The sequence below is a fragment of the Trichosurus vulpecula genome, chromosome 1, assembly GCF_011100635.1.
Source record: "Trichosurus vulpecula isolate mTriVul1 chromosome 1, mTriVul1.pri, whole genome shotgun sequence".
Lineage (NCBI taxonomy): Eukaryota > Metazoa > Chordata > Mammalia > Diprotodontia > Phalangeridae > Trichosurus > Trichosurus vulpecula.
The window spans coordinates 246795579-247062407 of NC_050573.1; the positions used below are offsets into that span (position 1 = coordinate 246795579).

The following is a 266829-nucleotide window of genomic DNA, read 5'->3' on the forward strand; positions in this document are numbered from 1 at the left end:
TGGCTGATAACCATAGGAGAGAAATACACTATTAGTTTGAGGAGATAGTAAAGGCTAGTGAAGAGGTCTTTTGATTTTGGTTTTCAAGGACAGAAGAGACTTGGAGAATGTTTGAGGGCAGTAAGGAAGAAGTTGAAAATTGGAGAGAGATGGGGTATGATTGAGGAAGTAGTCTGCTGAAGGAGATGAAAGTGGATATGATCAAGTGACAAAAATTATATACAAGCAAGTAGGGGAAATACTTGTCCCATGAGACACAATTGGTCCATATGCATGCAGTATTTCTCTACTAGTGATGTGTCTTAGAGTAGCTGCTGCAAGGTACCAAATCGATATAAGCCACCAAATGCTGCATACCAGCTCACTTCATAGGCAGAAACAAATCAGTCTCCAGTCTTTCTCAAGTGTCCTGGTTTCCATATTCCAATCTAAGAGTACAAATTTATTCCACCCCAAAATCCTAACTCTCTTTGGTTCGTTTTGCTTTTACCTACTTAGGGGCCCTAATCTTACTCCCCTTCTCAGTACAGCTTCAAAGAAGGGAAGTGGAATAAGCATATATTATATCAATATATTCTATATTTACATACAATGTATTATGTCACATGGACAATTAGGTTGCACAGTGGATAGAGTTCCAGGCCTGAAGTAAGGAAGACCTGAGTTCAAATCCAACCTCAGACCTTAACTAGCTTACTAGCTCATTTGTAAAATGAGCTGGAGAAGGAAATGGCAAACCACTCCTGTATCTCTGCTAAATAGGGTCACAAAGAGTTGGAAATGACAGAAATAACTGAACGACAACAACAAATTATATTGCATATTATATGTTATATATTATATTTTGAGGCAGCTAGGTGGCACAATGGACAGAATGACAGGCGTAGAGTCAGGAGTTCAAATTAAACCAATTATTAGTTGTGTGACTGGGCCAATCACTCAACCTGTGCTTGCCTCAGTTTCCTCATCTGTAAAATGAGTTGGAGAAGGAAACAGTAAACCACTCCAGTATCTCTGCCAAGAAAACCCCAAACAGGGTCACCAAGAGTCATAACTCAACAGTAACAAAGATTCTGTTAGAATTTCCATTTTATAATTGAAAAAACTGAGGTAAAGAATTCACTGGGCACCCGTCCTTAAGGCTTTACTAAAGTGAAATCAAATTGAAATGTGACAGGATTAAGATCCAAAGTGACTGAGCCTACTTACGGTAATATCTGAACTTTCAATCCTCCCACCCTCTCCTCCGCCCCTTGGCCCTAAACCTTTAGCAAGGACAGATAAACTCTCAGCTCTTTCAGTAGATGAAAGCTGTTTAGCATTCTTGGGCTAAAACTCAAAGGGAGTGGAAAATTAGCTCACCACTATCAGCCTTCACTCACTTCTTTTCTTGCTAGTGGCAATCATCAGTTCCAACTCCAACTTACCACCCCACGCTCTCCCCAGGTAACTTGACTTTGTTGGGAGGCTCCTAGTGACCACCTACCCTTCCAAGGTGACCCTGTGTGTCTGCTTTGTTTTGGCTTTTCCATATACGTATATACACGATTTTCTATACACGATATCCCCTCTATTAGAAAGTAAGCTTTGTAAAAGAAGGGACTGTTTGACTTCTGTCTTTGTATCCTCAGTGCTTAGCCCAGGACTTGGTGCCTCGTAGGGGCTTAATCAATGTCGTCTATAGATTGATTCGGGTGGGGAACCCCAAGACTCTTGCCTGGCACTGGTTCTTTAGCCATTACTCCCCTCTTAGTGTGAAGCAGACACTGAAATGGACTTGGTGCTCCACAAAGCACTGCACGTCTCTTTGAGAAGTCCCCGTCAGCACAACATTCTGACACTTCTTCAGCAAAGGCTAGCTCAGGTTTTTCTCTTTGGCCCCTGAAGATACAGAAAATGGAAACGGGCAGTGAAACAGGTGCTTCAGCAGGGCCTACTTACCTTGGGATGAATGTTCCAGTATAACCTTTTCTTTAAAAATTAGCATTCACTCTTCTCTTTTCTAGTTATTTCTGGAGATTTGATGGGTATGAATTACATTTTTCGTTATTAGAGTCACCATTTACAAATGATTGTTGGCACTTTGCTTTCTCTCGTTGACTGTTTATCCTTTGATTATTTTGTTCATTAGAGACATGCTCTTAAATATTTCATCAGTTCCCTATACATTCTGTCAAGTTTTTAATCTGTTTGCCCTATTTAAATTTTTTGTTTTTATTATTAACAATAATTACAACTAGCTTTTGTATAAGGCTTTGATGTTTGCAAAGAGATTTCAAATATTATTTCATTTTATTCTCACAAGAAACTTAGGAAGCAGGTGGTATTATCATCATTCTCATTTTCCGGATGAGGAAACCGAAGCTGACGGACGGTGAGTTTTTGTTTTTCTATTTATTATACACATTTTTGTTGTACAGAAATTTTTTTATTTTTATGCTATAGGTTATATCTACCTTATCTTCAATGGTTTCTACTAGTTCATAAGTAATAAATAAGTAATTTTTTTTCCTCTGCACAATTGAGACAAATATATCATTCCATTTTTTCTTCCTCTTTGAATAGTTCTTTTTTATTTTTAAGTTTATGATCCAGCTGGAATTTATTGTGGCATATGGCATGAGATATGGGTCCAGATTTATTTTCTGTTATGTTTCCAGCCAGTTTTCCCAACAATACTTACTAGATTCTTTACCCAATTTTTTCTCTAAGTTTATCAGAAAGTAATGTGTATTTGTTTGATTGAATGTGTGGTATATTATATTCCACTTATCTTAAAAAAAGATTCCTTTCTAAACATATTGAGTTTTAATGACCAATTTATCGTATGCCTTATAATCTGGAAGCACAAGTCTCCTTTGATTCCAACTTTCTTTTTCTTAGTGCTCCTTTATATTCAATCAACAAGTATTTATTAAGTACCAACTCTGTCAGGCCTTGTGTTATTCTTTCTCATTTGTTTTTCCCTATACATTTCACTCTGGTTTTTTCTAGTTCTATAAAGAACCCTGAGTAGCTAAAGGGTTAGTCATAGCAGAATCCCACTTCCTCCCATGTCTAGGATTTGTTTTTGCATAGGGATAGCCCTGTTCTGTGTGTAGTGTCAGAACAGGGCTATCCCAGTCTTTTCATTGAGATTTACTCAGAAACAGGTGGTATCTGGAGTGAGAGCAGTGGAGGTCCCTTACCTTGCTATGTGTGGCCTGGGGCCACATGTCTTTGAGACAAGTCTGTGGCAATATAGTTGTCTTTCTGTGGATTACCTTTTCCAGAGGAATGTTGATCTCTTTAAGCAAACCTAGCTGGTCTATATAGGCGTTGCATTTGTGACTCAGTTGAAAGGCTGCACATTTTTGCTTTTGCCCAAGTTTTACAGCACAAATAGTTATATCAAGGGGATTTGTTTTGTGAAGTTCGGATTCAGTCAAAGGGCTGCACTTGAGGACCTAGAGGGCCACATGTAGCCTCAAGGCCACAGGTTCCCCACCCCTGGTCTAGATGGTTCCCTTAATGCCGAAAATTCCTTTTGAAATGATTTCCAGTTTATCCTATATAAATCTCCTTAGTGCATGGTTGTCTTTGTGCTCTCAACTTGGTGCCATATCTTTAGGATTAATCTTTAAGATTAATCAATCAATATTTGTTAACTGCCTCCTATGTGCCAGGCCACCAATGTCCTGAATCGAAGAGTAGAGTACAGTTTGGGAAGTAAGGTGCAAGAAGTCTGGAAAGGTAAAAGGGGACTAAGTTATGAAGGGCTTTGAATGTCAACCACAGGATTATGCATTGATCCTGGAGGCGATGGGGGCCACTGGAGTTTATCAAATTAGGGAGAGATGACATAATCTGACCTGCTTCTTTTTTTTTTTTTTAAGGAAAATCATTTTAGTGGCTGAAAAGAAGATAGATTAGAGTGGTGAGAGACTTAAAGCAGGTAGACACCCACCAGCATGCTTTCAATAGTCCAGATGTGAGGGCCTGTACTAGAGTGGGGACAGTGGGGACAATGTTAGAGAACAGAAGGGGGCATATTGGAGAGATATTGTAGGGGTGAGATCAACAGGCCTTGGTAACAGATTATATATGGAAGATGAGAGAGTAAGAAATTAAGAGTAACACTCAGACTGAGAGCCTGAGGGACTGACAGGATAGTGATGTCCTCTATAGTAGGAGGGGGACAGAGTTTAGGAAAAAAGATAATGAGTTCAGGTCTGGACATGTTGAGTGGAAGGTTAACTCACTCCTGGGGGGACCCAGGCAGACCCCTCAAGGGAGGCAAAGTCCCAAAGGCAGAATCACTGCTATAGAAGCTCATCAAAATGGGGAAATCCCTGATCAACTCATCTTATATTGGGATCCCAAGAATTCTCTGGACTTGCAAAATGTTATATCTTTTTCTGTTCCAGGAAGTTTTATCTTATAAGTTCCAAAAATAGGGTGTCTATTTTTCTTTTTCTGATACCTTCTAGAAAATTATTAATATAAGATTATAACTGCTTGTTTTGTCTTCCAAGTCTGTTTTCTACTGTACTGTGTTCTACATATTCATTGGTTGATTCTTAAGATGTTATTCCCTGAACTTTTTCTTTAATTTTATTTTATCTATTGATCTGTGTTCAACTCCATCTACTGTGCTTTTTTAAAATTTCTACTGAATTTTTTAATTCTTTAACACTGGTGTAGAGTAGACATGTGGAACTTCCATATGATATAAGTATGGATGGCTCCATTGTGGCATGGATGGATGGATGTCTGATTTGAGATCTGGATCATCATATCTATAAAGAAAACTGGGATCTCCTCCTTTGTGGGCAGCAGGAAGAAGGCAGGATCTAGGACTGCCATGGTTGGTTGAGCTCTCATTTTTATATCTCTACTCATACCTCAACTCTCTGCAATCTAGGGATATGATAAAGGTTCAGAACAAAAGATACTTTCCCTTATAATTCTCAAGGGGAATGAAATAATTCTCTTTCTCTTTTTGTCACCCCCCCCCAACCCCTCCCCTTCAAGCATATATAGGTAGGCAAAACAAATTCCTCCACTGATCATATCTCAGTCTACACTCTTGAGGCCATCACCTCTGTGTCAGGAGTTAGGTAGCATGTTTCATCACGAGTCCTTTAAGGACTGTGGTTGGTCATTGTTTTGATCAAAGTGCTAAAGTTTTTCAAAGTTGTTTGTCATTATAATAATGTTGTTATTGTATAAATTGTTTTCCTAATTCTTCTCCTTTCATTCCGCATCTGTTCATACATGTCTTCCCATGTTTCCCTGAAACCATCCTTTCATAATTTCTTATATAGCATGATAGTATTCTATCATTTTCATGTACCATAATTTGTTCAGGCATTCCCCAGTTGATAGATACCCCTTCAGTTTCCAATTCTTTACCCTTACACAAAGAGCTGCTATAAATATTTTAGTACATAAGGATTCTTTTCTCCTTTTAAAAAAAGACATTTCTTTGGGATATAGCCCTCATTTTGGTATCAGTGGGTCAAAAAGTTTGCACAGTTTTAATAACTTTTGGGGGCATATTTCCAAATTATTTTCCAGATTTCCTGGACCAGTTCCCAATTCCATCAACCATGCATTAACATACCTATTTTCCCAGAGTCCCTCCAGCATTTATAATTTCCCTTCTGATATGTGTGAGGTGGAACTTCACAGTTACTTAAATTTGCATTTCTCTAATTATTAGTGATTTAGAGCATTTTTAATATGGCTTTTCATAATATAGATTTCATATCCTTTGACCTTTTAGCAATTGGGGAATGGCTTTTATTCTTATAAATGTGAACCAGTTTCCTATATATTTTAGAAATGAAACTTTTATCAGATAACCTTGTGCAATACAATGGTGCTCTTACAAAAGAGGAATATTTACTTTCAAAGATATAATCACACAGGAGGCATAATTCCCCTTCCCACCTCAGTTTCTAGGAAGGAGAAAGGGATTAGGTTTATACTTTAGCTTAATGCCTCTAGAGCCCAGTCCTGGCTCCAAGTCCAAAACTCTCCTGGGGCTCAAGTCCAAGGAACTCTAGCTTCTCAGGGTTTCCTTGCTGGGGTGGCTAACTATATCACTCAGCATGGAAGCCCTGAGAAGAATTGTCCTGCCTGTAATCCTGGCTCCAAAGTTTCCAAGATTCTGTCTCCTGGTTCCTTGGGGACCACCTCTAGCACCTGAAAACAAGGACAAATAAAAGTAAAACCAAACACACCTAGGCCCATTTCTAGAGCTAGGGTTAAAGAGGGAGAACAGGGGAAGGACAAGTCCCTTCTCTCACTATAGCATCCATGCAGCAGATAGGACAGGAGGTTGGCAGAAAGAAAGTGACCAGCTAGGTCTCACCAGTTTTAAAGATGCCGACAGCCAATCAAAAGAAGCTATTCTAGCCTGGTCAGGACATAGCAGGCTCAAAGCAGGGTTACACTTGCTACAAAGATTTTTCCTCCATATACCTGCTATTCTTCTAATTTTAGTTACCTTGGCTTTCTTTGAACAAACACATTTTAATTTCATTTAATCAAAATGTCTGAATTTTTTCCTGTGATCTTCTAGCTCTTGTTTTGTCATAAACTCTTCCCCTAACCATAGATCTTAGAGATAATATCTTCCTTTACCATCTAATTAATTTATGATGTCACCTTTTATGTCATATACTTATTTGGAGCTTATCTTGGTAGATAGTGTGAGATGGTTTATACATAGTTTCTGGTAGACTGCTTTCCAGTTTCGTCAATAGTTTTGATTGAATATTAATTTCTTACCCCAGTAGCAGATACTTGTTTTTATCAAAAATTAGGCTACTGTGCTCTTGTTTAAGATTATGATTGCTCTCCCTTCCCTTCTAGCCTTTTTTATTTCTGCTGAAATGTTATTATAAGGTTTGTTTGTTTTTTGCTTGATTTTGCTTTGGATATCTACCCTCCACCTTCCTAGTTAGAGTTTATTTTGCTTAGGACTAATTCCTCCCTTAATCTACTTTCCCTCTCTTTCCCCTTTTTCCCTGTTGGGTAGAATATATTTCCATACCCAACTTTGTATGTTTGTGTGTGTGTGTGTGTGTGTGTGTGTATTCTTACTTTGATCAGTTCAGATGAGAATGAAGTTCAAGTGTTATCTGTTATCTGATAAAAGATCTTAAATGAACAGAGACCTAGTTCCTCCACAGCTTCTTATCTAAAACCCTGAAGTGGAAAAAAGAAAAAGAGACAATAAACCCCTAGAAATGGGAACCAGAGAGAAGGAAGGAAGGAAGAAGGAAGGAAGGAAGGAAAGAAGGAAACTGTCTGCCCCTTCCCCCTTCTTTGTGTAATATTCTACTTGTGCACCCCAATAATGTGAGATAATTTCCCCCCATCTTTTCTCCTCCTTCCCCTACCCTAGCCTACCCTAGCATATTCCCTTTCCTTTCACTTTCCGTTTTTCTTTTAAGATCAGCAAAACATTACAAAACTACTTCAGACCCTCTGTCTGATTAGACTGCCTCTTTGACTCCTGATGTTGATAAAATTCTAAAGGAACACATATATCAGCTTTCCATTTTAGAATGCAAGCAGTTTATCCTTATTTGGTCCCTCCATGTTTTTGTCTTTGTTTCTTTTGACAACTGTGTCTATATTTCAGAGTTTTTCTGCAAAATTTTGGTCTTTTCATCAAAAATGTTTTGAAATCCTTTCATTGATTAAACCAAGGAGTGATAGAATGATCTCAGCAAAGGAACTCTGCTCTTAGCAGTCTCCAGGCTTGCAGGCACTGTGAATCAAGGGACACAGTGGTGAGAGCCAGCTTCCCCACATATCTGTGACTCTAGGAAGAACTTTAGTCCAGCATTCATGCTAGCCTCTCTCTAGCTCTCTAGCTCCTCTAGCTCCTCCCTCTAGTGTCCTCCAACAGTCTGAAGCCACATCCCCCTTACTTATGCCATATACATGCCAGAGGTCTTTTGGCCAATCAGGAATTTCACCCCCTTATACAGCCTAGTATAGCTTACAGCATACAATGTCAAGGGAATTGCCTGGGTTGTATGGCTTGAGGTGTTACCCTGTTTTCCTTTTGTCTCTTCCTATGGTTTTCTTTTTAAATAAATTATCATCTTAAAAATCTTTTTAGTCAATTTATTTTTGGTTACATTTATGTTACTTTTAGAGATATTTCAACTTACATTTCTGAAGAAGTTTTATTCCTTGAATCCTTAACATTACAGAATGTCTTGTATCAGATTTTTTCTTTGATTTACTCATTACTTGTTGGACAAATTTATTTGCTTCTCTTTTTCTTCTTCTCTTTTTTTCTTCTTTCTTTCATTCTTCCTTCCTTTCTTTTTCTTTCTTTTTTCCTTCCTTCTTTTCTTTCTTTCTTCCTCCCTCCCTTTGTTCCTTTCTTCCTTCTTTCCTTCCTTTCTTTCCTTCTTTCTTCCCTTTTCCTTCCTTCCTTCCTTTCTCTTTCTTTTTTCTTTCTTCCCTCTTTCCTTCCTTCCCTCCTTTTTTCCTTCTTCCTTCCTTCCTCTATGATTCCTATTTCAAGGGGTTTATTGTCTCTTTTTCTTTTTTCCACTTTAAAAAATGTTTTAGATAAGGAGCTGTGGAGGGTCTAGGTCTCTGTTCATTTAAGATCTTTTATCTCCCTTTTACCTCCCCATTATTGCAGTATTGAGATGGACAGGCACTGGGATAGCCTGGCCTATAATCTCCTGCTCTATCCTAGTAAAAGATAGAGGTAAGTCAAAGTAGTTCCCTCAGAGTACTGTGGTGTAATTTTTATGTTGCCACTCTTGAAGGCCTCTGCCTCTGGATCTTAGATTTAAACTCCTCCTGTGGTGTGGCCTATTGAATTCTCGTTCACTTTTCAGTCCCCTGGTGATATTGTCTCTCTGTTCCATTTATCTTACTTTCTTTCAGGAGTGGTGATAGTAGCAGCAGGGGTCCTGTCAGAGGCTTCTTAGGTAGGAACTATAGCAGTTTAATATACTCCCCTTTAGATTACTAGGCATCTCCCAAGTCTACTCTGAACTGGTACTGCTCCAAATTGGCAAGTAGCTATTAGTGGCATAGATCCTCCAGGATGGTCAAATAAATTATTTATGCTGTGTGGGGTCCTTGTAGTAGATGAAGATTAGTCTTTAAGATAAGTCACTACCCCTACCACCCCAGTCCAGCAGGTCTTTAATAACAACAGCAGCAGCAACATTTATATAGGGTTTACTATGTGTCAGGCCTTGGGCTAAGCACTTTGCAATTCCTATTTCATTTGACTGTCATAACAACCCTAGGAGATAAGCGCTATTATTTTTTTTGGATAAGTGCTATTATTATCCTGATTTTATAGATAAGGAAACTGAGGCAAATGGGAGTTGAGCAACATGCTCAGAGTCACACGTTAGTGAGTGTTAGAGGCTAGATTTGATTTCCGGTCTTCCTGACTCCAGGCCTAGCATTCTTTGTACTCTGTGGACCTCTGAAAAATTTCAGAGGCATTTTACAAACCGAAAGTTAAAACTATGTACTTATACAGTTCATAACATTTCTAGAAGTTTATCTTCCAATCATCCTTTCACAAAAAGGGTATGTGCCCTTCAGGGGTCCATATGGGTGACTATCACTACCCTTTCCAGCTGAGACAGCAGGTTGAATACCAAGGACTTCCTTTTCCCTTACTTTGTATCCCTAGCACTTGTCATGGTGTCTGGCACACAACAAGCGCTTAATAAATGCTTATTGATTGACTGGCTAATGGTCCAGCGTAGGGATGGCCTTCAGCATTCTATTGGAACTGTACCTCTTCACTCTTCCTAGACAAATACTGGAGCTCTGGTTCCATAAGAATAATGGCATGATCCAGTAAAAATTTCAGGAATGCTGAGGTAGAGCTGGAAGTGTCCCTCTCCTCACTTTGTCTGACTTCCTCATCAATGATTTTCAGCAACCTCAATTGTCCAGACCAAGAGACCAGTCACAATCAGAAACTGCTGTCACACATTTTCTTTAGCAAGGGGCTAGAGTACATGCCAAACTCCATGGGAAGAACTCCAGTCCATCTCCAATGCAGTAAGAATAACAAAAGCATCTTTTTATTTTTGAATAAAGGGAATATCCAGTGAAGGACATGACCATTTCCTGGTGTGTTTAGGATGATGCCAATGAAAAGACAAACTACTTCACTTTTGTTTTCTCCATTAAAAAGAATGGTGCTGGGGCAGCTAGGCGGCACAGTGAGTAGAGCACCCAGCCCTGGACTCAGGAGGACCTGAGTTCAAATCCGGCCTCAGACACTTGACACACTTACTAGCTGTGTGACCTTGGTCAAGTCACTTAACTCCAATTGCCCTGCCTTCCCCCCTCCACAAAAAAAAAAAAAGAGAATGGTGCTTGGGCTGGAAGGACAGAAAGAATATAGCTAATAGAAATATTATTGCCAAGGGAAGTGAGGAGATGGAGAAGCATCACTGTAATGTTTTAAAATGTGTACTAATGACTTGGCTGAAGGCATAAGTGGCATGATTGTCAGATTTGCACATGACAAACATGGAGCTATATTCATCTCATTGGGATGACTGAGTTCAGATTTGGAAAGGATACGCTAAGACCAACAAGATAAAATTTAATAGGGATAAATGTGCAGTCCTATATTTAGAATTAAATATAATCCATGAAGACTTTTGAGAGTCCCTTGGACAGCAAGGAGATCAAATCAATCAATACTTATAAAATTTAATTAGACTATTCAGTGGAAGGTTAAATACTGAAGATGGAGCTTAAATACTTTCGCCACGTAATGAGAAGACGGGACTCATTGGAAAAGACGCTGATGTTGGGAAAGATTGAAGGCAAAAGGAAAAGGGGATGGCAGAGGATGAGATGGATAGTGTCATGGAAACAGCAAACATGAGCTTGGATAGACTTTGAGAGATAGTGTGTAATGGTAACGTAAATGGGAAGATCTTTCCCATCCATTAATAGGCCCATGGGACCTGCTTAAGTCATATGGAAGCCTGAGTCACAGGAGCCTGAGTCACATGATCCTGTGGTGGGAGGAGCTTGCTGAACAGTGGAACAGGAAGGGTAGAGCAGAGCTGAAAGGAAGTTGGTCAGAGCAGTCAGAGCTGGAAAGAGAGAGCAGGCAGAGGAACTAGCTGTGAGTGGGAGAAGGGCATTTTGTTTGAGGGTGTTTGTGGGAAGGCCCTAACAAAGGGAAGGCTTGGGGCTTTCTGGTATCTGAATAAATGTTCTGGCTCTGTCTTTGTACCACCAGTGTTACTAGCAGCTGCTGTGGAGGTGTAAGACCAACAACACCAGCACACAGGAGGGCTGCTAGCACAGGTTCTTTGATCTGCTTTTATAAGGAAAGCAACTTTAAGGGGTTTACAATCTCACTTTATTTAAACATACATATATCATTCACTTAGTTCAGGGGGAAAAGTCAGCACCTGAACTTCAGAGAAAACACAAACAGAAATTACAAGCAGAAATTATATAAACAGAGCAAATAACCACAAATCAGCAGATAAGGCTTCTGTCTGTCCATGGCAATACATAATTACCACAGAGAGTAACATAGTTACCAGAGAGAGAAGCACCAACATTTGGGTTTTCAAAGTGGGGAAGGGGGGAGGAGGGGGGTGGGCTCCTTAACGGTTACCCAGAATCTCTTCTAATCAAATCACATACACACTCTTCCAGTGAGTGAGGCCTGAAGCAAAATGCTAACATCATAATTCAATGCGAAGTTATACATGGTAGTTATATGAGATTCCGTGCGATCTTGGGAAGGGAGGGGGGAGGGAGGGGAGAAAATCTGGAACTCAAAATTATGTAGAACCGTGTGTGGTAAACTAAAAATAAATAAATAAATTTATAAAAAAATGCTAACGTCAGAGTATATATACACTTCTTCAGGGTCAGAGGGCATCACAACCATGTGACTCAAACTCATTCGACTTAGGCTTTCTTATGACTTAAGCAGGTCATCACAGACTCTTGATTCAATCTAAGGCAAGGCTTATCAAAGGCACTTGATTGCCTTAGTGCTGAGCACTCCAAAAGAAAAAAACAGCGAAAAGTCCCACTTTGCTTTGCCATTACAGTCTTCCATGTGGAGAGTCTGTTATATTTTGTGATTCAGAACTACACTGGCATATTCATAGCCACTGTAGGCACTGCAAATATTGCATTGGTGCTGCATTGTGAAAGACAGAAAGGCCTGGTATGCTATGGTCCTTGGGGTCACAAAGAATCAGACATGACTCAACAACATAATCCGTAGCCCAGAAACCCAGTTCCGGGTTATATAGACCAATTTCAGTCTTGAGGGGCTTTTCACTTCTGATTTGTGCCCTCACTCAATGTTTTCTTCCAAGGAATATCATTTTACCCCCACTCAGTGTCTTCCTTGAGATGATTAGAATATATCTTATATCTAGATTTCTATAGAAAAGGTTAAAAGGCCTTCCAATTCCATACAAAATTTAGACTAACAATACAACAAATAAAGGGCAGGCTATTTCCCTTAGCAGAAAACAGGAAATACAAAGGACTCATAGCTTTTTTTGATTAAGGTAACTTTCCTTCCTCCCTAATGAATACGTCCGCTCTAAAGAAAGTGGCCATTGACAGTTGTCTTGATTTATGTCTTGCCACTAGATGCTATGACTCTGGAGGAGAGAGTGAGGCTAATGACTTTGCTCTGCCTCGTTTAAATCCAGTTCACTTGCAAGTCAAGATGTCACCCTCCTGATGTCATTGGTCCTCTTTGAGAACTAAGGATGAGTAACAATGAATTCTACTTTCTTTCAGGGACCTATGTAGTCCTCTAGATTTAGAATACTTCCTTGTGTCTGAGGCATCCCTAAGAGGCAAAACATTTGGGAGCTGCTAGTCATACCTCTCCCTTCGTTAAACCATTTCCCCTTAGGTATCAGAACAGGTCTCTAGAATTATAGTACTACTCTAGGATTAATGTTCCCTTGAAAGGGTAAAGTTGATGGGATTGCTAAATAATCATCAACCACTCCCTTCTTGACTTTCCTTGGACCTAATGGTTAGTATAACTTATAGTAGTGGAAGCTAGGTGGCAGTGAATAGAGTGCCTGGCCTGCAGGCAGGAAGACTTGTCTTCCTGAGTTCAAATTTGGCCTCAGACACTTACTAGCCATGTGACCCTGGGCAAGTCAGTTAACCCTGTATCCCTCAGCTCCTCATCTGTAAAATGAGCTGGAGAAGGAAATGGCAAACTATTGTAGTATCTTTACCAAGAAAACCTTAAATGGGGTAACAAAGAGTTGGATACCACTGAAAAATGACTGAATCACAACGTCTCAATCAATCCTAGGATTTATACGTACTCTCTCATCAAGCATGTCCTCAATCTGTGTGTAAATTATTCTCATAAAAAGGCATACAGATAGGAAAATAGGCATACAGATAGGATAATAGGCATATGGGTTGATCTTCTTGGTTCTTGGTCTTATTTTGGTAATAATAAGGTCTGAGATATTTTTCCCCTCGACGTTGGTATCCTTCCCTCCAAATACTTTGAGAATTGATCCTTTAGTGCCCTCAAATTGTGTTTTCCTCCGGCATAGAACTTCTATAGAAGGCCTCCAGGCTGCAGGTTGCCCACCCCTGGCCTAATCTGCTTTCCCTATCCCTTTATTTTCTTCAGTGACATTTTGACTTCTTTTATAAGAATATCTAGTACTTTAATGTTAAAGTTCAAATGTGGCAGTGCTACTGTCCTGGAAAGGAAAACGAATTTGTTACAAAAAAATCTTTGCAAATCTTTCCCCTTTTTCAATTTATTTGTCGTTTTCTTTCTATTTTATCCTTAAATAGATGTAGAATGACTTTGGTTGGTTGACTTTTTCACCAAGCTTTCTTTAAATCGTTTTTTCCTTCCACTAATTCTCATCATTTCATTATGTAGAATTGATTATAATCTTATATCATCTATCTCTGTGAGATTTTACAAATAAGCATACATTCTAAACCAATTTGTCTATCCTTTCTTTCCTCTCAGTAAATAAATCAAGTGTTTGTTTACTGAGTTGCCATTTAGGTACTTTTGGCCTCCTCCTTAAGGCAAATGATTTACCTGTGTTTAAATTTTGTACGAAATTATTTTAATCTATGTCCAAGTCTTTTTCTGCATCCATTTCCTTTTTTTTTAAAGCATCAATATGTTCTTTAAACTTGTGAAATTTGATTAATTGCAAGCCATATCTTTTTCTCACTTCATTCTTTTTCTAGCTTTGCTAAAAATGTGCAAAAATACTTGGACCAAGAGAAAAGAAAGAGTTCCTGGAAGATTTTAAGTAACTGGACCAAGATTCCTGGTGAAAAGAGGAGTTTCTTCATAACATCAATTTTCTGGATCAAACAGAGAAGTTCAAGGACCAAGTAGTAGCTACAGCCACAGATAAGCAAGAGGAAGAGACATGATGTGGAGGAGTAAAGCAGGACCTTGTCTTTCATTCTCACTATGAGTTATTGTTTTTGTTCTTCAGTTGTTTCAGTTAGGTACCACTCTTTGTGACCCCATTTGGGGTTTTCTTGGCAGAGTTACTGGAGTGGTTTGCCATTTCCCTCTCTAGTTTATTTAACACTCTAGCCATTGTGCCTCTTAGTTGCCCGTTGATTGATATGAGTTCTTAAAAAAAACTAGTTCAGTTGCATATGACCTGTGTAAGACCTGGGACAAGTCATAACCATCTTCTGCCCCAGTTTCCTCACCTCTAAAATGAGGTTTACACAGGTTCACATAGCTGGTATATGTCCTATTTAAACTCAGGTTGTGTGACCCTGAACAAGTCATTTAACCCTGTTTGCCTCAGGTTCATCATCTGTAAAATGACAAGGAAATGACGAAGCACTCCAGTGTCTTTGCCAAGAAAACCCCTAATGGGGTCATAAAAAGTCCAATAAGACTGAACAATAACAACAAAAGTTTAAAGGATATATAAATACAGTTGAGGCAGCACTATGTAGTGGAAAGAAGGTCACATTTGACCCACACCAAATAGTATCATTCAGAAAAATGAAGATGGAACGTGGCCAAGGGTCCTTCTAATCTTTTTGTCTTACTCCCTTCCCATATTGGAGGATACAGTGACGTTGGTCTTCTGGCCATTCTTGACAGTAGCACATTCCTTCCTACTCTGGAAGTGTTTCACTTCCTATTCTTCATGCTGGGAATCCTCTCAGGTAGAAACTGACCTTCTGTAAGAAGGCTTTCTACATGCCCTTTCCCGCTGAGATTGTTTCCAATTTAAGTTGTATGTATCTTTTTTGTACATAGTGGTTTGCATATTGTTTCCCTCACTAAATTGTGAACTCCTGGACCACTGAATGTTTTTGTTTTTCTTTGTATCTCTAGGGCTTAAAGCAGTGCCTGACATTTAGTAGATACTTAATTCATGTTTATCGATTGATTGATCTTATAGAGAAAAGACATTTCCATTGGCATTTAGTTAAGAGAAAGAAGATAACCCTGGCCCATAAACACTTAATAAATGATTTGATTATGTCAAAATGACACTAGCAACTCTCTGAACCTGTTTTCTTCAAGTGCAGAATGGGTACACATCACGGAAAAGTACTTTGCAAAATCTTAAGAGGGTTAAGTAGATACACATTGTTACTACAAAGTGAGAGGGAGAAGGCGTACTTTGGAACGCAGTTGCCTCTAAACCGATTGGGATGGGTCCAAATGAACATGACGAAAATTAATTAAGATGAATGTCAAGTCCTTCACTTCTATTAAAAAAAATCTACAAGGCAGTATAGGACAAAGTAGGGGAGAGGTTTAGTTTAACAGTAGTACACGTGAAAAAGGACATAGGTGTGTTGTTTAAATCCAACGCATGGCTGATCAAATAGCTGACTGAATTTCCGTGTTGCAGGAAAATGCTAATACAGTTCTTTTCCTTTTTTCAACTGCAACTGCATTGCAAAGGTCAGAGACTTTTCAGCCTGGAAGAAAAGCCACGAGATAAAGTGGAGAACATCTGATTTGGATGGGGACCCAAGCTTGGGACAACCTCAGTGCTAGCTCCTCAAACTACACATGAGATAGATATGTCCTCGGCCTTCCCCTTCCTGAAGAGATGCATTCAGGACGAGGACAAGACAACTCTCTCCTACGTAGTCCATTTCCAAAATACAGGTCTCCTCACCCGTTTCCCACGTGGGTGCCAGGCAACTCGACCCTTCCCCCCCTTTCCCCCTCCCCCCCAATTTTAACTTGGAGAACGCCCTTTCGAGTCGTCCCCTGTGACGTCACAATCCCGATTGTTCTTCAGGACCAATCACCGAGGCCGATTTCCAGGGAAACCCGGGAGGGGGTGGGATGGTCCCAGAGCGCGTGCGCGCGTTCGTCGCGTGGCTATATAAACATGGCCGGCGCAGTTGTGAGCTGCTGCCGCTCCGCTGTTAAGTCGGAGGCTTACGTCTAAGTCTGGGGATTCCTTCTTCTTTTTCTTCTTTTTAAAAAATTTTGTTTTAAGTTTTTCTCTTCCCTCCACCCCCGCTCCCTTGTGTATTTTTCCTCTTGTGTGCGTGCCGCGTGTGCGTGTGTGTCTGTCAGCGGTGGGGGTGGCTGTGGCCGGGCGGCGGGACCACAGCGGCCAGTGCACAAGTTTGGGCCCAGGGAGAGCCGGGGAGCGAGTGCCGCAGCATGAGCTGGTGCCGCGGGGCGGGCTCGGGGGCTTGCTGAGGCGCCGGTCCGGCCGGCCGCCGGCGGGGAGCAGTCCCACGTGGGAGCGGCGGCAGCATGGGCTTCCTGCCGGCGTGTCCGCCGCGGCGCTGAGCGGCCCCCGGGCTACCCTCCTGCGACTGGGGCTGCTCCGTCACGCCGGCCCCTGACTTCTCTGCAGCGGACCCGGGGACTCTGGCTCGCTATGCTGTGGAGCTCGCTCAGTTCTGGAGCCGGGAACTGTTCGCGAAGCCTCTGCCCTCCTCTCCCCCATGAGCAGCAGCCCCGCGGCTGCCGCAGCAGCTGCAGCTGCCTCGGTCGTGGGGATGCCCACCGGCCTCTCTGAACAAGGTGCTTCCGCCGCTTCTTCTCCGGCTTGTCTCAGCGTCCCCGGGACGGTGACCATGGCCCCCGCTCTTTTGACCAACGGGAGTGTCCAGAGTCACCTCCCTCCGGCCGCCAGCAGCGCGCTCCCGGCACCGCTGAGGAACACCCAGATGCCCCTGAACACGAAGGCCCCCATAAGTCTTAGCCTGGTAACCGCAGCGTCCCAGCCGCTGGTGAAGACGGCCCCCTTGGGGCCCCTGGTGACCAAACTGGCCACTGTCAATACCGTTCCCAAGACCAACAGTGGTCCTAGGCTGCCCGCACCCCAAGTTGTGGCCGCGAAAGCCCCCAACACAACTACGATCCAATTGCCTGCCAATTTCCAGCTCTCGCCTGGTAAGTTCTCAACTTTTTTTTAATAACCCTCCCTCCCCTCCCCCCCCAGCCATAATTACCTTGGTCGCATCTGTGATGACCTAGGAAAGGTTATAGATGGTGCCCCTCCTTCCTCCACTCTACCCTCGTGCTCACTCTTCCTTTTACATATTTAAAGTGTGTGTCAGAAGCCTACCTGGGTCCACTCCTAAAGGACCTGACTCACAGTCTGAGTTTGCAGTCATCTTATTGGAAACAGGACCAGAGCCTACTGGATAACTTGGGTTGCATTACAAATTTGAAAGAGCATTTCTTCTTCTTTATTTTTGAGTCATTGCTGTATTTTTTTTTCTTGCCACGGTTCTGGAAGAAGATATTTTCACCCAAGTGACTCAGTAGAAGCTGGAGCAGTTTTGGCAGCAAGGCCTTAGTGATTCCTGGTAGATGAATGCAGTACATGATTCTCTATATGAGCCTTTTAAAGTTCCTTTGGAGAAGCGATCAGGCCCTTTCACTAGGGTGCCTCAGGAAAGGGTGTTCCAAAGGTTCTTATTTGTAATGGGTGAAAGAGAAGTGCGAATTTTCCAAAGTGTTGTTTCAGGTTGTTTTACAGTTCTTGTCATTTATGGTGCTGCTTTTTGCATGTAGGCTATGCTTTGTTAATTTAGGATAGCAATGTTTCTATCACACAAAGCATAAATGACCTAGTTGATAAATAGAACCAAAGGTCTAGAATTATAAAAGTAGTTTGAAAATACTCCAGTTGTGTTTAAGGTATGCCCTTTCTCTTTTATTCATCATACGCATGGTGCTTTCATAATCAATTTTTACCTGCATTTGAAAATGCCACTTTGTGTTTGTGTAAAATCATCTTACCTTTCAGAGGATTTCAAGACTGGGTGTAGGCATGACCTTATAACCGCTGCTGGCTATTTACTGGTTGGGAAAAACTGGAGGTGGAATTCTGAATAAGGGGGTTCACATGGCTTGATTCACTGCCTGCTTTAGCCTTTGCCTTATGTTTGCAAAGCTTTAGGGTTTATGAGCTTTCCATACATTATCTAGTCTGATTCTCCCTACCACTCTTAGGAAGATAATACTGATATTCCTATTTTGCAGATGCAGTAACCTGGGCTCCACGATTAAGCGGCTTGCCCCGAGGTAGAACCTTAAACTGTTTGGTAGCATGTGAGTTCCTCGAGGTCAGGAATAGTCTAGTTTTTGTCTTTGTAGCCCCAGCACTAGAGACTTTGTAGCTAGTGGATTGAGGAGCCAGAAAGACCTGGGTTCAGGTTCTACCTCTGACTTGTATTTTGTGACCTTCTGAAAACAAATTGGCTTAACCTCTCATTGTTCTCTTGAGAATTCTGTTAAGACTTCAAATTGTAGAGAAGTTCTGTACTGGATCAGTATTGGAAGTTTCTGATATTGATGAAATTCCTATCCATCTCTATCTCCCCAGCACCTTACATATAGTAGGTGCTTAAAGTTTGATGAATTTTGTTAATAAGAATATGCCTATAACAAATATTTAATATTGGCTGAGTAAATTCTACTTTTTTTTCCCTTTGGACAAAATAATTTTTGTAGAACTTAAATGAACCATATCTGTTCTCATTTGGAGAAACTTTTACTTGTCAGCTTGGTAAAATGATAATTGGAGTAATAGGAGTTCTGTGTAACAATGATGATAAAGGAAGATGAGCAGTTGATTCAAATTAATGCAGTGTCCCTTGTTAAACATGATTGGCATTGTACATTGGTTCTGATATCCATGGGAAGATACTCCTTCCCGTTTAAAAAGAAAAGAATCATGACTATATTAGATTTATTTTTATGGTTGTCCATCTACCCTGTTCTTTTTTCCTAAACTTTAATTTCATTTAACAAATATTTAGTTCTGCTGTGTGCCAGGTTCTGTGCTAGTACTGGGGATACCAAGGCAAAAAACAAAGCAGTTCTTGCACTCAAGTAGCTTATGTTTCAAAGGGAGGCTGTTTGTTAGATGTGCACAGGTAATTTGAGCCCAGCACTAATGCTGCGGGGATCAAGAAGGGCTTTACATAGGAATTGGCACTTGAGCTGAATGAGCCATGAAGGAAGCAGAGGATTCTAAGAGGAGTTGAGGAAGTACATTCTGGGTCTGGGGGTTAGTTAGCTTATGCCAAAGGTGGACTGGAATGCAATGGAGAGAGAATTTTTTTAAAATTTATTTTTAATTTTTAGTTTACAACACTCACTTCTGCAAGTTTTGAGTTCCAAATTTTCTTCCCCCACCATCTCCTCCCCCTTCCCCTCCAAGACAGTGAGAGAATTTAATAATAATATTTATAGGTAGCGTTTCTATAGTGCTTTTAAGGTTTGCAAAAAAAAATGCTTTACATACATAGTTTCACTTGATTATGACAAACAACCCAGTGAAGTAGGTGCTTTTATCTCTGTTTTTACTAAGGAGAAAACTGAGGCTCAGAGATGTTAAATGACTTTCCTAGGGTCACATACCTGGTGAAATGTCTGACTGAGGGCTTGATGTCTTCCTGACTCTTAAGACATTGATCTCTCCATTAAACCATCTAGATGCCTAATAACGTGAAATTTAATTAGGATAAGGTTGAAAATTCTTACACATCAACTTCAAGTATAAGATGGGGGGAGAGGGAGGGAACAGGTCCTCAAAAGATCAGGGGATTCCAGTGGCCCAACAGACTCAGTATAAATGAGTCAGCAGTGTAATATGGCACTCCGAAAAAAGCTAATGTGATATTTGGCTTTATAAGAGGTAATGTCCAGGACTAGGGAAGTCCTCATGAGACCTTATCTGGAGTATTGTGTTCAGTTCTAGCCATCTTATTTTAGGAAAGACATTGATAAAACTGGAAAGTATCCAGAATCAGTCATACAGTCTACAAACATTTATTAAAAGCTCCTGTGTACAATGTGTTAGGTACTGTGATATCCATTGAGGATGCAAAGAAAGGAAAAAGACAGCTCCTGTTCTTATGGAGGTGACTAAGATATTTTGGACCTGGAGATTATGCCCTATGAGGCTTTATGGAAGGAACTGGGAGTGTTTAGCTTGGAGAAGAGAAGGCTTAAAGGGGACATGGTAGTGGTCTTCAGGTATTCGAAGGGTTTTCAGAGAGGAGGGATTTTGTCCTCCTTGGCCCCAGAAGGGAAAAGTAAGAACAATGAGTGGAAGTTATAAAGAGGCACTTTTAGATCTGAGATAAGGAAAAACTTCCTCATAATTAGAGCTATCCAAAAAGTGGTATGAGCTGACTGTTATAGCTAGATTCTTGTTCAGAAGTGGGCTGAATCGCAAGGTCTGAGGGAGGGTTCCTTCTTAACCCTCAGTTTCTGTGCTTCTCTTATTTTGGGTGTGCTGAGTTTGATGAATAGTTTGACAGGGATGTAACATGTGTGAAGTGGAGTGAAATGAAATAAATCTGAAAAAAATAGTTTGTAGCCAGACAGTCAAGGACTTTAAATGACACATCTAGTAGTTTTTATTTTTATCTTACTGGCAGTAGGGTATCACTGAATATTTTTGAGCAGGGGAATGACATGGGCACGTTGCTGCTTGAGGAAGATTATATTGGCAGCTGTATGAAGGATGGATTGTAGAGGAGAGAGACTGGAAGCAAGGAATTCAGTTGGGAGGGCATTACATTAGTCTAGGTGATGAAATGGTTGGAATTGAACCAGGGAAGTGACTGTGTGTGGAGAGAACACAATGGATCCTAGAGATGTGGAGATAGAAGTCATAAGATTTGGCAACTGATGGATATGGGGGAGTGGAAGAAAGATGAGAATACAAGGATGACTGAAGTTGTGAACCTGAGTGATTAGAAATATGGTGCTACCATTAACACTAGAAGGACCGGAATTAAGTATCCCCTCAAGAACCAAGCAGTATCAGTGGACACAGTGCACTTCTAAAAAATCTATGGCAAAGGAGACAGCAAGATGAAAATTTTTATTTCAAAGTAAAGTTTTTTGCATCAGTTGATGCACCTGGTCTTTTTTTTTTTAATGTTAACTGCAGTAGGGAAATTTGCTGGAGGAGCTGGTTTAGGAGGGTGTATGATGAGTTCTATTTTGGACATTGTGAATTTTTTATTTTCTTGAGACAACCAGGTTGCAATGTCGAGAAGACATTTGATAATGTTTAGACTAGAGTTCATGAAAGTGGTTAGGTCTACATGTATGGATTTAGGATTCACGTATGTGAATGTGTTGATAAGATCAACAAGGGAGAGTGAGTGTAGACAGAAAAAAGAGGCCCAGGACAGAGCCCTGGGGGACACCCAGCCAAAGGGATGGGAGATGGTGATCCAGGAAAGGGGAATGAGAAAGTACAATCAGGTAGATAGAAGACCCAGAAGAGAATAGTGTCTTGGAAGAGGAGGGAGGACACTATCCAGGAGAGGAGGCTGGTTAAGGATCTCAGAATCTACAATTAGGTCAAGGAGGATAAGAACTTAGATTGATAAATGGAAGGAAGTAAAAGCCATTGGGTAATTTTTTTTTTTTTTTTTTTGCAATAGAAGGGAGAAGAAAATAAGGTAGACTTGAGAGAAGGTGTAGTAGGGTTAAGGAGCCTATATAGGGGGAGATTGAATATAAGAAGGAATTATTGGTTTGGCAGTCTCCTAGACAAGATTGGGGTAAGGGCTCAAGTAGAAGCGTTGGTCAGGAGGGAAGGGTCTCTTTGCCTTTTTCCTTAGACTGAGAAAAAGAGAAAGGAATAGAGAGTGGTGGAGGGTCTTGATTTTTTTTTTCCCCATGGGCAAGGAAGACCAATTCAAAATACTGTTTATTTTGCCAAAGGATACTGGATCATTGGAATCAACTTCTCTACTTTCTTTATCATTTTTATTTTGTTTTGTTTTTTTGGCAGGGCAATTGGGGTTAAGTGACTTGCGCAAGGTCACACAGCTAGTTCATGTGTCAGTATCTGAGACTGGATTTGAACTCAGGTCCTCCTGACTCCAGGGCAGGTGCTCTACTCACTACGCCAACTAGCTGCCCCGCTTTATCATTTTTATTGATCAGCACTTCAATTATTGCATAACTAAATTTACAGTAACAAAATATAAGGTTATACAGATATAAATCTCTCTAAATAATGGATGTGCTTCACTGAAAATCCCATAAATTGTTTTATTTAAAGAGGAGAAAAAAGTTGAACTTACACAATCCATTTTAAATATTTGCTAAGGAATAGAGGAACAGCTTTGTGTAATGGTGGTTTGGAGGCAATTGGAGTATTGGATTCATAAGGAGCACAGCCAATTTGACTGAAGTATAGAGTATTTGATGGGAATGAGCCTGAAAGAGTGACATTGAAAGCCCTTTACAATCAGGTTTCAGCTTGCACCAGATTGTATTTCATTTCCCAAAGCATTGGGAAGCCACTGAAGTTTCTTGAGCAGAGGAGTGATAACTTAGTTCTTAGTGCTTTAGAACCATAGCTTTCGCAGCTTTATGGAGGGTAAATTGGAGAGGGGAGATACTGTAACCAGGGGAACCAATTGGGACACTTTTGTAGTAGTCCAGGTGAGAGATGATGAGGCCTAAACTAGTTTGGCTATGTCATAAATAGAGGAAAGGGGGCTGATGTGAGATATTGAGGAGGTAGAGTTAATAAGATTTGACAACTGAGTAGATATGGAGAGCGATTAAGTTGAAGGTGACTCCTAGGGGTTGTGAACTTGGGTGACTAGAAAGGATGGTGGTGTCCTAAACAGAAAGAAATTAGGAGGAAGGGTGGGTTTTGAGGACAAGATAACTAATTCTGTTTTGGACAGTGCTGAGTTTGAGATGCCCATGGGGTATCTGGGTGGAGGTGTAGGCACTTAAAGATGCCTGGGATTAGAGCTCAAGTGAGAGATGAAGATCAGATATCTGTATCTATTTATCTATAGTATGTATCTCTTTCTGTATAGCTAGCTAGCTCTAGAGCTATATGTAGCTAGATCTATACATATAGATCCATAGATTTTTCTTACTTCTATCTCTATTCACTGTCTATAGCATCTAGCACTCTGCCTTGAGCATATTATGCTCTTAATACAAGATTAAGATGTAGTCCAAGAAATAAAACATCCATGTAGATGACTCCCAAATAGAGATAGGTAGATAGTACATACCTATAGATCTATGCAGATCTATAGCTTCCCCCTCTATAAACTTAGTTTAGTAAAGAAGATGAAAAATGTGGAAATAATTACAGAAATGAAATTAGAAAATTTGTATATAGAAGATGTTAAGTGTCAGGAGAGAATTTTTTGCCCATACATCATACCTCATTCATCTCCCACCATTTCAGACTAGACTGAACCCTTCCTTGTGACAAAGAAAAATAATAATAAAAATTAAAAAAACCACCTTATGCAGAGACAATCCATGTATACAATATCCTGTCCTTGTAGCTTCCTGCCTCTTGGTGAGCAAGGGAGGTATGTTTCATTATCCTTTATGTTACCTTCATTGGTTTTTGCTTAGATTCCTTTCAGTGATCTTTCATTTGACATTGTTATACTCCTGCTTCTGTTCATTTCACTGGCAGTAGAGGGGCAGTGATCATTTGTAACTAGGAGCTTTAGAGAAGTCCTTATAGAAGTGGTGGTATATCACAGAAGCTTTGAAAAAAGGGAGAATTTCAGTAGGTGGGGAGTGGGGAAAAGTGAGTACATGATAGGAATATAGGGGACACTGGGAGGTAAACCAAGTATGGTTCCTAGTTCAGTTCTAGTATAGTGCTCAGGAAGTGGAGTAAAATGGAATCAAACTGGAAAGAGTACATTGGAGCCAGAGAGTGGAGGGTCTTGAATAACTAGCTAAGGTATTTGTTGGTTATTTGGTAAGCAGACATGGATAGAGCTGTGCATTAGGAAGATTATTTCTGTTGCAATGGGATGAATGGAGTGGGGAGGAAAAGTTAGCTATTACAGTAGAAGTGTTGAACACTGGTGAGAGTGTTTGCTCTGGAATAAGGGGACCCCGAGTTCAAATCTCATCTCTGATGCTTACTTACTCCCTTGCCGTGGGCAAGTCACCTTCTTGAATCTGTTTCCTCATTGGTAAAGAGAAGGAGTTGAATTGGATGGCCTCTTAAGCTCTTTTCCAGTGCTAGAGCAATGACTTCAAGAAGAGCATGAAGGAGGGTGACACTGGGAATGGAGAGAATGGATGAGAAGAGAGATAAACAAGACTTATCAACTTATTGGATGTGAGGGAGTAAGGGAAGAATCAAGAGTAATAGTAAGGTTTTGAGCCTGTCTAGGAAGACAGTGATGCCAATAACAGAAATTAGAAGAGGTATCAATTTTGAGGAGAGGATGATGAGGTCATTTGGAAACATGTATGTATTTGACGTATTGATCAAATGGAGATGACCTGTAGGCACTTGGAACTATGGGACTTGAACTTGGAAGGAAAATCAGATTTGGAAAGAGTTTTGGTAATAATCTTTATAGGGGTGATAGTTAAAACTATATTAATAGATGAGTCAAGAGATTAACTATAGTGTGACTTTTAGGGGAAAGATGAGTTGTTTTGACACGTGGAATCTGAGGTACTTTAAGTTGTCCGTTGGATTGTCAATGTATCTTAGTTAATAATTAGTGAAGCTGTTATTGGAACATTAATGCATAGTTTTAAAAGGGAATCTTCCATTTTTTTTTAATGTCTTAATGCATTTCATTATTTGTTTGTATCAAAATAATTTTTCAATAATTTCTACCACCCAACAACAGAAGATAAGCCAAATTGATATACTGAAAATGACAATTTGTAACATTCCTAACCAGTAGTCTCCCACCTCTCTACTTGGTGGAAATATGTGCCAGTATGCTGCATGGAATCCATATTTATCATTGTATTTGGTCTGATCTCTGTTGCCCTCCAGTACTCTCTCTTCACTTACATTTAGTCTTCATTCCTATTCTCCTGGTTCTGCTTTCCTCACTTTGCAATAGTTACTTTGTACTGATTGAGAAGAGGAGATACATTTCATTATCTGTTCTGGGACAATTGGGTTTTTAGTTACTCAGAAATTAGTTTATTTTAGTGATCTTCATTTTCGAAATCCTGTATATTCTTAGAGTTTTGCTTATTGTTCATGCAAATATTTCTATGTTTTTGAAGTTTTCATTCATAATTTCCTAATGCACAAAAATATTCCATTACATAACATTTTTCAGCTGTTCCCTGATCCGTAGGTGATCACTTTGTTTCTAGTTCTTTGCCTCAACAAAAAGTGCTGTGGTTACTACTATATAGGGCCTTTAAATCTTCGATCTTTGGGATTTATGTATTGCTTGGTCAAAAGAGTATGAACATTTTAGTTACTTTCCTCTTGTAATTCCCAATTGTTTTCTAGAATGGTAACAGCAAATCAGTGTTCCTGTCTTCTAACAGTCCTTGAAGCATTGACTGTTTTAGTCTTTAATTGTGTTTTTAATTGGCTGGGTATGAAATATCTCAATTGTGTAAATTTGCATTTTTCTAGCGATGGCTGTTGATAGATTGCCTTTCTACTTTCAGAATTCTTCTCTTTATATCTGTGGGCCAAGTATTTATTGAGAAATGCCTCATGGTCTTGTCAAGTCTATATAAATACTGGAGATCAGAATTTTTTTTTTTAAACACAGCATTGTTGAATATAAAGATTCCCTGCAGATATAGATTCTACTCCTAATCTCATTGATTTTGTTCATGAAAAAGCCTTTTAATTTTAAATTAGCAAAGCTTTCTTTCCTTAATCAGAGTTGTGAAGTGTGCCTTCCTCCATTTAGTTGTTTTTTTGGGGAAAAAAATTAGGTCCTTTCCATACTCCCCTTTCTCCCCCAATCTTAAAAATCACACATAGGACTTGGTTTTAAAAACTAATAATAAAAATGATAATAGCTTGTAGTTTTAAAGGTTTGCCAAGTGCTTTATGTGTGTTATCACATTTGATCTTCCTAACCACTCTGAAATAGGTGGTTTTATTATATTCATTTTGCAGCTGGGGAAACAAGTTGAGTTTTAGTGATTTGCCCAGGGTCAAGCTAGTAAGTGCCTTGAGACAGGATTTGAACACAGATTTTCCTGACAAAATCCAGCACTGTATCTACTACATCACCCAGCTGTCTGAACTCATGATTTGTATGTGCTTTAGCTCATGGCAAGAAAGTCTTGAAATCATATTGAGTGTGAGGAGGGGGTGTCTGAACTTAAAAGCTATCCCTGGTACTTGTTTGAGGTATCTGGAACTGGCTGTGCTACTTCTGTTGAGCTTGCCTTTGGTGGCAAGCTGATCCTGGAACCCAGTATATAGCAATATCAGATTGATTGTACAGAGGTAGTTCATTGTAAGATAGGCAGTGGGCAGCAGTCCCCTTCCTTTGTTCTTTGAGCTCTTAGATGAAAAGAATTGTCTTATGTAAATCTAAAATTTTTTTTTTTTGCGTATCATAAGCCTATTAAACTCTAAAGTAGTAGCAGATACTACCATCATACAGAAGAAAACACTGAATTACACAAAGTTAATCACACTCAATAAACATTTATTAAGTGCCTACTATGTGCTTAGCACAAAAAGAAGCAAAATATGGGCCCTGCCTTAAAGGAGCTTACAATCTAACAACAGGAAACCACAAGCAAACAAACATATACAAAGCAAGCTATTTGTGGTATAAATAGGAAAAAATTAATACTTTGTTGCAGTCACAAAGGTCTGCTGAGAAGTTCTTTAAGTGTTTCTTATGCCTCTTAAAGTTCCTTGGAGTTGTCCTTATTAGATGGAAGGTTGGTTAGCAGTGTTTGTAAACTTGCAGGAGTGGAATCTCCATACCTTCAGTGGAATTTGGTCCTTTGGGGGAAAAAAGAACCTGTTGCTCCTGGAGTGGCCTGTGCTGGCTAGGCTGTGCTAGCTAGTTGCTGGGTCATCAGTTTGCCAGTAATTGGTAATTGGGTATTTAGGGGAGGAAAGAGTGTTTTATTTGAGGGTGTGCTTTTTGTTGCCATTGTTCCATGTTAATATTAAGTTTTCTGAATGTTCTTAATTTTTCTTGTTCATTGAGTCATTGGCAACTGGAAAGCAGTGATTATTTTATTCAGTTATAATAGTATTGATTATCTCACTTATATAATGATTGCAGTAGCTTTCACATACTGCCCTCATCAGACCTTCACTGTAGCACCTTTAGGTGTATCCTGTAAATATCCCCATTTTTGCAGATGAGAAAACCATGACTCAGACTAGGGTTACTTAACTAGTAGTAAATGGCAGGATTCGCGTTTTCTTTTTTCTAGTTCATTTCTCTCTGTAGCCATTACTTTTTAGTAGTACATTCTTCTGGGGTCATCATCTTCTCATTGATGATTCCCTCTCCAAGGCTACCATTTGGGGAGGGACTGAAGCCATGTTTTTCCTCATTCTTTCTTCTTCACTTCCACTTTGGCTCTAACTTCCCCTCCATTTTTCAGGTAACCCTATATGTATTGTCTTCCTCATTCATCTCCTTGCTCGTAGGAATTCTCTGGATTGATCGTGTTTGTAGCATAGTCCTTGGCAAGTAGCTAGTAGCTAATAAATGCTATGCATGACTGTCTGCAGGCCTATCTTTGTCCTTTTGTTTCCCTAAATGTTCTATTTCCTCTTGCATCAAAGCCCGTATGTTAATTTTTGACTTGACAGAGAAATGTATTTGAATTGTGGATTCCTACTAAGTTACTCTTTGGAGCTAATTTTGTGTAAAGTCTACCTGTGTGAAGCATAATTTTTCAAAGAATGAAGTTAATTCATATTAGTGGTGTATGGGTGCTCTTGGAATGTTTTTCCATAAGCTGTTATATCAATCTATCAACATTTATTAAGTGTCTGTAATATGTCAGGCACTGTGCTAAGCACCTCTGCTATAAAAAAGGACAAAATGGAGACCTTCCCCTCAGGCAAGTCACAGTCTAAGAGGGAAGCAAACAATATGTACAGACAAGCTATATACAAAATAAAAAGGAAAGGCACTAGAATTATGAGGGGTTGGGAAAGGCTTACTGTGAAAGTTGGGGTTTTAGTTGAGACTTAAAGGAAACCAGGGAAGCCAATTGGCAGAGAGGAGGAGGGGAGAGCATTCCAGGCATAGGGGGCAGGGCAGGCATAGAACATGCCTAGAGCTGAGAGATGGAATGTCTTTTGTGAAACAGCCAGGAGACCAGCGTCACTCACACTATGTGTTGGAGACTAAGGTATAAGAAGACTGGAAAGGTAGGAAGGGACTACGTTATGAAGGGCTTTGAATGTCAACCACAGGATTATAAAGTTGATCCTGTAGGCGATAGGAAGCCACTGGAGTTTGAGTCAGGGAGGGATGACATAGTTTGACCTGCCTTTTAAAAAAAAATTTAATTTTTTTAGGAAAATCACTTTAGTTGATGAATGGAGAATAGATAGGAGTGGTGAGAGACTTGAAGCAGGCCGACTCGCCAGCTGGCTACTTGCAGTAGTCCAGGCATGAGGCGATAAGGGCCTGCACTAGAATGGAGACTGGAAATGTTGCAGGGCCTTGGCAGTAGTTTGGATATGGAGAGTAACAGATAGTGAGGAATTGAGGATGGTTCCTAGGTTGTGAACCTGAGGGATTGGGAGGATAGTGTTGCCATCTGCAGTAATGGGGTAAATAGGAGAGGGGTGAAGGTGGGGGTTTGGGGGAAAGATAATTCCATTTTGGACATATTTTGTTTAAAATGTCTACAGGACATCCAGTTCTAGATGTCTAAAAGGCAATTGCAGATGTGAGCAGACAGTTTGGGGCTGGAAAGGTAGATTTGAGAGTCTTCAGCATGGAAATGATAATTAAATTCATGAAACCCGATAAGTTCACTAAGTAAAGTAGAATAGAGGGAGAAGAGAAGAGGGCCCAGGACAAAACCCTGAAAGACACTTAGGGTTAGAAAGTGTGATCTGGAGGAGGATCTAGCAAAGGAGACAGAGGAATGGTCAGATAGGTAGGAGAAGAACCAGCAGAAAGAGGTGTCCCTAAAACCCAGAGAGAAAAGAGACTTAACAAGGAGGAGAGAGTGATCAGTAATGTTGAAGGGTGCTTGAGAGGTCAGGTAGAATGAGGACTGAGAAAAGATCATTGGATTTGGCACCTAAGAGATGATTGGTAACTTTGGAGAGAGCAATTTCTATGAAATGATAAGATCCAAAGCTGGATTATAGAGGGGTCAAGAAGAGAGTGAGAGGAGAGAAAGTGGAGTCATGTATTGTAGATGGCTTTTGGAGGAGTTTATCCACAAAGCATAGAAGAGATACAGATTGGTGGGGATAGGAGGATCAAGTGAGGGTCTTTTGAGTTATAAGGGAGACATGGACCTGTTTGTAAGAAGTAGGAAAGTACAGACCAGTAGAAAGAGAGAGATTAAAAATAAGTGAGAGAGTGGGGATGACAGAAGGGGCAGTCTTTTGGAGGTGACAGGACCATCCAAGGAGGGACACATTTCTTATGTCTAAAGAAAAAGAAAGCTAGCCCTGGTTTTTCCGGATTCAATCAAGTCCCTTCAGACTTTTTTCTGGATTCAGTCAAGTGCTTTCAAAAGAAAACTGGCTTTCTGACCCATGGCAAATGACCTAAACTCTCAGTTACCCCAGGCAATGTTCTATGTCTTTTTGTAAGAAGCAATTTATCTTCTCTGGTTGAGTTTTCTTTTCTTTTTTTTTGGCAGGGCAATTTGGGTTAAGTGACTTGGCCAAGGTCACACAGCTAGTAAGTGTGTCAAGTGTCTGAGGCCATATTTGAACTCAGGTCCTCCTGACTCCAGGACCAGTGCTCTACTCACTGTACCACCTAGCTGCCCCGTTGGTAGAGTTTTCTTATTGGGCTTTCCATACTATAGTGAAAAAGCAGAACTAGACCAAAGGAAAAAAAGAAACCTAATAACCTGTGCTTACAGGTAACTCAATAGCTTAAATTTTGTGGCTATCCCCAGAATTTTTTTAAGTTGAATAAGATTTTCATATATTTTATGAAGGTAAAGTTGGTGCCACATCCTTTAAGAGGCTTTTCCCAAGTCTCCCTGTTTCCCACCCCCGTATTGGGTATTTATTTTGTAAGATTCCTGTTTATTTGTGAACATGTTGTATTCCCAAGAATAGGAGTTCTTAACCTTCTTTATGTGATGGACCCTTTTGTCAGTCTGGTGAAGCCTCTGGTCTCTTCAGACAAATGATTTGTTGCCTACATTCATAATTGAAGGAAATGCTAAATTTCAGTTAGAAGTTAATAAAAATAAAGTTATAACTTTTTTAATATTCAGATTCATGGACTCCTTGAAATCTATCCATGAACCCCAGGTTAAGAATGTATACTACTTGAGGGTAGGGATTTGTCCATCTTTTGAATTTGTTCCTTTAGTACCTCTCACTATGCCTTGCATGTGATACATTAAAAAAATCCTTGATTGATTAAAAACATTTATCATTTTAACCTTTATAAAAGAGGTTTGGAGTAGTGGTATTTCTGAGGGAAAACAGCTTGGAATGTTGGTAACATTAAAATAGGTTTCCAGCTCATTTGAATTGGTCATGCGTTCTTTCTGATGACTTGTTACACAGTTCCCAGAACAGTCCATAGCTCAGTAACATGATACCTATAGCTTTTATGGAATCAGAATTTAAGCTGGAAATCACCTTAGAGAGATCACCTAGTACAGTCAGGTGAAGCCTGTGGACCCATTCTCAGAATAATGTTTCTAAATGCATAAAATTAAATACATAGGATTATAAAGAAAACCAATTATGTTGAAATACAGTTATTAAAATATAAAAAATCCCAAACTTCACAGACCCCAAGTTAAGAACCCCTGACATAGTCCATTCCTCTCATTTTATAGACAAGCAAACTGATGCCCAGAGATGTGACTGGCTGAGGGTCATATGTGAGGAGTAAGTATCAGTAGGGATTAGAACTTTGAGCTTCTGACTGACTGCCTGGATCTCTGACCACTACCATAGGTTTTTTTTGAGTGAGATTGAACATTATATGAATCAACAACTCTAAATTCAGTAAATACTTTATTAAATATCTGCTATGCACAAAACACTGTTCACATGTTTCTTTTGTGATCTATTTAAACTACCAGTTTCAGTAATTTTTTTGCTGTTGTTTCTGACAGATAGGTGAATTCATAGGCATAGGGAAGTCTGATAGTTCTGCAGCTTATACTTCAATACCTGGGGTATCAAAAAGTTAAGTAACTTGTTCAGGGTCATGTGACTGCTAGTATTAGAATCAATCGGAACTTGAACCCAGATCTTCATGACTCCAGGGCTGACTCTCTAGCTGCTAGGCCAGGCTGCCCCTCTCAGTAACTGCTCTTTAAAGAGGCTTTAAATGTTGCTTTAAAACAAAACAAGTGAGACTTTTACATATAGATATGCCTGTATAAAATATATGTGTATATAACATGTGTGTATATACATATATGCACACACATGTAATGCACACAATATATGTATATATAAATGTAAAGTAAGTTTTTTGAGTGTGGTTAAATTTTAAAGAAAAATGATGAAATTAGACTGGTAATCTTCAGAGTAAATAAAGAAATTTTGAGAATTCAGTATAACCAGTCCTGTGTCCTCAAGGGGCTTTCTTTGTTCCTCTATATTTTCTTCACTTGCCAGTAGAAAATGTACAAGCAGCCCCGACAGTTACTTTTTAATGCCTTCTTGATAGTGCATCTCAATATGAAATTGTAACTGCATATTGCTTTCATCTGGTGAAGTGGTAGCAAAAGTTGACAGTGCTATCATCTCTTTATTTTCCATCTTTGAGTGAGCAGAGTTGAGGAAGCAAGGCTGATGGTTGGGCTGAGTTAGGAATGTGGAAGATAATCTTTGAAGAACTGTATGTAGACCAACCTGGCTGTTCTGTAAGGGAATAGATGGAATATATCCTCAGAGGAGTGGACAGAATGCTGGGTTTGGAAGTCGGGGTGGGGGTGGGGGGTGGCTCAGCTCTTTTTTTTTTTATCATTTTTATTTAATATTTTAGTTTTCAACATTGATTTCCACAAGATTTTGAGTTACAAATTTTCTCCCCATTTCTACCCTCCCCGCCCCCCACTCCAAGATGGCACATATTCTGATTGCTTTGTTCCCCAGTCAGCCCTCCCTTCTTTCACCCCACTCCCCCACCCATCATCTTTCCCCTTGCTTTCTTGTAGGGCAGGATAGATTTCTATGCCCCATTCCCTATATATCTTATTTCTCAGTTGTATGCAAAAACAACTTTTTTTTTTAAGCATCTTTTTTTTAAAACTTTGAGTTCCAAATTCTCTTCCCTTCCCACCCACCCTCCCTAGGAAGGCAAGTAATTCAACATAGATCATGCATGTATCGTTATGTAAAACACTTCCACAATGCTCATGTTGTGAAAGGCTAACTATATTTCCTTACATCCTATCCAGTCCCCGTTTATTCAATTTTCTCCCTTGACCTTGTCCCTTTTCAAAAGTGTTTGCTTTTCATTACCTCCTCCCCCATCTGCCCTCCCTTCTATCATCCCCCCCTTTTTTTATCCTCTTCCCCTTACTTTCCTGTGGGGTAAGATACCCAATTGAGTGTGTGTCATTCCCTCCTCAAGTTGAATCTGATGAGAGTAATATTCACTCATTCCCCCTTCCCTGCCCCCTCTTCCCTTCCAACAGAACTGCTTTTTCTTGCCACTTTTATGTGAGGTAATTTACCCCATTCTATCTCTTCCTTTCTCCTTCTCTCAATATATTTCTCTCTGACCCCTTAAATTTATTTCATTTTTTTAGATATCATCCCTTCATATTCAACTCACCCTGTGCCCTCTGTTTATATTCCCTTCAGCTCCCCTAATACTGAGAAAGGTCTCATGAATGAATTACACACATCATCTTTCTATATAGAAATGTAAACATAACAGTTCAACTTTAGTAAGTCCGTTATGAATTCTCTTTCTTGCTTACCTTTTCATGCTTCTCTTAATTCTTGTATTTGAAAGTCAGATTTTCTATTCAGCTCTTTTGGGGGGGCCTGAGTTCTAATGCTGCCTCAGACATTTAGTAACTGTGACCTCTCAGGCTTCAGTTTCCTGATCTATAAAATGGGTGTGATAATAGCACCTATTCCACAGAGTTATGGGGGAATGTAATGAAGTAATAGGGGAAAAGCAAAGAGAATAAGCATTTATATAGTGTCTGCTATGTGCCAGGTACTGTGCTAAGGACTTTAAAAAAATTATTTAATTTATTTTTAGTTTTCAACATTTGTTTCTACAAGATTTTGAATTCCAAATTTTCTCCCCTTCCCCCCACCCCAAGATGGCATGCATTCTGATTACCCCTCCCCCAGTTTGCCCTCCCTTCTATCACCCCCCTTCATCTTCCCCACTTTCTGATAGATTTCTGTACCCCATTGCCTGTATATCTTATTTCCCAGTTGCATATATAAAATAATTTTTTAACATTTGTTTTTAAAACTTTGAGCTCCAAATTCTCTTCCTTCTTCCCTCCCCACCCACCTTCCTTGAGAAGGCAAGTGATTCAATATAGGTTTTACATGTGTAGTTATGCAAAATACTGCCATGATAGTCATGTTGTGAAAGACTAACTATATTTCCCTCCATCCTATCCTGTCCCCATTTATTCTATTCTCTACTTTGACTCTGTCCCTTTTCAAAAGTGTTTGCTTCTGACTACCCCCTCCCCCAATCTGCCCTCCCTTCTATCACTCCCCCCTCCCTTATCCCCTTTCTCCCTACTTTCCTGTAGGATAATATGCCCAATTGAGTGTGTATGTTATTCCTTCCTTAAGCCAGATCCAATGAGAGCAAGGTTCACTCATTCCCTCTCACCTTCCCCCTTTCCCCCTCTGTTGTAAAAGCTTTTTCTTGCCTCTTTTATGTGAGATAATTTACTGTGCTTTCTCTTTTCTCTCCCTTTCTCCTTCTCCTGGTACGTTACTCTCTCACCCCTTGATTTTATTTTTTAGATATCAATATCATCCCTTCCTTATTCAGCTTATCCTGTGCCCTCTGTGTGTATGTGTGTGTGTGTGTATATATATATATATATATGTATATGTATATATATATACACACACACACACACACACACACACACACACACATACATACATACCCCCTCCAACTCCCCTAATACTGAGAAAGATCTCATGAGTAACAGATATCATCACTAAGCACTCTTTACTCTTATTTGAGTCTTAGAACAAATTGATAAGGTAATTGTGAGGCATTATTATCATCTCCATTTTACTATTGAGGAAACTGAGATAGAGGTTAAGTGACTTGTCCAGGGTCACGCAGCTAGTAAGTCTGCCTGACTCCAAGTCCATTACTTTCTAAGATATTTCCAGGATTTTCAAGTCTACTGCACCACCCATCTATCTCTGGCTATAACAATACAATAACCTGTGTAAAAGTGCTTTATCTCCTTTGTCCAATAGCTTATATAAAAGGGTTTTGTAAACCTTGAGCAAACCTTAAACCATAAAAATGGGAGCTGTTATAGCAATTTGGCCTGGGAGTTAGGATAGTTAAGTCATATCCAACTTTTTGTGACCCCATTTGGGATTTTCTTGGCAAAGATACTGTAGTGATTTGCCATTTCCTTCACTAGCTTATTTTATAGATGAGGAAACAGAGGTTAAGTGACTTGCCCAAGGTCACACAGCTAGTAAATGTCTGAGGGCAGATTTGAACTCAGTCTTGCTGTCTCCAGGCCTGGTGCTCTATCCACTGTGCCACCTAGCTGCTCAGAGCTAAGATAATCAGGGATCAAATTCTGCCTCTGACGCTGGCTTTATGACCCAGAACAATTTATTTAACCTGTCAATGCCCCTAGACAACAAACTAAGAGTATAAGTTGCAAAGCTGTATTGGTGGAGGGAGTCTGCTCAATGGGAGGCTCTCTATACAGATGAAATCACTCTCTTCTCCGCTTCCCTACCCCCAGCTTCTTATATTTGAGTCTGTTTCTGGATTCTGTGTTCTGTTACCTAATTTTTCTCATTCAATACCCATTTGTAAAAATAAAAAAAGAAACAAAACACAAACCCCAAATAAACAACAACAAAACAAAAAACCCAAAATATTTTATTGCTAATTTTTGCCTTTAAAGCAGTTGACCTATCTGGAAGGGGGGAGGGGAGTAAGGAACCCTCCCTAGTGGCATAAAGAAACAAACCTCAGTTTCTTCATCAGTAAAATAAGGTTGTTGGGCAAGGTGAACTCTAAGTTCCCTTCCAGCTCTATGATCTTTATGAATTAAGCAAAAGCAACCAATACAGTGATAACGTCTGACATATGCACAACATTTTGCCCTGGTAGTCTCTTGTTTCTCTACCTTGAGGAGGAAGCTGTACTTTATTATCTATTTTCTGGGACCTCATTTAAAAAAATCATTTTTCAATTAACAAGCATTTATTTTTTTCTCCTCCTCCCCCACATTAAAAAGGATTAAACAAAAGGAAAACACAATCTTTATATGCATAGTTAATCAAAACATTCCCTAAAATGTATTCTGAATCTATCACACCTTTGTCAGGAGGTGAGTAACATAAATCATCAGTCCATAGGAATCTTGGTTGGTCTTCACATTGTTTGATCAATGATCTTAAGACTTTCAAAGTTGTTTGTCTTTACATCTCTCAGTGTTTTTTTCAGTTCTTGGCGTTCATTTACATTGTTGTCATTGTACGTGTTGTATTTCTATATAGTTCTGCTTATTTTATTCTGCATCATTAATACAAATCTTTTTTCCCTTAAATTCCTCATATTATTTACTTCTTGCTGTACAATAATATTTATTTACACTCTTTTTACTATAATTTTTTCAGCCATTCTTCAGTTAATTTTTTTCCACTTTGTTTCCCGTTCTTTGCTACCAGAAAGAATGCTGCTTTGGGTATTTTAACATATATTAAATCTTGGTTTTTGTCTTTTGTTTCTTCCTTGGGGGCATATGTGCTCAGTAGTGGTATCCCTGGGCTAAAGGGTATGGACAGCTTTCTATTTTTAAGCCTCTTACAAAATAGCTTTTGTTTCTTTCCTCTTTCCCTCCCCAGAGATCCGTCTCATAACAGCTGATAAGAGAGAGGGAAAAATAGTTCAAGAAAATGAAGCAACACATCAAATGTGTTTGAAGGTATACGCAGTGTTCCCATATACATAGTGTTCCCCCCCATTGGCAAAGAAGGAAAAGTGGTGCATTTTCTCATTTCTTTGGGGACAAGCTTGGCCATTTTAATTATAGTGTTAAGTTTTTTTGTTTTTTTTTTTTTGTCATTTACATGGTTGTAGTTGTGGTGTATATATAGTTTTTCAGGTTCTGTTTACTTCACTTTGTATCAGTTTACCTAAGTTCTCCCATTTTTTCTTTGTATGCATGCTTTTCTACTATGTTTAGATACACCCCAATCATTGGACATTTTTGTTTCTACTACTTTGTTATAATAAATGATGATGCTATAAACTTGTAAAGCAAGTATTTATAGCAGCACCTTTTGTAATAGCAAAGAACAGCTTAATCATTTTTTTCTTGAAGAATTCCAATTTGATATCTAAAACTGCTGGACCAATTCACAGACATCACAACAGTATATTGTGTGCCTCTTTCCGTAGTCTCTCTGACATTTTTTTGTCATCTTTATCAGTATGCAAGGTGTGAAGTCAAAACCTCGGTTTTAATTTGTGTTTGTATTACTATTTTTGAGAGGCATGTTTGCATGTCATTTGTCTTTAAAAACTGTTATCCTTTAAAAGATTTATTGAGAAATACTTCTTGGTGTAATATAGGCAATAGACAAATTTCTATCATGAAATTTCATACTTTCTTGGTGAAATTTGCTGCAAATATTTTTCCTACTCTGCAGTTTCTCTTCTTGTAGCATTAATGTTGTGCATGTAAAATTTTAAGTTTTTAGACAAAAAAATTGTCTATTTTTTGTCATTTATAATCTGTATTTCTTGTGCCCAGGTACTAGGCTTGATTATTTGATTTATAGTATATTCAGAAATCTGTTGGAATAGATTTTCTAAAGTTAGTTTTCCTTTTCATCTTGTCTTTTGATATTCTTGCCTAATTGTTTTTATATGTGCATTTTATCTTGTCTATTTCTGTGTTTTGATCATTGTTATTGAAGGTATAAATTAATTTTTGGAAGTCTTAATGTTTTTTAAAAAATGGTTTGACCTATTCTTGTGCCATGACTAGCCTCTCAGTTATTCAGTTTTTCTTCTTTTAAAATTCGTTTCTTCGTTTAAAATTATTTTATTGATACCTGTTCATTTTTGAATATATACATCTTCCACTTTTCTACCCAGCAGCTGTCTTTTGTAACAAAGAATAAATAAGTAGGGAAAAGAGCAATTCAGCAAAACTAACCACATCATCTGTACCTGACATATGTAATATTCTACACCCATAGTCTCCCTGCCCCACTTTGACAAGGAATAGAAAAGAGGAAAAACAAACCAGTTCAACAGAACTTAACACATTGAAAAAGTCTGACAATATATGCATAGTCTCCTGCGCATACCCACACCCTTAGGCCCCCCTACAAAGAAGGGGGGTGGATGGTATAGGTGCTTTCTTATATCTCTTTCCTGGGGCCAAATTTGGTCATTATAATTTCACAGCATTCAGTTTCCACTGTTTTGTTGTGTTTTTCCGTGCTTCACTTTACAATATTGCCAACTTCTCACTCATTGTCTGTCTCAGACAATGTACCCAGAACTCTAATATCTTAAGTACTGGTTGCACGACTGGACTGGGGGGTGGTTCCCTGTGTCTTCACTCTCTTTTGTTTCTTTCCAAACAAAAGTATCTCTCTAGCTACCATTCTTGCTGTTTCATCTTTAGAATTTAAGTTATCTGAGTGCTAGGACTGCCTTTGCTTTTGTAGTTGTATTCTCATTACATCACATTATGCTAAACTCTTAGCATTATCTTGGATCTTTCTTTTTATCTTGAACCTTTTCATTGTATATTCCTAGTAGTGTGGTCCTCATATAATTTCAGATAGGCTGGTTTTCCTGACTTTAAGTTTAGCCTTCTATACCTACTGTGTCACTTAGTTGTCCTTTTCTCTTTACTGACTTGTGGGAGGGGGGAAGGGAGTATCATATTTCCCCATGTAGAAGATGCACCCCTTTCTGAAAAATTTGGGGGGGGTCTAAAAACTGGGTGCGTCTTATACAGTGGTTGTAGATTTTTTTTTTACTTGCATTTCCCGCTTCTTCATGCTTGTTTTTGCGCTCCTTGTTGTAGATTTTTTTACTTGCATTTCCTACTTTTTCCGCGCTTGTTGTCTTTGTGCTCATTGTTTCGCTTTTGTTACTGGTGTATTAGGTTACGTTTTGCCACGTTCTGACCAGAAATGGCTCAGAAAGGATTTTTGTACAGTGCTAAATTCATTAAAAATGATCCAGTTTGCAAAAGTGAATGGAAATTGTGCTGCTGAACGTAAGTTTGGTTCTCCTCCAACTGAGAAAACAATCCAAAACTGGCTATGGGAAGAAGCCCTACTGAAAACTCCATGGCAGAAGAAGGCCATGAGAGGCAAGTCAGCAAAATGGCCTGATTTAGGGAGGGAATTGAAGATATGGATTGAAGAGCAAAGGGCAATTGGAATTCCTTTGTCCAAAAGATGGTTCAGCATGAGGCAAGAAGAATTTCTGATGAAAAAGAAGTTAATGATTTCAAAGGAGGACACGATTGTTGCTTCAGGTTCATGAAATGGAATGGACTAAGCATGCATACATGCACCAGAGTTGCCCAAAAGATGCCTGAAAGCTATGAGCAGATGAATAAAACTTGAGTTCAGTAACTTTATGTAATACATTTTTTTTTTCAAATTTTGGGCCCCCAAATTAAGGTGCGTCTTATGCATGGGGAAATTTGGTACCTGCCCAATTAATTGTTTTGCTAGGTCAAAGGATTTTTATTATAGTTTAGTGGCACTTCTTGAATAATTATAAACCAGTGTCTTATATTAGTCTGCCTGTGTTCCTGTTGCTCCTCCAATACCATTTCTATCTTTTATCTTTTTGGCCAATTTGGGTATCTAATGAAAGAAACCGCAGAATTTATTTTAATTTGCATTTCTCTTATTAGTGATTGATTTGAAGCATTTTCCCCTGTGGTTGTGGATTATATTCTGCTCTCACCTAGTTTTTAACTTCTCTCATTTATAGGAAAGAGTGTAGTACTTCTTTTAATCGGCCTAGAAGAATTTGTTAGATGTAGGGAAAAGAGGTCTGGAATTGTATTGAGGGATGGAAAGATCTGGCTGAAATTTCTCTTTTGTGGAAGAATAAAGCTGACCTTCCAGCACTACCAGTTTTGTGTGAGTCTGATAACAGTAATGGGAAGCAGCTAGGGAGTTCACCTCCATGTGGGGATGTGGAATCAGTGGTCCCAGATCAACTTTCCCCTTTTGACTTGTGCAGGAGGAGGAGGAACATTGTAGTAAACAGGTAATTGGCCTTCTCTAGTGAGGGCTCACTTCAGTCCCACCTCTGTGTCTTCTTCTTAGTGCTATCCTTGTGAGGGAGGAAGCAAAGGCATTTTATTTTGTAATAGCTGTACCCTATTTTTTCTGCTGAAAACTGTACTGTTCCTTTGATTCAGTTATCGATTGGGGAAAGCCTGCCTGAAATATGTTTCATTTTCCTGTTTCTTGATTATGTTTTGTCAGTGAAGTTTAATGCAAAGATTCCTCCCCACAACCTATATGGCTTTGCCTTCTTATTCTAGCATTGGGTTGTTTTTTTTTTAATAGAAACATCTTTTAAAAATTTATGTATTCAAGATGGTCTGTTTTATATTTAATGTTCAACTCTATCCCTACTTGGTTAAGATTTTTTCTCCTGCGTTTTTTTTTCTTCTGATTTTGTAATAAATGTGACCTTTTATAGGAATGCCCATTATCCATTGGTTTTGGTATCCAGTCTTAGACTCATGGCACTAAAGTTGGGACGGACCTCAGGAGCCACTTAGTTCAGCTTGCTGCTGTTAGAGAAGAGGAGGCTGAACCCTCGATCTGTAAAATGAATTTCCTGGCCTCCAAAAGTAAGAGTCAGTAGACATTTATTAAACGCTTACTACATACCAGAGACTGTGTTAAGTGGATAACAAAAAGAGGCAAGAGACAGTTTCTGGTCTCAAGGAGCTTACGGTCTGGGCGGAGGAGACACCACAAAAACAATACATAGGAAATGATTAACAGAGGGAAGGCACTGGAATTAAGAGAGGTTGGGAAAGGCTTCTTATCAGGATTTTTGAACTGAAGTTGTTTGATTCCAGAGTTGTGGTTTTTCCCTTATGCTATGGTTGATTGCTTTATAGGTTTTTGTTTTTAAAGTAGTTCTTACTATCTGAGGGGCTGCTCATTTAGTTTGTTCTTGTGTTCTAGTTTGCAATTTAATTTTTAAAAACTATCTTATTTTTATTACTGCTTTTTGTTTTTATAGTATTCATTTCTGAATATATATATATACCTAGTCTTCCCTATTTAAAAAAAGGGGGGGGGAAGCAGTTCAACAGAGCACTAACCATCATATATGACTGTGGCTGACAACATATTTTATAGTTTATATCCATAATAATCTACCTCTGTGATGAAGGAAGAGAGGTGCATTTTTTTCCATTTTTTTGGAGGGGTCCAAAATTGGTCATTGTAGTTATGCAGAATTAATTTTTTTTAAAAATCTGTTTATTTTGCTGTAGTACGGTGTGTAACACCAATGGACCTCCCACCTCCATGAAGAGGTGACTTGGGGATCCTCATGTTTCTTCATTCAAGTCATACTTAATCTTTGTAATTTTACTACATTCTCTTTTGATTTTTTTGTGTGTAGTTCTTTCTTTTTACACTGTCTTTTTATTTCTGTTTTTAAACTTTTTCTTAAAACATAGATGAGTGCTGTGTTTTGTCAAAAGCATTTCCTACATATATTGAATGGTTTTGTGATTTTTATTTTTGTTACAATTTCTTATGGTGTCTGTAGCTTTCCTAATATTGAACCACTCTTGAATTCTTCATAATAAAGCTAAACCTCTTAATGATACTTTTTTGAACATATTGCTGTAATCGCTTTGTTGATTTATTTAAAATTTTTTCATTGTGGCATCCATTCTCATAGCTGGAAAGATAATACCTGTTGTCTGTTGTGATCCTAGGCAAGTCATTTGAAGTTTCAGGGCCCCAGGCAATTCTCCAAGACTGAGCTTTTGAGAAGATACTATTCCATGTTGGTAGAGGGAGTTCCTTACCAGGAATTCTTTGCTCTGCTAGCTCTGTCCTATGCTTATGAAATGACAAATCTAGTAATAACACCAAAAACAAAACATCATATTCGTTACTGGTGTGTGTGTGTGTGTGTGTGTGTGTTTTAAATCTCCCTGGTTTGGGCAGGTATATAAAGTAAGCTGGTCAACCCCTTCACCGTGCTTTCCTTGTTTAAGCAGATAAAAAGAACCTGTGCTCCCCTGGCATCCCAGCAGCCTCCTGGGCCCCGGCAGCCCCCTGGGTGCCGGCTGTGGGGGAGGGATCTTACACCCCCACTGAAGCTGCTAGCTGGGTTGTTAAAACAGTATACTAGTGTATTGGTAATTAAGGAGGGCTTTTAGCACTTACTTAATCAAGAGTCCTTGCAGAGTTTGGCTTTTGTTTCCTTGATTAAATTAGGAATCCTTAATGACCTCCTTACCTCAAGGGAAAGCCTAGTTTACATGGGTTTGAGTGACATGTTTGTGACATCAGAGGCTTTTAGACCACGTGGGTTTAAGTTGAATTTTTGTGCCGATTTTAGGTCACATAGGTGAGTTGCATGTATGACTCACCTTTGACCCTGAACAAGATATATATAAATCCAGAGGTTGGCATTCTCCCTTGAGGCTCTCACTCCTGGAGGAGTTTTGGTACAGGACTCTGGGCAGCTGCTGTAAGAGCCTCCTGGCTCACCCAGATGTTGATGGTTTCTTGGTAACTATGAATTGTATCTGGTCTGTTTGTAATGTATCTTTGTAACTGTTTGTGTTTTCTCTGAAGTTCCAGGTGCTGGCTTTTTCCCCTGAACTAAGAGAATGACATTTGTATATTGGATTGAAATAAGCTTGTCAACCCCTTAACGTTACTTTCCTTAGTAAATCAGATCAAAAGAATTTGTGCTGGCAGCGTTCTTGTTGTTGGGCTAGTGTTGGTCTTTTACCCCCACAACAGCTGCTAGCTGAATTGTTGCAACAACTAGGTTCTTTAAATGTTGGATATCACTCACTTTATAGCTCATCTGGCCTCAAGGCTTTTTCCTTTGGAAGTTCACTTACGGCTTGCTCTGTTTCTTTTTTGTGACTTGATTGTTTGGATGCTGTTTTGTTTATATTTTGGTAGATATTCTTTTAAATTTTACATTTTTTTAGCATATAATTAGTCATAGTTTCAGATAACTATTTCTATTAACATTCTTTGTGATTTCTACCTTTTAATTTTTATTTTAGCAATTTGATTTTCTCTTACAAATTGTTCGTGGTCTATTGGATATTAAAGAAAAAACTAGCTCTTAATTTTATTTATTATTTCAATTTTGTTTTTTAATGTTATGACTGGGTTTTAGGATTTCTATTTTTGATTCGAGAGTTGATTTTTCTAGTTTATTTGATTATATGACAAGTCATTGGCTTTTTTTTGATAAAGATTTTTGGATACATAGATTTTCTCTTTTAGTAGGATTACTTTAACCTCATCCTAGAAATTTTGTTGTCTTTTTCCTTTAATTTTATTGTGTTCATCATTTGTTCTTTGACCACTTATTTAAGATGAAATAATGTCATTTCCACTTAAATCTGGATTTTGTATTTATTTCTCTCTTGTTTAAGTTTTTTTATTGTGCTGTTTATTAAAAGTGTGTTTAAACATTTTTACCTTTTTTTTTTTATTTAACATACTTAGTTTTCAGCATTGGTTTTCACAAGAGTTTGAATTACAAATTTTCTCCCCATTTCTACCCTCCCCCCCACTCCAAGATGGCGTGTATTCTGGTTGCCCTGTTCCCCAGACGGCCCTCCCTTCTGTCACCCCACTCCCCTCCCATCCCCTTTTCCCTTCCTTTCTTGTAGGGCAAGATAAATTTCTATGCCCCATTGCCTGTGTATCTTATTTTCTAGTTGCATGCAAAAACTTTTTTTTGTTGTTTTTGAGCATCTGTTTTTAAAACTTTGAGTTCTAAATTCTCCCCCCTCCTCCCTTCCCACCCACCCTCCCTAAGAAGTCAAGCAATTCAACACAGGCCACATGTGTATCATTATGTATAACCCTTCCACAATATTCATGTTGTGAAAGACTCACTGTATTTTGCTCTTTCCCAACCCATCCCCCTTTATTGATTTTTCTCCCTTGACCCTGTCCCCTTTCAAAAGTGTTTGTTTTTGATTACCTCCACCCCCATCTGCCCTCCCCTCCATCATCCCCCCCTTTTTTTAATCTTCTTCCCTCTTCTCTCCTGTGGGGTAAGATACCCAATTGAGTATGTATGGTATTCCCCCTCAGGCCAAATCTGACGAGAGCAAGATTCACTCATTTCCTCCTCACCTGCCCTCTCCCCTCCTCCCACAGAACTGCTTCCTCTTGCCACCTTTATGCGAGATAATCCACCCCATTCTATCTCTCCCTATCTCCCTCTCAATATATTCCTCTCTCATCCCTTAATTTGATCTTATTTCTTTTAGATCTCTTCCCTTCATCTTCAACTCACCCTGTGTCCTCTCTCTCTCTCTACACACATACATATACATACATACACATTCACTTTTATATATATATATATCCATATTCCCTTCAGCTACCCTAATACTGAGGTCTCATGAATCAGACACATCATCTTTCCATGTAGGAATGTAAACAAAGCAGTTCAACTTTAGTAAGTCCCTTGCAATTTGTTTTTCTTGATTACCTTTTCATGCTTCTCTTGATTCTTGTGTTTGAAAGTCATATTTTCTATTCGGCTCTGGTCTTTTCACTGAGAAAGCTTGAAAGTCCTCTATTTTATTGAAAGTCCATATTTTGCCTTGGGCCATGATACTCAGTTTTGCTGGGTAGGTGATTCTAGGTTTTAATCCCAGCTCCATTGACCTCCAGAATATCGTATTCCAAGCCCTTCGATCTCTTAATGTAGCAGCTGCCAGATCTTGGGTTATTCTGATTGGGTTTCCACAATACTCAAATTGTTTCTTTCTGGCTGCTTGCAATATTTTCTCCTTGATCTGGGAGCTCTGGAATTTGGCGACAATATTCCTAGGAGATTTCTTTTTGGGATCTATTTGAGGAGGCGATCGGTGGATTCTTTCAATTTCTATTTTGCCCTGTGTCTCTAGAATATCAGGGCAGTTCTCCTTGATAATTTCTTGAAAGATGATATCTAGGCTCTTTTTTTGATCATGGCTTTCAGGTAGTCCAATAATTTTTAAATTATCTCTCCTGGATCTATTTTCCAGGTCAGTGGTTTTTCCAATGAGATATTTCACATTGTCTTCCATTTTTTCATTCCTTTGTTTCTGTTTTATAATATCTTGATTTCTCATAAAGTCACTAGCTTCCACTCGCTCCAGTCTAATTTTTAAGGTAGTATTTTCTTCAGTGGTCCATTGGACCTCCTTTTCCATTTGGCTAATTCTGCCTTTCAGGGCTTTCTTCTCCTCATTGTCTTTTTGGAGCTCTTTTGCCGTTTGAGTTAGTCTATTTTTTAAGGTGTTGTTTTCTTCAGTGTATTTTTCAGTATATTTTTGGGTCTCCTTTAGCAAGTCATTGACTTGTTTTTCATGGTTTTCTCGCATCCTTCTCATTTCTCTTCCCAATTTTTCCTCTACTTCTCTAACTTGCTTTTCCAAATCCTTTTTGAGCTCTTCCATGGCCTGGGACCAGTTCATGTTTTTCTTGGAGGCTTCTGTTGTAGGCTCTTTGACTTTGTTAACTTCTTCTGTCTGTATGTTTTGGTCTTCTTTGTCACCAAAGAAAGAATCCAAAGTCTGAGACTGAATCTGGGTGCGTTTTCGCTGCCTGGCCATATTCCCAACCAACTGACTTGACCCTTGAGTTTTTCAGCAGGGTATGACTGCTTGTAGACTAGAGAGTTCTATGTTGCACATTTGGGGGGGATGTGCCAGCTCTGCCACACCAGCACTGCTCTTTCCCCAAGAACCCCCAACCCAGACTGGGCTTAAATCTTCAGCAGGCTGTGCACTCTTGCTCTCATCTGCCACTTAATTCCTCCCACCAGGTGGGCCTGGGGCCGGAAGCAACTGCAGCTATAGCTGCCCCACCTCTGCTGCCCCCGGGGGCCGGTAGCCAAACCACGAACTCCTTCCACTCCCACAGCTTTTCCCACTAACCTTCTCTGTTGTCTTTGGTGTTTGTGGGTTGAGAAGTCTGGTAACTGCTGCAGCTCACTAATTCGGGGTGATACCACTCCACCCGGCTCCTGGTCTGGTTGGTCCGCACTGCTCACGCTGGGCTCTGCTCCGCTCCCCTCCCAGCTCCCAGCTCCATGTGGAATAGACCTCACCCAGAGACCATCCAGGCTGTCCTGGGCTGGAGCCCTGCTTCCTTCTACTGTTTTGTGGGTTCTGCAGTTCTAGAATTGGTTCAGAGCCATTTTTTACAGGTTTTTGGAGGGACTCGGCAGGGGAGCTCACGCTAGTCCCTACTTTCCTGCCGCCATTTTGGCTCTGCCCCCCATTTTTACCTTTTTGCATTTGAGTTCTGAATGGCTTACCATATTGTTAGTTTTTGTACATGTGCCCTTAAATGCTGAATGTTGCAGATATTCCTAAAGATTCTTATTTATGAACTGACAAAATTTCTTGTCTAAATTTTCTAATATTCTATTTATATATGTCCTTAACTTTTTCCTCTTCATTTTTCTGTTAGATTTTTGTCTTAAAAAATCACAGTGAAGCCTTCAATATTTTATTTATTACTTAGCTCTTTTTGTAATTTTTAACTTTTCCTTTAAGTATTTAGAAGTCGTGACTTTTGCAGCATATATTCACTGTTAATATCATATATTCTCTCTAGTGCCTTTTTAAAGTATAATATACTTTTAAAATTAGTTTTTATTGATGTCTTCCATTTTTACATCATCATAATTTTGCCCAGTACTCTTTCCTTTATTCTTCTCAGAGCCATCTGATACAACAAAGAGTATTTTTTAAATCCAAAAAGCAAAAGGAAAGGGGGGAAAATCAGCATTGTTGTGGTTATTAGATTATCTTCTTGGTTCTGCTTACTTCATTCTGTATCGGGTCATGTCATTCTATGCTTTTCTTTGTATTCATTACATACATCATTTCTTTTTTTTGGGGGGGGGGTTGACAGGGCAATTGGGGTTAAATAACTTGCCCAGGGTCACACAGCTAGTGCATGTGTGAAGTGTCTGAGGCCAGATTCGAACTCAGGTCCTCCAAACTCCAGGGCTGGTGCTCTACTCACTGTGCCACCTAACTGCTCCCATACATCATTTCTTTTTGCGTGGGTCAATTGGGGTTAAGTGACTTGCCCAAGGTCGCACAGCTAGTACATGTGTCAAGTGTCTGAGGCCGGATTTGAACTCAGGTCCTCCTGACTCCAGGCCTGGTGCTCCACATACTGCGCCACCTAGCTTCCCCATTACATCATTTCTTAGAGCGCAGTAATGTTTCATTTTATTCACATAGTGCAAATTTCTTTTGGTGGGGGCGGGGTTGGGGGGGGGTGATCACCAGGCCTGGCAGCAGGAAGACTCATCTTCCTGAGTTCAAATCTGTCTTCAGATACTAGCTGTTTGATGCTGGGCAAGTCACTTAACCTTTTTTGCCTTTGTTTTCTCCTATGTAAAATGAAGTGGAGGAGAAAATGGCAACCATTCCAGTATCTTGGCTAAGACAAACCCAAATGGAGTTGGATGTGACCAAAACTACTAAACAACAACAATTACAATTTGTTTAGCTCTTCCTCAGTTGATAGACATATGCTTTGTTTTCTAAATTTTTGCTACTCACAAAAAGTGCTGCTATAAATATTTTGGTGTTTATGAAAACTTTCTTCTTATTGATCATTTCTTTGAGGTCTGATCCCAGTAATGGACTCTCTGGGTCTAAGTGTGTGAATATTTTAATTATTTGTATAATTTCAAATTTCTTTCCAAAGTGGTTGTACCATTTTCCAGCTCCACCAACAATTTATTTATGTTCCCATCTTTCCGAACCCCTCCAACCTTGACGGTTGCCATTTTTTTGTCATGTTTACCAATTTTTAGGATTTGAGATGAAATCTCAGGGTTCTTTGGATTTTCATTTTTCTTACTATTAATAATTCGGTGCATTATTTCATGTGTTTGTGAATAATTTGTTTTTTTTTTTTTTTTTGAGAACTATTTGTTCATATCCTTTGACCACTTATCTATTGGGGAATGGCTCCTCGTTTTCTAGATATTCCCCTTATCAGAGAAATTTTATTCAAATTCTTCTTTTCCCATTCAACCATTTCCTTTCTCGTCCTTGGTGCATTCATTTTGTGCAGAAGATTTTTGGTTTCATGTAATCAAAGCTATCTTTTTTTAATTGCCACTATACCTTGTTTGGTTATGAATTCATCTCTTACTCCTAGTTGTGACAGTTATATGATCTGTTTCCTTCCAAATTTTCAATAGTATACTCTTTAATATAAAGATCACATATCCATTTAGAGTATATTGTGTAATATGGTATGAGATGTTGGTCTAAGCCTGATTTCTGCCGGATTGCTTATCAAGATTTCCTAGCAGTTTTTTTTAACTTAAAAATTTTTTTAAATCAAAAAATTTTTTTCCAGCAATTTAAAAAAAAATCAGATAGTTTTCTTTCTAGGTGATTTATGTTTTTCACTTTATCAAAGACTAGGTTATTTTTTCATTATTTCTGATTCTCCCTAGTTTTGTCTGTTCCATTTATCTATTTTTCTAATTTTTAACCAATACCAGGTGGTTTTGATGACTGTTGCTTTTATAATATAGTTTGAGGTCTGGAAGCTCTATTTCTCCTTTGTACCTGTTTTGTTTCATCATTTCCCCTGATATTCTAGAGCTTTTCTTTTTCTATATAAATTTTGTTATTTTATAAAGTTCCATAAAATATATCTTGGTAATTTGATTAGTTTAGCATTAAGAGTTTAAATTAGCTTTGGCAGTATTGTCATTTTTATTAAGTGCACATGGCCTAGCCATAAGCACTGATATTTAAAATTCTTAAGTTCTTTATTTCTTTAAGCAGCACTTTGTGATTGAATCTATATGTCTTTTATGTACTTGGTAGATCAGTCCCCATGTATTTTTTGCATTTTGTAGTTAGTTAGAATGGAATTTCCCTTACTATTGCTTCTTGGGTTTTGTTATTATGTAGAAATGCTCTTGATTTTTTGATGGTTTATTTTATAGCTTACAACTTTACCGAACCTGTTAATTGACTCAGAATCTTTGATAACTCCCCAGGATTTTCCAGATGTACCAACATGCCATCAAACAACAGAGATAGTTTTATTGCCTCTTTATCTACTTTTATTTTTATGCCTTTAATTTTTTTCTTCTGTCTTATTGCTCTTGCTAGTATTTCTAAAACTATATCAAATATAAGTGGGGAGAGTGGACTTCCTCACTTTATTCTTTTGTAATCATTGTGAAAGGTTCTAGATCCCCATGGCAAAAGATGCTTGCTTTTGGTTTTAGTAGATATTTTCTGATAGTTAAAAAGGTCTCTCTATGCCTGTACTTGGGTTTTTAGCATAAATGAATGCTCTACTTTGTCAAAGGCTTTTTTATTTCTATTGAGATAAACATGTGGTTTTAAGTTTTTAATAATGTACTTTCCCTGCTTGTCTCTTAAAACATTTCTGTTTTTACTGTTGTCTTTACCTTTAACCTTTATGGGCCCCAATTCTGTAATGTTTAAAATGAGGAGTTTGGCCTTGATGATTTCTGAGATCCCTTCCTCTGCTAGATCTATGATCCTATGACCTAGGTTGCTTTTCCTTCTTCATTGTATTCTGGTGAGTTAAAATTAGGGGTTGGAATAAAATTTATTATAATTTTGTGAAATTTTTATTTAATAAGCCTTCACATTTTTTTATTGATGCCTTTTTAAGACATTACAGTCTTTTTCCTGTCCTTTCCCCTTTCTTCCTGAGAGAACCATTACATATAATAATATTTTTAAAGATTAAAAAAAATGTTAAAGAAATCAGTGTAACTGATCAATACATGGAAAAAGTTTGAAAATATATGCAGTATATCATATTTATGGTCCTCCCACCTTTGCAAAGGGGTGGTGGGCAAGGAGCATGTGGGCATGTGTCTTTTCTTTCTAGCCATGCTAGCTCTTTGTGATTTTACAAATTCACTTTTATTTTGTGGTTATTTCCATTTACTTTGTTGTAGTTATTGTATATTGTTTTTGTGGCACTATTTACTTCATTCTGTATCTATGCTGCTCTGAATTCATCATATTCACCATTTGTCATTTCTTACAGCACAGTAATATTCCATTACATGAATGTACTGAAATTTGTTTCTCTATTCCCTAGATGATGGACATCTGCTTTGCTCCTAATCTTTGCTATTACAAAGAGTGCTGCTATAAATACTTTGATGTATGTGGGGACTTTCTCCTTATCTGTGACCTCCTTGGGACATAACTCTAGTAGTAGAATCTGTGGTTTGGAGGTTATGCTATGGCCATTTTGGTCACTTTATTTGTGCAGTTCCAAGCTGTCGGTTTCCAGTCTTTGTGGAATGGGAAGGAGATGCCCTTTGCTTTCTTCCTCATCTCCAGCCTCCTGCTGGAAGAAGAGAATAACACCATTCCATTTCAGCACCAGACTCTTCCCTTCCAAGGAAGAATAGAAAGGCTATTGCATCTAGTCTCTAGCCTGTTTTTTTGCCTTAGGAGCATGTTCCACTTACTTCCTCCCTCCCTTGAACTGCCTAAGACCTTGAGAGGACTCCACCCAGAGGACCAGTCCCTATGGACTATGGAAATTTTTTTAAACTCTCCCTTTTGGTCATACTTTCCTCATCCCTATGACTAATAACTTGAGCAGTCATCTTTCAAATTCTATTCCCTGTCTTCTACTATCAATCCTTTATTTCCATTTCCCTTAATTCAAGCGCTCCACCCCTTTCACTGTACTCTCTGGAATGCCTGCTCCATAATTTCATCTTCAATTTTTTCCTTTCCCACTTACATCTTCTGGCTCTCACTGAACCTGGCTTTCTTGCCATAAACTGTCTTGCAGCCCATTCCAGCACTGGCTGCACTTTCACTCATCCTACTCATTGGTGTGGAGACAGGAGACTTGGAATACTCCTTACTCTTCATTGCCACTTTCTTATTCTCCTTCTACTATCATCACTTCGCAACCTTTCCTCCTTTGAGGTTCCCTCAGTCTGTACCACCCAATCAAAATTCTGCTGCTATTGTCTACAAACCTCCAGAACACTTCTCTTCCTTCCTCAGTGATTTCAAGTGCCTGACTTAAAATCTTTCTCTTCTTTCCTACTCCTGCTTATGCTATCTATACTTAAATATTCATACTCTCTGAAAACACTTTAATCTTATAGTTCCTCAAGTTACTCATTTCACATGATCTATTTAATCCTTTGCTTAACCTCATCCACCCACACTATGGTTCTACTTTGATCATGTCAACATCACCCACAAATGTTCACTTCCATGTTTATGAACTCTGAAATTCTTTATCTGATCACAGTCTATTGTCATTCCACCTCTCTGCCTTGAAACCCCAAACCCTGTTCTTTGTCTACAGACTTCCAATCCCTTGACACCCCATGTTCTCTCCCAGGCCATCAACCCTACTCTAGATCTTCCTTTACTAAACTGTTGATCTCTTGATGAACCAATTCATTTTATTTACACTGGCCTCTGTCATTAGTCTCTCTCATTTACTCTTCAGTCTCTCCCTGTCTGCTGGTTGCTTCCCTACTGTCTACATGTCTTCCCTATCCTCAAAAAACTTTCACTTGATCTATCCATCCATCCCTCCTAACTATCATTTTGTATCTTTCCTTCCTTTTCTGGCCAGTGTTTACCACATTTAAATATCAGACTTTTTTTTTAAACTATCCTGGATGGAAATCTTTTTACAATGCGTACTACTGCAATGTGAACTTTTCTTGATGAATCAGTTATCACAATGAATCATCTGTTGTTTTGGTATTCTGTATTACAGTGATGGCCTCAGGAACACATTAAAGTGTAAAGGACTCTTTGCCTCTAAGATAAATTACCTCTATCTACTGAACTTTGTCTCTTTTGGTAATTTTTCCTGTCTGAGCCCTTGCTCTTAGTTTTACTTTTTAATGCCGATAGTGTGCCCAGTGACAATTCCAATACTATTTCTTACATAAAGGAATAAGTTGCCAGTGATAGTTCTTAGGAGTGAACTGCAGTGGAAATTGATTTAAGTTAACATTGATTTAAATCATTAGTTAGAATTGTAATGAACAAACTGTACTGGAGAAATGGGATGTGGAATACCTTACATATTGCCAGATAGGCTCACTGTCTTCCTTTACTTAAATGTTTCTAACAACAACAAAAACTAGCATTTATATAGTCCCTAGTGTGTGCCAGGCACTGCTAAAGGCTTTACATTTGATACTTACAACAATCTTGTGAGGTAGGTGATATTATTATCCTCATTTTGTAGTTGTGGAAATTGAGGCAGGCAGAGGTTAAGTGACTTGCCCAGAGTCACGTTGCCAGTAGTTGTCTGAGGCCAAATTTGAACTGAGTCTTCCTTTTTTGTTTTTTCCCCTGTTTTCTTTTTCCTTTTTGGAGGGGGGAAGGCAGGGCAATTGGGGGTGAGTGATTTGCCTAAGGTCACACAGCTAATAAGTGTGTCAAGTGTCTGAGGCAGGATTTGAACTCAGGTTTTCCTGACTCTAGGGCCGATGCTCTACTTACTTCGCCACCTAGCTGCCCCAAACTCAAGTCTTCCTGAGTCCAGATCCAGCACTCTATCCACTGTGTCACCTGGTTGCCTGTTTTGTATGGTACTTGGTATAAGGGGTTGCTACCCACATTGTTGTGCCTCTTACCTCTTGTACCCAGGAATGTGGACATCTACTTGCCCTTTGGGCTATCTTGCTTACTCTAACTTGCTCCCACTTGACTCTGGGTTCCCAGAAAAGAGAGTCACCATGTGATTACACTGAAACTGTCAAGAGTCCTAGGATTAATCCTACTCACCACTTCAGCTTTTGAGTCCACACCAATGTGCTTCCATTTTACAAATTAGCAGCTCACAATGACGCAGATCACAAATATAACCATTTACTTAATGATGATGTCATCATTAGGTACTCATAAAAGCAAGTGCATTCATAATAAAATACATCACAATCTATGCATCAACCTGGCTCACACTTTTCCCACTATTGTACATTGGGCAGAATAGCCACATACAAGAACCCAGTGAGGAAACACATGAAATAGGAAAAACTCATGTGCTTAGTGTAACTCACAACTCTGGACTTTAGGCTTTGATGTCCTGGATCCATTCAAGAACATCTGTATACCTGAAGCAGCTTCTCTACCAACTACTTGTCTGCTGTTCCTCACTACTCTTTAACTGAGCAAATCCTCCTCTCTTCTAGAACCCATATAGCATTTACAAGGGCTATTCAAATTATAGTCAGTCTAACAGGATGTTGTGAAAGTGTTTCCACTTAATTTAAATAATTCCCTCATGTCAGAACTGCAAAGCTGCTAGGCTGCATGGTACTGAATAGCCCTGGCAGCTATGCAGTTACCAGGATGCTGTGTTCAATCAAATTGAGGGTAGCAGAGATCATTTAAGAATAGCTCATCTTGACTCTGGCCAAGGCAGACCAGCCTAGCACCCTCTTTACAGAGTTCTACATCCATTTAAATTCTCACATCTCTTCCTATCTATAACCAAGCAACTGCATAATTTTTCTTTCCCATTTCTGCTTTTCCCTCCTGAACCAAAGGAGGGCAGCAAAGGGCAGTAGGTATTTCTGCCAGGCTTCCTGGGGCTGCTGAAAAGACATAGCTGGAGCATGAAGCTCTTGTCCCATGAGGTTGAACCTTTCTCCAACCAATTAGGAATCACTAAACTGAAGTCTTCTGTTAGCTGACTGCTCCAGCTGCTACTGCTACTTAACAGATAGGTCCAGTAAAGCTCCTTTTGACCTTTTGTTGTTTCTTCGATCTTTTCTTATTAGGTTCTTCACTCTTCAGCCTCAGCATACTATCTTATGCCTTTCAGTGGCTTAAGGCAGAATCTCCTGTCACTCAGTGATTAACCAACTTATTCACTTAAAAAGTAACAACTCACCATATTGCCCTTATGAAGTCAAATTACTCCTCAATTGTCTAAACAGTTAATTTCTCAATTAATTTCTCAGTTTAAAAGTTTGACTTTCTTAAGCATCAAAAGTTATATGCAGATGAACTGAGGGAAAGCCATAATACCCTATTATAACTCTGTTAAGGAACCCCCTGAACTTGTCCCTCTGAGTTGGCATATTTTCCAGACACACTGGACCTGGAGTATTACAGGAGGCCCTGAATATGTTAAGATGACCACCCTCCCCATAATTTGCTTTTTGCATCCCAAGCTGGACAATCTGTGCATCGTTGGGAGGCCAGAGGAGATTAGTCCTTTTCCTTTCCTCTCCCTATGACTTCCACTTTTCCCTGCAACTTAAATACACAAGGCTTTCCCTGCACTGCTAGGCTTCTTAGTATAAGGAGTTCCCACATGCATGTGCCTTTGTCTTTGAATATGTACAGTTGCAACATATGTCTTATGGACTTGTGATATTGTTTTTGGCTAATAGCTATACATAGAAGTTTTTTCTGCCCTTTTAAATTAAAGATCCAAATGATGTAAATGAATCAGGCATCATGCCACATCTTTTCCACAAGGTGACATTTTTTTGTATTATGACAGTTTATTTTCTTTCCCAAACTACTCAAATCTGACAACTGTTTCTTCACATTTTAGAAGTTTAAAATTTTAAAAATATATATATTTTTAATGATCAAAAGTCTAATCTTCTTCTCCTTCCCCTCTTCATCCTGGAAGGGGAGAGAGAGAAAAAAGACTTGCAAGAAATCTGTGTCCAGCAAGATACTTTCCCATTGGTTATGTCCCAATCTGGACCCTCAGTCCAGAAGCATCAAATGATATAGTGGGTAGAGCTCTGGACCTGGATCCAGGAAAACCCAAGTTCATATGTGGCATCAGAAGCCTTGGGCAAGCCACTTCACCTCTGTTTGTCTCAGTTTCCTCAATTCTAAAATGGGGATAACAGCTCCTCATTCATTGCAGGATTGTTGTGAGGATCAAATAAGATAATATTTGTAAAAAAGACAGCACAGATCTTGGCACATACTAAGCATTGCCTAAATGCTTATAACCTTCTCCTCTCTCCCACTATGTCTCTGTCAGAAGGTGGGTTGTCTTGTTTCATCATGGGTTCTCTGGAATTGTCTTTCAGAGTTGTTTGTTTTAAGAGTTCTATTGTCACTTGATACTATTATATTATCAATTGATACACATTTTGCCAGGTTTCTCTGAAACTGTCCCCTTTATCATTTTTTACAGCACAGTAGTATTCCATTAAATTAATATACCATAATTTGTTCATGTATTTCCTCAGTTGCTGAGTACCTCTGTAGTTTCCAGGTATGTTTTTGTACATATGAGTACTTTTTCTTTTTTAATCTCTTTGGAACATAGATCTAATATTGAATAACACTGGGTCAAAGAATATGGACATTTAATAATTTTTGATGCATACTTTCAAATTGCTTTTACACAATGGCTGGACCAGATCACCACCATCAGTGCATTAATCTACCTCTTTTCCTACAACCACTTCAGCATTTATCATTTAACTTTTTTGGCTGCTTTGCTAATTGGAAGAATGTGAGGTGGCACCTCAATTTTAAAAATCTGCGTTTTCTCTAATTGTGAGTGCCTGGATTTCTTCATATTAGATTGCCTGTTCATATCCTTGATCACTTCTCAGTTGGGGAATGGTTCTTATTCTTATAACTTTGAATTAATTCCCTACGCATATTGGAAATGAGACCTTTATCAGATAAACTTACTGCAAAGATTTTTTTTTTGCTTTTACCTGCTTTTTTCCTAACTTTTTCAGCATTGGTTTTGTTTGTACAAAAACTTACTTTCTGTATAATCAAAATTGTCCATTTTACCTTCTGTGAGCCTCTCTGTTTTTTTGGATGTGAATTCTTCCCCTATTCATAGTTTTAGAAAGGTAATTTTTTCCTTGCTTCTAAGGTAAATGCTAACACATATACCTTAAGGTAGCTGGGGGACTTTGGTTTATCAGAAACAAGGCTACTGTGGTCATTTGCTTCTGTTTATTGTGTACTTAATCTCCTCCACCCATTTGATCTCTCTGTTTCTTAATCATTTTGATGATTAAAACTTTGTAGTAAAGTTTGAGGTCTGGTACTGCTTGATTCTTTCCCACTTTTTTCATTATTTCCTTAGAAAATTTTCACCTTTATTTTTTCCAGAATAACATCATTATTATTGTTTCTAACTTTGTTTTGGGGGGGGGGCATTAAAAAGCTTTCTTAAAAAATTATTTATTTTTAGTTTGCAACATTCAGTTCCACAAGCTTTTGAATTCGAAATTTTCTCCCTCTCCCTCCCTTTCCCCCTGCCCAAGATGGCATGCAATCTGATATAGGCTCTACATATACATTCACATTAAACCACTGTATACATTTTTATAAATAGCCCAGATTTCAAAATGAAAATCTGCTGTAATATTACTTGTTTATAACCAAATATAACAGTTTCAAGCTATCACATTTTTATAACACCCTTTTTTAAAAGATCAATCCATGTATAACCAAATTCAGACCTCACAAGGGTCTCTCAAATTTTACAACCTAAGAGAACTCTTAAAAATACAATTTAGAAATAAGATGACCTCAATTACATTTCCAGATTCCTATTACTTTTGATATTTATATATCCCTTAAATACATTTTATTTATTTATTTAGCACTGAATAGCTCTTCTGAGCTAACTGTTGCCTCTGGCCTAGGTATTAGGAATGTTTGCCTGGCCATGAGTGAATTTAGAGAAAAAAAATTTTTTTATTCTGTATCATTACTTGCTTTCCATGATTCATCCAGATTTGAAGTTGGTGCCCTGACCCTCACTAGTCAGCTTTTGCCAAACCCCACTTTAGGCATTCCAATTCCTTATGTGTAATTAACAAAAGGCCTAAGGAATTTTAAGGAGGTGTAGCCACTTTCCTTCCAAACAAAAAGGTTTGGACTACTGTGTCTTGTGTACCTAACCTATTCCACTGATCCACCAATCTATTTCTTAGCCAGTACCAAGTAGTTTTGATGACTGCTGCTTTGTAATACAGTTGAATATCTGGTATGGCTAGGCCATCTTCCGTAGCATTTCTTTTCATTAATTCCCTTGATATTCTGGACCTTTTGTTTTTCCAGATGAATTTTGTTACTATTTTATCCAGCTCTGTAAAATATTTTTTTGGTAGTTTGATTGGTATGGCACTGAATAAGTAAATTAATTTAGGTAAAATTGTCCTTTTTATTATATTAGCTTGGCCTAACCATGAGCAACTGATGTTTTTCCATTTATTTAGATCTGACTTTATTTGTGTGAAAAGTGTTTTCTAATTGTGTTAATGTAGGTCCTGGGTTTGTCTTGGCAGGTAGACTCCCAAATATTTTATAGTGTCTACAGTAACTTTAAAAGGAATTTTTCTTTCTATCTCTTGCTGTTAGGCTTTGTTAGTATTATATAGGAATGCTGTGGATTTATGTGGGTTTATTTTATGTCCTGCAACTTTGCTAAAGTTTTTTATTATTTCAAATAGTTTTTTATTTGATTCTCTAGGATTTTCTAAGTAAATCATCATATCATCAGCCAAGAGTGATAATTTAGTTTCTTCTTTGCCTATTTTATTTCCTTCAATTCCTTTTTCTTCTTTTATTGCTAAAGCCACTTTCCTTTTTTTTCTAAAGAAAGAAACATATTTTAAAATGTTGTTTTTGTTATTCTGTGGTAATGTTTGTTCTTTACATATCTTAAGCTAAAATTAATTTTGTGTAAAACACTTAGCAGCTGCCTGGCAATGTTACATTTTATTATGATTGTTATTATGTTGGCTGAAAAACAACTACCACTTTGTGTGTATTTTAGGAAAAAATGTAGAAATTGTATTTAAGTTTAAAATAGCTGAATAAAATGAGTTTTTAAATTAAAAAGCTCAGCCTGATCTTGTGAACTAGTTATTATCTACAGTATGTATACAATTAATAAAAAAAATCATGCAGCCTGATCCTATTTCTTAAGATAGTACTAATTAATGAAAACTCAAATCTGATAGATAAGATTACAAGAAATAAATCGTTTAGTATAGATTCCCTCGAATGTAGCCTAAACAGTTTGTAAACTAGTTATTGATGCTGATTCAACCTCCCTGAATTAATGTACTTTAATAGTTGGGGGACAAATTCTTTAGATTGTGTTGCTTTTCTGAATTGCAGAAGGCATAGCTTGGTGTGTTGGATTTGGAGTTAGAGGATGTGATTTTGAATTCCAGCTTTGCCTTTCAACAGGTTGTATGATTCCTGTGTCAACATTGGAGCCTCAGTTTTCTCTGCAAAATTGAAAGGGTTGAACTAGATGACTCCTGAAGTTTCTTGTCTCTGCCACTATAATCCCATGATTATGCCAAGCTATGATGTTCCCTCTGAGTCTCCTCTTCTCCAGGCTAAACCTCCCAATTTCTTTATATGGCATGATCTGAAACCCATCATTATCTTTGAGCCTACCTATGGGTATTCTTTATGTTACCAATGTTTTTCTAAAATGAGTATTCAGACTTGAATACAATACTCTAGAGTATGTAATATGACCAAGGCAAAGTTCAGTGGGATTACCACCTTTCTTATACTGGATACCATACCTCTCAAAGTAGCCCACGACTGCCGTATCTTTCTTCACTGATATCACACATTAGATGATAACCATATTTTTTCTGAGCTCATTGAAATATAATTTTCTAAAATCTCAGGTCCCTCTCTGACTGTGCAGCATAGTACTCTTCCTTGGTTTTCTTGAGGGCTAAGATGATATGTGATGTTAGGCTGCATTAATAAAAGTATAATGCCTGGGATCAGGTAGGTGATGGTGGCAGTGAGGATAACCAACATGTAAATCAGTGAGCCTGACAACTGTCTGAAGATAGGAATTGTAAATAGTTGTTCCTGTCGTGCTCTGTCAGTCTTCATCTGGAGAATGATGGTGTTGACCTTCTGAATACCACATTAAAGGAAGATATTGACAAACTGGAGTGTTCAGAAGAAGGTGTGTGGTGCTTCAAAAGGCACTCAGATCCATGCCGTAGGAGGTTTGGTTGGAAAAAAAAGTGGGAAGATATACCTTGGAGAAGATTTAGAGGGAAATGATAGAACTATTTAGACAATTGAAATGTTGTGATGTGGAAGCAGCATACTTAATACTTGTTCTACGTGATGCCAGAGAGCAAATTAGGAGCAATAATTACATTTACACGTCCTGTCAACATTTACAAAGGCTTTCTTTACAACAATCTTGTGAGGTCCAATGCAAGTGCTGTTATCCCCACTTTTTGGATTAGGAAACTGAAGCTCAGAGAAGTTGAATGACATGACTTGACCCATGGGTATACAAATTTTAGGTGTTACACTTTACATTTCAGATGTAGTTCCCCCTGACTTTGAAGTCCAGTGCTCAGCACAAAGAAGACTCTTCTAATAATTAGAGCTATTCGATCTGGGAGTGATTCTTGACTCCATTGCAGTGGGTCACTTGGCACCCAAGGATTCAGAGAAAACATTTACTTTAATAATAAAAACATACTAAATGATCCTCGGTAAAAGCAGCTCACAAGGAAGTAAAAGTAGCTTGCAAAGAAGTTCTGTGAGGTTCCCACATGCTTCCCAGTGAAACCATGGAATGGTTCGTAAATAATTGCCCAGAGGGCTTGCAGCTGGGTTTTTGAGTCAGTCCATTTTGGGGCAAAGTTAATTCAAACTCCCCAAGGACTTCCCACCGCATTTTGGCTTATAACAGATCTCTGTAGGTATACCAGCATCCTTGGCCCATAACATTTATAAGTAAAATTAGATGCTGTGATGGACAGATGTTCCCTGTCACTGTAGGTCTTCAAATAAAGCCTGAAGGACCACTTGGGAATTTTGAAAAGGAATTTATATCTCGATGGGGATTGGATTAGATGACCATCTATTCAGAATTACATTCAGAGTAGTTCTTTTGCCTTCTGAAAGATGAGGGAATGTCAGTGAGGCAATTCAGAAATTTATCTGATTTTGTGCTTTCAATGGCAGAAGATTCAGAAGATGGACAGAGAAGTGAGTTCTCTATTCCAAGTATTTCTTGCTTGTGTGGCAGTTTTCTGATTTAAAATTACATTTGCACATCCTATACAACATAGGTCTAGGTCCTTAGAGTTTACCTAGACCAATCCCCTCATTTTACAGTTGAGGCAACTGAAACAGAAGTGTAAGTGACTTGTCCAGTATGATATATAATGGGTGGCAAAACCAATCAAACTCAGGTCCTATGAGTCAAATCAAGTTTACTACCGTGCTCTGTACCACACTGCAGAAATCCTTTATTTCTTTTATCTGGTCAGGTATTCCTTAGAAAACACACGCAGACACACAAACACACACACACACAAAATATCACTTTATATTCTCCTCCCAAATGTTCCCTTCTATGTTCTGTCCCTGTCTTCACACACCTCCAGGTTAGTGGATTTCATTGGAGCTATTTATATTTTTGCCACTGAATGCTATTCTGTTGCCCTTTTCATCAGAGCTTTTATTTTCTTAATGGCCCTGAAGACTGTTGTGTCGCTCATTGACACTCATAGGATCATAAGGGCCGTGTGGTCTGATGCTTTTATTTTATAGATAGAGGAATTCAGGCCAAGGGGAGTTAAATGTTTATTTACCAAGTTTCCTCATGCTGGTAAGAAGTGGTAGAGCTGGGCTTTAAACTCAGGTGCTCTGATTCCAAATCTAGTATTCTTTGCACTGTACTGATTTGACTTCCCATCTCTGGTGTATCTGGTGACACTATGAGCCTGCTTCCTTTCCTTGAAGAGATAATTAAGATATAAGCAGACACACAATAATACTTAATGTGACATTTAGGTAAGTAGCTGAAAAAATTTATTAAAAAAGGGTGATATGGATATTTAAGCAAGAATCATCACTTCCTATTAATCTCCATTTTCATGTCTTGGTTTATACTATTTCCTTCTTTTAAAATGCTTTACCTTTCCCCCTGTTTACCTAGCCAGGTGGTATAGTGGTTAGAGCTCTGGGCCTGGAATCAGGAAGAGCTGAATTCAAATTTGGCCTCAGATTCCTACTGGCTTTGTGACCTTGGGCAAGTCACTTAACCCTGTTGGCCTCAGTTTCTTCACCTGTAAAATGAGCTGGAGAAGGAAATGGAAACACCCTCCAGAATCTTTGCCAAGAGAACCCCAAATGGAATATTATCTTTTAACTTTTTGATTCAGCAAACATTAAGCATCTATTATGCAAAGCACTGTTTTTCCTTGATTGTGATACAAAGATTACAAATAATGTCGTACTCTTAGAGAACAAAGGGGGTAGAGTGAAGAGAGTGTTTATGTCATTTATGCAAGTAAGTTTGATATAAGATATAGATTATTGTAAGGGGAAAAGGTATGTCTTATGAGATAAAAATGAGAGACTTCATTATTACGTGAGGTGGGGTGGGAAATCAGTATTATTCCTTCAAGTTGAATCTCTGAAGGGAAAGATTTGGACAAACTTTTAGAAAAGGAATATTTTTCTAAATTTGTGGTTATGATATGAATAAAAGGTCACAGAGTCAAGAAGAGGGTAGGATGAGAGTGAAGGAGGGGCACTTTGCTAGAATGTCAACTCAGTAAAGTTAAGTACTTTGAAATAAGGTTGGGTAGGTAGACTGTAGAGTATAGAGGGGTGCTAGCATTAGGGTCAGGAGCCTATACTTTATTTGGTGGGCAGTGAGGTTATTGAAAGTCTTTGAGTAGAGGAATAAAGTGATCATAACATTGTACTAGGAATATTACATGGGGTCAGCAGCGTGGTACAGAGGTGTCAGAGACATGGCCTACAGACCCCACAGGCCACAGCATTCCCAAGTACAACCTAAACCAGATTAAAATGTAGTTCTTATCTGATTTTAATGTGTTAATGTATTAATAAAAGAAAGATACATATAAACATAGGGTTTTCTAAGGCAGTATGCAGCCCTCAGAGATCCTTATGTATGGCTTTAATGGCCTCCATTTTTATTTACGTTTGATACCACTGGTGGAGAGGTAGTTAGACTATAGACAGACTACATAGGAAACTTAAAATATTTCAGACAAGTAGAGATGAGGCCATAAACCTCAATGGAGAAGAAACCTGGAGTGTTAGCCTGTAGAAGTAAAATTGACAACATTTGGCAACCTACTTGATGCATGGGATGAGGGATTCAAAGTGGTCAAAGATAATTTATTCCAAGGTTTCAAATCTGGCTGACTGGGAAAGTTGTGGTATAATGAGAAAAATGGAAAGGTACAAAATGTCACACTTAACAGATTTGTGAATGATAGCAAGTGGAAAATAACTAATATGTTGTTAGGACTTGGACTTGGATGCTAGACTTCAAGACTTGAAGCTGTGGCCAGCAAGGCGTGGTGAAATGAAATGAAGAGAGGGAATGGAATAAGCATTTATATAGTGCATACTATGTGTCAGGCACTGTGCTTACACTTTACAGATATTACCTCGGTTGATCCTCACAACAACCCTAGGAAGTGTTATTGTCCCTGTTTTACAGTTGAGGAAACCGAGACAAAAGTTAAATGTGTGCCAGGGTCACACAGCTAGTCAAAGTTGGATTTGCTCTTGAGGCTTCCTGAGTAGGGACCCAGCATTCTACTGTACTACTTAACTGACTGGAAATGGGCATGTTTCTAACCTTCACTTGAAAGGTATCTGTGGAAGAGGGATTAGATTTGTTTTACTTGACTCCGGAAGTAGGAGCAATGGCTGAGGTTGCAGAGAGGCATTTTTCAACCCTGTTGTCCAGAAGTAGAACGGACTTCCATGATAATTGCTGAGTTCCAATCAATAAACATTTATTAAGAACCTACTGTGTCCCAGACATTGTATTAAGTATTTTAATCACTTGTCAGATTGCTATCAAGATAATTACTGCTCAGATATGGGTTAAACTAGACTTCTGGAGCCCCTTTCATTTCTGAGATTCTGTTACTTTAAAAATCTTGCTCAAGTTTTAAACCTAGTTTAAGTTTTCTTTTTAGGAAGCTTGACAACTCTGACTTTCTCTGAACTTTTGTACTAATAATCTGTACTTTGCAATTTAGCACATAATTTCACGCTGTTGTGCATTGCTTTTTCTTCTGTGAGATGTCTCTTCAACTAGATTGCATCGTGAGCTCCTCTGGGTCTAGAGTTTGGTTTCCTCTTAGTGTGGAGCATATTGTGGGTATTTGATAAAGCCATATTGATTTAATGTGAACTTAGAATATAGACTTTGATAAGGTTTTTTTCCTCTAAGTATTATGATACTGTCTCTAGAAACTTTCTGGAAGAACATGCTTAACTGCAAGCTAGAGTTGGCAGAACTTGAAAGTAGGAGTTTAGTCTGAAGAGGGGAAAGACCTGTGTTAGAATCCCTTCTCTAGCATTTGTAGCTACATGTGATCTCGGATTTCTTAAATACCAGTTTCTTGTGGATAGAATAAAAAGACCTCTAATACCCAGTTTAGAGGGTTTTAGTGAGCATCATAGGAACAAATGTATATAAAGCCTTTTTGTAAACCATAAAACCTATATAGATGTCTGCTGTTGTTGTTGGTAGTAGTAGTAGTAACTACTACTACTACTACTACTACTACTACTACTACTACTACTACTACTACTAGCAGAGAATAGACAGGCATCTTGGTGGTTTGGTTTTCTAAGATAAACTTTATTGACCCTGGGCCAATTGATTAGCATTAAGGTTGACATAAAGCAGCAGTTTTCAGAGTGTAATTGAGGCATCTTAGGAAAGTCTGCGAGGTCAAAATTGTTTTCATAATTATAAATATTTATATTTTAATATTTGATACATTAAATATGGTTAGCTATAACACACATAAATAGAAGCCCTTTGGGAGTCTTCAATTTTTAAATGTCAGGTGATTCCTGAGAGCAAAATGTTTGAGAACTGCTAACATATAGGATGTGATTAAATGATGCCAGTAAACATCTGGAATATTAAGAGAGCAGATGCCTACTCTCATTGAAACTATTTGATAGGTCATAGGATCATAAATTTATGCAAGAAGGAACCTTAGAAATAACTTCCACCCCCCACCCCCCATTTTACAAATAAGGGAACTGAAGACCAGAGAAAATAAAGTGACTTTTGCTGTATCCGGAGCAATTTTGGGTCAAGCCTTTGTAACTGGGCAATCAACTGTAAGACATTTAGTAAGCTCCTACTTGTTCTAAGCATTGTGTGTAGAGCTGAAGATATAAATACAAAATGGTGAAACAATCCTTCCTTTCAGGGAGCTTATGTTCTTTTGGGGGAGACAGCATGTATACATATAAATATATATAAAATTAATATAAGGTGTGTATATATATATATATACACACACATACACATGCATATGTATATATAAATGTGAGGTGGTTGAGAAGAGTTAGAGATAATGTAGAAAGTATTGTTTGAGCTATGTCTTGGAGGAAGCTAGGGATTTGGTTAAGTGAGGATGGTGAAGGCTGGTATTTTAGGTATGGAGTCCAGCCAGTGCAAGGGCATGGATATAAAATAAGAGTGTTGTGTATGAAAAGCAAGTTGATTGTACCTAGACTATAGCGTTTGGGAAGGGGAGTAATAATAATGCAATTGGAAAGATAGGCTTGGACCAAGTTGTGAAGGACTTTAAAAGTTAACCAAGTTTAAATTTTAGCTTAGAGGCAATAACTAGAGAGCTACTGGAGTTTGAGTTGGGGAGTGATGTGGCCATACCTGTTTTTAAGGAAGATCATTTGGGCATCTATGTGTAGTAAGCACTGGAGTAGAGAGAGTTGTGGCAGAGAGATAATTTAAAAGCTATTGCAATAATCTAGTTGGTCAGTGGGGTTAGATAATGAGAGATACTGAAGTAGAAATGGTAAGATTTGGCAGCTGGGGTTCAATGTGGGAGAGTAAGGAGTTGAGAATGATAATGTTTACAAATTTGGGATGCAGGGAGAATGGTGATGCGCTTCATAGCAACATGGAACTTTGTGGAGGGTTTGTAGGGAAAGATAGTAAGTTCTCTATTGGAAATGTTGAGCTTTAGATGACTATGGGACATCCACTTGGAAATGCCTAATCTAATTGGCAATTGTTGATATGAGCCTGGGGCTCTGGGGAGAGATTGGGACTGTATATATGGATTTGAGAATCATCTGCACTAGAGACATAACAGTGACCAGATGTCACTGAGAAAGAACGTTGGTTGTTTGTCCTTTCTGCTCTAAGAGGACGAAAATGGCATTACTTGGTTGGGGTCAAGGTGCAGTGTGTCCAACTATGGCTGATCAGACTAATACTAGTTCAGAAAGCTCTTCTACCACAAGTCAGACACAAATAGTCCATGTGGACATTTGGAGTGGAGATGCCTCTAAATTTGTTTAGTTTGAGCTACTTCAATTCTGCTTTGCTCATAGAGCATAGCACCTTCTTTGATGAGGGCACACCATGCTGGGTGGTCCTGTGCTAGTGTCTGCCATATTTCACAATCATTTCCAGAGTTCTTCAGAGAGACCCTGCGAGTGTTCTTGTATTGCATCTTCTGATCTTTGTGTGAGTGCTTGCCTTGTATGAGTTCTCTGTAAAATAGTCTTTTATCTAAACATTCGAACAATTGGAGTTGTGTTTTTTGCGATAAAGTGTGAATGGTTGGCAGTTCATTTAGAGAAAGGATCTTAGTGTCTGGTATGCTGTCTTGCTAGGTGATCTTCAGAATCTTTCTAAGAAAGTTCAAATGGAAGCGATTGAGTTTCCTCATATGGTACTGGTTATAAGCATACAACAATGAGGTCAGCACAGTGGCTCCGTAGACCTTCAGTTTGGTAGGCAGCCTAACACCCTTCTCTCCCACACTTCACTTTGGAGCGTCCCAAACACTGAGTTAGCTCATGTATCAACCTCATCATCTACATGTGCATCCCTGGAAAGTATACTGCCAAGGTGAGTGAACTTATCTATAGCATTCAGAATTTCTCCATTTGCTGTAACTGTTGTACATTTTTGGTGTAGTGCTGTTTGGTGGAGATCCTCTGTTTTCTTGGTATTAATTGTCAGGCCAAAATTAGCACAAGCAGTGGAGAATTGATCCCATACTCTGTTGCATCTTAGCCTCAGAGCTGCATTGAGTGCATGTTCATCTGCGAACAAAAAGTCACCCACCAACTCTCCCTGCACTTTAGTCTAGGTTTGTAATTTTTTCAAGTTAAATAGTTTATTGTCAATGTGGTAGTTGATGCTGTTTTCATCCTCATTAGAGGCGTTTGACAACATTGCTGAAAACATCATGCTAAAAAGCATAGGAGCAGACACACAGCCCTGCTTCACTCTATTGGTCACTGGGAAAGTGTGAGAGCATTGTCCATTATTACTCGTATAAGGATGCTGTCATGAAACTGGTGGACAATACTGATGAACTTGTCTGGGCAAACCAAATTTTGCCATAATTTTCCACAAGCCCTCACTACTGACAGTATTAGAGGCTTTGGTCAGATCAGCAGATGTGTGCAGACTTCTGTTCTGCTCCTAGCATTTCTTTTGGAGTCGTCAGGCAGTACACACTATGTCAGCTGTTCCTCAGCCCTTTTTGAAGCCACACTAGATGGTGACAGATCAGCCTATTACAGAGGACAGTGGCTAGAATCTTTCCAACAATGACTAAGAGAGAGAGGACACCCTTCTCTCCCTCTTTCCCTGCCATTGTCCCAGACAATCTATTTCCATTTCTCTTATAGAGATGGATAGTAGAGGCATCGTTGAACTCCTCGGGGATAGCCTCCTTTTGCTATATAACCTGAAAGATTTCAGTCAGCATTTGTATGAGTCCTGGACCCCTTGCATAGTAAATCTCAGCACTATGTGCTTTGCCACACAAGAGGAGCCTAATGGCATTCAAAACCTGTTCTTCAGTTGGAAGTTCACCTAAGGGGAGATTAACTTCAACTTGATGTATTTAGTCAGTGGCTTTGATGATGGTCCTGTGGAAGCGTTCAGCTTGTAATTCTGGATGAATTTAATGCCAGAGTAGGCACAGACTGTCAGACATAGCAGGGAGTCCTTGGGAGGAATGGAGTTGGAAACAGCAACGGGGTCACTTACTACTGAAGACTTGTGCATCTCAATGACCTTTTCATCACCAAACTGTCTTCTCTTTAAGTGCGAAAAACTTTGTGGGTGCAGCAAACAATGTCACTGTAAGGAGAAAAGACTGACTGGATGTGGGAGTGATGAAGGCAGTGTAGCAAAGAGTGTTAGATCTATCATAGACTTACCTTCTCCAAGGTAAACATTCACATTCAACAAAAAGTGACAGCCCTAAGGCAAGATGACTACCAGAACACTTAATGTCCACAGATTAGAGTACTTCTCTGAGTGAACAGTTTGTTGCTAACTTGGAGGGAAAGCTGAGCCAACACATGGTTGGCAACAGTGGAGCCAGAAAAGGGTGTGCAGCTTTCAGGGATTTGGTGTACAGTACTGATGCATTTACTTTTCTGAGCCTGAACACTTGCAAATGTCTAGATTGGTTTGACGAAAATGATGGAGAAATTTAGCAGATTGCTAAATGAAAAATGAGAACTCCACAGGGTTTACCAACAGGATAGTTTGTCTATCTTTAAGAAGGCAGCTTTTAACTCCATCAAAAGTAAAGTACAAGCAAAGATTAGAAAGATTCAGGAAGATTAGAGACATTCAGAAGTCTTGACTTGGTGAGAAGGCAGATGAAATTCAGTTTTACTCAGATAGTAACAATCCAAAGTGCTTTTATGCATTGAAGATTGTTTATGGGCTAAAAGGCCTATGATGCATCTCAACTACTTAGTGTTTATGGAGGGAGCCACCTTAGTTAAGGACATGATCCTGGAGAGTGGTAGAATATAAAGAAGGAAGAGAAGAGGGCCTGGGACAGAACATTCAGAACACCCAAGTAGGGATTGATATAAATGGTGAATCTACAAATGATGTGTGGAGACAGAGAAGGAACAATCACATGGAAGAAGAACCAGGAGAAAGTAGTGCCTTGAAAACCTAGAGTCAAGAGTATCTAGGAACAAGTCAGATTGTCATTGCAGAGGACAGATTTAGAGCTGGAAGAAACTTTAAGGGTTATCTAGTGTAACACCTCATCTTACAGATGAGGAAATTTAGGCTGTTTAAACTTTGCAGATTACAGGATTATAAAGTTTGAAGGGATTTAAGAGTGCATCTGATCCATCCTGCCCCAGAATAAGAGGTCCCCAGACTATAGCCTGGGCTGGGGCCTGCTGTAAGCCCCTTGAGCTAAGAATGGTTTTTACATTTTAAAATAAAGTTTTATTGTATTTAAAAATGTTAAAAAAAAATGTGCCCAAGGTCATACATGTTGCAGAAATGGGAAAGGAACTGAGCCCTCTGACTTAATACATTCTTTGTATTATATCATTATCTTTAGCCAGGGGAGTGTACAAAAACAGATGATGGGTTGGATTTGGCTCTAAAACATTGTTTGAACCTTCCTTTGGAAGACTTCCAGTGACATGTTGGAGAATTCAGTACCATTTATTCTACTTTTTGGATACAGCTAATCAGGGATTCTTGAGCTGGGGATTCTTAAAATCATGTGTGAATGTGGGCGCACTCCCCCCTTTATTTCAGAATAATTGATTACCCTTTGTAATCTTCTGTATTTTATCTTGTGCATTTTAAAACATTCTAAAAAGGATTCTGTAGGTTTTACCAAAGTACAAAAGGGGTCCATGACACAAAAGGTCAACTTCTGCCCTAAAGAAAGCGTAAATTAATACCTTTATAATTTTTACTGATTGCTTCAAGTTCTGCCCTTTGAGGCCAAACATAATGAGTCTAATCCTTCCACATGATAGCCTTCTCAGACAACTTTCATGTCCTTTCAAGTCTTTTTTTTTCCTCCCCAGACTAAACACCCCAAGATGCTTTAGCTCAGGGCTTCCTCACCTCTTTTGTGTTGTGGACCCTTTTTACCTTTTGGCAAAGCCTGATACTACTATGATTTGTAGCCTACCATCATAATAAAAGGAAATTTCAGGAAATGCTCAATTTCAATTAGAGACTAGTGAAAATAAAGATGTAATTTTTTTTTCCCATCCAGTTTCACAGACTCCTTGAAATCTGTCCAAAGACTAAAGGTTAATAACTCTTAACAGTAGCTAAAGTTTAGTTAATACTCTTGTGGCATGGTCACCAGTTCACCAGTTCTCTTACCTGGAGTAATGGAATAAATAGCTTTCTAATTAATTCGTCTTCTCTGTCATAAGTTTCTTCAATCATCTTTTTCACATAGCCACCAAAGTAATTTTCTTCAGGAAAAAAAGGAGGGGAGAATCTGAATAGAGCTTGTTGGTACAGTGGGTAGAGCATCCAGTCCCAGAGTCAGAAGGACCCTAGAGTCCACATCCCACCTCTGATACTGTGACCCTGGGCAAGTCACTTAACCCTGATTGCCTCCAAAATAATAATAATAATAACAGTGACAACAACAACAACAACAACAACAAAGTGCATTCCTTGTTTCCTGTGACTGCTTAGAGCAGGGCTTCTTAATTTTTTTTAAGGGTAGCTAGGTAGTGCAGTGGATAGAACTGACTCAGGAGGACCTGAGTTCAAATGTGGTCTCAGACACTTACAGGCTGTGTTACCCTGGGCAAGTCACTTAACCCCAATTGCCTCCCCTGCCCCAAAAGAGTGTAGCTCTGACCATGTTAACTCTCCCCCATCCCCCACAATAGTCAGTGATTTTCATTGACTCAGTTACCTCTAAGATAAAATATAAGATCCTCCCTTTATCATCAGTCAGTCAATAAATATGTATTAGGTGCCTGGTACCTTTCCAGTCTACTTAAACTTAATTCCTTCCCACCCTTCCTAGGTGTCAGCTCATCCTGGCCTATTTGTTCCTATACACAGCACTTGATCTCCTATCTCTGTGTCTTTGTATTTACTGGCTGGTCTCCTGTGCTTGGAATGATTTCTTGCCATGCTTTCACTTCTTGAAGCCCTAGTTTTTCTTCTTGTTTCAGGTACAGGGCCAACTTCTACTTAAATCCTTTTTCTGGTTTTCCCAATTGTGAGTGTCTGTCTTTCCACAGTTACCCGGTATTTGATTTGTATATATAGTACATATCTTGTATTACACGCACAACACACACACACACATATACACATACATGATGTCCAGGGAAAGCAGGTATGAATTGGTTGGTACAACCATTTTGAAAAATGCAGAAAAATAATTTTGCAACAGCCACCCAAGATTCCAGCACATAGTTGATGAAGCATGCTCCTCACATTTTGATGGTGATGGACTCAGGATGCAGAGCAAGATACACATTTTTGTACATGGTAAATGTCGGATTTCTTTGCTTAATTATTCATATTTGTGAAAAAGGTTTTGCTTTGCTTTTCAGTTGGGGGAGAGGAGGGAAAGAGAAGGGGAATGAGGATAGGATGCCAAAAAAAGTGAAGAAGACAAAAGGAAAGTCAAGAGGAATCACAAATGCTATATCTTTGGAAGTTATATATAGATTTTATAATATACATAAAAAGAAAAGCAAGCTCTACATAGCAGTAGAGATTGAGTTTCATGTACAGCCCACTTATGTTTTACTATGTATATGGAAATGCTGAAGAGGAAAGAGTGTGTAAGGCCATGTAAATTCTACAAAGCTTGCAAAGTCTTTGAGTATGGATCTGGTTGCTAAAACCCTTTATACTTAGAAGTTTAGCTTCTAGTGGTATCTTTGGTCACAGTAATTGTCAGAGATCATCTACTGAGGTACATGATAACAATATTCTTTTACATAGTGCTTTAAAGTTGGCAAAATGCTTCGTATGTATGTACTTCATTTGATCCTCACAGTTATACTTTGAGGTTGATGCTTTTATATAGATGAAGCTTGGGAGCTTATGTAGAGCTAGCAAGCATCAGAGGCAGTATTCAACCCAGTGTTCCTGACTCCAAACCCAGCACGGCTTATCTACCACAAGATGCCTCTACTTGGGAGATTTTAAAGGAAGCAGCCATACACTCTTTGAGAAGCTGGAGTCTCCTCAGTGTGTATACTTCCTCTAATGCTGCAGATTGCATTCCATTTGTGCCTTCTTCCACCTTGTATAATTGTTGTCCTTGTCCTTCCATAAATTCTCTGAGAGCCTTCTCTTACATCATGTGGATAATAGTAATAGTAATAATAGTTAGCAATAAATAGGACTTTTAAGATTTGAAAACTGTTTTGTAAATACAATATTCTCATCACAACAGCTTAGGGGGGTGGTGTTCAATTGTTTTTCAGTCATGTCTGACTTGGAACTCCATTTGGGGTTTTCTTGGTAACAATACTGGAACGGTTTGTCATTTTTTCCCCTCCAGTTCATTCAACAGATGAGGAAACTGAAACAAAAAGGGTTAAAGGGTTAAGTGACTTACCCAGGGTCACACAGCTAGTGTGTGAGACCCAATTTGAACTTAGGAAGATGAGTTTTCCTGACTTCAGGGCCAGCAGTTCTATTCACTGTGCTACCTAGCTGCCCCCTTGGGTGGTAGGTACTATTATTACCCTCATTTTACAGTTAAAGAAACTGAGGCAGAGAGCTATTAAGGAACTTGCCCAGGGTCTCACCATAAGGGAGTGGCTGAGGTTAGATCTGAACTCAGGTATTCCTTACACTAGGTGTCTCCACTGGATAAAAGTGGAACATGCATTAGTTCTCCCTTGTCACTGTATGACTAGTCTGCCTCTTTTCCAGTTGCATAGCTTTTTGGTGTCCATCTGAGGTTTCTCATATGAAAGTCTAATTTGGCAATTTATTAAGGTGTTTTTTATGCAGTGTATATGTGACTATCTGGCCCCATTTGGGCTTTTCTTGGCAGAGATACTGGAGTAGTTTGCCATTTCCTTCTCCAGCACATTTTACAGATGAGGAAACTGAGGCAAACAGAGTTAAGTGACTTGCCCAGTGTCACATAGCTGGTAAGTGTCTGAGGCAGAATTTGAACTCAGGGTGATGGGTCTTCCTGATTCTAAGCCCAGTGCTCTATTTACTGTGATACCTAGCTATAGTTTGTATTTAACACCTATTAATAGCAATAATCCTTATTTATAGGAGAGTTGTTTATAATCTTGTCAGATTTAGAATAAAGCTGATCTGAAAATAGATTAAAATAAACGCATCATATATTATTGGTGCCAGTAGTAGGCAGTAAAAAAGATCATTTTAGAAGATTTTACTGCAAGGGGTCCTTTTGACTTTTTTTGCTCAAGTAAATGGCTTGGTTTGGCCACTGTAAAAAAAAAAAAATTAAGACTGTGTGATTTGGAAGAACTCCCATTTAAGCCTAATCTCATAATGGGGTTCTTCCATTATCTTCTTCAACATATTTTTCCACCTAATCGACCAAAGACTAAGTTGAATAGGATGTAAAGATCCTAAAATAGTGACTTAATGAAGCTGTTGCTTTGCAATTAAGTGCTGTGTGAATTTGATAATTTATCAGGGACACATCTCCAAGAGACCAGGGGGAATGTCACTGCTTAGTATACCTGTGGCTGCTTATATCATATGTTACATACCTAGAAATCCCAGTTTGAGGGGCTGCATGTAAATCAGGCCAAGTTGAGCTCTCGACAGGAGATGTTCTGCCTTTATATCAATAGATACCAGGTCTGAAATCTCTCTATAACTAATTAAATGTCCTATGAGTGATTAATTCCTTTATGGTGCTTTTACATCATTAACATTTTCCAGCTTATCTCTTTCCTTCTTCCTCTCAGAGAACCCATATAACATGATTAAAAGGGGGGCAGGGAAATTCAGTCATGCTAATCTACATATCACCTGAGTCTGATGGTGTAGACAAAGCTATAGAAGGAGATAAACCTTTTCCTACTGCTTTGGGACCAGCCAAAATGTAATTTTATAAAATAATGATTTTACCATGTCCACTTTCCATTGTTATTATTTCTATTTATATTGTTTTTTTGTTTTTTTTTGGAGGGGGGAAGGCAGGGCAATTGGGATTAAATGATTTGCCCAAGGTCACACAACTAGTAAGTGTGTCAAGTGTCTGAGGACTGATTTGAACTCAGGTCCTCATGACCCCAGGGCTAGTGCTCTACTCACTGCAACACCTAACTGCTCCTCTATTTACTATTTACATTGCATATATATTGCATATATTGTTTTCCTGATTCTGCTGAAGTAGGCACTTAGTAACTACATCTTGATAATAAGAGATCCTCTTATTTCTTCTTTCAGTCTGAAATTGAACTTCAGCAATTCTGTTGCTAGGTTTAACCTCTTCTCATCTTTCCCTTAAAAAGGCTAATAAAATGTATTGACTAATACCATTGTTTCCCAGTGTCAACAAGCAAGACTTTGTCATCATCATGTACTTTATTTAGGATTTTTGGCAGTTATATCTTCTTTAAAATGGTATATTAAGACAGTAATGAGTAAAGAAGAATACTTATATGATACTGTAAAGATTCTCAATGTCCTTATATTAGTGCAAAGTAGTAGTCTTCCATTATTCTGATTAGAAGCTGGGGTTAGACTGTTTGGGCAATCTACTCAAGATCACATAGCAAGTCAGAGGAGGAGCAGAGATTCAAATCCAGTCTCCAGACTCAACGATCCCAGTTGTCCCCATACCTCCTCATCTCTGTCTCTTGGCTTCCCTGTCTTCAGATCCCCATGTTAGTCGGGAAGGCTTCTAAAGGAAGCCTTTAACAATCCATCTGTTGATTATTTCCTTTTTATCCTATACATAGCTTCTTTGTACACATTTGTTAGCTTGTCTCATTAGATTGAGCTCTATGCAGGCAGGGGCGATCTTTTACCATTGTTTTTATCTGCAGTGCCTAGCACATAAAGTAGGATATTAATAAATGTTTATTGTTTACCGTTCTTTACACCAGTGGTTCTCAAAATGTGGTCTGGATGTTTTTAAAGTCAAAACTATTTTCGTAATAATAGAAAAAAGTTTTAATTTCCTTCTAGTACTATAAATATAAGTGTAGATACCTGAACAAAAGCTCTTTGGAGGAGATCCTCAACAATTTTAAGAGTGTACAGAGGTCCTGTAACTAAAAGTTTGTGTACTTCTGCTTTACACAGTACCATACTGTCCAGAGTAAAGATTTAATGTAATGCTACAGTACAGTGCAGTATCTGTTTCCTACCTTTCCAGTCTTCTTACACAGTAAACACATACTCCTTGACATGTGACGCTGGCCTCCTGGATGTTCTATGAACAGGACAACTCTATCTCTTGCTTGGCTCTGGGCATTTTCTGTGCCTGTCCCCTATGCCTGATATGCTCTCCCTCCTCATGTCTGCCAGCTGGGCCTCCCTTGGTTTCCTTTAAGTTCCAACTGAAGTCCCAACTTCTATAGGAAGCCTTTTCCAACACTTTTTCGTTCTAGTGCCTTCCCTCTCTTAATTATTTCCTATTTATCCTGCATATAGCTTGTTTGTATGTTATACATTCTCTTGTCTCTTCCTTTAGACTGTAAGCAGGGACTGTCGTTTGCCTCTTTTTGTATTTCCAGTGCTTAGCATAGGAACTGGTGCATAGTAAGCACTTAATGTTTATTGATTGAACCTAATCACTGGTTTTTATACTTTTCCTGTCCTTTAAATCTCCCCTTTGATCCACCTTTTAAAGTAGAAATTTATTTTGCTTGTGATTCTAAACACCCCCCCCCCCAGTCTCCTTTTTAAACCCTCCTTTTCTCTTGCCTTGGCCTGACCTATTTCCCTGTTAAATTTAACATATTTGTGTACCAAATACTTTGTGTTTGTAACTTCAACCCTCTTTTTGTCTAATTCAGATAAGAGTGAGGAATATTGGCTGCCCTTTCACCTCACTACCTCCTCCATATTTAGATAACTGTCTCTTCTGTCTTTCTCCCTCTTTCCTCTCTCTTCTCTTTCCTTGGTCACTTATCGCCTCTCTCTCCCCCTGCTTTGATCCTCTTCATTCTGGAGTCTGGATGGTGCTGCTTTAATTCTCCAAGGGTATGTAGGCACCACCCTCTGTCAGAATCCCTGGTTTCCTGGTGGCCCAACATGTGTTTGGCATGTTAGCCTTTCTCTGTGTCTTGCTCCTTGCACAAGCCCCAACCTAGAGCTGGTTCTTTCCCCTGCTATGGCCCTGACAGACTCCAAATTGTTTTGATCTAGGACTCTTGCCAGGCTCTCTGCTGGAGTTGTTGTGTTTTCCTCCCCCCCCCCCCCCCCTTTTTTTTTTTGAATTGTGTCAGATAAGAGTGCTAGTTTCAGACGACTTCTGGTGCTGGGTCTGCTCGTTTGTTGCATTGGCTCTGTCCTCTCCACTGCCTGGGCCCCAGGGCTCTGAGCACTGACTTCAGGCCTCTTGGTGGGCACTTGAATGTTGTGGTGGCCCCAGGTCCTGCAAAGCTTCATGGGCTGCTGGTGCTGGCTTCTAATTTCTTGGCCCCAGTTCAGCTCATACTGTCTTGCTCTCTCTGTATGGTAGTGAGCTGTGGTGGTGGCCTCTGTCTCCTATTGCTTCAGCAGGCCAGGGCTGAGATCCTGCTGGCTTCAGGACCTCTCTTCCTGAACTGGCTTTCTCTTTCTCTACTTTGTTTTTTGTCAGAAACGTTGGCAGAATTTTTTTTAGTTCTGTGCATTCCTAGGCTGGATAGAGATTTAATGATTATTTCTCCTTGAATTTCATTATTATTTTTTTCTGGTACACTTTTGGTACTTTGCTAGAGTTGGGTTTGTGGCAGAGCTGTGCTCCTTTAGAACCTTTTATGTCATAGGATCATAGACTTAGAGCTGGAAGGAAACTTTGAGGTTATCTAGTCTAACCCCTTGTTCTACAGAGAGGAAACTGAGCCCCAGAAAATAAGTGACTCGCTTAAGGTCGCATAGTTGTTAAGTGTCAGAGGTGAGAATTGAATGTAGGTCCTTTGGCTTTAAATTCAGCTCACTTTCTGCTGAATAATAATAATAAGCTTTCAACTTTCAGTTTCCTTCAGGCCAAAATAACATTCAAGTCTTATATTGTGATGATGACCTTTTTGAACAAATTTAAGCTGCCGTTGGCTTTACTCTGATTGCAGAGTTGGCCATAATAGTCACAAAGAGCAATTATTGTTGGTATTCTTCAAACCAAATAATTTACTGAAGATATTTAGGTTGCATTTTTCTAATGTTCTTATTTAAAACCCTTTTTTATTGCTGTGGAAAATCCCTAGCAAAGAGATCAGATCTCTCAAGGGCCAACAATGTGCATGTTATTAGTATTTTTCTTTTAATGGAGACATTTTTTAAAGGCTTTGAAATATCTGAGAGGTGAAGAAGCTTGCGGGATCATTGTCTAAAGTTCCTTTGCTTAGGTAGATCACCCTCATGAGTCTTGGTTGACTAACATAGGAACACTGAAATTATAGTGAAAGCTTGGCTCTTAAACCCCATGCTGTGTACAGAGTAGACAATAAATCTTTGTTTTTATGTTACAGAAAAAAAATAGTTTAAGCAGAAAAAACCTGGGAGATTAGAATGGAGATACCTAGTATTTTTTGCAGGTCATCCAATTTTATTTATGCCACATGTTAACAATAGTTTCCTTATATATTATTCCTACTTCTCCCACTTGAACCTTTCCTTGCAACAAAAAAGTTTTAGTACTATAATCATTCTTTGAATGATTAATTTACTAATATTTGTGGTTTCAAAAAAACTTAACATGTTACCTAGCTTTAAAGGAGAAAGCATACTTGAGTTATGAGTAGGTAAGCCCCCCCAGAGCATTTTGTGGTGAGTAAGGAAGAAGGAGGGGAAAAGGAAATGATACAAAATACTGCTTTGGAGATGTATTGATGTCAGAACTTGCAACTTTCTCTCATCTACAGGAACTGTTCTGATAAGAAGTAATAGTGGTCAGCTGATGTTGGTGTCCCAACAAGCTTTAGCTCAAGCTGAAACACCAAGCCCTGTGAATGTAAGAGCAACAGTACCATCAAGTACTCATGCAGTCAAAATCTGTACTGTGCCGGTAAGCAAAATCTATCAATACCATGACCTTGTCTGATGACATATACACACATACTACCTCCATAGGGTACCGCCCCTTACCCCTTTTGTCTGCCTTCACCATTGAGATAGGAAGCAAAGTGGAATATGCCTTATTATCGGTTCTCTGAGAAGTGAGATTATACTTAATAGTTCATTACAATGAGACTAGACTGACTTTTGCAGACACTTGATTTGAATGAGCTTTCTGAAATCATTGTATAATGAGCTGTGTGTGACCTTGGAGAAGCCCACTTAACCAGGTTTTGTTTTTTATAGGTTGGTAAATTGCTTAAATAACCAGAAGTTAAATTTTTTAAAATTTAAGTATTTTAAAGTAATTCTTTATAGAAAGTTTATATTTCTAATTAAAAAAAAAAACCAAACTTTAATTCTATTTTGACCTTTGGTCGTGGAAGGAGTTCACATTAACATGTTCATATGGCATGTATGGACCTATAACATCATAACATGTTATATATATATTACATTAATACATATATACACATTCTATATTTATAAATCCACTGTGTTGGATTTATACAGTCCAACTGTGTTAGATTAAAAAATACAGGTTTTAAAACAGAAAAAAGGAAATGCTGATTTTTTTTTTTAAGTATAGTCAGTGCCAGGTGAATGTGTTTTTGTTTTGAGGTGTGTGTGGGGGGGTGGAGAGATGTAATATCCACATAAATGGTGAAGTTTTTAGACATCTTTAGACACCCTTCAAGTATAAAAGCATTTAAAATATTTTTGATAGAAATCTTTTAAAAAACATTCTATTTGCTTATTTCTTTGAGAATCTTAAATATCACTTAACCTTTTTGGGGGGTACAAATGGGGTAGCTATTAGGGATGGGGGAGGTGACACCTGACTAGAACTTTGAAGGAAAAGAATGGTTCCAACAGGCTGAGATGAAAAGGGTTGAAATGGGGATGGGGAAAAGTGCAAAGGAACAGACCAAGATGAAAGATTGGCCAAAAGGCAAGTTCGTATGGTACAGTACAGTATGGGACTAGGAGTAGTATGAAATAGAGATGGATAGGTAGATTGCACCCAATTTGTGGAGGATCTTCATTGTTAGTCTAAAGAGTTACACTTTATCTTGAAGACAAAACAGAAGGCCCCTTATGGCTTTTGAGTAGGAGAGTGATCCTTTTGTGTATTAGGAAGATAACTTTGGGAACTGTGTGGAGGGATGGGAGGAAGGGAGTCCAAGGAGGAGGTCACTCTTATAGTTAAGCTGAGCACTAATGAGGACATGAATCAGAATAACAGTGGTAAGACTGGCAAGACTGCAAAGCTTTGATTCCTGCCTGGCTCTGCTCTTTAACTATGACTATAGCCCCTCTCTAGGACTAAGTTTTTTTCTTCTTTAAAATGAAGGAGCTGATTTAGATCAAGGGTTTCCACCCCAGGGTACACATATCCTCAAGAGGTATGAGAAGTTTATTAAGGAATTATGGGAATATTTGATATGATGGCATTATCCTTTTGAAATTAATCTCATTTCAATTAAAAAAAAAGAAATTAATCTCATTTCCCATGTGCATGTTTATGGTAAACTGAATATTTCCTTTCATATTGAACTGGGAGTACAGAAAAATTTACTGAAAGCCAAGGGAAAGGATGTGGAATGGAAAAAGTTTGGAACTCACTGACTTAGAAGATCTTTAAGACTATTTTCAACCCTAGAGCCCATCAGATATAGCCCCTTTGAAAAAAAGGACTTGACATGAGATTGAATGGTTGTACCACCACCATCAATAGGGAAAATTTTGCTTTGTTTTATTTTGTTTTGGGGGGTGGTGGTGGTGGTCAGTTATGAGCATATTGAGTTTGAAGTGTTGATAGGCATTGAATTCAGTTCAATCTAAGTAGAGATTCAATTCACAAAACCTATGGAAGGTAGTATAAAAATGTAAGTAATAGAGGAACTCACAAGTAAGTAGGTGACACAAATAACTAATTAATACATACATGTCTGAGAGACCAAGATAAGAGTAGCTGAGTGTTATCACATATAATTTGAATCACAGACTCTCAGAGTTGGAAGGGAACCTCCGAGGCCATCTGATCCAATCCATACCTGAAGGAGAACCTCCTCTGCAAAGTGTAAATGTTGTTTCCCCCAGTAGAAGGTAAGCTTTTTGAAGGCAGGAAGTGTTTCATTTTTGGTTTTGTATTCCTAGTGCTCAGCACAGTGCCTGGTACATAGTAGGTGCTTAATAAATGCTGAATTAAATTGAGGTTGTACAAGTTGTACAGTTTGAAGTGAAGAGAAACCCATTATGTGGGATTGTAGAAAGAGCGCTGGCTTTGAAATCAGAGGACCTAGGCTCAGATTCAGCTGTGGTTACTTAATAACTACATGACCTTGGATAAGTCACCTTAGACCCTAGTTTTTTCATTTGTAAACGAGGAGGTTGGATTAGATGGCTTCTAAGGTCCCTTCCAGCTCAAAAAAAATCTATAATCCTATGCTCTCCACCTTAGTTTGTTAATATTTTTATTAGAAATTTTACATTGGATTTTTTATCCCAAATAGAGATGAGAAATAGAGAAGACTTCTGTGTTTGTCTTTTTTTGATGACTTCCACAATTTAAGATTGCATTGCACTAGAGCACTCAGGTTATGTTCTTTGAATGTAATCTTAAAACCATATATGAAACAATTTCTGCTGGTGGACTTAGGTCTTGTTCCATTCCATTGCCCTGGCTTTTTTGAGATTTAGAAATTTCCTTAGAAGGTTCAAACCAGTCAATAATGCTAGAAATGTATGTTGCTCACTACGGGTGCTTTTAACCTCAGCTGACTGACATACTTAGTGGGGCAGAGATTAAAAGTGGTGGGAGGGAGCAATAGAAGAAATGTCAAGAGGTCAAAGGATCGCAGTTACTGGAGAGGCAAGACTACATCTGAAACTTGGCCCTGATGAAGTCCAGGCTTTGGTGAGATGATCTTGATATCATGTCAGGAAGAAGGAAACTAATGACTGTGGAAGAACATTTGTCTAGACCTGATGCACCCTGGCTATGCCAGGCTTTTGTCACTCCTCCCCAGTTTGGTGTGTGCATGACTGGATTGGTTGCAGATAGCAGGATTACCCCCTACTATATAAGAGGGCCGCTTGTCTTATTGAGGAGGAAAGGGTCTCATTCAAACATTTTTGATTGTTACAGACAGGTAGGTATCAATTTCCTAGAAAGAGAGAAACTTTCAGCAAGGAAAAGTTCAAATAAATGAGGCGTTCCAGAGAAGGAGAGGCAGGACAAATGTGCTCTGCAAGGGAGGAAGGAACCTGGCTAGAGGAGAGATGGCCTGGTATGGGACCAGCTACTTTGGGGGAGGGTGGGAAGAAGGAGGACATTGGTGGGGGGGTGTGGTGTGTGAGGAACCCATGGGTTTTAAAGTTCACAGATCTTTACAAATCCTTAAATGCTTGTTCTCTTACTGAACTCTTCCAAATCCTAATAATCCTGTATCTTTTTATATTTTCTTTTCAGAACTCTGGTACACAGTTAATTAAGAAAGTGGCAGTGGCTCCTGTCAAGACAGTGGCTCCAGTCAGGACAGTGACTCCGGTCAGGGCAGTGGCTCCAGTAAAGGCAGTGACACCCATCAAAGCAGTTGCCCCTGTGAAGACTGTGGCACAGTTAGGAAGTACTGTGGTAACTTCCTTCCAGAAACCTTCCATAGTACAGGTAAGTTCTGACTGTCTCTTGACTCTCTATGTCCATGTCATAGTCTTCATCTCTTTGGCAAAGATACAGTAGGTGAGTGACAGCTCTCATTCTTTATAAACTAGATATTTGGGGCACGCCTTTGATTTTAGCCAAGTAAATCACTTAATTATTATATATGAAAGACTTCCCAAAATACCAAAAGTAGTAATAGCTCACACATTAAGATCTACAAAATGCTTTTTTAATGACAATCATGTGAAATAGGTTAAAGATGAGGAAAATAAGGCTATGAAATGTTGTGATTTGCCTGAAGTCACTCAGCTAATATAAGTATGAAGGACAGGACATGAACCCAGGGCTTCTGAATTCACCATTCTTTTTGCAGTGCCCTGGTTAATAGAATTAGAATAACTTTTGGGTCTGGCAGAGATTAGCCTGGTGTATAATCTGCTACTTGCTAAGTTTAAAGCAAAATAAATGCTTAACTATTTAGCAAAGGTTAATCATGTGAAGATAGGTCCCTAAGAGTTACTGCTTTTTGTGATTCTTTTCTTTGGAAACCAATTCATTTCATGATAGTTGGGTGGCAGATTTTTACATTGATTTTAGAGGGCTAGCTGGTTTTGGGGTACAATAATTGCCACTGATAATACCATTAGTGTGAAATGTGTGGGGTAAAACTCTTAGCACAAATGGTTGCAAACTTTAGCTTCCTTCTCACAAGTATCAAACTGAAAATTTTAGTAGAATTGTAAATTGTAGTCTATTAAAACTTGAGTGCAATCCCAAGCCAACCACCTGAACTTGGAAGCAGTTGTTAAAGCCCAAGGATAGAGTTTGAAGGATAACTTTGTAAATGTCTAGAAAGGAATAGAAATACTTTAGCAGAATGAGCTGGCCTAAAATCGGAAACTTTTGTACTAGTTCATTTCAAGCATAGCCATTTGTCTGATGGTTAATTTAGGAATATATCAGTCATTGGTGTCTAGGTAGTATTGACAGTAGTGATACAACAAGGCAAATAGTGTCAGACCTCAGAAACTGAGATGATTCTGTGCCTGTTTTAATAACTGTACCAGTACTTTGTATAGGAAAGAGAAGAAAACTAAATGTCATGTCTACATCTCTATTTACTAAAACAAGTGAAAATAAAGTTAGGGGTATGACTGGTGATAGGACATGACCCTTCAGAGTACAATTGATACCTGTATTAACATGAACTACTTCAGAGACCAAATAGGACAATACATGACACCTAGTATTTAGTTCAGAAAACGAAGTTAAGAAAAAGTGCTCATGTCCACCTTGTGGAGAAAATCAGCACTACTTCAGGTTTCAAAAAATTTCTTGTTGGAAAATTAGAAGTGGATATGGAAGCCATAAAGGATTTGTATGTAAATTTACAGGCAAAAAACATTTTATAATGAAGTTTAAAATGTTCTTTCCCTTTCCCTAAAGGAATGCAAGGAGTATTTTCTTGTACTACCGTAGTTGTTGATGACATTTGAGCTGGGAGAAAAAATATCCGTTTATGCTGGATAATACCCAAATAATTTGTTGTATGTCTAGTTCGTTAGTGATGGACTCCTTGGTGATGAGTATATTCTGATGGCATACCTTAGCACACTGGTTCAATTTGTAGTTAATATGTAAGGGCAAAAAAAGAAGAAAAATAAACATTGCTAATTATAGGATGGTCTTTTGGGTCTGCATGTGTTTTTCAGATTCAGAAAATAGCCTCATTTTAAAATTTAGTTTTACCTGTTAAATTTATATGCATTCAGTTCACATTACTGGCTCCAAACCTTAAATTCTAGCCCCTTCATCATCTGCATACACAAGATGTGTGCAGCCTTTCCTCTTTTCACAGTTTCCGTAGGTAACTGGATGGAAGCTTGGGCAGAATGCATTTGAGGTGAGAAGTTGTAGACTTGGAGGACTATAGGGAGATTCATAGAGAAGGCCGAGATGACCCATCTTCTGTGGGCCAGTTAGGAGTATCATCAAATCGCGGGGAAGCATTTAGTAGCTGGAAGGAGATGGAGTTGAGAGACCTAGTAGTCCAGTTAGAAAGTGGTATGAAGATTGTATTTTCTTGAGGTTTTGTAAGCAGTTGGTGGCTAATAGAGGAAGGAAAGGAGGAAACAAACATTTATATTAAATGCTTAATGTCTGCCAGCCACTGTGCTGAGCGCTCTACAAGTATTACATCATTGATTCCTCACAACAGCCTTGGGAAGGTGCTACTGTTGAGGTTTTACTGTTGAGGAAACTGAGGCACACAGGTTAAGTGACTTAACACACAGCTAGTAAGTGTGAGACTGGATTTGAACTGAGGTATTCTTCACTCCAGGCTGTACCTAGAGAAATAAGAAATGCCATAAAGGTTCCCCCCCCCCCCCCATATTAATTAATGTTCTACTGAGTCACAAGCTTCATGAGGTTCACCTTCTGGTTTCTTCTCTGCTAGGTCGAAGTTTCATTTTGTTGTCCTGGGCAATGAGAAAGAGGAAGAACCCTGACATAAAGGGAGTGTTTTCATAAAATGGTCATCAGCTTAAAATCATAGGTCATTTCTGTTATTTTGACTTAACATATAGTCACTACACAGAAAGAAGGATTTTTTAGATGATGAAGTGGACTTACTGAATTTCAGTCACAGATTTACAGTCTGGAGTTGGAAGGAACCTTAGAGGCCATCTTGTCCAATACACATCTGAAAAAGAATCCCTGGTCATCCAGCCTTTATTTGAAGAATTCGTTACTTCCAGACATGACCCTTTCCACTTCTGGAGAGATGTTTTTTCTTACACCGAGCTAAAAGCTCCCTCTCCATATGTTACCTGTTGCTGCTCTTTGTATTTTCTGAGTTCATATTGACAAAGATTTTTTAAGGGCCTATTATGTTTCAAGGTCCTGAGTTTAGGTACTGGGGATACAAAGGCAAAAATGAATTACCCAACCAGAAATCTAATCCCTTTCCTGGTGACATTTCATTTACTTGCAGATGCTGTCATGGGACTAACCATCTCTAATTTTCTTTAACAGATGTACATATACCTTAATAGATGTACATTACCTCAGGGCCCATGCTCTGCTGTGCTGGTTCCTCTCTTCCTGATGCTTTCCAACTAATATCCTTGCTAAAATGTGTAGCCTAGAGTTGAACATCTCAGAGTCCAGCAGGGCTATCATTTCCCTCTTTCTGGATGCTGTGTTCTTGTTTCTCTTAAGGCACCCTGAAGGTGCATTAGGGGTGTGTATGTGTTTAATACTGTCCTATTCAAGACATAGTCCACTGAAGCCTCCATATTTTTTCAAACTCTCTAGCTGTGTCTTTCCTATTGTATTTATGTAGTTGGTTTGTTTTTTGGAACCTGGGTTCAAGACTATATTTTTTAGACTTATTTTGTTTTGTGAGGTCCAGCCCAGTACTCTCATCTGTGGAGATCCCTTTGGATTTGTCTTCTTTCAGGGTAGTAGAATTCTCTTCTTATATCGTGTTATCTGTAGGTTTGATAAGTGTACTGTCTCTGCCTTTATATAGGGCAGCCGTTCTCAGATATTTTGGTCTCAGGAAGATACTTTCTCCCCCTATTCTCCTCTCCTCTAAAATACTTTTTGTTTATGTGGGTTACATCTATTGATATTACCATATTAGAAAATAGTTTTAACCTCATGACTCCCTGAAAAGGTCTCAAGGATCCTCAGGGTCCCTGAAACATACTTAGAGAACTACTGATCCAAGACAGTTCTGCTATATCTCTTATTCTCCATGGTTTGAGAAGAGACTTGAATTTCTCAAGGGGTAGCGAGATGCTACCTTAATATTCCTGTATCCACCTTGTATTTCAACTTCCTGTTAGCTATTGATTTGTACTTTCTAGTCCAAACATTATTCTTCTTGGCAGAAAGGAACAAAACCCAGAAGCAAAGAAAGAACTGAGTAGTGACGCCTTCTTCCTTTCATGAACTATCACCTTCTCCACGTAGCATTCTTATCCCTTTTGTCATCTTCTTTTTCCATTATAGCTCAAAATGGTTCTTTTTTTCATTCTCCTTAATATTCTTTGCCAGGCTGATCTTATTTTGAGCTTCAGCATTCCCTATTCTCTGACCATCTTCCCTGAGATTCCTGGTCTCCCTTTCTTTCTGCCCCTGCATTGGTGATTACTCATCCTACTTTCTTCTTGGATAAGGTGTGTCATTCTATTCCTTAATGACCTCACTCACCATCCCTGTAACTTTCCTGACTGAAGTCTCTGTCTCTGGCTACCAGTCTTCTCTTCTGTGTGTGCTATGTCTCATTAGAATGTAAGTTTCTTGAAGGCACATGCTATTTTTGCTTTTGTAGTTGTATCCTCAGAACTTAGCACAGTGTGTGGTACATAATTAAGTACTTAAATTCTTTCTTATTCACTATTGACACTTTTAAAAATCATATTTTTATTAATACCTTTTGTAGCTTACCTTCATTTTTTGAATAAAGTCATCCCCCTCTCTCTTACCCAACCAACTATCCTTTGTAATAGGATTAAAAAAAAGGAAACATAGAAATTTAAGTAAACACAGCCTTCCAATACATCAAAGATGTTTGAAAATGTTTCATACCTGTAATCTTTTACCTTTGCAGAGAAGGGAAGGAAGTAGATTTTTTCCATCTCTTCTCCTTGTTCAAGCTTAGTCATGGTAATTAATTATGCAGTATTCAGTTTTGTTTTTTAATTCTTTCTGTTTATATTGTTGAATCTTAACATTCTTACAGTGTTGTGCCATCTTCTCACATTGACTCCCAATTTCCTACACATCTTTCCATCTCCTATACTTGCCTTTTAAAACAGTCTAAATTAGTTGATAAGTTCTCCATGCCTCTATAAGTCTTTTTAGATCCCTCTCCTCCCCTTTATTTGTCATTGGAATTGTTTTCTTTTGTGTCTTTTGAATTTCATAAGAGTTTCTGTCTTTCCTTTCCTTGTAGAATTTTAAACCTTGTGATCATTGATCATAGAAAGCCATCTAGTCCAAACTTTCATTTCATAGATGAGGAATCTAAGCTAGAGAGTGGGGGAGAGAGGTTTAAATAACTTGCCCAAGATGGCGTAGGTAGTAAACATCAATTTTGAGCTTTGAATCCATGTTTTCTGATTATAGAGCCACTGTTTTTTCCCACTGTAGCATTTTGCTTATGTTCTCTCCAAATTTAGCTATTTGTCCAACTATGCCCAGGTTTACTTTCCTCTGTTAGGAACACTAGAAAGGCAGCCTGGCTTAGCTGATAGCTGGATTCAGAGACAGGGCATGGAGTCAAGTTATTTCTCTTACATGAACTGTAATATATATATATATATATATATATATATATATATTACTCTAGGCAAGTCACATAGGTTGCAAATAGGCACTGGTAGAGGTATCTCAACGTATTGAAATCAGTGTAGGCCAAAAAGAAAAATTATGAGTAATACAAAGACATCGTGTTCAATCACATCTATTAAAACATTCCCATCATTTCTGCTTAAGTAACTAGAGATTATTAAGGTCTAGGATAGTGGTTCCCCTTACTTTTTTTTTAAAGCCCTAGAAATATGACAACATTGAGACAGTCCAACAAATTATTTTGTTAGCTGTTTTGACAGGGAGAAAGCTCAAATTTATGTCCAGATAATTACAAATCTTCCTGTGTTAGGGGTTTTTAACCTTTTATCATGTTATGGACTCCTTTGATAGTTTTATGAAGCCTATGAACCTTGCCTTTGAAAAATTTTTTTAAATGCATGAAATAAAATACACAGGATTAAAAAGTAAACCAATTATATCAAAATACAGTTATCAAAATATTTAAAAACAAAACAAGTTAATGGGCTCTATGTTAAGAACCCCTGACATATAAAGCGAGAGAAAGGCATAAAACAAGGGCTTATATTAAGGGACTTACACTTAAAAGTGTACGTGACAGTCTTTCAAAAAATAGATTTCTTTCTCACAGACATTTGTTAATGCATATGTAGTTTATGCTGTAGTTTTCTTAGATGGCTACAGATAACAAGAAGTTTGAATAAATTTATTTTCCATGTGTACATTGAGGTTTCTTTGACCTGCTGATTGTTTTGGAATGAAATCTCCATGAGGCGCATATTGTAAGGAATTTTAAATCCTGGTACATTTTTACATAAGGAGTTTCAGTGATCAGATTAAAATTACATGCCTTCTTTTTTTTTTCCATATTCTACAACTTGGACGTTTGTGCTTGTAGTAAGCCTTTATATCTGGTTTTTTTGTTCTTATAAATGTAATGTTGGTGTTTTCCCTTTTCTGATGTGTTTTTTAAAAAGAAATCAGTGTTTTTATGTATTTGCTTTGTCCTGCAGATGGGGCTAGAATCATGTCTTATTTCAGTTGAAGGAGGGAAAACACTTTTCAGAATGAAATCAAATGAATGACATGGTTGAAATTATTCCTTTGTGTGCTTAATTTAGAAATCTATATAAGAAACAGCTAATAAATTAATGCACACTCAGTGTGCAAAAAAAGCAGGTTTTTTTTCATATCAAGCTATATTTTTATCAAAAGTGACCTGGTAGTGGTGATAGCATTCTAGTGGCAGTTAAGGGTAGAGTGAGATAACCACTCCCCATCATCATAGTAGAGTATGACTGCTGCCAAAATGTAACAATTTTTTCTCTTTTCAGTCTGTGGCTGCAACAGCCAGTGTTGTCACAGTTACCCCAGTTAAACCATTGAATACTGTAACTCCTCTGAAGCCTTCAGTTATTGCAACACCAGCAGCCCCCTCACAAGAGAGCACCCAGAAAGTTGAGACTCCAGCAGCTGTAGCACAGACTGGTATCTCTGTGGTAATACTTTACTTTGTGATTCTTGAAATGGTTTTCCTTGAATTCTATAATCTGTTATATAAAGATGAATGCCTGATACTCATTGCAATATTTTATCCTTTTTTTTTCATAACTAGGAAATGCTAGAGAATGTAACAAAATGCAAAAACTTTCTTGCAATGTTGATAAAACTAGCATGTGGTGGATCTCAGTCCCCAGAAATGGGGCAAAATGTGAAGAAGCTTGTGGAAAATCTTTTGGTAAGTTATTTCTTTTTGGGGGGAGGCAGTCAGGGTTAAGTGACTTGCTCAGGGTCACACAGCTAATAAGTGTTTGAGGCCTGATTTGAGCTTAGGTCCTCCTGACTCTAGGGCTGGCACTTTATCCACTGTGCCACTTAGCTGTGCCATTGGTAAGTTATTCCTAACAAACCTTGCAAACCCTAAAACAGGTAGTGCCAGCTTAACTTAACATGACAGAAATGATGTCAGGTACCAATGGGAGAGGTATCAGAAAATGGGAAACTATATAGTCATCATTTAAAGCTTTCTGTTTGTTAAATGGTCTTGATAAGCTGAACTTTAATTATAGTTTGGGTCTTTAAAGCATTGTAATCTTTTAAAGGTACAGCTAGTTTGTATGTCATTTAACTAGAAGAAAACATCTCTCTGTTGGTATAAATATAGGCCTTACTCTCCTCCCCCACCCTCCCAAGTCTGGCCCATAGCTTACAACAATGGTGTTAAACTCAAATAGAAGCAGGATCCCTATGGGCCTGCAGGTTGACTTCAGAAATACAAATTAACATTATCTGTGTTGTATTGTATTTTTATTTATCTTGTTACACATTTCCTAATTACATTTTAATCTGGTTTGAGTTTCATGGGAGTTTTGCTGGCCTCTGAAAGTTTGACACCTCTGGCTTATAAGCAGTATTTCTTTTCAGTGTAGATCTATGTGTTTTGCTTTCAAAACTTTTCATGCTAGTTATGTAAATTTTTGTTCTAATTAAGTACCTAGCACAGTTCCTGGCAATTATTAGGTATTCAATAAGTAAATCAGTATTGTTTGGGTGTGGGGTCCAGACCTGCGTACAAGGTCCTTTCCCTGATGTAGATCATCTGTAACATAACAGTCTTAAGAGAATTGATTGGGAGCCTTGAGGGATTAAGTAACTTGCCCATGGTCATACAGATAAGATAAGAGATAAGAACTGAATACAGGTCTTTCAAGGACTGGCCTTTACTCCATGTTGCTTTTTATGTGTGCATATGTGTTCCAGTACACATAAATGTATGTTGGTGTTGTTAGGTTTTAATCCTTCAAAAAGTCTGTGATTTAGTAGCTTTGGGTACTTTTTTTGTTATATCGGGCTTTCGTTGTGTCATTGTATGCCATTTTTATGTTTGGGAAACACTTGATTTGATCTGTGGTATGACAGCATGGGGTTATGTTGTATATGGTGAGATGACTTGGGGATGATTTTACTAAGACCTAGGATAGCTTTTGGTATAGTTACAATAGTTACAGTAACAAATCACAAAAACTAGAAGATCAGAGGGGTCTAACTAGTTCATTCTGGATTTGTAGAAAAATACACAAGGAACTAAGCCTTTTCTTTTCCTTAGTTCCTTCTTTTTTGCCTGTCTGATTGCCTTCTGGGTCTAATACTGAGAATCTCCTGGGTTTCTCCTGCATAGGCTTTGCTGCAGTGATCATCTCTAGATTTCTTTGGATACTTTTTCTACCGTTACAAATGATAACCCTTCCAGATGTTAGTAGATAGTCATTAGAAGTCCCTGTGACAAAAAAGCTGATCCTTTTGTGGCCAACATTTTGGTGATGAGCCACTTCACACCAGCTAGGCTGGTTCTCAGATGGTAGCTACAGAGTCTGCACCTCTGACCTTCTTTCCAAGTCTTTCCAGTTTAATTTAGGATCTTTTGCTCTGCCTTTAAGAACACAGGATCCTATCTATGTCATAATAAGGCACTAGAGTAGGAGAATAGGGCATTTGAGATGCAGAATACCACCCCTTCCCTTTACTGTTACTATTTTAGCTAGTTTTAGGGTGTTATTAGCAAACTATATTTAAAATGAAGGCTAATTTACGTTTTTTTTTTTTTTGGAGGGGGGAAGACAAGGCAATTGGGGTTAAGTGACTTGCCCAAGGTCACATAGCTAGTAAGTGTGTCAAGTGTCTGAGGCTGGATTTGAACTCCAGCCCTCCTGACTCCAGGGCTGGTGCTCTACTTACTGTGCCACCTAGCTGCCCCTTAATTTACTTTTTGGAGGCAAACATTCAAATATTTTGAGGTGTTGATACATATATACATACATACATGTGTGTGCATGCACTAAATGGTTTGTGGGATTTGTTTTTAAGCTGAAGGTTTTCCTTAAGAAGCAAGAATATAGAAAGGAAGTCAGTTGTTGGCATTTGAAGTCCACCACAATTTGGTCCCCACCTACCTTTATTTCATATTGTTATTCTTGTTTTCAGCAAAGCCCACATACTAGACATGCCAAGTGTATCTTTCTATGGTAGTCTTTATGTATTCCATGTTTGAATGCACTTCTTTCCCTCTTAGAGTTCCTAGAGTCCTTCAGGGCTTATGTTGGGTATACCTATACCTTTCATAATATTCTCCAGTTCTAAGTCTTCTTCATTTTTAATACCTTGTATTTACTCATGTGTTCATTTCCTTTGTAGAATGTCAACTTAAATGTAATGACTTAAGCTGTTTTTGTCTTGTGTCCCCAGGGCCTAGCATAGTGCCTTGCACACAGTAGGCACTTAATAAATGTTTGAATCGATTTTCTTTTTTTTTCTTTTTTTTGGCACAAACACAAAGGATTTATGTGGTTTGGGAAACATGAAATCTTCAAGAATTTTTCCCTTTGGTTTAGAATTTATTTGTTCTTTCAAATACCGTGTATGTTTGTCAGAATATACCAGTCTGATCTGAAATAGCATTCTAAAAAGATAATGTAGTCTGGCCAACACAAATTGTATTTGTTTTTTCTTTTAATAGTCTTCTCCCCATTCCTCTCCCACCCCCATTTTAAGACTTCCAGGCCCCCCCCTTTTTTTTTGGCCTTTTAAATGATAAGTTTGTAAAATTGGTGACATGGATTCTTATGCTAGGGAAATAATTAATTTTAGTTTTAGACCATTCTATATACCTGTTTCATTAGGACTCTGAATTATTATTTGTATTGTTATAAAATGACAGCATCTACTTCCCTACAATTGTTGCTTGCAACTGAGACTTTGTTTGAGGTTATTGAAAGTTTCCTATAATTGAAAAGTATCTGTGTCTAGATGAATGTAAAATATATATTTTGGCAATTCTCATTATTTTTTTTAACTAACAATGCATTTTATTCTTCTCAGGATGCAAAAATTGAACCAGAGGAATTTACCAAAAAACTGTACATTGAACTCAAGTCCTCACCTCAACCACATCTTGTCCCTTTTCTAAAGGTAAGGTTTTTTTGGAGAGTGGGGAGAGGGGAAGGGTGGATTGGTAAAGGAAGCAACTATATGACAATATAAAATTATTATTTTTAATCTGAATTAGATTATGATTGTCTTATTTTGAAGAAGGCAGTAATAAAGATATGAGGGAGAACAGTATGAAGTGGAATTTGAAGAAATAGAGCATGAAGTTCTCCTTGCTTTTTAGCTTGTTAAATTAGAAAATAATTTGCCTTTATATACTTGAGTCGTGATCTAACTGATTTTAGTCAAACCTTTTTCCTTTCCTGTAGTTCTTGCATTTAAATTTTTTTGGCCTTCATATATGTCACTTGCATAGGAACATCTATCAAAATGGTTTGGAGATTTAGAGACAATTCTTTCCCAGATGTCTCTACCCTCAGTCACTGCACTGGTCATTTTCCTTTCTCACTGATTTGCTTGTTGCCAACCTTGCTTCTTATCTATCCTTAGGACTGACCGAAGACAGGTTCTGCAATGGTATGACTGTCAGTTGTACTAGAGGGTGGGAAGATGTCCCCAGGTACTTCAGGTCACTTTCTAGTCTACTTTGGTTCACCCTGGACTGTTCTCCTCAATTGCTTTTGTTGCTGATTTCTTTGAAATACCTCCCAGATACTGGTTTTCTTCTGAAATGTATATAAGTCATACTTCAGTCCTTTCTATTAAAGACTTACTTAGGTCTCACAGGTTTTAAAAAGAGGAAGGGGAAAGAGTGATAGGAGTGAATCATTAGTGATATTATGGATTAAAGAGCTGAATTCCTACCTGTTTCCCTGTGTTAGCAGGACTAAAATTCTTTCTGTCACTCTGGTACAAAAGACCTTTCCTGCTAACCTTCTAAGTTGACTTGGGCTGGAAAATTGTTTTGTGGCTTTTTGTGGCTTCTGTGGCTCCAGAATTATTTAAAGGTGTTTGTAGGGGTTTGAAGGAGAGCTTAGGTGAGTCCCCTGCCTTTTCTGTCATCTTAGCTCCACCTCCAATTCCTTGAATTCTGAAAACTAAGAAAGGAATAATGAAGAAGAGGGCGTCATCAGTCATGTAGCTCTAGGAAGTATCCCTTGGATTTACATTGTCAGGAGTCTCCTGCCTTCTGTAGTTGCTGATTCCCCTATTGTCTTTATTTTTTCACCCCTCTGCCTCCACTCTTGGAACCTCTGCCAAGGAGGTAGGAGCCAAAGTTATTACACTGGAGTTGGAGGAGTCCTCACTCTGTCTAGCTTGGCAGATTAGGGAAATCTAGCTAGGACAATAGGGGAAGGAGAGAAGAAGGAATCTCTAATCTCACCATGGAGAGATACTGGGGGTTATATTCCTGACATCTTGAATCTCATGTCTGAACATGTGTTGAGAGGTAACATGATATAGTAGTGTATATAGAGCCAACCTCAAAATCAAGAAGATCTGGATTCAAATTCTACCTCAGACACATACTGACTAACCCTGGGCAAGTCACTTAACCTCTTGGTTGCTTTAGTGAGCTCTCTGTGATTGTGAAGTCACAGGTCCTAGTTAAGGATTGTATATAGTAGTTTGATTCTGCAGTTGTTTTTTTTTGTTTGTTTGTTTGTTTTGGTTTTTTATTTTGAGGAAATTGGAAGTTGAGTGACTTGCCCAGGTCACACATCTAGCAAGTGTCTGAGGCTGGATTTGCACTCAGGTCCTCCTGATTCTAGGGCCAGTGCTTTAGCCGCTGTACCACTCAGCTGCCTTAACATTATGCCTGGGTTACTGTTGGGACTATGGAATTCAGACTTTTAAGTGGCAGCAGTATAAATATGCCTTGATGTTTCCTCTGAGTAAGTATCATGAATACTCCCAAAGACTGATGGAGGCATAAAGCAAGTTAGCAAATGTTAGCACTTCTGAATAATGAAAATTATCCCTATCTACCTCTGTGTTTTCATTCTATGAGAAGAAAAAAATGATTGTTCTAATGATTAAGCTCTGTGATCCAGATATACCTGATGGAAGAAAGTTTTATAAGTATAGGTCGCTATCTAAGTGATCAGTTTAAAGGTTTTCCATGTGTCTTCTCCTATTTGTAGTCAAACTTTATTTTTTTAAATACTTACAGTTTTCATACAGGTTAAAATATTCTGCTGTCAGAGCAGCTAGTTGGAGCAGTGAGTAGAGCACTGGCCCTGGAGTCAAGAGGACCTGAATTCAAATCCTGCCTCAGACACTTGACACAGTAGCTGTGTGACCTTGGGCAAGTCACTTAACCCCAATCCCATGCCTTTCCCCCTCCAAATATATATATGTGTGTGTGTGTATGTGTGTGTGTGTGTGTGTGTGTATGTGTATGTATGTATGTGTGTGTGTATATATATATGTGTGTGTGTATATATATATATGTATATATATATGTATATATATATTCTGCTACTTTTAAACCTTTTTGAAATTCTGGACAAAAATCTTACTTTTCCTTTCATTTTATTTCGTCTAGGTATAGTCATTGGTAAGAACTTTCTTTTGCATCTTGCAATTTTATCATGCCACTTTAAAAGTGTTATTGCTATAATTACATTTTGGGGGGACTTTGCTAAATTACTGAATTTATTGGAGATTTATATTGGCAATATCAGAAATGACAGCTTATCGAGAGCTATTTAATAATGTTCAGGATTATTCAGCTTTTCTTGTACTTTTTTTTTTGCTTAATTGAAGAAATGAGATTTTAAAATCTCCAATATCATAGAGATATGTACTTGAAAAACTGGCTTCATGATGTACTGCTTGGCTTTTCTTATTTCACTTAGTGTTACTAACTTTAAATAAATGTTTTAACTGATTTGGGTTTTAGGGATTTTGTTGACTTAAAGAGGAAATTCTTTTTATCCCTTTCATTTTCTCCATCATCATCTCTCAGCCTTCTAGCAAAGCACATTTGGCTGCATTGAAGACATTTTCCTTACTTTTGTCTTTTTTGACTTTCCTTCATCTCAGTAAAGTATGACTGCTTAGTTTTCATTTAGAGAGAAGGAAGAAGTCAGCAAAACTTCCTTCTTACAGTGGAAACATGAAAATATTCTCTAGTGGTATAACCTAGAAATATTTTTAAACTACTCTTTTGGCAAGAAAAATTCACATCTTTTTGTTCCCCTCAGCTTTTAGTTCTTATAAAAATAAAGTTTTTTATATCTTTTTTATAACACCAGAATTTTTCCTCATATCCATCTTCTACCCCTTTTCCAGGGAGCCATTCCATATAACAGTCAGTCAGTTTTTAGCCTTTAATGCAACATCCAAAAAGACTTAATTTCAGCCTTTACTTTCCAAAAAGAAGGTGAAACTGCTTGATAATGGTCATCTGGCTTTCTTTGCATTTCATCTCTATTTGCATTTTACTTCCTAGAACTCAGTTTTTAAATTCGTGAATACTGTGGTCATTTTTTTTCAGTCCCGAAATAGATCTGGTTTGTGTATAGCAGTGGTTCTTAAGGTTTTGGGAAATTTAGTTGACTGTTGTATATTTTAATTTTAACTTTAGTCCAAAGTATAATTAAATGTTTACATATGTTGAAACAGTTTTTAGTTATGTTTTTTAAAAGCACTAATTTCCTCACAGCTCTTAGAAAGACTTTTCTATTCTAGAATTGACATGGCATTTTTAATTAACATGCCACTGTTGAATAAGGGACTAAATTTGATGATAGAAAATCATTTTGTCTGTAATATTTGTTTGCTAAGGTTGAGTATGTGATAGGTTTTGTGAGGCAGCTGGGTGGCTCAGTGGCTAGAGCACTGGGCCTGGAGTTAGAAATTCTGGAGTTCACGTGGTCTTCAGACAGTTATTATCTTGTATCCATGGACAAGTCATTTAACGTCTCTCTGCCTTAGCTTCCTCATCAGTAAAATGGGGATGATAATAATAGAGCCTACTTCCCGGAGCTCTCGTGAGGATCCGATGAAATAATAATTGTACAGTGTTTCATACGATGCCTGGCATGCAGTGAGTGCTGTGTAAATATTAGTTATTATTATTGCTTTACTGATAAATGAGCAAACAGACATTGAGGGTTTTCGTAGAGGTGGGAAAACAGGAGTTTGTATGGTAAACGAGTTCATAAGTGCTATTTGCAGTGGGGGTTTTTTTAATTGCTTGATTGGTTCCTAGTGATCAGGGTTGAATTTTTCCATTTCTAGAAAAGCGTGACTGCCTTACGACAGCTGATGCCCAACTCGCAGAGCTTCATTGAGCAGTGTGTTCAGCAAAGTCCTCCCCAGGTCGTCATTCCTACGTGTGTCGCTGTCGCTCATCCCCCTCCCGTTGTGACCACAGCTGTTTCTTCGATCCACACGGAAAAGCCCCTCCTTGTTTCCACGGCGCCAACAGCGGGCACCGTCTCCATTCAGACTGCGAGTCCAGTGGCTGGCCCCGGAGGCGTTGGAGTTGTCGCCCTTGACTCTAGAAGTCCCATTACTGGAGCTGGAGGACCCCCAGTCGGTGCTGTTGCTGTCCACCCCATAAATCCGGTTTCTGTTCCAGGGGGCATGACTAGCAAAGCTGTCACGCTCCATTCTGTAAGTTCAACCACCAGTCCAGTGGGAGTAACAGCTGGAACTGTCTTCCTTCAGCCTGCAAAGCCTCTAGTGACCTGTGGTGCTACTACAGTAGCACCCGTCTCACTCCAGCCTGAAAAGCCCCTCATCCCCGGGGCAGCAGGAACTCTGTCACTTCCATCAACGAAACCCACTGTGACTTCTGGAGAAGTTGCGGGGCCATCCATTTCTCTTCCACCTTCAAAGCCAGTTGTGAATTCTGGAGTAGCCACATCTGCCTCTGTAAAGCCTGCCATCGGGCCTCCTATTCATATCAAACTTACACAACCTGGCTCCTTCCTTTCACAACCAGCCAGTACTTCACAAACTCTGAAAGTCAAACAGTTAGTGAGTAACTTTTTTTCCCCACTAACATAGCCGTATTAATTTTGGGGGATTAAGTCCAGTTTTTTTGTTTTCCTTTAGACTTGGTAGTCTAAAGGTTGCTAGGAAATAAAGGGGCTAGTGGAAGACGGCTACTTATTTCTTGATTGGTTTAATTAGTACACTTAATAATCCTTTGCTTATTTTACTAGTTGAAAGTTTTGTTGAGATGTGTTGCTCTAGATTTTATCTGCAAGGTATTATAATAGTAATTGCTAGGGGCAGCTAGGTGGGGCAGTACATAAAGCACTGGGCCTGGAGTCAGGAGGACTTGAGTTCAAATCCAGCCTGAGACACTTAACTAGCTGTGTGACCCTGGGCAAGTCACTTAAGCTCTGTTTTGCCTTAGTTTCCTCATCTGTAAAATGGGGATAAGGACAGCACCTACCTCTCAGGATCAAATGAGATAATTGTTAAAATGATTACTTGGCACAGTGCCTGGCATATAGTAACGTCTGTATAAATGTTAGTTATTGTTATTATTAAAAGGAACTGTAGACTACAGGCACATGGGTAAAAGGTTTTAGGTGTCCATACAGAAACAATGGTTTTCGTGTGGTTATTTAAAGCAACCTAGTGTAGAGGAGGAAACAGACTCACAGAGATTGGTTAATTAGGCAGTGTTGCACAGCTCAATTTCAGATTGACTGACTCAGAAGCAGGTGTTCTTTCCACCATGCCATACTTCTGTTCCCTAACTTAGACCATGGTGCAGTCCTGTTTTTGAAATTATAGGTTTTAGTAACATCTTACTATTTTGTGCCAAGTTTCTCTGCTGATACTGGGGCAGTAATAGATAGCCCTACATCAAGGAGTTTAGCCTAGTAGGAGAGTTAAAGATGTTCAGAAAAACCTCAGTCCAGAATGGAAAAGGGACAAAGAGGATGAGGAAGGAGGGTGTTGTATTAAGTATGGGAAGGTGAATGAGACAAAATTACTCAGGTTTGGGGGCAGGTAGAAAGATTCTGTAATCCACTTTTATACTTCAGGGACAACCAGTGAGTAGTGACATTTATTTCTTGTCTTTAAAGCCCTGGATAAGTATATTAATCTCCTTCCTACCTCTTTTTGGGTCTGTCATTCCCTGAAGGCCCAAGGTTAATTCCAAGAACAGCTCTATCACAGGCTTTTATGGTTCCTAGGGATTATTAGATCCAAGAGGAGATAAAAGGGAGGTGGCCCACCCTCAACTGAAGTAAAACTGTTATATGCCCTTTATGGGTCATACTCAAATTTGTGTATTTGTAAGTCTTTGGCCATTCCTCTCTAGAAAGAAAAATAAAAACATTTCTTGCAATGTTTTGGCATTTCTTGGTATACTTTATGGAAATTGTAACCAAGAAAGAATTGTACCTAGTTAAATGGTGGAAAGTTCTTCTAATTCTTTCTTTTCCTTTGACAATTCTTTAAAAGAATGTAAAATGTTTTTCTGAGAGTTTACTGTTTTTGTTTTGCCTTTGTTTCAATTAAGAGATTTGATTTTAGTATTCATGTCTAGCTATTTAAAAAAGATTGTATATAGCAAAAGCTGCTGTGGCTAAATACTGGCTAGTAGAGATGTGTTATAATCTGGTTTCTAACAGTTACCTGAGGCGTAGAATACTATAAATTATTTTGTGTGGTAATGCCCCACAGAGAGGTGTACAGAGCTAGAAGATTCCATCAAATAATTCATCTTTAGATGACTTAAATTAGCATTACTCACGTTAAGAAATGAATAATTAAAATCTATCATGACTGAGTTTGTAATAGAAGATGGTCTAATTTAATCTTGAGTTTCAGTAAATAAAGGATAAATATCCTGGTAGAAGTGCAGAGATTTTTGAAACACTTCTGAGAAAGTATTTTAATGCAGGAGAAAAGGAATATGGCAAGTGATCACTAAGAATGTTAATGCCTGAGTTTGGCTTGTGATCTTTCTATGCTTGTATTCTGTCTCTTGAGAATAGTACCCAAGGATGTATCCTAATAGAAGGCAAAGTTTTGTTACGTTCAGTTCCACAGATCTATAAGTGTCTACCACGTACAAGGTATTCTGCTAGGTGCCAAGGATACAAAGACGAACAATGAATGTAGTCCTTACCCTAAAGTAACTTAAAATCTGTAGGGGACAGCATAGGTGGCAGTGAAAGAAATACAGTGTGTATACCTAATATTATGATAGAAGCAAAGGAGAAACCAGAGTGCTGTGTGAAAATTTGATGAGTTAGAGAACTCATTCACTTGAGAAAATTGACAGAAGGTGTAGGAGTCTGAAAATTTTATGAAAGAGTTGACATCTAAATGGCCTGGAAGGAAGAGAACATTTTTAAAAGATGGAGTTGAGATAATGGGAGTACATAGGGAGTGATCTGTATCAATGTACAGAGATGGGAGATGGAAATCAAGATTGGGTGACACTTAGCACTTAGTTTGGTTGGAATGTTGGTTTTCAGGAAGGGGAGTAATATGAAAAAAGTCTTGAAAGGGAAACTAGAATTAGATTGTGGAGAGCCTTAAATGTCATTCTGGGGAGCTGGTATTTTATCCTTTAGCCATTAGAGAGACAATGAAAGATTCTGAATGGACAAACGATGTAGTCAGATGCGTACCCTGTCAAAGTTGTTTTAGCATCTGTGCGAAGAATGGATTAGAAAGGAGCAGAATAGTGGGAAAGAGACCAGTTGGGAGGCTATTAGGAAAGAGATAAGGAGGGTCTGAACTAAGGTAGTTGCTAGTGACAGTGAAGAAGACCTGATTTGTAAAGAAGATGGTATGGAAGTAGAAGCAGTCCCACCTGGCAACTTGCCTGTTATATGTGAGTGGGTGAGAGATAAGGAAGGGGCAGAGATGACTCAGGTCTTGAGCCTTGGTGATTGGGGAAGAGTAGTGGTGCCATCAAAAAACTGAAGAATTGGAAAAGACAATTTTGAGGGGCCGTGGAAGAGTTTAGCTTTGGACATAATGAATTTGAGATGCCAGTGGGACAAAGAAGGTTTGGAATGTGCTTTAAAACATCTTAGTTTCTTTTAACAATCTATTACCAATTGGTTATTTTTGAATTTATTTAGACCCTTTTTGACCTCACTTAGGTTTTCAGCTTGTGCCACAATTTGGGATATTAAGTCTCAAGTTATTCCTTTTGAATAAAGGAAGAAATAGTGCTTTTTATTTGTGCTAAAAAAAATTTTTTTTCTTTAAACTTTAAAGGGTGGCCCCTAGGAGTGTATCAGTCCTTCTATTTCACGTTGCCTACCCTTTGCGATATTATAAACTTTGTCCATATTGCACCTCAGTTTTTGTCTTTCCACACTGAAATTTTTTTTCTAACTTTTTTAGTCTTTCCCCATATGTCAGTTTCATTTTAGTTGTTCTTTTCTGGGCCTGCTCTAGCTCTCTTTATTTCTACATTGAAGTGCATTGACCAGAACTTCATGGAATAAATGTACCATGGCTTTGTTCAAGGATAAGGTAATAATTTTTGATGACATCTGATAGTATAGAGCTTATTACTGTGAGAAGTGGTGTCATTTCTTTGTAGAGTCTACCATTCTTCTATATAGTTCCATAGGTGACTTTTTATACCTCAGAAGAACAAATAACAGTTAGTACTCAGATTATTCATAAATATAAAGATAGGTGTCACAAAATCTTTTCTGTTGCTAAAATAGGGTGTGGTCCTTGTCAGGGTTATAAAATGAACCTTTGAAAAGGCAGCATGGTCTACTGTCTTTAGAGTCAGGAAGATCTGGGTTCAGATCCTTCCTCTGGCGGGGGAACACACACACACACACACACACACACACACACACACACACACACACAAACAGTGACTTTAAGCTTGTCACTTAACTTCTCTTTTAGTTGCCATAGGCACCTTTTAAAGACTAAGTTAGAGATGAGTCTTTGGAGAGAGTCTCCACACACTTGAAATTACAAAATCTGAACCCCCAAAGAACAACAGTTCAGTACTTCAGGTATCCCGGATTTTGTCAATGTAGGCATTTCCTCTACCAGTACAGTTTATATACCAACTTTGTGACCTGGTTGATGATCATAGAAAATTGCTATGGCCAGTTTTGGCGTAAGGCTAATCTTGCTGTGATGAGCCTTGGATAACATTAAAAACAAATTACAGGCCAATTTCTGTGATGAATAGAGGCATAAAAATACCAAAGTTACTAACAATACTATTAATGGTACATTTAAAAATTCATCATGACCAAACAGGATTTATGTCAGATATGCATAGACCTATAGCTAGGGGAGACCTCAGATGCCAGGTAGTCTAACCCCTATCATTTTACACATGAGAAAGCTGAGGCCCAGAAAGGTTAAGTGATGTCATGCGGATATTAAAGGGTAGAGGTCTCCTAATTGCAGAGCCAGTGCTTTTTCTGTTGGGCCATTGTCCTGTCTCCCTAGGAGTTTTTGCTAAAAATCTAGTACTCATTTATGCTAACATGACTGATAGAACAATAGAATAGGAACAAATAAATTTTTCCTTACCGTGATAAAAACAATTTACTTGATCAAATTCCAGCGTTTGTGAAATGGAAAAGCTTTTAGAAGCGTTCCCACTAAAAATTAAAATATTACCAGGTTTCCATTTTTCATTTCCAATCCAACAAACATCTGTTAAGTATCAGCTACATCAAGGCACTCTGGATATAGAGACAAAATGAAATACAGTTCCTGCTCTCAAGAATTCTACTGAAGGAATTAAACATGTAAATAGACAAGTATGTACCTGATAATTCCAGAAGGAAGGAGAAAGCATTCACAATTAGGGATACCATCCAGGCTTCTCTAGGACATGGCATGTTAGTTGAACCTTGAAAAAGCTAGGGATTCTTAGAAGAAGAGTTGAGGTTGAGTTGCTCTTTGGCATGGAAAACTGTGTGCAAAAGCATGGAGGTGAGAGATCACATACCAGATTTCTAGAATTGCTTATAGGCCCCTTTGTTTGCAGTGTAGAGTTAATGAAGGGGAGCAGTGTGTAGTCTGTCTAGAAAGACAAGTAATAGCCAAATTGTGAAAGACTTTACATACTAAGCTGGTGTGTTTGTATTTTATCCTAGGGGTAGTAGAGAGAGACTTTTTGAGCATCCAAGTGACATGATCAACCTTAACATTTAGGAAGATATATTTTTATAGTTGTGTGGAGAATAGCTTGGAGAGAGGAAAAACTGTAAGCATGGGGACAAGTCAGGATGTTGTTGGAATAGTTAAGCTGGGAGGTGAGAGGGCAGGGATGGGGGAGGCGGCAGATGGGCCATGTGAGGGAGGGTAGAGGGTAGAGCCAACAAGACTTAGTAAATTTTTTGAAGAAAGGGTGTGTAGGAGAGGGAAGAGTAGAGGATGATCAGTTTGAATTAGCGTGACTGAAGATGATGGTGGCTTCAACACAGGTAGACAAGTTTGGAAGATTTTTAGAAGGGAAGATAATGATGAGTTCTGATTTGGGTTTTTGTTTTTGACATGTTGAGGCACCTGTCAGACATTTGATAAGATGTCGAATTGGTAGTTATGGATGTGGGATTTAATTTGATTTAGCATTGGAAATCCTAGCAATTATAAGAAAAAAATTTACAGGGATCCACATTGCAAACTAAAAGACTAAAGTATTGTTATTTGTAGATTGAACCATATTATATTTAGGAAAAAGACACTATCCTAACAACAAAAAAACTTGAGAATACATCAGTTCAATGGCATAAAAGAAACCTACCAAAATTAATAGTGATATACTGAAGGTCATGAAAACAGCACATTTCCAACAGAAAAACATTAAATATTTGGGAATCAACTTTTTCAGACATACTTGTGATTTATAAAGACAGCTATAAAACTGTATTTATAAATAGAGTCTAGTAGAAAGGATACCGGATTTGGAGTGAGAAAACCTAGGTTGAAATTCTGACTTCTTAGTAGCTTTGTGATCTTGGCCAAGTCATTTGATTTCTCCATTTCCCTCTTCTATGGAATAAAGGAAGATTGGATTTGGTCTCTTAAGGCCCTTTCCATCTCTAAATCTTAGGAGTCCTAGAACTCTGGCACTCACATATCCTGTCTAGAAGTAATCAAATGTCCTGATGACTGTAACAGTAAGGTATGCAGTCTAACCAATACTTGCACATTTCACCCCTGAGTGCCTTCAGAATTAGTGTACAAAAATTAGGTGAGTGTTATGTTGGAGTTCTTGGCCGTCGTCTTATGCCTGGAAGTTTCCTTCTAACCGCTACTTGTACAAAATGATAATTTTCCTGTAAGTGAGCAAAAGATAAATTGTAATTTCTTTTTTAAAAATTTTTTAAAAAATTATTTGAAAAATTTTTTTATTTATTTGTTGAATTGTAATTTCACATAATCCCTTTTTGCCTGTGAATTTGCTTTAGTTTGTATTTTTGATAATCTGGATTAATTGGCTCTATTATTCATAAGCTTTTAAAAATTATTTTCATTGATAAATTTTATTTTTGCATCAACTGGATTCCCTCATTCCTCTCCCTCCCCCTGACTCTGCCCCATTACTCTTAAGCTTTTAAAGAAAAAAAGTCTCCACGCTTTTACATTACAAGATTAAAACCTAAGATTTTCAATGTTAACCCAATTACCTGGCTTTTACAGGAGCAGGAAAGAATTTAACATTTTGCATACTCTACCAATCAGCAGGGATTTAGGTTTTCTTGTATTTAGTATTCACAATCCAGCATGGTGTGAATTGAAACTGATTTTTTACCTGTGTCTGTTAAACAAATGTTTGAAGATATAAAACAGTAAAATTAGCCCCAAAGCAGCTACTTTTAGTCCAGCTTTTTAAAGTAGTTCTATCCTAAATACCAATTGCCATATAAATTTTGGTATCTCTTTTGGTTTTTCCAATTGAATTTCTGGCTTAATGAGTGGTTGTATTAAGCCATTTACATTAAGCAAAACATTCCTATTTTGTGTGTTGATTTCAACCTTATGATTACCTTAAGAGTCATGAGTTAGTGTGTTAATTTCTGACCTTAATCAGTACTGACACAGAAATCAGATTTATTTGGTATTTTAAGTATTTCAAGAATCCAGAATTTTTTTAAATGAATGAACAAAACTCTGTTTTCCTTACATTCTACTAACACCATCCCCATTGAAAAAACAAAATCCTTGTAACAAATATACGTAGTCAACCAATATAAATTCCTGAGTTAGCCATGTTTGAAAAGAATCTTTTATTCTATACCCTGAGTCTATCACCTGTCAGGAGGTATGGGTAGCATGAGTCATCATTAGTCTTCTGGAATCATGTTTGGTTATTATGTTGATCAGAAATTTTTAGTCTTTCCAAGTTGTAAGAACATTTTCAAAAATTCCTCTCTGGGTAATACATTTCAGCAATTACTACCACCATCATCAAAAACAACATCCTGCCCACTTCTGCATTATGCGCCCTCCCCCCCCCCCCCCCCCCCCCAGTCTGTACCATTATGGAACAGAAGAAATATTTTCTCCAAAAGAAACATTCTATTTTCTTTGTTTGGTTGTTAGGCAGTGTTTTTGGCCAATGCAGTCATTATCCTTTTCTAAAACTTTAAGCTGAGTCTTTGCTACTGACTGGTTAATGGGAGTATCTGCAGCATTTGAGTAGAGCCTAGCTGCCCAGCTCTTAATGAACTCTTTTTTCCCCAGGAGAAATTGAAATAATGGAAAAGAAGGTATCTTCAATTTGGAATGATGATGTTCATTAAATATTTTGTATTTCCATGTTTCTAATTGTAATTTTCTAGCTATTTAATTCAGTTACCCAGGTTTTAGATTATGTTGTCCACTGTCTGTCTCTGGCTCTTCTTGTTTCCTTTAATGTTCTTCTTAGGGAGAATGAGAAAAGAGGTTCACTTTACTCTTCATTATCATTTTTAAGGAAAGATTAGTAAATTAGGGGCAGGGTGATGGTAGCTGAAACTATTAGATATAGTTAGGTATTGGATGATCTGTTGATTTTGGTTAACCATGCAATTTCTGGGTGGTTTTTTTGATTATTTGTAGATTTTAATTATCCAGGCAATTTTGGGGTACATGTAATGAAAGGCCACATAGAAATACATCTCTGGGTGTGGAAGCCTGGAATAAACATGAGATAACTTACAAATGGTATTTTGTCCTAGGAGGCATTTGGTTCTTTGTTTAGTGGGTTAGACATGTATGCAAATCAGTCAGCATTTCATAGACTCTTGGAGCTGGGCCTTGTAGATCATCTTTAACAACCACCACTGTATGTGGCATGAACCACTCTGTAGCCTTTCTGAACAGTGGTCATCCAGCTTTTGCTTGAACACTCTAGGAATATCGAGCTTACTATCGTTGAGAGCCTTAACACTTTGAGTCTGGTCAAATTATTAGAAAGGTTTCCCTTGTACAATTTCTTTATTGTTCCTAGTTCTGTCCCCTGGGACTAAGCACAAGACACATAATTCTTTCCCTAACAATTCTTGAGATATTTTATATGGAGATTATTTTCCACCTTAAATCTTTTATCTAATCTTTCCTGTTGCCATCAACTAAATCTTGTATGGTGAGGCACCTAGGAATAGTTGTATACAAGGTAGTTATCTGCCTGGAGTGTAACATTGGGTTATGATGGAGGGGGGGAATACTTTAAAATTACTTTTTCATAAATATGAATGAAATTACACTTACTAAGTATTAGTTACCTTGCTCCAGGCACTATGCCACTGAAGTATTTTGTGAAGTCCATAATTACTCTGAAGGCTAAAAACATCTAGTGCATGGTAACACAGAATGTTACTTCTTTATAATTGCTTTAAGGAGATGTGAGTACAGATGTGAAACTCAATTCTTAGTTATACTCTGTGTTCTTTTTGTGAAACTGGGTGAAGCTTCTTTTAATGGACTGCAGTTTGCATTTCCAAAGGGTACTGATAGAAATAGTATCTTGACAATTATCTAAAACAAGTTGTAGGGCCGGTACTAATATGCGTTGGTAGAATAGGTTTCCTTACCAGGAATTCCCTATACTGATGAAATCACAGGTCCAGTACAAAATAAGAAACAAAAACTCACTTTGGTTTTAATATGGTGGGTTTACTTGAAAGAAGACAGTACAGCACAGTACAACATATGTTTATTAAGTGCCTACTATGTGCCAGATATTGTGCTTAGTACTGAGGATACAAATAAGGAAAAGGAAGACAGTCCCTGTCCTTGAGGAGCTTACAATTTAATGGGAGGAGACAACACATAAAGGGAAGCTGAAAGGAGGGGAGAGAGAAGAAGGTACCAGGCATAGGGGCATGATCTTGGTAGAGTCAATGCAAGGAGCACAGCTGGTAGGAAGGGAAGAGTTGGCTGGGCTTCTGATCCCTCTTTAAATGGAAGCCTTGGAGGAGTTATTTCTTCAATCAGAATGACACAGGATATTGAGGGTCCTGGTGAGGTATGAGTCCCACAGCTGAAGGAATGTCTTTGATGATGAGTTTTCTGGTGATGAGCAACCAGGGCAGGGGAGAGGTTAGGGAAGATAGTGATGAACTCAAGTAAACTCTACTGTACCACCTCACAGCATTAATTTTGATTGGCAAGTATGTAGGTCATATTATATCCATTATCTCAGGGAAATGAAGGAACATTGTGATCCAAGCTTCCTCCCTTTCTTCCACCCACACTGGATGTGCAATAGCTACTTATAGGCCCTTTCCCAAGACTGAACAGTAGAGAAGCTTTAACCTTTTTTTCCAATGTGGGGTGGCTTGCCCCTCCGCAGGCATTCTGGTGGCCCTCTACTCTTAAGGGCTCACAGTGTTGGTGCTGGACTTATTGTGGGCACCTGATTGACTATAGCTCATAACTCCCAAAGTCAAGTGATCCAACAGCTTCAGCCTTCCTCAGCAGCAGTAGGAGACTGCTTGACTGGTTTGCTACCAGGCCCAGCTTACCCAGGGTTTCTAAAATCACTTGACTAGTTTAGCTTTACTAGTTTAATATCTATAGCTCTTAGTTAATTTTTTGCAGACCTTTAGAGGCATCACAAAATCAATTTAAAAAAATTAAAATGGCATATGTTAAGATAAACAATGTGTAAACTCCTTGAAACAACAGTTACCATGATTACTTCCCAAATGGTTGTGATTGTGACCTTAAACTATATATTGTCATTTCCTTTATAATAGCAGTGATTATTATGAACTCTAGTAGTTGCTATAAGGGAACTGTTTGATTATAAGGGTGTTGATTTTTTTTTAAAGTGTTGTGGATGTGACTGTTCAAGACAGATTGTGAAAGACAAGCCAAGAAAGTGCTAAAATTAATGGAAAACTCTTGAGTTTAATTTTTGCTCTCTTTTACATGAGAAGTTCATCTTTTATTAAAATAAGAATTATATTCAGAGTCAATTGTATACTCCAGGCAAAGAATTGTATCCTATTTTCTGTGTGTGTGTGTGTGTGTGTGTGTGTGTACACGCGCACATGTGTGGGTGCGCGTGTCTTTCTCTGACTCTGTATGTATGTCTCTCCAAATATATGTTTGTATATGTCATCTTCTGTTTTAACCTTAAAAATTGACCCTATCAGTATCTTTGCATTGAAAATAGAATCTTTTTTTTTAACTGGCCAAATGTTTATGAAATCAAACCTTGAAAGTTGAAAGCTGGCCCTGAAACTTAAATTCAGTGTCAGACAATTCTAGTTCAGCTATTAGAGGTAGTACAGAATGAAGTGTGGATTATTCATGTCTTTCAGAACCTTGGAACTCTTAGTTATTTTTGCTGGAAACAAATTTAAATGATAGAGAGGTTTTCTTGTTATGTCAAGGTGAAAGTATATTTGAAATTTCATGAGCACAGTGTGCAGTTAAAACTGAAAGCTTTCCCTGTATTGCACAAAGATTTAGCCAAATGAACATGTTCTCTCTTTATGTGTAGCTTGTTCATTTTAATTTGGTTTTGGTGGTCACATTGTGAGTTTCTTTTTCTTGTGGGTTGTCTTTTTTTCCCCTTGCTTTTTCTTAAAAACAAAAAAACCAGTAGTTTATTATTTCCAGGTAGTACAGCAGCCTTCTGGAGGCATTGTCAAACAAGTGACTGCCCTACCACATTCCTCAGCCCTGACCATTCAGAAATCTGGACAAAAGAGGATGCCCTTGAACACAATAATACAGACAAATCAATTTCCTACAGGTAGGGTTTCTTTGGCATTTTGTAGTTTGGTTTTGGGACATCTTGGGGCAGCGGGATGGTGATGATATGTCTTTGCTTCTTCCTTTTATCTAACAAGGAGGTATAGAAAGGATTAGGATTTGAGCATGCTGTTTTGTCTTTGCAGTAAATTACAATGTAATATTATAGCCTATTGGAGATCATTAGAGAGATAGAAGTTGCCATGTATCAGTATCATTTGGTTGTATTTTGTCCACTATTATTGGGGAGAGGGGAGAGAGTGTGCACTTGCACATGTGCATGTGTGGGTGCATGGCTTCAGGTGATATTTATTCTGTTACTGGAAAGAATAAATTAGTGAAAAAGTAGTTTTTCTTATTTAGAAAGCTATAGTGCTTTTAAAGAAAGCGTTTATTTGTTTGGAGCCAGCAAAAGTGAGATTTTTGCAACCATAAATTGTAAGAAGGTAAAGTGTTTTCTAAAAATATGCTGTGGTATGGCTAGGCTTTGTAGAGTTCTATGTTGTGAGTATAACTTCAAGTACTGATGTACCTATTTGGCCAGTTTAAAAAAACAGAAACAACTGAGATAAAACTTTGAAACTTTAATTCTGTTGCATAAATGTAAAAAATTAAATTCATTTTTTGGGGCTAAGACAGGATGAAGTGTGGGTTAGTCATGTCTTTCACAGATTGGAAAGAATCATAGCCTGTATATAACTAAAATAATTGTGTTAAAGGAAACATGGGTCTCCTTCTTAAACAGTATTGAGGGTTTAGTCTTGAAAGAATAAAACGTAAATTCATTGATATGTCCTAATTTAAGTGGACGTGATTAGTTCTTTGTCAGCCTAAAATTGTCTTTGATTGGATAATATGTGAAATAATCATTTTGAATTTTTCCTATTGTGGCATGTTTGTATGTATGTGTTGTGTGTGTTTTTTTTTTTCCCTCCAGCTTCCATTCTAAAGCAAATTACCCTGCCAGGAAATAAAATTCTGTCTCTTCAAGCACCTCCTGTTCAGAACAACAAAATAAAAGAGAATGGAACAACATCCTTCAGGTAAAGAAAATAAATAGCAAAACTTCATATGGCATAAGGAATGATCTCAACAAGAAATAGACAGGACTACAGATAGAGAGAATAACACTTAAAATATATACTTTAAACTGCTTGGTTTAAACTGTCTTTTTTGGCAAACTATAACCACCCTTAATGATGGAAAAGAAGGAATTTTTCCCTGCAGATTTATAATTGGCTTTTAACTTTATAAGAAAGCTTGAACTCTGTGTGTGTACATATTTATACATCCATAATATGCATGTATATTGGATTGGTCCTGTGATTTTTTTTTTAATCAATCAGCAGGCATTTATTAAGTATTAACTATGTGCCTGGCATTGTACAAAACCCTAGAAAAAATTTAAAAATTTGGAAAGAAAGTTAATATCTTCATTTATTTGGAAATCAGAATGAATGAAACATCTTTAAAAATTAGCTTAAGTTCTTCTAGATTGAGCCACTGAATTTTTTTTCAGTTTAGATGTCACTGAACACAAGACTTCAGTTTAGATATCAGTGAACGTAGTTTGAAATTGACTGATGACCTTCAGAAATTCAAAGTGAAGGCAGGAATTATTGACTTAAGTTTTAATTATGGCTTCTGTCACAAAGCCTGGCTCATAGCTGAAATTGTACTTAACCATCCATCCTTAGCTGACCATTAACCTTCAGGGGTAGAAATTCTGTTGGTTTATAAAGAAATGGACAACAGGTAAATGGAAAAGTTTGAGAATTACTCCCATTTGCCAGTTTGTTAATTTATGGTTAAAATGTCCATAGAAATGCATATTATACAACATTTTTTGGAATGTTCATTATTTATCTAGGTTCTTAGGAAATATTTTCCTTATAAGATCTTTGCTTATGTTGCAAATGGGAGTTGTCTACTATTGTCTTTTCTTACTTTTCAATAGCATTTAATTAGTGGTTGCAGTCTACTAAACTCCAGAAAATTATATGGTGAAGCAAGCCAGAGAACCATATAGTGAAACAAGTATTGTCATTTCTCTTAGGTTTTGGTAATTTAAATTTCCATCTTAAAGGCATTGTCCCTTAAAAATATGTCATGTAATGCCATTGTGGGGTTTTCCATTTATAATGTATTTGAAATGTATTATACTTACATAGGAGCAATGGTACAGTACGGGGCGTAGTAAAAAGTCTTATGATACCAGTGTTTTGATAGACAGCATTGTTATTTATGTGTTTGCATTTATCTTTCTAATCCTGCTATTTAGTCAAGTCCTTGATGAGATTTAAACTTCTCTTGCAGATGTTTTTAAGGTCATCTATATACAAAGATTCCCCTACCATAGCAAAGCAAAAAAAATTTTTTTTTTTCTAATTAAGCTTGGTTGATTTAAATGCGACCTTATTATAGGGAGGAGGTAGATAATACTTCTGTGTTCTAGGCAGATAAACTCCTCTTCATTTATCAGCTGGCTTTTGTTTTCTCTCTCTACACTATCTAATAGACAGTTTCTCAGAGTCTTTATTATGCTCAAATCATTGATCTCTCTACCTCTCTCATTACTTAAATGAATTCCACCCTGAGAGTGGTGCTACTTGACTATAACTAGTACAAACCCCAGCAATTCCCTGCCTAGACACTAGTTACCAGTTCTTTTTTTTAAAATAAATTTTATTGATAAATTTTTGAAGTGAACTTTTATTGCTACATCACCTAAATTTACCTCTGTGTCCCTCCTTCTTCTCCTTCCTAAGAGTTATCCAAAGATGTTTTTGAAAAAGAAGAGGGAAAACAATAAAACTGACGAATACATTGGAAAAATCTGGTAGTATACAGTGTTCCACTCCTGTGGATCCTCTTTCCTCCCACCTCCCTCCCCTTTCAAAGGAACTAGTGGAGAGGTATCTTTTAATAACTCTTCTTTTTTTAGGTCAAATTTGTTCTTTAAAATTTTGCAGCATTTGTTGTGGGTTTTTTGGTCATCTTTTCTTATTTCCTAGGCATTAGGTGAAACCTTAGGGGTTTTTTTAATTCGTTCTTCTTATTTAGAGTATTCTTCTATACAATTTTAAATTGTTTACAGTTCTTTCAAAAATTCTTTATTTATATCCTGTGATGACTTCTCTGTTGGAGAATGGGTTTTGATCTTACATATTTCTGTTATTCTGCATATCTTTATTCCAAACCCTACCAAAAATATTTGTTACAAAGACTTCCCCATCTGACTGCTTCTCTTTTATATTGGATATATTAATTTTGTTGGTGCAAAAGACTTTGAATTTTATGTGACCAAAGTTACCTGTTTTACCTTTTATAATTGCTTCTGTTCCTTTTTTGGCTAAGAATTCATCTCTCATTCATAGCTGTGAAAGAGATTTGATGTGCTTCTCTTCTAGATTTTTTGTGGTATCATCTTTAGGACTCTTATTAATATTGATATTTAATATCATTTTAGCAAAATAAACACTATTTTAATATTAATACTTTTTTTGAATTTGTTATGGAATATGGTATACGGGTCTAAGCTTGATTTCTTCCAGACTACATTCTATTTTTTCTAGTAATTGTTTCTTGCTTTGGTAATTTACACCAAGTTTCCAGTGATTTATCTAATTATGCTATGGCTATGGGCACTGTGGAGATGTTGTAAATTTAGGATTTTTGAAGCTAATCAAAATAATTTTGAAATATAGATGTATCTTCTTTTATGAAGTCTATTAAGGAAAATGTGTATTAAACTTTTTTTTTCACTGAATTTTAAAGATTTTCAATCTTAATTATTAGTCTTCTCAGGCTTTTGTCAAGTAGTTAATGATCTGTCAAAAATTTAAGTTGTACTAGGGGATCAATAGTTTGGTAAAGGCTGATACAAATTGTTTCTGATATCTCTTTGAGCCTAAAGATTTTTAAATTTGTAAAGTGGTGGTATATAGGAAAAAATCAAAAATTGAAGGTTTAGTTGTTGGTTTGGTGACCCTAATTTAGCTTTCCTTAGTTATTGTTATTTGTAAATGTTAACGTTGTATAATGCAATGGCTTTTATTAGAGATTATTTCCTTGAAAGTAGGTATCCTTTAAGAAAAAAAATTCACTTTTAAAATTCTTTGCCCATCATATGTAATGAGCAAACTTTTATGTGTGTACTCTGTGCCAGGCACTGTGCTGCAAATATAATTACAAAGAATAAAGTGGTCTCTACTTGCAAGGAGTGTGATTATATTCTGATGGTAGAGACAACAAATACTTATGCAAGTATATACTGAATAAATGTAAAGAGATAGACAAATGTAAATACGAAGTAGCTAAATACAAGGTATTAGGAGAGAAGTCACTAGCATTTGGGGGGGAACAGGAAAGGCTTCACATAGAAAATGGCTCTTAGGCTGAATAAGGTGTGGAATTCCCCTGGCTGGGGAATCCTATACCTCGCCCATAACTGTGGGGTGTTCTTTCCATACCAAAAGAAGAGGCCAAGGAGCTCAAGATTGATTACAGGTAGTAGTTTAATCATTCATTACAAATACTTACAAATGAGGCAATCTTCAGTCTGGGGCAGCAGCCAGACAGTTCAGTGGATCCCCACAAAGAACCCCCAAAATTCCTGTGGTAATTATAGAAAACAGACAAAGGCAGGAGGAGCTAGAAAGTGCATCACTACTGATTAGTGTGGATATTTTTGGTTTTCTGCTTGGTGATGAACTTAGGAGTTAAGCCAATATACCCAAACATGGATCATGTACTGGTCACATATAGGTCACAATATTCTTGTTTTGGCTTTCATAGGGCATAGAATCTTAAGTTTTGACTCGGTGTCTGAAATACAATTTTGTAGCTTAGTTATAATTGTAAACAAGTCACCATGTCCGGGCTTCCACCTTTCACACAGTTTAAGTTTTTATAGCTTTTTCCTTATTACTGTATTTTAGGGCTTTTTCCCAATCAGGACCCCACAGACTGCCTTATAAATGATGGAAGGGAGTGCATTCCAAGCATAAAGGCAAGTGGTGCAAAAGTCATGAAAGAAAAGATATATGGAGTATTATGTTTGAAGAACACAAAGAAGACTAGTTTGGTTATATTGCAGTGCAGTGATATTCCAGCAAGTTTTCAAAGATAAGTTGGAGCCAGGTTGAGAAGTGTTTTAGAAGCTAAGTGGAAGAGTTTTTATTTTGTCTTAGAAGCAGCAAAGATCACAGCACTTAATGAAACATCATTTTGTCAACAAGGTTGGAGATGAACAGAAGTAGAGATTTGAGGCAAGGAGACAAATTAGGAGGCTTTTGCATTAATCTACGTAGCGGTTATGGGGACCTAAGGGTGGTAGGTGTGTATTGAGGGATGGTGTTGGGTGCTAGAGATGGTATAGAGCTAGAAAGAGCAAGATTTCACTTAACTAAAGGAAGCTAAATTATCATCTCCCATTCAACATTTACTAAACCTTCAATTTTAAGTTCTTCCCATATGGTAACATTTTGGTGTAAAATCTTTGGGCTCAAAGTGAATGAATAAAGCATTTACTGTAAATTTACTATAGTTGAAGTGCTGTGCTTAACTGCTGGTCTTACAGAAAAAAAAAAAAGAAGAGAAATGGTTCCTACTCTCAAGAAGCTCACATTCTAATGGGGAAGACCAAACACATGGAAGGTTTCAATTGATGGAAGGATCTTGTGGTCTTTAAAGCCCAATCGCAAATCAGATGACATTGTCTCTTCTTTGTTGTCATTTCTAGTGATAAAATTATATTAGTTTCTGGTGTTGAACCATTTAACCATGGTAAAAACTTTAGTGGCAAAGAACTCTTTTTTTTTTTCATTGGTTATATGAGTTGAGGGAGTGTGAAGAGTCCAGGATAACAAAAAGTTTGCCAACCCTAGAAGCTGGAAGGAGAGTGGTGCCCTTGACAGAAATATGTAGGGAAATTTGGAAGAGGGATGGACAGAGGAGGAGAATGATAATGAGTTCTGTTTTGGATATGTTGAGTTTGAGATGTCCCCAGGGCATACAGTTTGAAATTTCCAGTAGGCAATAGTGATGTGGGATTATAGATAAAGAATTTGAGATTCAGATGAATTGGGGTGTCAGCTTGGGAGTGTCAGACTTGTGATTTAATGGTAGAACTTAGGACTTCTAAGACTGGCTCTTTACACACTCCCTCTATGGCAGTAGTGGGGCCTTGTTAACAGCTTCTCATCCAGTGCTAGTGAACCATTTAATGTGTAACCAGGCCTCTATGTACCATTTACATATTAAGACAGGTATCTGGTTTGAGCCTTGAGCTGCTGCTGGTACTCCTTGTGACTGCTGTTTGCAGTCCTGCTTCTTTGCCTCATTGACTGCAGGTTGCCACTATTGCTGATGGAGCCATCCTCATTTCTCTTAGTTGCATGCCAAGTTCATCTCCTGGCTGCTGCTGTTTCCCAGCTTTTCCCAGCTATGTCTTGTTGCTCGAAGATTGTGCTATTTTTCCCCCTGCATAGTTTATAATCACTATTTGCCAGTGTGTATTACTGCAACTCTTCAAGTGGTCCATTGTGACAACTTCCTTCCAATATGTCCTGCCCAATTTGACCATGCCTGAAGCATATAATTCCACTTTACTGTGCATTTTTTGAGCTCTCTGACATGTGGTAAAAAGAAAGAACTATTAACCTGAAAAACAACATGGGGGAAGACATCTTGCTTGCAAAAAATACATATACTTGTGACTGTTGAGAGTCACAAGAGCTCCTTTTAGGCTGAATGGTAATTAATTCCTCTATGAGTTTGTAGTTTAAACTTTCTCTTTTATCTGAATTAATTCTTTTGAATTCCTAATTTAACATCTTCTGTTATGGTTTTAAAAGAAAATTAAAAAGAAAAACACAATGAAAATTCTATTATACCCTGCCCTGACTCTTTTCAGTGAAGATAAAGTCATTGTCTTAAATAGGTCTTTTTTTCTTTTTTTTTTTTTTTTTTTTTTTTTTTTTTTTTGCTTTTCTTGTGCAAAAGAAGGTCTAACTTTTTTGGAAAGTAAGTTTATGTGGAAGAAATCACTAATTCTTCATTGTGATTTTTTCCAGGAGTTAAAATTGATACAATTTAATGTTACACTGTGATCAGACAGAGATGTTCACTTTTCTGAAGCCTTTATTAATTACTACATTCTTTAATTTTAGGTGATTGGGTTAAGCCTAAGGACTTCTGCCCTCTCGTTCGTTGTCTTTACAGAAAACCTCAGATGGCTTTAAGGGAGAATATACAGTTTTTGAACACCAGAGGGTGCCAGAGATTCATGTTACAATTGGCTCATTTGAGGACCAGAATTGACAAGAGCATTAATAAGTGCTCTATAAAAGTTCCTGTTTAGTCTCTGCTATGGGAATATGTATTAACTTAATTTCTGGTTACTGAAGTTGCTTTGACAGCTAAATGAGCTCTTAAAAGATTCAGTACATCTCTACTAGTTAATTCAAAAATTGGAAACTTTTAGAAAAAAAACTTAGGAAAATGCATGATTGCATAGAATTTAAACTCCATTAAATTAAGAATCACTGGTGGTGTTGTATATAGCAACATAACATATCTTATAAGATTTCACAACTGGTTGAATAAATTAAATATCTACCTGATAGAATTCAAACATCGTTAATGATTATGATATTTTACCCTTATTTACAAAGCTTTTTATATATGTTGCTTTATTTGATTCTCACAACAATGTTTTGAGGCACAGAAAGTGAAAATATCATTTTACAGATAAGGAAACTAAGGGTAATAGAGAGGTTTTGATTTCTCTAAGGTTACATAGCTTGTGCAGATCCAAGATTTGAACTGAGGTTATCAGTTCTGTTACCACTGAAGAAGGTAAGTTGTTGGCAGTTGGGAGTTATGAATTACTTAGGCAAAAAAGGAAATCTAGGTTAGGTTACTTAGATTTGAATCTTGAAGGATGTGATGGACTTCGTTTGACAGTGAGGAGATATGGGGACATTCTAAATTAGGGAACTGCTTTGAGCCTTGCATGGACATGGCAGTAGGTAACCATCATTGTTCTGACCTGAAAACTAAACTATCCTAACAAACATACAAAATCAACTAGGAATAGAAGATGCTTTAGGCAGGGAAACTACATGGAGATTCCTGAAGTAATTTGAATGGCTTGAGGATTTCTACTCAGATTGTGATTTGAAATGGCTAAACATCACATCTAAGAAGTGTTTAGTGATAAAACTCAGTAACGACTGTGACTTGAATTAAACTGGTCCTGGAAGAGTATAGGGTTTGCATTAAAACTATGATGGGCAAAGGGAATTTCAGCTGGGAGGAATACATGAGAAAAAATATGGTGGCAAAAATCTGTACAATATATATGAAGTATATAAGAAGACAGGAAACAGCTAGGTGGCTCAGTGGATAAAACTCTGGGCCTGTAGTCAGGAAGACCTGGGTTCCAGTGTAGCCTCAGATACTTACTAGCTGTGTGACCCTGCACAAGTCACTTTACCTCTGTTTGCCTTAATCCTCTGGAGCAGGAAATAGCAAACCATTCTAGCATCTTTTCCAAGAAAACTACATAGTAGTTTATGAAGAGTTGGGCACAACTAAATTTACAAGGAGGTTAATTAAATTCCTGTAATGGGGACTGACCTGTGTGAAGGGGAGGTTGCTCAACTAGGTAGTAATGAACAATGAGGTTAGAATGCTAATTGGTTTTCTTAATTTTTTTAAAAAAGTTGTCTCAATTCAATGAAGCAAATACTAAGTGCTGCTTGGTAATACTACTGTGGACTGAACACTGTGGGGAAGGAAATAGTTGGGTTTAGATAGATTCTGCTCTTCTAGACTATATGTATTCTTGTTTTACGCTCCTCATTGATTCTGTATATCTTTGTCAGAATAGCTTCTTAATACATTTTTTTTTGTCTTAAAACTCTTGTTAAAATACAGTGATGACTACCTACTTCCATGTTCATGCCTTGGCTCAAGCCTATTTCCTTATTTCAAACGTCCTCTTATCTCTTCTCTGTCAATTGAAGTCCATTGTTATAGTATAGTAGAATATAAATGAGTAGTAAAAAGAGTCATATTAAAAGTATTCCAAAAGTTGATTTATTTTGCTTTTCTGTTCTTGTTTATAGCCAGGGAAGGCTCTCTTAGCGGGGGTTGTGAAGTGGGATTGTAGATTTAGAGCTGGAAGGTATCTCAGAGGTGATCCGATCTCCACTACCTTCTTACTTTGCTCCCTTCCCTGCCCCTCCCCCCTTTTAAGAAGGAAGTAATTAGGAAATCACAACAATAGTTTTATTTTTTTTTTTTGAAACATCAATAAAACTTTTTTTTTTTAAAAGACCATGATGGCAGAGTGGGAAAGGTAAAAGAATTACTTTCACAGCAAACTCTTTGAGAAAAGTTTTGGTTGTTATTTAAAATTTAAGGAATTTAATTGCTTTGCACAGCTTGGAATAGGGAGATTCTGCCAATGGAGATAATGAAGCTTCCTTCTCTGGACTTTCATTTTAAAGAAATAAGATCTTCCAGTTATTAACTTAAAATACCAACAAAACTAATGACACATAAATTTAAAAGTATTTACTTGAATGGTTTCTACCTATTGATAAATATAATGACTACTTTTCAGTAGTTTTTTCCCCAACCTTGTTCTTTTTTCTTTTTCTTTCCTTATCCCTCCTTGTGTGCTTTTTCCCTTTTATATAGGTATATAGTTGTTCATTTTTTCACATTCTGTGTGCCTTTTCATGTATCTCTATACTCATTATCTTGGTTTCTTGATTGCATTATTAGTTTTCATCACATTGATAGTAGTTTGGCCATTTTCTTATTATAGAACGCCTCAGTTGTTTCCAGTTCTAGAAAATAATTCTGAAGAGTTAATAGCTCAAACAAGGGAAGTTGTTTTTCTAGACAGAAAACAAATGGAGTTAATTCCTTATGAACACTAATTCATCTTTTTTTAAAAACCAAAGCACTGTTGTTTTGTTACCTAGGGGAAAGGAGTAAAAGTGTGTGTGGCCCATAGAGCAAACTGATGTATAAAAAGATCCTCTGTTTAGGAAGATAAATGAACTAGTTAAGTAAACTGTATGATGCAGGGAGTGGGTATGTTGCTTTTTTCTAACTTGCTTACAATTACTTTTAGTATTGCTTTAGGTGCTTACCTGGTAGCACCTTTTGCCAGCAACCTGTGTTTTAGAGATTCCTTGGAATGACTAGAGAGGTTGTGGCACTGCCAGCAAAACTGAGGTCAAATAGTAGTCTGTGATTGACTGGGACTGGTCAGATGGTAACTGGTGTTGGCGATTCCAGTGTGCTTTTAGTTATTTGGGGACGGACTATCAAGTTTAGGTGCTGTTTGTACTCCTTGCTTCTCCTATCCTGCCTTTTGATCCCTTCAATGTTTGGTTAGCTCTTTGACCAGAAAAGAAAGGAGCTATTAAGTCAGTTCTGAATCCCAGTATCAATTTTTCTTCTAAAAATCAAAACTGATAACAATTTTACTTTGTTAGGGAATAATGGGAAAAAAAGCAAAGCCTTTGCAATTCATCCACTTAGACTACTCCTCTTTCTGACTACTAAGAATAATTGAGAGGTTTCTTTTTACCAGACTTTCCCCAGAGTTAGAAGAGAAGTGATTATTATTTTAAAGAATATCAACAGTTTCCAGTTCTGTCTTCCCAGAAGTAAGGACTTGAGCTTATTTCCTCAGTGGCTGTTGGGTAGGGGGTGTCATGCATACTTGCCAACTGCCTCATTTTCTAGTATTCCTCTCTTGCAGAGAAAGCAACAGTGACAGTGATGAAGGTGAGCCTTTTGCATTACTGCATAGAATTTACCTGATAAGACTGAGACTCTTTTATCTGGCCAGCTGTGGCATAACCTAGAATGATGCTCCCTTCTTGATGCTAGGAAAGTGAGTGGATAATGTTCTAGTGGAAGAAGGGAACCTCTTAAACCTGATTTTAAAAATCATTACTATTTTTATTGTGTAAGTTTTATTAATAATAATAGAATTTATATAACACTTTAAAGTTGCAAAGTACTTTACATATGTTATTTCACTTGCTCCTCGCAATAATTTTGTAAAGGTAGGTGCCAGTATTACCCCCATTTTGTAGGTGTGAAAACTGGGCCAAGTGAAGTTATGTCTTATCCAGAGGTCCCAAGATATGCAAATAAGTATCCTGTGTGAGGTAGGAATTGAAATTAAATCTGCCAGACTCCAAATCAAGCACACACAGCAGATAAAGAAGAGTAAAACAGAACATTGTACTTTCTCTTTTGAGCCATTTTAAGTATGAGGTTAGAGCTATTGACTTTTTTCAGATTGCATTTTTATTGATGTTTTGCATCACATTGATTTCAAAAAATATTCCTCCTTTCATCTAGAGGGCCCAGTGGATTTTCAAGTCCAGTCTCAGACAAACACTAGCTGTATGACCCTGGGCAAGTCACTTAACCTCTCTCTGCCTCAGGTTCCTCAACTGTGAAATGTGTTATTATGAAGATGAAGTATCATAATAAATATCATAATATTTGTATAGTGCTTAGCATAGTGTGTGGCACATAGTATATGCTTAATAAATGATTGTTTCTTTCCCTCTACCCCTCCCCTCTGTGTAGGGAAAACAGCAATTACAGTGATAAAGGTACTAAACAGAAGTTCCTGGATAAGATTGAGGGCCACTTCCCTAGATTGTCTCCCAAGCCATCTTTTGTAGCAAAAAGTTTTTTAAATAGAGGTGGGGAGAGCTGTTAATAATATTAACAGAGCTCTATCTGGCAGTATATACAATATTCTACGCCCATAGTCCCCTACCCCTGCAATGAAGGGAGGGAAATACATTTCCTTGACTTTTATTCAGGGCCTAACTCAGTCATTTTAATTACACAGTTTTGGGAATTTAAAAATTGTTGTTTCCATTTACATTTTTTTTTTTTTGCTCTGCATCAGTTTGTATAAGTCTTTCCTCAGGAACTATGGACTGAATCTCTGGATTGATAAAGAGAACTCTTAGATGAAGAAACTCTCTCTAGCAATATAGATCTCTGTAACTTTTACACTCAAGAGTTTCCTAGAGCATGGAGAAGGTAATGACATGCACAGGGTCACAGAGTCCTGTGTGTTAGAGTTGAACCCAGGTCTCTGTGGTTTTGAGGCTGACACTTTATCCACTGTACATGCTGCCTTCCTTTCCCTTTTTCTCTGAATTCTTAAGACACAGTCATATTCTATCACATTTACTTGCTGCAGTTAGTTTTGCTGTTGCCCAAATGATGGGCATCTACTTATTTCCAAATATTTGTTACCATAAAAAAAAAATCTGTTATAAATATTTTTGTGCATAGGGGACCTTTTTGTCTTTGACCTCTGAGCAGTAAGATTTAAGGTTCAAAGGGCAATGACATTTTTGTCACTTCATTTTTTAAAAACGTAACTCCAAATTTATTTCTAGAATAGTTGCACCAAATTGCCAGCCCCACTAACTGGTTAGTGTGCCCTCAGTCTTCCTTCAGTCCCTTCCCTCCAATATTAAATAACTGTTTCTAGCTGCTGTCACCTTGGCCAGTTTTTCTGGATGTGTGAGGTAAAGATGTCAAGTAGTTTTGATTTGCATTTCTCTCTTTAGTGATTTGGAACTTTCATTCATATGGTTGTCAGTGGTTTTCAGTTCTTCACTTGAGAACTGTTTATTTCACTGAATTTTTAATAAAATTATCTTAATAATCAACTTAAAAGTTGGAGAGTAACCCAGCCTTGTCAGAAGACTTTTCATGATAAGAATGAAGTTCTGTTTCTAAACTGTCTTGAAGTTTGGATGGATCAAACATTGTAGTCCCTACTGAGCACCAAAGGACCAAGAGAGATTATGAATTTTCTGCCTTTGAACTGCAACAAAAAAATCGTAATCTCTCTCGTAGGTTTAGATTACATTACTGTTGTCAAAAGGTAGAAGGATAGATTGTCAGTGTCCTTAGCAGATTTTTAACTTATCCACAAAACTTTTTACTAATAAAAGTTCTTATGTCTTAAAATCTATGAACATAAATTGACTTTACTTCTCTCCCTTCTTCCTATATTCTACTTCTGCTGCTTCTAGTTCCCTCTAATCTCATTTCTCTTCCCCTGAGCTGGCTAGCACTATTGTGCTGAGGCCATGGAGAACAGTCTGTGGCAGAGATTTTATATGTAAAACAACATAGTTTTGGTTGGGAATTGCTGGGCTATATGCAAGACCTCATGAAATCCCTTCCTGCCTTGTGATTCCAATATTCACTTTCCTGCCTCTTGAAATAAACCAAAAATTGTCCAAAAGGACCTTGACTGTCTTTTCAGGAATTATGCTTTATAATTCTCACTCTCCATCTTACCCCATGCTTAGAAATCCTGTTCATACTGCTGCCTTCCCTCACTAATATGTAGTGTCTTTTGTCTCCTTCAGGGCTATCTCCTTCCTTCCTCTAGAGGAGTTTTTAATCTGTTCCTCAGCCATATAGGGTGCTGTTCAGTATGGCACTTTCTCCCTCAGCAGGGTCCTCTCCTACTTCTCCCGACTGTCTGTTACCATGGCAACTGGCAGCTGGGCTAGAGGGAGCTGTGCTCAGCCTGGGGCCAGATGGGAGGAGGTAAAGCAGGCAACAGATCTTGTAGGGGCAGTTCCCTGCGTGCCTGTGGAGAAGGATTGTAGAGGGATTCTAGGAAAATGAGGGACATCTTCATTTACTGAAATCATCTTCTAATTCCCTTGGGTCTACGAAGAGCCAAGGAGTACTGGCCTCCTTCTGCCATCATGTTTCATGCTAAGGGAACTCATGGGCTGGCCCTGGGATTATAGTCTGTGTCTTAAGTTCTCAGTAGAAGTAGATCTAGGGGCATCGGTGTCTGGCTTTAATCCATGCCTGATTGCACATATCCATTGTTTTTAGGGCAGTGATATAAAAATTATGTTGCATTTTTTTTTTGCAATGCTATCAAACTATCCTAACCATATTTTTAAGAGAACAATGACTGTATCTTTAATCCAGTCTGCAGTTATTAATTTTTAAATATCCCTTAATTTATCTTTCTCTAATGGTCAGTTATTTGAACTGTGATGAGGAGAACCTTGACTGTCAGGTGTATGAGGAAGACCTACAGAAAGAGTGGTTCTTTCTTCTGTATATGAGCAAATCTTGAATGGGAAGTCACTACTCTTGAATGTGAAAGTATCTGTTTTGGTACTTGTAATCATCATCTCTGAGAGTTAGAAGAGCCTTTAGGTATTCTATAGAAAGCCAGTCTCCCATTTTATGGAGAAGGAAACAAGACAACAGAGGTGAAATGAACTCTTCAGGATTGCCCACCTAGTCATTGAACTGAGGCTTATTAGAATGTTTTCTTCACTAACAGGAATTCTCCTTTATTTCACTCTTAATCTTTTTGTGATTGTCCAGATTATAGATTTAGAGCTGGAAGAGGCCTTGGGTGTCATTTAGTTCAATCCCTTCATTTCTGTGAGGAGACTTAGGACCACAGGTTATGTGGCTTCCTCCATGACATACTAATCAGTTGAAGTAGCAGAGCCAAAATTTGAACCCTCGTCTTTAGATTCCAAATATAGCTCAATTTTACTGTAACTGATTCCTACTTAGTCTTGTAGAAAATGTACAACCCCTGATGTTTATGTAGGGGCAGCTGGAGAGTGCAGTGGGTAGAGTGCTGGGCCCGGAGTCAGGCAGACTCATCTTCCTGAGTTCAAATTTGGCCTCACATAATTACTAGCTGTGTGACTCTGAGCAAGTCACTTAACCCCGTTTGCCTCTGCTGTAAGATGAACTGGAGAAAGAAATGGTAAACTACTCTAATGTCTTTGCCAAGAAAACTCCAAATGGGGTCAGAAGAGTCAGACGTTACTGAAAAAAAAAGTTTATGTAGTAATTTTTGAACTTTGAAATGCAACTTGTTATTTACATAGACACGGAATTAGTTCTTCAATTATTTCTTAACATCCTATAAATCTTTTATAATTTGGAGGACCCTACCTCCATCCCCCCTAATTTGGATAGTTTTTTCTGTAGAAATGTAAACGTTCCTTGCACTTAGGAAATGCTAGGATGCGAATTTTTGACTTTTAAAAAATTCTATGGATCTTCCTGTTAATATAGACATGTACCAGTTCCTCTGCTTCCCACTTTGCATATTTGAGGTTTTAATTATATAATTTCATGGTATTCAGCCTGCTCTTGTCCTCCGCTTGTTCAGCTCTTGTTTCCAAGACTGTGTTTTGGGGGATAGGAATTATTAGTGCCATTGTGCACCATGTGCCTGGACACTGAGATCATCAGCTCTTAGGTGCTTGACCCTGACAATTATGTTTTTATTCCCCCTTTCCTTGAATAGGGGCATTCCCCCAGGGATGGTCATTTAATCTCTTCATATAGAACATTTGAGTCAGGTACAGAATCGTAGAATTGTTTGATTGAGAAGAGGCCTTAGTTCTTTAGTTCAACCCCTATCCCCCATGTTATAGATGGCAAAGTGATGCCCTCAGAAGTTAAATGATTTGCCCAGAGTTGCAAAATGAGATAGGAGCAGAGCCCAGGACCCGAACTGAGTTCTCTGACTTCTAATCTGGGGCTTTTCCTGTCTTTATAAAAGAGAAATAATACCTTGTTTATGCCATCATGGTTAAACAAATTGTCTTATTGTATCTGTGTATGTGGAGTGATAAGGGAAGTGCTTGGCAATGCTTATGTTGAAAAGGATGCTTTTATTGATTAGATTATTCCCTGCTCACCAGGTTAGACATTCTGATTTTGTAGCCACATAGCATTTCTTTGTTTAACCACATAGCTGCTTTTTTTTTTCCTGGTAGTTGCACAGCTAGGAGAAAGGTGTAGATTTTCCATGTTAGTCTCTATGATTATTTGTTTTTGTACTTTTTAATGGAGTGACTCATCTGGAGAGTATGGATTAATTTATTCTTTTTTTTTTCCCTGTATACGGAGTATGTGAAAAGGTAGATTCAAGAAAAAAATATCTTACTTGGTCCTAACTTTATTATGATGGGTAATGATTTATTAGTATCAAAATCCTGTCTCTGGAGACATTTATCTAAGTCCTATTAGAAATGGTTTAGGATTCAGGGACCCGTTCCTGCTGCATGTAAAGGAGTGATGGCATGTCATTCCTTTATCATTATCGTGTCTCTTAACGAGCAGTTACTTAACCCTTTGATTTTCACTGTAACACGGACCTCTCCAAAGTTGTATCATGTTAGTAGTTCTTCCTTCCTCCTCATAGCCAAGTGCCAATGTCATGCAGAGATGTCTTGAGTGAAATGGACCTGAGTAACCTGCATCCACCATAGTGAAGGAGGTGAAAAGTTCTGTTGTGGTTCTACTGTGCTTTTGATGTTCTTGATCCTTCTCATTGAAAGGGGGGAGGAGGGGAAGAGGAAGAGAGCTGTAGAAGGTAAGTTGTCTTGAGATCTCTCCTACCAGATTGTGCTGTAGCACTAGTGGTAGGTAGACTGTCCTGTTAATTTCTGTCAGCGGTCCAGTAAATTGACAAAATAATTGTTCACATATAGGAGAGTAGGTCTTAGGCTTTCTTCCCATCCTAAATTACATAAAAGAACAAAGCAAGAACTTGTCTTTCTGTTAGAGATGAAGATGACATCAATGACGTCACTTCCATGGCAGGAGTCAACCTCAGTGAAGAAAACGCTTGCATCTTAGCAGCAAACTCTGAATTAGTTGGCACACTGACTCGCTCTCATAAAGAAGAACCATTCCTTTTTACGGGGGCTCTCCAAAAGAGAATTTTAGACATTGGTAAGTGTGAATGTTTCTGTGACAAGTAAAGTGCTTGGTGTTGATGCACATGTTGAAAAGGACACAGAATGCTAATTGCTACATTTGGCCATATTAGCTATCAAGAGCAAAAGCTTTACAGGCAGTAATACCTAGTCCTAGTCTAATGGCCCCAGAAGAACTCCTTGTGACTTAAAGATGTTTCAGATTTTCAGATATATGTTGGGGCAGTTTTTTTTTTGTTTTTATTTTTAACATGAAAAATAATACACACACACACACACTCCTTGTATTTGATATGGTTTCTAGTTTAGATAGCTAAAGGTCATATTATCTATTCATCTATTCACATTCCTTTGGTTTAGTAGAGGACTTTGCATCTTTTCATATGTGGACCCATACACACATACTATGTTACATATCCCTTCTATCATTTCATAGATTGTTTGGGGATGTGGCATAAGGGTGTGTGTGTATGTGTATGTGTGTACGTACATGCACACAATACATGTTTATATAGTAATACACCCACACATGTGTACACACATTTATCATGTGTATACGTACATAAATAGATTGTATGTAAATATGGCATATAAGGGTATGTATGTATGTATGTATGTATGTATACACATTTAAAAATTAGCCAAGCAGAGCAAAGTTTTTTTAAACCTTAATTCTACAATAAGATTCATGCATCTCAGTCTTAAAAGGACTTTTGACTCTGGAAAGTAAAGTTGTTCTCCATTAGGCCTAAGAAATTAGCAGGAATCCATTTTACCTGTGAAGGGAGATAGCAGAGAAAATGCCAATAATCTGGGTCTCAGGCTTGGAGATGCACATCCTGTTGTTACTGGAGGCATGTATGAGTTTCTTATCCCCATTCTTGTAGTCCTACCTCATTGTTATCTAGATAGTATCCCTCATCTACCCTCTGGTCAGTTGATTGAAGGAAGTGTACAGGTAAGCTTTGACCATGGATCAGCGAGGATCTTTATTTTTCTTGAAAGGTTGATGCAAAAATCTCATAGGGCTAGTCTTCTTGAGATTTAACTTTTGTCTATGTAATTTTTAAAAAATTGCAATTCAGGTGTATTTCACATTTAAAAAGTTCATTTTTATTCTGAACTTAAATATGCATTTCCTAGTGCAACAGTAAAAAAAAAGATTGTAACATGAAAATGTTCTATGCACAGCTCACCTATTGACTATATAGTAGGTTCAGCTTTTAGTTATCAAAGCCGTCTTGCTTGTCTGTGCTTCTTTCTTGCTTTTTATCTTCTGTGCATCTTTAAAAAAATGTTAGGTATACTTCATACTCAGCTAATCCAAGAAAATACAGTGAGTACCTACTTATACAAGGCATTTAAATCTAGCATGAAAAGCACAGTTTTCTTAACTTGATTTTAGAAGGGTTTATTCCTTTTTAGTCTTGTAGACAAATTCAAATTTACTAATCTTCCAAAGAGGATATCAGAGTTAATGGATGCTAGTTCTGAAATTTCAATTCCAACACAAATGCACAATGAACAGTGATTGTATATTTCCTTAGTGGGATGTTTGTTTACCTCTTCTTTGGATCTGTCATTACATATATAGAGCGATAGCTCCCTCTAAGGTATTCTGAGATAAACCAGATCCTTTGCTAGTTTTTAGGTGTAGTTATTAATCTGTAGTGACGGCATATACAGTTTTACCTACACATTTCTCCAACTTATCCCATATGAGACTACTGTCCTTAAGAGATGTGTTGACTGTTGAGTAAAGGTGGATATTTTTGCTGTGCCATTATTCTGCTTCACTCCATATGAAATTTATTTCTAGCATGATAGAAGATCTTGATTGTACGAAGGGAAGGCATCAACATTGGCACAGATATCCTGATTATCTACATTGTTTTGGGGTTGCATATTTTGTGATTGGAGCGGGGTGGAGGAGAATCTACTTAGGAAGCAGACTTGTTAATCATTATTTTAATGTGATGAAGTTGTAGGCAGTGTTCATTCCTGAATTATCTGGGAAACTTTGGGGTTTTTCTTCCTAGTTCACACCATAGACGGTAACTATATGTTCTAGGAAAAATTGTTTTTCATGTAAGTAAAATCATTTAAAAGAAAATTGGTGAAGACTAAGATCTCAATTTTATAAAAGTGGAAAAAAACCATTTGTCCTAAGAATTAGATTGAAAAACAAGTCTAGTCCCTTTGAGTAATATTAGAAGATAAAACAAGTCAATGTTCCATATTAGTAAATACAAATAATTCATGAAAAGTTTACAAGCCTAATTTAAAACTTATATTTAGTAATTTTTTTCATTTTATAAAAATAAAATTTATTTAAATGATATTTAACTATTATTCATTGTATTTATTTTTGTGATTTCAGATACTTCAGCATGTATTTTTTTCATTTGTTGCTTGGTGAACAATATTGAGAATGTTTGAAATGAGTAGGGACTGTTTTCAACTAGATATTCCCAGTAACTGTTTATCTATAGTTTGTATAACTTTATAATATAAAAATGGAAATTTTTCTGTAAGCATTTTCAGAGTGTTGTGGAATAGAGATGGGAGCGGGGATGCATTTTCTATGAACTTTCTATTTTGCATAAATTTAAGCTGGTCGTTACCTATTTAGAATGTCTATCCCTGCCAACTTCAAGGGACCATATACAGATTTATAGTTGGATAGTCCTTACATATCAAAGCCACATAGGGCAAATAACTTTCCTAAGCTCATACAGGTAAAAACAGGTGAGGACTGAACCCAGATCATTTTACTAAATAAGCAGTTCTCATACTTTGTGGTCTTAGGACCCTTTATACTCTTAAAAAATTGAGGGACTCCAAAGGGCTTTTGTGTACACAGGTTGTATCTACTGATATTGACCATATTAGACACTAACACTGACTTTTTTTGTATGTGTGTATCTCTTCCTCTCTCTCTCTCTCTCTCTCTCTCTCTCTCTCTCTCGACACACACACACACACACACACACACACACACACACACACACAGTCACATCTAAATCAACAATAAACCCATTATATGCTAACATAAATAATTTTTAAAATGAAAAATAACTTTTTCAAAACCAAAGAAATTTTGTGAGAAGAGTAACATTGTTTTACAACTTTTTTTGGGAGGGCAGTGCAAAAATCTCTTTAATATCTGGTTCTATAGAAGACAGTTGAATAAAAGAAGAGTGTTTTAATAGGAAAATAAGGTCTTAGTATTATTATGAAATTGACCCTATGGACTCCCAGAGAAGAATCTCAGAGACACCCAGGAATATCTGGACTACATTTTGAGAGCTGTTGTTATTATTATGTAGCTATATATTAAATGCAGTTAATAACTAGCATATAATAATAGCTAGCATTTATATAGCACTTTAAGATTTGCATAGCACTTTACAAATACTATCTCATTTAATTATATTTATGTGTATAATGCTTTAAAGTTTGCAGTGTACTTTATATACCCTGATTTAAACCTCAATACAACCCTGAGAGTAGTTTTTACTGTTCTCCCACTATAGAAACCCAGGGTTCTTTTTACTATACCATGCTGTCTCTTTCCCAAAAATGTCTTTCTGGTCTGTAGATGGTATAAAAAAAAAAACCCCAACTATGTTTCTGTAAATGTGGATTGTTAATTTTTTTTAACACTTAACATAAAATATATCACTTCATCCTTTTTAAAAAATATTTGTATTAAAATTGCTTCCCCCTTCTGTGATCTTATCTTCCAGAATGGTTAATCTCAAAATCATTTGTTTGACTTTGACATGTATTTTCTGCTTTTGTATCTCTCTGTGGTTATGAATTCATAGCATGTCAGAGGAAGCAGTAAAGTGACACAATAGAAAAAGTGATGGGTTTAAATCCCAGCTCAGACATCACACATATGACCTGGAGTAAGTCCTTACTCCTGGACCTCAGTTTCCTCATCTGTAAAATGAGAGAAGATTTGATTGAATAACTTCCAGTTCTCATTCTGTGACCAATGAACTTTTTGTCCATAACCGTGCAATCAAAATCTGATTGAAGAGGCACTGGGAAGCTTTGTAGGTTTTTCATCCCATTTCACATTGGAGAGGAATGATCTCTTTCAGATTCCCGCAAAGGAAACCAGATGTATCAGAGCTGCCTTTTCTCTAACCTTGCTGTCTTACTGTCTGGCTTATAGGTTTCCAGGTTGAAAGGAGGTAATGAAGTTTTTTGTGGTTTGAAAATAGTTCTTGAGAAAGCCAAAGTAGTATGTGGAGACAGAGCCTCAAACTACTGTACTAAACTCTCTTGCCAAACTTAGAGCAAAAGTCAGTATTTAAAATGATTATGTCAAAGAGTGTAGGCTCTTTAAGGACAGGAACTGTTTGGTTTTTGTTTTTGGATCCCAAGGACCTAGCACAGTGCTTTGCATATTGCCTTACATTTAAATGATGTCTTACTAACCAAAAAGAGTTTAAAAAGAGTCAAATGTTTTGTCTTCTTTGGTGAGAGCATAAAGATTTGTCTCATAGTCTTTTGTGTGCATGATCACATACATACTTATATTTTTAATTAATTTTTCCCCAGTTAACAAGTATTTGTTTTTTCTCCCCAGAAAATCAAAACCCTCATCATGCTCAAGCAAAATAAATGCCCATGTTGGCCATGTCCAAAAACACACACCATTTTCAGCACCCTTAAAAGACTTTTAATTTGGCTGTTGTATGTACGTTAATAAATTTAAGTTTGTAGTGCAGATAGGTGGATACACACTTCAGAAATACTCTTTAGCCTTAGCCAGTAATGAGGAATCATTGAAGTAATATTTTGCCTTTGGGTATGTACTCTAAATTGTTTTCATGAAACTATTCTTTCCATATTTAATCAAGGAACTTTACCTTCCCCTCTTAATAACAAAGAAAGGGGCTAGTAACAGGCATACTCAGATAAGAGATTTTCTAATGGTCACATGAGATGATACTTTGGAACTTGATTCTGTTCATAAATTGGCTACCAGGTTGCTTGTTAACTTAATAGAAACAATGGCCTCATAGGCACAAATAAAGTTAAGCATGAACAAAGAACGTGTAGGGTTTATAAGCATATGAAGAAAATAGTCATATTCCAAATTTGTTGAAATAAATGGCATGAATTGTTAACGACTACTATGTTAAACAGGGCACAATGTAATTTTCTATTTTAAAAATTACTAAAATTAACAGAATATGTCACTAATTTTTACAGTTATTGTTCTCCCCCTTGAACACTAGACTTGATTTGTGTTCTTATCAACTTTGTCCTATAAATGACCTTGCATGGAGAATGATTCTAGGGGCTAAGTGAAACAATGTCTATATTTTCTGAAGCTTCAGGCTAAGTTTTATTAATGTAATGTCTAAGATCTTTGAAGTTGTGACTTTACCAGGAAAATCATAATCTCCAAACCTTTATTCATAATGGGTATGACTTCCAGGGGGAACAGAATACCTGCTGTGCTAATTATTTCAATTATCAGCTACTGCTAAAACATGTAATGGATTTTCTCTGCTTCCACAGGTAAAAGGCATGACATTATGGAACTTAACTCTGATGTTGTGAACTTGATCTCCCATGCTACACAGGAGCGATTACGAGGCCTCATAGAGAAACTGACTATAATTGCTCAGCATCGAATGACAACCTGCAAGGTAAAGGAAATCATTAAGGAAGTTTGAGTACTTTTTTTTTCTTCTTTCCCATATTAAAAGGTCCATTTATTGTGTGTCTTCATATTTTAAATATATTCCTAAGGAAACAAGCCAAGTTGAATTATTCTGTAATTGGTATTTGTGTAAAATCATTCATACTTTTAATTGTTTCATAGTTGAGAATATGTAGATATATGTACACATGGAAAAATAGAATTAAAGTTTAATTGAAGTACTTATTCAAAGATTTGTGGTGACAGATACTGAAACTTTCAACTTCAGGTTTCACCTCAGTAAGTTCATGTTGGAAGGAAATAAATCACTAATGCCATGCCGGCTCCCTTTTTGTTTTGTAAAAATGGTAGTGCCATGGTTTATCATTCATGTCCCCTGTTAATATAGGGCACAGGGAACCCACTGAGTGAAAGCTTATGTCCCTGGTGAACATGACTGCCTGCATTTGTAAAAATCATAGAACCGAATGCGTAGTGTCCCTGGTGATGCGTTCACACTCACTAGCCGTTATCAAGATGAAGGCACTGGAGGCAGTTGTTAGTTTGGGGAGGAAGAACTGATTGGGCGGTGAGTAACAGAGAATAGCCTATCTCTTTTCCTACATCAAGGAAAACTGCATTTTCGAGTAAGATTGCATGTAGATGAGAAAAAGCTGGGATGAAAGATCTTAAAACATTCGGGGTTTGTAGTGTGGTCACCACCATGGTGTTCTAGTCATAGATTAAGAGGAATCCAGGGGAACATCAGCTGCCACACCACCGGTGAGTCCCCTGGAGCCATTGCCCTATTTTCTCCACTTCACTCGGACCTTTGGGAGGATGGGATTGTTGTGGCTGAGGTCCTCGAATAGCATGATAATTCTTTTTGTGAAAATTTGCTGGGCTGAGCAGCAGGCATATGAATTTAGTAGTAGAAAAGACTGGAAAAACAAAACTTAAGGGATTGAGAGCACTGTTTGCAGAGCCCCAGGGAGCGAAGTTGTGTCCACCTTTTATTCTGTAGTCATAGACTGAACTGAAGACCCTGCGTGTGAAGCCTTTAATATTAGTCTATCTTAAAGCATACTTACAGCTTCTATTAACTTTTTTTTTTCATTGGATTAAAAATGAGCTTCCATCTCTAAAGCTTTGTTACTTTTTACATTTTTGTGCAATGCTGCTTCTTCCTCTAATTCTTTTTTTAAAGCAGCTATACCATTGTTTTAAGTATGCACGCATCAATGTAGCCACATTTTCATTGGATCGTTCTTATACAAGTTTTAGCATAGTCTGTCAATACTAGGTATTGAAGTTTTGGAGTTTTTTTTTTAGAAAGTCATGTTTAGCGTTCTGAATACCATTCAGTATGCTATTGTGTGTAGTTTTTAGGCTGGAGCTTATTTTATGTGCCGACAGCATCTGTTCGGGGGCTTTTCCTGCTCCTGGCCAGCTGGGTAGTGTATTCCTTACCTTAAAGACCTCATTAGGAAAAAGATTGCGGCCTCCTCACCTTTCTGCCCCATGTAGCTGTCCTCATTACCTCATGTTTCCCTATGAAAGGAGTTATTCAGATACAGAGAGGCAGCTACCACATCCTCCTTTGCCTTAATTTAGCCATGCTTGACTTCAGTTTTAAGTGCTTTGATTGTCATCACCCTTGCCCATGGTGCATGGATTTAGTTTTTTTCTTGTACTTCAGGCTCATCTTAATCATCATTTTTTCACTGTCTGCCATTGTTAACATTTCTGTTTTTTCTGATGTTCTTTCACTTGGGTTGCTTTCTTTAGTTTTATACTTAAACACAGACTCTCTAGCAGTGGTTCCTATTCATGTAAATGGAACTCTGTAAAGAGGCAGCAAGTCACATATGAAGGTACATGGCACATAACTTGATATTGATGTTGCTGCCACTGAAGAGATGTGCCTTTAATAACCTGTATGGTTCATTTTTCCCCCCTCAGTGGGAAGATGCCATATTTCCTTTATTGGATACAATTTATTTCTTGGCATTGGTACCATTTGGTCTGTGTTGTTTCTTTTATTCTTAGTAGAGTGTTTAATATATAGTGGTCCTAAAATTCTGTGAAGCATGCCTTTTTTTCTGTTCATGCATGAAGAATTCAGCTGGGTCTACCAGCTGGGTAGACAGGAAGGAAGGTGGTGAGGTCAGGGTTACTATTTAAGGTTAGGGACTCAGTAGGAAGAGAGGGAGGAGCTCATTTGTAGAGCAACATCTGGAAAAGTAAAAGAAAGATGGGTTATGCCAGGGGCAGCTGTATTTGAGTAGGAGAGATCTCAGCATGGCAATGAGATTTGTCCAAAACTCTGATTTGCACCCCCCTTTCATTTAGTGCGTTGTGTTCCATTTTAAATTAAATCCTGTCAGTAAACTATCTCCAGAGTGTCTGAAAATGAAAATGGGTAAAGATGAGGTATTTAAGAAACCACTAGTGATTTTGTTTATACACTTCTATGGTTGGCCTGTAATTTATTCCATACTTTTAACTTGTATTATTTAACTCTATAAAGCATATGAGGATTCTTTTCGTATTAGACTCTAAGCAAAATAAGTAGTACTGTTACATCTTTTCCGCTTAAAGTACGTGATACTCTTTTGATCTGGTTAAATACAAACAATAGAAATTTAATTTTAAAAGTAGAATTCTGGGCATATGAAACTCACTCCCTTCTCCACCCTCCCCTGCTTAATTGAAACCCTTGTAAGTATAAGAATGAAAGAAAGATGGGGATGGGCACAGAAGGTATTTATGATTTTAGAGAGTTTAAAAAATATCTAGCTGTTAGATTAAATGTTTCGAGAAACATTATTTCTTAAAATTTACTATAAAGTTGGTCATTAAATGAATGAGTTAGCATTAATAGGGAGAATTTTTTAAAAAGCTCAATGGCAAGAATTTTTTTTTTTTTAAATCTAGCATTCCTCCTTATAAAAGGCAGAGGGACATGTGAAGCTGTAGTGGTCTTCATGAAAAATGTTAGAAAATACCAAGTCTAGAGACTCTTCACTATGTAACCCAGAGTATTTTAGTCAGTGGAACATTTCTTATGTTTCTTAGACATGCCTATCCAGATATATGCAAGTTGTAATAAGTTTTGGCACAGTATAATAATTATAACATTAAATAAAGTTTTACTTCGTCCTGAATTTTACAAAGAACATAAGTCACAAGGAACAATTTTAACAGGAATATATGTGAGACCATTCTGCTCCCAGAAGATCTTTGGGGGAAGTGACTATTTCCTATCTTTTTTCTATTGCTATTGTCTTTTCTCTCTCTATTCTTTCTACAGTTTTAAGTTTGGTTTGATTATGTTGAAAACTATAGGATGGATGATTCTAATAGATTACATAATTTAGATTATATAGTTTGTAGGTCAAATCTTATTTTCAACTTTTTATTGATGACGCTTCCTGTTTTGATACTCTAAGATACAGGCAAAGGAATTATTAATTTCACCTAAACTTTTGGGGAAAATAACCACTTAATTATTACCTCTCCATTTCTAGGGAAGATATAAAAGACCTTCTTGGTAGAAGGTGGCAGATGTGTAAATATTATCTCCTCACATGCGTGTCTTCCACTGTATTAGTGTTAAAATCATGGTCTTTTGTTATCCAAAGAGCTATATGTATATATGAAGTAGGACTCAGTTCTATAATCATTGTCTGTTTCTTTCCAGGAGAGTGAAAATTATGTCATGTCTAGTGATACCAGGTCGCAACTTAGATTTCTTGAGAAGCTGGATCACATTGAAAAACAGCGAAAGGATGAAGAAGAACGAGAGATGTTGCTCAGAGCAGCTAAGGTGGGGGTCTTCTTAGCAGCAAATGTGACTTTATGATGAGGTCAGGATTCATTTGATTACTTGCCTTCTTAGTTATGTTAGACAAAATATACCTATTTTTTCTCAAATCTTTCCAAGAAATCTTGATTTTGATATCAACTCAGTCTGCATGATTGAGGGCAGTAGGGGCAGTCATGTTAGTCTGTTGACATATATATCCATTGAGGCATAACATTTATAGGGTTTTTTAAAATGGTTTATTAATGTACCAAGCAGAATTTGAGAGAAGGAAGTTTGGGAAGCAGGGAGCAGTACTATTGGAAAAAGAGGGAGGAAATGAGGGATGAGGAAGCAAAAATATTTGATGGTAGAAGATAAGGTCAGATAGGGTACTAACGCTGGATGAGGCAGTGATTTTTATTTAATATTGTATTGGATTTCTTATGCCAGGTGGAACCTTGGGCAAGCCATGTCAAATTTCTTTGAGTCTCAGCTTCCCCACCCAAAAATGAGAATAATTTCTAAAGTTCCTTCAAGCTCTAAATCCTGTGAAAGCAAGCCTGTAGTCATTGGTAGTCTCTGATAACCCAAGTGTTCCTACCAACTATTTAGAGATTTTACAACTCTGAGTTATGGTAGCAAACCTTAAAAGGCTGAGCTTTCGCAAAAATAACCCTTGACTTTGTAACTCTTCAGTGTCATTTCCTCATCCTTCTTTGGCCTCCTCTACAATCGAAATGTTATTTAAGATCGCATTCAGTTTCACAGAATCTAAGTTGGAAGAGACTTTGCAGTCTTCTAGTCCAACCCAAGCTGTACAGTCCTTTCTTGAATTACCAATTTGAGGAGCATCTATCTGTTTCACTGGTAGGGTTTGGAGGGATAATAGCTTCCAAGTTCCTCATAACTATTCAGTAGTTTACTGATTAGTTTCATGGTGTAGCCTCCTTGTCACAACCGTTAGCTTATTTTACGTTTCATTTCTCTTATCCCTCAACTCCATTATTGCTATCATTAGCATCTGCTATCCCACTGATCCTTTCTTGTCGGCCTCAGTTCTCTTGGACAAAGAAAGGACAAGGTGTTAGGAGGAAAGGATCATTAGAGTCTCTTCTATTTCTCAAACTATAATTCTGTGATTAGAGGTATAACAATTTTTTTTCTTATTCTTAATAGTATAGAAATCCTAAAAATAAAAACACCTTTTACCTGTTTCTCTCCACTATCCTGCATTCTTTGGGGAGACTTCTCTTTTGGGGGTGGGGCCAGGACTGAGAATGACAGTTTAGAAGGGTCTCTTAATTTAGAGGATAAATTTGTGAATTGCTGGCTTAATGTTAAATTGCTCCCTGCCAGCTGACTGTTTTGTGACTGAGAAAGGCACTTCAATTCTTTATGTTTAGTCTGGAGATAGCAATCTTTACCTCTGATATACCCCAGTAAGATTTAATATCTCTAAGGCACTTACCATCATTCTTTGAAGAACACAATCTAAATTCAAGATGTTGCTTTATGATAAGCAAATATAATATTATTGTTTGTATATTTTATTGATATGAATTATTGTTACACAGATGAGTTGTGGTGTCTCCTCCACCTCCCTGGTGGAAAAACAGACTTACTGTAAACAATGAACCATTATAAACCACTGAAAAACTTTCTGCCATCTAGTGTTGGGACATTATGGGCCATAATTTAATGCCTTGCATATATAACATTCAAGAAAATAAGGGATGTATGTAATTTGCAGTAGTGCTAAACTGAAACATACAGACTTGTTCAACTTGATATATAATTAAAAAGGCAATATGGCATAATGGAAAATGTTGGACTTGGAGTTAAGAAGGCCTGGGTTCAAATTGTTGTGGCAATGTTCAAATTTTTTAACTTGGAATCTCAGACAACTAAACTTTAAGTTTAAAACATTTGTGGTCTACATTGGTGGAGTGAGGTCACAACACCACCAGTCAATCACAGGTCCCTTACAGGTTCTTTACTATTAGACAAATTCAGTATAATTAAATGTTATTTGCATTGGTTAGCATTGAAATAAAGTTATCTTGGTAGAATTGGAGCTAAAATTAGAGCTCTCACTAATTAGTTTTTTAGTTCCAAGGAGAGCTTTGCAGCTACTTAATGGAGGCTTTTAAAATGACAGTGTTCTTAAATCTTACTTCTTTTTTTATGTTGTCCTATAATATGAATAGCCAAGAAGTTGCTCAGTGAAATTAGTAGCAGGTAAACATGTTTAACAAAGGAAAGCACTTTGCCTTTTGTTTGGTTAGTGATTGCACAATTTCATGGCTAGAATAAATTTTACCTTAGATTTATATGGGTTGGATAATTTTGTCAAGATGAATATATTTGTGTGCCTGTATTGCTCCAGGTTATGAACTGGTGGTGGTTGGGGTCAGGAAGAGATCCTTTTCTGTTCTCTCACTAGAGAATTTAATAGAAGTTCTTCCTTTTTGTTTGAAACATGGCATCTGTCCCTAAATCCCCATAGCTCTCTTTTTACACTTTTCAGAATCACAGAATTAGAGAGTTGGAAAGAACCTTAGGGGCCACCTAGTTCAATCCATATGTGAAAGGGACTCCCAGTATACCATGCTAGACAATTAGTTATCCTGACTATAGGAAGAGGAACCTCTAAAGCAGCCTCAGCTGCTCTAATTGTTAGGGCATATATCCTGACATCATGACTGTGTGCTTCCTTCACCCATCTCTCCTGGCTTGGTCCTCTGGAGCCAAATAGAGCAATTTAATCTCTCCTTCACATGACAGCCTGTCAGATATTTTGGGTCCTTCTATCCTTCCCCCAGCCTTCTCTGGGCTAAACGTTTGTTTGTTCATTCCATCCTCATATGACATGGATTCAAGGCCCTCCGCCATTCTGGTTGCTCTCCTCTGAACACTCTGTAGCTTATCACCGTCCTTAAATGGTGGCACCCAGAACTGATCACCGTGATCTGGTGGCACCCAGAACTGAAACAAGGTCTGGGAATGGGTGGAGTAGAGTTGGCACCTCCCTACTCCTGAAATCTAACCTATGCCTTTCTTAATGTAGCCCAAGATTGCATTAGCTAACTTTTGAGCTTGCTAACAGTTAAAACCCCTAGACCTGTTTTTACAGCACAGAAGTTCAGTCAGCATTTATTAAGCATCTTCTGTGTGCTAGACAATGTGCTAAGAACTGGGGACACACAAAAAAATAATGAAAGCAATTGATGTCCTTGGGAAGCTGATAGTCTACTAGAATTATTATAATCTGTCCTGTGTGTGTTCTTTTCTTACCCCCTTTCCTAAGCATAGGGGTCAGCTCTTCCTTTTGGTCTTTTGAAATGCCTAGCATAAGTGCTTTACAACCTAGGAATGAGGTGAGGGGACTGAGCCTGTGATTGCACTGGTACAGGGGACTTGCCTAGAACATGGAGAGATAAGTGACTGTCTAGAATTGCATAGCTGCTATTGTGTCAGAGAAAGGGTTTGAATCCTGGAGCTTCTTGCCTTCTTGACCAGCTCTCTAGCCATTAGGTAATGCTGCATCTTGCCTTGAAACATAGAAGATGTTTAACAAATATTTGTTGAATAAATGAGAAAGAGTGTAGACCCTAATGGATTACCAAACCAATAAGGAAGGTTTGATGTATTCATTTCTCTTTTCTTTTCATGTCCAAAGAAGCAGTTTTTTTAGGAGGTTGGGTCTTGTTGAAAGCCAGGCTCTGGTCTTGACTTAACACTACCTGAAACAGCTTATGAGTTCCTCTGCATCCTGTTCCTGAAAGGTTTCACTAGATCAACACAGTTTGGTTGGGGTGATTGGGTCTGAAACCATCATTTTTTTCCTCTCTCTCTCCACGCCATCTGGTTTTGATGTCTGCTCCTGACATGAACAACGTCATGCCTCAACTGGACCTGACTGACAGTGTTAGCATCACTTTCAGCATAAGCTTCCTCCAGGCCAGAATAGCAGCAGCAGCAGGCCCAGCTGAAAAACAAGGGGGGGAAGAGGAGAGTGGGGGAGAGTAAGGGGGTGGGGAACCAAACCTGGATTCTGGCATTTACCCCTGGAGCTAGGATTTTCAATCACAAGAGAAAATTGTCATTTATTAAATATTTAACGGCTGCCGTGGTGTTTGGATGCTAGTAATTTCTATTACAATTTTCTTTTCCTTTGATAGAGTCGTTCTAATAAAGAAGATCCAGAGCAGCTGCGATTAAAGCAGAAAGCCAAAGAGGTAAGACTTAGAGCTCTCCGTGCTGCTGCCTTTGTGTTTGAGAGAAGGGTGGCAGCCTCGCTCTCCTGCCAGCAATTAGGTCAGGGTTTATTTTGCTGTGGCATACCATTTGCAGAGGCCTTGGGGAAGGACAGGAACTGCCACAGGCAAGGGCAGTACTTCAAATAAGGTCAATGAATTATGAGCTTTCCTTTTAAAATTTATTTCCAAGGCTCAGGCCTGTCTAGAAATGGTTCTTTGTAAAGTATAGCAGTGCACTTGGTAGGAATATAATGTGGGATTAAAAAAAAAAAGGAAACTTTTGAGATTTAGCATCTGGGACTGTACAATAGGCTACATTTTTCCAGGGTAATTGTTCGTTTTGTAAATCTGATACTGCTTATAATTCTTTGGCTGGGAGGCGGTACTGGGATTTAGTTTTAAATGGAAAATGCCTCTGGCTTTTAATTTTCTGGGCCCAGCAGTTTTCTGTTCTGGAATGGAGCCCTTGTTTCACACAGTTCATGTTTAGCTGCAGGGGTTTTAGTTTATAGCTTAGACTGGTTAAGCTTTTACTCCCAGAGGCCTCTGCATAGCAACTGTAGAAATCAACAAATAAGTTCATTTATGTCTGCAGCCTCCTCTCAGTAGCTGACTTTTTACATTTCCCAATATCCATTTCCTGACTTTTCTAGCCTCAGAGAAAAAAGCTCCACTAATTGGAGCTTATTTTAATTGAGCCTTAATATTGGATCTCACTGGAGTTGCCCCCAGAGCTACTGGGAACAGAATGAAATGAAAGTACCTAAGGTTGAAGATGTGGTGTGTGTATGGGGGTGTGTGTGAAATTTTTCACTTGACCTACAGATTCTTTTCCCTGCTGAATAAATCATCAAGCCTGTTCACATTTCTGATTAAGGATCTGACAGCAGACGATAATAAAGACAATTGAGGTGTGAGACGTGTGATATGGAGCTGAAGAAATTGGTTTCTATAGTTACTTGACTGATTTCATGCAATTTTTAAGGATCTTTGTGCTAAATGAGAGCGATTTTCTGAGCAACCTTTTTCCTTAACTGTGCCTCTTGAACTATGAAATTTGTTGTTGCTTAACATTGCTGCACTTGGCTCCTAGGTGCCAGCAGCAGCAGCAGGTTATTTATGAATGTTTTAAAGGCCCTTATTGTTTGGATTAATGTAGGAGCTGAGGCAAAACAAATGGAAATCCTGTAAGATATTCTTGCGATGAATTGTGTGGTGGGTTTTCACTAAAGTAGAAGAAGAAAATACGTGGATTTAGGGGTGAAGGAGTTCAGGGATTGGACTAGAAGGGATGATCAAGTGGGGAACCTTTCAGGAAGGAGATCATGAGGTGGCAGTGGGGTACAGTTTTATTTGAAGCTAAAAATACCATTGAGCTTACTCTTTCCGGTGCAAACTTTACCCAAAAATTCTAAGTGTGGAAGCTGAACAAACAATGCTATTTAAGTCACAGTGAATTCTAGCTTTATTTTGGGACTGCCTCCCTACTATAGCCCTGAATTGAATTTATACTTCAAAAGTTTAGGTTAAAAATTAAGTCTTCTTGCCCTCTTGTCTTTATTTCTAGAAAATGACAGATTGATTACTTCTTATCCTTGAAGGTCTCATGTTGCCTCTGCTGCCCTCATAAGCCACCGAATTTTTTTTAGATTAATTATTTCCCTTTGGGTGCAAAGGCATTGAGAAAACAATGTTTTTAAAATATTCCCAATCAATGGAAGGGATTGGGCAACTTTTTTTTTAAGAGCAAATAGCAACATAACAACATTTTGGGAACAATTAGTAGTTTATGTGCCTTTCTTCTTTCTTTCAAACAAGATAGAAATTGAAGTGGAAAAAAAGACTTGTTTTCCAGTCAGAAGACTTGGGTTTGAATCCTGGCCCCCTGCAGTTTTATTACCGGTATGATGTTGAGGAAGCCACTTAGAACATTTGGGTCTGGGGATCTTCCTGTGAATGATAAGGGGGTTGAATTCAGTGACCTCCAAGGTCCCTTCCAGGCTTAAATCTGTGATCCTATGAACAAAAGAAAAGTGACATGGAAAAAGGATAAACCAGATGATTCTTAAATTGAGTCATTGAATAACAACTAAGCAAAAATCTTTCCACCGATTCTTACCATTAAGACAATGCTTAAAAACTGTATTAAGGGATTATTCCGATGCCCCAGCATTTGTTAAGTGCTTAGCAGTGGGGAAAATTCAGAATTTAGATAGATAAGATCTTTATAACACACACTGACTATATAGAAATAATACTCAATAAATAATAAACACATTAGAAAAGTACAAAAAGGATTACTTTGTGAGGCCTGATAAAGTTCTTACTATCCTGGAGAGGTCTGAGAAAGTAGTTTTTTAGGTGGTCTTTGAAAAGATGGGAATAAATTCAACAAGCAGAGTGGGAAAAGAGAAGAATTTTCTAGACAGAAGGAAGAACACAAGGCACCCAGTTGAGAAAGACTACGTGTATGTAGGCAGCAGATAATAATCCAGTTTGATGTCTAGTTTTGCTGTTGTCCTCTCCAGCTAAGTTTTTGAATACCAGGATGTACTCAGTACAGGATATCTCTTGTTCTGAAGAGGGACTCATTGAGTCTTTTGTGATGGAGGTGTTCTTTTCATTTTTTGAAAGTAGCTGTTTGGGATGACATGATGTTGGAATGGGAGTAATGGTAGGAGTAACACTACATGGGATTCAGAGCTTTGGAGAAGTTTGGAGAGGTCATGTAGCAATCCTTAACTCCCAGCAAGTTTGCCAGGAGCTCTGTATGAATGTTACTTTATGACTTGGACTCTTATCCTAGAAAAATGAATAACGTCTTAAAATCTGATTTTATAATCTGTTTTATTTACCTTTCTTGGTTAAGGATGCTCATAAAAAATTTTTGTCATGTCCCTTAATGCTTGATTATTCTCCCCTGTGCATTTGTCGAAGTCATTCATTCCCTTTTTTGGGGTGCGGGCTAAGGGTGAGATTAAGGGGGTGGTAGTGGTTAGTCTTCTAGGGACAAATTGCGCTAAATTGTGAGAGCCCGTAAAGGCTTCCTACATTTGCTTTTCTAACTTTCAATTGACTGCCTACAAATTGGTCACTACTGGAACATTCTTTTTTTTCCCTAGGTTTGCCTCCAGCCAGTCCTTGTTCCATTGAAGTATTTCATGCCACATATTATTCTTATTGACCTTGTAGGTTGCCCTTTTGTTTGAAAATATTCTTGTAGTCCGACTACATTGTCTGTGGGTGGTATCCCTGTAGTTCAAGTGTCATATTTCAGACTTCGTTGGTTATCATTCTCTTTTTGTAACTGTGCAGGCTATCCTTAAAATTTTGAAAACAATAGGTGTCACCTCTTTCTGTGTCCCAGTTCACTGTTTGAAAAACCTTTGCCTAGGGGCAGCTAGGTAGCACAGTGAGTAGAGCTCTGGCCCTGGAGTCAGGAGGACCTGAGTTCAAATGCGGCCTCAGACTCTTCACACTTACTAGCCATGTGACCTTGGGTAAGTCACTTAACTCCAAATGCCTTGCCTTCCCCCCTCCAAAAAAAAAAAAAAGAAAAAAGAAAAACCTTTACCTAAAAAGAGGCACTTTATTGAAGTTTTCTTGGATATTTCCCTAAAACATAAGTGCCGATACCCCCACAAGGACCTGTTATTTACACAAAGTTTTAAATAGATCCACTAATTGTGAGATCCTATTTGCAGAGGAGGAGGAACATCAGCATTCAGTGCAGCTGCAGACATGTCTGTGATGTTAATCTAGGATACACAGTGCACATCTAACTCTCATTGTTTTCCCATTTTGCCATATCTTCCAGAATTCTGGGGTGCATGCCATATGGCCTTTAGAGTTCAGACATTCTAATTCCTTCATCACTTGTTACATTGTGATCCCTATTTCCCTATGAGTTTTTTGTTCCTCCCCTGGGAAACGTGTGTTTAATCCATCTGCACATACTGAGACAATGAATTAATTTAATTTCTCTTTAGCAATGCCCAACATTCCCATTTCCATGAAGTGTCAGAGTAATGAATGAAGAAAGAGCAAATTGTAGGTGAGAGTGTAGGAAATACACCTGCTGGTACATTAGCTTCCTTGTGTACCCTGTAGAAATTATGCACTAGAATTTGCATGCCAAGTATTGAAAGCAGTCAGGGGAATAAGCAACTTTACTCTGAAATATTGAGGAAGTCACAATCTACAGAAAAGATGCTATAAGAAAAGTTAAACAATGTAAGCCACTAAACAACATGTGGTATACAGTGATATAAGGGCATTAAATAATAAATAAAAGTGTTGGACCATAAGGCCGGTAACAGAGGCAAAGAGATGTGACTTAGGAAAGGAAAGGGAAAAGTATATATTTTTAAGATGAGATTAGAAAAGATAGAGTCAATGAAACATTGTTAGTTTAATAGTCCAGCTATTAAATTGTAACAATCTGTGTTTAAACTCTACACTAGTTTTGAGTGGGCCTAAAGCCATGGAACACTGAAGAGGGCAAAATGAAATTTTTCATTAAAAACTAAATTCTAGCACTCAAATTTAATGCACTATGGAGAGGAGAGATTCTTGAGACCACAGGCTATAAAAAGGATATGTCTGTAGTAGAACAGAGATGAAAAGGTTTCAAAACACTGATCTTCTGAAAGAAGAAAGTGGGGAGGGGCTTTAATCTTTCTTTTTTTTTTTTATTCCTTCAAAAGTACTAAGGATGAGATAAAGAAAAATATGGTCCTGTGGGGATCTTGAGACATTTATCGTCTTGAATTAGGCCAGTGATTATTGGTCTATTACTGACCACCAAACGGACTTTTTCATTAAACTTAAAACAGTAAAACTAGAGTACCTTAAATTTCACTCTCTACAGCCCACCTGGTAGTAAGCATTTGATAGCCCTTTTCTGAATACTAATGAAGAGTTTCAGAGGCTAATTGATTTCATTTAGTCTGTTTGGAGACTTGGCACATTATAGTGGCTTGACTTGGCTATACCTCCTGTTCGATTGAGTTAATACTGTATGATAAAGAAGATACCACAATTCATTTGGGGCTTCATACTTCTTTTAGTAGTAGACTCAAAGTATTCCTAAATCTAATTATAAGTTTTTCCCTAGCGTAGATGGTTGGGGAACAAAATTCTTCTGATTTTTATTTTAGGGAAGGCAATGGGGCATAGGAAGTAAAAGAGTAGAAGAATCAGCAGCAAGAAAAACAACAATTGTAAAAGAGACATTTCTTGGCCAAGCCCACAGATTTGTGTTTGAAATTAGTCTTGACAGGAAGAACTGAAAGGAAGGGGAAAGTGTATATGTATGTGTATTGTAAGAGAGGGAGATGGAGGCAGATACTATCTGGACTAGAAGCTGTATTTGGAATGCATGAAGTCACACCAGTTTCAGGGAAAGGGAGAGGGAATGTGCATCACTGTTTTGAGGTACACTGCAGAGTAGGTAGGCAGAGTCAAGGAGACATTATTTGAACTTAGGAAGAGGGAACAGGGACAGCCTTGATGACTTAATATCATTACTAACCTCTCTACTCTCCAGAAGTTCAGAAGGCTCAGATTTCATGCCCACTGGCCTTCTATCATGGGAATTTACTTGGCTTTCTGGGTGGGAATAATCAGGCCTTGAATTGGTTGAGTATAAAGAATGTTGTCTAATAATTAATTTTGAGAGTTCACAGGTAATTCCTGGTTTTTATATATAGATTTTCAATGGATTTCTTTGAGATGGTAGCAGATACTGACTTTGTAACTTGTTTGTATGCATTTTATGATACTCTTTTTTGATTTCAAGATTAGTCAGTCATTATGCTTTTATAGTACAAACTGTACAGCTTAAGTTTAGAAATTCTAATTGTAGAAACTTATTACATTAAATTTGCTATTGTAAGCTAAAGAAGGGATAAATGAATGAGAATACTGAAGTCGGTTAATGTTTTGGTGTGATGCTTGTTTAGCTCATAGCAAGGACCGTTGTCTGAGTTTATGAAAGTGAGTAGTGTGATCAGATCTTTCCCACCTTTGAGATCCACTCCATAGTGGGATATTGTCTTCCCTTAGCATAGAAATAATAGTGCATGAACTTAGGCATATTTATTGTTACTTTTTATTTAGTATTTTCCAGAAGAATACGTGCCCATGGCCAACTGGTAGGCTCCGATGAAAGTGCCACATGGGTATTGTTGGGTCCCTGATGCAGGCTTGTCTGGGTTCCCTATAGGGAGGGGATAAATCTCCTAGGCTTGAATAATTCCATGTCAACACCAAGGGCAGAGTGTATAATGCAGTTCTAATTGTCCATCCTTTTTCTTTTATGTTCCTTTCTGAAGAGTTGATTTTGATGCATTTTGACCTTTTAATTGGTGGAGCGTATGATAATGACTTATTTTCCTGGTTCTAGATGTTCAATTTAGGGAAATTTTTTGGCCTTTTGGTTTAGGCCTTGCTTTTAAGATGGGTCCTTGGCATATAGCCTATGGTAGCCTTCATAGCTTTGGCAAAACTCTGTCATATATGGGTTGGTACTTTTTTAGAAACAAGTCAGGAGTATTTTTAAGCAACTGAAAATTTGACTGATGTAGATATCTTTTCCTTTACTGGTGGGTAGGGAGACAAATATCTCTTTGGGTTTTTATCAGACATGTCAGAACCTTCTTAAAGTGTAGGCTAAGATGAAGGGTTTTTACACACAAGTACTTATAAGAATCCTAAAAGTATGAGGGAGAAGGGAAGATTTTCTTGAACAAGTTGTTTACTGTGGTTACAGATGAGTTATTTGTACTTTGAAATGCAGGGTTGAACGAATGATTGCCTTTTGGACGAACTTATTTTTATATAACTTCTCATTCAGAAAGTGAAGTCCTTTTCCCACTGTCTTTCTGGTGTGAATATGATCCCCAAGTTGTTGAAAGTTAGGGCAATTGAATGTAAGCCCTGATACATCCCGCTACCCTGGAAAGAAGTCAGGTGGTTATGTCTTGTTAGAGAAGTACTTAGCTGAATTCAGAGAAGGCCATCACTAGATTGGCTCCAGGGTGTAGAATTTTTCAGCCATGGGAATTCTTGAAAACTGTTTACAAAGTTTTAGATGGGTTGTGATCTTTGTTGGTAGAGAGAGTAAGCAAATGGATGGAACTTCATATACTTGACATAGTTATTAACTGACATAGTTATTATTCATTATGAAAGTCGGAGCAAGAGCTGAGCTTAGTACCTCATTGTATGTTTGCCATAATTTTCATCAGATTCCTTTAGCCATTCTTTTTTATCCATGTTAACTGTTTTTATTTTTCCTAACTTATTTATAGTTGGATGACACACCTAAGCCTATACCATGGAATTTGTTTTCTATTTCCCATGTCTTTTCTATACTTACTGCTTTTTAACACTTGGATTAACGTATTATATGCCATGTTCTTACAACAAAATCGGGTTTAAATTTATGTCTCGCTATAATTTTACTTTGTTTAATATACGTTAGTGTCCTACTCTAATAGTATTTCATAGTATGGACGTGACCAGTATAGAGGTGATCTTAAATTGTCAAAGCATTTGCCCAGCTTGCCAGAAAGACTTCAGGTATGGGTTGGACCTGGTGATGAACTTTGTCTATCATGTCCATCCTAAGTAATTTTGGAGAACTTATCACTAGAAGGTTAGCCACAGGGTCTGACTTTTTTAGCCATAGCAACTCAAGCATGCTGTCTGCTAGGACAAACATATTGTATTCCATGTGGGTAAAGAGAATAGCCATAATGTCAAAACTGTTGTTATTTGAAAGGTTTAAATGACTGTTGAATAATTTCCTTATTGCAAATAGACTTGTGTGATTCCAATAACTTTAGTTTCACATCTTTTACTTCCCTTATTAATTTTGTTGATGCTTTTAAAAGCATCATTAGTTACTTCTATCAAATCTCTCCCCTCTCTTATAGAATCCTTTCTTATACCAAAGAAAACAACTAAGCAGAGCAAACCAACATAGCAACTATGGCTGACAATATATTCAACAATCTGTACTCATAATCTCCTGAATCTTTGAGAGGAGTAAAGCACTTTATTGTCAGTTCTTAGGAACAGATCTTAGTATGGTTTTTTTTTCCTTTCCCAGCAAATAAACTGTAATTAAAAATAAATCACAGTATTCAATGCAACATCAGTTATTGAGGAGGGAAAATTTCATAACATTGTTTAATCTTAATTTTCATGCTACCCACCTTGACCCATAGTACTAAATGAGACTTTTTTTTGGACATGGCCAGTGCTGGGAAGATTTTTCTTTTTCTTTTTCTTTTTTTTTGCTTAGCTATGCATACTTGTTACAAAGGTATTCGACTTATTATTTCTTCTAAGAGCTCTAGTTCTGCCTATTTCTATAGTTCTTTTTAAACTAGTTTTTATTTTTTCTTACCTTTAGTTATGCTTAAAGATATTAATCTTTTCTATTCAGAATTTCCTTCATGGAGCTGAATTCTCAAAGCTTGTGTAATTTCTAAACCAAACCACTTCGTACCATTAAGCCAAAGATCAAAACCACAAATTTTATTTAGAAATGAATAGGAATCTAGTACAAGTCATAGAACAGCAGGGATGAGAATATGCCCTATTGTAATTGTCTTCTTGTTCCCACCCAGTTATGTCAGGCAGAAGAACTGTATTTCTAGGGCATTGATTTTAATTTCTTTGAGTCTCTTTACCTTCTTTGCAATTATAGTTTTCCTACAGCAATTAGGAGTTAGGTGATTTGCCCAAACTACATAGTCAATATGTGTCAGAGGTCTTCCTGACTCTGAGTCTATCTCTCAACTCATTATGGCATAACATGCCTCTTAATACACAAAATATTCCTCCAACTATGCACTACTTAACCCTATATTTTTTGCTTATCACCAGGTTAGCTCCAGCAGTACTCAAAGACCATGTAAAAATACATAGAGGGCACACCTATGCTGATGAAATTATGAATTCTTGAAGTTTGTGTAGCATATAGACCAGTATCCAATGAGCAGTGTCTACGCAATTGAGCAAAGCTTAAGTTTTGCTGAACAGTGAATAGTGAGTGTCAGTCACTGAATATATTTTACTAGAAACCAGTTGTCAAAACTCTGGCTAAAATACCTTCTTAAAACTGAAGTTTGATAGAACTCTATTATTTTAGCTTGAGGAATCAAAAAGAGAGCTAGCTGTAAAAGATACTGATATGTGAAAATGGTGGAGCAAATGAAATTCCCTTTCCCCAGGCAAGCCTCTAGCTCGGTAGATGACTGTTTATACCAAAGTGAAGTTACTTGTTTAAATTGTCATCTTTACTCACTGTTGAAATCAAAAGTACCTGAATACTTTATGCTTTTCCAGTCAAAACTACTGGGTTTTTTAAAAAAACAAAAACAAAAACCTTTCTGCTGGCAGAGATGTGTTTATGTATGTATGCATGTGTGCTTGTATGTGTTGCAGTTGGTTATTTGTGAGAAACTTTCTCAAAGGTTTAAATTTTTTTTAATAAATTAATTTATTTATTTTTAGTTTACCACACATGGTTCTACATAGTTTTGAGTTCCAGATTTTCTCCCCTCCTTCCCCCCTCCCTCCCCAAGACAGCATGGAAGCTCATGTATAACTTCGCATTGAATTAATTTATGCGCTAGTCAAGTTGTGGAGAAGAATTTTGACCAATGGAATGAATCATGAGAAAGAAGAAATAGAACCAAAAAAAAAACCCCAAACACAAAAACAAAAGAGAAGCAAAAAAAAGGCGAGCATGTAGTGCGCCTCGTTCTGTATTCCAACTTCACAGTTGTTTCTCTGGATGAAGATAGCATTCTCCATCGTGAGTCCCCTGGAGTTGTCCTTGCCCCTTAGCTTGCTGAGAAGAGCGCAGTATGTCAGGGTTGGTCCTCACGGAATCCATATATCTGTGGTTGTGCACAACGTTCTCCTGGCTCTGCTCCGCTCACTCAGCATTATGTCGTGTAGGTTTTTCCAGGTTGTTACGAAGTCTGCATCATCCCCATTTCTTATGGCACAGTAGTATTCCATTACCTTCATATACCACAGCTTGTTCAGCCATTCCCCAATTGAGAAATGGTCAAAGGATATGAACAGGCAGTTTTCAGAGGAAGAAATTAAAGCTATCTAGAGGCATATGAAAAAATGCTCTGGATCACTACTGATTAGAGAAATGCAAATCAAAACAACTCTTAGATACCACATCTCTCCTGTCAGATTGGCTAAAATAACAAAACAGGAAAATGATAAATGCTGGAAAGGATGTGGGGAAATTGGAACATTGTTGCATTGCTGGTGGAGTTGTGAGCTGATCCAGTCATTTTGGAGAGCAGTTTGGAACTATGCCCAAAGGGCTATAGATATGTTCATACCCTTTGACCCAGCAATACCACTTCTAGGGTTGTATCCCAAAGACATCACACAAGCGGGAAAAGGACCCATATGTACAAGGATATTTATAGCGGCTCTTTTTGTGGTAGCCAAGAATTGGAAATCAAAGGGATGCCCATCAAAAGGTTTAAATTTAATGTGCCATCCAAAACAGTGGTCCATTGGCCATTCTTTTGGGGTTATGAACTTTGTAGAAATGTTGAGCATAAAACCTCAGAAAGCTGAGAAAAGTGTAATTTGCCCATACTATGAGAAAAATAATTCACTACGTAGAATATGAAGTGAAGAACAGAGGTCAATTTTAAAACCTTTCATTTTGTATGATTACAGCTGTACTGCAAATGCCATTTCTCTACAGGAAAGAACTTAAAACATACCTTGCCTTTTGATTTCTGCTGCAGGTCAGATTAACTAAAATGGTTATTTTGTCACATAGAAGTTTCTGGCTGTGGCACCATCAGACTTTTAAAATGCTATTTTTTTATTATTAAAAAGGCCAGCAGCAACAAAGGGTATTTTATAGCTTCTGAGACATTTTCTTGGCAATTTGATTTTTTCTTAATAGACAGAATTTAAAAAAAAAAATCTGTGTTATAGCTTTTGGGAGCAAGTAGAAGATGACACTTTCTTTTCTAGTTCTTGTTTATGAACTGATCTTGTACATAAGATGTGGGGGGTATTATGGGAAAATAAAAAGGTAGGTTTGAGCTTTATTGTTCACTTATTCACTCATATGCTAAGTATGTGTGGGGTTTCTCACTGTTAGTGGGTAGTGAATGGTATATTTTGAAAAAAATCAGCATGAAGATAGGACTCAGCTACTCATGGATCTGTGATCTTGTCTCTCTAATGTAAATCACAGCCCACCCTTGTTTCTGTCATCTGTGTCTTTCCCATAAGTTAGCCGTAAAGACCTAACAGGGAGTCTGCCAAATGTGTTGTCGCAGTCTCCTTCACCTGATCCTAACATCGTGAAGATCAAGCAGCATGTAGTTTGTCAAGGGAGACAGTCCTTGCAAAGTCACAGAGATGGGAGATTGAACATCATATGTGAAGAGCAACAAGTACTCCACTTTGGCTGGAATGTAGTGTATGTGAAAGAAGGTGATGGTCCTAGGATCATGGAAAAGTAGACTGATGCCAGATTGTGAAGGACTTTAAAAAGCTAAACCCAGCGATCACTACCCATGCCTGGAGATTCATGAAGTACCATTGTAAGAAACCTGGGAGCATCGCTAGGGATTAGGAAGACCTGGGCAAGAAATTGACAACTTTAAAGTCACAGATAGTGTCCTTCATCATTACTGCTGCTTCAAGGTAGTGACCATGGAAGAGAAAAAATAAGAGAAAAATACATTTGAGATGTTCTAAGTATGTTAAATGAGAATGGTGACAGAGAATAAGATTTCTTTTTCTGAATCATGACTTTGAGGTATAGGACTGATAGGTCTATACCTCAGCATTTTTATTTTATACCTGAGTATTCTTAAGTACTGATTTTAAAATATATTTGCCTAGAGACTGGGAAGTCTGATCAAGAGAGTTTTAAACCAAGAATGGAGAAGACAGGCAAAATCTTTGAAGCCAGATAATACAGAAGTATCGGTAATGACATAGGAAGAAAACTGTTAGTAGAAAGGAAACAGAAATTTGCAGGAGACACAGTTCAAAAAGAAATAGGGATAGTGACTAGATCTGTGATTTTAATAGGAAAGGGAACACTTGTATAAGAAAACTCTTTCTACCAATGCAGGTTAATACTTTTTCTGCAGCTTATAGTCCTAGAGAATTGCTTAGAGGATTGAGGGATTAAATGATTCGCCAGGATCATATAGCCAGTATGTATCAGAAGTGTTCCTACTTCTAAGGCTAGGTACTCTAATCATTATGCCATGCTGCCTCTCCAAAAAGTGAAAGCAGCAGTAAAACACATTTGTCATACTGGTGTATATAAATGTGCCAACTGTGGTTACAAAATACAGCTAGGTTTTGATTAGTGTAAATCATGAATCCTTCAGAGTGGTCGCAACATTTGAAATTGTACTACAGATGCCCATTGGACTAAGGCAGTTAGCATATTTTACATAATTATAACTTCAAATAGTGTGACTTTGAATGCATGAGAACAGTTAATGGGGAATCGTTATTTGTACTCATTGGGATCTAGCTGTGAAAATGAGAACTAGAGATTTTTATATATGGAGGCAAATATGACCTCATAAACATCCCTGGGTTTTTTTTGGAATGTGAATCATGGTGATGATATTAGTAATAGCTAACACTTGAGGTTTGCCAAGGACTTTGCACGTTATGTGATTTGTTGATTTGATGGATCAGGACTAGAATACATCTGTAATGTCTTTGTTCAGAAGGAGCAGACTAGATGAAAGGAGTGATGGAACAAAGTATATTAAGAGTATGAACTCAGGTAATTTGATGGACCTGTGATCACATCAATGTGAGCACTCATGTCTGTCATGCACTTAGCACCTTTGAAGAAATCCATGAACTGGAGTAGAAGTAGCATTATGGGGAGAACGTTTTGCTCAGGAGCAATGGAAGCTAAAGCAGAAATAGCATTATGGAGGGAACTGTATACTTGGCCAAAAAGAAGAAATGGAATGATAAGTTTGAGAAACAGCAAAACTGAACAAAGGAGCTAAGTAATGTAGTAATGATGATAGATGACTTCAGGGGTGTGTGTGTGTGTGTGTGTGTGGGCATCTCCTTTTGAGGCCTCTTATGATAATTTCATTCCTCAAAAGATAAAAGAAGAAACTTTTCTCCTGGACTTCATTCTGCTAATCAACAAGGAAGAACTTTTCTGCTAAAGTTGAAATGTTACAATATTTGGAAGTGACCACTGCATCTTAGAGTTTGTGAAATATGAGAGATTGGGATTCAGTCTCCAAGGTCTCTTTCAGCTGTAAGTCTTTGATCTTATTAATAGTCTGACATACTCCAGATTATAGAAGAATTAATTGAAAAGAGTGAAGAGACGAAATATAGGTTCCTTGGCCTAATATTCCATAGGGGAAGTTGGCATAAAAAGAATGGAAAGCTCTACTGTGGAGAGAACACAACAGTTCTGATGAAGTAGAAAAGAGAAGCTGTGAAATGTACAAGAGATTTGTTGACAAAATTAAATGTCTTAAAGATCTTTGTAGAATAAGGGAGTGCTGAACCTAAATGAACTACCAGTAAGAACTGACTAACTGTTGAGCTACTCTTGGGAACTGAAAAAAAATGTTGGAAAATAAGAGGCATTATAAGATTGGTGATAGTTAAATTGCCTTGATTTTCAAAAAAAGGAGGAGAGAATTTAACTTCATTTTTTGGTATAGTTGTAGAACACGTTGTTAAAGGGATAGTTTGTGAGCATTTAGATTGCTGGATAAAAACCATTTATGTTAACTTGCTAAGATAGTAAACTTATAAGATCAGGAGATGTCCTATAGCTGAGTTTCAGGATTTGACATTGTGTCATGCTCTTCCTGTTGGACAAAATGAAGGGATGTGGGCTTTAGTTTTTAATTGGATGGATTAACAACTAGTTTAATGACAGTGGTGCACAATACTCTGTTTTTTAGAGTCCTGGTTTCCAAAGTGGCGCCTAGGCCCCACAGAGCTATGGCATGACCCAAGGGATAAGTAGGTACTCAAAGGTTGAAACTGAGTCCCATCCTACTCTTCTGAGGTAACTGGTTCTTGAGCTAACCCCACCACTTCTTTACCTGTTATCTCCTCATACTCTTTTGTTGTCCCACTCTCTTTTATAGCCAGGAAAGCTCATAATTTCTTCTCTATCTGCTTCTCAGGGTGGTTAAAACCCAACAGTACCCTAGAATACTCACACAGCAGCTGGGCAGGCACAATTTCCCATCTCTTCTACCTATATCTACATCTCAGTCTACCTACACCTTATCCTCAGTCTTAACTTGTGGCAACAGTAAACAGCCTTTTTAGTGGGAAAAGGTGAATAACGTGAAATGACAGGCATGGATGAGTTCCAGAATGCTTCCCAGATCTCATTATATTACTCTTCTCCCCCAAATCATTCATCTTTAGAACTTATTTCTGTCTAGTTACCTAGGTTTGAAAGTATGGTGTGACTTGACTACTTATTCTCTTATGCTGCATATCTAATTAGCTCCCAAATCTTGCCATTTCTGTTTCCATAACATTTCTTGGTTCTGTCCCTTTCTCTGAGCTCACATAGCTCCTACTGTAGTTCAGGCTCTCATCACCTCCAACCTGGACTATTTCATTAGCCTCCTAGTTGGTCTCCGTAGCTCAAGTCTTTCTCCATTCCTATCTGTGTTCTACATAGTCACCAAAGTGATTTTTCCTAAACCGTAGGTATGACCTTGGCATCCCTGTACCCAGTAAGCCCAAATGTTACCTCATCTATTTTTTTATGTAAGCTTTATAACTCACATAATAGTACAGAAGTATATCTATATAACTTATTAGTAACCATATAGTGGAATCTGTTAAATTTTTTTAATGATAGGAATATGTGATTAAAGTAGTTTAGAGACCACTGTTCTGGAGAACTGATAACAAAATTCTTCACTTAGTAGAGAGGTTGGGGAGTACAGGTGCAGAGATTGTTGCTGTGTTGGTTTGCTTTGCTTCATTCTTTCTTTGTAATAAGAGCAGATTCAGTGGTAGGAGGGGGAAGTGGGGAATCATTTTTGGGAAGTAACAGTGCAGGAGTCCTGGGAATGGCCACATCTCCCAGATAACCAGTCATGTTTTAGCCTATCCTTCACAGACACTGATTTGGGAGGCCTCTCTTGTGAAGCATTGGCCATCCCCACCAATCCCCAACCAGTTGTCACTCACAGGGCAAACAGGCTAGTCTAGCTGAAGCAGCAGGGTGCACTGAAGAGGAGACAGAAGGGAGTGTGTGCCTGGCAGATTGAGCCACCACTATTCCCCCTCAGACCCTGGCGGAGGTAGTCCGGGCCTGTGACCCCAACAGCTTTGGGAATAGTGATGCTTCCAGTCAAGTGCCCTTAGCCATTATCCTGGGAAGAATCCCCTGTGGAGATGCAGCCTGGTAGCTGCTCCCACAGGTGTGTTAGCCATAACTATTAGAGACCCAGAAAAGAAAGTTTTTATTACCAAAGTCCATGGTGTTGTCAAATAATTCCATACCAGAAACTGATAGTATTTTTATCAGTGAAAATGACATTAATGAAGAGGCATCACCATCTCCTTGGCTGCTGTACCCCAAAGACCATGGGACCTTTCTGATTTGCAACTTCCATAAGTATTCTCTTCCCCATTAGAATGTGAGCTCCTTGAGAACAAAGATTGTCTTAATTTCCTATATGTGTCCTTGGTGCTTATTAGTAAAATGCTTTACATGTAGTAAATGCTTAATAAATGCTTTATTAATTCATTTAGAAAGCAAAAAGGTCAAGAAAACGTAAAAACTGGTTAAATGACGAGACCCAAGTAGGAGTCATTAATTGCTTAATGTCACCTTGTAAGTTGGACTCTAATGAGAAGCCTCGGAGATCTCTTATTGGCCCTGTTTTTTTTCTCCTATTTTTATCCTGGACAAGGGCTTAAATGGCATGCTTATCAAATTGGCAGTAAATATAAAACTGTTTGATAGAGGAGGATCCAAAAAGGTCTTGAAATGGTAGACTATATTCATAATGTGAATTTAATAGGGAAAAAAAGAAAGTTGTACATTTTAGTTAAAAAATAAATTTTAGCTGTTCAAAAATTGCGGGAGAATGTGGTTAAATAGTAGAGACTTCAAAATGCAGGGCAGTTCAAAACTCTGAAATGATCCATGAATGCTTAATAGAATCTGAATATCCAGAATGAGACAAGTGGGTCCTTGTACATTTAAGACCATAGCTATATGTTCAGTTCTGGGTACTACATTTTAGGAAGGATTTTGACAAACTATAGTCCATCCAGAAAAGGTTGACTATGATGGTAAGGGGACAGGATATCATGTCTTCTGAAGATTAGGTGAAGTGAAGATACTGGCAGTGTTTGGTCTGAGAACTTTTTTTGTGTGGGGTAGGTTACCATAGAGATTTCAAGGGTTACCCACTGAGGAAAACATTTAGATTTGTTTTGCTTTTCCCCAGAAGGCAGAACTAGGAAAGATGGGGTGAAACTATAGAAGCATATTTTCACTACATAATTACTTGGCTAGTTAGTCACCCTGCAGTCTGGCTAGAGAACTACCACCTCAACCAATGCAATTACTGGTCGTTGACCAGTAGTGTGAAGTTCAGGGCTTTTTAAAAATGTCTTCTTTCCTTCCGTTCTCTCTCCCCTCTAATCCTCCCCCCACCCAAACCTCACCCCCATTACAAATGGTATGTCTACTAAATATAAAGTAGATTCTCCTGGAAAAGGTTAGCTCTAGATACAGTAGTTCATCCTGTTCCCATCACTTCTGAGCTCCTTTTCTGCTATCATTTTTATAGCCTAGCATTTAACATCTCAGCCATGATGAGGTGATAAAGCAGGGTGCTAATATCTGTTTCCCAATTTGGCTGCTTTTCCTCTTTGACTTTAATGGAACATTTCTCCCACACGCCCCTGAATCTAGTTTTGCTCTAGTTGTTTAGCTGACATATTTCCCCAAAAATGTCAGTTTGTAGGTGGGTATGCTGTGAATTTGTATGTGATTGATGCTTTTCAAAATAGCTATCATATATTTTTCCTGTGGTTTTTTTTTAAGACCACAGAAATAAATATTAAATAAGTTTCTTCTCTGGATCACATTTTGTACCAAAGCACAGAATGCAAAAAAAAAATAAATTTTTTTTTTTTGGTTATCCATTTGTATCAGAAAAGGTTTGCTTTTGATTCAGCTTTTTATATCTGTTGTTTTGACATCTTTTACCTCTTTACACCTGGATTAGATTTGGGCAAAAACTCAGATAAAGGGCTTTATTCCTGTTCTTTACACGCTACCCTTTTTTATCCTGTGAGATTAAGATCTGGAGAGTGTTTTAAGGAGGGGATATAGGAAAGATTGGTAATGTTCCCTTGATTGTTTTGTTTAGATGCTAATCTAGTCTTTATACTTTTTGCCGTTGGTACTCTAATCTCGTGGTGCAGCAAGCTGGCACAGCCTGATAATCAGAAGACTCGTTTTTCTGTGTTCAAATCCGAGCTCAGACACTTACTAGCTGTGTGATCCTGGGCAAATTGTTTAATCCCATTTGCCTCAGTTTCCTCATCTGTAAAATGAACTGGAGAATGAAATGGCAAACCACTCCAATATCTCTGCCAAGAAAACCCCAAATGGGTCATAAAGAGTTGGACATGACTGAAAACTACTGAACAACAACAAAATTCTAATCTCATTTTATTGGGCATTGCAAAGTACAGAAATATCCTTGATAAAGAATGCTTTATTATATTAAAATCATTGTATTGAGGTGGTGGGGGAGGGGTGTGGGATTGGATGACATTTAGTCAGATGTTTGTATTCACATTGTATTTCCTTATATACTAGATGCAGCAGCTTGAGTTGGCACAAATGCAACAAAGAGATGCCAATATTACAGCCCTTGCAGCCATTGGACCAAGGAAGAAGAGACCACTGGACTCTGTTGTTGGATCTGGAATTGAGGTACCAAAATATACCTTCTTCATAAGAAAAAAAGACAAAAATGAAATGAACATATATAGTACAATTTCTCGTGCAAAACAAGTGCTCAGTAAATGCTTTTGAATTCTGAAATGTGCTTTTGATCACATCGCTTACCAGGTCAAGAACCCATAGTGATTCTCCATTGCCTAGTATATCAGATCTTACTTGCCAAGGCTGCCTTCTAAAATGTATCTTTAATTCTCTTATCCACATTTATGTCCAGCTATTCAAAATTATCCCTAGTCTCTACGCAGACTGATTATCATGCTATCCTCTTAAAACCGCAATCTATTTGCCTCTGTGGGTCTTTATTTAAACCATCCCCAGAACTTAGATGAGGCATTTGTATGGTATAGCTAAGCTCCTAAGTGAAAGAAAGAACACAATGTTATTTTCTTAAGAGAACGGTTTATTTGAGTTTAAAGCCATGGTAAAATCAACATAATTCAGTCTGTTATGTTATACCATTTTTTTCTTGCTTTAATTGCTATGAAGTCATGAATTGTATCAAAAATATTATTAAAATGTCTCAGTTTTACTGTCCAGTACTTTCCACCATGTTTTCTGTCCTATCTTGCCTGGCATCAGTCCCATCTCTGGTTGATTGGTCTTTGTTAATATGTTGCTCCCTACTTCTACCCACCATTTGTCTCCATTGCTTTTTGAGTTATCTACAATTTAGAATCTTCAGATTGAGTATCCCATCCTTTATTTTCCTATAGCATAAAAGCAATGTTAATCATAAAAAGATAAATTTTAAAAACCTGCTATATGAGTTTCAGCCTATTTTCCTCCTCCAGGCAGAGCTACTGTGCCTAACCAAGAGGGATGTATGCTGATGGCTTTACTTAATGATCCGTACATCCAACTTTGTATCAAAATGTTGACTAATATGAATTTTTTTTCCTTCATAGATTGTTTGGTTGATCTTTTGAGTAGCTGTGGATTTCTCTCTCTCTGTTTTAATAGTATTTTATTTTTTCTGATTACATGTAAAGACAAGTTTTTTGAGTTCCAAATTTTTCTCCCTTCTCCCCCTCCCTAAAACAGTAAATAGTTTGATATATGTTATATATATGCAATCATATAAAATATTTTCATATTAATTATATTGCAAAAAAAAACCCCAGCAACATGAAAATAATAAAGAAATTGAAAATAGTGTGCTACAGTCTACATTTAGACTTCATCAGTTCTTTCTCTGAATTTGAATAGCATTTTTCATCATGAGTCCTTTGGAATTATCTTGGATTATTGTGTTGCTGATAAGAGCTAAGTCATTCGTAGTTGATCATCACACAATGTTACTGTTATTATGTACAATGGTTTCCTAGTTCTCATATCACTTTGTATCAGTTGATGTAAGTCTTTCCGGGTTTTTCTGAAATCTGCCTGCTCATCATTTCTTAAAGCACAATACTATTCCATTACATGCATATACTGCAGTTTGTTCAGCCATTCTCCAATTGATGGGCATCCCCACAATTTCCAGTTTTTTGCCACCACCAAAAAGAATTGCTATAAATATTTTTTACACAATGCCCTTTCCCTTTTTTATTATATGCTGGATCAAAGGGCATGTACAGTTTGATTGCCCTTTGGGCATAGTTCGAAATTCTAGCTGTGGATTTCACTGAGGAAGCCAGCCATAGTATCTTGGGGCCTGGTAAAATCAACAGTGTCATCACAAACAGGAACATTTGGAGTACCTTACCACTCATTCTCTCTCATAGAGAATCTCTTTTTCAGGACATCTTCCATGACAGTGGTAAAAAATGTTTGAGCATTTCTCTCTGACTTATGTCTCATATGTTATTGATTTGGAGGAGCAATAAGAAAACTTAGCACCATGGTTGTGCTTATCAAGGAGTCAGCTATGATCTTAATGTGTGTATGGGAGACATCTTGATGGAGGAACAGTCTTCTAGTCTTCATTTTTGCTACCAGTCGAAGCCTTTTTTGTATTCAAGAAACAAACGGAGTAAGGTATTATATTTACTTCATGTTTCAGTCAACTTTGAGGCTATGAAAGTGTGGTTTGTTTTAAAAGATAGTCTTATCAAAACCTCCCTATTACTCATTTTCATGAATGAATGAAAAATGTTTTTATTAAGTATTTATTATTCTGTTCAAAGGATTGTGCTAAGCAAGATGGTTCTTTCTCTCAAGGAGCCTAAATTGTAATAGTAGGAAACAGCACAAATAAGGGAATAGTGGATGTCCAAGAAGGATATTCCGGTTTGGAAAGCAAATCAACAGTTGCTTATTGGCTTTCATTGTTATCGTTCTTGCTGGTGGTGGTGGCAGTATTAGTAGTAGTACTTCGTTTTCTTGCACATTCTATAATGGGTTGTTAGAGTCTACTTGTAATGGCTTCATTGTTGTTGATGGTAAGAGTAGATCACTATTGAAATGCTCTGAAAAAAAATCTGTTGAATTTTGTATCTGTTGTTGTTGTTGTTGTTGTATCCTTCTGGCTAGGTGGCAGGATGAATAGATTTCTGGACCTGGAGTAAGAAAGACTCAAGGTCAAATCCAGCTTCAGGTAGTTACTAGCTGTGTGACTCTGAGCAAGTCACTTAATCTCTGTCTGCTTCATTTGTAATATGGGGATAATGCTAGCACCTACCTCTGAAGTGAAGCAGTAAGGCAGTAAACCAACGTCAACAATAATCATGAATAGGCCTATGTAGTTCTCTATCGCAAAGAATGACTCTCCATAAAGAAGGTAAAAGAAGTATAACATTTATTCAGACACCAGAAAATCATATCCCATAACCAAATGTTCAGCTCCCATAGCCAGTCAGCCCACTTTATCATAACAGCAAGGAGCTTAAAACACATATCACAGTCTGGAAACTCGCCATCCCAAAGCCTCTCCAACCCCCTGCTGGGGTCCTCCCCAAAAGAAACTCACAGTACAGCTAAGTCAGCCTGTTCAGTTCTAACAATCCTGAGGGCAGCCGCTAGCAGTCACCAGCAGCCATATTGTCTCTCTCCGTCTCCCTCAGCATTTTCTGTGACATAACTTCCTTTGCCTGTCAGGAAGCTCCTCCCACCATATAACTTAGATTTCCTGTGATGTGCGCAGGTCACATGGCCTATTAATGGGTGGGAAAGATCTTCAAATCAAAATTGCTAATACACCAAGGAGCTTGTGAGAATAAAATGAGATAATATTTGCACAGTACTTGGCAAACCTTAAAGCACTGCATAAATGCTAGCTATTTTTTGTGATTGTTATTATTGTTATATAAACTTGGGATGATCATGACAAACTTTCTGTAGGCTTCTTTTCAGTGTTTTATGAAATGATTCCATTCATTGTCTTCTGTTGTACTTCTCTCAAGTTATGTTTTGCAAACCATTGGCATTGACGTTACCCTTTCCTACCTTTTTGATAGTATATCATGTGTTTCTGGCTAAGGTAAAATATTGCAATATCTATGTAATATAATTTAAAGCAATTTATGAAGCTTAAATACTGTATAAAGGCAGGCCATTGATAATTAAATGGGAAGTAGGGGGAAGGAGTCAAGAGAAGCAAGTATTCATAGGGCTTATTATATGCCAGATAAAGTACTAAGCACTTTACAGATAGTATTTCATTTGATCCTTAGAACAACCTTGTGAGGTAGGTGCTGTTATTATCCTAATATTATCCCCCAGACTGAGGCAAACATGGAGGCTTTTTTTGCTCTTTGTTTTTTTAAAAATATTTTAAGGCTACTTGCTGAGGGTCACAACAGCTAGTAATTATCAGGCTGGACTTGAACTCAGGTCTTCTTGACTTCAGACCCAGGCTTCTATCCACTGCAACCCCAGGTGACCAGTGATTTCGTCAGTATGGGGGAGCTCTCCCATTTGTAGAAATTTTCTCCATTGGTGCAGATCATCAGCTCATCATTAACTTATATTCTAAAATCATTGCCTTGTGCTCTAAGAGTTTAAGTGACTTTCCCATGGTCACTCAGTTAGTAGGCAGAGGCAGGGCTTGAAAGTCAAGCCTTTTGTGATCAAAGTTGGGAATCTATTTACCATGCCATAGTTTTCTCAATTATTTTCTTATCTTTAACAGTTAAAGTTTTTTAAAAAAAATTTATTTTTATTATTTAATATTTTTTAGTTTTCAACATTGATTTCTACAAGATTTTGAGTTACAAATTTTCTCCCCATTTCTACCCTCCCCCACCCCCCACCCCAAGATGACATATTTTCCGGTTGTCCCTTTCCCCAGTCTGCCCTCCCTTCTGTTACCCCACTCCCTGCCTCCACCTTATCCCCTTTCACCTTACTTTCTTGTAGGGCAAGATAGATTTCTATGCCCCGTTGCCTGTATATCTTATTTCCTAGTTGCATGTAAAAAACTCTTTTTTTGAACATTTATTTTTAGAACTTTGAGTTCCAAATTCTCTCCCTTCTTCCCTCCCCACTCACCCTCCTTGAGAAGACAAGCAATTCAACCTAGGCAATACATGTATTGTTATGCAAAACACTTCCATAATAGTCTTGTTGTGTAAGACTATATTTCCCTCCATCCTGTCTCCCTTTTTTCCCTTGACCCTGTCCCTTTTCAAAAGTGTTTGCTTTTGACTACCTCCTCCCCCAATCTGCCCTGCCCTCCCTTCTATCATCCCCCCACCCCTCCACCCCCAGTCCCCTTCCCCTTCCCCCCTACGATTTCCTATAAGGTAAGATACCCAATTGAGTGTGTTATTCCTTCTGTAAGTTAAATCAGATGAGAGCAAGATTCACTCATTCCTTTTCACCTGCCCCCTCTTCCCTTCCATTGTAACTGCTTTTTCTTGCCACTTTTATGTGAGATAATTTACCCCCTTCTATCTCTCCCTTTTTCCTTCTCCCAGTATATTCCTCTCTCACCCCTTAATTTAATTTTTTTTAGATGTCATCCCTTCATATTCAACTCACCCTGTGCCTTCTATCTATATATGTATATTCCCTTCAACTACCCTAATACTGAGAAAGGTCTCATAAGTTGCAAATATCATCTTTCCATGTAGGAATGTAAACAAAATGGTTCAACTTAAAGATTTTTATCAATTTATCAATTTTATAAATTATCAAAATTTAAGACGGTTGGCTTTTTTGTGAAGTTTGGACAGTTAGTTGAAGTATTCATAACCTCTTCTTCTTATTGCTCATTCACAGCTTTAAATCGACATCGCTCTATCTTTATAAAGACACTTCGCTCTCTCTTACATACTCCATGTTCCAGACATGTTGCCTTACTTCACATGCTTTGAACAAAATAATCCTCCTCTGTCCACCAGACCTTTGTGTTAGCTGTCCCCATGCCAGCGAGATTCTACTTCATCACCTTCACTGCTTAGTTTCCTTGACTTCCAAGATTTTCGCTCAAATCCCACTTACAACAGAAGGCTTTTTTCCTGATCCTTACTGTTGCTGACAGCTTCCCCTCTGGGTATCTTCCATCTACTCTCTACATACCTTTTATCTTTCTAGCTGTTTACTTGTTTTTACTTCCTTCAGAATCTAAGCTCCTTGTATGCAAGGGCCTTTCTTTGTGTTTCCTGTACTTTGCACAGTGCCTGGCACATAGTAAGCAGTTAATAAATGTTTGTTACAGACTTCTTGTATATATTGAGAACCAGATGCTTAACTCTACTCTCTTTTTAGATTTTTGTGTTGTTTTTTATTATGAGGCTTTAACATCACCAAAAAGCTGTTCTCTCCCACCTCTGCCCTTCTACCTCACTCACCTTGAAATGGGGTGAACAATTTCTCCTGGTCTGAAAAACTAAACTGTTATTACTCTCTTCAGGGATTTGTGGCTTGCATTTGTGACTTCAGTGATTTTTGTCAGAAGCTCGGTGCATAACTAAAATGTCAAAGTGTATTTAATAAATCTGCATGTTTTATCGAGCTTTTATTGTGTGGCTCCTCAATGAGCATTTCTTGAGGATAAAAATATGTGTTCTTAGTACAAGATTGTGATAAAAATCGATTCGCAAGCCCAGCAAATTTTGTCATAAGCAGTGATATGAAACTTGCTCTTTTAAAGCGTGGCTGCTCACAAGACAGAGAGGTAGAGATTGGTATCTTGTAATATTCCTCATTTTTGGTTTTTAAATGACAACATGAGGCTTCTTTCTCCCTGAGTCATTTTACTGTAGATGACTTTGATGGGGACTTTCAGTCTCCCGTTTCTCAAAAAAAAAAAAAAACCCTTATAACTTATCTTTGAGATTCTGGTCTTTCCTAGCAAACACAAAGCTTTAAGAGCCAAATGGAGTACCTTAGTCTTTGCAACTGAAATGCCTTGGCCTTCTGCTACTTAAGTAACACTGTAGTAATAGAAAATTAGCTTGTATTTTTTGTAGCTTTTTTTAAGATTTGAAAAGATATTTTCTTCATAACATGTAAGTGTAGTGGATAGAGAATTATTCTTGGACCCAGAAAGAGCTAGTTTCAGTTCTTGCCTCTGACACATACTAGCTAGACCTTGGACGAATCACTTTACCTGTTACTGCTCTAGGCAACTACTGAGTAACATTATATGTTGGACAGAAGCTGCTGACCCTGTGTAGGGAAAGGGAGGTTCCTTACCTGGAAATTTGCTGAACTAATAATCCTTGGTAAATCTAGTCCCTCTCCTTCACAACAACCCCTACAGCTTGTATGCTATCATTTCTATTTTACTAATGAAGAAACAAGTCCAGAAAATGTTAACCAATTGCCCGAGATCATTAACTGAGCATGCCGCATTCAGTTGTGTCTCTTTCCACCTTTGAAGTCTGTTGCTCTTTAATGGAAATGTTTTCAATCCTTTTTATAGTTTTTTTTTTAAAGGGGGAGGCGAGGCAATCAGGGTTAAGTGACTTGCCTAAGGTCACACAGCTAGTAAGTGTCAAGTGTCTGAGGGCAGATTTGAACTCAGGTCCCCCTGATTCCAGGGCTGGTACTCTATTCACTTCGCCACCTAGCTGCCCCTTAAATCCTTTTTTAATGTTCAGAGCTTTTATTTGGATAGGTTAGTGAATTGTGTGTGCATACTCACATGCATGCACGCACACACACAAACGTGTGTGCACACATTTGCACTAAAGCTGTATATATTTAGAGACCTTTACATCACAGACTTCCTAGAAATTGAGTCAGCTTACCCGTGAAATTAGGTTCCTCCATGAATACTTTTTTCTTAGATTATGAGATGTAGTTTTTTCTCCTTGGAAAAGGCTGCCTTTCATCTTAGATAATACCTTGTCTGCATCAAGGAATGCTTTTTGCTCCTCCCTTATTGATTCTCTATACCACTCATCACACAGTGGCTGTTCTAGACTTTCTCTTCAAAAAAGTTCCATCTCCCCTACTCTTAATTGAATATTTCACCTTATACTGTACCAGTAAAATCAAGCCATTTGTTGTGAGCTCCCTTTTCCTCCCTTTGTCTTCATTGTAGTCCTTTGACATTAGCCCCTTCTGTATCTTACTGTTCTTTTTGGTCTCTGATGAATAGGTTGCTACATATGCTGTCATTCCTATCCTTTCTTGTATTCTGCAGCATATTCCCCACTATCATACACACTCACTCTCTCTCTCTCTGTCTCTCTCTCATCTTCATTCTTTCCCTGTTGACTAGTTCATTCCTTACTACCTACAAACACATCCAAGTCTCCCCTCTCCTTAAAAATTACAATGTCCTGTATCACTTTTTTTCAGCCAAACTCCTTGGGAAAAACCTTGTATGCTCATTAGCTTCACTTCCTCTCCTTTCATTTTCTTCTGAACCCTCTGATTTCTGACATCACTCAACTGAAACTGTCATCTCCAAAGTTACTATTGATTTCTTAATAGTCAAATTCAGTGACTTTTTCTCATCTTTATTCTTCTCAACTTCCATGCAGCATTTGTTGCTCTTGGTAACTTTTTCTTCCTGGATATTCTCCTTTTGTGATATTCCTCTTTCTTGGTTCCCCTCCTGTCTTCTCCTAATTAGCTGCCAAAGTGATTTTTCCAATTGCACAGATCTGACCATGTTATCCCCTTATTCAATAACCTCTAAGTGACTCCCTATTACTTCTAGGATCAAGTTTAGATTAGTTTGATATTTAAAGCTCTCCATAATCTGGCCCCATGCTACTTTTCTAGCCTTATGCCATTACATCTTACCCACTTACTGCACTGTGCAGTCCACTCATTCAGGCTTTCCTGTTATCTTGCATGAACCATACCTTTGCACAGGCGTTTAACCTCCACGTCTAGACTGTTCTTTTTTCTCACTTTCATCTCTTGAAATCTGGTTGCCTTCAAGATTCCACTCAAGCATATGCCCCCTTAGGCATGTGACCTTTATTGATTTTCCTTTCCCATCCCAGGTTACCTAGGAATCTACTATCCACGTAGTGTTTTTGCATGTACCTTTGTGTTGTGCATGTTGTCTCCCCTGTTGCCATGCAGACTCCTCAAGGGTATGGGCAGTTCTTTACTTTTGTCTTTGTATTTATAGTGCCTGCTACAGTGCTTAGCGCATAGTAGGTACTTATTGAATACTTGTTTATTGATTAAAATGTGGTGATGCCACTTTGTGTGCTGTGCTTTCTAGAGCAGTAGTAGGAAGTGGGGTTTCTAGATACAGTACTTTTAGAAATCAATGGTGAAGGGAGAGAATATCTAAGTAGTACAGATGGTTTTTGAATTCATGCAATGACTGTTTTTTCACTATCTTAACATCTTATTTTATATCTAAACTAAAACCATTTGAAGACCATATACTCAACATTTCCATTAGTATCATAGATAAGGCATTAGGTATCTCTTGCAAGCATCTAATTTCTCTCAAAATTGGTTCTTTATGCTGCCATCTTATTTCAGCCATTCTTTTATGTGAGTCATCTAAAAAGTATAGTACAGTGACTGGAAAAGTTCAGACTCACATTATTTCTTCTGGCGCTCATTCTACTATTACCACATTCAAAGCATATGAGTGTCACCAATTTAATCAATGTTTATGGACTGCCTATTAATGTGTAAGTTGATATAGCCATGTTTAGCAGAAAAATGAAGTGGGATTAAATATGTTTCTTGACATGTAATTCATGTCATATTCATGTGGTAAAGATAGGTGCTTAGTTTAGTTGACAACAAGCATAAGACCCTTGGAAGGCATTTATGTCTATTTCTACTTGATGTAAGAACCCTGCTTGTTTATCTCAGGAACAAGCAACTTGGTATTACACAAGGCATAACACTTTTCACTTTTGAATGGCTTCAATTACTAGGAAATTTTCCTTATATTGAGATGAAATCTGCTTTCTTTTAACTTTTTCTACCCATTGTTTTCTATCTAGTTTAACCCTCTGGAGCTGCACAGATGTCTAAACTCTTTTGCATATGATAGTTCCTCTTGGTAATTTAAGACTACTACCATAGTTCATCCTTTCCTTTACTCCATTTTCCCTCCTTTTTTACAGTGTAAACATCCTCAGTTCCATGAACTATTTTTTACACGGCATTAGTTTTTAGTACCTTTACCATCTGGGTTGCTCTTTTCTGACAGTACTTGGATTTTTCAATGTCCTTTTAAGACGTAGTTTACAAAACTAGACCCAGTACTGTACATGTGGTCTGAGTATTACTAATAGGATTGTTGTGTGGCTTGTTTTGGATGCTATACTTGATTATTGTCCCATTAGGGTTTTGGCAGCTACATCACTATTGACTTATTTTGTGCTTTTTGTCAACTAAAGCACCCAGTTCTTTATTACACGAATTGCTGTCTCAAAACATATTTAGCCTGCTCCATTCTTCCATGCCTCCTTTTCCCCATGTATACGCTCCCCTCTACACTTTTACAATGGATTTTTTTTGATCATACAGATTTGCATTTATTAGTGTGTGCATATAATAAGTATATGTATGTGTGTGTATGAAGATAGGTATGTGTATATTTATGCATACACATGAGAAGCTTTGGCTCATCAACTGTGGACTTAACTAAAAAAAATAGCTGTTACTCTTAGCTTCCTGTTGTCTACAAATTTGGTACTCATTGTTTCTTTGTTTTTATCTAAATCAAAGATCTTTCTTATATAAATACCAGGGCAGAGAAAAAAAAACCTGCCCTTCCTTCTAACTATCCTGTATCTTTATTTAAAAATTGACTTTCTTGGATTTTTTAAAAAAATATCATCTACAATTCCCACTGTATCCCTTTTCCAGAGAACCATTCCTTATAATGTAGAAGAAAAAGGGGGAAGAAAAAATAAATAAAAAATAAAGTAAAACTGATGAACATATCAAAAAAATTTTGATAAAATATGCAGTGTCCTACACCCATGGTTTCCCTATCTCTTTAAAGAAGCTTACCTATTTCTTTTGATTGTGTCACAACCAATCACCTGGGTTTGAAGCTTGAATATTATTTTTGATTCTGCCCTGCTTCTTATTCTCAACCACCAGATCATTTTCCAAATCTAGTTGGTTCTACCCCCACAACCTCTTCTTCCTCTTCACATTTTCACCACCCCTGTTCAAGCCTCTATCACCTTTCTCCTAGACTTCTGTTTAGCATTCTAATTGTTTTTCCTGCCTCAAGCTCCCTTCCCTTCAATATAGCATCCATATCAATGATAAAGTAATCTTCCTAAAGTCCAGATCTAATCATATCACTCCTCGCTCAAAAATAGCTCTCCATTTCCTAAAAATAAATATTGAGCTCATTATTCCCTCCCTCCTCCCTCCAAAAGAAAACCAAACAAAACCTCCCTTGCCTAACTTCCCTGTTATTGTAGAGGTTATCACCATCTTCTCAAGCGCAAAGCGTAGGTGTCATTCTTGATCTCTCTCACACTTTCCACATCCTCCTCCACCTCTATATCCAATCTGTTGCCAAGGCCTTATCAATTTTACCTTTACAACATTTCCAGGCCTTTGTGCAGGATGTCCTCCATGCCTGGGATGCGCTGCCTCCTTTCTTCTGCCTCATAGAGTTCCATAAAGATATAGCTCAGTACCACCTTCTGCATGAAATCTTTCTTGATCCTGACCCAATCTACCCCCATCCCAACAACAGCAGCAACAACAAGAACTCCTAGTGCCCTCTTTCCAAATGATCTTATTTGTGCATGTATTTTATGTTTGACATTATATTCATCCTGTATGTTTTTATATATGTTTTGTATGTACTTGTCTCTTCCATTAAAATATAAGCTCATTACAAGGAGGGATTGTTTGATGCGTTGTAATTGTGTCCCTAGCACCTAGTGCAGTATTTAGCACGATAATAGCAATCATCTGTTGATGGATTTTCATCTATGTGTCTCATTGCCTGGCACACATATTAGGCATTTAATAAATGCTTGTTGATTGATTTTATTCCTCCACCCCCAAGATTGTGATATCTTTGAAACCAGTGACTTTTTTAAATTTTGCATTATCTGTGCGTAACATAGTTCTATATATACATACATGAGGCATCTACTAAATGTAAATGTATGTTGAATTGAAGATTTCTGATTTATATTTTGCATAATCTACTCTTTTTCTTTTAAAAATGGAAAGATATTGACCTGCCTTTCTTCTAACATTTCTTTCAGTTCTTGTTCACTCCTTAAAGACCAATCAAATTAGTAATCACATCTACAAAGTTTTAGTACTGTAGAGTATAATTTGATTTGTGCAAGAGATTTGAACTCAGAGCAACTATGTACTGTCTTAGAAACTTCTCACCTTCACATTCTTTGAGCATCAATTCATACCTAATATAGGTTGGATAAAACAAAACACATAACTGAAAAAAGTTTTAGAAATTTTATTAAGTCATCTGTGGCAGAGAGGGGAGCTAAAAAGGGAGTGGCCCATTTCTCTCAAGTCTCTGTAACTTATGTAGGGTTTAGAAAAAAAGGGAAGCAGCTGCTGATTGGCTAGCATGTAGTCAGTTTCCAGATTAGACAGATGAGACATGTAGGGAAGAAATTCCTTACATCAGTCTTCACATCCCCTGGAGGGATTTTTGTCAGCATCACCTGGATGTTCTGAGTTAAGCATTAAACAGATCTGGTCTCTAACCAGCAAGTTTATTTTCACAGCCATGCAGGGTTAGATTCAAACAGTGCAATAACATTTTCCTACAATTTCCTCCCTTTTGAGCTTTTAAAAACCCAACATTCCTGTACTAGCAGAAGCATAATTGCAAAAGCAGAGAGCTAGGTTAAGGTTTCAAAGAAAGTTCATTAAAATTATGGGTCAGAACTTAATCTTTTACATGAATATATAACTATTAGTGACCACAAATTCAAAATGGGAAAATTGAAAGCAATAAGATCTTTAATACTTGCTTGCCATTATAGAAACTCAGAGATGTCAAATATTTCAACAAGATTCATCATTTAGTTAAAAATTTTTTACTGTTTCTCTGCCCTATAGAAATTTGCTATGATAAGAAAGTGGAGGAGCATGGTTATTGTAGTATCAAGACTGTCTCTTCAAAGGTACTGACTGAACTGATATTAGCATATCAGGATAAAGCTTCCATAGCCCTCACTCCAGATGAGAATCATAGTTAACATTTATTTGGAATAGCTAATTATACAGCAAAGTTCCACATTATTCACAGGGCACATAACCAGGCTCAGAATTACCTAGGTGGGAAAATTTCCCGTTTAGAAACTGAGTAAAAAGATCCTACCATTGCATTTGCAAAGATTGTTCTTTGAATCTTCCCGGTTACAAACACCTACCTGTAGAAGTTCACACACTTCCTTTGAGCAAAACATGGCATTTCCCTTGAATGATGGGTTATTGGTTTAATGAAAATTTGGATAACCATACCGGAAATCAAAACTCAGAATAATATCAAATTAAAGTCCCAAGAGATTTTACCTCAAATAAGCAAACCTCAGTAATCACAGCTTAGGGCTTGGTATTTTTCTCATGTTGTTGCAATAACAATTAATAATAAGCACATACAAGGCTTTAATCTTATTCATCTTTTCTAGTTTAAATCCATCCTGAAGCAGAAATCAGGCATTAGAAATTAAGAAAATAATCACATTCTGGAATTTCACTCATACAGTGAATACATGGTAGTTCGCTTGAAACCTAGAAAAACACTGACTCTAGGCTGACAGATATCCATGTTTGAAGGTATTATGTATTAACCCCAAAAACAAAAATAAAATGTTTAAATCTGGAATCTGTGAATACTAGTCACTGGAAGGTCAAATACTGAAGCCAAATCTTAAATACTTTGGCCACATAATGAGAAGATGGGACTCTTTGGAAAAGACCCTGATGTTGGGAAAGATTGAAGACAAAAGAAAAGGGGATGGCAAGGGATGAGATGGATAGAGAGTATCATGGAAATAATGAACATCAACTTGGACAGACTTCGATATAGTGAAGGGTGGAAAGGTCTAGTGTACTATTGTCCATGGGATCAGGAAGAGTTAGGCACAACTGAAAAACAGTGTTGCGCAGGGGGGGCAGAGCCAAGATGGTAGCTGGAAAGTAGGAACTTGCTTAAGCTCTCCCCCAAATCCCTGCAAACACCTGTAAAAAGATGGCTCTGAAAAATTCTAGAGCTACAGAACCCATGAAATAGCAGAGGGAAGCAGGCCTCCACTCCAGGACAGCCTGGATGGTTGCTGAGAAGGGTCTATTGCACGGTGATGGGAGCAGAGGGCTGCATGGGCTGCTCCAGGACGAACCAGACTAGGAGTCGGGTGGAGCAGGCCTGAGGGCTATGAATTGTTGAGTTGTGGCAGTTACCAGACCTTTCAACCCACAAACGCCAAAGACCCATGGAGCAGGTTCGTAGGAAAACTGCTGAATCAGGGCGAGAGTGGTCTGGCCCCAGCCTTGGGGGTGGCAGAGGTGGTGTGGTGATGGCAGCAGCAGCACCAGGAAGCTCCAGCAGCTGCTTCCAGAGCTTCAGCGTCAGCTGCTTCCAGAGTCCCTGGCTGACACAGTGGGAGGAATGAAGTGGCATATCAAAGCGTGAGTGCAGGGAGCGCTTTGCTGGTGCAGAGGCAGCTTTGCCCTGCTTGGATCTGTGTTGCGGTCCTTGTTGGCAGTTCTTGGGGGAGGAGGAGTGCTGGTGTGGCAGAGATTGCTGTGTAGAAGTAGCCCTGAAAACAGCAGCGCAGCCCCTAAAGCTTGGGACAAAGCACTGTCTACTCTACAAGCAGTCATATCCTGACACAAAGCTCAAGAGTCAAGTACTGGCTGGAAACATGAACAGGAAGTGAAAACAGACTCAGACTGTAGAATCTTTTTCTTGGTGACAAAGAAGATCGAAACATACAGCCAGAAAAAGTCAAAGTCAAAGTGAAAGAGCCTACATCAAAAGCCTCCAAGAAAAATATGAATTGGTCTCAGACCATGGAAGAGCTCAAAAAGGATTTGGAAAAGCAAGTAAGAGAAGTAGAGGAAAAATTGGGAAGAGAAATGAGAGTGATGCAAGAAAATCATGAAAAACAAGTCAATGACTTGCTAAAGGAGACCCAAAAAATACTGAAGAAAATATCACCTTAAAAAATAGACTAACCCTGGGCAGCTAGGTGATGCAGTGAATAGAGCAGCAGCCCTGGAGTCAGGAGCACCTGAGTTCAAATCCGGCCTCAGACACTTGACATACTTACTAGCTGTGTGACCTTGGCCAAGTCACTTAACCCCAATTGCCCTGCCAAAAAGCAAAAAACAAACAAACAAAAAATGGACTAACTCAAATGGAAAAAGAGCTCCAAAAAGCCAATGAGGAGAAGAATACCTTGAAAGGCAGAATTAGCCAAATGGAAAAGGAGGTCCAAAAGACCACTGAAGAAAATACTACCTTAAAAATTAGATTGGAGCAAGTGGAAGCTAGTGACTTTATGGGAAACCAAGATACTATAAAACAGAACCAAAGGAATGAAAAAGTGGAAAACAATGTGAAATATCTCATTGGAAAAACCACTGACCTGGAAAATAGATTCAGGAGACATAATTTAAAAATTCTCAGACTACCTGAAAGCCATGATCAAAAAAAGAACCTAGACCTCATCTTTCAAGAAATTATCAAGGAGAACTGCCCTGATATTCTAGAACCAGAGGGTAAAATATAAATTGAAAGAATCCACCGATCACCTCCTGAAAAAGATCCCAAAAAGAAAACTCCTAGGAATATTGTCACCAAATTCCAGATTTCGCAGGTCAAGGAGAAAATACTGCAAGCAGCCAGAAAGAAACAATTTGAGTATTGTGAAAACACAATCAGGATAACACAAGATATACCAGCTTCTACACTAAGGGATCTAAGGGTTTGGAATATGATATTCCAGAGGTCAAAGGAGCTAGGATTAAAACCAAGAATCACCTACCCAGCAAAAATGAGTATAATGCTCCAAGGCAAAATATGGATTTTCAACAAAATAGAGGACTTTCAAGGTTTCTCAGTGAAAAGACCAGAGCTGAATAGAAAATTTGACTTTCAAACACAGGAATCGAGAGAAGCATGAAAAGGTAAATAAGAAAGAGAAATCATAAGGGACTTACTAAAGTTGAACTGTTTTGCTTACATTCCTACATGGAAAGATGATGTGTGTAATTCATGAGACCTTTCTCAGTCTTAGGGTAGTTGAAGGGAATATACATATATATAGACAAAGGGTACAGTGTTAGTTGAATATGAAGGGATGATATCTAAAAAAATAAAATCAAATTAAGGGATGAGAGAGGAATATATTGAGAGAGTGAGAAAGGGAGAGATAGAATGGGGTAAATTGTGTCACATAAAAGTAGCAAGAAAAAGCAGTTTTTTGGAAGGGAAGAGGGGTCAGGTGAGGGGCAATGAGTGAATCTTGCTCTCATCAGATTTGACTTGAGGGGGATATAACATACACACTCATTTGGAGATCTTACCCCACAGCAAAGTAGGGGGAAGGGGATAAAAAAGGGGGGATGATAGAAGGGAGGCAAATAAGGGGAGCAGGTAATCAAAAGCAAACACTTTTGTAAAGGGACAGGGTCAAGGGAGAAAACTGAATAAAGGGGGGCAGGATAGGATGGAGGGTAATATAGTTAGCCTTTTACAACATGAGTATTGTGGAAGTGTTTTGCATAATGATACATGTGTGACGTATGCTGAATTGCTTGCTTTCCTAGGGAGGGTGGGTGGGAAGGGAAAAGGGTAGAGAATTTGTAACTCAAAGTTTTTAAAAGCAGATGCTCAAAAAAAAAAAGTTGTTTTTGCATGCATCTGGGAAACGATATATAGGGAATGGGGCGTAGAAATCTATCCTGCCCTACAAGAAAGTAAGGGGATTGGGGGAGGCGGGGAGTTGGGTGACAGAAGGGAGGGCTGACTGGGGAACGGGACAGTCAGAATATGTGCCATCTTGGAGTGGGGGGGAGGGTAGAAATGGGGAGAAAATTTGTAACTCAAAATCTTGTGGAAATGAATGTTGAAAACTAAAATATTAAATAATAAAATATGGAAAAAAAGAAAAGAAACCAGTGTTCCCCCCAGAGCTCTTGGTTGATCAGCCCAAGTGCACTACTAATTTGCCAATAAAGGGGTCTAGGCCGATTCTAGCCCTACTCTGAGTAATACTTCAGGTCAAGGTACCACACAGTCTTTTAGATTTGACTCTGTTCCACCTGAATGCTAAGGTTACTCATTTGGTTCTCACCATGCAGATTAATTTTGTCAGTCCTTTGCCCCTTGACCCTGAGATCACAGAGATTTACTCAGCATTAGCCTTGGGGCTTCACGGTTCAGCTATCAGAGATCCCACTTCTGTCACCAAAAATTGTCAGTCAGTGAAGAACAAAACCCAGAATAGAAAAAAGTTTTTAAAAGGAGTTTATTCAGTCATTCAGCAGAGGGGAGAGCCAAAAAAGAGGTGGTCTGCTCCCCCTAAGCCACTGTAAGTTTTTTATTATATAAAGTTCAAACAAAGAAACAAGTAAATAGTTGATTGCCAACACATAAGCAGTTTCTAGATAAGATACATAGGTTACTTGGGATGTATAATGGAAAGGAAATTCCTTACATTGATCTTTGGCTGCCCATAACGGTTTTTTATCCGCATAACCTGGATGTCCTGAGTTAAGCATTAAGCATTAAACAGATCTGGTCTCTAAGCAAAAAGTCTGGTCTCTCAGCCACACAAGGCTTAGGTTCAAATAATTTTCTTATGCTAACCGGTCTTGTTCTACTGTTTTGGTTATTCTTGATTGAGAAATAAAATAAGAGTTGAGTAATCCTGCTTTTTCTGTCCAGTATATTAATTTTCACACTATCTTAATAAATTATAGATAAAAGGGGCCAGTTTAAATCCCATAACCAGATGAGAAAAGGGAGAGAGACAGACAGGCACTTAAAATCAGGTAGTGTTGGGACTAAAACTCATAATATCTTGCTGTTCTCAGCTTAGGACTTTCTTTCCTCTGCTATGCTTATTTGCTTCCTGTACACCCGGCTCTGCGGTGGACTTGTTTTTCCTTTCGTGGTCCCTCATCCTTTTGATACACCTCTTGTAGGTCTGTGCCTTTCTGTTCAGCTCTTTCTTGGGCCTGTGCTTGTGTTTCTGCATATATATTCTGAGCTATCTTGTGAAGTAGAATACAAGCACTGAAACTTGCCTTCCATGTTTGATGCTTCATTAGTTAAATATCTTTTCAGGGTTGTTACAGAAACATCTTATGATCAGAGAGCCTTGGCAGTAGCCTGGCACAAACTTTTCCCAGTCCTTAACTTGCAGCCATCATCATTTCATTGAGCAAACAAGTTAGTTAGCATTCTCGATCGTGCCAATATGAATTGGAAATATTCCTGTCTTCTTAAAATCACCAGTAACCTGATAGCACTCTTAACAATGCAGTTCACTTTTGCTTTCGAAGTTTTTTATATAAACTTTTTCATTTGTAAGTTTTCACATTCATTCTTTCTGAAGATTAAATGCATTCTTTGGGGGTGGGGCTTATACTTTTCCAAAATAAGAATTGTATATTTTTATTGGTTTAGCATGTTGTTTTCTCACTTGCTCCTTTTTACCTGAGTTTTTCTTCCAGTGATTGTAGTTATATCAGTCAATGTTTTTAAGAAGACTTGTTCTTTTTTACATTCTCTTGCTTGCATAAGGTATTGCTGATGTTGCATCCAACACTGTTCTTTCATGATGTTCTGTTTCCTGGGATTGAAGCTTGTGTTTTTTATGCTCCATTCCACATCCAGATGTGACCCACAAGTATATTGTGTCTGATATAAATTTCTTAGAATGAACATACAATACAAAAGGGAGAAAAAGTCTGCTTCTTAGAAGAGCAATTTGTGAAGTACAGTTTTTCTTTTGAAGGAGCAAGCTTTTTAAAAAAGGTTGAATGAAATTATTGTTAAAAACAAACTCCTAAAGAATAACCAATGGCTATTTAGAACTCCTGCTATTGCCATTTTTAATAGCATACTTTTTAATTTGTTTTGCTTTTGGTGAAGAAATGTCCTGATTTTGCTGCTTCATCCCTTTCTCTGCCAGACTGATCTGCCCTCTTTAGACTCACCTGGTTGTCGTTGGAGCTTAGCTGAATTTGGGTGTGTGTACTAACCACGATTTTTTCCATGTTACTCTTGCACAGAGCAGTAACTGCCACAGTCCCTCTTGTGTTTTTCCTAAGGGTCCAACAACATGGGATATAAGGAAGGAAAATGTTTTCAGTTTAACACTTGGGAAAATATCAAAATGGGTTCCCAAATATCAAACTGTATACTAGCTGTGAGTTCTACACAGACACAGGGTATAAAGGGCTGGTTATACTGTTTTGAAAATTAATTAGGATTCTGCAGACATTTATATACAGCTGATAAGAGCTTTGCTTTGGTTAGACTGACATTCTTACCCCAATTTAATCCATCTCTTTTAGTTTTCTGAATTCTGATAGCATGTTGGCGATCGGGTGCCAACTTTCAGTTCAGCATCAAAGTGCCTTCTTGTATCTGGGATACAGAAATCAAAGCAAAATGTTCTCTGACCTTAGGAGGCAAATATTCTATGGCACATGGCCTATTTACAGAAATACATACTAGGTAATTTGAAGTTGCAGAGAACACTTACAACTTAGTTGAGGGGGAAGACTTTGTGTTGAAATTGGTACCTGAGCTAAGCCTTGATTAAAAGAAATAGATTCTAAGGAAGTGAGGAGGTAGTGCTTTCATGGTGGGGAGAGAGACAAAGACAGGCCTATAGTGGCCAGGGAGCTCAGCCTTCCAAACATTTGGGGCAGCCCAGGAACAATTAAGATAAGAGATGGAATGTTAGATTCAAAGGATGGCTAATTAGGTTAGTTTGTCTGCATGTACTTTGTGTGAAGGGGACTAATATTAAATACATCTATAAAGGTTGGGTGGAGGCAGACTTTGGATGGCTTTAAATGCCAGAGTGCATGGAGTTATTGTTTCATCATAGAGGTGATAGGCAGCCCTAGAAGATTTGAGTCACATGATTTGACATGTTCACACTTTGCTTTAATATAATTATTATTTATGCTATATTATTTAATAACCAATATTACTATGTAATCCATCCTATTCCCTTGTCAAACCCCCAGTTCTCAGTCTAGCCTAAAAGATTACTCTCTCAGTCTGGTGTAATTGCTTGCTGACTTGGGACTTTTGAAGGCAGAATTGGAGAGGGGAGGGACTAGAAGCGAGAGATCAGTTAGGAGACTATTATAGTATTGTCCCTAGGAGGTGGTGATGGCCTGGTTTTGGTAGTTTTCAGGTGACTAAAGAGAGGGAACAGATGGATAAGCTCTTGTGGAAGTGGGGTTGAGGGAATGTGAAGAGTCAGCTTGGATAACTGGTAGGGAGGGGAGGACTGTCACCAGTAAGAGTGGAGTTTGGAGGAGGGAGATGCATTTAGGGGAGAAATGAGTTCAGTCTTGGATATGTTGAGTTGGAATTGCCTGTGTAGGGCATCTAGGTATTGGTGTCCAAAAGGCAGTTGTTGGGGTTCAGAAAAGAAGAAAGGAATAAATATTTATATAGTGGCTACTATTTGCTAGTTACATGCTAAGCACTTTATGATCTCATTTGATCCGCATAACAACTCTGTGAAGTAGGTGCTCTTGTTATCCCTGTTCTACAGTTGAGGAAGGACAGGGCAAACAGAGATCAAATGAATTGTCCAGCGTCAACCTGTCAGTATCTGAGGCGTAATTCGAACTCAGGGTCTCCTGGTTCTAGGCCCAGCACTCTACTGTGCCACCTAGCTGCCTCAGGAAGGAGATTAGGGCTGGAAATATCTATTTGGTAGCCATATACATAGAGATGACAGTTGAATCCATGGGTTCTAATGAGATCAACAGGGGAAAAGGAAAAGATCACCCAGGAAGCAGCCTTAACAGACACTTAGAAGGCAGAAGATGGATAGTGGATAGTGATGCAGCCAGAGCCACTGAGAAAGAGCAGTGTACTACACTGGTAAGGAGAGAACAGAATCACAGAAGATAAGGAAAACAAAGTGTACTGGAGGGAAGGGAGAGCTGCAGCAGGATCTGTTAGGATGAGGACTGAGGAAGAGCCATCACTTTTAACACTTAGGAGCTGGTTTGAGAGAGTCATTTCAGTAGAGGGCTATAGGGAGGGAGTCAGCTAAGGGCCTGGGAAGGGAGCAGGAGCTGAAGAAGTAGGCCTTGCACATGTCAACAACTCTTTCCAGGTACTTAGAATGTAGTGCAGTGTTACAAGTAATTTGGTTCCCTTTTAGTTTAGTGGAGTTGGGGGGAGTTTTAATTGCTCAGAAAATGGACAAATTCATTTCTCTTTCTCTTAGCAATGGCAAATAATTTTAGGAGTTATTAATTAGGGATAATTAGAGCTCTCTGTACGTTATATTTGGGACATATCAAAATAAGTTTCCTTTAAAGCTCATTATATCGAGAGGAATGACACAAATAAGTATAAAGTCTGCTTCTGAAGTATAAAAGTATAAATTACAGAATGTCAGCCTGCAGTTTTAAGTGTTTTTTCACTAACATAAATAATGAAGCCTTCTGAGAGATTAAATTATTGAATATAAAATGCCTATATTTAAATAACATGAAGTAGTTGAATTTATTCACAATACTAAATCAAAACTGTATTGTGATTACAATATTAGTGAGCCTCATGCTTTTTGATTAAAATAGCAATCACTTGCTAACCAAAATAACTTCTCAAGTAGATAGGATGCAAGTCCTTACTCTCTGGAAGCAGTTACTTTGCGAATTTCATCCATGGGGATAAGTGGAAGAATGAGTTGAGTGTGCAAATTCCAGGAAATCACCAGATCAAAAACAATGTTAGAAAAATCATCATTAAGCAATTATTGGTTATGTGGCACTCTACTGAGTAGATTTGGGAGAAAGAAGTTACTTGTTTTATTCTTTGCTTGTTGAGATTTGGCCTCCTTTATTCCAGAGAGTAATGCTTAAATATTAATAGCTATCTAGATTGAATGCTCTCTTTGGTGAGTGAGATATGGTCCCCTAGACTCCTTGATATAATTTGTTGTGGTTTCTTTATCCCCCTGTAAGGAAGAGAATAGAATGTTTTCCATTTTACTTTTGTCTTGGGTGCTACTGACTTTGGACTTTCCTAGAATGGTTGTTCACATGTGAGCTGGACAAAGAATTGAAAACACACACATAGAGTGTGTCTGTAACTACACCAAACAAAAATGGAAATAAGTAAAGGGAAAGGTTAAAAGGGACAATAGTACTTGGGAGAGAATAATTAAATACAAAACAAACAGCTTAAATAAAAGATTAAAAGGAAAGAAGAGCTGGAATCTAACCTAAGGCTTGGTGCCTGACCATCATTTGGAAAGTAAGACTTTAATTTTCTGATCATGGCAATGCTCAACCATGTTTCCAGAGAACCTGTGATGACAGAAATGTTGGATTCAAGGTGTAGAAAGATAAACATTTTTGCACATAGCTGCTATGCCTAGTAGAATGTAAATTCATTGTGCATGAATAATGAAAGCATTTACTATGTACAAAGCGCTATACTAAGCAATAACTGAAGGAAGTTAAGAAAGAAGCACAGCCAAGTAGGACAGTTTTGAAAATAACAATGGCATCTGCTGTATATCTTTTTAAAAAGCAAGAGATATGAAATGGGGGGGACTCTCTCAATTTTTTTTTCACATAGTATGTTCTGTTGCGTGAATTAAAATGCTCTTTTTTTGGGTGTTGAAGTCCATAATCTTTTTTTAAAAAAATTAAACATAAAGAACTGTTCAGTTGAACCTGGAAATATTTAACAGAAAATATAATGATTCAGCACACATAAGCCTCAGAAAATTTAAGATGATTGGACACAGTATTAAAAAGAACACTGGAATGTAAGTTACTTGTGGCAGGGACTCTCCTTTATCTTTTGTATTCTTTGTGCCTATCATGATTCCTTGCAAATAGTAGGCACTTGATAAAAAATGATTTATTTATTTTATAATCGATAACTTTTCAAAAATGCTTTTTCCATAATTTTCCATCCTTTATGCAGGATTAGATTATAATTCATTAGATTCATAGTCATTAACATATGTTTTACTGAGTCTTTGACATCTTTCTTACTGAGGGGACTTATTAAGCAGCTGAGTGGGGCAGCTAGGTGGCACAGTGAGTAGAGCACCCGGCCCTGGAGTCAGGAGGACCTGAGTTCAAATCTGGCCTCAGACACTTAACACATGTACTAGCTGTGTAACCTTGGGCAAGTCACTTAACCCCAATTGCCTTGCCAAAAAACAAACAAAAAAAAAATAAGCAGCTGAGAAAGAGAATAGGAGTGACTATCCTAGAATGAGATGTATAGAAGGCCATCACTAGACTTACTGTATATTGTTTATCATTAAATGAATATTGTTAGTTTTTATGATACAGAATGATATTGAATCCTTTGAAAATAGTAGAATTAGGCTTGTTCTTGCAACTATTATAGGTTGGGATAGAAGTTAACCTGAAGTTTTCTGATTAGTATTTTATCAATGCTAATTTGTAAATAGCCCCCTTGGTCAGTCCACTAATGGTTCCTTTTTTGGCCTTCAGTTATACCTTGAAACATGGAATTTTATTTAGCAGGAGAAAGGAGATACCATTAGATTATAAGCTTGTGAGGGCTGGAGACTAGGTTTTTTATTCCCACTTATTTTTAATCCCTACAATCTACCCAGTGCCTATGTTAAAAAAAAAAAAAAAAAAAAAAAAAGTACAATGCTAAGTGTTTGTTTGAATTGAATTAAATTGAACAATGAACTAAATGGTGCCAAAAACAACCCACAGCAATTCATGATTTCTAATAATATTTGTGTGTGGGGGGCGTTGTTGTTGGTGGTGGTCTGTCCTATATTTGGATTTGGTAAAACGCAACTAAGTAAGTCAAACCAGCTTCATTTGAGTTGACAGCCATAATATCCAAAGGAAAAAATTAAAGTAAATGTCAGCATTTGAATGTTATTAGGACCTATAACTTAAGACATGTAAGCTGAAAACATCACAAGTTTCTAAAATTAGCATTGCCAAACCCAAATTCAATCTTTCAAACACATTTCACAGCCTTCAGAATTACATGACAGTAAATCTGTTTTAAAAATAAAGTTTAAAATACAGTCTTTGAATTTAGTTCTAAATTAAGAGTTATCAATATAAAAATAGTAGAATTGTTAGAGAGTCATATAGAGCTGGAAAGACCTTTAGAAAGGCCATCTAGTCCATTGAAAGGAATAAACACTTTGAAATATACTAGGTGAGGTCATCAAGATTTGAAAGGACTTTGAAGGTAGATTTTTTTTAACTGACATCCTTAGATGTATGTGGCAGGATCTGAAGCAACTTAAATGGAACAAATATCTACATTAAATTGATACGACATGGGTTCAAATATATAGGCTGAACCCCTAAAATAAAATATCTTTGAAAGCAAAAACGTATCAGTATAAATTGAAAAATAACATTATTAGGCTATCCTCAGTTTTTATGCAAACCATTTTGAGGGAAAAATTATAACCTAATTCCAGATGAATACTGTTGTGGAATGCCCTAGAGATCTGACCTTGTCCAGGTGTTCAACCTCTTAAAAATTTTATCAGTTCCTTGAATAAAAGTCTCAAACGGTATTCTCATCAAATTGCAATCAACACAAAGCTTATCGGGATAGCTAACACACTGTATTACGGTCAAAATCCAAAAAGAATATTCTTTCATGTGTTTTTTTTTAATAACTTAATTCTTTTGAGGACTCTTTGATCATAGCCTTTGACCACTTATCTATTGAGGAGTCACGTATGCATATAAACATAAAACAACCATTTTACGTGTGTTTCTTTCTGTATATGTGCGTATGCATGTATGTTGGCTGTCTTATTTGTAATGTTGGATACCATACCACTATCTGAGAAATTTAACATAAAAATCTTGTTCTTATTTTCTTCCCTTCCCTTATTCTAGAGGCATTTTTGTGCATGTGTGTCTAGAAGCTTTTCAATTTCATTTGATAAAAATGATCCATTTAGTCTTTTGTAGTTGCCTCTATCTCTTATTTTATGGTATATACCCATTTTGAATTTACTGTGGAATATGGTGTGAGATAACTTAACCTCTTAACTGGCAACTCCTTTGGCCTTTACTCATTTCTTACACTTCTTTACCTCTCTGCAGCACTTAACACAAATGACCTCTGGTTACTCTTTCCACTATTGGCTTGTGCAATCTTGCTTTCTCTTAGTTTTTCTCTTACCTGTCTGACCATTCTTTCTCAGTCTCCTTTATCGAATCATCATTCATATCCTACTCCCTAACTGTAGGTATATTCCATTACTCTTTCTTGGGCTTTCCTTTCTTCTTTCTTTATGGACTCTTAACTTGGTGACCTCGCCAGCTCTTGTGAGTTCAGTTATCTCCATTAGGATGACTCATGTTTTCTTGATATCCAGCTTTAGTCCTTTTCCTGAGCTTCATTTCAACACCACTATTTCCCAGTTGGAAGTTTCAAAGTAGATGAAGTAGCATTACAGCTTCAGGACTAAGTCATCTTTTCTGTTTCTGTTGAGGGTACCACCGTCCCTCTAGTCACTCAAGTTCACAACCTTTCAGTGTCATCCTCTCTCCCTCAGTCTTATTCAGCCCACTCATTTGATCAGTTGTCGCTTACTATATTCACACAGCTACCACCCTAGTTTGGGCCTCCATTACCGTTCACCTAGGTTATTCCAATAGCCTCCTAACTGGTTTCCCTGCTTCATGTTTCTAATCTATCCTCCACATAGCTACCAAAGTGATTTTCCTAAAACAGAGGTCTGACCATATCACTCCCCTACTCAACAAACACTATTGATTCTCTGTTACTTCTAGGATTAAAAATAAACTTTGATGTTGGGTATTAAAATCCCTTCTCAACCTGACTACATTTCCAGCTGTTTTAGACATTATTCCAACTAAATTGGTGTTCTTACTGGTTTTTAAGAAAATATTCATTCATTCATATGTGTGTGTATGTGTGTGTCTATGTGTGTATATACATCTGTATATGTGTGAGATAGTCATCTCCCTCTATTCTCATTCTATTTCTCTATTCTCTTCCCTGTGCCTAGATTACCACACTCCTTCTTCACCCGCACCTCTTAAAATCCCTAGTTCCTTTCAAGACTTACCTGAGATATCATCTACATGAATCCTTTCCTGATTCTTCCAGCTGCTATGCCGTCCTGGAACATACTTAAGTACACGTTGTCAGTCTTGATAGAATGTAAGCTTCTTAAGGATAGTGACATTTACAGCTTTGACTTTATATCCTTAGCACCCTGCACAATGCCTGGGAGATAGCCCAAACTTAATAAATGCTTGTTGATTTTGACTGATAGGGAAATGAAATCTGCAAGAAAATGTAGAATGTGTTTAAGGGGGTGATGACTAATCCATTTGTCTGGAGCATAGAACATATGAAGAGGAGTTGATATTGGACTGTAAATGTAGGTTTGGACTAGATTTTATGTAGGAACCTGAACAGCTAATAAAAAAGGAATGACAGTTCTCTACTTAAAATTGAGTTTGCCACAAATACTCATGAGTTGGAATAAAAAATATATGCCATTAAGAAAGACAGAGCAATGTCATATGGAATTCAGAGAGAGAGAGAGAGAAGTCGTTTCCAGCTGGTAAAAGGTGACATTTGAGATGGCCCTTGAATGATCAGTAGATTTTCAGCTGTCAAGAGAGATGGGGCGGGGGGGGGGGGGCAGCTAGGTGGTTCAGTGAGTAGAGCACCGGCCCTGGAGTAAAGAGGACTTACTAGCTGTGTGACCTTGGGCAAGTCACTTAACCCCAATTGCCCTGCCTTCCCCCTGCCAAAAAAGAGAGAGAGAGAGAGAGATGGTGGCTGCCCTCAAGGACCTTATATTCTTGTGGTAGAAGACAGCACAAAAAAGGAAGGCAAAAGTGGGTGGAGTATGGAGAGGAGCATACCCTATGTAGAGGATAAATGGAGGTTCTAGAAGGAGCCATGTGGTCAGGGGGAGAGGCTGATGGGGTCTGGAGTTGATCTTCCAGGAAGAAACCATTTTCGGGGGGGTTGGTTGAGAAATTTAGAGTGCAACCTGGTGAGGAATAAAGGATTGGAGGCCTTAAAGTTTGGGATTTGGTAGCCAATCCAGTACCATTGGCAGCTTTAGAACAGTGGAATGATATGAAGGTAAAGGTAAAGCATGTTAATAGGACAACTGTATACGAGGGAGAAAATAGTGTCAGAGAGACCAGTTTTTATTTTCTTTACCATAAAAATGGAAATAGTTAATTTTCTTTCACAGTCCCAAAATCTACCTTTTCGACCAACTCCAGTTTCAGTCACCTAAACTGAACACATCATTGTCACCTTTGATTCCTGCGTCCATCATGCCCCACATCCAGTCATTTGCCAAGGCCTTTTTTGTTTTGTTTTTCCCTCTGTCTCAGCTGCATCTTGAATAGATAGATCCACGTCTCTCAGTTCGTACTCCTTCCATCCTAATTTGTGTCCCCATTGCCTCTTTCCTGGAATATTATAATAATCTTTAAAACCAATAGGTCCTTGCTTTCATTCACACTCTTCCTTCTCTTATTTTAACTATCACATAGAGGTTAATGATCTTTCTCAGACACAGGTCTGGGTATGTTATTCCCTTGTTCAAAAGCTTCAGTAGCTCCCTATTGTCAATAGAATCAAAATACCTGTTCCTAAGGCTCTTTGTAATCTGGTAACCTCCTGATATTGCCTTCGTTTGCTCTACTTCCCTTCATACAATATGTATTTCAAAGCCATACGAGAACACTGTCTTTTCTCCTCTCTTGTCTTGCTTGTTCTGTATTTGTACAAAAGATCATCGTCCACTGTCTAGGATGATTCCTTCCCCATCTTTACCTATAGAAACTATTCTCATTTTTTTTTTAGGCCCTGTATATGTGCCACCTGCATGAATTCTCCTCAAATCTCCCACTCTCTCCCTTCTAGCTGAGTATGCTCCTCATTGTTACATTCTACCTTTAACCATATTTGTATGCTTTCTACTAGATCATAATCCCTGGAGAGCAGGTAGTACTTAAATAATTATTTAGTTGATATGGGATCATGGCAGTGGTTGACCATCCCACTCTTCACATTGACTATAGAACTCCTAGAGAAACGGGGTTTGTGGTTCCTGCTAAGATAGAATCTGGGTATTAATGGGGCATTTTAGGCCCAGAAACATATAAAGAGATTTTGTGAGAAATTTCTTGTTGCAAAATGAAGAACATTTGTGATATATTCATGATATCATAGTTAAACATTCTGAGTGAGAAATCAATTTATAAAACTTGGAAGAGGAAAGAAAGTTCTTTAAGAGTATGGCCTTAGGACTCTACAGGTTTAAGGAATTGCCTAAGCTATTATATTAGGGTATTTGAAATGTAATTTAACCATATAGAACTTCTTATCATACTAATGGAAAGGTTACATTTAAGCAACATCACAAGTCAGGGTGACTGCTCTGGAAGGGGACTGTACATAACATCTAATTAGACTCCACCATTTTACAGATGAAGAAACTGAAGACCTTAGAGATTGTGACATCCCCAAGGTCACACAGGTAGTGAAAAGAAGAGCTGGAACTGGAACCTGACGTTTTCCCACTGTGCCATATTGGCTTCTATTAAAATACTATTTTAGTATTCTGTGAGATTTTAGGTGGGAATTGGAGTGGAGGCAAGTAGAAGGCTAAATGAATATTCTTGGAAAGGAAAAACTCACTTAAAACAGCATGGCCCTAGTGGCTGGAGTAGTGGTTAGAAGAAGTGAGAGGAATAAAAGACTATTTTTTTGCTTTGTAACTTTGAAACAAGAATAAGTGGTAAAAAATTATTGATTGATTTCTTTTGGTTTGGGTTTAGTGAGCACAAGTATCTATGATATGTGTTTTCCATATAAAATCATATATCTGAACAGCAGAACTATATTCTTTTTGCCTTCAGAACTGTTTTTCTGGGTAGAGCCCAATACCACTCTACAGGGTATGCAAAGGATGGGGCCCAGGAGAGTTGCTGTGATTCACCAGGACTCTAGGGCTTGCCCAGATTTTTGGATTCGGAAGTATTTTTTGACACTCCTCTCACCCCCTAGTCCCACATATTAATATTGATGTGTTAATTGAAATTTTGGGTTGATTCATAGTTATTGTTCATCTTTATTAAGACACAGAGAAAGGCATTTAAGTTAGATATTTAAATACTTCTATAATCAGGGTTATTTTTCTCCTAGTAAAAACTATAATCCCATTTTATGAGATTTTTCTAAATCCTTTAGAGATACTTCGGCATTTGAGGTTTTTCTCTAATTCTTTTAATATTCTATTGATTTCTACTGATAGGGTATCCCCAAACTCTTAGTGCATCTTAAAAGTATTACAGGTTAAAACTGTACTAAGACTTTAGGGATACCCTGTACATGGGCTGACTCCTTTCACCTTGTTTTTTCTATATACCTGTCCAACTTCATTTTTTGACCCTACTATAGAATGTAAGGTCATGTTTCATGTTTATCTTTGAATTCTTGGCACCCAGCATTGCCTGGCATATACTAGGCACTTAATATTGGTTGATTTACATAGGATCCTAGATTTAAAACTGAAGTGACCTCAAAGGGCATTTAGTCCAATCCCTCATGTTACTGATGATGAAACTGAGGCCCACAGATGGTAAGAAGTTTTGGTTGAGTGATGGTTCTCTAGCAGTCTGGTAAACAGTAATGGGTACACTTGGGGAAATACAAGTAGTAAAAGAGTAAGAGATGAGACTCAAATCTAGCTTCTCTGACTCTAGACCTAACTTTCCATTTTTTATGTGTATGTAATCCTCTTTGATAATATGCTATAACCTACTTATATTATTAGATATCCTTTGGGTCAAATGCAATTTAGATTTTTCTTAGATAATGATATTGATTCATTTGTGGCCCTAAAACCTTACCAGGATAATATTGTGTTAAAAGTAATGGGTTTGTGTTGTAGTATACAGTTTAGGATCAATGAAAGCACTGTGCACGTTGCTTTCCCGAATGCAACCGGGCCAAAACTCTTCCTCTTCCACTTCTGAGCCAAGTTTTTTGTTAGGCTTCCCAACTGCATTTCACAATTTAGGCAAATAGAACTTTTCATCGAGATCATTAGACTGATCAAGTGTGAGTAGCTAGATTTCATTGAGGAGGCTTTGTAGTATGCTGGGGATTGATATAATTAGCATAATGTCATGAAGCATCTTAATTTAATTAGAAGATTACTAGACAGAAGTTTTAACTTTGAAATGAATTAAACTAGATAATTTCTAAATTTTCAACGAACTCAGAATTATATTAGTTTGTTAGTTACTATAGAATCATTTGAAAGGTATTTCTAAAGAAGATTCTTTTGGGGGTGTTTTAGGACAGGACTAATAGCCTTTATTCAGTCTTTAGATTCTTAGCAGCTTATAAACTGTATTCATGAAACATCTCTGAAGTTTTCTTATAACTACATGTGGTCATGATGAACACGTTTAGTTTGCATTATTTCAGTATCAATACTTTGCTCTAATTCTGTACCATGAGTTGACATTTGGTTTTGCTTAATCATACTACTTGGTACAATAGAGGCTTCTATTGGAAAGGTTGGTTTTGAGAAGGAAGGAAATAAGCATTTATTAAGCACGTACTCTGTGCTGGGCGTGGGAAATTGTTATCTTATTTAATTTATTTGTAAATATTATCTCATTTAATATTCACAACAACTTTGGGAGGTAGGTGCTCTTATTATCAGTTGAGGAATCTGAAGTAGACAGAATTTAACTTGACTTGCCTAAGATCACACAGCTAGTAAGTACCTGAGGCCAGATTTGAACTTGGGTCTTCCTGACTCCAGGCCCAACACTTTATTGTCCACTGTGCCACCTAGCTGTTAGAATTGTAACAAGACATTAATCAATTTTTAAAGAAATGCCTAAGAATCTACTCTCTCCTTGTATAAATATCTCTAATTCTGAAAGAGAATTGGTAAATTTCTGATTTCTTTCCAGTATTATTATTTTGGTTCTTCCTAATCTTTTTCTAGGAGGCAACTAGGTGTCTGGATGGGTAGAGCTCTGAACCTGGAGACAGGAAAGCCTGAGTTCTACTCCAGCCTCAGGCACTTAGTAGCTGTGTGACTCTGGGCAAGTCACTCCTGAGCTCTTCATCTTTAAAATGTGCTGGAGAAGGAAATGACAAACCACTTCAGTTATCTCTGCTAAGAAAACCCCAGATGGGGTCACAGAGAGTTGAAGATGACTGAACAACCAACAGCGTGCTCGATGATACCAAGCTTTTTATTTTATTTTTTATAGAATTCAGATAGAAATAGTCTTAGGAGAAGTCCCTATCCTATTCTTTCATTTAATATTCTCCATCCCCTTAGAATCCCATGAGAATATTGGCTCTGTGGTGCCACTGGAAACATCCTCAGGACAACTTTAGTAGTGGAAAGGATGGCAGGAATAGGTAACTCATCTTGTTCTCTCATGATTTTATTTCCTCTTCTAGGTCTCTGTATTTTGAAAGCTTGTCACTCCACATAACTTTGAGATTAAGTATTTAGTATGAGTATTGATGTTGTTGTGAATCATTATTATTAGTATAATATGTTTATATTTAGCTAATGCAGCAAATTGTACATTTAAAATTCAGAACTGAGTTGAAATCTAAATGTGTTTAAATGACACCTGCTAAAAAGATGCTGCCTTCCCTGTGTTGTATTTTCTTTACTATATTTTACTGATTATCATCCCTGTAGGGGATGGGTAGAACATGATTGAAATAGTCTTAAAAGACTTTGAGGACCACAGGCTGAAAATCTGCTAGAGTAGCCTTCTGTGGAGGATAAGTGGAGTTATTCAAAGGCGATTGCCTCTGTCATATTCCTGCTTGTGGGATGATCCAACTGCCTTTGGGCACGTAGGAGCAGTTCAGCAAAAAGCCTTTTGGCTTTGATGGAGCACCCAAACTTTAACCTCCCCCTCAAGGGGCACAGCCAGTAGCCTTCCTCTCAACCTTCATTCTTGTTTACCAGGCTACTAGAGAACCATCATTGTCTGGAAAGACTTCCATTTTAGCAACTGCAGCTCACAAATTGCTGAAAAAACAGATTTATTATGATGCAAGACTTCATAGGCATCTCATTTTGTGGTTCTGTCTGGGGTAGATATAAACTCAGATAGAAAGTATACTTTAACTTCACAGAAATATATGTAACTCAAGCCGTGGGGGGAGGTATGCTTTAAGGAGTAATGCTACAAAGGGCATCATAACTGGTCACAAGAGAAAAATACCACTGAACAGCCCAGCTCAAAGGAGACCAACACTTTTACAAGTTATAGAAGAAATTTAAATATAGATGTGGGTTTTTCTAAGTTCCTATGCTTTCTTGTCTATCACTCAACTCTTTAGGTTGATTGGGAGTGAGTCCTTTTTAAAAAAAAAGCAACTTTTCTTAAATTCAAGCTCTATGTTGGCCAATTCCGATAACCTGAAGATTTCAGTAATAGACAACAGAGCACAAAAACTTTTAAAAAAAACATGTAGTTTTACTTCTGCAAGTATACCTTTCCATTGCTTGAGTAATAGATACTTCCATGAAAACTTTGTGAAATCTGTTTGACAAAGAGGTTAAAGAGTGGCCTTGTGGTATAATAGATAGAGGGCCAGCCTTAGATTTAGGAAGGCCTGCATTCATTTTCTGCCTCCTGATGACACATATAACCTATGTGGTCTTAGACAAGTCACTTTATCACCTAGTGCCACCAGACAGCTCTCTCAAGGTCTAAGTGCATTGCTGATAATACATTAATGGAAGAATGATAAAATCATAAGTTCTGGAACTCCCCTGCCCCCATTTTTTTTCAAATGACCAATTAATGGCTTCATTGAGAGACCAGATACATCCCCAAATACCTTAAAATGGTTATCATGACTTGTCCCACTTAAAAATGTTTTACCATTGACAGAGCTGAAAGGAACCTTCATCTATCCTGTCCAACAACAGGTACCTGAACCAGGATCCCAGGAGTTTCATGCTTGCTACTTAGCTATCCTTTGCTTGACCAGTAACAGAGAGCCCACTAGGTTCCAGAACAGCCCACCTTTTTTATTCTTGCTAATTTATTTTTGAGATGCAATAAAAGAACTTTAAATAGGCCTATCAAAAATGATTGTTTTTAGCAAAGGTGGGCCCATACCACAAAGAAAAAGAAAGATGCTGTGTTAGATTAGTTTGAATGTCCACTGTTCTACAAGAATAAGATCAGGGTAGCTTCCGAAAATACTAGGTTTGATTTACACTCTAGTGGTATACAAAAGCCTTAATGTGATGAATATGTTTCTTTGTGGAATACTGCATCGCGCTGAAATATCAAAATGTGTGAATGTGAGCTGTGCCCTTAATGGACATTCTTAAGCATATACTAGTCTCTTCTCAAATCAGATTTCAAAATGTATTTTTTCTGGTTAGTACCAGTCATTGCATTTCTGTAACCAAGTAATGAAGGCACAGCTGGTGCAAACTGCTTCAACTGTTGGGCTAAAATGATACTTTGATTCTTTGACTGATTGTTTTTCCCTAAACAAATATTGGTCTCAGTTAACAGTTCTGATAATTTTCACAGCTGCGGTCTAATAGTTACATAACAAAAGACTTAATAAGAACCAAACTATGTAGCAGTTAATATGCTGGAGGGAATTTACTGCCTTCTACATACATGGCAGAAAATTAGGCTTTTAAAATGCTAGGTAGAACAAAACTATATTTTGAACTGCTTTATAAATGTTCATTTTCCTTTTTTTCCCCCAACAAAAATAGTTTACTTAATTTCTGACCCCAAAATACAAAAACCTAAGGCTGTTGGTAGCTGATAGTTGCACTCAAGGTATTACGATGCACATTATTCTCAAGGGCACATATATATGCAGTGCTTGTAGATCATTTTGCTCATTGACTTCTCCTTCCTCATCATCAACCTCTTAACTTTCATTATACTCATCATTATTTTATAGATTCTCATGTATACTTATCTTGGGACTATACCTTTACATAAAAGTGATCAAAATAAAATTCTACATCAAACATACTTTCCATATCATCATTGAAATCTACACTTTTAGGAGCTTCCCTAAGAGAAAAGAAATTGAAGAAAGAATTGTTTGGAACTATTTTTGTTCCAGTTTGAACTATCCTATGACCCTTGTGTATCTATTTCCTATTAGTAGTTTTCAAAGCAACTTTTCCCTCTTTTTCCCAATCTACCTGAGACCCTTTACCACTCGATTTCTGGACCATCAAAAGAGAAGGGATCTGATTTATCTGGGTTTGATGGCATATGATCTTTTCTTTGTCATCATTTTATTTATGAAAAATAATATACGTTGGATTAAAAATAATTTTATTTAATTTGAAACTCAAAAGTTGGCCAGCATATGAGAACTTTACTTTGATATCTTAACTGTTTTTTTCTTCATTTGTTTTGCATCATGGACCCTTTTGGCAATCTGGTGAAATTTATGAACCTCTTCTTAGAATAATGTCTTTAATGCATAAAGTACTAGCATTGCAAAGGAAATTAAATTGAAATAGAGTTAAACCCCTGCTTAAGGTCTTTTTTAAAAAGTTTTTTTATCTTTTTGCTCCTTTTCGACTCTAGCCTAGCATTTCCGAAATTTCTCCATTTCTCCAGTTACATTAATTTTCTTCTTTTGATGAGTAATTTCATTTTTGTTATTAAAAAATGACTGGTAAATAGTATACTTTCTTTTAATTTTATGAACTTTTTATAGCACTTCTTTCCTTTTTTAAAAAATTTGGTTTTTTGGAGGGGGAAGGCAGGGCAATTGGGGTTAAGTGATTTGCCCAAGGTCACGCAGCTGGTAAGTGTGTCAAGTGTCTGAGGCCAGATTTGAACCCAGGGCCGGTGTTCTATTCACTGCACCACCTAGCTGCTCCACCCCCCCTTTCCAATGCACATTTAACTGGGAGGTTTTTTAGGGCATCCACACATTGTTTCACTACTTTTATCAAGCTCTCAAAGTATCCTGTTGATGTTCCCATCAAACCATCCTAGTGTTCTTGAAGGACTGAAAAAGAATGTATTTTGTATTAGTTTTGCATCATCTCAAGAGTCAGCTGAAGGGGTTTGCTGTTTGCATGTTCACCAGTTTCCCTTCTTCAAGGTAAGAACTAAATATTTGATATCTGTAGCCCTGGTGGGGACCAGGTGGCCACAGCTGAGCAGGCTAGGGACTCAAGGTGGGAGAAGCCGGAGGTCGTGGTGCGCTTGAGCAGATGCTGCAGAGAAAGCCAGCCTATCACTTTTCTATCACTCCTAATCATAATGACATTTTTCCTTGGATCACCCTGAAATCTACCTCTGCATCGCTCTTCGTTCTGTCTTTAGGACCAAGTAGCCACAAGAATAATACTTCAACTCCTTGATAGCCTTTCAACTCCTTAGAGGTAGCTGTTGGTAGTCTTTGTTCCCCTAGGAGTGTTGAGGGGGAAAAGAAACCCAGGTCTGTAGGAATCCCAAACCAGAGTTCCCAGGGCAAGGTCACCTGGAATGAATTCACGGACCCAAGCATTCTTTAAGTCAAGTTGGCAATGCTTTATTACGCTTTACAGCGGGCAAGAGTTCTTAGGGAACCTGCAACTTTACAGGGCTACAAGGAAAGTTTAAGTACAAGATTTGGGGGTGAAACCTGTCAATTAGGTGTTTTGGGGTGGGATTAGGGAGTAGTTAAGGGGTGGTTAGTTCTTAAAGGAACATGCACATTTAGTATTTACTGCGCAGGTGTATTACCCAGAGTTTACTGGGAAATAGCCCAAGGTGGGGCTAGGAGGAGGTGTGGTTTTGACTGTGAAACATCACTAAGTCAGCAAGAGGTCAGGGCTAGCTGATGATACTCTGTTCAGTTCCATCAAGTGTCTTGTTAGTCAGGATTAATGCAAGGGAGTATACATTTGACTATGTCTAGGATATATGTGAGACTCAGCATATAGTCAATTATCAGCATCCTGAAATCAATCTATAATTAGGCATGGCTGCTTACTGAGGAAGAAGCAGAGATAAAATTGAGGCATGCTGCCCTTTAGCTAGAGAGAGACTGCCTGGGAGAGAATATGTTTTGAGAACTAGATGTGTTTTGGAATTGGAGTTCTGGCATAGGCACCCAAGCAGAGGCTGTTAGAATTAGGGTCCAAGCACAAGCACCCCATCAGGAGGAACATCCCCCACTTGTTTGTCTGATCCTCCTCTGACATGATCTCTGATCATTTCACCATCCTGGATGCCCTCTTTGGATGCCAGCACAGTTTGTCAATATCCTTCGTAGGATGTGGAACCCAGAACTTTGTGTGCAGTTTCATGTGTTGTCCAGCCAAGTGAGAGTGCAATAGGCCTGTTACTTTCCATATTTTGGACATTGGCTCTCTTAATGCAACTGAAGAATCCCTTTTTTAGCTTTTTTGACTGACTCGTCACACTGTCGTTAGAACTTGTAGTCCTCATTAAGCCTCAGACCTATTTAACTTGAACTTTATCTAGTTATGCTCTCCATTCTCACTATTCATGCAGTTTTGTTTGTTGCTCCTGTAGGATTTGACACATGGTAGGGGAAAACTCAGTTTTATTGGAGTTAACCCATTGCCATAGAGGGGTAGGAAACCTGTGGCCTTGAGGTTGCATATTCTCCACCCCTGCTGGACTTTCCAAATGTTTTTGGATTCTGACTGTTGCGTAGTGAATTAGCTCTCCTTCCCAACTTTATTTCATCTATAAATATGATAAGCATGTCACCTCTGTCTTCATTCTTGTTGTTTAAAGTATTAAACTATAACACTGCAGTCAGTCTATAAACATTTATTAAACACTTACTATATGCCAGATGTTGTGCTAAGCCCTAGCATTATAGAGAAAGGCAAGAGTCCGTCCTCTCACAGAGCTCAGCTAATGGGGAGATAACATGAAAACAACTATGTATAAACAAGCTATAGGATAAATTTGAAGGTATTCAACAGAGGAAAGATATTAGAGTTATGGGGGATCTAGAGATGCTTCCTGTTGAAGGTGGAATTTCAACTTGGACTTGAAGGAATCTAGGGAAGCCAAGAGGTAGAGATAGGGAAGGAGAGCATTTCAGGCATGGGGGACAGCCAGTGAAAATGCCAGAGCTGGAAGATGCAGTGTCTTGTTTGAGGAATGGCAAGGGGGCCAGTGTCAGTGGATCAGTGTATTTGGGGGAGCTGGTTTGTAAGGTGTAAGAATACTGGAAATTTGAGAGGGGTAGAGGATTTTATATTTGATCCTGGAGGTGATAGGGAACCACTGGAGTTTATTGAGTGTGTATATATGTGACATAATCAGACCTGGCTGAGTGGAGAGTGACATGTGGCAGAGAAACCAACCAGCGTGAGATGATGAAGATCTGCACCAAGGTAGTGGCAGTGTTACAGGAGACAAGGGGATGTATACAATAATTATTAGAAAGGTAAAATTGACAGGCCTTGATAGCTGATGGGGGGGGGGGGGAAGAGAGACACAGAGAATGAGAATGTGATCAGACAGGTAGGAAGAGAACCAAGAAAACCTAAAGAGAAGACACTATCAAGGAGGAGAAGGTGACCTACTGTGTCAGAGGCTGCAGAGGGATTGAGGAGAATGAGGATTGAGAAAAGGACATTGGATTGGACAGTTAAGAGATTGTTAGTAACTTTAGAGAGAGCAAGGATGAGGTTGGAAGGCAGACTGTAGAGACTTTTAAAGAGGATGGATGCACCCGTCGTTTTTGGCCTTCTCAAAGAGTTTGGCTACAAAAGGGTGGAAGGAGAGAGATATGGAAAGGTATACCTGGAGCACTTCACTCAAAGCCTCACTCCAGATTGAAATTGGTCCATTTGTGAATTTTCTTTTTCTTTTTTTTAAATTTAATATCTTTAGTTTTCAGCATTGATTTTCACAAGAGTTTGAATTACAAATTTTCTCCCCATTTCTACCTTCCCACCCACTCCAAGATGGTGTATATTCTGGTTGCCCCATTCCCCAGTCAGCCCTCCCTTCTGTCACCCCACTCCCCTCCCATCCCCTTTTCCCTTCCTTTCTTGTAGAGCAAGATAAATTTCTATGCCCCATTGCCTGTATATCTTATGTCCTAGTTGCATGCAAAAATGTTTTTTTTGTTGTTGTTGTTGTTTTTGAACATCTGTTTTTAAAACTCTGAGTTCCAAATTCTTTCCCCTCTTTGCTCCCCACCCACCCTCCCTAAGAAGGCAAGCAATTCAACACAGGCCACATGCGTATCATTATGTAAAACCCTTCCACAATACTTAGGTTGTGAAAGATTAACTATATTTTGCTCCTTCCTAACCTGTCTCCCTTTATTGAATTTTCTCCCTAGACCCTGTCCCTTTTCAAAAGTGTTTGTTTTTAATTACCTCCTCCCCCTATCTGCCCTCCCTTCTATCATTCCCCCCACCCTTTTTATCTTTTTCCTCCTTCTTTCCTGTGGGGTGAGATACCCAATTGAGTGTGTATGGTATTCCCTCCTCAGGTCAAATCCGATGAGAGCAAGATTCACTCATTCCCCCTCACCTGCCCCCTCTTCCCTTCCTGTGGAACTGCTTTTTCTTGCCACTTTTATGTGAGATAATTTACCCCATTCTATCTCTCCCTTTCTCCCTCTCTCAATATATTCTTCTCTCATCCTTTAGTTTGATTTTTTTTTTAGATATCATCCCTTCATATTCAACTAACCCTGTGCCCTCTGTCTATATATATATATCTACATATATACATACATACACACACATACATACACATATATATATACACACATACATACACACACGCATATGTCTATATATATATGCATATTCCCTTCAGCTACCCTAATACTGAGGTCTCATGAATCATACTCATCGTCTTTCCATGTAGGAATGTAAACAAAACAGTTCAACTTTAGTAAGTCTCTTGTGATTTCTTTTTCACCTTTTCATGCTTCTCTTGATTCTTGTGTTTGAAAGTCAAAGTTTCTATTCAACTCTGGTCTTTTCACTGAGAAAGCTTGAAAGTACTCTATTTTATTGAAAGTCCATATTTTGCCTTGGAGCATGATACTCAGTTTTGCTGGGTAGGTGATTCTGGGTTTTAATCCTAGCTCCATTGACGTCCGGAATATCATATTCCAAGCCCTTCGATCCCTTAATGTAGAAGCTGCTAGATCTTGTGTTATTCTGATTGTGTTTCCATAGTACTCAAATTGTTTCTTTCTGGCTGCTTGTAGTATTTTCTCCTTGATCTGGAAGCCCTGGAATTTGGCGAAAATATTCCTAGGAGTTTTCTTTTTGGGATCTATTTGAGGAGGCAATCTGTGGATTCTTTCAATTTCTATTTTACCCTCTGGCTCTAGACTGTCAGGGCAGTTTTCCTTGATAATTTCTTGAAAGATGATGTCTAGGCTCTTTTTTTTTTTGATCATGGCTTTCAGGTAGTCTGAGAATTTTTAAATTATGTCTCCTGGATCTATTTTCCAGGTCAGTGGTTTTTCCAATGAGATATTTCACATTGTCTTCCACTTTTTCATTCCTTTGGTTCTGTTTTATAGTCTTGATTTCTCATACAGTCACTAGCTTCCACTTGCTCCAATCTAATTTTTAAGGTAGTATTTTCTTCAGTGATCTTTTGGACCTCCTTTTCCATTTGGCTAATTCTGCCTTTCAAGGCATTCTTTTCCTCATTGGCTTTTTGGAGTTCTTTTGCCATTTGAGTTAGTCTATTTTTTAAGGTGTTGTTTTCTTCAGTGTATTTTTCAGTATATTTTTGGGTCTCCTTTAGCAAGTCATTGACTTGTTTTTCATGGCTTTCTCGCATCCTTCTCATTTCTCTTCCCAATTTTTCCTCTACTTCTCTAACTTGCTTTTCTAAATCCTTTTTGAGCTCTTCCATGGCCTGAGACCACTTCATGTTTTTCTTGGAGGCTTTTGATGTAGGCTCTTTGACTTTGTTGACTTCTTCTGTCTGTATATTTTGCTCTTCTTTGTCACCAAAGAAAGATTCCAAAGATTGAGACTGAATCTGAGTGCTTTTTCTCTGCCTGGCCATGTTCCCAGCCAACTTACTTGACCCTTGAGTTTTTTGTCAGGGTATGACTGCTTGTAAAGAGTACTTTGTTCCAAGCTTGAGGGGATGTGCTGTTGTCTTCAGAGCTATTTCTATACAGCCAGCTCTGCCAAACCAGCACTCCTCCTTCCCCAAGAACCACCAACCCAGACCTGATGCAAATCTTAAGCACGCTGTGCACTCCTGCTCTGATCTGCCACTTAATTCCTCCCACCAGGTGGGCCTGGGGCTGGAAGCAACTGCAGCTGTAGTTCTGTAGCTGCACCTCCTCTGCTGCTCCTGGGGCGGTGGCCAAACTGCCAACTCCTTCTTTCACTCTGTCCCAGCAGTTTTTCCCACTAACCTTCTCTGTTGTCTTTGGTGTTTGTGGGTTGAGAAGTCTGGTAACTGCCACAGCTCACTGATTCAGGGCACTAGGGCCTGTTCCGCCTGGCTCCTGGTCTGGTTGGTCCTGCTGCCGCCCACACTAGGCTCTGCTCCCAGCTCCATTCACGATAGACCTCAGCCAGCGACCATCCAGGCTGTCCTGGGCTGGAGCCCTGCTTCCCTCTGCTACTTCATGGGTTCTGCAGTTCTAGAATTTGTTCAGAGCCATTTTTTATAGGGACCTGGCAGGGAGCTCATGCAAGTCCCTGCTCTCCAGCTGCTATTTTGGCTCTGCCTCCTGTGAAGGTCTTTAAATCTGTGAATTTTCTTTTTGTCTGGTCTTTCAACTAGTTCTCTAACTACCTATAATCTAGTCCATATCCTTTCCACAAGGAGAGCTTGAGAAATTTTCTGTAATGCTTTGCAAAAATTCAGGTACTATGTTTGCTTGAGTCATTTCCTTGATCTGCTAAGTCTATTAATTTTGTCAAAAAGGGAAACGAGTTTATTAGTCTGGTGTGAAGGGTTCTTGATGTGAAGACACATTGGCTCTCAGTGATTACTGGATTTTTCTTCTAAGTTCTCACAAACCATCTTTCTATTAAGACATTTGAGAATTCTGGAAGTAGTGAGTCAAAAGCCTACAGTTAGAAGACTCTACTCTCTTTACTCTTCTAAACATTGGGACCACATTCACCTATCTCTATCTACAGTTTTTCAGACAGATAGAAGTTCACATCAACGTGTTGGTTTTTGTTGTTTTTTCTTGAGACCTAGGATGTTGTCCAGATCTGGTTATTTGAATACATTCAAGGAAGCCAAGTACTCTCTTAATCCTTGTTTGGGGTTTCAACTCCCTGCATTATAGTTTCATTCTCCTGAAATGAGTTTTCTATCTTATCATTGTTCCATTTAGTCCTCTCCCACTGTCCCCAATGGCCCTCTCCCTATTTCAGTCTTCTTTTCCTTTCCTGCTTGACCAGTGAAGTCCTTTTATTTGACCTTAACGTTCATCACCAGCCCCAGCTCATTCTGAGCTTAAGTGTTCCTGACATTATCCTTATATAGCAAGCACTGTTCTAGGACATTCTCCTGCCTCTGCTTCCATATTCTGTACTTGTTCTCCAAAAAAAAAAAAAACCAAAATGAAATTGTCAGTTCATGAATTCCCAGTGCATCAACAAAGCACTTTTCATTGCCCTTAAAATAGATTAAACACATGTTGTCTCTGTGATATATGAGTAAATTGAGGCTCGTGGAGTTTAAGTGACTTGCTCAGCAGCATTCAGTTAATAAGTGATTGAGCATAAAGTTCTGCCATGTTTTTGTTTCTGTTTTCTTGCACTAGAGGAACTTGCACTTCCCTTCGACTCCTCACCGTTGAGATTGGAGGCTTGGGTTAGAGAGGCTCTTAGTTCCCTTTCAGCTCTAGAACTATGATCCTGCGATCCTAAATTGAAGATGAGAAGTGATTTGCCCAAGATCGCCCAGGCCTTGTTTAAGTTTAAGTGGCAGAGGCTGCTTTAGAATCTGTCTTCTAATTCAAAATCTAGTGCACTTGCCACAAATATATTTTTCTCAAACATTATGTGAAGGCATAATCAAACATCTTTTCTCTCCCCAACTCCAAGGGTTTTAGGAGAAAGCACATGCTTTCTCATAGTAGTATTGATCCTTAAAGGGTGCTTTTTTTGTGTGTGTTTAGGGAAACTTGTTTTTTGTGTTACCAGAGAAAAAAATATTGGGCAGAATGGACCATTAGCCTAACCCAGCATGGCATTTCTTAGGCTCTTACAGGCCTGTTAATACTTGCTTTAAGCTAATTCCCCACTCTCACCAAATCCTGGCACTTAATAGAAATTGCATCAGATTTAAGCAAGGAGTAGAATTTTAGCACATTGAATGCCTTTTGATTCCTTTCTTGGAATCACAGAGCTACAGATTATCTTTGAGAGATGAAACTGTGTTGAGCTGAGTGTGAGAGTGGCTGAGTAGAGAAGCATGACTAAGGACTATCTGAAGTAAATGATTTAAATTTTTTCATCTTGTGGTCAGTATGAAGAGCAAATGCGGGGAAGTACTAGGTTAAATGACAGAATCAACTGGTCCTGCTTGCTGCTTCTATTTTTTAAAAAGACAGCAAGAAGGAAGGAGAGAGCTAGAAGGGTGAACACATTGCGTGGGTAAATGCTTATGGTAACCTTGAAGTATGAGCCCTAAATACTGGGCTAGAGCTGTGGACCTTACATATAAATCTTTTTTTCCCACTTAATTCTCATACTCTTTCACTTGTTCTTTTGCATCCTAGAATCACAGGATAGAAGAGACCTTAGAATTAATCTCTTCCATATTGTACCCTTTGTAGCCTTTTATTGCCTCATTTATGAAAGCTTCTTTTCAGACTTTAGAAAGCAATTTCAGTATGGACTTAACATAGAGCTTCAGGACTCTGTTTTTGCATCCCATCATGCATTGTGCCTTTGTAGTTCTCTGCATCACCAGGTAACAGATTTGTATTTAGCTTGAAGGGTCAATCACTGTTAAATTCAATTCTGTGCTCCCTCTAGTCTCTACTTTGTCCATGTGATAATAGGGAAGAAAGCACAGGTTTCCACCTGTCAGTTGAGATTTGTTGACTCAGCTCCAGCTGAGAGCATTGAAGGGAGATTATAAGTACCTTGAGGGAGTGAATCTTGCCTTCTCAGCGCTTGATAAACTTTCGTGGTAGGTAGTCTAGTACCATGCATGTATGTTCCTCATTGCTTGTTGATGTTGATAAGAGATTTGAGAAACTGAACCAATTCATTTTAATAGTTTTACATCCATGTTGGGTACAAGTTGAATTCTCAGTTCTCTAAGTAGAATGTCACTCTTCACAGAAGAGACCCTGTCTTTCAGGGAAATGACTTTAAAGACATTCATATGTAAATGTTTTGCTTAGAAAATGAGATTATCTTTTAGGTCAAGTTCCATAGGTCTCCAGGTCTATTTTGGCTCTTCTCAGGACTGTCTTTTATACATAGTTGAATTACCTGATGCTTATGTGGTATGATTTGAAGCTGGTAACATTGAACTGCCTTCCGGCAGATCTCTTCTTCCTACCTACCATACTAGTTAGGGCATTGTGTTCAGAAGCCCATCTTAAAAAATTCACGTGTTCCTAGGATAATAAAGAACTCTCTTTCAGTGGCATACATTAGTTTATTGTTTGAACTAATTTGAGCAGTGAGGTCCTAAGGGATTGGGGCACAGTACTTTAAATTCTTTTGTGGTTCTTGGGAGGAGAGGAAACGTCTTTGATTCCCTAGATTCAGAAAGAAGATAAAAGAGCAGCATTTATCTGCTCTTGATAAATTCTAATCACTTGGCCCATCTTCACTACAAAAATGATAGATTAAATTGCTTTGAAAGGTCATTGGTGAATGGGGGAAATACTACAGAACTGAAGATGGGCGCATGGCCTGATTTTTTTTTTTAAGGAAGAAAAAGGAGTCTGCAGGTTATAGGCTATCATTTCATAAATTCATATCATGGAAAAGTCAGTCAGTAAGCATTTATTAAACATCTGCCCTTTGCCAGACAAGACATTAGGAGCTAGGGATAAGGGGACAACTGAAATGCAGAGACTATCTTCAAGAAGCTCACAGTCTAGGGAATAATATATATTTTATATAGCATAAGCAAAGCATATGTGAAGCAGGCACAAGGTAACCTTAGGGTAAACATGCTAGCAGCCAGCAGGGAGAAGGGCGATTTCATGTAGGAGAAATAGTGTGTGTTTAGCCTCAAAGGAAATTAGTGATATTTAGAATCAGAGGTTACAGGGCAATCACTGCATAAGCCCAGTGAGGAGAGATGGAGTGTCCTAAGGCCCCCGGGCCCTTTCCCCTTCTCCCTCTGCAGCTCAACTCCCTTTATGGGTATTGTCTCCTCCCATCAGAATGTGAGCTCCTTGAGAGCAGTGACTTTCTCATTTTTTCTATTTTTGTCTCCACCGCTTGGTGATATAGTAAACATTTAGCAAATGCTTTTTCATTCATTAATATAAGGAACGGTAAGAAGACCAGTTAGCTACCTGGAGGAGAATAATCTGTAATAAACCTGGAAAAGTAGTTTGGAACAAGTTGTAGAGGGCTTTAAATTCCAAACAGCAGGGCTTTCTTGATCCTTGAAGCAATAGCCATTGGAGTTTAAGTAGGGGAGTGACGTGGCCAGGGCTGTACTTTACAAAAATCACTGGCACTTCTCTGGAGGGTAGATTGGAGTGAGAAGAGACCTAAGGGAAAGAAACCAGTGGTGTCTTGACATGCATACTGTGGTCCTTGAGTTTCATATCCTGGGCAACTTCAGCAATGGCCTAGTTGAAACATGGTTATTGTTCATCATCACTAACTACCCTGGTTTTATGATAACCTTTGAGTGCTGTCACATTGACAGCACTACTCAATTTAATCTGTGTCCTAAGAAATGACAAGTATTAGCATTCTCATTGTATATAGAAAGAAAATGAAGCACAAAGAGTTGAGGTGATTTGCCGATGGCATACAGTTAGTGAGTGGCTATAGCTAAAGCAGATCCTGGGATTCCAAAATTCCAGCATCAGTTCTCCTTTCATTAGCTCTGCTCCTAAGGGATTTTAGCATGGGAGTTGACAAAATTTGTTATTCTTTTTTTACTTTTTTCTTCCCCCCCTCACCCCCACCTTAATAGTATTTTTTTCAATTAAATGTAAAGATAGTTTTCAGCATTCACTTTTATAAGATTTTAAGTTCCAAATTTTTTTTTTCTCTCCCCTCTCCTTTCCTAAGATGGCATGCGATCTGATATAGGCTATACATGTATAATCATATTAAACATATTTCCACATTAGATGTGTTGTGAAAGAAGAATCAGAACAAAAGGGAAAAACCATGAAAAAGAAGAAAAAGAAAATAGTATGTTTCGATCTGCAATCAGACTGTAGTTTTTTCTTTGGATGTGGATAGGCTTTTCCCATCATTAGGCTTTTGGAATTGTCTTAGATCATTGTATTGCTGAGAAAAGCTAAGTCTATCAGAGTTGGTCATCACACAGTGTTGCTGCTGGTTCTGTGTTCTCCTGGTTCTGATCTCTTCACTTAGCATCAGTTCATGTAAGTCTTTCCAGGTTTTTCTGAAATCTGCCTGCTCATCATTTCTTATGGAACAATAGTATTCCATTACATTCACATACCACAACTTGTTCATCCATTTCCCAATTGAGGGGCATCCCCTCAAATTCCAATTCTTTACCATACAAAAAGAGCTGCTATAAATGTTTTTGTACATGTGAGTCCTTTTCCCTTTTTTATGATTTCTTTGGCATACAGACCTAGAAATGGTATTGGTGGATCAAAGGGTATGCACATTTTTATAGGCCTTTGGCATTGTTCCAAATTGCTCTCCAGAATGGTTGGGTCAGTTCACAACTCCACCAGCAAAGCATTATTGTTCCAATTTTCCCACATCTTCTCCAACATTTATCATTTTCCTTTTTTGTCATATTAGCCAATCTGATAGGTGTGATGTGGTACCTCAGAGTTTCTTTTACCTCCTATTGGACTGGGCTTATGATACTGAAATCACTCAGTGATATTAAGACGATAACCTATATACCTATATACTTTCAGTTGAGCTGTGATAACATACTTCCCTCCAAAAATAGAGACAGAAAAACCCTTTCGCTCCTTGTTGTATATAACTCCTTTCTGTGTCATACCATAAAAATATCCAAAGATCTACCTAACCTGCTTGAAGCATTCCCAACCAGGTCAGGAGTTCCCAACTTGGGAGTATGCATACTCTTGAAGGTTATAAGAAGGTTGTCTGGAAAGCTAATTTGTCCTTATGAAAAATTAAACTTTTATTTTTTACTTGGTAAACTCAGTAATTTGTTCCATATTGAATATCAGAAAGGATGTGAAGGTTTACTGAAAGCTAAGAGATATAGGGAACAGAAAAAAGTTGGGAATCTTTGCTCTAGGTCTTTTAGTATTTCATGGGTTCTAGTTCAGCACTCAGGTCAAACAGCTCACTCCCATTTCCGATCACATGTATCCTGGATACATCATACACACAAACCTGCATTAGTAAAGTGCCTCACTCCCCTTCTATGTCTCCTCTGCTTTCGGGTTACTAGGACTTAGGCTCTTTAAGATAGTGGTGTAACAGGATTCACAACCATACAATGTCATCAGGAAAACAATGATATTAAAGGCTATGTAGTTTTTTTTTCCTTCTTGTTTTCTGATTACCAAGATACACCTTTTGGCTTTGTTGCTATTTCTAGAATTTGTTTGCCATCCAATCCAAGTGTATTATTCTACACTGCAAGAAAAGTCAAGCAGTATTATTTCTTTCATGGTTACAGAAAAAGGCATAGATTTGGGCCAGAGTCACACTTAGAAAAACAGTGACATCAGTACAAACTACTCAGATTGGAATTTTAAACTCTCATGTCCTTCTCAGTGAAGAAAACTGAGTTGATTTACCTTACTTTTTATTGGCACTCTTTAAATGTTAATTATTTCAAAGGTATTAAAAACAACAAAAAATACACGAACCTAATCTATGCTAGAGTGTAGTTTAATCAAGTATTGCGCATAGAAAGTCAGGGGCCTATACTAAGGTCCTAACACCTTTATGACCTTGAATTAGTTTATCCAAAGATGGAAAGGTTATCCTATCACTTGTTCAGACAATCTTCCCATATTTTTCACAGTCCTTAAAAGGTATTCTGCATTCCTTGTTATCTGACCTGGTGAGTAATTATGTCCTATGAGGAATATGCCCTCTTGGGACATATACAAGCATTCTCAAATTACAGTTTTAACTGCTACCCCTCCCCATCACACAGCCAGACTTGGTCCTCTGCCAAAGCAGAAGATAAGAGAAAAGCCTATGGCAATTTTTTCTTTCCCTATTTCCTACTAACTTTGGGTTACAGTACTCTCAAAGTACAGAAGTAATTAATTAGTCCAGTTCCCTAACCAGATGGTTACAGCTAGCTTCATTTGTGGCCACTTGTTACCTTACTTTCTCAAACACTGACAAACTTTAGACCCAAGTTCACCTTTTAGAGCTAAAGTCATACTTTGCCTAAAGAACCTTCACTTTTTTGGACCTCTCTTATAGGTCCTGATACCTCCTGTATCAGTAAGCAAGGAGTTACTTATCTGCTTCTCCTCTTCATTGAGACCATTGAGTTTAGATCAGCATCCACATAGTGGAATAGACTACCAGAGCTATCTAGCTATGGACCAATATGAACCTGAACCAGAGTATAATAGATAGCATCGCCACAAAATGAGAATGTTAAAGTTAGACATCATCATCATCATTGCTGGCATTTATGTAGATTTTAAAGTTTGCAAAGTGTGTTACATATGTTATTTTACTTTATTCTCACAACAGTCCTTTGAGGTAGGTGCAGTTATCACTCCCATTTGATAGATGTGAAAACTGAGCCTGAGATGCTAAGTGACCTAGGGTCACCCAGCTATTAAGTATCTGAAGCAGCCTCTGAACTTGGATCTTTCTGACTCTATTTATTGTACCACCTTGTCTACCTTACCCTATCTTACTTGAAATGTCTGTTGGTGTAACTGTCATGTAGTTACATAAACAGCTTCAGTTGGCTTTGGTAAGCTTAGGCTTATGAGACCATCTTCTCTAAGCCCTTTCCCTCTGCCTGTCCTTTCCATTCTCATGAACTTAAAAACCAGGCCCCATTTTCTAAATCATCACCTTCATCATTCCTCATAAAACATTAGTATTGTATCACATTAATGTACCATAACTTGTTCAGCCAAAGTGATGGCCACCTCCTCAATTTCCAATTCTTCTTCAGTGCTCCCAATCTGATGGGTCCGATTTGGAACCTGAGTTATTTTCATTTGCATGGATTTCTCTAGTTATTGATGGTTTAGAACATTTTTTTTCATGCTGCAAGTGACAGATTGAATTTCTTCATCTGAAAAATTCTTGTTCATATCTTTCAGTATGGGAAATGAATTGACTGATGTTCTTAAGCAAGACCTCAGGACATTCTTTCTAATATCCCTGGCAGGCAGTACAGTTTTTCTCATTGCCTTCCTGGTTCCCATATACCAACTACCAGAAGGACATAAACAAAAATGTGTAAGGTAGAATTTGCTTTAAAGGTTGACAAAACTTGGAATTTATCATCTTCTTTCAAGACAAATAACATTAACTAGAATAAGTTAGGGAATTCATTTTTAGCCTGTAACCACATCATAGTAAAAATATCTTACTGTATTTTATATATTCCATATGTGAAGCACTTTGTAAGCCATAAAGCCCAATTTCAAAAGCCACATTGGAGGATTTCCCCCATTAATTATGTCAAACCAACCAAATTTTTTGAACAGGTAGAATTGTGTATGTGTAAGTTTTTCATAGTGTCAGATCCTTACCCAGCTTTATTTTCTGTGCATGTCAGGTTCAGACGTTCCCTCAATATAGCCCATCTGGACTTGGGTAACACAGGAGACAGTGGTGTTTAGTGCAGTCTTGGTAATGGAGACCTGTCAAGATCAATTAGAGGCAGAATTACAAGTTTTAACTCCAGTTCACTGGTAAATGTCAGTTGAGCCCAGATCTTGACATGTAAGTAGACTAAACCATTTGAAGCTTCTGTTCTTTTGGGTAGTAGTTCAACGTATTGAGCCTGCAAGTGTCTTTTAGAATTTGTGCACAATTGAGCTAAATTAATATTTTCTCACTTAAATCACTAAGTGCATAATAGATGTAGGCTAACCATGTTTGCCTACATATTACAAAGATGATATAAAACACCACTGTCTCTGAGTCAAATATTTTAGTTGTTTTCCTACAGAATTCCAAATTCTTTTTATTCCCATTTTTTATTACTTTTGCTAACTTGCAGAAGAAGAGTGAAACTTTAGAGTTGTTTGATTGGCGGTTTCTCTAATGATTTGAAGCAATCTTTTATATGGTTATTAATAGTTGGCAGTTCTCCTTTCTTTTGAAAATGTTCATACTTTTTGACCGATTCGCTATTGAGAAATGGTTCCTGGTCTTCAAACATTTGTGTTAGTTCCCTATATATCTTAGATAACAGATTATTATCAGTGATAGATGATATAAAATTTCCCCATAGCAGCGAGGTTCCCTTTTTATCCTAGCTGCTTGTTTTTGTACAGAAGTTTGTAATATATATTTTTTTAATTTTAGCCATTTACGCTCTGTGATCTCTTCTATACCTTGCTTGGGCAAGAGTTCTTCTAGCCATAGCTGTGAAAAGCACTTCTCAAAAGCACATTTCAAAAAATGATGTCATATATCCATTTGGAAATAATTATGGCATATGGTTTTTTTTTTGTTTTTTGTTTTCTGGAGAGGGGAAGATAAACACTTTTCCTGATAGTTCTTGCAGAATAGAGGGATTTTTTTTCTAAATTTTTCTTCAAATTTCTTTTTGGACATTTATACCAAATACATTGGACTACTGAATTCAGTCATATCTGATTCTTATCTAGTCTTTGCCACTGATCTACTTCTCTGTTTTTTAACCAATACCAAATAGTTTTGATGATTACTATACTTTTTCTAAATTGCAGGCCTGACCCTGTCACTGCCTGCCCTGTAAACTCCAGTGGTGTCCTGTTGCCTCTAGGATCAAATGTGAACTCCTCTGTTTGTCATTGAAAAGTCTTCACAATCTGACCCTCTCAAATGTTTCCAGCTATATTGACCTTTTTGTAGTCACACACACAGTACACTCCATCTCTTCTGTCTCTTTGCCTTTGCTTTGGCCACTATTATTCATGCAGTGCTTTTTTTCCTCACCTTGGCATCTTGTTATCCCTGGTTTCCTTCATAGCATCTTTTTGCATCAGGCCTTTCTTGGTTCTCTCATCTTTTCCTCCAAAGACTACCTTGTATATTATTCACATGTGCTTGGTATATACCTAATAAATATGCATGTTAAAATGTGTTAGAATGGAAACACCTTGAGTGCTATGTCTGTTTCATTGTCTTTGTATTCCCCAGCACAGTGCCCTGCACACAGTAGGCACTCAGTGCTTTTATTGATTGATAGCTTTTTGGTCTGAATCCGACTTAAAAAAAATTCTTATTTTGTCTAGCTTTGTAAAATAACTTGGTAATTTGATTGGTAGAGTACTTGACCTCGCCAGACCCAGGCTTGCTAAACTGTGTTGTCAGGCTCTCTTCACTAATGTGAAAATTCTACTTCTTCCTTGAAGCCTTCTCTGACTAAATGTAAAAGAAGTAACCAACTTCCCGTGCTTCTGGTACCACCATCATTCCTCTCTCCCCTTCTCCCATTCTACAGTATTATTTTTTATTTTTGTACAGCATTCATATTTTAATAATTTGGATGTTTATTGACTACTGTATGTCTTTTGCAGCAGGACTTTGGCCTTGAAGGTTTCATTTGTAGTAGACCCTGCTTGTGGCCTTCTCTGCTTGGATATGGTAGAAAAGAGATCCTTCATTTTTTAAGTACTTGAAGACCTTTGTTTTACATACATATGTAGCTGTTATTGGTTAAGTGTGCTTCTTTGCCCCACTGGCCTCATGACACCTTGATTCAGGCCCACCTCTTGCTTCTTCACAGTACACATCCGAGAGGGCATCGTTTTGAAGTTTTGCCTCAGAATATCTTTTTATTGTTTCTTCTGTCTCTTCTGCTCTCAGTGACCTCTTCTGTTCTGCTTTGCACACGATTACCTCAGATATTTTGTCCTCCATTCAATGCAGACATCTTGTCAACAGAATCAGTGAGGTGTTGGTGTTTTCGTCCCCCCTCACCTTTTTTCTTTTAGCAGCAGCTTTGACTCAAATATTGGTAGTTTGACTTTGCTCTACAATTCTACTGAGGATCTTGACTTAACCATCTGATATTCAGCGTGTTTTGCAGGCCGTACTGATTGGATGGAATTGTTCAAGAAAGTAAATGTTAACCTCTTTGGAAAATCTCACTGTTAAAACCATGTAGCACTTTGCAATATAGTACATCCTCAATAAATATTTATTGAATCGTGTATGTTGGGCATTATTACAGCTTTGCACGTGTGTCAAATTTAGTTCAGGATTTGTTGGTACACTGATGTTATAACTCTCTTAGAGCATCTTTGAAATAAAATAAAGTAAACAAATATCTGGAACCCTTGACTTGGGTTTTCCACCAACTCATCCAGTACTCAAACAATGACCTAGATACCCAGCTCTTAGCTTTCTTTTGCTGATGAAAATCCTTGACTATTTATAGGAATTCCTTGGTTTTGTCAGTTGGTGATCTTGGGATCTTTCTGGCTTTTCAGTCTCAAGTACTTTACTAACTCTACAGATACATTATGCCCCCTTTGGTATTGCCTTCACTCATACCTATTGATAATGTTCTCAGGGTGCTTAATTGACCTCATTAGGGGCATCTTAGAATATCAAAGAAAGTTTTCTCTATTTTGTCAGCTTTAGTTATAGCAAAGTAAATACAAGTGGCATTTTTTCCACTTTGTTGTGTGCTTAATGAAGATGGCAGTCACCTTTAACTCAGTAAACTTTTAGGTTGAGGATTGAAATGCCAGTGCAGACAAAATTAACAGAGAAGTTCCTAGGTGACAAAGTATTTTGATGATCAGGCTGCTTGTTAAATTGAATTTTCCGGGGTCCATGTACAAATTCTTTATATTTATGCATTGTGCTTCGCTTATAGGAGGAACTTCCTTCAATGGGTAATAAAAGTAAGAGTGTGATTAGAGATTATAGGGTGGGACCTAAGAAATGCTGTCCAGCCTCATCGTTAACTTGCTAACGGCTAGTGAGCTGGTGCTAGTGAGCTGGGTTTTGGGCCTAGGTCATCTTATTTCGAATGTCAGGATCTTTCCCATGCACCACCACACTGTTTTCAAGGTCACGTAAATGGTAAGTGGAAGAGCTTGCTTGCTCTTGAATTCAGACCTGTTTCCAAGACTATTGTTCTTTCTACCTCGTATCATGAAAAAAGGGCAGAGTCCTCCTATGGGCAGGCACGATGGAAGGAGCTGGATGTTAGTTAGGACTTACCTGACCTGCCTTGGCTTCCCACACGGAATTATTTAAATGGCATCACAAAAAATCTGGCTTTTTGTTTTATACATTGTGAATCCTGTTTTTATTGTTTTTTTTCCCCCAACAACTGCCTGTTCTATACAGGGTGTTACATATGGGCACTGGTGGTGGTGGTGGTGGTGGTGGTGGTGGTGGTGGTGATGGTGATGGTGATGATGATGATGGTGAAGAAGAAGAACAACAACAACAACTAACACTTCTGTAGTGCTCTAAGGTTTGCAGAGTGCTTTACAAACATTTAATTTGGTCCTCGCAACAACCCTAGGCCATTATTATTAGCTCCATTTTACAGATGAAGAAGCTCAGGTAGACAGAGGTTGTGACTTGCCCAAGGTCATAAAGCCGGTGAATGTCTGAGACCAGATTTTAAGTAAGATCTTACTGAGTCCGGGTCCAGCGCTGTATCCACGGTGTCACCCAGCTGGTGCCTGATGAAAATAGAAGAATAGACCATAGTTTCTACCCTTATGATACTTAGGATATAATGGGGAATATTCCCTGCAGGGCCAGGGATGCTCTCACCAGTCTCAAGTCACCAAACAGCCACCACATTACGGACTATTTTTAAGTGCCTTTGATCAGTGGGTGAGATAGACAGCTTTTTATGTGATAGAATCCTAGGTTTTTGGCCAGTACAAAATGTGCTGCTGTCATCCAGCATAGCTTAGGTACTAGAAATGTTTTTACTGTTACCCGTTTTAAATCCTATGGTCTCATTGGTATTACTAACAGCTCGTGGTTTATAATGCTTTACAGTTGATAAAAGTGCCTATCTCCCAATCAGTCCATAACATTTCTTAAACACTGAACCATGTGCCAGGCACTACGCTTCAGTGGTACAAGTATCATTGGCATTTTACAAATGAAACCAAGGTATAGAGAGAATAATTAAGTGACTTTCTTATGATCGTGCAGCTAGTGGGCAGTAGTAAGGATTTGAACCCAGTCTTCTCTCGTTCCCAGTCCAGTTCCTGTCCCGCCTCCCTCGCCCCCACTGCCTTTGTGGACACATTCAGCACTCAGCAAATAGAAGGATTTTAAGGTTACCCAGTGTCTAACAACCATTCTACTGGTGTGATAGTATCCCTTTTCCTTTAGTTATGAGGAACATACTGATATTGTGGCTATTTTTCAAATTGAAACCTAGAGCTAACCCCCAAGGATAAAACCAAAGCTGTTTCTGTAAGGGAAAAAATCTCTAACTTGCAGTTCTTTGAAAAAGTTTTAATAAAATAATAGATAAAATTGACCTGTGGACATAATTTACTTGAGTTTTCAGAAGACTTCGTAAGCTTCTTCATAAAAGATTAAAGAAAATAACCATGGGGTAAATAACAAAGTCCTGACATAGACTTAAACCTGACAAAGCCCTAGGAAGCTGCCCTGCTTGTTAGAGTGGAATAGAAGGAGCCATAGAAATGGAGATCCTCCGGAGTTGTAGTTGGCCATGTTTTTCCACAGTAAGAGGAAGCATTTTTTTTAAACTGGTCAAGGGAGCTGCAAAATTGAGCTTCTGATGAAGCCTTTTTAGATTGCTTAAAGCCAAGGTGAGTGGGTAAGGGCAGTGCCATCAGCAGAGTGTTTCCTGCCTTTCCCTAGTCCCATTTTGACTCAGCTTGCAGGTGGGAGGGAGCTGCTAACTTCATTCTGGGGTCAGTGAGGTGCCTAACCTCTTAGGTGCTATAGTCTTATCATAGGCCTATAGCTTAGCTCTTTCCCTGCAGGTAGGTATTGCCTATTTCTCACTACAGGCCCTTAGGAAGAAAGAGTTTTCTAACATTTACAACTTCCTTCAATGGGTAATAAAAGTAAGAGTGTGATTAGAGATTATAGGATCCTAGATTTAGTGCTGGAAGGAACCCTTAGAGGTCATTGGGTCCATTTTGCAACTGAGGAAAATGAGACGCAGGGAAGGGAAATAACTTCTTGGTGACACAGCCGGTAAGTGTCACAGGTGATTTGAACTAAGATCTTCCTTCCTCTAAGTCTAGCTCCATATTCATTATGCCGTATTGCCTTTCAGGTCTTCAGGCAGTGATTGACTAGATGAATATTTGTCAGTAATATCTCAGACAGCTAGGTGGCACAGTGGGCTCTTTGCCTCAGTTTCTTCAGCTGTAAAATTAGGGTAATAATAGTACCCACCTCCCAAAGGTGGCACGGTGGATAGAGTGCTGGGCCTGCCTTATTTTCCTGAGCTCAAATCTGGCCTCATACACTTGCTAGCTGTGTGACCCTGGGCAAGTCACTTAACCCTGTTTGCCTCAGTTCCTGTTCTGTAAAATGAGCTGGAGAAGGAAATAGTAAACCACTCTAGCTTTTCTGCCAAGAAGACCCCAAATGGGATCACAAAGAGTTGGACGTGACTGAAAAATTACTGAACAACAACAAACTATCTCAGGAGGCAAATGATTTCAAATATCCCCCCAGTTAGGGTTCTGTGAACTTATGGCCTTGTGTGACTTGGAAGAAAGACAGCAGAACGAGATGGTGGCAACATTATAGTCACTCCTCAAAAGAGTAATTAGAAAAGTAGATCTGCTGGGAGTTTTTGTTAGCTAACATTCACAGCCGTGGGGTAGTCTTGAGGTTGGTTGGTCTTTAGACCACTTGGAGTGAGGAACTTGAAATTATGTAACAGGGACTTGTCCTGCTTGACCCACAGTTTATAACCAAGGACAGTGAGTTGAAGTTGCAGATTCCTCACTGTACGTAAGAAAAACCTTCCCAACAATTGGAACTAACCTACAATGGGACTGGTTTACTTTCAGTAAGCAGTGATTTCTCCATCCCCAGGAGAGGTGATCCTTGAGGTGCTTTGAAACTCTGTGGTCCATCTTTCCTAATTTCTCCTGGTAACTCACTATCACTATTTATTAAGTGCCAAGAACTTATGTTCCTCACTATACTATACACAGCAGGGATAAAAAGACAAAAATACTCATTTTCAAATAATGAGGCCCTCCACTCAAGCATTGTTACTGAGGAATGCACTACACACACAGACTAATTGTTACATCTCCTCTGAAGAAGGGGCCATATAGTAAAAAGTCAACAAGTTTAACTGGTAAGCTGGTAGGGCTTTAATTGGCTAATTGGAATTAGACCCCTTGTGTTGTCATATCTTCAGGGCCCCATTGTCTGCATTGGGCGTTGCTGGCATCAGAATGCAATGCGTATCACTTTAATATTGCCACATTGATGAACACTGCGTTAGCTTAGTTAAAAATAAACAAAGCTCACTCTAGCACAACTAGTTTGAGTCACAAAATTTCTGGGGCAGTTCTCCATACACCATAGAAGTGGGGGAAACCACTGTGTGTCTGCCAATGCTTGAAAGAATGGTAGCTGCATTTTGTCTTTATGGTTGATGTATTTGTTTTTCTAAAAACTGATGCCCTTTCACCCTCTTACCCCACACCTGTGACCACCCCTTATCATCTCAACTGTTAACTAGAAGAGAGTAAGTTGTTGGTTTTTGATTTGGAAAAAGTTCTGCTAATCTTCCAGCAGAGGGCACTCTTCCTCGAAGTTAAGCATGTGCTGCTGTGCAGTCTGTGCTGGCCTTAGGGCTCAGAACCCACGTCTCTTAAATGTAGGTCTTCATGTAGATTACATTACAGCGAATATTCAAGGCATTTTTAGCTATCATCACTGCCCACGCTCAGTGTCCATTTGATTTTTGTTCTTGAGCCATAACTCCCACCCCTCAAAAAAACAAAATTCATCTTTACCTAAGAACTAACCTTAAATAGAAAAGAAACTCTTTATTCTTAAGGATAGCCATGCCAATTAGCATATGCCTGTAGGACTGGAAACTTTGAAAAAAATTTTTTTTAAGTCATCTTAAGAATCAGTCAGGTGGTAAGTTAAAACATTAAATTAGCTCTGCCTCTTTTCAATTTCCTATTAACTTTTGTAACAACCTGGATAAGCCATGAATGTATTTCATTTCCAGCCCAGACATCTGTATTCTCTTAAACCTAGTGATACAAGAAAAGAAAGTGAGGGATGGACAGACAGAAGGAAGGAGGGAGAAAAGAAGCTATTTGCTAATGGACTTAAAGACAGGAATTCATGGTCAGTGTTAGGTCTGTGTAGGCAGAATAAGGAATCACCTAAACTGTATATTTGAGGGGGCTTAATAAAGCCTCTTTGCCTATGGGGATCTTGCTCATGAACCAAACTGGCCAGATGCCTGAAATTCCTTATCATCTGACCTCCTTTAGGGTTAATTTGATCAAAGAGCTTCATTAAAATGAAACTGTTACCTTGGGAGGGGCAGGAAAGACTTTTAACATATTATGCTCATTAATACCTTACTACAAATTAGTTCATCAGATTAGCCAGCCAGTTTCCTCTCCAAGCCCTAAGAAGTGGGAATACTGGATAGAGTAATTTTGCAATCAGGTAGAGTTAGCAAAGATACTGGCCAGGATTTGGTCCTCTATAGTACAAAGGATGTTTGTATGCTACCTAACTTGAAAAGAGTCTGAGGCATTTAGGGTTAGAGTCAAAGGGTGAATGAGAATTTGGGAAAAGATGGGGCAAATAGAGAGGGGCTCAGAAGTTGCTTACTTCACAAGTTTTTTCCGGGGTCTACTCTGTTAAAATTGGGAGACGTAAAAATGTCCTTAGTAGCAAAATGTATTCATCTTAGCATGTTGGTGATTGCAGGAAGGTTATAGAGCAAAAAGACAGCTCTAGTACAGTAACACTGTCTTTGAAGTCAGCAGAGCTAGATTTTTCCTGGTTGTGTCACCTTGGGCAGGTTGTTTTTTGTTCTTCTGTAAAGTGGACATAATTACCTCACAAAGTGGATTTTAAGTATCCAATGAGAAAGTATATGTAAAAGCACTTAGCCAACATTTAAATATATAAAGCTTCATGGTTTGAATCTATAGTGAAACGCTAGTGGGAAAGCCTGGAAGGATGGAAAGTTAGAAATGAGAGCCTTAAACAGGATGATCATTAGCCTGAAGTGTTCATGTGAGAATTTGCTCAAGTCTCTTCCTCTCTTCCTGCATCTCTGTGATTTGACTTTAACAAAGGTCTGTCCTACAGGTTACAGAAGCCCTAGTATTCATCGTTACATGAGTTCTCCAACCAGTTCCATTCTTTTAGAAAGGCTGACATTTATCAGATGGAATCAGTAGATGGTTATATTCACCTTTCCCTTTAAAGTAAAACAGTTGTTCTGTGTTCCTTACACAAAATAAGTATGCATGGAGACTTTGTTTAGTGACATATAACATAAGACACTAATCTGGAGTTCCTTATTTGATTTGGCAGTTTGGGAAGTATGTTAACACTTAGGCTTGAGTAGGTTTCCTGGAAGCATACAGGTACATAAGTTTCATAGATTATTAGAGCTGGAAAGGACCTCGGATCACCCAGTCCAGCCTTCTAATTTTATATGTAAGGACAAAGGCATGCTGGGAGGAGAGTGGGTTATTTTATTTCCACTGACTTGGTCTCTCTTCACTCAGGTGAAGTGTTTAGTTGCTGAGAAATATTTATTTTTGAGCTAAAAAGTATTACCCTGCGGGCTTCAATTTTTAGAATGAAACAACAGGGAATTTGGGGTTTCTGACTTTTTAGGAGTAAATTATCTAGGTTGAAGGTTATTCAAACCCCTTATTTCTTCTCCTGCAAGTACTCGCCCTTTAGCTGTATTTCACTACCCATTGTCATTGTTGGGGTAAGGGTAAAGGAATATTGAAACTGAAAAGTGTGATTTGCTACTCCTTGAAAGCCCTAGTGTATTAGGGAGAAAGTTGGACTTGACAGTGAAAATTGAAGCTTTAGGATCCTTTATATCTTTCCATTAGTAAGCGCTATATAAATGTTAGCTATTATTGTTCTTCTTATTAATTCAGTTATCCATATGCATCTTCTAGTCTCAATATATATAATTAAGAGTTTTGCGTGTATATTAAACACTAATAAACCTCATATAATAAATGTAAAATTCATAGATTATTAAAACTAGAAGAGACCTTGTCCAAATACCTCATTTTAGAGGTGAGGAAATTGAGGCCCAGAGAGAAATTTGGCTTCCCAAATTTCACACAGCTAAGTGCCAGAGCCAGGGTTTGAATCCAGGTTTCTTTTGACTCCAAGAGTTTAGGGTTCATTCTTTCTTCTGTGCCTTAGTCTTTCAAGGTCAATAAGAAACTCAAGGGTTTGAGATGGGATTCCTTCCCTACATCCCCAGTTTATTGGGGGGAGGGGTACAATGGGTGGGTTACTACTAGAGATTTATAACCAAGTTGATAAAAGATGCTTTCTAAGTTAATCCCTATGTGGGAAAGAAACTGCTGTCACCTTTGTAAAGTTCTGAATTATAAAGGACATTTCTGTTGGGTTTCAGAGTCTCCCTTGGGGTTTGTTTCATTTATAACATTGCCTTGGGCCTTCTGCTGCATCCTGTTGGACTGACCTCCTTTTCAACCCTGTGCTGGCAGCTGCACTGCAGAACTCTCTTTTCCCTGGATCCTTCAGGGTTGTCATATGACAAACTTGAACTGTGACCCTTTTGTCTTACCCAGACTATTGGACCCTCTTTATCCTTTTGGCCAGCAGTTCAGAGACATTTTATGGCACACACCCCTCACCCCTTGCTTCCCCAAACTCTGCCCCCAGTTCTTTGTCTTTTCCTTTTTTCCTCTTTCTCCTTCGCACCCTAAGTGAAATTTATTCCAAGCCATTTAGCAAACTGAGCGTTTCAAATGATGGCATATTTGGGACTCTTAACCATAACATGCAATGAGACTGATAGTAGGAAAGCTCCTAAGTAGGAAACATTTGGAAATATAATTAGAACAATTATATCTAGTCTTTAGCCAAGAAAAATGACTTTTTAAATGAAAATTTTAAGCTAGAAACTCTGTACACAGCAAGCCTTGCCATCAAATAAACATCGTGATCACTGCCAGTGACAAGTTTTATCAACTTTGTACCTAATGTATATTTTTAATCCTCTTTCTCTGAACTGAGATGATAGAACTCTTTTGTAGAAGTCTTTGGGGGGTTCTTTTAGGGCAATAATTTGTAATAGTGAAGATTACATCCAAGTTTCACCCCCTCCAAGTAGTATTGATGCCAGCAGAGAAGAATGATTCACCAGGGCTGACTGCCATGCTTAGCTGAAGTTACAGAGTCTGAGCACTTGTATTTGTACAAATTGCATTCATTACCAAGGACCCTGCAGTAGTGATAAGAGACTGGCTGTATAGTATAGATTGGCTCCAAGATAAGTAGCCAGTCAATTGTGCAGCCAGCAGTAATCTTATTTTTTTTCTCTTACAAATCTTGTGGATTTTTCAGAATTTAGTCTGTGTGGATGTATGTCTGTATGTATGAACCATCTTAACTGAACTGTGAGAAATTTTAGTATGATGATTAGTAGAATTGATTGGTAGCCCTCCAGAAAAACTGACTCGAAGGCTGAATAGATTGTGCCCCCAAGACACTCTGTGGACGTTCATATAATTAAGTCAACTTGGATATTGTGAAGGCTTTTGTTTCTAATATATTTTTATAATTTGATAGTTTTTTGAAATGACTGAAAAAAACTAGAAATTTGGCTGGAATAAAGTAGTCATTATGAGACCTCCACAGTCCTAGTTTTTTTTTTATGTTTTTTATTAGTAGGCTCCACGTTATTTTACAAATCTGCCCAAGGAACTGTGTGTGATTTCTCTGCTTGAGAGTCTGTGATATTGTAAATAAGTCTTAAGAAGTTGCCTGAAACACATTGAGAAGGTTAAGTGGCTTGCTTAGGGCCATCAACTAATAATAGTCAATAAACATTTATTAAGCACCTACTATGTGCCAGGCACTGTGCTAAGCAGTGGAGACACAAAAAAAGACAAAAGACAGTCCGTACTCTTGAGGAGCTCAAAGTCTAATTAGGGGAAATAAACAAATATATACAAACAAGCAACATAGAAAACAAATGGGAAATAATCAAGAGAGGGAGGGCACTGGAACTGGGGGGTTGAGAAAGGCTTCCTGTAAAAGATGAGATTTTAGTTGGGACTTGAAAGGAAGCCAGCAGGCACAGATGAGAAGGGATAGCATTCTAGGCTCTCTAGATGGGGGACAGGTAAGAGAAAATGCCCAGAATCGAGAGATGCAGTGTCTTATTTGTGATACAGCCAGGAGCTCAGTGTCACTGGACCAAAGAGTGTGGGGGAGTGAGGTGTAAGAAAACTTGCAAGGGAGGAGGAGTTTAAGTTTTGAAGGGTGTTTAATCCCAAATAGAGCAGTTTGTATTTGTTCCTGGAGGTAATAGGAAGCCACTGGAGTTTATTGTGGTAGGGAGGCTATTCTAGTAGGACTGACACTTTAGGAAAATCACTTTGGCTCAGTGGAGTGTGGAGAAACTTAAGGCAGACAGACCCATCAGCAGGCTGTTGCAGTAGTCTCTAACCCTGAGGCGACCAGAAGGGGTGCTAATGTCAGAAAGAAAAGGGGGTGTATTAGAGATGTTGAAAAGGTGAACTCAATAGGCCTTGGCCACAGATTGGCCCTGGCAGGGTGAGAAATAGTGAGGAGTCCAGGATGACTCCTAGGTTGTGAAAGGCTGGGAGGATGGTGTTGCCCTCTACAGTAAGAGGAAAGGTGGGAGTGGGATAGAGTTCAGAAGGAAAGATGATGTGTTCCATTTCGGGCACGCTGAGTTGAAGATAACTGATGTGAGCATCCAGTTTGAGATGTCTGAAAGGCAACTGGATATGGGTATGTGGAGTGAGGGTGAAGAGTTTGACACCAGGTTATCAAATTTGAGTGATTACAAAGACAGTGGCATCCTCAACAGGTGTAAGTTGCTCTTATGTGCTCCCGAGGCTCTTTGGCACACTCTTTTTAGCACCTCAACTGAGATATTGAGTTTTTTTAATGTCTATAGATCATGATTATAATATTTTAGGATATGTTTTTATTGTTTTTTTTTTAATGACACCATTATAATCTTTTTTCCCCCCACTGACTACATGGTGCAGCAAATACTGAGATTTCAAAGCAGAGGTTTTGTTGGGATAGGGTTAGAGAGAAAGAAGTATGTGACTTCATTTTAGACAGTAGCAAGATAACGAAGGTGGGGCCATGATTTTAAGGACTTGAAGTTTTTCTCAGTTGATAGTGACCTACTCAATAGGGTCATAGATTATAGAACTAGAGATGATCTGGTCCAACCACTTTGTTTTACAGGTGAAGAAACTGAGACCCGCCCCCCCCCCCCCCGAAGTGAAATGGCTTCGCCAGGGTCACCTAAATAGTATAGCACAATCATTGTTGTTTCATTTTTAAAATTTTAAGCATCAAATTGAAGTGATGTTTAGTTTTAGAGATCGATACTGAATATAAGGTTTCAGGATTCTCCTTTCTTTCCTTCCTTCCTTCCTCCATCCCTCCTTCCCTCCTTCCCTCCCTTCTTTCTTTCTCTTTCTTTCTTGTCAACAAGCCAACAATATTTATTAAGCCATTTTTTGTGATTCATCTGGAACTTGAGTTCATTCAACGTGAATTTATTAAGTACCCTCTGTATGTGGTCAGCAATACTGTTGGACTATGATAAAGACTATTCTTTTTAACTCCGTTTCTTTCTTGATTATGTCTTCTCTAGGGTTTAAATGGCAATGCCCTTGCCTCAGGGTCATCCAGCCTGACTGTGACCAGACAGTTATTTCGCCCAAGAATTACTCGAGTCTGCCTCAGGGATTTGATATTCTACATGGAACAAGAAAAGGGGATGAAATATTCTCGAGCTCTGTACCATGCTCTTCTGAAGTGACAACTCCACCTTTCCATCCAGACCCTTGCTACGTACTGCCAAAGAAGATGCTGAAAGCATTGTGGCCCTGTCCTGATGTCATCAATGGCCATTTCTGGAAGATAATCACCATTGAGGATAATCTTTGTTTACTTTTGTGCTTTTATTAAATACCTACCTAAGCACCTGTAGAGTTTTTAATAAATAGAGTTCAGCTTTGTCTTCTGTTCCATTGGTGAGTTGTAGGTGTGCACAGAAATAGGCACATACCTACCTACTTATAACTCTTACCTGCAAGCCAAGAATCTGTCAGCTGCTATTTGCTTCATTAGCACAAACCAAGTTTGTTCTACGTGTAGTGCCTTTCCCTAATCCATATTTAATTTGGAGGTGGTGGGAAAGAAGGGAAGGAATATTTTGTGGTGATACTTAGCACAAAAAGTAGATTTAATCCTGAGTAATCGTGGATTGCTGCTTTAATGTGCAACATATCTGGCTCAGGTGAGGTTCAGAGTTCCTTGAGTTGGCCTTAGTAGTGCTAAGCTAAAATCAGAAGCCATGTTGTGCAGCTTAGTGGTGGCAGCAAGCAAACCACCAATGACTTGGGTCTGTTGTCTCCTAGAGATGTCAAAACAGAGACAAATGGGGATTGTTTATGCCTGAGGTCACTGTTTTCACCTCACACCACCACTGCTGTGTTTTTGAGGTGAGGGGACATCCTTGTCAAGGAAACCTTGCAATCGAAGCTGCTAAAATACCTCATTGGGAAACGAAAAACGCAGGGGGCGTTGGAAGGAATGGCAGGGGCACTGAGTTCAAACAGAAAGAGGGGAAATGAAAATAGGGTAATAAAACAGAGAACGTACTGTGTGAGCCCAAAGGGAAATACTGACACTCCAAAGTAACCTGCATGTGTTCTTCTGGAGGAAAAGGAAAAAATACACATGTAACCTACATACTAGAGAGAATATAGCCAGCACTTCCACTGCATCCCCTGTCCGGAAGCCTGGTTATTTGTGTTACCCTAAGAGAGAATGATTCTTCTAAATCATTTTCTCTCCAGTCTCATCTTCATTCTCCTGAACTTAAAGCCTCTTATTGCATCGGAAGTCTTCTTTGGCGATGAGTGAGTTTTGAAGAAGAAATGAACAGCGAACCTAATTTTGACTTCTATATACTTGAAAGATGATTCCAGTATCCCAACAGTGGCCACACTTCAGAAGGGTCTTTGCTTAACGATTGGCATGTATTTGAATAGCCATGGAATCTGTTCCTTCTTTGCAAAGTAAAACTCTGGTTCACCACAACTGAATGTGACTGGCACATGCTCGTAGCAAAGTAATAATTGTGACTGATGTCACTGAGTCACATGAGGGAGAGAATGAACTCCCTCAGAATGTTTAAAATGTGAAATGCCAGGGACTTCTAGAAAAATAATTCCAAAAATAAAGCTCAAAGCTGTATTACATTTTAATCCCATTTCTCCACATTGGGACTTCTGCAGCCATGTACTGCACTGTAGTTAGCTTAAATTGGCCACATTTTTTTTGTTTCAGCAAGTTAGTTTAAAAAAAAATGCTGTAAATTATGTATATAAGCATATGTAAAAAGGCAGTACTTTGAGGAAAAAAAACAAACAAACCTATATTTGCAAGATACTGACTGACCATGTCTGAAGTTGTTTTGTATAATTAAATGCTTGGCTTTACTTTTTTTGTAAAGTGTAGCATTTTCCCATATTTGTGTATTGTATCTTATTGATCAGATGTTTAAAATTATTTTAAATACTTCATTAAAAGAATTATTTTATTATAAAGAATAATGTGGCAACTTTTAGTCAATCATTAATATTTGTAGACAAATGGAACTGGCAGTCAACTGTCAACATGGCTCTTAATGGCTTCTTGGATTTGTGGATAGGAATATGTCATAATAAGCACATTCTCTGGTGCCTGTCTCAGCAGTTGCATCTAGTTTTGAGTTTTGGCTGTTGGGTTCCAGGAACTGTAGTTTTTGTATGTATGTGGGATGCATCACATTTAAGGGAAATGGAAATTTGAATGCTACTTTAACTACAAGAGCTAATTTCAGCCCTTTTTGAATGTCTCAGTGATGATCAGTGAGATATTAAATTTTGAGCAATAGGGTAAATATATTGAAAAGTAAAAGTAGTGCCAGAAACAGTGTCTGGGCACAGTTAAATTTTTTAAAATTGCTGTGTCCTTGTTCTCCCCTTGCCCAAGTAAGATTTCTCCTTTCTCTCCCCAGTTCAACTTTAAAAAAAAAAGTTATTTGATTTTTCTTTGAAACATTGGTACAAGTCAACAGTTGATGGTGGGGGTGGGGGGAATCCCTAAATTTTCAGCATAGATGGATGTTTTTTTTAAAAAAAACTTTTATGTCAACTGTATATGCCACAGTTACATCCTTTGACCTTGGAAATTGCAAATATGATTCCCTATGTCTTTTCTTAGAACATGATATGAGACACTATTTGAATTGACTATATGCCCTGTGGAATTTTTCTTCTGAGAACTATCAAGAATTTGATGTCACATTTACATTGTTTTCATGCTTTAGGGAGAAAAAATATTGGTATATTGGGTAGCTGTGCCCATTTGAACAGAAGTTTTGTTGAGTTTTAACAAGGGCAACATTTTAAAATGTGCCTTTCAGCAACCAAATATTTATGGGAAACCAACCCTGACAAGACCAGCCTATTTCCTAGAGATGAAATCATGATGGTGTGCCATGTGTTTAAGGGTGTGACAGACTTTTCTTTTGCAAATTTTGCTGTGCATCACTAACACTTTCACACGTCCCTGTTGCCTGACTGGAAGGGTGGCGTTCAGCACGTTAGCGTCTGTTTCTTAGTGAATTTAAATGTGCCGTTCATCAGTCCTTTGATGTTTGTTTCAGCTGACCTACATCGATGCGTTGCATTTCCTTGTTGAAGTTTTTTCCCCTACCACTTGGGAATACCCTCTGTGGAATTGTTTTCTGAGAACCATCAAGATGTCACATTTGTATTTATCATTTTTATGCTTTAGGGAGAAAAATCAAGCTCTTCTTTGGATATTATGGCATAACTCACTGTTCTTTTCATATTTGGAAGAGTTTCATTAAGAAGAGAGACTGTTCTTTGCTAAATGGTTGGAAAGGAGTCAGAAGACCCGAACTCGGGTCCAAGTTTGGTCACATGAGTTGTGTGACCTTTGTCAAGTCATTTCCCATATATAGGCTTCACGTTCTTCTTCTTTAAACTGCCTTACAGAGAGGCAGTGTCATGTCTTGGACAGAGAGAGCCAGTCTTGGAGTTAGGAGGACCTCTGGAACATACTTGATCAGGGATTATGGGCATGTCACTTAATCTTTCAGTGGTCTCAGAAACCCTTTTGTACTGTTAGACTAGTTACCTGTCCGTGTAGATGGAGGAACTGTTCACACTAAGAGTCTTCCCCCCCCTCCCCTGCCCAGCAATGAGCTCATAGGTATGAAATAGTCCATCCCCCAAAAAACCATGACCTCAAAAGCCTTCCTTACAGGGCAATTGTGAGGAAAGCACTATGCAGCCTTAAAAGCTGAAATGTCTACTATTACTGTAGTAACTGAAGGACATGTGACATTTGCCCTTTGTTTTGCCAACTGTGACAGCATGGGGTAGTGGGAGCTTGATGCTAGACTGTCTACACGTAGCCAGATTGGGTGGCTACTTCTTGCTGTGTTTCTAATCAGTGTGGTGGTGTTTTTAATTTTGAACATGTATGATTTTTCAGTTAATGGGTTAGTAATGGTCATTCGGGTTTAATAATCTGGTTATTTATGTATTGTGGGGACGGGGCTTGTAGAATATAGTCAGCAATGTGGCAGCCATTCTATCACATACTTTTAGTAAAAACTCATGCTAATTGAGTTTCCTATGAAATTTGGGAACGTGCAAGATTCTAATGTGCTTTGTTTTGTCCAAAACTTTGGCTGCAAACCTTGAGAAAACGGGCAACTGAATTATCCCTGGAAGGCAACAAGTTACTGATTACTTAATTTAGTTGTTAAGTTTTATTATTTTCTGAGGAGAATCTAGTAGTCCGCTCCACCAAAGGGATGCTACGATAAAGGCAAGAGGTAGAGTTGACATGGTTTAAAGGTTGAGCAGAGGGGGAAAAGACCCATTAAATGAATAGATTGGTTTACTTGTGATCCTAAATTTTTGCTAAGGAGTATCACAATAAGAGGATACTGAGGAATTTTGGGAAGCACCTTATTTTTCTTAGTTTTGGAGTGGGTTATTATAGAAAGTCTCTTCTAAAATAGTAGAGAAGGCAAAACACATAGAGATAGATATCCCTAGGATAGCTTCCACCACCAAAACTCAACCTGCCATCATTTCCACTGTATTGATTGCCACTCTTAGATAATCCCCCTGCCTCTAGCCCAGTTCCTCTAATTCTGTAATTGCCAGAGGAAGCAATGAAGTCAAGATTTTCCTCTTATCTCCTATCAATACAGGGTGTCCTAAAAGTTGAGGCTATTTAAGTTATTAAAGCTATTTAAGTTTCAGATTGCACTAAGACTTTTGGGATACCCTATGTAAGAAAAGGCAAAATACAGCCATAATATTTTGAAGGTCATCTGAGTAACATTGATGTAACTGCAATGATAATTTTTCCCAATAATTTTCCAATTGGTATCCAGAGAATAGTATAACAGAGAGCCAGATGCTCACCAAATCACTACCATCATGGGACATGCCCTGTGAGACGTTCAAATGGAAAAAGAATTCTCAAACATGATTTACTGCACCTTTTCTGATTCTTGTCCTCCTCTAGCAAATGTCCCCTTTAAAACATGGCACCTAAAACCAAACACAGAATCTCAGAGTTAGAAGGACCCTCAATGGTCAGCTAGTCCAACCCATACATGAATAGGAATCTCTTTGACAGCCTACTGATTTTTACTTGAAGACATCTAGTGTACCTTTTTGGAGGTAGCTAATTTGATTCCGCTTTTGGATAGCACTTTTTCTTCCATTAAGGCTAAATTTGAATCTTTGTAACTTCCATCTAACTGATCCTTCTTTCCTCTGGGGTCCAGCAGATAAGCCTAATCCTTTCCATGTTACAATACTACAAATGCCTGAACACTTGACTTGTCTCCCTCCCCTGGCCCAAGCCTTCTTTTCTCTGAATGAAACACCCCCTACTTCCTTCAATCAGTCTTCATGTGGCATGAAATCCAGGTCTGCTTGTCTTGTTATAGAAACTCTCTCGCTTATGAAAGTCCGTTTAAAAATGCAGGATCTCACCCTGAATGTCAAACTCCGAAATGGGACTGACTTGGGCAGAATGCAGCCATAGTATCACCTCCCGAGTCCCAAGCTCTGAATGCAGTCTAAGATTTCATTAGATTCTCGGTTACCAAACCAAAATGTTGAATTATTGAGGTTGCAATTCACTAAGGTCCCCAGATCATTTAAAAATAAAATGTCTGGTCATAATTTTCTCATTTTGTGCCTGTTAAGTTGGGTTTCCAATCAAAGTGTGATATTTTACATTTATCTTGTGGTACCTCTCATTGTGTTTGGCTTAATGTTTTATCTACCCTATTAAATCTTTCTGAATACTGACTGTTGCTCAGTATGTTAGCTAGCTCTCCCAGGTTTGTATCATCTATAAATTTGATAAGTATACCATCTATGGCTTTTTCCAAGGCACGCTTTTTTGTTTTGACCTGCAATTTTATGATTGCTCCCGTATAGGTAGGTAGTATCCCAGTGAGGAGCCTTATGCTACCAATGCCAATCGTTACTATGAAACTCACAATCTTAGAGAGTCCCGTGAGGCACTGCAAGGTTAATTGGCTTGTTCAAAGTGACACAGCTAGTATGTGTCAATTGGACTTGAACAAAGGTCTTCCTGACCTGAGATCAAGCCTCTGCCCACTACATCAGTGGTGTCAAAATTCAAATAGAAGTGGATTCTTGCTATGGCATATTGACTTAGGAAACCACAAAGTAACTATACATATATACATATATATATATGTATATATGTATACGTGCGTATGTATGTGTATATATATATATAATTTTCTTTTTATTTTGTTATACATTTCCCAATTGCAGTTTAATCTGACTTGTATTTTGGAGGGTGGGGCAAGAGCTTATTACCACTTCACCACACCATGCTGCTTTCCCATTGATTCTGAATGATAAGTAGTGTGGAACTGTGTGTGGATCCTTGATGGACTGCATGGGGACACCTTTCTAATATGACAATCCATTTATGACTGCTCTCTGAGTCTGTCCATTCAACTATTACCATCCAGCATACATTTCTACCTTTTCCACAAAAATTGCATGAGAAACTGAGTCCAATGCTTTGGTAAAGTCTAATGTCATCCTTGGCATAGTAGGGTATTGTGTTGACCTTTCCCACAAAGGGGCTCTGAACTCCCACAAACTGGGTTCAGTTATGGAGGAGCCTTTCTCCTAAATTAAGGGATCCACCTTCTTCTAGTTTTTGGAGTCCTGAAGAAAAAATACCTCTAAATTTAGGTGGGGTTTATATCTAGAGTCTTCCCCCAAAAGATTAAAAAGGGTCCTTTATAGAAAGGTATTCAATGTACAAAATAGTTATCAGGTACAGGATCAGGTACAGGCTCTTCCTGACTTCAGGCCCAGCAGCCTATCCACTGTGCCATCTAGTTGCCCTTTATGAGCCCAGTAAACTGCAAAACTGCTTCACTTTCTCATGGCTTAAAATGTGGGAGCATTCCAAGAAAGTGACATAAATGGATATACAATGATAATTTGATGTATGGAAAAGTGCACTGTCTGGATAGGTGTATACAGAAGGATAAGTGTAATTGGTAGGTTAAAATGGAATGGTAAGGGCTGTTGCAGTAGGTTGTAGCCAAGTTGTCATTTTTACTGTCTTATTATCTTAAGACAAAGGTAGCAGGTGCCTCTCCTGTTTCTAAGCAAGACTTCACACTTATTCATTTTAGTATTTTATTTCCACTTTTTTGCCTTTATTTGAATTTCGCAGTCACAGAACTTGAGAGTTGGAAGTTGAGAGTTGGAAGACATCTTAGCAGTCATTATTATGCAATCCATCAACAAATGGGATCCCTGCTATAACATGCCCAACAAATGATTATCCAACCTTTGCTCAGATACCGCCAAGGAAGGGGAATCCTCCACCTCTCTTTGAGCCACATGAAGTGGTGGTGGTCGTGGTGGTCATGGTGGTCATGGTGATGTGTGTGTGTGTGTGTGTGTGTGTGTGTGTTAAAGAAAACACGGATTAGGCATAGCAAAGCTTATAAGGAGCGATTAGGTGGCCCCATGGATAGTGATAGGCCTGGAGTCAGGAAGACTCCTTTTCCTGAATTCAAACCTGGGCTCAGACACTAGTTATGTGACCCTGGGCAAGTCACTTCACCCTGTTTGCCTCAGGTTCCTCATGTGTAAGATGAGCTGGAGAAGGTAAAGAGAAACCATTCCAGTGTCTTTGCCAAGAAAACCCTAAATGGGGTCAAGAAAAGGCAGACACAACTGAAACAACTGAGCAACAAAAAGCTTATAGATAAATTTTAAAGAAGATGAGAGCACAGAGTAAGGTGACCTTTGTGGTACTGAAAGACTGACCATCACAAACTCTATGATGTGCTAAATTTTTCATTTGGTGTCATCATTCACTTATTATCCATTTTTACCCTTAAATAATACATTAGCAAGATATGAAATTACAGTCTTTAGACTGCAGGTATGGTAGTTACAGTTCATCCCACTGGTTTCTGACAGTAGTAGAGCCATAAAATCAAAGTGAAAGCTGGAAAGGGCTCTGAGACACCATATTCTCTAAAGCCTCCCATTTATTGAGGAAATTGGAAGTCCTGAAACTTGAGGTGAATTCTCCAGATTTACAGGACGAGTGAGTGGCAGGACTGAGATTAGAACTCAGGACTTGATTCCTGGTGCAGTGATCTTTATGTTACACTACTGAATCAATCTAGGGCAGCTAGGCCTAGAGTCAGGAAGACTCATCTTCCTGAGTTCAAACGCAGCCTCAGACGCCAGCTGTGTGACCCTGGGCAAGTCACATAACCCTGTTGGCCTCAATTTCCTCTTCTGTAAAATGAGCTGGAGAAGGAAATGGAAACCACTCCAGTATCTCTGCCAAGAAAACCCCACGTGGGCTCATAAAGAGTTGGGCACAACTGGAAGTGACTGCATAGCAACCAACAACTGAATCAAACCAAATATATTTTGTTTTTAGGTCGAGAACAGTTAGTATGTTTTCAAACCAGCACAGCAGGTTTAAGCTAGCCCAGAGGGCAATTGGGCATTTGCCTAGGGGCCCGTTGGGGCAACAGGTACTTTTCATGCCTTGGGAGTAGAGGGGAGAATGGTGGTTGGTTGGCTCGCAGCTTTACCTGACTTCATGGACTATCCCAGACTCTGTTGCCCATTTCATGTTTGTGTCCTAGATTTCGATCTAGTTTCTGGAGCTATCATCGTTCTATTTTGTTGTAAATTGGATAAATTTTAATTGACTTGGAGCCTTTGCCCTTCGGCATTCTGTTCTAACAGCAGTATAATTTAGTAGAATTGAACTAAGTGATTACCGTGTGCAAGGCGCTTGCTCAGTGCTGAAGTTAGATAACAATGAAAAACCAGTCCCTCCCCTCAAGGAGTTTACACTCTACTGGAGGGGACAACACAGAACAGGGAAAGCTGGGGAGGGAGAGAGCATTAACAATGGGGAGGAGGGACAGGGAAAGCCCATGGAGGAGGTTGGCAGCACTGGGCTAAGCCTTGAAGACATTCGAGGACTTTTAAGGGGCAGAAGGGGTGAATGTATTCCCAATATGGCGGACTGCACTGGTGCACATGTGAAGAGTTGGGAGACAGAAGGAGGTTAAGTTAGGGGAAGAGTTTGAATGAGTTTGGGTGAAATATAGTTTATGAAAAGGAATTGTCTGCAACAAGGCTGGCAAGGTGGCTAGAAGACAGATGGTAGAGGCTCTTAAATGCCAAGCTGACATAGCTTGTATTTTTTTTCTTATAGGTAATAGGGAGTTCTGACTCTTCTTGATCAGGGGAGTGGCACAATCAGATTATCTTGACTCTGGGTCAAGATTGGATTGGGGAGAGGAGGCACTGGAAGCCAGAAGGTCAATTAGAGGACTATTACAGTTGTCTAGGTGAAGGGCAGTGAAGAATGGGACCAAGCTGATAGCACTGTGACAGGAGAGAAAGGGGTGCACTGGAGAGATGTTGTGAAAGTAGAATTGACAGGGCTTGGGCTTAGGGGATGAGTGAGAAGGAAGAGGCTATGATAATTGTTCAGTTATGAACCTAAGTGATTGGGAGGATAGTGGTGCCTCCGGCAAAAATAGGGAAGGCACATTTACGAAGAATTGTCCCAAACTCACAGTTTGGGACATAGTGAACTTGAGATGTCTGTGAAACATCTAGGAGAGAATATCCAGCAGGGAGTTGATGATACGGGACTGGAATTCAGCAGAGAGGTTGAAAGTATGTATAGAGAGAAACTACATAGAGGTAACACTTGAATCCATGGGAGCAAATGAGTATGTCAGGGAAAAGGCTATAGAGAAAGAAGATGGGAGAGCCCTGGGGGAAAGGGAGGAGACATGCGACATTAACAGGAAATGAACAAGCCTGCAAAGGTCACTGAGAAAGGGTCCGGCAGGTAGGAGAACCAGGAGAAAGCATTGCACTGAAGCAGAGAAAAGTGGCCAGGAAGAGGGCATCATTGACAGTGTCTAACATTGCAGAGAGGTCAAGAAGGGTGAGGATTGAGAGAAGGCTACTGGATTTAAAGTTATAGTATCACTGGTAAAGTTTGGAAGGGCAGTTTCAGTGAGTGGTAGAACTAGAAGCGAGTTGTGAAGAATTAAACGACTGAATAATGAGGCAGAAAAAAGTAGTTTTTTTGGTAGAAGTTTAGCGAAGAAAGGGAGAAAAGAGAATGATAGTTTGAGAGGATGGTAGAGTCAAGTGAAGATTTTTTTTAAGGATGGGCTAGATCTGAGTATGTTTTTAGGCATCCGGGAAAAACCTAGAAGGTGGGAAGAGACTGGAGTAGAGATAGAGGAGGAGAGGGGTAAGGAGGTAGAGGGAATGATTTAGTCATGCAAAAAGGAGATGGTCAGAGATGGTGTCAAGGGTATAAATAGGATGACCTCAGCAAGGAGGTCCAAAATATGTGTAAAACAGAAGAAGAGAGATTAGGATATAAAAAGATTTTGAGGTATGCAGTAGGAGAAGTGAGAGAGCTTGTTATAGATGGCCTTGAATTGTCCCAGTGAGGCAGGTAAGGACATCTGCTGCAGTGATATGGGAGAGGGTGGCAGGGAGTTGTGGGATTTAGAAAAGTTAAACCAACCACTGAGACAGTGGGATGGAGAGCCAATGAAGAAAAAATTAAAGTCTTGCAGTGAGTCTTACAGCAGTGAGGGCCCACTTGAGATTAAGCAACAGGACTTTAGAATAGATGGGCAGAGTCATGATGGGACTTGCTCTGACTGTGTTCAGCAGCTTAGAGTATGAATAGAGAAGTCAGAAGATGGGAATGATGGTAGGGTGAAGGATTCAAGGGCAGACGATAGCGGATAGCTGAATGAGCTAAGTAGAATTACGAGACAAATTCAAGTGATTCCCTATTTCCTCTTGGCTCAAATACAAACCCCACTGTTGAGTATTTAAAGACCTTCACAGCTGGTTCAAACCCACTTTTCCTTATATGTTATTCGTCTTGCATTCTATAATCTATCCAGACTAGTCTTTTTGCTCTTCCTTATACACAACATTCCATCCTCTATTCATGGAAATGCATCCCGTTCTCATTGAGATCTTTTGGTAGCCCTGACTGTACACCCTCAGTTGCTGCTAACAGGAGTGGCAGCCAGCTGCTGGACTGTAGGTTATCTGTAGGTTATCCCAGCAGCAGCCAAGTGCTTCCATTTCCCCAATCGTGGGGGAGAAATCTCATCCAAATCTCAAGGGCAAATGAGATGAAAGGCCAATCAACCAATCTGGCATAGCCAGGAACCAGCTTCACTAGAACCCTGTTCCCTCTCTTAGCTTCACTCACTCCCCAATTGATCCAGAAAAGGTTGTGTTCCCTGATTCCTAGGGCTGGGGAACAATGGAGATGATCTAAGACTTAACTCCCCACCCCACCCTCCAGAAGGGAGAAGGCAGTCCTCTCTGCCCCTGGCACCACTTGCTCTATTTAAAATCACTGTTATTTTCCTCTGGGCTCATGGGAAGAAAATAACCATAATTAAAATAAACAAGAGTGCATTGCTTGGGCATTGGTTACAAATACATCTCAAGGCAGACATAATACTAATTCTAACCAAGACTGGACACACCATGGGTGGTTCCTTCCTCGGTCTTGCCAGTTCAGGAAATTTTGTTGGACCAAAGGAAAATCAGGGGCAGCTAGGTAGTACTGTGGACAGAGTGTCAGGTGTGGAGTCAGGAAGACTCATCTTCCCAAGTTCAAATCCAGCCTCAGACACTTACTAGCTGTGTGACCCTGGGCAAGTCACTTCACCCTGTTTGCCTCAGTTTCCTCATCTGTAAAAGGAGTTGAAGAAGGAAATGACAAACCATTTTGGTATCTTTGCCAAGAAAACCCTAAATGGGGTCACAAAGAGTTGGACACGACTGAAATGACTGAACGACAAGGGAAGTCACAGACTAGGATATCTATCCCAGCAGACACAGTAGGCACAGACATCCTTTTTCAGGGTGGAGAATTGAGGGAGGGAGGGAGGGAAGGAGGCACATTAACTATTTTTTTCCTATGAAGTCTCATCATGACGCGGCATTACTTGAGGGTTTGTAACAACAAAACACTACAGTGTCTGTAGCCAAGATCCCTCTGGTCCTAACACCCTCCCCTCCATAATCTAATAAGTACAGTTCTCTGGAGAGGAGCTCTATAGTAGACAGTACTCTGTGAATCTCCCCCAGTCTGGATTTTAAAGTCTTAATCTTTTATTTGAATTTTTGTACTAACCTCCCGATGAAGGTCTAGGCCACAGCCATATCCTGAGCTCAGAGGTCTCTGGGTAGAGCCTGTAGCCTTTGAGCTCTGTAAGCTGATGGCAAAAAATGAGCTTAGCCAAAATCCACAAATGACTGTTGACCAATACCTTGGTGGTCATGCTGTGGGGGGAATGGAAATTTATTTTAAAGGAGCAAATCACCCAGTATCTACCATTTCACTTATGCGACCCTGTCATTTTCATAGCTGACATCTTTCACATTCACCCCCTTCTCTCCTCTGTTGGGGCCCTCATCACCTCACATTTGGATGATTGCATTAGCCTGCTGGTGGGTCTCTCTGCCTCAGGTCTCTCCCCACTCCAGGCCATTCTCCACTCAGCTGCCAAAGCGAGCTTCCTTAAATGCTTTTATGACTGTGTGTCACCTCCTCTTCCCCTCTCTACTCAATAAATTCCAGTGGTTTCCTGTCACCTCCAGGATCACACTATAGAGCTCTCTGTTTGGCCCTTAAAGTCATTCATAACCTGGCCACTCTGCCTTTCCAAAGACACTGGCCTCCTTACTGTTCCTTGAAGAAGACGCTAGCTCCTGACTGAGAATATTTCCCCTGCCTGGAATGTTCTTCCTCCTTACCTCTGCTTCCTGGCTTCAAGCCCGACTAAAGTCTCACCTTCTCCAGGAAGCCTTTCTAGATTCCTCCTAATTCTAGTGCCCTCCCTCTGCTGATTATTTCTAATTTATCCTATATATAGCTTGTCTGTACCTTGTTCAATCATTTTTCAGCTGTGTCTGACTCTTCATGACCCAATTTGGGGATTTCTTGGTGGTGATACTGGAGTGGTTTGCCATTTCCTTCTCCAGATCATTTTACAGTTAGGGAAACTGAGGCAAATAGAGGTAAGAGACTTGTCCAGGGTCATATAGCTAGGAAGTGTCTGAGGTCACATTTGAACTTCATGACTCCAGGCCCCGGTGCTCTATCCACTGCACCACCCAGCTGTTCATACGTAGTTGTTGACAAATTTTCTCCTCCATTAAACTGTGAGCTGCTTGACTACAGGGAATATTTTTGCCTTTTTTTGATTCCCTAATACTGAGCACAGTACCGGCACAGAGCAGGTGCTTAATAAATGCTTATTGACTGTCACTAACGTAGTGTTGATCAGTTCTAAGGCACTTTATAGACATGTTTCCTCATCTGATCTTTAAGACAACCAAGGGAATTAGTTAGATCAAGGCTGTGCAACCTTAGGTTTTTATTGAAACAATAGACAATATATTTTGACTTGCCATTTTAGTGAGAGTTCTATGGTAGCTCGGCTTCGTTTACTAAAGCATTTATATAAATTTCTATGCTTGTAGGCCAGCTGCATGAATCGCACTGTGGGCTGGCTGCATTTTGGACAGCCCTGAGTTAGATAATCTTTGTTTCTCTGCTTTCCAGATGAGGAAACAAAGGAACAAAATCCCTTCGCCAAATAAATGGAGAAAACCCAGTTTTCTGACTCTAAGTACAGTGATCTTTCTATTATAATCATTAAACCCACATGGAGACTCTCTGATAGTGAAGAGGGGAGGCTTTCTATCTGTTAGTCTTTTCAAATTCCTTGTTTGAAACAAAAGCAACTGTATTACATTGATATATGAAATATCCTTACCTTAGCCTGGGGATGTTTATAACTAAGGCATCTAGATGATACAGCTGGCTGATAAATGGATGGATCTGGAAGTCAGGAAGACAGACCCGTGTTCAAATCCAGCCTCAGACACCAGTTGGGTGACCAAGGGGGCAAATCGATCTGCTGCACTTCCCTTCACCTGTAAAATGGGATAATAATAGGTAGCACCTACCTCCCCGTGTTGTTGTGAGGATAAAATGAGTTATTTTATAAAGCATTTTGCAAACTTTACTACACCATACAAATAATAACAATCATCTCATTTGGAATGATTGCATCACAAGGCCTGCTTCACCGAATAATTTAAGAACATTTTTACTGCTCATCCCCAGGCAGCATTCCTGACTCTCCCCCCACCAGGCCACAGAAACCTTTTGAACCTGGAAGCTCACTTCGCCCCTGGACTTCTCACAATGGAAGTCCCCTCAGCCCTTTGGCCTCTTCCTCTGATTGACTGGTCCCCCGTAGAAATTCCATCTTAAGGCAAATGGCCAGGCCGGAGTGTCTTTTTTTCCCAGTGTATCTTCATCTCTCCACCCCCAGCTTTCTTTTTTGTGTTGTCCTCCTCCGTTAGACTGAAAGCTGCTGGAGGGCAGGGACTATCTTTCTGCCTATATTTATGTTCCCATGCTTAATGTAATGCCTGGTGACATAGTAAGCACTTAATGTTTCTTGACTTGACTTGTTCTTGAGGTAAATGTCATTTGAAAAGACAAACAGCCTGAGTGTGAACACGGTTCGGATTGACTGAGCCCCATTGCCATTATACATCTCCCCCGCACTTAGAGCCCACGACTGCCGAGGAGTTGAGGGCCCTGAACTTCAGCTCCAGCCCAAGCACTCACTCTCTGGGCCCCACCTGCCCGCCCTGAGGTGCGTGGTGAATGCTTCCGGAGGAGCCTCCCGCTGGAGGCCATTGCCAAGCGCTGCCTTTTGGAAAAGCTAGGGCAGAACTCTCTCTGGTATTAGGAGCGGCAGATCTCGTCGGTCCACCCTGTCCCCTGGCAGACAGGCGAAACAGGATGGAGGCATTTTTAATTGATGCTAAAAAACCACGCTAGGCTAAGAAATGGGCAGGAGCTGGCACAGCCCTTTCTTCTCCTTTCCAAGGTGCCCGCATAGCAGGCACCTCCCCTGGGGCATTCTGAAACCTGGCCCAGTGGGGTTTTCCTTGGGCACCTGCCAAAAGCAAACTGGTTCCATCCGGCTATGTGGGGCAAACACGACGGGCATTCATTGGTTCATTTGGAGATAATCCTTTTCTGAGGGGCTTGATACCCTAACCTCTCCTATTTTCATGCCTTTGTTTTTGGCTCTTACCAGCAGCGCCATCCCGTCCCTTTGCTCATTCTCCCTCCCCCATCACCCCTCTGGCAAAGAAATTATTATAATTCCTTAATTCATCTGAGATGCGGGGGAATTAGGGGGAAAAAAGTTCCTATACCCCACATGGGACCTTTCTTAAAGCAGGGGCTAGAGGGTAGAGCTAAGAAAGGGGCCAAAAGTTTCTTAGCCTGGTGTGGACATGACCACCTAGGCAGCTGGAAACGGGAGGGCCTTGGGTTCAAATCCTGCCTCAGACACTTAAGCTGTGTGATCCTGGGAAAGTCTCTTCATCTCTGCCTTTCTTTCCTCTGCTGTAAGCTGGGGATAATAGCAATGCCTACCTCAAAGAGCTGTTGTGAGGGTCCAGCGAGATGATATTTGGAAAGTGCCTGGCACATAGTAGGCACTTAATAAATGTTTGTTCCCTTCGCCCTCCATACTACTTGGATTATTGATATTATTGAGCTACCACTATAACCTGTAGTTTTATATGATTAAAACCTACAATGTAAATTGAATAATAAACTAAATTATTGAGGATTACATTAAAAAACCAAAACAATAGCCAAGAGTTCAGATTAGCTACAAGGCTTCTAGTCTGGCCTTCATTGTTATCTCTTCCTCACTGGAAACTTGGATTAAGCTCCAGGAATTACCCTGATCTCCCACAGGCAAACTTCCATCTCATCTTGCCTAGAACCATCCCCACCCTCGGCATTTACAGCCCTCCTTTGTGTATGGTCTGGTCCCCCTCTAGAATGAACACAAGCTCCCTGAGGACACGGACTGTCTGACTTACTCGTACTTGTATCCCAGGCACTTGGCACAGTGCCTGGCATGTGGCACTTGATAAATGCTTTATCTGTCTTTCATTTCATAAAGATATGAACCATTATTGAAAGGAATTATATTTGGAGCTTACTTTGACGAAAAGTGCATTTAAAAAAATTCCAAAAGGATCTTCTACGCTATCAAGTGTAGGCTTAGTGGATCTTTAAAAGAACTATATATATCTCACTGATATTCTCTCCCTTGATCCAGATCACAACCCATCCAGATCTTCTTATATCTTGAGCAATTTTTGTCCATATTTTCCCGTAGAGCCTCCACAAAGTATCCAGCCAAGGCGCTGAAGTCCTCCCTCTAAGTATTTTTATGCTTTGTGTGCCATCAGCTCTGTACAACCTTTCCTGACCCTCCTCCAGCCACCAGTACCTTCCCCCTGAAATTATCTTGTATTTGCTTCCTACCTCTTTCCTGGCTCCACTCCGAGCTCTCCAGACTTTTCTATCTCCTCCTCAGCTAGGAGATGCCCCTGCCCCACACGCACCCTCCTAGGATCGGTGAGTTGCCAGCCACCAATTCATGGAATTCTCGAGCCATCCATGCTCACCATGCTCACTTTTATCCAGGCTCCACATTTCACTCTGTAAACTTTTCTACCACACGTCCATCCTTTACCTTTCCATCTACCTTTTATGTGTTGTCTTCCCCCTTAGAATATAAGCTCCTTGTATTTGTGTGTGTGTGTGTGTATTTGTGTGTAGAAGCTTGCTTGTATTTGTATTCCCAGCCCTTAGCACCAGTGCTCGACACATAGTAAGTGCTTAGTGAGTTTTCTCCCTCTCAGTCCTCCTGTCCACCCCCACCCCCTCTCCCTCCCTTCTCTCCCCCTCTGTTCCCCTCTCTTCCCACTCTCCTACTTCCCTCCCTTCATCTCTCTCTCCCCTTCTCTCCCTCCCTCTCTCTCCCTCTCCCCCCCTCCTCCCCTTTTTCCCTCTCTTCCCCTCTCTCCTCTCTCCTCTCTCCTCTGTCTCTGTCTCTCTCTCTCTGTCTCTCTCTCTCTCTGTCTCTCTCTCAATCTCTCTTTCTCCCCTTCTCTTCCCCTCTCTTCCCCTCTCTCCTCTCCCTACCTCCCTCCCTTCATCCCTCTCTCCCTCTCTCTTTCTCTCTGTTTCTTTCTGTGTGTCTCTCTGTCTCTCTCTCTCCCTCTCTCTCTCTCTCCCTCTCTCTCTCTCTCTCTCCCCCCCCTTCTCTTCCCCTCTCTTCCCCTCTCTCCGACCTCTCTGTCTCTGTCTCTCTGTCTCTCTCTCTGTCTCTCCTTCTCTTCCTCTCTCCTCTCTCTGTGTCTCTCTGTCTCTGTCTCTCCCTCCCTCCCTCTCTCTCTCTGTCTCTCTCTCTCTCTCTGTCTCTCTCTCTCTCCTTCTCTCTCTCTGTCTCTCTCTCTCCTACCTCTCTCCCCTCCCTATCTCCCTCCCTTCATCCCTTCCTCTCTCTCCTTCTCTCTCTCTCTCCATTTCTCTCCCCCCTTCCCTCTCTCTGTCTCTCTTATTTGTTCCCATATGTACATATTGTTTCCCCTGATAGAATATAAATTTCTTATGGGCAAGGACTTTCAATTTTTTTGTATCCTCATTTCCTGGTACACAATAGGCACTCAATGAATGATTGTTGATTATCAAAGTAACACTTGGGCTGGTCATATGTTATTTCTTACTCTCAGTACATACCTGCCCCCCGCCCCCATTTCTGATTGTATATATCCTCATTCTTCCACAAAGCCTCTTCTGTTGTTTTATGGAGATGTGGTCATGTTTCTGGAATCTCAAAGGCAATGAAAATCAAAGCATGAACTCTAACATGTTGGAAAGACTTTGAATCTGGTCCTGGTGACAGAGACTGTGCCTGTTGTCAGAGGACAAACCCAGCTGAGCAATACATCTGCAGAGATTCATCGCTTGGACATTGGATATTTTGTGATAAAGTCAGTGATGACAGCAACCCACAAAACCGAGTCTTGACAAAACAGCATAGACTATTAAGTATCCTACACCATTTACTACCTATAAGATTTCTATGAAAAATAATGGCAATACAAATAAAGCTAAAACAGTAAAAACTAATTATTATAGCAAATCAAACCTTAAGTATACTTCAAAAAGGAGTAACAAAAATCTAAACAAAGGGGACATTTCCCTTACTAATAGCAAGGTGCAGGCTTGTAAAAATGGCATTTATTATTCAATAAAATAAAAATATGATAATCAACTAAATCCTAGACTACAACTAGGTCTTGACTGGTGCAAATAATGAATTCCAGGAAGTGGTTGCGTTATTTGAATTTGTGCTTCCTATTTCCACTGGACTGGAAACAACCATATTTTTACATGTGATTATAACTTGAACATGAGACAGCTAGGTGGTACAGTAGATAGAGAATTAGGCTTAGAGTCAGGGAGATCTGAGTTCAAATAAAAAACCCGAGTTTGGAAACTTCCTAGCTGTGTGACCTTGGGCAAGTCACTTACCCTCTGTTTGCCATTGGAGAAGAAAATGGCAAACCACTCCAGTATCTTTGCTAAGAAAACCCCAAACAAGTTGTGAAGAGTGGAACATAACTGAAAACACCTGAACGATGAGCATTGTTCTTATAACCGACCTGGTGATAAGCCTTGCACAGCTGATATTCCAACTCCTGTTTCCATGTACCCCATGAATAGAACACTCTTCCTTCTTCCCTCTACCTTGTAGCTCCCTTCAGGGTCCTATTTAAGTGCTGCTTCCTAAAAGAGGCCTTTCCTGGTTCTCCCAGATGTTAGTGCAGTATTTTACATTTGGTGGCATAGATTTTGTTTTTATGTTTCTACAAACATGTTGTTTCCTCTCAGCTGAGTGGAAGTTCTTTGGGGGTAAGGGGCTTACTGTGTAGTTGTTTTTCAGTCCTGTCTGACTCCTTGTGACCCTTTTGGGGGGTTTCTTGGCAGAGATACTGGAGCAGTGTGCCATTTCCTTCTCCAGCTCATTTTACAGATGAGAAAACTGAGGCAAACAGGGTTAAGTGACTTGCCTAGGGTCACATAGCTAGTAAGTGTCTGAAGCCAGATTTGAATTCAGGTCTTCCTGATTCTAGGCCTGGCACTCTAGCCACTGTGTCTAGCTGCTAGATGACTAGCTGCTGGGGACTTAGTTTTTGTATTTGTAACTTCAGTGCCTAGTACAATGCATGGCACACAGCAGGCACTGAATAAGTGCTAATTAAATCGAATGCCAGCCTTAATTTGCTTTTCTAGCCTGGTAGGACCTGTCATTGGCAAAACTTTCTCTTTTTTGTTTCTTTTTAGTTATTTTTTTTGTAAATAGTATTTGATTTTTTCCAATTACATGTAAAGATAGTTTTCAACATTCATTTTTATAAAATTTTGAGTTCCAAATTTTTCTCCCTTCCTCTCCTCCTTCTCTTTCTCCAAGATGTCAAGCAATCTGATATAGGTTATACATGTGCAATCATGGAAACATATGTCCATGTTAGTCATGTTGTGAAAAAAGAAAAAGGACAAAAGGGAAAATTGGCAAAACTTTCAAGAACTCAGTGTCACCCTCCTATCACAGTGAGGCAGAGAATGTTAGTGGACTATCTTTTATTACCATTAAGATAAAAATGACTTAAATGTACACATACCACAGATCACTTTGAAGGTTGCGTACTTCTAAAACTGTACTTTCAAAATTCCGAGAGGCAGCTGAACTAAGACAATTACACCAATCAAATGGAAGGCATTGTGTAGGACCTGGTAAGTCTCTTGAAAGAAAAAAGTGTCGAGGAATGGCAGGGGTAGTGAAACTAATATATAGATTTAATTGAAGATTAAAAACTCTACCACAGTAAAATTTCTCCATATTTTGTTTCCTAAACAATGTTATAAGTTTTTTTGTTTGCTTATTAAAATAATTCTGACACAGTGTAGGGTTGGTTGTGTATTTCTACCACCAAGCAGCTTTTGTAGAAAAAATATTGGCCAAGCCAGTCAAATGCTAGCCATTTGGCAAGCCTATGTTTCCCAATGCAATGGCCCTTTGTTCCTTAATTTAGATCCCTGCAGGAGTGTTCAATGAAGAAACCTAGAAATATGTCTTCAAATATTAAGCTGTAGTTTATGTACATTTATAGTGCTATGTTCCTAGTGCCCAGGAATGCTACTTGCATCTCCTTGGGAGCACTGTTGTTGTAGGTCTAACCATGGGTAAAAATTTTAAATTGCATAAAGTGTGTGTTGCCCACACAGATTATGTATGTCTACTTAGGTTGGCTAGATGTGGCTCATGGAAGACATTGATAGATATCTCTGGAGCCTTGCCCACCCCTCTCCAAGGAAGACTGTGATTCCTGTCTTAAGGAGGGCAAGAGAAGGGAAAAGGTTGGCTGCTTTGTTTTCTAGTCTCTGAGAGGGATTTGACAATTCTACTTCCCTCCCTAAATATTTCTGTTCTAGGGGCAAAAAGCCATTTCCCTGATCCCTCAGGCTGGGAGGGGCAGGGGAGGTATCTCAAGCTTACACATGTAGACTTCACTCTTTCCTACATAATGCTATTTACATAAAAGTCAATATCAAATATTGAATAATAAGCAGACCCACTTATCCAGGCATATAGAAAGTAGAAATTGGAGAAGGTATTTAGGTTAGAATATTCTAAAAAATACACAGAACACATAATGCCGGTAAATACACGTGAACTTTCAAAATGGGAAGATAAGATCTCAGTTTGTCCAAGAGAGAGACACCAAACTCAGCCAAGGGGAAGTTCCCCAAAGTCTAGGGAGGGAAGTTGGATAATCAGGGAGGTGTGGAGGAGGCAGTTTTCCCTACATTTCTGCTCCTTCTGAAGTCTATCTTTTATTCTTCCACATGTCTGAAGTTAGTCCCCAAGAGAGTCTGGAACCCTATATATTCTCTCTCAAAGGAAAAAAGAGTATTTCCCCTCATCAAAAAAGTATGACTCCTTTTTTGTTTACATATGTGTGTATACATATGTGCATGTGTGTATATAATACACACACATATATATTTCAATTATCAAGCATTGAATTTTATTTCTCCCTCCCCTGTACCCCGGTTTGGAGGTGGGAAAAAGAAATATAAAACCTTGTAACAAAAAAAGGATACTCATGCAAAACAAATTCCCATATTACTCTTGTTAAAAAATGTATTTCATGAGGAGCAGGCAGACTTCAGAAAAACCTGGAAAGACTTGAATGAACTAATGCTGAGTGAAATGAGTAGAACCAGGAGAACATTGTATACAGTAACAGCCACAATTTGCAATGATTAACTTTGATAGACTTAGCTCTTCTCAGCAATGCAAGGATCCATGACCATTCGAAAGGACTCCTGATGGAAAATGCTGTCCACATAGAGAAAGAACTATGGAATCCGCATGCAGAGCAAAGCATATTATTTATTCTCTCTCTCTCATTTCTTCTTTTTTCTCATGGTTTCTTCCATTGGTTCTAATTCTTCTTTACAACATGATTAATGTGAAAAGAGGTTCAATTTTTAAAAATGTATTTCACTTAGCATATCAATCCATTGCCTCTTTATCAAGAGGTGGGTAGCATTTTTCATCGTTGGTCCTCTGGATTCATGGTTGATCATTGTATTGCTCAGAGTTCTTAAGTCTTTCAGAATTTTTTTTTAATAATTTTGATCTTATTCCTGGTTTGCTCACTTCACTCTGCATCAGTTCGTACAAGTCACCCCAGGTTTCATTGAAGCAATCTCTTTCTTCATTTCTTATAGTATAATAGTATTCTATTTCATCCGTTGCCCAATTCCTGGACATCCCCTTATTTTCAGTCCTTTGCCATCACAAATTGCTGCTATAAATATTTTAGCACATGTGGGTCTTTTTCCTGTTTTATTTCCTTGATCTCTTTGGGTTGTGTTGTTGTGCTGGTTCGAAGTATGACCCTTTCTTCAAGGGGTTTCTCCAGGCTCCTCTAATGGGAATGGGTAGAGCTTGTACTCATTTGGGAGTGATATGTGTGATACATTTTCTTATTACTTTATTAATTGTTTTAATTCTGGTTAAATGTTTTATTTTAAGAATGTGTGTCCCTTTCCTGGTTGGCTAATAGTAAGGTACAAACTGAATCCCCATGATTTTAGTGGTTCCTGTGTGTCCTAGGCTGGGGGCTCAAGACAAGTGAGATGCGATGATTTCTAAAATCACCCCACATTGAACCTAGGAGTTGCTTTGAATCCAAGGGTAAGTAGAACATGGGCTTTATAGAAAAAAAGTACTTGGAGATCTTTTCCTCAAAGCAGCCTTAAGATTGTGCTTTATAATGACGATTTTAGGGATGTCCTAGAGCTGCCTGCACAATCATGCACTTTCTTCAAAAAGGCTGCTTATTAAATGGAGAGCTAGAATGAGTCATCTCTTTATGTGGAAGGCTAGTTTAAAAGGGGGGGAGGGTTGGACAAGGAAACCCTAGGTGGCCTCGTCCACCCTCATGTGTCATGAAGGACTGCGCATACTATCTCTGCCTCTGACAGGATGGACAGTCATGTTTCTGTGTTTTCCAGGTAGCAGTTGCCAGTCTTCTCTATCTAAGGCTACAATCCAGATAAAATGCTAACACAAGAGTCTCAGGGTGCAGAAGTAAGTGTGTGTGTACTGGTACTGTGAAGGGATTTAAATGCTCAACAGAGAAGCCGGCATTTTATTCTAGAGGCAATAGGGAGCTACTGAATCATCTTGAACAGGAGAGTAATGTGGTCAGATCCATACTTTAGGAATATCATTTTGACAGCTGTCTGGATGGTAGATTGGAGAAGAGAGAATTTGATCTACAACAGTGTTTTCTAGCACTAACACTACTCTTCACCAGTAAGAATCTTGGGAAGCAATCTGGTATGATAGAAAAGGCATTGGCATCCAAGTCCCAATTCTGTCACTTACTGTGTGACCTTAGATGAGTCATTTCACTTTTCTGGGCTTCAGTTTCCATGTCCATAAAGTGAGGGAGCTGCACTTGGTGACCCTTTGGGGTTCCTTCCAGCTTTGATACTCTGCAGACTTTTGTGAATTCTGCAAATCTTTGGCTTTGGATCATCCTGCCCTCTACATCCTCACCAAAGAGGGTGGGAGAGTAAGGGATGAAAGGGACCAGGAGCTTGAGGTGGGAGAAGGAAATATAAGGAGAGTCATAGAACCTTAGAGCTGAAAAGACCCCAGCAGCCATCTGGTCTAACCTGTACCCAAAAGACAGTCTCCACCACAATGCATAGTTGATAGCAGTCACTGACTTCTGCTTAAAGACCAAGAACAAAGTGAAGAGTCATTAAAAAAAAGTTTGTAGTTTTTAAGAGGTAAGGGCCTTTGGTGGTACAAGTGTGTTTAGCTGATAAAATATTGAGCGGGGATTGGCAACTGGGAAAGACCGATAAGGTCATAAAATCACAGTTAGTCAGTCAACAAGCATTTATTAAGTGCTTATTATGTGCCAGGTCCTAAGGATACACAGAAAAACAAAGACAAAGTTCCTTTCCTCAAGGAGCTCATATTCTAATAGGGGAGTTTTTATGCAAATAGCTATTTTTGTCAAAGATATATACACTGGAAATTGAAGGTAGGAAGGTACTGAGAGGGAAATCCCTAAGTACAGACAACAGGATTTGAGCTGAGTCTCAAAGGAGGCCAAATGAAGCCAGAGATTGTGAAAGGAAGGAGCTCTAGGGATAGTCTAGGAGTCCAACAGCATCATTCTATAGATTAGGAAATAGTTGCCATCTCTAGTCGTCCTGATCTATATCTGGCCACTAGACCCAGATGGCTTCGGAGGAGAAAGTAAGGCTAGTGACTTTGCACAGCCCTCACTTAAATCCAATCCATTTGCAAGTCATGGCACCCCCTTCCTGATGCCATGGTCTTCTTTGAGAATGAAAGACAAACAGCAACAGCAACAGTAAATAGTCAGGGCCAACCTTCAAGGTGCTTAATTACCTTTGCTGGCATCTGATTTGCACTTGCAAAGTGAAATCCTATTTTGCATGTCAGGAGCTGTTGGCCTACAAGTTACCATCAGCCCAGAGACCTTGCATTAATCTCACCCATTATCCAATGCAATCCCACTCTCCCATTAACTTTCTGATTTCCCATGGCACTAACCTTAACCTGGTCTGTAGATGTGTGGACCAGTATTGTTCCCCTAACTTCCGTGGGCCACTTACCTTCAGTGTCTAGAGGGAAATGAGGTGTGGAGGAAAAATAGGAAAGTACCTACTTGACCTTGCCCCAGGCACCATACAGCAGAAGGTCAGACCAGCCTGGGGGCAGAGGTAGGAGGGAGATCTGGTATCTATTTAATCACACCTGGTTGGTATCTGGAATCAACCTTAGCCAGTTCACTTTCATCTAGGCCTGCCAGGTATTGAGCAAGCTGTGAAACTGTCCTGTTGGTGTTGGATAGAAAGGATATTTCCTGCATGAATCTGCACTCCCAAAAGCCTCTCAGTCTGCAAATGACCTCCTTGATGAGGATCTGTTGTTGTTGTTCAGTCTTGTCCAATTCTTTGTGGCCCCATTAGGGGTTTTCTTGGCGAAGATACTAGAGTGGTTTGCCATTTCTTTTTCCAGCTTATTTGACAGATGAGGAAACTGAGGCCAACAGGATTAAGTGACTTGCCCAGGGTCACACAACTAGTAAGTGTCTGAGGTCAGATTTGAACTCAGAAAGATGAGTCTTCCTGACTCCAGGCTCCACACTCTATCTACTGTGTCACCTAGGTGCCCTGATAAGGATCCGTAGGAGTGACTAAAGACAACCCTGTTGGACCTCTTAAGGTAGTGCCCTCTCAACTGAATGGCCAACCAACCACTGTGCCTCCTTTAGCTTCCTCTCTGGTATGAGAACTTTCTCAGGCTGGTTAGCTATAGCTCCTGAGGAATGAAGGAGATTGAGGCCAGTTAATCTTTGATTCCAGCCCCAATTGGGATTTTCCTTTTCCTCTGCTGCATCTGACTATGGACCATCCTCTCCTCCTGAACACTGGTGCCTCTCTGAGTCTTCTCTCTGGTTCTCTTCCTACTTGTCTCACTGCTCTTCTGTCTCTTTCGCTAGCTCATCATTCATGCCACTCAGAACTGGGGGTGATTCTCAAGGATCAGTCTGCAGCCCTCCTGTCTTCTCGTTCTCTCTCTTTTCTGCTCTCTCTCTACCTCTCTCTCCTTCTCCCACTCTTTCTCCCTCTCCCTCTCTGTCTTTCTGTCTCCCTCCCCCCTTTCTTTTTCTCTCTCCTTTCCCCTCCTCCCTCTTTTTCTCTCTATTCTGTCTCAGCCTCTGTCTCTCTTTCAATCTCTCACCTTATTAGTTCCCATGGGTACAATCTCTAAGCAGATGATTCCCAGACCTATAAATTAAGCCCTGCTCTCTCACCTGAGCTTCAGACCCATCTCCAACTGCCTATTAGACATCTTTAACAGGATGTCCTGTAAACATCTCAAACTCAACATGTCCAAAACAGAATTCATTATCTTTCCCTCCAGACCACGTTTCTTTTTGAATAGCCCTATTTCTGTCTATTTATCCCGTTTCCTGGGGTTTGTAACCTTGGTGTCATCCTCGATTCCTTACTCTTCCTCACTCACTCTACTCTGTTGCTGCTTCTACCTTTACCTCCTAAATCTGACCCATTTTCTGTACTTGCACAGTCCTTACGGGACCTTAGCTCAGGCCCTCATCATTCCTCACCTGGTCTCTGCCATTGCCCTCCGAATTGGTTTCTCTGCTTCAAGTCTTTCCCCACCCTGGACCATCTTACACAATACCACCAAAATGATTTGGGCCAATCTGGTTACCTTATTTTTTGTCGTTGAGTTGTTTTAGTCATGTCCGACTCTTCATGACCCCATTTGAGATTTTCTCAGCAAAGATACTAGAGAGGTTTGCTATTTCCTCCTCCAGCTCATTTTACAGATGAGGAAATTCACCTGAGGAAACAGGATTAAGTGACTTGCCCAAGGTCACACTGCTAGTATATCTGAGGCAGGTCCTCTGACTCTAGGTCCTGTACTATCTGCACGGACTCCATAAACTCTAATGACTCACTATTGCTTCTAGGATAAAACGTAAGCTCCTCTGTTTAGCTTTTAAAGACCTGATCCCAATCTAGGTTTCCAGCCTCTCCGTCACTACTCTTAGGAGCTACAGTCTAGTCAAACTGACCTTTTCTGTTAGTCACACGGACATCCTCTTTCCTTACACCTTCTACACAAAATCTTTCCTCACCCCCCATCCCCAGCTGCTCGTGTCCTTTTTTCCTAATCACTTTGTATTTCTCTTCTTTGCATTTATTTTCATTAGTTTATTTTCATTTATTGCATTTATTTATTCTCTTCATATTGGTATTCTATATATGTATATATGTATATGTGTACATATGTATACATGTATGAATTTATACAGATCTATGTACATATATAGTTTTCGTATATACATCTATACCTTTCGTGTCTTCCCCATTAGAATGTCAGTGCTTTGCAAATGTGGTTTGCTTCATTCTTTGTACTTGTATTTTTTAAAAAAAAGGCTAGCATTTATTTAGCATTTTAAGGTTTGCAAAGCACTTTACATAAATTAACTCTGTGAGGTAAGTGCTTTTATTATCTCCATTCTATGGATGAAGAAACTGAGGAACTGAGAGATTAAGTGACCTTCCCAGGGTCACACAGATAGTAAACGTGTGAGGTAGGATTAGAATGGGGCATTGAAGTGCTTCAGTGGATAGAGTGCAATACCTGGAGTCAGGAAGACTCTTCTTCCCAAGTTCAAATCCGGCCTCAGACACCTTACCAGCTGTGTGACCCTGGCTGAGTCACTTAACCCTGTTTGCCTCAGTTTTCTCATCTGTAAAATAAGCTGGAGAAGGAAATGGCAAACCCCTCCAGTATCTTTGCCAAGAAAGCCCCAAATGGGGTCATGGAGAGTCGGACACAATTGAAACAATTGAACGACAACAGCAAAAGTTAGAACTCAGGTCTTCCTGACAAAGTCCTGAGCTCTGCCTACCTGCCTATACCTACTATAGCAGGCATTTAATAATGCTTGTTGATTGATTGAAGGATTATGGTTGCTTCCCCTCCCCCCCCCACACTTCCCCAACACCCTGTGGACAAACCTGTTGACAAAGGAGGGAACTGAATGAAGAAGGGCTAAGGGATTGGCACAAGAAGGGAGCCACTGTGACTATGATCCGGGTGTCTTGATCCCCAGGCCAAGGCTCTTGCTACCACACGGGCTGCCTCTCTTTGAACAAACGGTGCAGGGCAAACCTCCATTGTTGTCTATTGCTCAAGAAATTAGCCACCCAAACTGTCATTTGGATCCCATAGCCAGAGCCGAAACAAGATTGAGAGGGCGTGGAACAGCTGAGTTTCTAAATGTACCCGCGGTTGTTTCTCAATAACTCTCTGTCTCTCTTCTTTGAAGGAGAGAGGTGAGGGATGGGGTGGCAGCTGGCAGAGAGCAGCTCTCGGGTGTTTTCTTGAGTAGGCGTTTAACCACCGCCTGTCTGAGAGGGCCTGGCACTCTCTGTTCCTTCCAGAAGAAGGAAAGTGGTACGTGAGATCACCCTAACAGAGACCAGTTTCCTGTAGAGCACAAGGAGAGCCACTGGGGAAGATTTTGGTCTGATAATATCCTGTATCCAGGCCAGGGATACTCTTCCTGCAGGGCAGGAGAGAGGTGTCGCATTGGCAGGGCAGCTTGGCATGGCTGCCCAAATAATGCCTTCCTGTCTGAGCCTTCTTTTAGAAGGTCTGAAGTTCTGGTTAGTTGGTATACTTGGCTAGGAAAAATGAGTAATCGACATGAGATTGTGAATTCACCAAATATTTGTTTAATACATAATTGTATAAGGTGATAGGAAGTGTAGCCTAGTGGGTAGAGGGACAGCCTTAGAGTTGGGAAGCCCTTGGTCCAAGCCTTTCTAATGATAGATACTGGCTGTAGGACCTTGGGCAGGTCACTTAACCTGTCAGTGTTCCAGACTCTTTAAGACTGTAAGTTCAAGATAGAGATCATTGACAGATAGAATTGGTGGAGGGAACATCCACATCAGGAGTTCCCTCCCTACACTGATGAAATGATGGATCTAAATTCACATCCTCCCCCCTCCCCACACCCCACCCCATATAAGCTTCGATGTCAGGCACTGGGATATAAAAATAGAACAAAAAAGTTCCTGCTCTTGAATATAATTGACATTTCTACAGCAACTCAGGGGCCTGCTAGGTGGCGCCATAGTGTACAAAGTGCCAGGCCTGAAGTCAAGAAGACTCATCTTCATGAATTCAAATCCGACCTCAGACACTTACTACCTGTGTGACTCTGGACAAGTCACTTAACCCTGTTTGCCTCAGTTTTCTCATCTGTAAAATGAGCTGGAGAAGGAAATGGCAAACCACTCTGGTATCTTTGCCAAGAAAACCTCAAATGGGGTCACAAAGAACTAGGTATGACTGAAAACAACTGAATATAGCACCTTAAAATTTGCAAAGTGTTTTGTATTTATAATCTCATTTGATCCTTGCAACAGTCCCTGCTAGAGGTGCCATAGCTGTATTATCATCATTTTACATATAAGGGAAATTGAGGCTCAGAGTTTCAGGTGACTTGCCCATGGTCACACAATTAATTTCTAAGTCCCAGAAGTAGTATTCACAGATCTTCCTGACTCCAATAACTGTACGTTTGACCCAGCTCATTAGGGAGAGAACATTTGCATTGTAATTGAAGCAAAATGGCAGCCGCTGTAGCAGGGATGAGGTCAGGAGAGCACTGTCAGTTCAGTCCCTTGGGGTGCCTGGGGCAATGGGGAATGTGGTAGAGCAGCCAGCACGCCTGGGGTCAGACCCCAGCTCTGCCACTCATTAAGAGTCCTCATTAGGTCATTTCTGGTCCTTGGGTGATCTCTAAAAGGCCCTTTTACCCAAATGACGATTACTGGATCGGTGCAGGGGCAAAGAATGGGTAGATGGTGAGTGTGGCAGCCTTCCTCTCCTGAGGACGGAATGTCTCTCCATTAGGATCTATCCTGCTCGGGCCCAGAGGGCAGAACGAGGAGCAATGGGTGGCAGCCATGAAGGTGCCCTCAGATCTGATGTGAACAAACAAGCAAATGGAACAAGAAATCCTCCCTAAGAATCAGAGCCTTCCCAAAGGAATGGGCTTGAAGCAGTGCCAGGATGACCACTGGTTGGGCAGATTCTCTTTTAGGTACAGACCACTGAAGGGACAGCTAGGTGGCTCAGTGGATAGAGCATCTGGCTTGGAGTCAGGAAGACTCACCTTCATGAGTTCAAATCCAGACTCAGACACTCAGTAGGTGTGTGACCCTGGGCAAGTCACTAAACTCTGCCTCAGTTTCCTCATCTGTAAGATGAGCTGGAGAAGGAAATGGCAAACCACTCCAGTGTCTTCGCCAAGACAACCCCAGATGGGGTCACAAAGAGTCAGACACAACTGAACAACAAAAATGGAGCATTGGAGCCCCTTCTAGCTCGGAAGCCCTACCATGATACAAATGCAGCCCTATTATGCTTGTTCTAACTCAGCTGTGTTAGGTCATCAATGACCTTCAGAAAGTCACAGAACTTGGGTATTAAAAGGATTTGATTTCAAGGAACCTGAAGCATTTGCACTTAGTCTGAACACAAAGAGTGTGTTAAAGGCCATGAGCTTGCAGTAAGGGGAGTCTGAAAGTGTCCACCCACGTGAGTAGAATCCTGTCCTCCTTCCCCCTTCCCTCCCTGCTCCCTTTACCTTAGGATAAAATTATACTTTTCCAATTACAAGGCCAGTTAAAAATCAATACAAAGGTAGGGGAAAACAGATCATTTTTCTTATGGAAGTAACTGTTTTCATTAATTTTTCATTAGCCTTGCATTTGTTTTGCTATCCATCACTGAAGGGGCTGTAGATTACGTTTGGGCTATTGCACGGGTTCTTTGGATTTGGAAGATACTGGTTGATAAAGCTAGGAGTTTTATGACCAGAGACACAGCTGGGGGACCTGGGGAAGTTCACGGGGCTCAGGTGAGTAAAAAGGAATTTTTGCTTTTAGAATAATTGTATTGGTTAAAAAGTTTACCCAGTGAACCTCCACCCCCACCTTCCCATCATGCTAAAAAAGAAAAAAAGTCCTGCTTATGGAATAAGCAAAGTATTGATCATTCAGCCCATTTATTTCTCTCACACACAACCAGACAGGCTCATTTCTACTTGAGTTTTTTTTTTTTTTTCTGGAGCAAGTTATGGGATTCGATTAGTTGGTATGCTTTACTAGTAGTGCCAGGATTTATGCCCTTGAGTCCCAGGGTCAGGATGATTATAATAACAGCAATGATTCACGTTTTTATGGCACTTTAAGGTTTCCAAGTACTTCACGTAGAATAGTAGCTCATCTGATTCTCACAGCAACTCTGTTGTTATTCTCATTTTTTCAAAAGAGGAAACTGAGGCAGAGAATGAGTAAGTGGTTTGCCCAGAGTCACGGAGGCAGGCTTCAAATTATGGTCTTCCTGACTCTGAATCCAATTCTAAAAAGGTTCAGTTCCATGAGTTTAGCCCTTTGGTATTCGTTTTGACTGATCTTCTGGCAAGGTCTAAGAAAAGTTGTAAGCAAGTTTTGGAGGCAGCTAGATGTCGCAGTGGATAGAGATCATCAGGCCTGGAGTCTTCTTGAGTTCAAATCTGGCCTCAGACACTTCCTGGCTGTGTGACCCTGGGCAAGTCACTTAACCTTGTTTGCCTCAGTTTCCTCATCTGTAAAATGTGTTGGAGAAGGAAATGGCAAACCGCTCCAGTATTTTTGCCAAGAAAACCCCCAAATGGGGTCACAAAGAGTTGGACTCAACTGAAAATGACTGAACAACAAGCAAGTTTTGAATTCAGGAGTGGAAGATGTGAGACTTCCTACTTCTCAGGAGAACCTGAAACTCCCTTATTCATTGAATTTATCAAAGAATTGAGTCTGAATGCAGATTGAAGCAAATTTTCACTTTATTTTTCATAGTTTTTCCCCCTTCTGTTTCTTCTATCAAAACATGACTAATATAGAAATATGTTTTACATGATTGCACATATATATGTGTATATATATACACATATATATAGATATATATAGATATAGATATATATAAAACCTATATCAAATTGCATACCATCTTAGGAAGGAGGGAGGGAAGGGAGAGAGGAGAAAATTTGGAACTCAGATTTTTATTTAAAAAGTGAATATTAAAAATTGTCTTTACATGTAATTAGAAAAAATAAAATACTATTTAAAGGGAAAAAAAGAATTTATCAGGAAGGCTTATCATGGTGAGAAAATCATCCCAATTCTTACTTCAAGCAATGGCATAATAATTATTATTAATGGCATTATTAATGATGGTAATGATGATAATAGCCCACGTTTACATAATGCTTAAGGCTTAGGAAGCTCTTTCGAAGCATTATTTTAGCTGATCTTCTCAAGTATTATTCTCATTTTAGTGGAAGAGGTGGGATTCAAAACCAGATCATCTGTCTCTAAGTTTGGTGTTTTACTCTACACCAGGGGTGGGGAACCTGTGGCCTTGAGGCCACATGTGGCCCTCTAGGTCCTTAAATGCGGCCTTTGGACCAAATCCAAATTTTACAGAACAACATCAAAAGGCACACTTAAGGACCTAGAGGGCCACATGTGGCCTTGAGGCCACTGGTTCCCCACCCTTGCGTCTACACCATGCTGAAAGACTACTGCCCAATGGCAAAACTTAAGTATTAGCCATTCTGTGAATGTATCTTTAGCAGGAAGTTCAAACCTATCTAGGAGATATGGTATATTATAATTTATAGACTATAAGAGTTGGAAGATACCTTGGAGGTCCAACTCCCTACCACTCAAAATCCCTCTCTCTAAGAGGTCACTTAATCTCATCTAAAATGGCTTCAGGGATGGGAAACATCCCACATTAGAGTTTCCCAAACTGCAAGGGGGTGCAGGACTCCGGTGGTACTGGGGTGGGTAGAGGAGGTGAAGTGTGAAGTGATAGCTGAAATTATTAGCTATTTTTGACTACAAGTCCTTCCTAAATACATATACTTTTTTTCAATACAAATGAAGTTCAAAGTAGAGTTAGCAAAAGCAAGCCTAACATGACACACGGGCTCTAATTGAGGGGGTGGGTGGGTGGGGGTAGCAAAAAGTGTGCGCTCTCCTGTAGCCACAGGTAGCAGTCCCGGAAAGGGAGTAGGAGGTGATTCCACTATTGCATCTCTGTTCCATCCATTATCAGGGTAACAAAGAGAAAGGGTAGGTGAGAGGGGCAAAAGGGATGGGTGGTTATTTATGGCTGGGGTATGCTTCATTGAGGATCTAATGCCCCCACCAGCCCTGTGCTGTGGTAGGAGAAGCTGGAGCCCAGGTTCCTATCTTTTCTATACCCTGGACCTCTGCAGAGGTGCCCTGGCAGAAAATGCTGGGGTCTCATTGCTATATGGCCCCTCTTCTGCCCACCTTCCATTCCATCCTATCCCCCACCCTATTCCCATCCCCTCTGCAGGTGAAGGTAGTTCCTGAGACCAAATGCCACTGGGGTAGCGGTCAGGCCTGGGTCAAAACCTTCCCCCAGCTCTGTTCCCAGGTAAGTCACTTACCCCCTTGGGCCTAAATTTCCTCAACTGCAAAAAGGACTTTGGACTAAGTGAACTCAAAGGTCCCCTTTGTTTCTTTGATCCTATGCAGGGAATACAGTGCTTTTATTACTTGTTATTTTATTATATGTTTGATCTTTTTTCTTATAAAATTATAATAAATTTTTCATTTTATTTGAATAAAATATGAACTAAGAAAATTATTTGTATAGATTTTTGCATGAAAAGTATGGAGGCTGCAACAACTTTTATATATATATATATATATATATATATATATATATATATATATATATATATATATATATATATGAAAAGGGGGCAGCAATTGCATAAAATTTTAAAACGACTGTACTACATAATGAGGCAGCCCATTTCATTTTCAGTCAGACAATTAACATTTGTTAAGTGCCTACTATGTGCCAGGCACTGTGCCAAATGCTAGGAATAGAAAATGAAGCAAAAGACAGTCCTTGCCTTCAGGGTGCTCACATTCCAACCTGGGAGACGAGCAAAGAAATATATACAAATGATATGTAGGAGAAATAGGAAATAATTAAGAGAGAAAGCACCAGAATTAAGAGCAGTTGGGAATCCTAAAAATAGGATTTTTAGACATTTCTCATTGTTAGGTAATTCTTACCTATGCTGAGCCAAAATATGCCTCTGCGGCTTTCATCTGTGGTTTCTAGTTTTTCCCTTTAGGACCCTATAGAATTGTAACTCCTCTACCTGATGTAACTTCCTCTTCTTCCGATTTCAAAGAAAGCTATTATGTTACCCTTAAATTGTCCCTTTAGGCTAAAGGTCTCTCTTTCCTTCAACAAGTCCCCAAATGAAGTGATTTCAAGTCACATCACCATCCTGAACCCCCTCCTCTGAGTCCATTCCAGTTTGGACTTTTCCTTCTTTGAATGGAAACGAGTAAACTTGTAAAAATGCTAATTTTTACCTCATTAATTTACTTATTCAGTGCCATACCAACTGAACTACCAAAAAATTACCTTACAGAGCTGGATAAAATAGTAACAAAGTTAATCTGGAAGAACAAAAGGTCCAGAATATCAAGGGAATTAGTGAAAAGAAATGCTAGGGAAGGTGGCCTTGCCATACCAGATATCAAACTGTACTATAAAGCAGAAGTCGTTAAAACTACCTGGTACTGGCTAAGAAACAGAGTGGTGGATCAGTGGAATAGGTTAGGTACCCAAGATGGAGAAGTCAACAACTATAGCAATCTACTCTTTGATAAACCCAAAGAATCCAGCTTCTGGGTTAATAATTCACTATTTTGCAAAAAACTGCTGGGAAAATTAGGAAATGCTATGGCAGAAACTGGGCATAGACCAATATCTTACACTGTATACCACAATAAAGTCAAAATGGATTCATGATTTAGGAATAAAGGCTGACACTATAAGCAATTTAGGAGAGCAAGGAATAGTTTACCTATCAGATTTATGGGAAAGGAAAGAATTCATGACCCAACAAGAGATAGAGGGCGTTACAAAATGCAAAATGGATAATTTTGGTTATGTTAAATTGAAAAGTTTTTGTATAAACAAAGCCAATGCAACAAAGATTAGGAGGGAAGCAGAAAATTGGGAAAGAATTTTTACAACCAGTGTCTCTGATAAATGCCTCATCTCTAAAATATATGGGGAACTGAGTCAAATTTATAGGAATACAAGTCATTTCCCAGTTGAGAAATGGTCAAAGGATATGAACAGGCAGTTTCAGAGGAAGAAATTAAAGATATCTATAGGCATATGAAAAAATGCTCTAAATCACTACTGATTAGACAAATATGAATCAAAACAACTCTTAGGTACCGCATCTCTCCTGTCAGATTGGCTGACATGACAAAACAGGAAAATGATAAATGCTGGAGAGGATGTGGGAAAATTGGAACACTGTTACATTGTTGGCGAAGTTGTGAACTGATCCAGCCATTTTGGAGAGCAATCTGGAACTATATCCAAAGGGCTATAAAAATGTGCATACCCTTTGACCCAGTAATACCACTTCTAGGGCTGTGTCCCAAAGAGATCGCACAAGTGGGAAAAGGACCCGTATGTACAAAAATATTTATAGCAGCTCTTTTTGTGGTAGCAAAGAACTGAAAATCAAGGGGATGCCTGTCAATTGGGGAATGGCTAAACAAATTGTGGTATGTGAATGTAATGGAATACTATTGTGTAATATGAATGTGATGGCCAAAACAAGACTCAGTTCTCCAGGAGTGACCCAATCAACAGAGCTCCACAGAGATGTTAACTTCCATCATCACTGACACATTAGTCTTCTATGAATGCAGCCTGATGGTGCATTCTCCTTCTGGTGTCCTATGACAATGTCTCGCTGTGACATGGAAGTGATCCTAGGCTTTTAAAGGCTCACTTCTTAGAGCGCAAACTTGAGCAGGTCCTGCCAGGCTGGAAAAATCTTTAATAGGCCCCTAGCAAAGGACCTTTTGTTTGTCATCCAGGGCCAATCATCACTAGGTTGGCCGCAGGCTGATACATTTTTCAGTCATCGAAAATCTCCAGGACTGGTTACTGAGGCTTGGAGGGGTTTTGATCAGCCTCAGGGGAGAGAGTCCCCAAAATCATGGGTGCTCCAAAGAGTGAAGTGTATACAGTTTACTATATAAGCAGCTATACAGGAAGCTAGATGGCACAGTGTGCTAGACCTAGAGTCAGAAGGGTCTGAGTTCAAATCCAGCCTCAGATACTTCCTGGCTGTGTGACCCTGGGCAAGTTACTTCACCCTATTTACCTCAGTTTTTCTCATCTGTAAAATGATCTGGAGAAGGAAATGGCACCCCCCTCCATTATCTTTGCCAAGAAGACCCCAAATGGAGTCATGGAGAGTCGGATATGACTGAACTAACTGAACAAACAACATCTGGTGAGTATTCTCTCTATGCCTTCACCATTGATAAAACTGAAAAATAGAACTGGGCCAAGGATGATGCCCTGTGGCATTCCACTGAAGACCTTCTATTAGAGCAAGCCAGGGAATCGTATAATTTTATTTCTTGAAGGGAACTTAGAGATATTTTAGTCCCAAACCCTCACTTTGCAGAAGGGAAACCAGAGGGTTAAATATAGTCGCTTCCTAATTGCCATATTTAATGGCCTTTTCTCAACCCTCATCCTTTTGAGCACCTCTGGAGCATCCAATTCTGTTTCATGTCCTGTTGAATATTCTCTTCTCTCTAGTTTTTCATGGCATGGCTCTTTTGGTTTCCCCTTTTGTTTCAGCGTTCCCTCCCGGTCTCCTCTGCTGTTTCATCGTCCAAGTCTTGCACCTTCACTGTAGATATTCCTCAAGATATTCTGTCCTACATCCTCTTCCATTTTAAACTGGATATTCCATAGGTATCTCATATTTAACATGTCCAAAACACACCCTACCTTCCCATTTCTGTAGGAGGCACCACCCTCCTTCCAGTCACTCGGGGTTGTAACCTTGGTGTCATCCTCTAGCCTCACTCTCTGTCATCCCACATATACGATCAGTTGCTTAATCTCGTCATTTTTACCTTTATGCCATATCCCTCCTCCTTCCCTTCCTCTCTAACAGAGCCCTGACCCTCTAGTTCAGGCCCTCATCACCACTCGCTTGGTCTGTTACAATTGCATCCTGAGTATTCTCCATACTTCCCTTCTCTCCTCCTTCCACATCCACATCCTACATCCACATCCTACACACAGCTGCCAAAAGCGATCTTCTTCAAATGAGTCTGCCCACGTCACTCTCCCACTCAATAAATGCCACTGGTGTCCTGTTGCCTCTAGAATCAAATAGAAAATGTTTCATTTTTAATGCCCATTGCAATCTGCCTCCAACATATTTTTAGCCACCTTATACATGACTCCCCCTCCTGCGCTCTGCAGCCAGACTGGCCTTCTTGCCATTTCTCATAGCTTACACCCTATCTTTCACCTCTACGCCTTTGCACGCTGGCTGTCTGCCGTGCCTAGGATGCACTTTCACGTCTCTCTCTCAGCCTCCCTTGTTTCCTTCAAAACTCTGTTCAACTGATACAAAGTGAAATGAGCAGAACCAGAAGAATGTTATACACAGTAGGTGATCAGCTGTGAATGACTTAGCTGTTCTCAGCAATACAATGATCCAAGCAAACTCTGAAAACCATGCTGGAAAATGCTGTCCATCCCCAGAGAAGGAAGTGATGGAGTCTCAATACAGACTGAAGTGTACTTTTTTAAACATTCTTAATTTTATTTTTGTGCAACACGCCTAGTGTGGAAGTGTGTTTTGCATGACTGCAGATGTATACCCTGTATCAGATAGCTTGCCTTCTCAATGAAGGGGGTGGGGAAGGAAGGAGAGAATTTAGAGCTCAAAATTTTGAAAACTAATGTTGCAAATTGTTTTTACATGTAATTGGGGAAAAACAAAATACTAAATAAATTTTAAAAAGAATTCAAATAATGAATCAAATAATTCAATAAGGAGCTTTTTCTGTTCTTCCCCCTCTCCCCTGCTTTTATTTCATACATATTTACATCAATCTATTTGTTTACACATCTCTCCGACAACGTAAGCGCCTTGAGGACAGGAGAGCTCTTGTTCCTTTTTTGTCTTAGTATGCCAGGGCCTAGCACAGCAACTTGGGTCATAATAGACAGTAAACACTTGCTGACTGATTATAATGTGGACATCTTTCTAATCATCTGTAGTCTTTGATGCGATTACAAATCCATCTCACCATGCTATCATGCGGTCTGCATCTCTGGATGTTGTCCACAAAGTTGCGAGGAGAGACCTTGTCAGGTGCCTTCCTAAAATCCAGACTATATCTGCATCATTTGCCTGATTGACACATTCTGCAAACTGTCAAAAAAGGGCTGTTAATTTGGCCTGATCTGTACAGAGCAAACCCAGACTCGTTTGGGAGGGATCAGTTCTCCCCTTCCTAAGTAATCACAGATAATCTGTTTAATTCTGTAATCAAGCTCACTGGTCTACAGTTTCCAAAGCCTACCTTCTTTCCCCCTTTTGAATACTGAAGCAGTATTTTCCTTGAAGTAAGCTCCTGGTACTTCTCTTCCATGACTCCTCAAATCACTGGATTGGGACTCAGGAGAGAAACATGGGTTTGTATCTTGCCTCTGACACCTGCTAGTTGTGTGTCTATGGGCAAAGCATCTAACTGCTCTGAGCTCTAGTTTTTTTTTCTTCTGAAAATGTAGATAATAGTTGCAAGTACTTTCTTCGTAAGATTGTAGTAAAGATCAAATCACCATAACGTAGGCACGGTACTTTGAAAAACTTAAGGTCGCTGTTCATCCTTCATTCTAGAAGAGGACCAAAATGACATCACTGTGTCAGAGTCAAGTTTCAGTGCGTCTGACTATAGCTCATCAGACCCATATGAGCTCAAAGGCTCTCCCACAGGTCGGGCACAAATAGTCCATGTGAACACTTGGGGTGGAGTGTCTCTAGATTTGGGCATCTTGCATTTCCTTTGTGCTACTGTGATTCTGCTCTGCTTACAGAGCATAGTGACTTCTGACGTGTGCACGCCACGCTGAGCGGTCCTGTGCCAGTGTCTCACGTGTCACACAATCTAGACCTCGAGAGTGTCCTTGCATTGCCTCTTCTCACCTCTGTGCTAGTGCTTGCCTTGGGGGAGATCTCCATAAGATAGTCTTTTAGCTAAAAACTTAAGGTGCTATAGAAGTGTCAGCCGCTGTGATTGTCACTGCTGTTACCTGTCCCCGGAATGTGATTCATATGGATTGGGTGTCTTGAGTTCACTTAAAGCAGCTATTAGAATAAAGCCCTATTACTATGTCCTCACCTGTCACGATCTTCAGTTCCCTCTTAGCTATTTTTATTCTGTCTTGTCCAGTCTCGTGATCATTCTCTCTGAAGCGAAAGAGGAATTGAACAGTACTCCTTGTTGTGGTGGTTGTTATTGGGGTTTTCTTGGCAAAGATACAGGAGTGGTTTGCCATTTCCTCTTCCAGCTCATTTTACGGATGAGGAAACTGAGGCAAACAGGGTTAAGTGACTTGCCAAGGGTCATACATATAGTAAGGGTCTGTGGTCAAATTTGAACTCAGGTCCTCCTGACTCCGGGGCTAGTGCTCTATGTACTACCTAGCTGCTCCTCCTTTCTTTGTTTTGTTTTTTTTGTCCAAACAAAGCTTTAAAATTATTTTTATTTAACTTTGGTATTTTTGTAAATCTCAGTTTATTTGGGTATTTTGCCTTTTCTGTGCTGCTACTGTGACAGGCCCACAGAGTTCCTTTGTATTTATTCAAGTTTGTGTTTGTGTCTCTGATTCCATCTTAGGTACACTGCCTTAAAATCTGAGCTTATAGTCAATTTTTAAAGGTCTCCTCTTTTCTTCCTCATTGGGGAGATCAGAATTTATTGTTTGAACATCTCCTCTCCTTCTTGAGTCATCTTCCCTTTTAGAATCTTAAGCCATGGGACAAGATGTATTCTTTCTCTGCCTTTTTTCTAATTTGCTTTTCAGAATGTATGTGGGCGCACATCCTACTTTCCCCAGAATTCCCAGCTTCATCTGTGATGAACTTTAACATCATCTGCTCACTTTCCCCCAAGTTTCCTGTCACTTTTACTTTCCCAGTCAAATTTTCCTCATTGGCCAAGAAGAGGTACAGAGTGGCAGCTTCCTGGTTACGTCATCTCTCTTCGGAGAGATAAGAATTCATTAGCAAAACAGATCAAGAATTTATCCCGTGTGGAATATGAATTGTAGCAGGTGCCTGAGCAATTCTTACCTCCCTAACAGCTTTGGGAACTAAGTTAGGGCTCATCCGTTTCCTCTATCTGGCCTCATGGCACAAACTCCTGCTTCTCTCCCTTCATCCTCACCCAAAGGCTCTCTACTAGGTTTCATTCTTCTGGTTTGCAGATTTTGACACAGGTGGAGGTCTTTTTTTAGCTGACATTTATTGCAGAAAATTTTACCTATGCTATCTCATTTACCTATTTTTACCTATTACTGTCTCACTACCTATATTGTCTCACAACAACCTTGGGAGGTAGGAGCTCCTGACTGTTATTATCATCTGTATGTTACGGAAGAAGAAATTCATACTTATGCAGTGGTTTCCTACCACCTCTTCAAGGTTATACCCGTCAGTTGCTATATTTGAGCCTTGAGTACCATCCTAAAAAAATTTCAAGGAGACTTTGGAGACTTACATAAAGAGGGCTACATTCTTGTAGTCATATATCATACTCATTTTATCATGGCTTTTCCTGCATATTGGGACATAGACACCAAAAGCCATCGATATTGTTCATGATGCCTTTCTCTTGTGAATTTCTGGACATTCCCACTCATTATTCTTCCTATGTTGCCCTTAATTTTATCTACACGATCCAGATTGGCAGCTTTATCTGGATATTTCCTCCTCACTTTCTTCCATCTCCCTTTTAAACCTCTCAGGCTCTCTTGATAAGATCAGCAAGTTCTTGTAATATCTACTCTTTTCTTAACCACAGGTTCATCATTGCTATGTCTTAAGTTATGGTCCAGAAAGCCAAATCTTCTCCCCTGACGCTCATTTTCAACACTGTCCTTTTTCTTCCAAAGTTCTAAACTTCAACTAGAAGAAGCAATGAAAACTCTAGTCCTTTAGGTTCCTGCCCAGAAATTCAGAGCCTCCAGAGAGTCTTTCCAGGTTTCTTCTGGGGTTATCTTTTTTCCCCACGTGAATTGTCAGTAATGGCTAGTGGTTGGGTCATTTGATTATGCTGTGTGAGGAGTCGCTAAGGAATTAGGGGTGTGTATAGCATGGAGAAGAGAAGATTTTGAGGAGACATGATATATTTAAAGGGCAGTCATGAGGGAGAGTAAGTAGATACCTGGTGTTGCTCCAGAGAACAGAACTAGTACCATTTGGTGGAATCCCACAAGGAGGCTCTATACACTTTCTAAAATGGGAAGGCGATGTGCTGTGGTGGAAAGAACCCTGGATTTGGTGTCAGAGAAGCTGGGTTTGAATGATATCTCGGTCATTTATGTGTGTATGACCTTGTGAAAGTTACCTGTTTTGGGCCTCCATATTGTACCATGTTATGGAAATGCTTGTTTTGTTCCGTGAATTGAAAATAAGACAAATTTGTAATAAAAAAATTAGAGTGTTGGGCTAATGCTATATTAGGGATATACATTCTTTTCAATTCTGAGATTCTATGATTCTAAGAGTAGAATTCTACCTCCTAAAGTAGTGAGTTCTTTGTTCCTGGAGGTAAATAGGTAAAGGTTGCATGACTATATTTGTGTAAAGTTGTTGAGGAGATTCACACATTAAAAGGCAGTTGAATTAAATTTCCTTTGAGATTCTTTCCATGTCTAAGACCCCATGTTTAGATTTTTTTTGTGGGGTCAGTAATCCTAGGATCCTTTGATTAAACCAGGCAGTACTTGAGGTTTCTGCAGCATCGAGTCTATTGTGGGTAACTAGTGAGGAAAATGAAAAGTTGGGAGCTGTTGAGGTTGCTGTGTCAGCCACCAGCCAACCAGCAAATGACAGTGTTTCGCATTCAGGGTCTGGCAGAAGACAAGAGCAGCCTCTCTGCTTCTCTCCAGTGTAATGCCCTGTCCCTCTGCTCTCCTGTTGATTTAGTAGATGATGGGCAACAGAGCCGCTTCAGATCTTTGGAACAGTGCGTCCCGTGTGCTGATGGAGCAAATGCCATGACTTTTGGTTTAATTGTAGTATCAAGCTTCCATTAATTGGAGTCTTACTAAGTGGTGGGAGGAGAATGGCAGATCTGAACAGATACACACACACACACACACACACACACACACACACACACACTTCACATGGGTTGTTAAAAGCAATCAACACCCAAATAGAGGCAAATGTCGGGAAGTCGGCTTACTGTGCTGTGGACCTATAAATTAAACCTTTTCTTTAAAAACAGTGACTAGGCATGTTGAGGCAAACCTTGTTACACCATTCATTCCCTCCCTCCACTGGAGCAGCAAGCCAGGGGACCTACACGATAAAACAAAGGCTATTTTGTGTCCATAGATGAACTCATTTATCAGCTCTATTCAGGCTGAAGAGACAGAGGAACAGATTAGTCTTTAAAAATTCTTCTGACTGCATGCCCCTCCCAATCCCCTCTCCAACCTTCAATCATCCACTCACTGTTAACCCAAGCAGTGCAGACTGAAGACGACTGGAAAGAGGATTTTAAAATCCAGTCTCCCAACACAGAAAAGTTGAGCGTGTTATAACAGGTTTCAAGATTGAAGGCTTTTCTGAAATACAAAACATAACACCCCCCACGCCCCCCACAAAGTATTTTTTTAACCTGGAAAGATGACAAATTGAAAGAGTCATTTTGATTCTTTTTGACTGGTTTGATTGGAATTCATTTTGATTGGTTTGATGTCAAAATGTAGGCCATTTTTAGGTCAATGAAATTGGTTTTTCTTGGTGATTACAGAGGCTTCATTCAGAGAGCAATGAAAAAATGGACATTTCAGTAAGTGACACTGTCCAAATGTTTACCCGGTTGGGAATCTAGACTTTGGAGGCTCTTGTTTTGATGTTAGTGAAACAGGAGCCCAGGCAAACTTTTACTGCAGGCTGAGCTCAACTTTTTCATAAAATGTCTGTCTTTACAACTAATGTGACATAGACGTGATTTTGTTTTCTTTGCACACAGATGCTTGTTTCTGCTTTGAGGTGAGAAATGAGGCTGTCACTGGAGAGGAGGAGGAAGAAGAGGGCTCTAGGAAATTAGCTTCAGTTGGTGGATTTAGTGCCCCTTGATGAAGTGGTGTTGGCAATCAGTCCTAAAAGATCTTGGCTAAGCCTCCATTTAACTGTGGCTGAGTGCATTTGGCTTAACTTTACTGGAGGCACACTGATCTTGTTCTGTCCAGATAGCTAAATTGTTAACAAAAATGCCAGAGGATCACTGAAAGGAGTTGGGGATACGCTATAAAGCAGAATGATCATGGAGCCACACCAAGGTCAACCTTGACTTTTGGCTATTTGCATTACATAGTTCACAGTATTGCATTTAACAAGTGATGGTGGTGGCTGGACCTTGATGTGGGCATTCTCACCTTCTAACACTGACCTAGCTAACTAACCCTTGCTACTTCCAATCATCGCTCTGTTTCTGGGAGCTGAATCTCTCTGTGCAAATGTGCTTCAAAACAGATGCAAGAAGAGTTAGTTCCAAGAGTGTGCTCTTTTCTTCCTTTTGGGCTAAAATCAAAACAAACTTCAAAGACCAATAGCACTAGTGATTGTGCCTCAACTGTTGGTCAGTTACTAAAAGTAGCTCCTTCCTATTGTCCCTTCTTTCAGATCTGGGGGCCACTGTCCCCTCACTTAAAGGAGAGAAACTTTGTGCCGGCGCTAAACAAGCCAGTGGGCTTTTGTGACCACTCCTCCAAGGTCCTGTGTCCACAGAGGGTTCTGCTCAATATCTGTTGACTACCTGTATGGCTGCTTAGCCAGGTCTCATGCGGGAGGGAGGAGTCGGTAAACAGTCCTAATAAAATAGAAACTATTTTAATAGTCAGCATGTGAATTTTTTGTGACAGTGCCAAGATCAAGTGGATTGATCTCTTGGCTAAACTTTCTTGTGGGAGTTGTTGGGGGAGAATTGAATGCACAGAGACTGTACATTATCAAAGGTAGGATTCTTTAAAGTGAATTTTAGGCGGCGACTAGGTGGTGTAGTGGATAGAGCACTGGCCTGGAGTCGGGAGGACCTGACACTTACTAGCTGTGTGACCCTAGGTGGATCACTTAACCTGGATTGCCTCAAAAAAAAACCCAAAACAAACAAAAAAAGTTAATTTTAGGATTTCTAAATATTATTTTTATTATATATTGAAGTCATTAGAGGCAGCTGTGGTATAGCAGAGTTGGATCTGAGCCCAGGAAGATCTGGGTTTAAGTTTTGCCTTTCATGCATGCTTATTGTGTGACTCTAGGCAAGTCCTTTGAACCATCAGTAACCTAGACAACTTTCTAAGACTAAACTGCAGAGAAGGTGCTAAGCTAAATTGATAGAGGGAGTTTCTTTGTCTGGGAGTTCACTGAATCAATAAATCATAGGTCTAGACCCTATTGAGGTCATTTTTTCCCTTGTGTGAACAGATCTGTGAAATTATGGCAACGAATGGGTTAATGTTCAATTGTCAAATATTCCTAGGATCATAGATTAAGTGTTGGAAAGGGTCATTGAGGACATCAAGGACAGCCCTAATCTTACAGATGAGATAGATCAATTCGGACGAGTAACATGCAACTTTTCTGGGGGCACATCTCCTATGTAAAGTAAGGTAACATAAGAGGATTATTTTTGCAAAAATGCAACTTGCTTAACAGTATTTCAACATCTCTGGGGGTGAGGGGAGAGCACCCAAATCAAGAGACTGAAAATTTGAGAAGATAACTCATGTTTCATAACTAAAGCTCAAATAACTTCTTAAAACATGTTTAGGGCTCTTGAATAAATGTTTCCTCCTTCACCCATTCCCCATTTGAAGTGTCCCATGGATGTTGATGAAGAGGTGAGATTGCAGTGTTGCTCAAGTCACATATTTTTGGGTGATCCTTTGTAGCCCTGGGTAGAGCTGCACATGTCAAGCTGCCTCTACTGGTCTTGCATCTTTCCCCAGTAATGGAAGCTTTTTAATCACCTGGGTTTGGCTTGACTGCCTTAGTCAAGTTCTAGTGAGCCAACCGCAATTGCCTCTCTGGCCCTCTCGACCCGTTTCTTCATCAACAGCACGATTAAATGCCTGTTCTGTCTGTTCCTTATCCTGACAAGAACAATTTGAGAGACTGATGATGGGGAGGGGGGGGAGCGGGCGGGGATGAAGAACAGGGTGATTCATACTCCCAGTCTGCTTACCAAATGAGAGTCAGAGAAACAGAGACAGAGAGACACACACAGATGGACAGAGAGAGCTTGCTCCCTACTTGACATCATGTGAGATAGTCTGACCAAGCTCTGTGTCCTACGTCAAAGAAAGTAAATGCCAGGGAAATTTTAAAGGAAAGCACATGGTGGGGATAGAGTGTAAGGAGAGAAATATGTTTCATGCCAATTAAACCATGTAGGCTGTGAACAAGGGTCATGGATGTGATTGGATTTAGAGCTAAAATGGACCTTTTAGACATTTAGTCCAACCCCCTTACTTTAAATGTGAAGAAACTGATGCCTTGGAAGGTCTTGACCTCAATCATACACCAATAAGTGAGCAGAGCCAGGATTCAAATTGAGATTTAGCACTCCTCCCTTCCCCACTGTACTATGGTGCCTCTTTGTCCAAATCCCTGATTTTATAGAGGGCAAAGGAGATCCATCACAGGGCCTGGAGCCAGAAGAGGCCCAAGAGAATTTGAACTTCATAGAAACAAATATCCTGATACTAATGATCGAAGGGAAATGTGAAATTTCCCAGATGAGAGAGTGATGCATATAAAGCATGAGAGAATGGATGCTGATGTCAGCCAGGACTACATGATGTTACAAGCCAGAGTTTGTGGCACAAGGCAGGTCACGTCACCTTTTCTGTAACTACTCCGCTTTTGTTAGGGACACCAACAGACCAGAGCAGTATCTAGAACAGGCAGGTTCTCTACCTTACTGGTAAAGGATAAAGCCCTCTCAATTCCATATGACTGCTGAGGCCTTTTCCCCCACTCCAAGCTCTCCGGCTGATACTGTTTTATTTGGCTTCCAAAAAGGTGTGAGAGACAGTATTGTTAACTGAGGTATCAGTGAAGACATTAAAAAAAAACTTGAAAAAATTATATACAGCAAATGTACCTGCAGAGGAAACACTGTCATTAGCTTAACCCTTTTGTCTTTTGGTGGACATTACATGGCTATATTAAACATTCTTTATTAAGAACAGCCTATTAACAATGTCATGCCATTCATGTAGAGAATTGACCTTCTTAATCAGAAAAAAACTGCAGTAAAGTTTTAGTCCTAATATTTGTTATTGCTTCAGTATTTAACCCCTCCTCCCAAGGCAGTACAGAATTTTTGCTGGGGTCTAGTACATCTAGGGTCTTTGCAGTGACACAGGTATCCATTTCTAATTGTTAGTTAGAAATATAAGCAATAACTAATCAGTAATAGGACTAAAATTTGAATAATTTGGACTTGCCGTTCTTTGGACACACACTGTGCCTTCCTACTTTCATGTCTTCGCTTATACCATTTCCTCTGCCTAGAATCACCTCAATCTCCATCTTGGCCCATCTGAGCTGGGCTTTGAGACTCAGCTCCAATGATGCATCCGCTATGCCCAACTATGTCACCTGGAAGCAACTGCTTCCTGTGTTGTACTGTTACAGCACTTAGTTGGGGCCACTTGTGTTAGTTATCACACACTGGATTTCAATTATTTGTGTATACATTTTATCTCCCTTAAGAAGACCGAAAGATTCTGTCTTCTTGTATATAGTATACATTTCTTTGTTCTGCACGGTAACTCATACTGTGCCTTGCATATAAATGGCTCATAAATACTTGGTGATCAAACAAATGAGTGTTGGTTACAAATGTAAATTACAATTGTTGCTCATTTAATTTCTACCTCTAACAACTTAGTAGGAAAATTTGTCTTTCACTATTTTATATATCATATATATGTATTTGTGTAAATATATAATACATATACAAATATATGCATATTTGTGTTAATGTACACACATACGCTTTGCTGAGGAAGCATTATATTAAAACTCATTTCAGAGAGTTAGCTATTTTTCAGTCTTGGTAAAGTCAGGTTCAGTAAATAAACCAGTTATTCATCATGGGAAGATGATTTAAAACCAGTTTATTTTTTATCTATTTTTTCTAAGAACATTCCTAGGGAGGAGTAATGCCAACATTTTCTGATCTGACTTGAACTGTACTTTATGCACATTTTTCAATTTTCCTATCAATCATTCATTCAACCAGCCAATCAACATTTATTAAGTACCTGTTGTGTGCAGAGCAGTAGGAGTGGGAGGGGGAAGGTAAAAAGTTTAGATGAGACACTGTTCCTGCCCCTATGGAGCTTTCAGTCTAGGGGGGGATAAGACACCAACACAGATTAACTAATGCACACTTGCATGTTAAGTATTTGAAAACTGAAAAATAAGAGTGTTCTGTGAAGTCTGAGGGAAGGAGACAGAAATGGGATAAGCAAAGCCTTCCTGGTAGGTATTCGATTGGTCTTTAAAGGATGGCTAGGCATGTAATAAGCAACGAAGGTAAGGGACCCCTTCTTTAGGCAGAGAAGCAGGGTGAATGAAGGTACTAGTAGCATTTAAAAGATAAAGAGAACGGCTGGAGTCTGTAGTGCATGGAAGTGAATGATATGAGTTAAGACTGGAGAGCTTGGCATCAGGTCATGTAGGTCCTTCAATGGCAGGTGAAGGAGTCTGAACTTCAGTTGGTAGTGGGGAGCCACTAAAGATTTTTTGAGTAGTGGATGACATGACCAAATAAATATGTGAATAAAGATGATTAGTCTGTCAATAGTATGGAAGTTCAGTTGGGCAGGGATTCAAAGACCTATAGGGAGGCTCGTGTTAACAGTTCAGCCAGGTGGTAATAAGGACAACCTGTGCCCAAAGAGATGGCTTTGGGGAACAGAGAGGAGGGTCAGATTGAGAGGTAAAATGGACAGGACTTGGCAACTAACTGGTCTGGATGTAAGAGGCAAGAAAGAAGAGGGGCAGCTGGGTGGTACAGTGAGTAGAGCACCGGCCCTGGAGTCAGGAGGACCTGAGTTCAAATCTGGCCTCAGACACTCGACATACTAGCTGTGTGACCTTGGGCAAGTCACTTAACCCCAATTGCCCTGCCATCCTCCCTCCAAAAAAAAAGAAAAGAGGAGCGAGTCAAAGCTAACACAAAGCTTTGACCATGGAAGATGGAACAAACTCATGTCATTTACTTCCATGCACTGCGGACTTAGCCAAATCGGATTTTATCTTTTCAACATGACTCATACCTTCATTTACCCTGCTTCATGCCTACCACTGTTGGAAACAGTGAAGGAAATAGTTCAGGAAGAAAAACAATAACTTGGTTTGGGATGTGTTGAATTTGAGATTCTTGTGAGAGCTCTGGATGGAGATAACCTGTAAGCAATTGTAAAGGTGCAGGTCAGGAGCCCAGAAGAGAGGTGAGATGCATAGGTGGGAGTTTTTCTGCAGAGAGGCGATGGTTGAAGTCTTGGGAGTGAATGAGATTACCAAGGGAGAGAGTGTAGAGGGAAGAGAGACAGGGTCAGAATTTGGGAAGAAAAGTACTCCACACAATGAGGAAGAGGAGTAAGAGGCCGCCAGCAAAGAAGACAGAGAAAGAAGTCTCAGAAGAAGCAGGAGAGTATTTGTATTTCTTAAGCCAAGGGTGGAGTAGTTAAGGGTTAGGAACTGTAGATGACAAGGAGGGATCAGAAATGGCCATTATATCTGGTGGTTAGGAGGCCCCTGGTGACTTTTGACAGAACTGTTGTAGCAGATTTTGTTTGGCAAAACCAGACTATAAGGAGGTGAAGAGAGAGTGGATGGTGAGGAAGTGGCAGCAGCAAATATAGAGAACTTATAAAGAAGTTTAGCAACAAGAGGAGGAAAACGGGCAGAGAGAGAGCCAGGTGGCATAGAAAGGAAGTTTTTTGTTTTCATTTTTTTTTTAAGGACTATCATCATTTGAAACCCCATTGGTTTTCATTTAAAACAGTTGTAGCTCAATGACATTTTTGGAATTCCTAGTACTTTCTTCAGTATACTTCAGTGTATGGACAACCTGAAGGTTCCCGGCACTTAAAAAAAAATTCTAACAAATAGTTTGTCTGCCCATTACATGCCCAAAATACATGATAGTGCATTGCATTTGGACCAGACTTGTTTGGGTGGGAAGAAGGTGGATTCATTCTTAGGTGACAAGAGCATTCTGCCTTCAGTTTGGAGAGTACTCTTGGCATACAGTAGGTGCTTAATAAATGTAAACCGAGGATGGTTGTTCAAGTCCTTCTAAGCCCAGCCCTTGTTTGACCTATTTCCTGAGTATCTGAATATGGAAGATGGACAAATCTTCCAACAATTTTACTGTCTTGACGGAAATGTGGTTGACTGTGAGGTGAAGACTAAAGGGCATGGACCTATGTTTGTGTATTAACATCAGAGAAGAGAGGATGAGCAAAATATGGATGCCTGATTTACACTGATTTAAAGCAAAATAATTTTGTGGTTAGGTTGTGCATTTGAGAGTGTGACAGGAAGTACAAAGTGCTACTTTTAGTTTCTGATATCAGAAATGTTTTCCTCACTGGTGTTCCCGGGTGTCAACGTAGAAATTTTAAAAGGAAAAAATTCAGGATGGAAATAGCCTATTTCCATGGGGACTTCTCTGAAGTAGAAAGACATTATAGGTTACCTGCCAATCTTACCAACATTTAAGGTGTGTGGATAAAGTGGGGAAAAGAAAATGGAGGGCTTGACTCCCAAATGACTAAAAACAACAGAAATAAGCCTGTTAACACAATACTGTGGAGACACAGGGCCTAGGTTCGAATTTCACTTCTCTTTGTATGGCTTGTGTGGCCTGTGAGGTCCCTATGAGCTATGCTTTCTCAGCCCCTTCACCTCCACACCATAGCCATAAAATGACTTT

The 266829-nt window shown here is 38.8% G+C and overlaps 1 protein-coding gene across 2 annotated transcripts; it reads left to right on the forward strand.

Annotated features, from left to right (window-relative positions):
- Window positions 1-17022: 17022 nt before the first annotated feature.
- TAF4B (TATA-box binding protein associated factor 4b) lies at window positions 17023-217832 on the forward strand. 2 transcript variants are annotated; one of them, XM_036768688.1, is made up of 18 exons: window positions 17023-17419; window positions 76808-76950; window positions 80476-80535; window positions 80626-80673; window positions 87345-87509; window positions 87626-87748; window positions 90886-90975; window positions 95143-95410; window positions 95504-95886; window position 96500; window positions 106931-107080; window positions 108017-108122; window positions 123737-123906; window positions 129435-129565; window positions 133262-133387; window positions 137548-137604; window positions 155531-155647; window positions 217466-217832. In XM_036768688.1, the coding sequence occupies exons 1-18, from the start codon at window positions 17023-17025 to the stop codon at window positions 217631-217633; spliced, it is 2703 nt and encodes a 900-aa protein (XP_036624583.1). In that variant the 3' UTR covers window positions 217634-217832. The 2 variants fall into 2 exon arrangements, with proteins under 2 accessions (XP_036624583.1, XP_036624575.1); XM_036768680.1 differs by lacking the exon at window position 96500 and having other exon boundaries at window positions 106945-107080.
- The last annotated feature ends 48997 nt before the right edge of the window (window positions 217833-266829 follow it).

Coding starts and splice junctions, on each gene's coding strand:
- TAF4B (XM_036768688.1), top strand. CDS start 17,023: ATGCCCACCGGCCTCTCTGAACAAGGTGCTTCCGCCGCTTCTTCTCCG. Junction 80,536..80,625: donor CTGTCAAGACAGTGGCTCCA/GTCAGGACAGTG, acceptor ACTGTGGCACAG/TTAGGAAGTACTGTGGTAAC. Junction 129,566..133,261: donor ATCGAATGACAACCTGCAAG/GTAAAGGAAATC, acceptor GTTTCTTTCCAG/GAGAGTGAAAATTATGTCAT.